Below are 243793 nucleotides of genomic sequence, written 5' to 3' on the forward strand. Positions count from 1 at the left end.
TAGTACGCATCTTCAGTGACGCCTAGGCTATTTATGACAGCTGTTGGCGGAGCTGCAGAGGATCAAACCAGCCTTCGGGCCGAATACCCAACATACATACATACATACATACATACATACATACATACATACATACATACATACATACATACATACATACATACATACATACATACATACATACATACATACATACAAATTGCATGCTTGCAATATTCAACCAAATAACCAAATATGGGACACAAAGGTATGTTTTGACCAATGGCGTTTCGCCATTGTAGTTCCAATACTTAACCCAGGAAATTACAGCACAATGCCTGACAGCTTCCGGCCCATTGCAATAATGAATACAATGTGCAAGCTACTGGAAAAAATAGTTACCGTAATGAAAGGTTATGTTGGCATCTCTAATACATTAATTTTGTTAGCCCTGCGCAACGTGGATTTCGAGAAGCACATTCAAAACGCGTTCCTCATCAAAGAACACCTCATAGCACATGCCATGGTCTGAAAAGATTATATTGTGAGAATCTTGATGAAAAACAACATCTCCGGAACTATGTCACACTTCATTTTTGATTTTCCTCTGAGAAAATGGAATTTTACCAATGGATTATTCATCAACGCCACCTAAGAAAGAATTAACTTATAGATAAACTCTCCAATAGATCATTCCGATACGTTCTGAACTAAAGAAAGTACTCATAAATATTTCTACTTTTTGCTATTTGCTTTACGTCTCACCGACACAGATATGTCTTGCGGCGACGATGGGACAGGAAAGGCCTAGGAATTGGAAGGAAGCGGCCGTGGCCTTAATTAAGGTACAGCCCCGGCATTTGCCTGGTGTGAAAATGGGAAACCACGGAAAACCATCTTCACGGCTGCCGATAGTGGGGCTCGAACCCACTATCTCCTGATTACTGAATACTGGCCGCAATTAAGCGACTGCAGCTATCGAGCTCGGTCATAAATGTTTCAACGAAAAAAGTACATTTCATAGATACATTATTGGGGCAGTTATAGTCAAATATACACAGATAGGTCTAACACCGAAGAAGGAGTCGGTTATGCGTAGTACCGTCCTGCTCTCAACACTTCCAAAATATTCTCTGTTCCCAGCGAAGATTCGATATTCGCAGATGAAATACTTGCCATTAAATCAGCCATCACATACGGCGTCCAGTACTTCAGCAGAATATTAATTCTCACGGATTCCAAAAGTGCACTTCAATAATTAGAACAACCATGCAGGAACAAGCGTTCGAATAAATACATCATGAACATACTAAGCAGTATATACCTAGCTAAGGAAAACGGAAAAGAAGTTCATCTTTTGTGGATCAAAGGCCACACTGGAATTATGCACAACGAGACAGTAGACCAACTGGCAAAGCAGAGCATTACAGAAGGCCAATTCCAACCATTACCCCTACAATACACGGACTTACAAAGCCACATCAAGGAACAGGCTTACAAAGAATAGTCAAATCGCTGGGCAACAATTCAACTCATCAAAGGCAAGCATTACGCCGCTATCCAGAGAAACATCCCACAGAAACCATGGTTCAGTCCACTAACTCGCCGACATATAACATCAATTATCAGAATGCGACTTGGACATGCATCTTACCCCAGTCGTCGGTTCAGAATCAAAGTTATAGACTCCCCAGATTGTCCCTCTGAGCCCAATCAAGAAGCAGACCTCAACTATACAATTTTTGTATGCACTAGATACAAACCACAAGTAACCAACTTATACCAAACGCTTATAGAACTCAAAGTTCCACTTCCCACGTCCGTTTCGTCGTTGCTAAACAGCTACGACATCCCATACATATCAAGCAATAGACAAACTTTTAGCACTGTGACACGTTTGTTCTCTAGTCTGTAATTAAACTATCATCATCCAACCCAAGTTCGTGTACCGTGGCTTTCTACACCAAATAGTCATAAAGCCATGACAGGTCCCGCGTTGTACAGAGCTGGCAGTATGGTCTTACAGACCGAATGCCAAAATGTTAATTAAAAAAAAAAAAAAACTGTTCTCTAAGATTTAGTAACATTTGAATTCAAGAGAATAATTCTGGGACGTTTTATGCAATGTTCTATTCCTTTCTTTGGAGTATTCTATCATGCCCGTTATTATTATTATTATTATTTCTATCATTTATGAATTATGAATTATAAACATATACAGACTCTCCTGTAATTTCCCTTCATATATACATGTGTTCATATACCTGCTACTTTTCAAATCACAGGCTTTATACCCTGGAGGTCGCGGATTCGACTCTCGTTCGAGTCCGTTCGCTCACTCTTATATGAGAAAGGCACCTCGCGAATCGCCATTCGCGACACCATGGTTCAAACCCCGGTCACTCCATGTGAGATTTGTGCTGGACAAAGTGGAGGCGGGACAGGATTTTCTCCGGGTACTCTGTCATATTTCATTCCAGCAACACTCTCCAATATCATTTCATTTCATCTGTCATTCATTAATCACTGCCCCAGAGGAGTGAGACAGGCTTCAGCAGCCGCCACAATTCCTATCCTCGCCGCTAGATGGGAACTTTATTCCATTCCTAACCCGGTCAAATGATTGGAAACAGGCTGTAGATTTTCATTTTCAGTAACAAAAGAACCGATACCGAAGTCTCAGTTATAATAATTTGTTCGATTACAATGCAGAAAACTATACAAACAAAACAAACAAAATACAGTTGAAATAAAGTCTGAAAAAATATCAAACCGCACAACTGATAAGTCTGTTATTGTTATTATTATTATTATTATTATTATTATTATTATTATTATTATTATTATTATTATTATTATTATTATTATTATTATTAGCTTTGCGCAAAGAAAGCGCAATAGACGAATGCTGAAAATTTCTCGGACATATAGAGCTTCTATTGAGGAAGTAATTGAAATAGCTGGAGAAACCTCGAGCTTGTGAATGAAAAGAAGAAATACATGGATTGGACATGTAATCAGCCTTCATCCTGGAAGGCTCTGTGGAGGGAAGAAATTGTAGCTGAAGGCCTAGACTGGAATATATTGGACAATTGGTGGAGGAGCTGGGGTTTCAATCTTACGTAGAATTGAAAAGAATGGCAGAAAACCGGAACCTTCGGAGAGCTTTCCCGAAAGATGAGCGGAACACTCGTTTCTTAACTTTTCACCTTAAGAGATGGGTCAAATATCGTGGTCACTGACACCAGGATATAAACAATGTTCTTGTACTTTCATTTCAGAGCCACCAATCATGCGTAGGCATGCGTGGACATCTGCATTACTGAAATGTGTGCAGAATCGTTCCTTATTATTAGCCTAGGGGCTAGAACAGGAATTTGAAATATAATATAGTCATTTTTCAGTCAGACTCCTAGGAAGTTGTAAAATTTAAAAAACGAGATTTACGCTTCCGGAGGTGCACATGGCCCTGAGGTTCACTCAGCCTACACCAAAAATGAGTACCAGGTTAATTCCTGGGGACAAAGGCGGCCGGGCATAGAGTGAACCACTCTACCCCACCAAGTGCCGAGGTTACGGATAGTGGAAGCCTTTACCTTCCATCCCTCCAAGACTTTGGAGAGCTGATGCCAACGAACCTTAGCAGTAACACATGATCTCCTGACTGAAATCATCACCTTCGTGTAACAACTTCTCTACGGCGTCCTCGCATCTTCATTGAATATTAATGTTATAGCCTACGTTGATAATATAACTTCTGTGAATCAGACAGTTTAGGAGCTCCTTAGTTTGAATTTCGCCTTTCTCGGACCTGTTTCGTGATGTGTTTTTTACAAACTGCTTTACGTCTCGTAGACACAAATAGGTCGTATGGTGATGATGGGATAGGAAAGGGCTAGGAGTATGAAGAAAGCGACCGTAGCCTTATGTAAGGTATATCCCCAGCATTTGCACGGAAACCACGGAAAACCATATTCAGGGCTGCCGACCAGTGAGGTTCGAACCCACTATCTCCCGAATGCAAGCTACGTGACGCAAACGGTGTTTTTTTATAATTAAATAGAAATGTTGACGAATAAACTTCTTGAACTTGCCAGCTCAAATTCAGTATCACATATTTAATTAATGTTCTAATATGTGAGATAGTTGTAAAGGAATATCAATAATAATCTAAACTTATGGTTGGAAATAAAGAAATATGTTACTGCTAATTAGATTAACGGAATTTTATTTCATTGGAATGACTCACAATACCATGGCTATGATGGTGTGAATTGTTTAGCAGAGGTGTAACTTCCTTTTCGAGAGGTTAATACACAAATTCAACGTGGAAAACTATAAATTTCGTTTGCTTACAGTATGTAAAGATAACTGATATGTTGTAATACCGTTACAAGAACAAGCGTTGACACTTCCCCTCTGCTGGAATCAGGAATGGAGCATATCCATCATCAAAATACAGTTCTGTGCAAAGCACATTGGGTAGCAAGTATTTGACAGTGGTGGTGATGGTGGTGATTATTGTTTTAAGAGGAAGTACAACTAGGCAACCATCCTCTATATAACACTAATCAGAGAGGAAAAATGAAACGGGTCCGACACTTCGATGAATGAAGGTATTGGCCAAAGGAAGACAAGGGCCGCGAAGGGCCTCCATACGTAATACCATCAGGGTCGGAAAAGAACAAGAGTTGACCAAGGGAGGTAAGATAGTATGGATAAAAGTGAGAAGCCTGGCACAAGTAAGTGGAAGCAGTGCCAGGATTCAGTAAGGGCCCCGTGGTCGCCATCCCACACTCCAAAGTTCAGAGCCAATGGGGCCCCTTTTAGTCGCCTCTTACGATAGGCAGGGGATACCGTGGGTGTTATTCTACAACCCCCACCCACAGGGGGAAAGTATTTGTCGGTCATCCGCAACAGTTTCAGAGTTATCCCAAGAAATGTTAACTGTTCTGAGATCTTTTAGGAGCTTGACGTAAAGGTCTTCAAGATCGGCCTTGATTTATTTCCCTGTAGGAGGTGTCCATCGAAGTGGAACTTTCGGATGACGATATTCTGTCATGCGTGGGATCTAACCCCCATTAGTTGCATCCCACGTAAAATCTCAGTAACTGACAGACAGTACCAGTCCGACGTCAGCAATATGTCTTCATTAGAGAGCGATATGATCGCGGTACAGAATTCTTCGGAGTCAACATTGTTGAAAAACATATAACATTTTAAATTTCTAAGTTGTCTGCATCTGTGGTGTTGTGATTAGCTGCAACCCCTGGAGGCCCAACTTCGATTCATCGGCTCTGTCACGAAATTTGAAGAATGGTACGAGGGCTGGAACGGGGCAGGAGGTCAATTGATTAGAGGGGGGGTTGGATTTCCACCTCAGCCATCCTCGAAATGGTTTTCCGTGCTTTCCCACTTCTCCTCCAGGCAAATGCCGGGATGGTACCTAAATTATGGCCACGACTGCTTCCTTCCAATTTTTCCATCCCCCCCGACAAGGCCCCTGTTCAGCATAACAGGTGAGGCCGCCTGGGCGAGATACTGGTCCTCCTTCCCCACCCAGTCTCACGGTCCAAAACACCGTCCTTGACGCGGTAGAGTTAGGATCCCTCGCCGAGTCCGAGGGAAAAACCAACCCTAGAGGATAAATGGATTAAGAAAGAAAGACAGTTGGTAAGAGTGTGCTGGTGCTAATGACTGTACACACGCAATGAAACACGACTGGCACTAATTCAATCCGACAGTTGATGTCCTCCGTGCGTGCGTAGATGGCAATAATACTGCCAAGAAAACGTTCAACGAAGACCGATGCGTTTCGTAACCGGGAGTAGGAGGAATAGCCTTAATTGGGAAAGTCTTCAATCTAGAAGAACTAGAGCTCGCCTGTGTGGTCTTTGTAAGAGCTATACGGGGAGGGCTGCCTGGAGTAGTATTAGGAATAGGTTGGAACCTCCCCCCTACGTATCGAGAAATGATCATAAGCATAAAATTGAGACCAGAAACCAGCAAACGGACGTTTTCCTTCGTTAACAGGACCATAAAGGATTGGAATGAATCACCTGCAGCAGTCTTTGATAGATTCCCTTCCGGTATGAGATCCTTTAAGAAGTCCATAGTGCTAGTGTAAAGTGAAAAGTAAAAGTTGTAAATTACGGACACTGAATTTGTGATTTTCTGCTTGGTTTACATTGTGAAACTAGGAGTTCTTTCTTGTGGCATTCTCTTTCGAGGGAACTGATTGTTGTACTCATACTGTCGTTGTCGTTGGGTAAATACCAATGTTTTTAACTTTACTTTATTATCACTTGTAATGTTAGCTAGTAGTAAGCTCAACCTATAGTTTTGTAAGCCATAGTGTTAAGTATTGGAAATAATTAAGTTGTGTGTGAAACTGTACATGATGCAGGATTTAGAATGTTAAACTAGTAGTAATTCTTGTAATATTTTCTCTCCATGGATTTGCTTGTTGTATTCTTGTTGTTGTTTGTTTGTTTGTTTGTTTGTTTGTTTGTTGTTGTTGTTGGGTAATTATGGTAACTTTATTAGTACATTACAGTAAGTGACCATTGCCTTCGTAATATTTCCCATTTGCAATGTATTTGTTAATAATAATAATAATAATAATAGGCTAATAATAATAATAAAATCAAAGACACGGGGATCTCCGAATCCGGAACTAGGGGAATTCCAATTGGATCACGTAGCGATAACAAGGAAAAACTCAAAGGAGGTGATGAATGTCAAAGTGATTAGGGACGGTGAATTCGATTCAGACCACTATCTTTCCAAAGTTACAATACTTTTTTTTCCCAATAGGACAAAAGAGAGACCCACCTAAAATAATGAGATACAACACAAACAAAATGAACATCACTGAAGACATCATTAGAAACTTCAGGGACGAAATCCGGAGCAGCAGAAAGAGAACTGACAAGAACTATGCACGGGAATCAATGAAGCCGCAAAGAAAACCCTCGGACAGGTTAGGAGGAAAAAAGAAATATGGTGGAATGAAGTGTGCGAGGAAGCCCTCAGGGACAGGTCCGAGAAATGGAGAAAATGGAAATGCTCCAGAGGAAAGGAACACATGGAACAATTCAGGCAACAGAGGAAAGAAACATCCAGGATATTTCGAGGAACTAAACGATCATTTGAAAGATCCTCAACTGGAAGAGATCCAGACCGACTTTGTCAAGAACAGTTCCAGAGACTTTTATCAGACCTTCAAGAGAAAACTCAAAGGATACCAAGCGCCAAGTTTGAGCTTCAGAAACGAACAGGGTAAAATCGGACTGAATAACCAGAAAAACTGCGACATATTAGCCAGATACTTCCACACTCTCTTGAATTGTCCTTTCCCAACCTCCAAACTGGAATTTCTAGACATACCAGAGAACTCAGAAGATGACGAACCACCACTAAAAGAAGTCAAGGAAGCTCTTAAAAACCTCAAAAACAACAGGGCAAGTGGAGAGGACTCAATAACGGCAGAAATGTTGAAATGGGCATAACCGGAAATCTTAGATGATCTTTACCAAATCGTCAAGGAGAACTGGGAGGAGACAATCCCAAAAGAATGGAAAACAGCACTTATCCATCCGCTGCATAAGAAAGGGGACGAGCAGGATTTCAACAACTATAGGGATGTGTCCCTCCTCCCGATCGCCTATAAAATCCTCTCAAAACTGCTTCTTAATAGAATAGAAGCGAATATGGACCAACAACTAGGGGAATACCAAGCAGGGTTTAGGAAAGGCCGCTCCTGTATCGAATAAATATTCAACCTGAAGTTAATACTCCGCCACAGAATGTTGAGTGGTAAGAAAATTGTAGTGTCGTTTATAGACTTCAAAATAGCCTTCGATTCGGTGGACGGAGAGACTTTGGATAAGATTATTAGGGAAATTGGAGTCAAAACCATAAAAGATAGTGAGAATATGGAGCTCAGAACTTGAACATGAAGGGATAATCCCGATCTGTCTAGGGAGAAAATCAGGAGGGAATAAAGTCAACTGCCTGGCTTTCGCTGACGACTTTGCTATACTACCAGAAAGTCCAGAGGTCGCAACTATCCTGATTAACCTCTTGGAAAGAATCGCCAGCCAAACAGGACTGAGGATCTCAGCAGAAAAGACCAAATTCATGACGAACATCAAAGATGGACCAAAATTCCTGGAAACAGAGGTAGGACGGATAGAAAAGGTCAAGAAGTTCAAGAACCTTGGTGAGACGGTACAGGAGAATGGACTAGAAAAAGCTGCAGTGGAAGATCGGAACTCAAAAATGAGGAGAGCATACGGCTTGACAAAAAAAATTACAATAAGAAGTGCTTATCCTGGAATTCCAAATTAAAACATTACAACACCGTGGTCAAAACAGAATGCCTGTATACCAGTGAATGCCTGTCCATGAACTACAAGCTGGAGAAGCTAGAGGTCCTGGAAAGAAGAATCCTCAGAAAAGCATGGGAGCTGTCCAAACTGAAAGCGGATGGAAACTTCGGAGCAACAAAGAAGTTTACCAGAAGGTGGAAAGAATCTCAGAGACCATGAAGAAAAGGAGGCTGGTATTTCTCGTACATCTGTATAGAATGAACGCAAACAGACTTACCAAACAGATATTTGATTACTTCTGCAGAAAAAAGACCACTACAGCATGGGTTAAGGAAACGAAGAAGGATATGGAAAGGTTAAGCATCTTGGAAGACCAGCTGTTAGAAAGGAATACGTTTAGGAACACACTGAAGAATTTGGAAGGTGTTCAAGCCGCAGGAAGAACTAGGAAGACCGGAAGAGCCTGGACAGATGAACAACGGAAGCAGGCCAGAGAACGCATGATGGAGTATTGGACACAAAGAAAACTCCGCATGAAGATAAAAAAAAATGAAGTTGTTGCGTGATCCTTAGTGGTCCATTCGCTTCTATAATAATAATAATAATAATAATAATAATAATAATAATAATAATAATAATATAGGAAAAGGTAGGTGAACTTGCTCTATGGCCTGGCCAGTGATTATTACGATCCATAACTGGCTTTCTCAGTACCTACACGTTGGCTAATCTTGCGATCTGCTGCGGTCGCACGTGCGAGCTATGTGGTATACACATGGTCCTACTTTACGGGTGGATGCTCTTCCAGACGCCAACTCTATGAGGAGGGATGTATTCATTAGCGCGCGTGTTTCCGTGCTGGTTGGTAACGTGGTGTGCATTAGGATATAAACAAACATCCAGTCCCTGAGCCAGAGGAATTAACCAGACGCAGTTGAAATCATCCACCCAGCCGAAAATCCAAGAATCGAACGTTGGATCCTCTGAACTGAAGATCTCGACGCTAACCATTTAGGCAAGAAGCCAGACCAATAACATATTTATTTATTTATTTATTTATTTATTTATTTATTTATTTATTTATTTATTTATTTATTTATTTATTTATTTATTTATTTATTTATTTATTTATTTATTTATTTATTCTGCACAATTTAGTAGTAATGATATTCAAGCAATTGTACAGATTTTAGGAAATCAAAGCACAATAAACCTTAATAAACCCTCATAACTGTTGAGTTTCTCACCGCGTTTTTCAGTTAACTTCTGGTTGGAATGGCTTGGTCTTGTATAGCCAACATAAAACTCACTCTTTCGGGTCATCGAAATTTCGATGCTTCTAAATCGACATTTTCTTGTCTAACTACAGTAAGTAGGGATGCTTCCCATGTAGCGGTTTTGCTAGCCATATGCTTCTGAATCGACATTTTCTTGTCTAAATAAGTAGGGATGCTTCCCATGTTGTGGTTTTGTTAGCCATGTGTCCAATTTTTAGAAATCAATTCTTATACTTCTCGCTCTACTTCTTGGTGTTTAAGAAGTAACGGAGTCATATCATTTTTACGTAGAATTTGAACCCATCAATTTCCGAACAATTCCAGTCATGGCAATGACCACCATCTTCTGCATGGTCTTGTAGATGTTGGTGTTGACATCCAACTTCTTCAGTCCTTCCACCAGAGTTTTAGGTATAGCAGCTGTACTCGAAAGAATGATTGGTACAATTATCACCTCGTCTCAGTACCATAATCTTTGAATATGTTCTGCCAGTTGTGCATACTTGTTGATTTTCTAAATATACTTTTCATGGAGATTCCTGGTGTTCGGAACACCTATGTCGATGAGGACGGCACGGTTTATTCCCTTCTCCAACACCACTATATCCGATCTGCTGCGGATAGTCATCTCATCCATGATACTGTAATTGTTCTGTCCCAGTAGGTGTTAATCTCTTCATTTTCGAATACAGATTTACTTAAAATAGGGAATCAACCAGTCTGTATTTAATAGCAATTTCTTGGTGCAAAATCTTGTCAACCGAGTCATGGCGTTCCTTATACTCCCTCCCTGAGAAGTGTGAGCATTCGGAAGTAGCATGGTGGATGGTTTCTTGCATTTGGCAGCCATCGTCATGACTGTTGGGTGTCTCACCACGTTTTTCAGATAGCTTCTGGTTGGAATGGCTTGGTCTTGTATAGCCAACATAAAACTCACTCTTTCGGGTCATCGAAAGTTCGATGCTTCCAAATCGACATTTTCTTGCCTAACTAAGTAGGGATGCTTCCCATGTAGTGATTTTGCTAGCCATGCGCCCAACTTTTGGAAATCAGTTCTTATACTTCTCGCTCTACGTGTTGGTGGTTAAGAAGCAACGGAGTTATATCATCTACTTCACATATCATTCGTCGCAGGTCTGATTTTTCTGCTGATGTATGAAAATACATTATTATTATTATTATTATTATTATTATTATTATTATTATTATTATTATTATTATTATTATTATTATTATTATTATTATTATAGCATAGCCCATTTTACTTCCTGTGCTCGGGCCGATGATCTAGATGTTAGGCTTATTTAAACAACAGTCATCACCATCACCAGTTTCCGTGCTCAGGAGTAGGCTAATGGACTCTGAAGTTTATGCAGCCGGCACAACTTTTCAATATGACGGATTGCCGTTTCAATTAACCAAGGATGCGGGCTTTAAAAAAGATTTACCACCATGGCTTTCATGGCTTCTTTGTTAAAACAGCTTTACAAGGTATTTTCGCACCATGACAAAAACATGCCATTATACTCTGGTACTCCTTTTTATCTTCTTCCCATTACACTCGATCTTAAATATTTACAGTCTAAAAGAACATCTCATTATCCACATCACTACCCAGCCCTTGCCGTACCCCGCTGCTAACGTATTTTCAAGATGAACGTTCCAGAGCCGAATTTGGTATCTTTCAACCAAAACGTGCCATTATATTACGGCATTCCTTTTCTGGTTTCTTTCCTTTACATTCTTATCTTCAGTATTTACATTCCAAAACAACTCCTATTATCCGCATATGGTTACGTGGTACAAGCTTCTGCTAAATTTTGATATGGATAGTTTATAGGACCGAAGGCAGAAAGATGCTATTAAGTTCACTTACGAAATAATATACCGCAGAGATAAAAATGATAATTTTTAGTCCTTTCCCTCCTCAATTCCATGTGCCGCGCCCAAATTCAAAATCTAATTTAACATGTTTGAATAATGAAATTAGAACAACCGACCACCAAAATTTACCTCTTTGCATAATCTATAGCAGCGCATCTCCGAAAAGTAATGCTATTGATTGTAGCATAAACTTGATAATGTTTTAAAGAAAATTCACGGCTACCATTTTGAAAGAAAGAAGAAAGAGTACACTGTATCTATAGAGTGAATCACCTAAAACTACCACCGCGAATATTTACGAAATGAGATGTGCAATTGATGCCCTGTTTTCACAGAATGGAAGCACATGCAGCAACTCAAAAATAGTGCTATTTGCTTTACGTCGCACCGACACAGATATGTCTTACGGCGACGATGGGATAGGAAAGGCCTAGGAATTGGAAGGAAGCGGCCGTGGCCTTAATTAAGGTACAGCCCCGGCATTTTCCTGGTGTGAAAATGGGAAACCACGGAAAACCATCTTCAGGGCTGCTGACAGTGGGCCTCGAACCCACTATCTCCCGATTACTAGATACTGGCCACACTTAAGCGACTGCTGCTACCGAGCTCGGTTATTCAAAAATATAGTACATACAATGATTCCAGTAACGCTTGGAAAAGGGTTTTCAAATACTAAGCTTACGTTTTTAAATAGAACGACATTGACACTAAAAGTACAGACTATTAGAACCGCAATTTTATTGCTGGATCGTGAGTGCAGTCTGCTCCAGTTTGCCGGCCACTGCCAGGGTAAGTGTGCCAGACTCACCCAAATCTGTACGTTTACCAGCTGTGTTCAAAATGATGGTCATTAGCCACAATATCTGTCTGTCTGTTAGATCATCAGCCCAAAGGCTGGTTGGATCCTCAAATAGCATCACCAAAGGCTATGCAGTTATAGGGAAACCACAAAAACCAATGGCAGTACCAAAATGAGGCGTACTAGGCAAGATGAGGAGTGAGGTAGTTTGCCATTGCTTTCCTCACTGGCCCAGACAGTGCTATTGTAGCACAACTAACCCTATGAGCAACACCTTTCATGACACTCAGACACACTGGTTGTGCTCTGAATGTCATTAATCAGCACCTCCCACACCCCAGCAGCTTCCATATTGTCACAGCCATGGATGAGACTGGGACTTCAGTGGAAGCTACACTTTGCTCTGGCCTGTGCCAAGAGATGGATGCAAAAGTACTGTATCCATCAAGAAATGACAGCAGGCAGAGCCACAATATATGCTTCCAGTTTTTCGCGAAAAGTTTTCTGCACATGACGTAGGATGTCCGTACAGGATGCTTCATTTCCGGTGTTGTCGATATGTCCTTGTTACAGATCAACGAATGAGGCGCTTGAATAGTCTGACACGTGTCTCACTCTGCGGCCAGGATTTGCCTGCAACTTTATCAACTGTGGATCTCGTAATCGTATATGTGTTCCCAGTCACACTCTGAACGAGCCCACACGGAACTCCGTGTATAGTTTCTTAACCAGTGTGAAGTGCGGTGTAACATCAAACATGTAAACACTTTGAGCTGGACACCCATCAAGCTGATGCCACATGTTCCTCGTCATTTCCTAACATTGGTGGAAGTTTCTATGATAAAAAGTGGATACAGTTGTCGGAATTCAGTGGTGTTCCTATGAGATGATCCACTGTTATGTATCACACACTTACACTCCACGGATTTTTAAGTTCCACACGGCGATTGTTTACTGGCCAATAGTTCATGTTTTCAAGGTTGATCTGGCCATGATCTGCAGCCGTTGCTTCGTCCGGCTCCTTGGCTCAAAGGTCAGCGTACTCGCTTTCTGTTCAGAGGGCGCCGGATTCGATTCCTGCCGGGTCGGAGATTGATCGTTACTTCCCCTGCCTCGGGGACTGACTGTTTGTACTGTCCCCAACATTCCTGAAACTCACATACAATATACACAACACTATTTTCCACTAAACAAGCGTAGTTCCCATACACGGCAACACTATCCACTATCGTTGGAGGGTTTGCTTTACCAGGCGAGCCGAACACGTCCTCGGACACCCCCGGCACTCAGTTCTAGTCCCTTGGATAAGTAACTGAACACTGAAAATGTCCCTTCACGAAATCTGGAGAAGCGAACTTTTAGGACATGAGCGAGAAGTAAACCATGAGAATGTTTACAATATACACAATATGTATTACTATAATTATATACAAATAAATACATCTTTTCTCAGATGCATTTGAGATTCTTTCTTTTCAAACTACAGGTAATTCCACTCGACACTATTAGGCTTCGCTTTTCGCAGTTGTTCCGTCCACCGTACACATTGAGACTGACCGAGAAGAAATTGATATCCAAATACTGTTTATACGATGCAATTCTCGTTTTGTCGTTTTGGTTGTTCTTGTTGATAAGGTTTATGTTGCTTCTGCACTTTGATATAGTATTTGAAGGTCGATTATCATCTTTGTTGATCGCTCTCCTATCACGGCATCATCATTCGAGCGACCACTAGGTCCTGGCCCATCACTATATTTCACCACTTTATGTATTTTCCACTTTTCTAACTAATTATTAGCAACCAAACGACGTTTACGTGTTAGCGACGTACTCAAGTGATTCAGATAACATAACCTCAAACGGGAAACTCGTTGGTTGACTAACTCTGCCACTAGTAACGCTATTGTCAAATCATATATGACCGCCTTTAAATCGAACTGGACCGAGCTCGATAGCTGCAGTCGCTTAAGTGCGGCCAGTATCCAGTAATCGGGAGATAGTGGGTTCGAGCCCCACTGTCGGCTGCCCTGAAGATGGTTTTCCGTGGTTTTCCATTTTCACACCAGGCAAATGCCGGGGCTGTACCTTAATTAAGGCCACGGCCGCTTCCTTCCAATTCCTAGGACTTTCCTCTCCCGTCGTCGCCAAAAGACCTATCTGTGTCGGTGCGACGTAAAGCAAATAGAAAAAAAATCGAACTGGAGACCATAGTTTTACGAAACTCAAATCTCTGGTGCAATTTTTTAACAAAGGATCAATCTATTTATTGCAATATTTACAATAATAATAATTTCGTGTGGCTATTTCTAGTCGAGTGCAGCCCTTGTAAGGCAGACCCTCCGATGAGGGTGGGCGGCATCTGTCATTTGTAGGTAACTGCGTGTTATTGTAGTTGAGCATAGTGTTATGTGTGGTGTGAGAGTTGCAGGGATATTGGGGACAGCACAAACACCCAGCCCCCGGACCATTGGAATCAACCAATTGAGGTTAAAATCCCCGACCCGGCCAGGAATCGAACCCGGGACCCTCTGAACCGAAGGCCAGTATGCTGACCATTCGGCCAACGAGTCGGACATACAGTATTTACAATGGACATCGGATATTAATTGTGGAACAAGTTAATTTTTAAAAATTGTCGTTCTTTATGGACTTTTCGTGAATCACATTTGGACCGGATATGATTTCCAAACTTTTATTTTTCCATTTGATAGAGCTCTTCAAAAAAAGCGCTTTGACACCTTCACAATTTCTCTGCCTTCAGTACTTCAGTCACCATTGAGTGAAATAGCTTAACTTTACGTTTTTACTAAGTGGGGCTCTACAGTATTTTGTGTGATCTAAGAACATTTTCAATGTTAAAAATACTAAATGACGTTGCTTCTTCTTCTTAATTTGTTTACCCTACTGGGTTGGATTTTCCCTCGGACTCAGCGAGGGAACCCACCTCTACCGCCTCAAGGGCAGTGTCCTCGAGCTTCAGGCTCTGGGTCGGTGTATACAACTGGGGAGGATGACCAGTGCCTCGCCCAGGCGGCCTCAGCTGCTATGCTGAACAGGGACCTTGAGGGGGAATAGGAAGACTGAAAGGGAAAAACAGGGAAGAGGGAAGGAAGCCGCCGTGGCCTTAAGTTAGGTACCATCCCGGCATTTGCCTGGAGGAGAAGTGGGAAACCGCGGAAAACCACTTCCAGGATGGCTGAGGTGGTAATCGAACCCACTTGTACTCAGTTGACCTTCCGAGGCTGAGTGGACCCCGTTCCAGGCCTCGTACCACTTTTCAAATTTCGTAGCAGAGCCGGGAATCGAACCCGGGCCTCCGGGGGGTGGCAGCTAATCACACTAACCACTACACCAAAGAGGCGGACAATGACGTGTGTTAGATCGTTAAACAGATGCATGGCAACTCCGGAATATCATGTCTTAATACTCATTCATAAAAATTGTCACGATTCTAAAAATTTCACGTAATTGATTTAACAGACTCGCCAAGTGACGTAGAGATGGATGACGTCAGTTGGGATATCTCCAAACGTACACATTGCACAAAAGCATAGCATTCTTTCTACATTCACTAGGATCATGTTGGCTTTTCGCACATTTGCAAGCTATCCTTGAATGACTTCCTTTTATGCAATACCACAAAGTACCAACTAGGAAGTTATAATGTAAACCGCATTACAGGACACGAAATGTAAACATTCGCTTACACACTGATAGGCCGATGACCTGGAGAAGATAGCACTCCCAGGTGATGGCGACATTTCATCTATTTGCACTGTGACCCTGCAGCGGAGGCCATTGTCATTCTAATTGATTTTACTTTTATTTTAAGGCATTGTTCTATTTAAAAAGCCACAGGCAAGCAACTCAATATGAGCTACAAATTTTGGGTTAATAAAATATAATAAAGTATGAGAATATATGCTTTATTTGTTCCTAAAAGTTACAATCCTTTTCTTAATCGTTGTTATCCGGGCGATTAGATTAGCACTTTCCTTATTCTACCACTACGAGCGCTAATGTAAGTCAATGCAGAGTTTCGCTTAAGCCCTTGTAACCACATTCGGTGTGGACATTTTTCAGAAAATCAGAAAATGCCTGAGGGTATTGAACCAAGGAACACAAGGAACACACTACAGAAATAATTATGTATATAAGTTAATTTGGCTAGGATTTGATTTAAAAAGAAAACGAGTAGAGAAACAAGCAATTTTGGGCTGTTTTTCCGGAACTGCAATCAGGCCAGAAGTGATTTAGGAAATTAGTATTTTTAGTCTGATGAGCTCTCCAAGACTCCCAATTAGAAACCTTTCCGGGCTCCTTAGGCCTTCAACTTTCGGCACAACTGAGCAAATTGCTTAATTTTACGTCTGCTAAAAAATATTTTCAACATTAAAGAAACATCAAATTAGTGGTCGAAAAGTTCCTTTCGAGTATTGTTGGAACTACATTTGTGAGCCCCTGTATATGCAGTACTTTTCCATTCTGTTAAAACAGAGCATCAATTACACATCTCATTTGGTAACTACCTAGAAAATCGTCTGTTGTATACGGTATGTGTTGACCAATGACAACAACCGGTGTGATGTTGATGGACGGCCACGTCACTACTCACAATTCACAGCTGTCCAACCTCTACAAATTCATGACACACTTTCATCTATCCCATCCGACCTCCCTTTGTCAACTCTTGTTCTTTACTGACTCCGACGGTAGTAGGTTTGCGAATCCTAGGGAGTTTTCATTTTCACGCCCTTCGTGGGCGTAGTCTTCATTTTTCGAAGTGTCGCACCACTTCCACTTTTATCTCTGATCAGTGTTATATAGAGGATGATTGCTACTTTTTTTGCTATTTGCTTTACGTCGCACCGACACGGATAGGTCTTATGACGACGATGGGACAGGGAAGGGCTAGGAGTGGGAAGGAAGTGGCCGTGGGCTTAATTAAGGTACAGCCCCATCATTTGCCTGGTGTGAAAATGGGAAACCACGGAAAACCATTTTCAGGGCTGTCGACAGTGGGGTTCGAACCTACTATCGCCCGAATACTGGATACTGGCCGCACTTAAGCGACTGCAGCTATCGAGTTCGGTGAGGATGGTTGCCTAGTTGAACTTCCTCTTAAGACAATAATCACCATCACCACCACCTGAGTGATTACCGATCCAGCTGTTAGTCTGGAATTAAAATTCCTGGACTGTGCAGGAATCGAACCCAGGTCCGAGTTAGTTTATTTTAGAGTTGGTTTTACGTCGTAACCACACAGATAGGCGTTGTGGCGACGATCGGATAGAAAAGGTCTAGGAATGGCAAGGAGGCAATCGTGACCTTAATTCAGGTACAACCTGGTTTAAAAATGGGAAACTACGGAACACCATCTTCAGGGCTACCGACAGTGGGCGTAGAATCCACGGCCTCCCGAATGCAAACTGGTAGGTATGGGACCCAAACCGAAGTCACTCGTTCGGTCCTCCGGGTTAAAGACAAGCACGTGAGTTGGCCGTGCGGTTAGGGGCGCGCAGCTGTAAGGTCGCTAGTGGGTTCGAATCCCACTGTCGCAGCCCTGAAGACGGTTTTCCGTGGTTTCCCATTTTCACATCAGGCAAATACCGGGGCTGTACCTTAATTAAGGTCACGGCCGCTTGCTTCCCATTCCTAGCCCTTTCCTGTCCCGCCGTAAGACCTCTCTGTGTCGGTGCGACGTAAAGCAAATAGCAAGAAAACACTACGGGACTGGATAAAGACCCTGTACCGCAAGGTCAGTTCACTTGATGCTGATGAGAGCGTTTTGGTTATTGATACATTACACTTTACCGAGAACGTACAAACAAGATTCAGTTCAGTAACACGTAATTAAATTATGACCTTACTAACAAGAGAAGGGCGCGTACCGGAAAATCGCCGATCTTACGTAAATTTTTCTCACTCGTTAAATGAGCCAAGAATAACATAACGGCCAGAAAAATTTATTTCATAAATTAACTTATGCGACCTACAGAAAGCATTAAAGTTCGCATATTGAGTTTACTCGTCGAGGGACTTCTTCATACGAACTTTTCTGCTGCTGCCATCCTTTCTACTTTCTTGGTCTGGTGTTTCGTTGTTGCAGATGTTATTTTCCACGACACAACACCATTGTGCTTCTTAAAGTTAACTACCCACATGTGGCATGGGCATTGTGTCCATGAACAACTTGCATAGCCCACTGATGGATGGTCACATCGTGAATTATTTCATTACTAGCTAAACCCGGCTGTGGTTCAGTCTGATATGAAATTAATGGGTAAGTAAATAAATAAATGCATTCCAGCGAATACATTCCAGCAATCGCACTTTTAAACATTCGAATTAAATTATTGTTTTCATGTAACATTTTTATTTGCAACGAATTAACAACAATATGCCCTCTGATTCCAGTAGAGATTTGGCTGCGTGCATTCAATTGGTCATTTTCATCTCCGATAAAATAGATTTGGAGAATTTTTGTATTATTGCTGCGAAAAGGAAGCAAAGACTAATGATCTGTGGTAAATTTACCCAAGAAATTTAAATGTCATCATAAAATGCTCTGCTATAAATCTAGCGCCGAACGAAGTCATCTGAAAATAGGAATTGTAATTTCTTATGTTTATGAGGAAATGTTCTGAATCATCAGTAATTCCTTTTAACAAACTTTTCAGTGGTTCTTTGTGCTGTTCAAGTTCAGGTAGCTTCACTTTTGCGCTCGCGCAGGACATTCCCAAGGTTTCTCCTTTAAATTTCATTGCTGTGCAGTGCGGTCAAACTTCGTGCATTATTCCAATTTGAACGAATTTACATGTATTGTATTGAATATTCGGTTGGTATGAAAAAGCAACTTGATAATATGAAGCTTGATCATTCAGATATTGCAACTGCATACGTCTTAGCTGTTGATCTAATTGAAGTCACCTTTACAAAAACAGCCATTAGTCCAAAAATTGGATTGTTTAATGGAGACCACCACTCTGTACTTTGCAAGATGCTGCACCGTTGGACACTCAAATACTTCACAAAAACGTCCATAGTTCCATTATAAATGCATGTTAAGATTTGCCCTGTTTTACAAAAACAACCATTGTCCTTTGACTTTGTTACAAAAAGTGCCAATGTCCAGAAAAATCTTGATGACATATCGTTATCAAGTAGGCAGTGACTTCATATGGCTGTCATAGATAGTGATGATGTGTATACTGATCCTGAAAATTCAACAAATTGGAAGCGTAAAAGGGTTAAACAGGAGAAAAGGGGAGATGTAATTAAAAAGAAGAAAGTATCTGGTGAAGCACACATGAACCTTCAAGGCAAAGAAGTTGCTGTGCGAACAACTGGACCAGGTAAACATAACCGTACTTTACACATAATAACATCAATGTGCGTCATACATATTTATTTATCTGTTTATTTGTAGGTGTTCGAGATTGCAATGCTTCGTTTAAGTCAAGGCCGAAGGAAGGGCCAATATTTTAACTCTGTTCAACAAACTAACAACTAAAGGCGAACAAGATTCTCATCTGAGAAGTCTGATATCATTTCATGCTCCATACAGAAGGAGATCTCGAAAATCTGGTCACACGAATAATGAAGGTTATGAAGAAATAGGTGAGAAAAACAAAAATTGTGCAAGCTTCTGCCATAAAGTTCGAGCATCAGACAAAGAGATTCCTGTTTGTGCTACGGCGTTTGCCTCTATTTTTGGAATGACACGTGGACGGGTGCGAAGGATTCAAAATCGGTGATTAATACAGGATGTTCACCCAAGGATAAGAGAATAAGGTATGATAACCGTTTTAGAAAGACTCCTCCAGCAGTTATTGATCTGATTATTAATCACATCCAGTCTTTTAAAGTACGGCAATCTCATTATTCTAGGAGAAAACATCCTAACAGAATGTATCTTCCTGAAACTCTGACTGTGAGAGCAATGCACAAACTCTTCTCAAAATCCCATGGACTGAATGTGTCATATCTCATTTACCTGAAAATATTTAAAGAGAAATTCAATATTTCATTTGGCCTACCAAGAAGTGATGCGTGTTGAACATGCCAATCACTGCAGCTGCAGATTGATTCGGCTAAAAGTGAAGATGAGATCAACAAGTACAAAGTTGAAAAGCAAGTCCACCTATGGAAAGCTGATAAGTTTTTTTGAACTGAGGGGAAAGTTCAAACGTTTGGATCAGAGGAATAAGGTTACCTGCATCCCTTTTGATTTCATACAAAACCTTCCTCTTTTTTACGCCAGGCAACTGTGGTACTATGTATTTCAGATTCATGACATGGGGACGAAGATGGTCAGCATGAATGTATATGATGTAATGACTGCCAAGAAAGGCCAGAATGATGTAACTTCAATGCTACTTAAGCATTTCAATATATATGGCACCAGAACTGAAACATTGTTACTTATTAGCGACGGATGTTCAGGCCAGAACTAGAATCAATTATGATCCGATTCCTCTATATTCTGGTTCACTTTTTCAAGGTGTTCAAAACTAGAGGTCATAGCTATCTCCCAAATGACCAAGATTTCAGTCTCATTGAGGCTGAAAAGAAGAAGCATACTGCAGAAATCCAAAGTGAATGGAACAAATTGATCAAATCTGCTAGAGTGAAACCTTCGCCGTTTAATTTAGTGAATATTAAACAAGATGATATTTTTTATATGGCATCTTCTCTGTCTCCATTTTTCGTAAGCAGTGTAAACCACCTATGAAGCTTAGAAGTGTGAGAATGTTCAAAATATCTACAGAGATGTTGTAGTGCGTTACACTTACAATGGGCTATGGGAACACATTGTTGTACGCAATGCTCAAACCCACCCCACAACACTGAACCTTGAACCCACCTACCATGGACCACTAGCACTGAAATCAGCGAAGTTGCAGGACATACGAAGACTGGCTTCGTTGCTTACAAAACCTCAGAACAGATAATATTAAATGAGTCTTGAAGCCGAAGTAAGCTTTTGATATGATGGAACTTTTGTTTCAGCGAAGAAAACGAAAACGGTCCGCGCTTACCACTTGTCTAATACTGAACAGCGTATGTCAGCGTGGCCTCAAATCAGCTGTCAGTGCGAGTAGCGGCCTTTGTAGCCGAGCGCGGCAACTCAAACATACAAACTGAACGCTTCATGAAGGTGGCACGAATTAATTTCGGAAAGAAGTATTTTGGCCATTCTGTTATTCTTGGCAGATTATCGTGTGTGCAAAATTTACGTAAGATGGGCGATTCCCCGGTACACGCGCTTCCCTTGTGAGGTAAAGTACCGGAAGAATAATGAATCATAACTGTGATCACGATATCAACAGTCTCGTAACATTACAGGAACGCTATAAAAACTAAATACGTCACGATAGGCTACTGACGTAAAACGAATCCGCTTGTTTACGTCACATATTTAACATACTAATCTGCTTGTCGTATTCATACCCCTACCGTTCTTTCCGCCTCCACTTCACTCAAAAACCAACTCCACAAGTCCTGTGTGTCTTTCGCGAAATTTATCTCCCTTCACAAATTCGATTCAGTAACTCTTCATTCGTGAGTCGATCTATCCATCTCATCTTCGGCATTCTTCTGTAACACATTGCAAAAGCTCCTATTATCTTTCTTTCTGATCTAGATATCGGCCATGTTTCACTTCCATACAATGCCACGTTCCAGACGAAAGTCTTCATAAACATCTTTCTAATTCCTATCTCAATGTTCGAAGTGAGCAAATTTCTTTTCTTAAGAAAGCTCTTCCTTGCTTGTGCCGGTCTGCATTTTATGTCCTCCTTACTTCTGCCATTGTTGGTTATTTTACTACCCAAGTAACAATATTCAAGAACGGGAGCCTCTGCATCCATCGAGTTCATCGTTACCTTAAGAAATCCAGCCTACATCTTCACGCGACCTATAAATCAAAATATTATTCACGAACTGGAAAACTTACATTGTTACACTTCTAAAGTGAAATAGAACCAAATATATATATATATATATATAATATTCGACTGCACTCCATTACTTTTGTTTTGGACTTATTTATTTTCATCTTGTACTCCTTACCCAAGACTCCGTCCATACCATTCAGCAACTTCTCGACATTTTCTGCAGTCTCAGATAAAATAACGATATAACCTTCAAATCTCAGTTTTTTATTTCCTCTCCTAGGATTTTGATTCTCTTTCCAAAATTCCTCTTAAATTCCATTACTGCCTGTTCTATTTAAGCATTGAAAAGGAGAGGGAACAAACTGCAGCCTTGCCTCACTCCTTTCTGGATTGCTGCTTCTTTTTCAAAACCCTTGATTATTAACACTGCAGACTATTTTTTTATACAGATTGTAGATAATTGTTCTTTCTTAGTAACTTATAACGTTTTTTTAATAATTTTTGTCTCACTCATTGTTTAAACTGGAATCCCTTCTTATAATATACGCTTCCGTCAAGAACGGGAGCCTCTGCATCCATCGAGTTCATCGTTACCTTAAGAAATCCAGCCTACATCTTCACGCGACCTATAAATCAAAATATTATTCACGAACTGGAAAACTTACATTGTTACACTTCTAAAGTGAAATAGAACCAGAAATATTTTCCTTATCGGAGAATTGCTGAAAACGTTAATATAAAATAATTTGGTCCTAAAAATTCAATACTAATTTTTAACTATTTTTAGATCGACATTCCACGTTACTAAGGTCGTCGGTTGTAATTCTTCAAGTTATTTTACATCGCACCGACGCACATAGTTTTTATGGCGACGATGGGGAAGGAAAGGGCTAAGAGTGGGAAGAAAGGGGCCGTGGTCCTAATAAGTTCCAGCCCCAGCATTTGCCTGGTGTGAAAATGGGAAACCATGGAAAAGCATCTTCAGGGTTGACGACAGTGGGGTTCGAAACCACTATCTCCCGAATACTGGATAGTGGCCGCATATAAGCGACTGCAGCTATCGAGCTCGGTAGTTGTAATTCTTAATGCGCCCTATGCCAGGGTCAACAGATCAGAGGCATGTTAAGTGGTGTGGAAATAATAACAGAGTGCCCTATGTGGGCAGATCCTACAACCCACACCGCATTATTATTGAGATGTTCACGGTAATTGATATATCATTGGCCTTAAGAGGCCCATATAAAGGCCATTAAATAGTTCTTAAATGGGCCAGTGGGGTGTGTGACAGACACTGGTTCAATGACGTCATCACAAGGCCCATCAATCCGATCCGCCTGGCGGGCTGGTACGTGATATCACTCGGCCATGCCTGCCCTCGCTCCGCGGGGGCTCGGGAGACCAACGTCGAGACTCCCACAACTTTTAAATGCCAATCGAACGCACTCCCCAGCACCGGATGCGAGCGCTACTAAAAAGGCGCGTATTCACCAACGTCAGTTACTTTGTAGTTATCGTAGATTTCCAAAACTCGGATAAAACACTCACTTCCATATTCATGATCTCGGTTTACCAAAACTAAGTTTTCGTTTCAGTCGGAATTTTAACCTTAATGTTTTCATACTGACGCGCGAAAAACAAAAAACTACGTGCTGCCGCCACTATCGAAATGTAAACAAGTTTTTCGGGTTTTCCAAAGAATTTGTCATAAATTTTGTGCGCTATGAGCTGAAAGGAAGAAAGAAGCCTAATATGACTTTCCAAAAGAGTGAATTGTTATTGAATTTGGTGGCAGAAAGCATTAGCAACATCTATATATATAAAATAACTTGTCCTGACTGACTGACTGACTGACTGACTGACTGACTGACTGACTGACTGACTGACTGACTGACTGACTGACTGACTGACTGACTGACTGACTGAATGACTGATTCATCATCGCCGAGCCAAAACTACTGGACATAAAGAAATGAAATTTTGGGGATACATTTATATTAAGATATAGGTGCTCGCTAAGAGAGGATTTTTGGATATTCCGTCGCTAAGGGGGTGAAAAGCGGGGTGAAATTTTAAAATGAGTGTATCTATATCTCGAAACTTTAAAAGTGTACAGATGTAAAAACTGGTATTTAGAATCTCCTTTAAAAATAAGGAAACACGTATTTTTTCGTTTTCAGAAAATCCTAATAGGACGGGTGAAAAAGGGTGAAAAAGTAGTTGAATGCCTTTAATCAGGATACCGGTACTTCTATCTCAGAAACTGAAGATATTACAAACCTGAACATTGGTACTTTTGATCTCTTTTAAAAATTAAGAAACACGAATTTTTTTGGAAAATCCAATTAATGAGAGCGTGAAAAGGGGGGGTGAATTTTTAAAATGAGCGTATCTATATCTCAAAACTTTGAAAGTTTACAGATGTAAAAACAGGTGTTTAGAATCTTCATTAAAATAAAGAAACACGTATTTTTTGTTTTCGGAAAATCCCAATAGGAGGGGTGAAAAGGGGTGAAAAAGTGGTTCAATGACTTTATGAGGATACTTATATCTCAGAAACTGAAGATGTTACAGACCTGAAAATCGGTCTTTGGGATCTCCGTTAAAAATAAAGAAAGACGTATTTTTTTTTGAAAATCCATTTAATGGGAGGGTGAAAAGGGGTGAATTATTAAAATGAGTGTATCTATATCTCAAAACTTTTATAGTTTATAGATATAAAAATTGGTATTTAGAATCTCCTTTAAAAATAAAGAAGCACGTATTTTTTTGTTTTCGGAAAATCCCAGTAGGAAGGGTGGAAAAGGGTGAAAAATGGGTTGAATGCCTTTAATGAGGCTACTTATACTTCAGAACCTGGAGATATTACAGACCTGAAAATTGGTATTTGGGATCTCTTTAAAAGGTAAAGAAACACATATTTTTTGTTTTGGGAAAATCCAATTAACCGGGGGGGGGGGGCGAAAGGTGGGTGAATTTTTAAAATTAGTGTATATATGTCCTAAGTGTACAAATGTAAAAATTGGTATTTAGAATCAACTTTTAAAATATAGAAACACATACTTTTTGTTTTCGGAAAATCCCAATAGGAGGGGTGGAAAAGGGTGAAAAATAGGTTGATTGCCTTAAATGAGGATACTTATATCTCAGAAACAGAAGATATTACAGACCTTAAAATTGGTATTTAGGATCTCCTTTGAAAATAAAGATACAAGTATTTTTTGTCTTTTGAAAATATAATTAAGGGGGTTAAACAGGAAATTTTTAGAAAGACTACATTTACAGTATATCTCAGAAACGTGAAATTTTACAGGCGTAAAAACTGGTATTTGGAATCTCCTTTAAAAGTAAAGAAACATAGTTGATTTGTTTTTGGAAACTCCAATTAAGGGGAACTAAAAAGAGGGTGAACTTTTAAAATGAGCATTTCTACAGTATATCGAAAAACCTTAACATGTTACCAAAGTAAAAAATAGTATTTATTATCTCTATTAAAATAAAGAAACATGTATTTTTTGTTTTCTGAAAAACCAGTTGGGTTGGGGGGCGGGGAATATAACTGAAAATGGGCTTGAATTATTTTAATTAGGATACTGATATCTCAAAAGCTGAAGATGTTATAGACGTGAAATTTGGTATTTGGAATCTCCTTTAAAAATAAAGAAATACGTATTTTTTGTTTTCGGAAATCCACCTAAGGGAAGCGGGAAATTGAAAAATTATTTGAATTATTTGTGTTACGGAGTTATCCGTGGTAGTTAGAGGTGAAAGAAGGTGCCGGCTGGAATAGGTCTCAACTACAAAATTAAAGTTAATTTAAAACTTTAACAAAGGTTATATTTTCTTTTCAAAATCAACAGATAACAACAACAGAGTAACAGGTACCAAGTAGCAGGAAAACAAGTCAAGAAATTACAATTCGTTACAAGATTTGGGCTTTGAGCCCCAAGATTAATTTCTGAGCTCTCAGCTCACCACCACAATTGCTAAAGGGCAGAAAACCCCTAAGTACGAGGAGCACTTGCTCCTGATTACAATGTTAAGAAAAAAGAGCAGACCCGCTCTCAATTTTACAAGCCTATCAAAGGCTACAACAAACTTCATTTCAGACTGCCCTCAAGGCACACCAAGAAACAGGGGTATTAGATACCCAACCTACAGGGCCTTTACATGAGGAAAACAAACATCAAGTTAAGTTACTGACCCATAGTGCAAAATAGAATGGAGGCGATAACTTGCACTCCAACACAACGTTTGTGTCAAAAAACCTATGTGGCGCTAGGCCGATAATACAGGGGCTAATCCCAATCTAGAGAGGTGACACGTATGAGAAAACTTACTATATTAAAGAAGAGAAGAACGGTTATGAAAACGTAGTCACCTCCTTTTTCAAAAATGAAGGGGAGTTCGAGAGGGTGAAGCACTCTCTATCCCTGCTTTACAGATTTGTAATTTACAGATAAACAGAAAAGAATTTACATTTTAAAAAGGTAGGTTACATACTAAAGGTTTCGAACCCTCCCCGAGAGTTAAACTGCTGCTTGAAGAAAGAGGCGCTTCCCGCCCCCTGCTACATATTCACACACTAAGAGAGATGTTACTGAAGTGGCACCGAGACAAGAAAATCAGCAGTTTATATACCCTCGTGGAACATTCGAGACCTTTCATGAATGATAACAACCCGCCCACAAACTTTTATTGGCCAACAGCAAAAACTAATACACAAGACGAGGAAGAAACACCGTATTGGTGGAAAATTAATTACGTAAATTCATGATTGGTTACATTCAAAACGGGCGGAAAGAAAGGATTTATATTGCCAACCCACAAACCACAGAACAAAATTTAGTAAAAATAAAACTTAGGAATACAATATTTCTTCAAGAAAGTTCATTCCATTGCACCAGAGTGTGTTACCATAGTTTTGGGTAGCGACATCTGTTACAGAATGTTCAAACTTCTTGATACGGAGCAAACAAACACAAATCAAAATAGACACAGTTCAGAACACTTCAAAATTACCAAATTTACAGTAGTGACATCTTCCGAGGAACCGTTGAGCTAATACAGTTTATTACAGGTCAGGCTTTCTCCTGTAGAGAAGTTTCAACTGGCGCAAAATTTAAATTTGCGGGGTCGGGGTGTACCAACCGGTACAATTTGTATGATGATACTATTATCTCAAAAACGAAAGATTTTACAGACGTGAAAATTAGTAGTTGGAATCTACTTTAAATATAAAGAAACACGTATTTTTCGAAAATCCAATAAAATGGTGGGGGGGAGTGAATGAATTGAAAAACTAATTGAATTAATTGTATGAGGATATTCACATCTAATAAAAAATAAGTTGTTACAGACGTAAAAGTTGATATTTGGATCTGCTTTAAAAACAAAGGAAAAGGGTTTTTGGGCGAAATCATTTTGGGGCGAGGGTGAAAAGGAGTTTAATTCATTTTATGTGGACACATATCTGAAAAACTGAAGATGTTAGAGTCGTCATGATTGGTATTTAGAAGATCCTTTACTATTAAAGAGACAAGTATTTTTCACGGAAAATTCACGTGGGGGAGGGGTGTGAAAGGAAGTGAGAAAAGTTAATTCTTTCTATGGGGATACTTATATTTCAGAACTGAAGGTAACCGACGTGAACATTGGTATTTGGAATCTCCTTTAGGCATAAGGAAACACTCTTTCTTTTTTGATGATGATGCTTGTTGTTTAAAGGGGCCTAACATCGAGGTCATCGGCCCTCCTTTTTATCTTTTTTGGTGGGGGGGGCGGTAAATCAACTTAAGTGCAGTGGGGTGAAAAAGGAGTTGAGACCAATTGATTTTACTGTTCATAATGTACTTATTCTGATCATAAACTGATCATTTTTAATCTTTCCTGGGTTCGTTTTCAAGAACCATCTTTTTTCTTTGGAGTACATAAAGTTAGATTTAGATTCTCCTGACATATAAAAATTTAAACATATTTGAAATAAACGATATGAATGATATTGGCCGTGCAATTGTTCAACTCTATAATAAGGTCAATAATTCACGGAAGTATATCATTCGTGTCGCCGGAAATCTCGCGCATTTGCTTTCGCGCGACGATGGTGCTGGTCACATTGTCAGCAATGACAATGGCAGAGGGTGTAAATTACCGTCAAGTAGCGGTCTTACATCTTGCTGTGGGTTCCAGACCATCAATAATAATAATAATAATAATAATAATAATAATAATAATAATAATAATAATAATAATAATGTGCGGACCGCGCTGGAGACGGGTCCTGGCCAGGTAATGACTACGATTGCAGTCCGGCGGCGGGTTCAGTACCGCCAAGGCACTCAAGACGACACCACGCTGGATCTCTTCAAGGATTTGATCCATATTAAAATGCTTATAGGAAAAGATGGCAAAGATTTAGGGACCCAATTGGCCTGGTGGAATACCTGGACCTAGTCCAGGAAGTACGAAATCGATTGCTGGAAAGAAAGATTGAAAAATGGGAGGAACTTTGCCGAACTCTCAGAATACGAGTCAGATCACGAATTTTGGCGGATTCTCTCAGAAAACGAGTCAGATCGCGAATTTCGGTGGATTATATATAAAACGTTAAGCATTCAATTATCAATTTCATTATAATACTGTAGCGAAGCACGGATATCTTGCTAGTAGAGAATAAGAAAACAAATCATAGCCTACACGTTGTATATTTCACTCAAAAAATAAAGCAGAATTCCTTAATTCGAGAATTCATCTTAGGCCTACCATGTTGGAAATTCCAGGTTATGTTCGATTATGGATAACACTGCAGTGTGGAAGCTTTAGAACACCTAAGGTATGTTTCAAAATCAGTGTCATCGTAGTCCTGAAAGTATATAGCGCGTTCTTTTTATCAACCCAGGATGTTTTATTGGATAATCTTGGTTATATTCCTCATCGCTGTGATTTTCTTTGTCACTTAAATGAACTGCTTGATGTTAAAAGGGGACTTCTGAAAATTTCGCAATTTTACTGGAGAAGGACAAAACCGTCTAGATGATGGAAAATGTACGTGTATGTTTTACGCTTCTGCCAGTGTATGATACCTTACTCATGCACAGCTCAGTGCACGAAAATACAAAATGCAATTCATAGATTTTGAAAAACAATACTTTTGTCATTAGTGCAGAAGTCTCTTTGATACATCAAATGGAGTGAACTTTGAATACCAACTTCCACATAAAACCCTCAAATTATTACATTTGTTTAAAGGTATAAATCCAATTCTACCGAGCTCGATAGCTGCAGTCGCTTAAGTGCGGCCAGTATCCAGTATTCGGGAGATAGTAGGTTCGAACCCCACTGTCGGCAGCCCTGAAAATGGTTTTTCGTGGTTTCCCATTTTCACACCAGGCAAATGCTGCGGCTGTACTTTAATTAAGGCCACGGCCGCTTCCTTCCCATTCCTAGGCCTTTCCTTTCCCATCGTCGCCGTAAGACCTATCTGTGTAGGTGCGACGTAAAGTAACTAACAATAATAATAAGATATTGATACTAACTTCATATTTTTAAATGGAACGCCACAAATTCATACAACTGGCCTAAAGGTTCAACTGTGTACCAGTTCAAATATGTAAGTATTTTCAAAATCGGACAGTTGCCTTTTGATATATCAATAACAACAGCATGCGTGGTTTTGCATGCCGCATCAGACAGTATGCAGTCGGGCAAGGACATACAGTATGTGTCTCTGTTATTCGTACAGGCTTCAGTTTCTTATGAAGACTCGTATATTCACATTAACGACTGAAAAATTGAAATAAAACGTACTTTAGGGTAAAAACATAGTTTGTCAATGATAATTCGTTAGTGAAAACCATACTTATTTCCATACAGGCAAGAATATTTTATATGAATGTGCCGGCATCAACAAATGCGTGTACCAGTTGTATTCGTACACATGGATAGGATGATGCCCACTGTTTGTTTGCGATGCACGGAAAAGTCTCAGTGACGGCATACGACTGCTCAAGTGCGTTACTCTCCTTATAGTGTATCTGTGGTGGACATGGGTACGAGTGCAGAGTTAAGTACGGAGCTTAAGAGCACTTAAGAACACTTAAGAACACTGTAAATAAACCGGCACTTAAATGATTTTCATTACGAAAGATTGGGCAGCTAGTCAAAAGGAACACATTCTACGGTGCAATATGTGGTTGATAAACTTAAATACAAAGGCACTGTTAAGAACAAGCCAAAGAAACCCAGGAGAAAGTGTTAAACTGAAAAGGAAGAACGATTTGTTGTTCGACTGATAAAGGCAGATTCCAAATTAAGTGCACCATTATTGAGACAACTCACGGAGGAACGAACTGGAAAGAATATCAGCAACTCCACCATCCGTCGGATCCTGTATCGACATAGGTACTATTGGAAGAATCCCTCGGAAAAGGCCATATGCAAGTAGAAAAAACAGATGTCTTAGACTGGCATTCTCAAAGGAGCATATAAATCAGGAAAACGAATTCTGGAATGATGTTATCTGGTCTGATAAGGCAAAAATAAACCTATTTGAGTCAGATGGCATCCACAGAATATGGAGAAAAATTGGTACGGACAATGCTGTGGCGAATACACTCCCAACTGTAAAATACGATGGCCTGTATTTAATGCTTTGAGGCTGTATGTCGGCCAGAGGTGTGGATAACATACATTTCATTGACGGAATAATGAACAAGGAGGGCTATAATGCAATCCTGAGGGAAAACGTGAAACAGGGTGCGGAAAAAATGGGGATGCCACTTGCTTATAAGTTCCAGCATGATAATGACCCAAAACACACGGCTGATATTAATAAGACATGGTTGATCTGGAACATTCCTAAGCAGCTTAGAACACCTCCCCAGTCTCCGGATTTAAATCCCATCGAACATCTTTTGACTACGTTAAAGAGGAATCTCCGTAGACAACGTGTGCGTACGAAGGAAGAACTTAAAAGTGTGATTCATCAGGAATGGCAGAAAATCAGCCCCAACATGTTCCAGGAACCTTTCATTTTTTGTTTATTTCAAGTGTTCAATTTGCTTGTACGAATAGAAAAGATACAAGATTATGGGCGCGCTATTCTTAATTAGAAACTGTATGTTTTGTTAACATGATTGCAAACAAATACAGTAGATATATGTTTTATGAAGGCTTTGTTGGATGTATGTTCAGTGAATAAAATTCTTTTCAGTTTATCATTTTCTGACAGTGCGTTGAAGTACTAAAGCAAACAGCCCGTACGAATAGAATTGGTGCATACTGTATTGACGCGCAAGCAATTTCCAGCCGCAGAATGGATACCAGGCATGTAAGCATATCGTACACATGTGATAGGTTTGCAAAGTGTGCATGACAGGTGAACTCATGACAGGACAGGGAAGGATGATGTTTATAAAAGGAATAAAATATTTACTTCGACTTCAAAGGAACATAACGAAAGCTATAACTGTCACTGGTTTGAGTGTACAGTACATACTACTGTATGAATCTATATAAATAAAATTGTTTCTGTTTGTCTGTCTGTCTGTTCCACCATCACGTCGAAACGGCTGGATAGATCTCAACCAAACTTCATATTTAGGGTATACTCATCCCGGGGAAGGTATTGATATGCATATCATTTTAAAATCCTTGAATAGACGGGGGTTTATAGGAAAACCAGAACGGTTTTTCCACCATCACGTCGAAACGGCTGGATAGATCTCAACCAAACTTCATATTTAGAGTATACTCATCCCGGGGAAGTTTTCCATATGAATATCATTTTAAAATATTTGAATAGACGGGGGGTTTATAGGAAAATCAGAATGGTTTTTCCACTATCACGTCGAAACGGCTGGATAGATCTCAACCAAACTTCGTATTTAGAGTATACTCATCCAGGGAAAGGTTTCGATATGCATATCATTTTAAAATCTTTGAATAGACGGGGGGGGTTTATAGGAAAACCAGAATGTTTTTTCCACCATCACGTCGAAACGGCTGGATAGATCTCAACCAAACTTCATATTTAGAGTAAACTCATCCCGAGGAAGGTTTCGATATGCATATCACTTTAAAATCCTTGAACAGACGGGGGGTTTATAGGAAAACCAGAATGGTTTTTCCACCATCACGTCGAAACGGCTGGATAGATCTCAGCTAAACTTCATATTTAGAGTATACTCATCCCGGGGAAGGTTCCGATATGCATATAATTTTAAAATCTTTGCATAGACGGGGTGTTTATAGGAAACCCACAGTGGTTTTCCTCCATTTTCTCTTATACTATTGATTTTCTGTAAACTTCGGTTACTGTACGTGAAACGTCTCTTCATTATAAACAACTTTCGTTATGTTCATAATTTACCTTACTCTTCACATGACGGAGAAATTTACAATTTTCTGCTGCTATCATGCTCCGCATTTTGTGACCGACAGACCGACAACGAACCTACAGGTTACCATGGCAACGTCTCTGACTGCATGCCAGCAGGGAAGTAACGTATTGCCATTTTCCCCATCATGCTTTTAAATTCGTGGCTGTTCCTTGGGTAGATGGCAAGAGAGGCGTCAATCGGCCTATCTGCGGGATATTGGCGGAATATCGTTGGAGGTTATAACCGTCCTCGAATAGATTAAGTAATAACACCATTAGTCATCTTCTTATTTGTTTACCTAAGAATCACTGGACCTAAATTTCTCCTCTGTTACCGCTTTATTATATCCATAACTCACACTAGCATAATTTATTGAGGGGCATTTGATTTTCCAATACATTCACTTGGCATTTACATATTTGTCGTTATCCGGCTGTCCTCAGTTATAATCCATTTTCTATTAGTTTCAACATTCTTAACTGTATTATTTTCTTCCTTAATTACGCCGTATGTACGTGAGTGCTAGAAACTACTGGATGCATTTCCACCAAGATTCGTATTTAGAATACACCTGTCCTTGATAGGTTTTACGACAAATATTGTTTCTAAATCCCTGAACTGACTAGGGGTTTATACGAAACCGAAACAGTGATTTTGCACTTCCAAAAAATATACACAACCAAACTTTATGGAAGTCTACCTACCTTGGTAGAAATTAATTTCTAAACCTTTCTTCTCATGTGCATCATTTCGATACGAGGATTAATAAGGGAGATATCATTAACGGACCGTTTTTCTGTACAAGTCCCATCGGACTTGACTCACGAGCGGGTGCATGTAAAGCGTATTCCTTACAACTTGAAAACTACTGAAGACATTCGAACCAAAATTTATATTTAGCATCCACCTGTCCAAAGGTAGGTTTTAAACGTAAATAACATTTCATGTTCCGGAATGGACTGGCGGTTTATAGGGAACTGAAATGGTGATTTTACTTTTCCACAATATATACAGAACAAGACCAACCTGACTGGAAATCGACCAAACCTGATGGAATTCCACCTCTAAACCTTTTCTTTCATGTGCATTTTTTCGTCAGGAGGATTAATAAGGGAGATATCATGAATGGTCACTTTTGCAGGTTAAGTCCAGCGGACATAGCCCAAAAGGTGTTTTACATGGAACAGATTCCTTATCTATATAAATCAAATCGTAACGACTGTGTGCCTCTACACTGACTATTTTGGCGAAATTTTCGTACAGCTTTCCGTTTAAGGGGTAATAATAACCATCTCCATAATTTTGGGTTTAGTTTCCTGAAAGTCCTAATTTTTACCCGCCTCACCCAAAATCCACATTGTGGCATAATCTGCCAGAAGAATAAGAAGATAATTGAAATTTCACAAAATTATACGTTTTAGCCTGTAACGAATGGAAAAATCCTATATCATTAAATTTTTCATTTTTTATCCCCGAAGAATATCGAAATATGCAGGCAATTTTAATGATGGTGCAGACCTTCGGAAATTCCTATCACATAACGGACTGCACAATCTCCGTTCAATTTGGAATGATCTACAACCTTGGTCTTATGACTTTTTGCCGTATCTGTATCCCTTTTACGTTTGATTTTTCTCTATTAATCGATGTTAAGTCAATTTGGAATTTTCACATGCATAATTCATACTTTAAATTACTTATATGAAATACAGAATCATCAAACTCTTCACGAAAATTGGCCCACCCAGTAGCCATATGTGAGCCAAATGCTACGTATGTAGCTGTCACATTATTATCCGAAAAGTAATGTAATGTGAGATAATCTTACAAAACCTTTACCCTGTTCCAGGTTTCTAACTCAATCTGACCCAAGAATAGATGACATATCATAGGACCAGCCATTTAGGCCACTAAATCCGGCGTGTCTTATGGTATAATCCTTTGTCGATATGACGTACGTTTAGTAGCAGTTAATCTGTAAATGAAGGTCTTCAATATTGTAAACACGCATATACTTTCGTATGTCGATTTATATATATTCACTGATGTCGATTTTTAGCTATCGAGAAAGGGTGGGTCTGCTATTGTAATCAGTACTCCCCACACCGACTTTGACTGGCAGTAGGAAAGGGTTCCTTCTCCAACTCCTGTGTAACTGTCATTAGTAAGGAAGGCCTACAATTGTAATGAATAGTTCCCTTCTCGATTTGACTTGCAGAAGGTAAGTGAGCATGTAGTTTTGTTTAAAACTCCCCTACCCATTGTGTTTGGCAGTAGGCAAGGGTGCCCGCCATTATAAAGAAATGTCCTCATCTAAAATGTGACTGGCATTAGGCATAGTGGCCTGCTATTTTGATGGAAACTCACCAACTTGGTGTGACTGGCAGTACGCTGGCTGGCAGTAGGAAAAGGGGCCTGTCATTATAATGATAACTGCACAACTCAATTTCGAGTGATAGTAGGGTAATTGCCTACCATTATAATAGAAACTCCTCAACTGTAATCTGTCTGGAAGTAGGAAAGGGGGACTGCCATTTTAACGAAAACTCCCCAAATCGATTCTGTCCGCGTGCAATTATAATGTAAACTTCCCAACTTGATTGTGAATGGCAGTAGACAAGTGAGCTTGCCGCTATATCACAAATCCGTAACAAACACTTTACATTGGAAACAACGTACGGGGACCTCCCCATGCTCTTTCTCGGATAACGCTAAGAGGCATGCGATTTTAAAACAATCTTATTTACTGCATGCACACTATTTACTTCGATATTCGAATACAATGTAGAATACCGTAGCGAAGCACGGGTACATTCGCTAGTTGAGAAATAAACATAACACAGGACGCCTGAAGACCTCTTTCTAGAAAAGCAAATTAACAATGTCCGAGGTAGACTTCACTGGAAATGTTCCTGAGGGCGTGGGCTCGGGAACATAACAATGTCCCGTCAGTGTAATTGTTATGACGCTGCCATTTTGCATTTAGAGACCGTGTTGGCAACGAGTTCGGTACTTTAGCGACCTGAACGTGATTTTCATGGTACTCCATGTTCAACGCCACGCAAATGCCGGATTGGTATCTTTGAGATAGGCCACGGCCGACGTCCTTTCCAAATCCTTCCTATTCCTATCTGTAGAGAAAGACGCCAAACTGAGCGCAACCTGCTACACATGGATTTCAGAACAAAACAAAACAAAAAGAAACTTAAATCTCCCTTCCCCGTTATGTGTTTACTAGTCGTACAATAACGTTGCAGACCCAGGGTGTGTTACGGTGCATCACATTATGTTTACGATAGTTCACAGTACATACCTGCCTGCTGTCATTTCTTGATGGTTACAGTACTTTTGCATCCATCTCTTGGCACAGGCCAGAGTAAAGTGTAGCTTCCACCGAAGTTCCAGTCAACATCCATGGCTGTGACAATATGGAAGTTGCTGGGGTATGGGTGGTGCTGAGTAATGACATTCGGAGCACGACGAGTGCATCTGAGTGTTATGAAAGGTGCTGCTCATAGGGTCAGTCGTGCTGCAATAGTACTTTCTGACCCAGTGAGGAAAGCAATGGCAAACTACCTCATTTTCATTTTTATCATTATTCTTTGGAACGGGCCACCGTGTGTCGTGTACCGGTTGTATGCGATGTAACCAGACGTGCTCATCATCATAAGTTCGATCGGCATGGAGATCTCACATGTTGAATTATGTTCCAAAGAAAGTGGTTTTGAATGTGGAGGTACGCAAAGTGCAAACGAGTTCCCGGGAGAGCAAACAAAGGGCCATGGCTTATGTCGAGCACGTTCTTTATAAAAATCGCTTACTGGATCCCGCCGACTCTGTAGAGCAGGGCCTCTCAAACGCCCAAAATCTCACGCGTGCAAACAGCGGTGTAGAGATCCTGTGCAAGGGCATCGGTTCCACTCGGCTCGGCTCGGACCAACGCTTCGTTTCTGGGCTACTCGGCTCAACTCGGCTCAACTCGGCTCGGATTTGGAGCGCTACGGAGCAAGTGAGGAAGAGGGAGACATGGGGAGCGAGCGAGACAGTCGTGGGGAAAGAGAGAGACAGCGCTATTGCTTCAAATCGAGGAGTGGGGATCTGCACGCTGGGCAACCAAGCGAAGTCGCCTTTTGCACCGTGTGCAGTGCATGCACCAAGCGCATGCACCCTGAGAGGCCCTGCTGTAGAGATTAAAGAAGAGGCCGAATTACTGGGAAAGAAAATGTTTAAATCTATTTTGAATGTAATAGGCCCGCCTCTTCTCCGCCTCTGTGTTGTAGTGGTTAGTGTGATTAGCTGCCGCCTCCGGAGGCCCGGGTTCGATTCCCGCTCTGCCACAAAATTTGAAAAGTGGTACGGGGGCTTGAACGGAGTCCACTCAGCCTCGGGCGTACAACTGAGTAGAGATGGGTTCGATTCCCACCTCAGCCATCCTGGAAGTGGTTTTCCGTGGTTTCCCACGTTTCATCCAGGCAAATGCCGGGATGGTACCTAATTTAAGGCCACGGCCGCTTCCTTCCCTCTTCCTTGTCTATCCCTTCCAATCTCCCCATACCCCACCAAGGCCCCTGTTCAGCACAGCAGGTGAGGCAGCCTGGGCGAGGTACTGGCCATTCCCCCCAGTTGTATCCCCTGGCCCAATGTCTCACGCTCCAGGACACTGCTCTTGAGGCAGTAGCGGTGGGATCCTTCGCTGAGTCCGAGGGAAAACAGATTAAGAAGAAGAAGAAGGTCCGCCTCTGTGGTGTAGTGGTTAGTGTGATTAGCTGTCACCCCCGGAGGCCCGGGTTCGATTCCCGCTCTGCCACAAAATTTGAAAAGTGGTACGAGGGCTGGAACGGGGTCCACTCAGCCTCGGGTGGTCAACTGAGTAGAGGTGGGTTCGATTCCCACCTCAGCCATCCTGGAAGTGGTTTTCCGTTGTTTCCCACTTCTCTTCCAGGCAATGCCGGGATGGTACCTAACTTAAGGCCACGGCCGCTTCCTTTCCTCTTCCTTGTCTATCCCTTCCAATCCTCCTATCCCCCCCACCCCCCGCAAGGCCCCTGTTCAGCATAGCAGGTGTCCGACTCGTTGGCTTAATGGTACCTTCGGTTCAGAGGGCCCCGGGTTCGATTCCCGGCCGGGTCGGGGATTTTAACCTTGGTTAATTCCATTGGCCCGGGGGCTGGGTGTTTGTGCTGTTCCCAACATCCCTGCAACTCACACACCACACATAACACTATCTTCCACTACAGTAACACGCAGTTACCTACACATGGCAGATGCCGCCCACCCTCATCGCAGGGTCTGCCTTACAAGGGCTGCACTCGGCTAGAAACAGCCACACGAAATTATTATTATTATAGCATAGCAGGTGAGGCCGCCTGGGGAAGGTACTGGTCATCCTCCCCAGTTGTATCCCCCGACCCAGAGTCTGAAGATATAGGACATTGCTCTTGAGGCGGTAGCGGTGGGATCCCTCGCTGAGTCCGAGGGAAAAATCAACCCTGGAGGGTAAACAGATTAAGAAATAATAATAATAATAATAATAATAATAATAATAATAATAATAATAATAATAATAATAATAGTTTCAACGTCCCATTAACTACTTCTTTCACGGTTTTCGGAGAAGCTGAGGTGCCGGAATTTTGCCCCAGAGGAGTTCTTTTACGTATCAATAAATCTACAGACACGAGGCTGACGTATTTGAACGCCTTCAAATACCATCGGACTGAATCAGGATCGAATCTGCCAAGTTGGTACTCATCCCGGCAGTCAAATACTCATCTGGGGTGAAATGATGCTTGTTTTTATGTTACGACGAAAAACGTGAAATTAAACAGTTCCCTCAATTGTGGCGAAAGTTGAACGGGTAAAGGGCCCGGATTCTTGGATAGCTCTACCAAACTAGAAAGAAAAAATTCGAAAATCACTTCCGGCCTAAATGCAGTTCTAGAAAAGCTACCTAAAATAGCTTGTTTCTTTACTCATTTTCTTTTGTATTCAAATCCTAAGCGAACTGGCTTATTTACATAATTATTTATGTAATGTTTTCCTTGGTTCAATACGCGCAGGCGTTTTTTATTTTTTATTTTGCAAATTTCAACACGGAATATAGTTATAAGAGCTTAAGTGAAACTCTGCATTGACTCACATTACCGCCCATAGTGGTAAAAAAGGGGAAACTGTTAATATAATCGACTGGATAACAATGATTAAGGAAAATATTGTAAATTTTAGGAGTAAATAAAGCATATACTCTTTATATACGTATACTTCATAATATTTTGTTTACCCAAAATTCGTAGCTCATATCCATAGGTTGATTCAACATTGAGTTGCTTGCATGAAGGAATTTTTCTTTCTTTGCATTATTGTTCAGACGCGAGAAAACTATACTTATGTTACTTGTGTTTTGAACCTTTTCCACCGGGTAGATATCCTTAAACTTGAAGTTTGTCGAAAGAAATACATTTCTGAGCCACGGTGTATTCGTCAAAATACCGAATGGGCGGTACGTTCTCCCTTTATTCAACAGTTCCCGTACCGTTAGATCTAGATAGTGACAGGAAATCAATCAGAGTTTATGGCCTCATTATTTGCCCTCGCGTATAATTCTCTATTGAAACCCACCAAAACAATCCGAAAGAAAACCGCTGCCTATAAAGCCTCATATCAAGGACTTTACAGCTGTGCCAGGTGCATAATTCCAAGCAAACCTAAAAATTTGTTAGTCGCCAGCTGCAACTGAATCATCTGTGTAGGAAGGCAAACATCGATCAATACTAAACGTGACTCATCGTAACACTCGCCATATAAGGAAATTATGTTTCTGCACCAAAGACAGATGTGAAACGTAATCAGACATATGGGCATACCTCAACATATCATTATCCTGATGCGTAACCTCTACTTGGGACAAGAAGCCAGCGTTAAAACTGAGCCTGGTGAAACAGAATGGTTCCCCGTTAGCAAAGGAGTAAGACAAACCTGTATACTTTCGCCTTACTTAATTAATCTGTATGCTGGTTTGGATGAGTTACCTCGCGGATTGGTTGATTGAATATGAGTTATGCAGATGACACCACTTTGGTTGCTGGAAGTAAGGAAGAGCTCGAGGACATCATAACGAAAGTTAGAGAACAGAGTGGCCTGTACCTGAATATCAACAAGACTAAAATCATGACAAAAGGTTTACCATCAAATATTATGATAACCGAGATCGATAGCTGCAGTCGCTTAAGTGTGGCCAGTATTCGGGAGATAGTGTTTCGAACCCCACTGTCGGCAGCCCTGAATATGGTTTTCCGTGGTTTCCCATTTTCACACCAGGAAAATGCTGGGGCTGTACCTTAATTAAGGCCAGGGCCGCTTCCTTCCAACTTCTAGGCCTTTCATATCCCATCGTCGCCATAAGACCTGTCGTTGCGGCGTAAAGCAACTTGTAAAAATAAAAATGAAAAGTAATGAGTTAATCAAAGAAATTAATAGTTGTCAGTCCTCAGTAGAAGTGGCTGAAGCAGTCCTGAAATTCGCAGAAGACATACCCTTGGCCTGGATAAGTTCTTCAAGTGTTCAGATCGCAGGAATACCATACAACCCGGTTTAGCCGTGATGGTATCGGTTTGGAGGCTCTGTCCCGGTGTCCCGCCCGGTTCATAGATGTGTCTCGGTATTTAAGGAAACCGCTCTCGAAAATAGTTCACACTCTTATTCTTTGTAAGTGATCTTGTGGTGTTAACGTATTTTCATAATACGTTCAAGACCGGCTCCAATCCTCAGACCTCTCGATCGTTCAAAGATGGCGAATCGAGTAGCCGGAAATGTTGGAATCTTTGGTTTGTTATTATCGTATGCAGTCGGTGTAATTTCATGAAAGTTGACGACAAATGTTAGTTTCTTTGTATAATATAAGTGCAAGTCTATTTATATGAGTCAATGGACACATAGGAACTGTAATTATACGCAGTAAAGTGAGAATGTGTTTGTTTTGATCGTGTTGTGAACCAAGTTCAAGTCTAATTATGGCAATGCTTCTCATAGAACTATTCTTAAGTTTTCTACGGAATAAAACATTAAAAGAGAAATGGATTAGGAATAGGCCTAGACATCGTGATTATTTTGAAGTCGATGACAAAACTGTAGTGTGCATTCATCATTTTGAGAATAAGTGTGAGGTTAGGGAAGACTTTTCTCTAATTCCAAACGGTAAACTTATTCGTGTTCCTCGAAAAATATTAATTTAGATAGAATATAATTGATATTGTGCTTTCCGTCAGTGTCTATGAGCTTCAAATTACCGAGTGATTTATATGCAAATGTACTTTACAATAATCTGTGCTTGCCTGCGGAAATGTTTCGCTGGATCTTGGAGTATAACAAAACTTATAAGTGCGACATGTGAAGCAATCTGTATACTGTTACACAGAAGTAATAGTGACTTGGAGGTATTAGCTGGGTTTGTAACGCAGGGTTTCACACTACCAACGCCATAGAAAACGTTAAGGCTAGATTCCTTAAAAAGATTCTAGGAATCTCCAAGATGTCACGCTCAAGACTGACATACGAGCTAGCCAAAGAAACATTTCTAATAGAAGATTTAAGAATCATACTGCCACTCCCATCCACACAGCAGGAATAGGAATTGCTCCTAACCAAGTGAAGGAAAAGGGCAGAGATTGACCCAGACTTCTACTCAACAGGCGCTATGTTGGATCGAAGTTGGACAGGACCAAGCAACGACCTAAGAAGCGCCTTGAACAGACTAATGGTACATGGATTTCACCACCAACTATGTGCGCGCCGACATCTCCACAGTGTATAGCCTATGTGTGTTGTTCAATAACAAAATAATGTTAACTTACCATTTAAACAAATGTACAATGAGAACAAAATCATAATTGGAATATTGTAAATCATAACGTTCTGTTAAGTCGGTTACTGTTAGATTCTCCCAGATTAGTTCCAGCCCATAAGCATCATTGGTTAATTTCGCTGGCACGAGCGCTGGGTGTATGTGTCACCTTCATCACGACACGCAGGTCGCCTACGGGAGTCAAATCAAAAGACCTGCACCTGGCGAACCGAACATGTCCTCGGACACTCCCCGCATTAAAAGCCATACCCCATTTCATTTTTTTTCTTATCGCTGCCATAGACCTCTCCCTTATATGGTTTCCTAATGAGGTGGCTGAAGGTTGAAGTGTTATTCCGAGTTATTTAAACGATTTTACGATTTCTATGTCTTCCCCGCCACATTGCATTCTGTCATTGCGTGAGATTTTTCCTCCCTTTTGGAAAACCATCTACACCGTCTTGCTAGTGTTGATTACTAGGCTGTTGTTTGCGGCATAGTCTTCAAGTTTAACCATTACTTCTTGGAGTTCGTCTCTGTTGTTTGAACCTATGGCTATTTCGTCTGCATACATATATAGTGCAACCGAAGTGTTGTGTGTGATGTTTATGATATCAGCAATGGCTACATTGAATAGCAGGTAGCTGAGTGGATCACCTTGCAGCACTCCATTTGTTTGTATTATGGGGACCGAAGATGTCTTACCATCTTGAACTGTGGCTATGTTGTGTGCCAGGATGTTGTTTATCGTTATTGTCAGTGGATTATCTGATCCGATTATACTTCCCAGTTTACTAAGGAGCATTTCTCTGTTTAGAAGGTCGAAAGCTTTCATAAAATCAACAAAAGCAACGTAATATTTCCCTTTAGATGTCTCGTTACGTTCTGTATGCTGTCGATGAGGTTTTGGATTGCATTGAGAGTTCTCCTGCCTTTCATGAAGCCGAACTTCTGCTCGGGTATCGATCTTGCCGTTTCTAAAACGAGTCTATTCTCTAGAATCTTGGTATATATTTGAAGTTGTTATTTTCAAAAGCAATACCTCTGTAGGCGTCAGGGTTCTCACTGTTTCCCTTGCCTTTGTAGAGCATTCTTATATCAACTTGTCTCCATATTTCCGGTATTTCTCCTGTTGTCATACATGTGTTGAATAGGGTGGACCATATATGTATCCATAGGTCACATGAGTCTTACAAATTTTCGTTGTATATACCATCCGGTCCTGGTGATTTTTTGTTTCTTGAGACATGAATTACCATTTTGATATCCTTCTGATCTATGAGAAAAGACGCATTATTTATATTCTTTCGGAGCGGGAGATCCATCCCAAGATTTTGCTTGTTCAGGGTCTCAGAGAAGTGTTTTTCCCAGGATGTTATTGGAAGTTCAGGAGTGTCACTCATGGACATTTTCTTGAGTGCTGTAAAAGGATCTTTTAAGGCTTCTTCTGCTTCCATTAGTGCCTGGACTTCTAAATACTGGGCTTTCTTTACATGAATCAGTTTTTGTATGTTTTCTTCTTCTCTGCATACTCTTTAAATATGGAGTTCCCATTCGTTTGTCGTGTTGTGCGGAGGAGTTCCAAAGTTTCTTGTCTAAGTTTCTAACATTCTTTAACAAACCACGGTTTGGCTGTTCTTGGTGTCGACCAGTTTTTTGCTTCACTGAGGGTGCTTAGAACAACGTCTAGTGCCGAGTTCAGTAGACCTTGTTTAATCATTTGCGGGATTACATCTAAATCACTCTTTTTCCTCTCTATTATTTCTGGGCAAATTTTTCTTGTGATGTACTGCTGTAGGCTCTTCTTGTGTATGAGGTTTTGTCCCCCTATCTCGATTTGAACCGCAACAGGTAAATGTATCCTCAGGATGGCAACTGGGTTTCTATACATTACCACACGGCTACTGATTGAGAGGCCGTCACCTTTGACGAAATCTAGGTCTATAGTACTTCTGCCGTTAGGAACTATATAGGTTGCTTCATCCGCTTGATTTATTAATTTGTAGTCTTTTTCCTGTAGTGTATCGAGAATGAGTTCTGTCCTGTAGTCCTGTTTATCTATTCGGCAGTTGAAGTCACCTCCAAGAATCACTGTCGAGTCATTTTAGCTTTTATTATTGCATTCACTACATGTTCAACTGCGTCATCCACTAACGTCCCATTAACTACTTTTTTACGGTTTTCTATTCTTATTATTGGAAACCCGTAAAAAAGTAGTTAGTGGGACGTAAGGCTAATAATATTATTATTTCGGGTGTACTTCCCTTTCCTGCCTTTGCTGGTGGGACCTAGTTTTTACAGTGCACTATGTCTTCTGGTATAGGCTAGATCAATTTTGTTACTTTCATTGATCTGTCTCTGTCTTATGCTTGGCTTTGACAATATGAAAGTGACTGAGGTATGAGCGATGCTAGTAATGCCATTCCTTATGCAGCCAGTCCCTGCTATGAATGGTGTGAAACTATTGCTCATAGGGTCGGTTGGTGCATGCATTTCAGTGGGCTTGGCAGACTGATATGTAATAGCAACTTCTGGCTCAGTGAGGAAAGCAACGGGAAACTACCTCACGCCTCATTTCCCTAGTACGCCTCTTCAGTGATGCCTAGGCCATCTATGACAGCTAATGGTGGAGCTGGTGAGGATCCAACCAGCCTTCGGGCTGATGACTAAACATACATACACTTCCCTTTCGTAGGGTGTTGAACATAAGAAATTGTCCACCACTTCAAAACTAAGGCAACAAATTATGTTTCGTAGTTCTCATGAGAGCGAATAAATTGAGGAAGTTCGCGCGTTCATTTATTTTAAAAGATTCAAAATGATGTTATAAATATCATTTTAACAGTTTTATCATGTATTTTCATCTATCATGCGAAGTGAAATCTAAGAGAAAACGTCATTTGACTAATTAACATTTCTAAATAATCAGCTTCTTGTTCTCTTTTCTAGTAGAATAGATGTGATTCTAGTTGATTATATGTGGTGCGTACATTTCGGCGAAGCGTTTTCATACGTAAACAAGTGATTTCCACTATGATGTTACATGCATCATGTTAAATTACCGCCGTTTGTATAATCTTCTTCTTTTCCTACCGCTTTCTCCCACACCTGTGGGGTCGCGGGTGCGAACTGCGTCGCACATGTGGATTTGGCCCTGTTTTACGGCCGGATGCCCTTCCTGACGCCAACCCTATATGGAGCACTATTGCGTGTTTCTGTGAGGGATGACAGTGTGGTATGTTGTATGAATATGATGAAGAGAGTGTTGGGACAGACACATACACCCAGAACCCGAGCCAGAAGAATCAATCAGAAGGGATTAAAATCCCCGACCCGGCCGGAAATCGAGCCCAGGAGCCTCTGAACCGAAGGCCAGTACGCTGAACATTCATCCAACGAGTCGGACGCCGTTTGTATAATACGTACGTGATATTTTCGTGTCAGCCAATATCAGCAGTCCGGCTACTTCGGCCGCCATGTATTACGGTCTTGACACGTTCACCTTTAACATCTATACTAGGGCTCTCTAAAGACTAGGTATGCTCGCCCGCCATTATGGTTCATTCCTGCGCTACGTTGGTAAGGCAGTTGACCGCCCCAACCTTGTATATGCTTCCTTTTTACTGTTCTCCACGCTAGAAAATAACGCTAAACTAACATACTGTAAAAATACTCATTCTCAGCATTACGCAAACGGTTACTCAACATAAATATTAGTATATTTCCTACATTATTGTGTAATTTTCACTCGAGACGGTGATTATAAAAGCAAGGCCGTTGATAATTTGCCATTTAATAAATAAACTAGGCATGTACTCTCACTGGATACATATTAGAAAAAAACCTTACTAATAAAACAGTTTTATTATTATTATATTATTATTGATAAGTAGAATAGGTTGTTCGTAAGCTATGCGCCGCGGTACCGTCAGTATTATAATTGGACAGTTCGGCGGCCACCTCCACCTCGGGCTCCCAGAGGCCACCTCCACCTCCACCTCAGCCAGAGGCCTCCCAGTGGCCACCTCCACCTCCACCTCAGCCAGAGGCCTCCCAGTGGCCACCTCCACCTCCACCTCAGCCAGAGGCCTCCCAGATGCCTCCTCCACCTCCAGCGGAAAATTTGAATTTGTAAACAAAGCCACGTGCTTTTTGACAGCTGTCATCGACAACAACGCATCGCAAACCTCAGTACTGCCATCTTGACGGGCCTAAACCTCACTAGTGCCAACTTAACCTAACTAGCATGAGGTAAACAAAGCCACGTGCTTTTCGACAGCCACGTGCTTTTTGACAGATTTGAAAACAAAGCCACGTACTTTTTGACAGCTCTCATCAACAACAACGCATCGCAAACCTCAGTACTACCATCTTGACGGGCCTAAACCTTAGTGGTACCAACTTAACCTAACTAGCATGAGGTAAACAAAGCCACGTGTTTTTTTTGACAGCCACGTGCTTTTTGACAGATTTGTAAACAAAGCCACGTGCTTTTTGACAGCTCTCATCAACAACAACGCATCGCAAACCTCAGTACTACCATCTTGACGGGCCTAAACCTTAGTGGTACCAACTTAACCTAACTAGCATGAGGTAAACAAAGCCACGTGTTTTTTTGACAGCCACGTGCTTTTTGACAGATTTGTAAACAAAGCCACGTGCTTTTTGACAGACAACAACGCATCGCTAACCTCAGTACTACCATCTTGACGGGCCTAAACCTCAGTAGTACCAACTTAACCTAACTAGCGCGAGATAAACAAAGCCACGTGCTTTTTGACAGCCACGTGCTTTTTTGACAGCTGTCATCGACAACAACGCATCGCTAACCCCAGTACTGCCATCTTGACGGGCCTAAACCTCAGTAGTACCAACTTAACCTAACTAGCGCGAGATAAACAAAGCCACGTGCTTTTTGACAGCCACATGCTTTTTTGACAGCTGTCATCCGCCATCTTTAAACTACAGAGCACCGTGCTGCCCTCTTTCGTCACCTGTCATCGGCAGTGCTGCCATCTTGACGGGCCTAAACCTTAGTGCTACCAACTTAACCTCACTAGCTCGAGATAAACAAATCCACGTGCTTTTTGACAGCTACGTGCTTTTTTGATAGCTGTCATCCGCCATCTTTAATCTATAGAGCACAGTGCTGCCCTCTTTAGCTACTTACCTTTGAAATGTGGTGGCGGATAATTTGAAAAATGCTTTTCGACAAGCAGCCATCTTTAATCCAGAGAGAACAGTGCTGCCCTCTATGTGGTGGCGGCAAATTGAAAAATTCCACATGCTCTTGTTTGAAAACAAACTCACGTGCTTTTTTGACAGCTGTCATCTGCCATCTTTAATCTATAGAGCACAGTGCTGCCCTCTTTAGTTTGAAATGTGGTGGTGGTAAATTCTACGTGCTCTTGTTTGGAAACAAAGCCACGTGCAGCTGTCATCCGCCATCTTTAATCAACAGAGCACTGTGCTACTATCATGCGGGCAATTTCATCACCTGTCATCCGCCATCTTTAATCCACAGAACACCGTGCTGCCCTCTTTATGGCTACTACCTTAAGCACGTAGTAGCGGACAATTTGAAAAGTTCTGTTAGCTATCATCCGCCATCTTTAATCAAGAGAGCACCGTGCTGCCATCTTTAGCTAGATACCTTTGAAATGTGGTGGCGGCAAATTGAAAAATTCCACGTGCTCTTGTTTGGAAACAAACTCACGTGCTTTTTCGACAGCTACCATCCGCCATCTTTAATCAACAGAGCATAGTGCTGCCCTCTTTAGTTTGAAATGTGATGGCGGCAAATTCCACGTGCTCTTGTTTGGTAAACATAGCCATGTGCTTTTTTGACAGCTGTCATCCGCCATCTTTAATACAGAGAGCACCGTGCTGCCCTCTTTATCGTAGTAGATGTAAATTCGTCACCTGTCATCCGCGGTGCTGCCATCTTTAGCTAGATACCTTTGAAAAGTGGTGGCGGATAATTTAAAAAGAAAAATTCTACAGCAGCCCTCTCTCGACGCTAATTGCATAAGATGGTGGCTATACATGACTCCTTAAGGGTGCTTACGCAAGATGGCTGCTATACACAGGTTCTTATGAGACGCCCTTGGGATGCTTGCGCAAGATGACAGTTATACATGGCTCCTTATGAGATACCCTAGGGATGCTTGCGCAAGATAGCGGCTGCTCTTATGGGACGGCTTAAGGGTCCTTGCACAAGATGGCTTGAGACGCCCTAAGGATGCTTGCGCAAGATGGCGGACACAAGATGGCAGCTATACATAACTCCTTATGAGACGCTTTAAGGGTGCTTGCGCAAGATAGTTGCTACTCTTATGAAGAATGCTAGCTTAGAGGCTAACGTGTCGTGATAGTTCGATTCATTAAATTTAGGGCTTAAATGCAAAATGTTAAATATATCGAAAACGGTGCACCGTAGAGCAAAACGGACAAAATTTTTCTGCCTAATACCTAGGTTCGCAGTATGAGGAACAAGAAAATCATAGTCTAATGATGGGATCAACGGTTCGGTTCCTACTTAGGCCCTTTGGCATTTGCTCTGTTTTAGCTTGTATTGAAGCGAGTCTTCGTAACATGATCAGGTCTAGCTATGGTAGAGAGTATAACGTACCGTGCAGGTTCGATTCATTAAATTTGGAGGCTTAAATGCAAAATGTTAAATATCTCGAAAACGATGCATCGTAGAGCAAAACGGACAAAATTTTTCCGCCTAATACGTAGGTTCGTAGTATCAGGAATAAGAAAAAACATAGTCTAATGATGAGATCAACGGTTCGATTCCTACTTAAGCCCTTTGGCATTCGCAGCTATCTATTTCTACAAGATGGTGGCTGCTCTTATGAGAAACAAGATGCCTTGAGACGTCCTAGGGATGCTTACGCAAGATGGCAGACACACAATGGTGACTATACATAGCTCCTTATGAGACGGCCTAGGGGTGCTCGCACAAGATGGCGGCTACTCTTATGAAGAAAGCTAGCTTAGAGGCTACTGCGCAAGATAACAGCTGCTGTTATGCATGTGGTGGAGGGCAATTTGAAATTCTATGTGCTTAATCAACAGAGCACCCTGCTGCCCTCTTTAGCTGAAATGTGGTGGTGGATAATTTGAAAAATTCTTTTGACAGCTATCATCTTTAAAAACAATGGCGACTATACATAGGCTGTTAAGGTCTTATCATTCTCCTCCTCCTCCTCCTCCTCCTCCTCCTCCTCCTCCTCCCCCTCCTCCTTCTCTACCTCCTCCTCCACCTCTTATGTCAAGGCATAGCTTTATATCGAACAAGTTTAAACCTGCATCGCGAAGGCAAGCGTGTGCAGCGATAACATTATTGTGCATGTTTAGACTTTCCAAACATAAGAAGAGTAGAATCAAACGCTGTACTCGATACGACATGTGATCAGAACATTGATTGATGCGTTCAGAAAAACAAAATAAGTGATCAAGACTAGAATCGAACAATGTACTCAATACATCATGTGTTTAGAATATGTCAGGGGATACGCTTGTTCTAAGAAGATCAGATTGAAACATAACAAGACTAGAATAGAACACTGTAATCGATGTTGTTAACTTCAACATGTGATCAGAACATTGATTGATGTGTTCAGAACACAAAATAAGTGATCATGACTAGAATCGAACACTGTACTCGATACAACATGTGATCAGAACATTGATCGATGTGTTCAGAACACGAAATAAGTGATCAAGACTAGAATCGAACACTGTACTCAATACAACATGTGTTTAGAACATGTTAGGGGGTACCCTTGTTCTAAGAAGATCAGAATGAAACATAACAAGACTAGAATCGAACACTGTAATCGATGTTGTTAACCTCAACATATGATCAGAACATTGTTTGATGTGTTCAGAGCAAAAGTACAATTTTGATGATTTGCTTAGTGTAAAATCAAAAACTATGGAAACACACTGTGCACATATCGCGTAGCTAACTCGCTCAGTAAGCAATATTGCAAAACTACAACTTCAATGATTTGCATAGTGTAAAAATCAAAAACACACTGTACCCATACTGCGCAGCTAACTCGCTCGGTAAACGATATAGCCAAAGTATAACTTCAAATTATTTACCTTCCATCATTCGTCTTGTGTGTAAAAATCAGTCGAACAAGTTATCGCATAAACATGGCTGAAAAAAAATCGTGATAGGGTATGGAACCCAGGGGTTACATCTTATCAGAAGGGCAAAAAGGATGAAAGGACTCTTCCTCCTCCTTACCGCACATTCCTTGAAGGGCTAATTGGCTGAAGGGCTAATGGGCTAAAGGGCTAAAGGGCTAATGGGCTAAAGGGCTAATGGGCTAAAGGGCTAAAGGAGCAACAACCTCGTCGATCGCTATCAGCAAGAACGCTTGTACTTTGTTATGTGTAGAAAATTAATCTTTATTTGTAAATGGTTTCATGTTCAGAACAAGGAATGGAAAATCCCCGAGGTGCGATGAGTTACGTTTTTCGAACTAGTGTTTGGAACACTGAACTTTTCAAGATGATAGCAGAGAGTTTAGCAATGTTCTGTTGTTGGATTTTAAATTCCGCGCTACAACATGCATAAGGTGGTAGCCTTGAGGTTTACCGCCGTAAAGATGGCAAGAGTGAGGTTAACAATGTTCTGTTGTTGGATTTTAAATTCCGCGCTACAACATGCATAAGGTGGCAGCCTTGAGGTTTACCGCCGTAAAGATGGCAAGAGTGAGGTTAACAATGTTCTGCTGTTGGATTTTAAATTCCGCGCTATAACATGCATAAGGTGGCAGCCTTGAGGTTTACCGCCGTAAAGATGGCAGCAGTGAGGTTAGCGACGCTCTATTGTCCTTCAAAGTGAGGTTAGGGTTCGTCAAGAAGACAGCTGTCAAAAAAGCACGTGGCTATGTTTACCAAACAAGAGCACGTGGCTGTGACGTCACGGTCACGTAGTATGTTGCCTCAGCATGCAAAGTTCAATGTCTACACCTACGTAGTTAACACTCTGCTATGTTCACAAGATTTTTTACACATTACTATTCTTTATTCTTTAAGTTCATGCACATAGTCTATTCTAAGATAGCAGCACAAACACATGCGAACTTTGTACATTCTAATGGAATAAGTTTAGTACTGTGTGCATCATAGATACATGATGTGTGCACGCATTTAATCTTGACTATACGTAATGCTACTGCTTTGTTTACAAGATTTTTATACATTGCTATTCTTTATGCTTTAAGTTCGTGCACACACAAGCGATACTCGTACGCTCTAGCAGGAGAAGTTTAGTACGATATTCGATACATACATTATCGATAGGTGATGTGTACACGCTTTAGAACATAGCTCATCTTTATGCTTTAAGTTCGTGCACATGGGTTAGGGATACACAAAAGCGATTGCTACATGCTCTAGCGGAAGAAGTCTAGTACGATAGTCGATGCATGTAAAATCGATAGGTTATGCTAAGATAGCAGCACACTTACATGATTTTAGCACAATCTAGTGGAAAAAGTTTAGTATGATAGTCGTTTCGTGCAAAATCATTAGGTAATGTGTAAACGCTTTGAAACAAGGCTATTCTTTGTACTTTAAGTTCATGCGTACAGGTTATGCTAAGATAGCAGCACAATCTAGCGCAAGAAGTTTAGTACGATATTTGATGCATGCAAAATCGATAGGTGACGTGTACATGCTTTAAAACATAGTTATTCTTCGTACTTTAAGTTCATGCGTATAGGTTAAATCTAAGATAGCAGCACAGTCAAGCGTAAGAAGTTTAGTACGAGAGTCGATGCATGCAAAATCGATAGGTGGTGTGTACACACTTTGAAACATAGCTATTCTTTGTACTTTAAGTTCATGCATCTTAGTTATGCTAAGATACCAGCACAATCTAGCGGAAGAAGTTTTGTACGAGAGTCGATACATGCAAAATCGATAGTTGATGTGTACACGCTTTGAAACATGACTATTCATTGTACTTTAATTTCATGGGTATAGGTTATGCTAAGATAGCAGCACAATCTAGCGGAAGAAATTTAATACGATATTTGATGCATGCAAAATCAATAAGTAATGTGTACACACTTTGAAACATGGCTATTCTTCGTACTTTAAGTTCATGTGTATAAGTTATGCTAAGATAGCAGCACAACCTAGCGGAAGAAGTTTAGTACGATATTTGTTGCATGCAAAATCGATAGGTAATGTGTACACACTTTGAGACATAGCTATTCTTTGTACTTTAAGTTCATGCATCTTAGTTATGCTAAGATAGCAGCACAATCTAGCGGAAGAAGTTTTGTACGAGAGTCGATACATGCAAATTCGATAGTTGATGTGTACACGCTTTGAAGCAAGGCTATTCTTTGTACTTTAAGTTCACGGGTATATGTTATAGTAAGATACCAGCACAGTCTAGCGAAAGAAGTTCAGTACGAGATTCGATGAATGCAAAATCAAAAAGTAATGTGCACACGCTTTGAAACATGGCAATTCTTTGTACTTTAAGTTCATGTGTATGAGTTATGCTAAGATAGCAGCACAACCTAGCGGAAGAAGTTTAGTACGATATTTGTTACATGCAAAGTCGATAGGTGATGTGTGCACGCTTTGAAACATGGCTATTCCTTGTACCTTAAAGTCATGCGTATAGGTTATGCTAAGATAGCAGCACAATCTAGCGGAAGAAGTTTAGTACGAGAGTCAATGCTTGCAAAATCGATAGGTAATGTGTACACGCTTTGAGACATAGCTATTCTTTATACTTTAAGTTCATGCGTCTTAGTTATGCTAAGATAGCAGCACAATCTACCTGCAGAAGTTTAGTACGAGAGTCGATACATGCAAATTCGATAGGTAATGTGTACACGCTTTGAAACATGGCTATTCTTTGTACTTTAAAGTCATGCTAAGATAGCAGCACAATCTAGCGGAAGAAGTTTAGTACGAGAGTCGATGCATGCAAATTCGATAGGTGATGTGTACACGCTTTGAAACATGGCTATTCATTGTACTTTTAGGTTATGCTAAGATAGCAGCACGATCTAGCGGATGAAGTTTAGTTCGATGGTCGATGCATGTAAAATCGATAGCTCATGTGTACACGCTTTGAAACATAGCAATTCATACTGCTGCTCTGTTCCCAAGACTTTTAAGCATAGCTAACCCTAATACTGCTCTTAACGACGTCGAGCTAAGGATTGATTACGTGACCGTGACGTCACGACCACGTGCTCTTGTTTGGTAAACATAGCCACGTGCTTTTTTGACAGCTGTCTTCTTGACGAACCCTAACCTCACTTTGAAGGTCAATAGAGCGTCGCTAACCTCACTGCTGCCATCTTTACGGCGGTAAACCTCAAGGCTGCCACCTTATGCATGTTATAGCGCGGAATTTAAAATCCAACAGCAGAACATTGTTAACCTCACTCTTGCCATCTTTACGGCGGTAAACCTCAAGGCTGCCACCTTATGCATGTTGTAGCGCGGAATTTAAAATCCAACAACAGAACATTGTTAACCTCACTCTTGCCATCTTTACGGCGGTAAACCTCAAGGCTACCACCTTATGCATGTTGTAGCGCGGAATTTAAAATCCAACAACAGAACATTGCTAAACTCTCTGCTATCATCTTGAAAAGTTCAGTGTTCCAAACACTAGTTCGAAAAACGTAACTCATCGCACCTCGGGGATTTTCCATTCCTTGTTCTGAACATGAAACCATTTACAAATAAAGATTAATTTTCTACACATAACAAAGTACAAGCGTTCTTGCTGATAGCGATCGACGAGGTTGTTGCTCCTTTAGCCCTTTAGCCCATTAGCCCTTTAGCCCATTAGCCCTTTAGCCCTTTAGCCCATTAGCCCTTCAGCCAATTAGCCCTTCAAGGAATGTGCGGTAAGGAGGAGGAAGAGTCCTTTCATCCTTTTTGCCCTTCTGATAAGATGTAACCCCTGGGTTCCATACCCTATCACGATTTTTTTTCAGCCATGTTTATGCGATAACTTGTTCGACTGATTTTTACACACAAGACGAATGATGGAAGGTAAATAATTTGAAGTTATACTTTGGCTATATCGTTTACCGAGCGAGTTAGCTGCGCAGTATGGGTACAGTGTGTTTTTGATTTTTACACTATGCAAATCATTGAAGTTGTAGTTTTGCAATATTGCTTACTGAGCGAGTTAGCTACGCGATATGTGCACAGTGTGTTTCCATAGTTTTTGATTTTACACTAAGCAAATCATCAAAATTGTACTTTTGCTCTGAACACATCAAACAATGTTCTGATCATATGTTGAGGTTAACAACATCGATTACAGTGTTCGATTCTAGTCTTGTTATGTTTCATTCTGATCTTCTTAGAACAAGGGTACCCCCTAACATGTTCTAAACACATGTTGTATTGAGTACAGTGTTCGATTCTAGTCTTGATCACTTATTTCGTGTTCTGAACACATCGATCAATGTTCTGATCACATGTTGTATCGAGTACAGTGTTCGATTCTAGTCATGATCACTTATTTTGTGTTCTGAACACATCAATCAATGTTCTGATCACATGTTGAAGTTAACAACATCGATTACAGTGTTCTATTCTAGTCTTGTTATGTTTCAATCTGATCTTCTTAGAACAAGCGTATCCCCTGACATATTCTAAACACATGATGTATTGAGTACATTGTTCGATTCTAGTCTTGATCACTTATTTTGTTTTTCTGAACGCATCAATCAATGTTCTGATCACATGTCGTATCGAGTACAGCGTTTGATTCTACTCTTCTTATGTTTGGAAAGTCTAAACATGCACAATAATGTTATCGCTGCACACGCTTGCCTTCGCGATGCAGGTTTAAACTTGTTCGATATAAAGCTATGCCTTGACATAAGAGGTGGAGGAGGAGGTAGAGAAGGAGGAGGGGGAGGAGGAGGAGGAGGAGGAGGAGGAGAATGATAACACCTTAACAGCCTATGTATAGTCGCCATTGTTTTTAAAGATGATAGCTGTCAAAAGAATTTTTCAAATTATCCACCACCACATTTCAGCTAAAGAGGGCAGCAGGGTGCTCTGTTGATTAAGCACATAGAATTTCAAATTGCCCTCCACCACATGCATAACAGCAGCTGTTATCTTGCGCAGTAGCCTCTAAGCTAGCTTTCTTCATAAGAGTAGCCGCCATCTTGTGCGAGCACCCCTAGGCCGTCTCATAAGGAGCTATGTATAGTCACCATTGTGTGTCTGCCATCTTGCGTAAGCATCCCTAGGACGTCTCAAGGCATCTTGTTTCTCATAAGAGCAGCCACCATCTTGTAGAAATAGATAGCTGCGAATGCCAAAGGGCTTAAGTAGGAATCGAACCGTTGATCTCATCATTAGACTATGTTTTTTCTTATTCCTGATACTACGAACCTACGTATTAGGCGGAAAAATTTTGTCCGTTTTGCTCTACGATGCATCGTTTTCGAGATATTTAACATTTTGCATTTAAGCCTCCAAATTTAATGAATCGAACCTGCACGGTACGTTATACTCTCTACCATAGCTAGACCTGATCATGTTACGAAGACTCGCTTCAATACAAGCTAAAACAGAGCAAATGCCAAAGGGCCTAAGTAGGAACCGAACCGTTGATCCCATCATTAGACTATGATTTTCTTGTTCCTCATACTGCGAACCTAGGTATTAGGCAGAAAAATTTTGTCCGTTTTGCTCTACGGTGCACCGTTTTCGATATATTTAACATTTTGCATTTAAGCCCTAAATTTAATGAATCGAACTATCACGACACGTTAGCCTCTAAGCTAGCATTCTTCATAAGAGTAGCAACTATCTTGCGCAAGCACCCTTAAAGCGTCTCATAAGGAGTTATGTATAGCTGCCATCTTGTGTCCGCCATCTTGCGCAAGCATCCTTAGGGCGTCTCAAGCCATCTTGTGCAAGGACCCTTAAGCCGTCCCATAAGAGCAGCCGCTATCTTGCGCAAGCATCCCTAGGGTATCTCATAAGGAGCCATGTATAACTGTCATCTTGCGCAAGCATCCCAAGGGCGTCTCATAAGAACCTGTGTATAGCAGCCATCTTGCGTAAGCACCCTTAAGGAGTCATGTATAGCCACCATCTTATGCAATTAGCGTCGAGAGAGGGCTGCTGTAGAATTTTTCTTTTTAAATTATCCGCCACCACTTTTCAAAGGTATCTAGCTAAAGATGGCAGCACCGCGGATGACAGGTGACGAATTTACATCTACTACGATAAAGAGGGCAGCACGGTGCTCTCTGTATTAAAGATGGCGGATGACAGCTGTCAAAAAAGCACATGGCTATGTTTACCAAACAAGAGCACGTGGAATTTGCCGCCATCACATTTCAAACTAAAGAGGGCAGCACTATGCTCTGTTGATTAAAGATGGCGGATGGTAGCTGTCGAAAAAGCACGTGAGTTTGTTTCCAAACAAGAGCACGTGGAATTTTTCAATTTGCCGCCACCACATTTCAAAGGTATCTAGCTAAAGATGGCAGCACGGTGCTCTCTTGATTAAAGATGGCGGATGATAGCTAACAGAACTTTTCAAATTGTCCGCTACTACGTGCTTAAGGTAGTAGCCATAAAGAGGGCAGCACGGTGTTCTGTGGATTAAAGATGGCGGATGACAGGTGATGAAATTGCCCGCATGATAGTAGCACAGTGCTCTGTTGATTAAAGATGGCGGATGACAGCTGCACGTGGCTTTGTTTCCAAACAAGAGCACGTAGAATTTACCACCACCACATTTCAAACTAAAGAGGGCAGCACTGTGCTCTATAGATTAAAGATGGCAGATGACAGCTGTCAAAAAAGCACGTGAGTTTGTTTTCAAACAAGAGCATGTGGAATTTTTCAATTTGCCGCCACCACATAGAGGGCAGCACTGTTCTCTCTGGATTAAAGATGGCTGCTTGTCGAAAAGCATTTTTCAAATTATCCGCCACCACATTTCAAAGGTAAGTAGCTAAAGAGGGCAGCACTGTGCTCTATAGATTAAAGATGGCGGATGACAGCTATCAAAAAAGCACGTAGCTGTCAAAAAGCACGTGGATTTGTTTATCTCGAGCTAGTGAGGTTAAGTTGGTAGCACTAAGGTTTAGGCCCGTCAAGATGGCAGCACTGCCGATGACAGGTGACGAAAGAGGGCAGCACGGTGCTCTGTAGTTTAAAGATGGCGGATGACAGCTGTCAAAAAAGCATGTGGCTGTCAAAAAGCACGTGGCTTTGTTTATCTCGCGCTAGTTAGGTTAAGTTGGTACCACTAAGGTTTAGGTCCGTCAAGATGGCAGTACTGAGGTTAGCGATGCGTTGTTGTCTGTCAAAAAGCACGTGGCTTTGTTTACAAATCTGTCAAAAAGCACGTGGCTGTCAAAAAACACGTGGCTTTGTTTACCTCGCGCTAGTGAGGTTAAGTTGGTACTCTTGAGGTTTAGGCCCGTCAAGATGGCAGTACTGAGGTTAGCGATTCGTTGTTGTCGCTGACAGCTGTCAAAAAGCACGTGGCTTTGTTTACAAATTCAAATTTCCCGCGGGAGGTGGAGGAGACCTCTGGGAGGCCTCTAGCTGAGGTGGAGGTGGAGGTGGCCTCTGGGAGGCCTCTGGCTGAGGTGGAGGTGGAGGTGGCCTCTGGGAGCCCGAGGTGGAGGTGGCCGCCGAACTGTCCAATTATACTACTACCGTCAAATGAAATTAGTGACACCGTGGTACTGATATAGGCTACTGTCATTCTTAAATCGAGGTATTTGACGTGGTAATCGGTCAGTGACGAAGATATATAAATTGTGATATAATATTTTGATACCATATGATCTCAGTTGGTATTTCATACCTGCGTGAAATTGATTCAGCGCTATTTTCAATGTTGTCGAAATAATAAGAATATTCTTCGAACAAAAATAACGCTGAAATGTGATGTACGAAGACGAACACACCCAAGTTGCTGGGATTCTTTAAGTTTATTCCTGTCTTCTAAAATGTAGTCCCTTCTCTTATTTAGTAGTATTTAAAAAATACATTCTATGTGCAAAATAAACTTAATTTTTGGTGAGTGTCATGAATCTCATCTGCTTATGCAGTTGTAATGAACAGGGAATTTTAGTTTATTCAACCGAAAATTCATGAAACAGTCCGGCTCCATGGCTAATTGGTTGGCATGCTGACCTTTGGTCACAGGGTCCCGGGTTCGTTTCCCGGCAGGGTCGGGAATTTTAACCATAATTGGTTAATTTCGCTGGCACGGGGGCTGAGTGTATGTGTCGTTTTCATCATAATTTCATCCTCATCACGACGCGTAGGTCACCTACGGGTGTCAAAACAAAAAGACCTGCATCTGGCGAGCCGAACTTGTCCTCGGACACTCCCGGCACTAAAAGCCATACGCCATTTCATTTCATTTTTTTCATGAAACAAATGCTATATTATTATAAACTACATTCGGGAAGAAAATAGGAATAGTGTAAATACTTCTATAGCTGAATCTTCTTTCCCAACCTGAATTATTGCACTGATAATCAGATACCAGTGATTTGTAAGGGGAGTGACCCAAATATTGATCATTTTGACTTTGGCAAAGTTAGCAGTATATTTTTTCACAGAGATTCCTCTGGTTTTAGCAGAAGTAGTATTATTTTTCAACACGACTCACCTTATTAAACTTCAAAGAGTTACAACATTGGTTAACTTGCTCAGGCAGCACATTTAAAAAATATACGATATTTAAGTAATACTTTACAAACTGAATGTCTCCTTTATTACAGTATTTAAAAAACAATAACATTCCATTCCTTGTTTACATTTTTATCTTTTCCGAAGAATACCCATGCATTTTACCTCGTTTCCGTACATTCTTGTTAGTCAGCATAGGATCAAATTTTGAAGAAGTGTCTAACATTTTTTCGTTTAAATTGCAGCACGTTGGAGAACATGTACTGGTAGATTTATCATTCAAAATTTTCTCCGTTACAAGATTTGCACCATTTTGCATTGTATAATGCTTATAGTCCTATAGAAGACCTCACAGTTACAAATTAATGTCATAACTTCTCAATTTAATTTCCTTAGACTACCCAAATTTTGTAAAAAAAAAAAAAAAAAAAAAAAAGTACGAATGTTTTAGAGCCTGATTCAGAAAGCTCATAGTTTAAAACCTGTCAGCAAATAGGCCTACCACAGATCTTGGTTTTCAATAATGTATTTCTTGTACTACGGTACCACCAACATTAAACAAATTAAGGTACTGTATTTGTTATATGAAGTTAGTTTTGACAATTATTGTAATTGTGGTGTTTGGATGTTGAACTCCTGTTGCCACACTTTGGGGGCAGAACTGAATATTGAATGATCAGTGTGACTGAATTAAAGAGGTGTAGGCCTAGTAATGTCAATGGGAGCTGGGTGCAGGTTTAAGTCAGCAGCTGAAGTAGATGTAAAACAGAGGCAGTGGAGGAATAATACAGACCAGAAGGGAATCTTAACAACCTGTATCCCGCAGTAGAGACGCTACTACTACTACTACTACTACTACTACTACTACTATAACAACTACACCCACCATTATGTAATAAATATCCCCACGAATATAGCACTATTCTGTCCATGCACGCGGTGAATAAAGCAATACGTTCAATGTGACGAAGCGAGCGCTCGTAGGAGAAATTAGAGTTTGATCACATGGCTCAATGCGCATGTATGAACCAAAATGGCGGCTAAGCATACCCATCTTATAGAGCCTTAATCTATACGATTATGTGTTGTTCCATGTGCACTACTAGTCATCAAGAAGGCAGTGATTCTTTACGCAATATACTATATGCGTACCTTTTCTTGAGTCCGGAGCTCCCTAGTGCTGAATCGGTAGACCCAACACCTCCTAGATAATAAGGCCTAACAACAGCGTAGTGACGTCACGCTACGGAGGCGATGGCAATGCAGAGAAACGCGGAACATGGTTAAACACAGACTTGATTTTAATATTTTTTGCCAATGGAATAATTTATTTACTAACAAATAGCGTTTAAATTTGAAGGATATTGAATTATACTGTCGTTATTACCGTATTTTAGTGACTCTGCCATTAAAGATAAACAGCAAACAGTTGTAAAACACGACAGAATCTTGCAATGTTAACTCACTTAGGCCGAATTGCTAACATCACAACAGAATGTTACAAACATATTTCAATTTAAATAGGCATTACGTGATCTTAAAAGAAAACTAGCACGTATAATATTAGCATAGGCCTAACACCTAAGCTGATGTAGCATCACTGGCAGTATTTGCACATGAGCCTACAATGTTTCCTCCCTTGAAGTTCATGTATGGTTTAATGAGAATTTCACCTATCATCGATGTTACCAATTTGTCATTCTTTTCGAAACCTTCCAGAAAGTATGTAAGTTTCTAACCTAATATTGGACTACCATTCGGACTGGAGCCTACTCTTTTAAAAGTATTGACATATTGTGGCAACATTAAATTGCTACCGTCTCATAAATTTGTAAAAATCGCACGGCGCAACAGCCCTGAAGGGCTTGGCCTTGATCCTGCTCAGCCCGAAGGCCTGCAGATTACGAGGTGTCTTGGGTTCCGCAGGATGAATCCTTTCAGCCGTTATTCTTGGCTTTCTAAACCTGGGCCGCTATCTCACCGTCAGATAGCTCGCAAATGTAAACACACAGGCTGAGTGGACCTCAAACCAGCCCTCAGATCTAGGTAAAAATCCCTGACTTGGCCTGGAATAGAACCGGGGCCTCCGGGTAAGAGGCAGGCATTATATCCCCTCACCACGGGGTCGGCCATAAATTTGTAAACATGAGGAGATATCAGACAGAAAGTTGAACAAATAACAAGAAAATCATACACATATTCCTTTATGAACTAAGAAATGTTTTAACTGCGACTATTAAATTAACTGTGGGGACATCATCCTCGGTGTTCAATTCACCAACTAGGACTAGAATTAACTTATTTATTGAATCTTTCTACACATTGTTACAGTCATTCCTTGTAATGCAGCTATGATGTTTTGTAACTAAAGAATATACCGCATTTGTATGAGTAATTTTGTCCACATATACATTAGAAATATTTTTTACTTTAATAAAACCCGTTTAGAATAAAGGCCATGTCTTATAAGATGGTTACATGTGCCATGCAGTATGGTTGCCTTGATGTATCGACGTACAGAAAAATTACTTACGTTCCCTTCATCACAGTACAACAACCATCAGGTAACAACGTGTTTATTGTACTTTTCAGCTGTGTTGAAATTCTGTGTATGAGATATGTACTATCTTCAATGGCCCTGTTTATTGCTCCTTTCTATTCTACATTTTTGCCTGGTTCTGTTAACTACTCCTCTTCCAAGACCATGATTGTCAGAGACAGCAGTGGCTTATATCTTTTCCAACTGCCCATCTTATTTATAGTCACATTCTGGCAGGATCAGTACCAGTTAATTCCCATAAAATATCACCGACTTTGAAATGTCTGTGGCATACCTGTAAAATAATATATCACCGTGAGCGAAATTCGTGCATTTACAGAGTGAATCGGCCTACACCAGCAGCTCCTGTAGGTGGTATGTTTTAATGCGTATCATAATAATAATAATAATAATAATAATAATAATAATAATAATAATAATAATAATAATAATAATAATAATAATAATAATAATAATAATAATACCGTTGAAATAATGTATCCCATGATTGTGATCTAACATAACCTTATATCATTGAAGAGTCAATATGCCTACATATCACCAGCTGTTGCGTGTAGTTAAATACGTCATAGGCCTATACTCATTATGATTGTGTGGGAATGTAATAATAATAGTTACTCACCATTGAGTTATTAGTAAATCTGTAGTCTTGTCTTGGAATTGCACGTAAACATATCTGCCGCATAACCTCGTCTTTCGTAAACTTAATGCATGCACTTCGTTATCACTGCCGGAATTCTCCTTAAAGTTGAGTACGCAACACATCAGTACCATTACGTACAACGGTATTAACAATTGGCACCATTAAACGAATTAAAACTCTTCTAATTTCAGCGTTACATGGCCAAACTCATTGCTGTGTTATTACTGAAAAGGTTCAAGCTTGCCTCCCGATTTTGACGTCACAGTATATTCCCAGAACAGTTGTGAGGCCTTATATATCTAGGAGGTGTTGGTAGACCTCGGTTATCTTCGACATCCATATTAGCAACCTTTGAAACACAATCTATGAATCGCTTATTCATCGCTGTGCGACATCTGGCGTGCACTTTACGAACTAGTAGTGTTGTTGTTTACACAGCAAAGCCAAACTATATAATTCATGCTAGTAACAAGATTCGCCTCGAGAAATGTTAAATAATGTATGTGTGACACAGTTGTTGGCGTAAGATAATAAATGTTTAGAAAATTCATATCGATCGATCATATTATCGATTCAATTTAGATTTAGCTGCCTCTGTCAAGACCAACTACAATATATCAGACCTTAACCGACCTATCGAAACTGTCCGTAATGGCGGCAGCTGGAGTGCTAGCATGCGTTTGTTTTGATTTGTGTAAGCCGGGTTGTTACCAAGTATTTACGGAAATTTGAATATTATTAATCATACATTATATTTATTTATAGTCTTAAGAAGGTTATAGATCCTCTTTCAGTGCCGTAAGAAGCTATTTGTTCTCAAAGAGCTTATTTATTCCAACAATATCGGTGGTGATTAGGTTAATGTTGATTCTCGTGTTCTTGTCTGAAAGTATTTTCTTCATTTTTAGTTACGTATGTAGTGTGTTTATAGTTTAATGTGCTGTGTGCCTGGATGTAAGTAAGAGCTTAAGTGTTCCCGTTTCCAAAAGACCTAGTAATAAGACAAAATTGGGTTAAGAGCATTCGTAAGGAAAACTTCGAACCGAATCATAGGACTAACAATGTTGTGTGGATTAATCATTTTATCATTTTTGAAATCAAATGTATTGTTAGGGATGACATTATATACCCATAGAAGGTGGTGATCTAATTCGAGTGCCGCGCAAACTTCCGAAGTTTAAACTAATGATGCCTATCATAGCATTTGCCTTATCAGCCAACGTACCTTACTACAAAGAACATTAAATCAGACCCAGGACTAAAATTTATAATTTAGAGACTAAATTAATCTTAAACGGTTACGCAAGAATGATGTAATAAATTTTCAACGTTTTAAAATGAACATGCGTAAACTAAACCTAACCCCATTTCCCGTGGAGTGAACATGAGGATTGTGTTCTTTTATACAAAATACAATTATGCCATCAATGCTGATGAGTTTTAAGCTGACAAGTGCTTTAGATGGTCAAGTGTATCATACAAATATCGCTTGTACCTACTCAACAATACAGGTGGATTTTGGAGGGTTGAAATTTTGTTGGAGAAATTTGTTTGCATGTTTTACATAATGGGCTGTGGTTAATGGTGGTGTTACATAGTATTCCATATAAGGTTACCGTAATAATGTTCTTTGTTGACATCTATATATCGTATTTGCTGACCGGAGATTCATATGTGAAATATGTTTATACTCTCTGTCTGTTTCAACCTGACGTTGATACAATAATTCTCCTTTCGTTATCTTCCCCTCTGAAATTTAATTTAGACTTACAATACGCTTTAACGCTACTTTTTGTGTTTAATTATTCATATTTTGAGTTAGTGAGTTGCATTTCATGACGTTCGACTTGTGATATTTTCTTTAGGTGACTCGAAATAAACATGCATAACCTTTCTTTCAACCTCTCATATCGCACGCCGATGTCCGCCATGTTTATTCTGGATTACGGTCTGATGTATGTAGTTGGTTTGCCTCTGAGGATCCGTGGTAGAGTGTCGGCCTCCGGATCCCAAGATAGCGGGTTCAAACCCGGCAGAGGTAGTCGGATTTTTGAAGGGCGGAAAAAAGTCCACTCGACACTCCATGTCGTACGATGTCGGCATGTAAAAGATCTCTGGTGATACATTGGGTATTTAGCCGACAAAATTAATTAAATCTCAGCCATAGACGCCCAAGAAAGTTCCGGTTTACTCTGTCTGCCATCTAGTGGGCCTAGAGTAAAACGGAATGTCGAAATTGACGAGCAGACAGCCAGATGGAGTTAAATTGAAATGTCTGCACACGTTAGCTGAGGCCATACGATTATTATTGTTATTATTATTATTATTATTATTATTATTATTATATATTATTATATATTATTATTATTATTATTATTATTATTATTATTATTCAGATTTCATTTCCATGCAGTTGGCAGTATAACCGGAACCGACAATGCTCCCTCCTTACTCCTCACCCCGTAAAAATCGAGCTCAAGGAAAGGTTCGCGTATAGTACGTCGTTTATCAACGGAAAAACGTAATCAATGTAATGACGCAATTAACCCGCCACTTGGTTACTGTTTTCTCCGTTGTTTGGCGAATTTTGTCTTTTTCTCGTGTTAGGGTTTCTACTTTCTTTCCAAAATGCCGAAGCGAAGTCGTAAGTTAACGGATGAGCTTCGGAAAGAATATCCCTTTTTGAAAACACTGTGTAATCAAGAAAGCCGAGTTACGTGTTCACATTGTGGCAGTGTCTTTTCTGTGGCACATGGAAGTCAATATGATATCGTAGGCTATGTGCAGAGTGCGAAACACAAATTACTGTGTTAAAAGCAACGACTTCGAATATGATCTCTTATTTCAAGAGCACGGATCTTCAGAACAAGGATTTTGCAATGGCTGCTAAGGAAGGAAGTTTTGCTTCCCACATACCCTCTCATGATTTCAGTTTCAAATCAGCTATTGTAGTTCGAAATTAATTTCTAATATGGAACTGGCGAGAAATGTTGAAACAAGCTACGAGTAAATTCATATACTGCTACATTCGAAGAGGGAAAACAAAAGTATACATGTAAAGTGCTTAGCTGCTATAGACTATAACAACAGGAGATGCAGGTATGCTAAAAGGAATTATTACTTTTACGTCTCTAACTCACGTGAGCTAACCTGACATACTCTATTAATAATAATAATAATAATAATAATAATAATAATAATAATAATAATAATAATAATAATAATAATGTAGTCTAATATTTTTATTGGTTTTATGAACCACGAACTACTTTTACGGTTTTCGGAGTCGCCGTGGTGCCGGAATTTTGTCCCGTGTCCGTAAATCTATCGACACGAGTCTGACGTATTTGAGCACCTTCAAAATGCCACCGGACTAAACCGGGATCGAACCCACCAAGTTGAGCTCAGAAGGTCAGGCTGTACCGTCGGAGCTGCTTAGTTCAGTTATAACATAGTCTAGTTACACAGCTAGGAAGAGAGAGACTGTTGTTTAAGTAATCAGTCCATAGACTGCTGCTCTCTGTGAAAATCTGTGCTAACCTTTTCATTGTTGACGTGACGTCTTAAACACAACCACTCATATTCAGAAAGTGACTTGATTTAATTCCTCTCTTTCCCACTGGAAACGTCTCTATTGCTGTCATCGACTTGCCAGTGCTTGAACTTCCTTCCAAGTCTTCCCTAGTTCAAGGGCCTCCTCCTCTACATTTCTCCTCCAGGTCTTCCTAGGACGACCTCTTCTCCGTGCACCTTGCTGTGCGCTCTCTAGATACCGCTGGCTTTCTCAAAGTATGACCTTTTCATTTCCATTTCCTCCTCTGGATTTCCACTGCGACTGGAACTTGAGTTGTTGTTCTCCACACCTCGCCAATGGATAAAATTTCAGGCCATCTGATATTTATGACGCGTCGTAAACAACGGTTTATAAATGTCTGCAAGAGATCATTGATAGTTCTTATTCTTCCACACTGCATACAGCTGCATAAAGACTCCATTTGCTTTCCTTATTCTAGCTTTCACATCCTCTTCCGCCCCTTCTTCTCTTGTCACTACACTTCCCAAGTTGGTAAATGTTTCAACCTTTTCAATCTCTTCTCTTGTCACAAACAATCTTCAATCAATCTTAGCAATTTCATTTTCTTGGTCTTAACGATATTTATATTGAGCTCTGCAGCCTCTGCTCCGTTCCGAAATCCTTCTAACTTGTGTTTCATATCACTAATTCTTGAAGACAAAAGACAAATATCATCTACAAACTCTAAATATTCCGATTTCCCACTGTATTCCTCTTTTCCTCCTACCCAACATTTTTCTCATGACATTTTCGAAATCGTTGGTGAAAGAATGCATCCCTGGCGAACTCCACTTGTGACATTCACTTAATCTGTAGGCTTTCCATATGTACTATTTTGCATCTGCAACCTTCATACATTTCTTTCATGAGATTCAAGATCTTATGCGGTACTTCATATTTCACCAAGGTCTTCCACATTATAGCCCTATTTACTAAATCAAATGCTCTTTCAAAGTCTATGAAGGTCAAGTACAATGTGCCCTGCCATTCATTACTTTGCTCTAGAAGTATTCTTAGATCAACACAATTGCGCTGTCTACCGAAACCAGCTTGTTTTTACCGATGACGCTGCTCAGTTGAGTCCTTTACTCCGCTTAGAATTATTCTAAAGAGAATTTTACTTGGTATGATCAGTAGTGTTATTCCTCTCCAATTCTTGCACATTGTGGTTTCACAGTTTTTTTGGGAAGTTTCATAATCAGGCCCTCTTTTCAATCAGCTGGAATTCTCTCTTCTTTCCATATTTTCCTCAGTAATTGTAGCAGCGAATTAATGGTCGCCTTTTCATCCACTTTTAGTTCTGGATCTATATTATCTATACCTGCTGTTTTACCATTCTTTAATTGTGTCAGTGCTAATCTAACTTCGTGCCTTGTTCGCGGATCTAACTTTATTCTCGAGTCTTGAGCCTTCGTTTACTTCTTCTTGCATTTCCGGCTCATTTCCATAATCTTTGTTTAAAATCACAATTCAGTTGTTGGAAAAGTGAAAGGAGTAATGTGGATACACTTTAGGCAAACTTTAAAGGAATTATTTGGGAAGGAGAGAAGAGATTAGTACCTGTTAGGAAGGATAAAATGACCCTAGACCCTGTTTATTATACAAAGGATACAAGGAAATTAAAAAAAATGTAAAATTGTAAACAGGAAAATCGAAGCGGATAGGGAGAATAGGGAAACTAGAAAACAGCTAATAAGGGAACTTAACAGAGTGAAGAAGGAAGCAAAAGAGAATTACATGAATGGCATACTTCATAAGGGTAATGACCGTAAAGGGAAATGGAAAAGTTGTATTCATATATTAGGAATCAAAGGGGGAAAGGAATCCAAATTCCCACAATGGTGGGAGAGATAACGAGAAAGCAAATCTATTTAGTACGGAATTCATAGATTCAGTAGAAGATTATCAGGAGTTGGAAACCGAAACAGAAGCTAGAGAGGGAGAAACACATAAGGAAACAAGAAGCTTCTCATTCACAAATAAGGATATTTTCAGAGAAATCTAGCTTCTTCAGAAAGGAAAAGCAGCAGGGAATGATCAGATTACTGGGGAGGTATTAAAGACAATGGGGTGGTACCGAGTGCCTATTTAAAATTTTTATTTGACTATGTCATAAATAATAGTGTAATACCAAAGGAATGGAAGGAATCTATAATAATACCAATTTATAAAGAAAAGGATGATAAAATGAAACCTGAGAACTACAGATCAGTCAGCCTGACCACTATAGTTTGTAAAATACAGGATAGTTTAATAGTGTACCCATCCCGGGCATATCAGGGCAACTATTACATAATTCGGTTTCACAAACAGATGTATAAATGGAATTGTTGGATGAGAACCTTCTGAAGTCATTTTCCGGGTTCGAAGTCTCGTCCTCCCTACTTTCATTGCGTCATCGGCTAGAGCTCAAAAGCATATGGGTAATAGAATGTTCGTAAGAGAAGATAGGCACTACATAAAATATAACGAAAGTAGGGTTCTCTATAATGTGAGAGGAATACACTAATATTATTAAATGAGAAGAATCTTTGTTGAGAATATTTGCTAAACATTTTATTATACTGATAAAATCACTCGGTAAGTACACGAGATGATACTATATTACAACACATAAACAAAGAAATAATCAAGACTGAAGCAATAATTGTATCTAGTATGCCTTAACGTCCTTTTAGTTTATTCACAGTTGTAGTTGTTGTTTCATTTGATTAATACGCACTGATACGTAGATTTATTTATCTATAACAGTAATACTAAATGGCATCTATTACTTTAATAGGCTGATCAAAAATGGCACCATCATCTTGAATCATATCGTTTATTAACTATCATGGTTGTGGAATGTATGCATTCCACTAGTGCATTTTCTTTTACACACGAGATTGCATCGCCGTATATCAAACACATGGTCTATTTGACCACGACAATTACATATTACACTGAACACATACGCGTATCCTGGGTTTACCTAACAAATTATATTCAAAATAAAATCAACCAACGCTGGTATCGAATCCATCACCATAAAACACTTTGGGAATAATAAAACACGTAAACACATTACATAGAAAAATATCAAACATATAGCACACAATGCATCTTGAAGATATGGCTTAATCAAGCCATAGTATCAGGTTAAATCCATGGCTCCAACGTGAGTCGAACCAAGTACTTCAGCTTCCGAGATAAAAATCTGAAACTCCTATCACGAGCTAATTTAATGCATAAAAATGGGGAGGAATCCACCCTTCGCAAAATCGTAAAATTGTACACGTTACTCATAACGTGTCATTAGCATGGAATCGATACTGCACTGGCAAATGAAAGAAGGCTTGCAGGTAGACGTTAATACTCTTGGAAACAACACAACCTCCTTTCAGACCGTGCAAATCCTTACATCGTAAATCCGTCATTCTATGACAATAGCTGTGTGCCTTGCTCTGCAGCTACAAAAGCATATTTTATTCCTTCTTTCTTTCTTTCTTTCTTTCTTTCTTTCTTTCTTTCTTTCTTTCTTTCTTTCTTTCTTTCTTTTTTCTTTCTGTCATCTTGGCTCGTTCTCAAGTACGCATTCATTTTGGAGCCACTAATTCTTATTATTTATTATCTGGCTATATATTCAGCCTAATTCAATATATCATGACAGCCATAATTATTATAATCATTTATTATTCCAACATCTCAAACATTTCACAAGCTTCACCTTCCCACATCATACCATTGCATCTCAAATCTGTTCTATTAATTTACATTCTCACAGGTTATTTAACTAATTCAATTTAACCCGCGTATCTATATAATTCACATATTACCTCGCTCTGAACATCTTCAATGATCATTTATTATTATATGGGATTTATAAATACCTGAATCATCTTGAAGCAAACATATAGTCTATATTCAAATTACTATGGAAATCTTTACCAGATAGATATATATATATATATATAGATAGATAGATAGATAGATAGATAGATAGATAGATAGATAGATAGATAGATAGATAGATAGATAAAAGCCTTTATTTTCTGTGGCGAAGTTAGGGCTCTTGGCCCTTTCTTACACTTAACACACACATATTATTATTTCATACAATGACATTGATTACCTTAAAATACCAAGAACTACAAATAACACTAATTTTTAAGACAAAAATATGAATATATACACGCAAAGATGAAAGAAAGAAAAAGGAACTGCCTACATAATACAGATTCGAACAAATACTCATTTCAATACACAACGAAAGAAGTACAAACATAAAAATACTAGTACCGGTAAGCTTAATAAAACTTTTAAATGAAATTCAACTAACTGTATCCTTGCAATACTACATCTAAGTTACATTCAGTTACTACTAGCTAGGTTGAGACTACTTCTACTTCGTAAATACCGTACGGATGTTTTTAATTTACTTTAAATTATCATATTAACCCAATATGTTATTTTAACGTACAATAATCTCTTATCTTTTTCACACACAATCACTCGTTCCACTCATACAGGTACCTTGCTGGAAGCACTTAACGAGGAACTGCTGGTAAGAGGTTTTAAATATGCTTTTTGATGCAGCATCCTTGATGTCTTTGGGATCAGCATTCCACCATCCCGAAGCGGTGATAGTAAATGATCGATGGTATGTGGTTGTTCGGTGGACAGGTATTTCTAGGAGGGACACTGAGCGAGTATCATGGAGTTGTAAAGAGCAAAGGTGACGAAATTTTTTTGAGAGATAAGCAGGGATATCTTCCGAAAGTACCTGGTACATAAGAGTATTTGAATATAGTTTACGCCTGTCGTCTAGTCGTAACCAAGATAATTGTTCATAATAGGGAGAAACTCGAGCGTCATACCGTAAATCCATAGCATATCTAAGACAAGCATTCTGAGTGCGCTGTAGTTTCAAGCTTAATTCATTTGTTATATCCGTAAAAATTACATCACAGTAGTCAAAAATGGGGGATAATAATGACTGAACAAGTTGAATTTTTAGTGATCGAGGGAATACATTTCTGAACCGTTTTAAGGGGTGTAAGCCACAATAAACCTTTTTACAGATATTCTTAACTTGTGCTGACCAGTTTAGAGTTTCCGTTATAATAACTCCAAGGTTAGAAACTGGTTTACAATAAGGTATAACAGTATTATTTAAAGTTATGGGAGGAATGCAGTTTTGTTTTAAAATGTGAAGATTTTTTGATGTAACGATGATAATGGATTGCGTTTTATGGGGGTTTAATTTAAGGTTGTTTTTAATTGCATAGCCATTAATTTGCTAAAGGTCAGCATTAACATTACATATTGCTTGTTGTATATTATTAGTTCTAGTGTGGTAATAAATTTGCAGATCATCATCATAAAGATGGTACTTGCAGTGCTTAATTGATCTGGTGATATCATTTATATATAAAGTGAACAGGAGAGGACCAAGGACTGACCCCTGTGGGACACCAATATTTTTTGTTCGCCACGTTGATTTATTGTTATTTGCAACCACACACTGCCGGCGGTTTGTGAGGTAAGAATAGAAAAATTCGAGCACTTTCTGGCTAAAGTTTAAGGACTGTAATTTGGGAAGAAGCAACCTAGGATCGACAGTATCAAATGCGCTACTGAAATCTAAAAGAGTAAATATTGTCACTCGTTTGTTGTCCATTGCATATCTAATGTCATCTGTCACTTTCAGCAGAGCTGTCATGGTACAATGTTTTTTCCTTAAAGCCTGATTGGTAAGTGTCGAATAAAGCATATTTATGTAAGTACGTAAGGATTTGCACATGAACCAGGCGTTCCAGCGCTTTGGACAGGGGTGGTAGGATAGAAACTGGTCGGTAATCTGAAGGAATACTGGGTCCGTCCTTTTCGGGATTGGGATGACGAGGGCATCCTTCCACGCCGTAGGGAAAATTCCTTGGGTTAAACAGTAATTAATAATGTGTGTTAAGATCGGCAGAATGGCGCCAATGATATATTTGTAGAAAGAAAGAGGTATGCCATCGTGTCCAGCAGCATTTGATCTGAGAGAATACATAACTCGTTTTACGTCATTTATACCAACCTCTTTAAACACAAATGTATATTGAATTGGTATAGAAGAAACATTATTATTATTATTATTATTATTATTATTATTATTATTATTATTATTATTATTATTATTATTTTGCTAGGGGCTTTACGTCGCGCCGACACAGATAGGTCTTATGGCGACGATATTATTATTATTATTCTTTCGAATGGGCCACCAGAGGACCACGTGCCAATTTCAATTCCTTCTTCTTTGTTCTTTCCTTTTCTTCCAGTACGCTTTCATCTGTTCACTTTCTTCTTTCTGTCTTCAGACCACTTTGAACCAGTCTTTTTTACTTTCCTACCTTGGAATCCTTCTATTTTCAATACTTTTTCCCGAAAGCCTTCTCTATTATTTATTTCTTCTGTTATATTGTTTTTTTCTAAATCCTTTCTTACTTCATTGACCCAGCTTGTCGTTGATTTCTTATCCCACAAATATCTGAAAATCTTACTGGTTAATCTACTATCTTGCATTCGATATAAATGTCCAAAAAACATAAGTCTCCTTTTCCTCATTACATCTGATATATTTTATATTTTTTGATATATTTCAGCATTACTTCGTAATTTCCAACCTTCTGCTGTGTTTTGTGGGCCTAATATTTTCCTCATGATTCGCCTTTCTAGTATTTCTAGTTTATCTAAATTATAGTTTAATGCCAGACATTCGCTTGCATATAGGCATTCTGGCTTCACTACTGTGTTGTAATGCCTTATTTTTGCATTTTTGGATAGGCATCTTTTATTGTAGATATCTTTGGTGACACCATAAGCTCTCTCCATTTTATGTACCCTCACCTCTACTGCAGATTTTTCTAAACCATTTTCTTGGATTATTTCCCCTAGATATTTGATTTTTTTACCCTCTCTATTTGGCCAATATCTGTTTTCAGAAATTTTGGTGCATCCCAAATATTTGTTAAAAATTTTGTTTTTTCTGCAGAAATTCTTAAGCCAGTTCTGCTGGCGATTCTTTCCAAGACATTTACTTGGGTTATAGCAGATGTCACATTTTCAGAAAGTATTGCAAAGTCATCTGCAAATGCAAGACAATTTATTTCGATCCTTTTGTTTCCTCTTCCTAACCTTATCGGTGAAATTATTATTATTATTGTTATTATTATTATTATTTGCTGTTACAGTGGATTCGGCCGACGTGAAGTGTAAGTTTAAGTAATCAAGGGATACATTCCGCGCCTGCTTTGATAACGTTCGACCTATACCCATCGTTCGTAATTGTTTCCATATTACTGTCGAGTTCTTGCATTTTGATACTTGACATATGTGTTTATATTTACTGTTTCTGATTAACTGTTTGACCCTGTTGCGGAGAACGCGGTAATTTTCAAAAGTCATTAGCATTACCCGTTCGTTTAAACCTTCTGTACCATGGGTCACGCTTTACCATTTCTGATTTAATTTCACTAGTCAACCACGGTGAAGGTGGTCGAGTTACCCGGATCTCCTTCTTGGGAGCAAATCGAATCCTCCTTCATATTTGACCAAGTCCATTATTCAGATGAGTCAAGTGCGTGATCGGGACAACAGGTTTACACAACAACCTTCAGGTTCCACAGCGTCGTACGCTAAACTGCAGTACGTTGTCACTGCCTCTCAATTATACAATAAACTTAAAATATTTTTTGCTAGTTGCTTTACGTCGCACCGACACAGATAGGTCTTATGGCGGCGATGGGACAGGAAAGGGCTAGGAGTGGGAAGGAAGCGGCCGTGGCCTTAATTAAGGTACAGCCCCAGCGTTTGCCTGGTGTGAAAATGGGAAACCACGGAAAACCATATTCAGGGCTGCCGACAGTGGGGTTCGAACCCTCTATCTCCCGAATACCGGATGCTGGCCGCACTTAAGCGACTGCAGATATCGAGCTCGGTAACTTAAACTGTATGAAATACAGCAAAGTAGTGTCGAAACTCAGAAAAAATGTCTTAAATACCGCTACTCTCCGCTTACTAAGCCACGTCGATGAATTTTCACCAAATTAATTAAATATTACAAAATAGAGCCGTATGTCTTCTCTTCCTTGTTAGTATAGTCTATGTTTATGAAGTGGTAAAAGTAATCTCCTAGATGTTTAGTTTTTAATGCTTTTATTCCTCAGTAGGAAAAATTATCTTACCTATTTTATGTATTATTTTTATTAGATTTTGTATATTAATTGATACATTTAAGTTAAAGTGGTAATAGTTACAGCCAAAGGGACCTCTGGTCCTACTTGTAATTAACTAAATAAATATATTTCGTCCGCCTCTGTGGTGTAGTTGTTAATGCGATTAGTTGCCACCCGGGTTGCCCGGGTTTGATTCCCGGCTCTGCCACGAAATTTGAAAAGTGTTATGAGTGCTGGAACGGGGTCCACTAGACTCGGGAGGTCAACTGAGTAGAGGTGGGTTCGATTCCCATCTCAGCCATCCTCGAAGTAACTTTCCGTGGTTTCCCACTTCTCCTCCAGGCAAATGCCGGGATGGTATCTAACTTAAGGCCACGGCCGTTTCCTTCCCTCTTCCATCGGCTATCCCTTCCAATCTCCCCATCCCCCACAAGGCTACTGTTCAGCACAGCAGGTGAGACCACCTGGGCGAGGTATTGGTCCTCCTCCCCAGTTGTATCCCCTGACCCAAAGTCTCATGCTCCAGGACACTGCCCTTGAAGCGGTAGAGGCGGTATCCCTAACTGAGTCCGAGTGAAAAACCAACCCTGGAGGGTAAACAGATTAAGAAAGGAGAAGAAGAAGAAAAATAGCTGTAACCTATCAAAGAATGGTAAGATGGCTGTCGTGTAAACGTGGTCTTCTGGAAGATAATGAAGGTTCCATCCGTCATTTGCAAGATTAAAGCACGCGAATATTACGCAAAGTAATTTATTTTTCTTTGTCATAAGCTCAAGGTTACGGAGTTTATCTTCAAACGGCAGTTCACAGGAAGGACAATAGCTATTTCGCCATGCGGATATTGGAGACGTCTTATCAGTTACGTGTCCTGTGAATAGGAAACATGAGCAGCTGCTATCTACGATACATTCACCTTACAAGAAAACTGATTCACTCCTTTCCTATGTCGAGAAGAAATAAAAAGAAAGTAACCTTACTCGATGACATAGATTACCAGGAATTCTAAGCAGGAAACAATACGCCTCTGGTAGGAAACGGAGTCTCTCCGCGACCTACGCAATCAGCGGTCTCGCTTGTCCCAGCGTTTCAAGAATTGTTATAATTCAATTACCTTGACGTCATGGAAACTCCTAAGTAAGGCAATAACTTCCAAACTGAAAAGACCAATGGTCGATACCGGTAGTCGTTTATTGCACTCACTCAGCTTACGTTCTTGGCGACGATGTTACAGTAAGCTGCCGTGGCCTTTAGTTAAAGTACAACCCGGGCATTTGCCTGGTAATAGTAATACCTACCTAAATAATAATAATGGCGGGGATGCTCCATGGCTAAATGGTTAGCGTGCTGACCTTTGGCCACAGGGGTCCCGGGTTGGATTCCCGGCAGGGTCGGGAATTTTAACCATAATTGGTTAATTTCGCTGTATGTGTCGTCTTCGTCATCATTTCATCTTCATCACGACGCACAGGCCGCCTACGGGAGTCAAATCAGAAGGCCTGAATCTGTCGAGCCGAACTTTTCCTCCGACATTCCCGGCACTAAAAGTCATACTCCATTTCATTTCATGACGGAGGTGGTCAATGAAGAGGTCTGATCAGTGGCGGCGATAAGGACCCCGCGGGGCGAGGCGGGGTCCCTATGGTTTGTGAGAGGCTATGCCTGTTTGTTAATTCGGTAGCCAAAAGTGATTTTGCACATTGATAAAGCTACTGCACACAACACAGTGTTATTTGTATTACAGAGGGTTATTCCAAACTTAGGCCGTCGTAGTGCAGAGCTTCTTTCGTCAATAGGAGTACGTTAGTTATTTCTGAAAGAATGTGGGTTTCCCAACCTGTTCCAATAATAACCATTCCTTGCTGCCACTTATAACAATCGACAAGGCTTTTGATGTAATTAGGCATACATTTAACTATGTAATCAACTTTTCTAAAATGTAAATCTTCTTTCGGCTTATGTAAAAACGTCATAAAAACTTTAACTGTAAATCGGGGATAGAGAGTGATGTACCCTCTCGAGCTCCCCTTCATCTTGGTTTGAGGTGCCACGTTTTTGTAACCTTTCGTTTCTGCAATGTATTAAAGTTATTTCCATTCGTGCTACCTCAGAACCCAGTAGTCAGCGAAGATGCGATAACAAAGACAGCCTCCTTAACTAAACCGTAAATACTGAACTTTCGAGCCTGTTCATAACTCTTGGTGGTCAGTGTAGCTAAGTAGGTCTACGATGGACGGTTGAGTTGTAATTATTTGGCCCTCGGAACGAAATTATTTCTTAATATTGTGACGGTCAGCGTGTTTTGGAAATATGCGTTATTGTGTGTGTGTTCGTACCGTAAAAGTGTATTACTTTAATTCCTTCGAATTTGAAGACTAAATTGTGTATTATTATTATTATTATTATTATTATTATTATTATTATTATTATTATTATTATTATACCGGGAGGTACACCCCAACGCCGCGCATTTAGATCTTGCGCCTAAAAGAACTCCTCTACTGGTGAAACAGTGAAATTGAAACTATACCTGCTTAAAACTTTACTCAGAAGATGTCACCACAGAAATCTGATGTAATTTTGTTATTGTGAAGTTTCCTGAACTGTGTGCATCTCTACTTGTTTTGTTTGCTATCCATCAAGAAGTTTGGACATTCTCTCATAGATGACACTACCAAAAAACTATGATCATGCACCCTGGTGCGAAGTGAAAGAACTTTTGATTTAAAGAAGTTTTGTATTCATAAGTTTTTTACTGATTGATGTTCATTTATTTTTGGGTTGGCTATATTTATCTTTTCTTTCCGCCAATTTTGAATCTAGCCAATCCCAAATTTCTGTAATTAATTTTCTACCAATCACAGTCTTCTTCTTCTTCTTCTTCTTCTTCTTCTTCGATTTTGAGTGTAACTTTGAAAGTATCCAATAATCGTGAGAGGGTGTGGCTAGTTTTATCTGGAATGGTCTCGAACCTTCCCCGAGGGTTTATAAACTACGGATTTTTACGTCTCTTGGCCAATTGATCGTCATCTGACGTACTGTGTGTGTCAAAGCAGGAGGCGGGCGGCGTCTTTCATCAGGCAGCAATACTTCAACAAGGTAATGGCCACATAACATATTTCCTTCTTGCTAACTCTGCAGTTTAACCCGAGAGAAAGGTCCGAAACTTTAACTATGTAATCAACTTTTCTAAAATGTAAATCTTCTTTCGGCTAATGTAAAAACGTCGTAAAAACTGTAAATCGGGGATAAAGAGTGATGTACCCTCTCGAGCTCCCCTTCATCTTGGTTTGAGGTGCCACGTTTTTGTAACCTTTCGTTTCTGCAATGTATTAAAGTTATTTCCGTTCGTGCTACCTCAGTAGTTTGGGAATAGCCCCTGTTTCGTCGGCCCAGCGCCCTATAGGTTTTTAATTTATTTTTGGAGCACAGTCTTCGACTCCATTCAAATTGTACTCGGGCCGTTTATTTAACCTGTTCTTTTTCACTAAGGCCCTGTAAGTTGGGTACTAGATACCTCTGTGTAATTAGATTTCTATGTGTAAATAGTGCCTTCTATGGCCAGAGAATATTAGAGTTTCATGCTATGTCGCCTTGAGTAGGCGTGGGGTTTGAACCCACTCGCCTCCCGAATGCAGAGGGCATTAATACTTCGCTCGGTTCCAGCAATATACTGATCAAATTACAGTCGCAGTAGAGTTCTCAGCTCCAGGTCACTCGAGCACAATTGACCTTATCAACTCATGTGTTCTCTCCCGGCTCCCAAATTGCTGGGTTCGACTGCAGTTCAGTCCGGTGTTCGATACACCAACCTCATGCGAGTCTATCGGAAAATGGCTGTCCCTGCGGTAGTGAATAATGTTCTGTGTGGTGTATGAGTTGCAGAAAAGCTGGGGACAACACAGAATTAGCCGTTTAAGATTAAAATCCTTCGACCTGGGCGGGAATTAAATCCTGGTGGCCTGAGAACCTAAAATCAAGACGCTGACTACTTAGCTAAATATAAACATTGTATTGGTTGATAATCAACGTTCGTTTTTCAAAAGTGATAACACATCTGACCGTCCCGAATGTTCGGCACACAGAAAGACTTTGCTTTTGATTTAGGTGGAGTGATTCTTTATGATCAGTGCAATTACCCCTCTCTTACTGCCCTTGATTACTTTGTGTCCCGCTCGATTCTCGGCCGGGTCGTGGATTTTAACCTTCATCGGTTAATTCCGATGGCTTGGGGGCTGGGTACGTGTGCTGTCTTTATCCTTAGAATTCATCACAGGTAGGGCCCCATCTTCACATGCGCGCAGGTCGCCTACACGGCGTCAGCTCGAAAGACCTTCACCAGACCTCTTCGGAGGCCACACGCCATTATTATTATTATTGAGCAATTTGGCGATGGCCGCTTTGTGGAATGCAACTCCTATCTCCTACAATAGCCTTCCTATACAGAGTCATATGCATTTCATACCACCCAAACGTAAATTCCCATCGTTCTCCTGTGGATGTCGTCATTAGCAGCTAATATTCCGCGTGCCAACTGGACGTTATGTGGCGCTTTGAACGATATCAACAGCGTGCTTTCTCAACCTCGAAGTAAGACGGATTTCTAAACAGTATTTACCTAACTAAAGTTTCTTGCTAAATTTGGGGAATGGTACAAGTTATAAAAAGGAACAACTTACATACAGGAAAGAGAAAAGAACAAGCAAATCAGAAGACAAATAACCACCAGATTCTACTGACTCACTCCTCTGTTTACCCTCTAGGGTTGGTTTTTCTCTCGGGTTCAGCGAGCGATCCCACCTCTATCACCTCAATGGCAGTGTCCTGGAGCGTGAGACTTTGGATCGGGGATACAACTGGGGAGAAGGACCTGTATGTCATCCAGGCGGCCTCACCTGCTATGTTGAACAGGGGCCTTGTAGGGAATGGGAAGACTGGAAGGGATACACAAGGAAGAGGGAAGGAAGCGGACGTGGTGTTAAGTTAGGTACCATCCCGGCATTTGCCTGGAGAAGGAATGGAAAACCACGGAAACCACTTCGGGGATGGGTGAGGTGGGAATTGAAGCCATTCACGGAAATCCACTTCGGGGATGGGTGAGGTGGGAATCGATCCCCCCTCTACTCACTTGACGTCCCGAGGCTGAGTGGACGCCCTTCCAGCCATCATACCACTTTTCAAATTTCGTGGCAGAGCCTGGAATCAAACCAGGGCAGTTAATGAAACTAACCACTACACCACAGTAGGGGACACCAGATTCTGCAATAACAATAATAGTCAGTGTTGATGTGGTTCTAGAATTTGTTCCTTCAGCCATCTAAGAACCCATAATCGGCGACCTTGATGCATTAGGAAGACACTAGCAAACATGACAGCGAGTGTATGCGCACGATGATGATAATGATATAATAATAATAAGAAGAAGAAGAAGAAGAAGAAGAAGAAGAAGGGAGAGTGGTCTCCGGAGAGACCTATTGCAGGTCCTTGAAGTCGACTCCCGTAGGTAGCCTGCGCATGTATGAGAATGGGGCTTGTTTAGGATGAACTCTGATGTTAAAAACGACACAGACATCCAGTCCCCGAGTCAAAGGAAGTAACCGTCTGGTAATTAGATCGAGGACCTCTTGGACCAAAAGCCGCCATGCTAACCAGGTAGCCACGGAACCACATCGTAACGATGATTCTCCTCTCGCACGAGGCACCCAAGCATAACCGTCTCTCATCCCCTTCCATCCACACCACTTCCGGCTGGGTGCTGAAGGGTGCTGCTATCTGTCCTAGGAAGTGGTAGCGAGCAACTAGGTGGTCTAGCCATAGCTAGGCCGGAACATGCTCCCCACCGTTGAATCACCATGATTCAACCGAATTAAATTGCCTGATATGCCCTCATGAGAGTTCAGTTCAAATATCACACAGGAACTGACATACAGAGTTCATGTACAGTAACCAAAATGAGTTAATCATTCAACAAAATATACATATAAACATAGGCAAAACAGAAACATAAGCAACAAAATATTTACACACTGTTAACAGAAGGTACTAAGTAGGTTGGCTGTGTCCTCATCCATTATTATGCAGTATGAATTAAGCACACTATAAGTTCTCAGTTCAAATCACACACACAACACCATAATTACACTCTGAAATGAACAAGAAAAAATATTCACATGAAACGCTTTATGTTTTAGCCACAACGATCCTGTTTAGTTCTCAATAGGTAATGGAATTAACTTGTTAACAGGTCGTTTAAAAAGACCCCTGGTTGTTCTGATGGTAGCCACTCGTGCAAGTCCATCCTTCCCAGGGTGAACAGTCTCCACGACAGCCAACTTCCAACAGAGAGGAGGAAGATTGTCCTCCTTCAGAAGAACAACTGTACCAGTAGCTAGGTTCTCCTTGGGACAGGTCCATTTTTTCCTCTGCTGCAGTGAGTTCAGGTAATCGGCAGACCACCTCTTCCACAACTGCTGCTGCATTGACTGGATACGCTGCCATCGAGACAATCTGTTGATGGGCAGGTCAGTAATGTCAGGCTCAGGGATGGTTGTAAGGGGGTCACCAATTAGGAAGTGAGCAGGTGATAAATAATTAAGGTCACTGGGGTCATTAGATAAGGCAGATAGGGGCGAGAATTAAGACAGGCTTCTATCTGTGCAGTAAGGGTACATACCTCCTCAAATGTCAATAGCGCATTACCCGCAACTCTTCTCAAGTGGTACTTCATGGACTTGACAGCTGCTTCCCACAGTCCGCCAAAGTGTGGAGAGCTGGGAAGTATAAAGTGCCACGTGATGCCTTCCATCGCTAATGAATTCCTTATCTCTTCACAAAAGCTGGTTGAAAGGAATAGTTTTTGGAGATCCTGCATTCTTCTATTGGCACCAATGAAGTTAGTCCCATTATCACTATAGATGATGGAGCATTTCCCACGTCGAGCTATGAATCTCCTCAGGGCTGCCATAAAGGCATCAGTAGAGAGGTCACTCACCACCTCCAGGTGAAGAGCCTTGGTAGCCAGACAGATGAACAATGCAATGTAGCTCTTCGTTGTCTGTTTGCTTCTCACATTTCCCCTCTTGACGAAGAAAGGACCAGCATAATCAGTTCCTACATTAAGAAATGGGCGACTCTGTTGCACTCTGGTAACAGGGAGCTGTCCCATCAGCTGTTCAGCTGTTGACGCCTTGAATCTAAAACAGGTCAGGCACTTGTGGATGACTCTTCGAACAACTGCCCTAGCCGTGGGAATCCAGAATCTTTCTCTTAATGATGCAATTACTAATTGAGCACCTGCATGTAAAAGCCTAATGTGTTCTGCCATCACAACAAGGTTTGTGAGAGCATGCTGGGGAGGAAGGATAAGCTGGTGCTTAGTGTCATAAGGTAGTTTTGAATTTACTAGTCTTCCTCCTACCCTTAGCATTCCCTTATCATCTAAGAAAGGATGTAAATCAGCAATTTTACTCTTCCTTGAAATGCAACACTTAGAGTTGAGACTGGCTACCTCTTGAGCGTAACACACTTGTTGTGCAATTATGATACAAGAGTGCAAGGCCATCTGCAGCTCTTCATCAAGACTTAAAGACAGCTGGGTTTCCCTGTCCTCTTCTGAAACTGCTTCTAGTAATGCTGGGTGGTTTGAACACCATTTCCTGAGGTGAAATCCTCCACTCTCTAGTAAATTAATAATTTCAGACTGCAACTGAAGAGCATCCTGGATATCGTCACAGCCGCTTAATAAATCATCAACATAAAAATCTCTGCGAACAACTTGTGCTGCTCTGGGGAACCTCGATTCTTCATCTTCAGCAAGTTGCTGCAGGCATCTGGTAGCTAGGAAGGGTGCTGATGCTGTACCATATGTTACAGTTGTCAGTTCATAGTGAGAGTGTGGGTCCCTAGGTGATTCCCTCCAGATAATCCGCTGAAGTTTCCTATCATCTGCATGAACCATGACTTGCCGATACATTTTAGCAATATCTGCGGTGAAGGCAAAGGTATGCATTCTGAATCTAAGAATGATAGAGTAAAGATCCTCTTGTATTGTCGTTCCAACCATTAATATGTCATTCAATGAAATGTTGTTAAAAGTTTTAGAAGATGCATCAAATACTACCCTAGTTTTGGTAGTCGAGCTACTAAGCTTAAAAACTGGATGATGGGGTAGATAATAGCTTCCACCTTCATTCCCTGACTGAGTAGATGTAGCCACCTTAACCATATGCCCCATCGCCTCATACTCGTGAAGAAAGTTAGAGTACTCGTGCTTACGTGAGGGCTGCCTGCTGAAACGCCGTTCTAATTGAGTTAGTCTTGACATGGCATGATTGAAGGAGTTTCCCAGAACCTCAGGTTTCTGCTTGAGGGGTAAGCGAACTATGAATCTACCTGTAGCATCCCTAGTAGTATTCTCTGTAAAGTGTTTTTCGGTAGCTCTCTCTTCTCTTGTCATGACTCGTGACGTAAGCTCTTCTATTTCCCAGAACCGTTGTAGTTGGGTGTCTAACCTGTCCTCTGACTTCAAGAAACATGTAGTTAGAGTAGGATTTTTCTCTTCCCTACGATGGTAGTGTCCAGCAATAATCCATCCTAGTTCAGTGTCTTGAAGGATAGGATAATCTGGTGATCGAGTTCTGCGCCCAGGTTTCAGTAATGAAAAGAAATGTTCTGCGCCTATTAACAATTCAATGTCACCTGGCTGGAAGAACTTGGGGTCAGCGAGCTTCAAATCAGTGGGCAAGTTCCAATGCTCATGCTGAATGTAACTACTGGGCATGTTACCTGTGATACGTGGAAAGACAGAGCAAGTCATACTCACAGTGAAGTTACTTACAGTGGATTGCAATTCTAACTGAACACTGTACCTTGATTGAGAAATGGAATCATTTATGCCGCTGATTGGTATGGGATTCTTCATTTTCTTAAGGCCTAATCGCTGTGCTAGACTTTCAGTGCAAAGATTAACCTGGCTGCCACTGTCAAGAAGTGCCCGGCAGACCTGCATTTGCCCCCTAGAATCTAGTACCTTGACCATGGAAGTGGACAGCAGAACCCCTACAGGGTCTCTTGTATTGCAGTATGTGTGAGGGGAGTTGGATGCAGTTTGATGGGCTGTACCTCCCTCTCTACCTGATGGATTATGTAATGAGGTGTGATGCTTCCTACTACATAACTTACAGCCACGTGATTTGCACTGTTTGGCAGAATGCTGTGTACGCAAACAGTTAAAACATAAGTCCATTTCTTTAACCCTTCTTTGTCTATCTTCCACACTCAGAGCTGCAAACCCTTCACATTTAAAAATCGGGTGATTACCATGACAGCAGGGACACTTTATGAGACTGGTAGTGGTGTAAGTGTAACGTGGTTGAGTATCCCCTTGAGGTTTAGGCTTATTTCTGTCAGCTTGTTGTCTGTGCGATGGTGCACTGTGCTGTGAGCTAGGGAAGTTCTCCAGAGCTTGCCGTTTGTGCTCAACAAATGACAGCAAGTCATCAAGTGATGGAACCCGAGTGTCTGCCTGTGATAATTCCCAGTCTCGTCTAGTACAAGCATCAAGTCCTTGAGCATACAGTTGAGTCAAAATAACTTCATGCAGTGGAATGTTAAGTTCTAGGGCCTTGAGTGCATTCAAATGACTATTAAAAGTGTTAGAGTACCTTAACAGTTCTGTGGCTGTTTCACTGGAGACTGATTTTAAAGTTAAGAGTGCCTTAACATGAGTATCTGCTATTAGTTTCTTGTTCTCAAATCTGTCCTTCAACATTTTCCACGCTACCTCATAATTTGCCTCTGTGATGGGTAAATTTTGAATTAATTGGCTGGCTGGGCCATTGAGAACAGATGCTAAGTAGTGAAATTTCTGGACACCTGGCAGATTATTGTTGTTATGAATCATAACTTGAAAACTGTCTGCGAATGAGAGCCAGTTTTCGTATTTTCCATCGAAATGTGGAATGTTAATAGCCGGTAACTTTAAACTCGCGACACTGCTGACCTGAGTTCTTCCTGAATCTACCGTGTCGCGTGATGACTCTTCAAGGTCCGCTATTATTTTACTCATTTCGCCCTTTACCTTGTAGTATTTGGTTTCGAATTCGGCACGCGCCTGATCATGAGCTTGCTCGTTTTCAGCGTCTCCTAATTCTAATTCTGACTGCACGTCATTAAACTTCGACTTTAATGCACTCATGTCTTCGTATCGCAGTTTAATTTCATGCGAATTCGAATGCTGTTGAGCGATGAAATTTTCAACGAATGTTTCCGAGCGGGTAAGTTGCGCTTTAAATCGCGACCTCTGCTTAAGAAGCTTTTGCCTTGTTGAGGATTCCATGATGGAGGGGGTAAGACAATAACAAGGAGAAAAGGAGAGCCTTAAATGAATAGTACTGACCTGCCTTCAGTTTAGTTTACCTCTGGTGCTGGAACATCGAACCTGGGACTGCCAGATGATGTCATTAAAGTGAACTTCCAAGTATTTCCATGTTACTGTAGAAACTAGTCCATGCTACACGCCACGCTGTTTTCACGAGGTTCTCGTGGTGTAGATAATCCGGCCCGGTAATTGGACCATGTTTTGTACGTAAATCACTCACTTGATTAAATAACAATATTTATTACATTTACGACACTTATATAACACATTATAATACATAACACTGAGTATTGATGAGCAGATGGCCCCGATAACAGTCAGTCACATGTTCCCGTCTCCTCTCGCACGAGGCACCCAAGCATAACCGTCTCTCATCCCCTTCCATCCACACCACTTCCGGCTGGATGCTGAAGGGTGCTGCTATCTGTCCTAGGAAGTGGTAGCGAGCAACTAGGTGGTCTAGCCATAGCTAGGCCGGAACAACGATGGTATGCGAATGTGCTGGTGCACTACGCTACGTACTTCTGAGGTATCAAATTCGACAGTTCTTCTTAACCCGATGGTGATAATTACATCCTGAGTGTAAATACTGGAATTGTAATTAGTCTTTAAAATTCCTCCTCTGCTCCAGTACTGAAACAAAACTTAATCGTCTATCAACGTCCATGTTCTTTGTGGGTGCTGTTTATTGGTACAAAACAACGGTCTTTTATCCGCCTGCCACAATCCATATACAGGTACATCAAAATTTGAATGCTTCCACACATTCTCAGTTAACCCTGGAGTGGTCGCATGGGTTTTGTCAATATTAATGGCCGCACCGGGTCTCTCAGACCCATTTTTTCGCAGTCATTTACTATTAGATTATTATACTTTATTTCCAGTTACAGAATTATTGGACATTATTTAGTTTATTTTAATGCAGTTTACATGACTACAGTATTTAACTATCCTGTTCTTAACCAAAAAGTGTATTTTTATAATTACACTCAAAAACTGATTGTTTTCTGTTAACTTGTGAAAGGTAAAGTATGGTAAGAGTAAAATGTAATTTAATTTTTTTTCTTCACTTTTCCTGCCTCTACATGGACAAAGCAACAGTTTCATCTATTTTCTACACAGTCTTAATAAAACATATTTTTCAGAATTTCACACTTGAACTATTGGTACAAAAATATGGATTTTTTTTAGGTATGTGTGAATTATGTGTCATAATTCATAAAATCAAAATCAAATTAGTTTTAGAAACACATCCAAGTACAGGGAAACATCACTTTAACCAATTTTTATGCACATTCTGTACCCAAGTTGTCCATGTTCTCCGCAAATGAAATTTTGGCACTTGGGACAGATGAAGGATGTCTTTCTGTCTTAGTTTGTTGTGCAGAAATGACATCTCTTTCTTTTCCTGGGAATTTCTGTGTCTAGTGCTTGCACAGGGTAGTTATACCCAGAATTAGCTTCATCCATTATTACACAGAACAAAAATTGTACTAAAACTAACAATGCAAAGTTTTGACTACAAAGACTAACGTTAACAGTCGCACCGGGTCTGTGAGACCCTGAATAGCCTGTACGCTCAAATGTTTCCAAGGCAACTGAGAGAGGGCTACTGTGTTCGGTTGACGGTCGGGAGCCAAGAAGCGGAAGCGTTCGGTGCATTCCAACAACAGGAACATCAATAAGCACGGCCGCTCGGGTCTCGTAGACCCATCGCGACCACTCCAGGGTTAAACTGCGTAGTTTGTCGTCGAGAATTGCTGAACGGCAAACTGAACTATGTATGCTTGCGTGATTTTACGCTGCGGGACACGAGACAAGGCGCGTCTTCAAGGTGGGCCGAGATCCATTTTGTTCGCGTGTTTTCCCGGTCAGGGTCTGGTCACACTTGCGGAATGAAGACGCTGCGGTATCGCGCGTGGTCCATCTGCGTTCGGTTTGTATACGCTAACCTTTTCTTGATACCTGAGCTCCCTAGTGCTGAATGGGAATTGGTATCAAGAAAAGGTTCGCGTACTATACTTTCACTTTGCAAAATGGAATTAGTCAATAATTTTGGAGGCACAGAAGTACCCGTGCCTTTACGATACAAAGGACCAAGAATTCAAAAACAGAGACATGAACAGAGATGCGTAGTTATCAGTAACGAGCGCTGTGTTGTGGGAGACATTGTGTTTATTTTCCCGATAGCATCTTTCCAACAAACACAAAAAGCAATTCAAATGCCGTCACGGACATTCTGTACTACTCAAAAAATGTCTCCTGGTTGTTTTTATGTAATAGCACGAATTGTCCCTTGTCAGTTACTACAGGATGGATCCTATAATTTCTTTGATGACGACGACGGCCAATGCAGCACATAACGCAACAACGGAGTTATTATTTAACGAAATTCCTTCCATATGCAGAACAATGACGATGCTTTGCTACTTTACAATATGCAACACACTAATAAAAGCACGAAAATGTGGCCACGCGCCCTGTCGTCCAGCTGCGTGAAAAACACGTAGTAACTCCGGTTGAAATCACGCCAGTGTGGCCCTAGCCTTAACAGAACTGAAGATCTGTAGTTGTTGTACAGGTTTTCCTTCCGTTCACTCAATTTTTATGTTCTATGCATTTTTCAAAAGTGTTCATTCCCCACCCTGAAGGGGTGGGGCGGGCTACCTAGAGGGTTACTCCCTCTCTCTGGCCAAAAGACATGTGATGGACGAAGGAGGTGGGTAAAGGGATATAAAGAAGAAGGAGATGGGAGCGGCGTTGTGGCCTTTTGCTTAAGGGTTGTACATCTTTATTTCATTTTATTTGTTACATACAAGAAGGAATGTAATTTGTTTGCTTGCATAACATATACCAACACATTTTTGAAAGCTAGATCTTCTTAGTTTGGAAATATTATAAGTCTACAGATTTAACAAAAACTTGAGTCGTTTTCCATTCTATCCTACGCCGGGAAGTCCAGATATGGAAACAGGCAGCGAAAGTTGTAAGTAGGCTACTATGTAACAATTGTTCTTTTGATACGCTTACAAACCTACTATATACTTACTATGAGTGGCAACATTGTTGGTTGTACAAGAGAGCTGTGGGAGTTCAAACAGTGTTTCCAGAGGGGTGAAGTTAAAATGAGAATTTAAGCCAGAATGCGTGGTTGAGAAGTGGAGATATAATGTTTGGTTTGCTGAGGACTAAGGATCTGTTGTAGGGGTGAATATTGAGCAATGAGAGAGTTATGGAACGGACGATATCATCAACTGAGGGTGGTGAGCGATGTGGGCGGGTCAATAGTTCTAATAGGGGCAACAAGTTCTGGTCGATTTTGGGGAGATGGAGGGCGGCTTCTGCAACGGCGAGAGTATACTGGGTGAGTGCCTCCACAAGTGTGACACTGGGGTGGTTGCTGTGTGTTGGGAGATCTGGGCGTAGCGTGTTGTTGATTGCAGTGTCCACATAATGGACTTTGAGCAGTGCAGTGAGTGGTGGGATGATTGTTGTAGGCGAGACACTTCTCACACCTGATGGATTGGAGAGATGGTCCACGAGATGGTTCAACTTTATGGTGGTGTCGGTGAATGGAGACTCCACTGGCCAGTACCCGGTCTATGTCTTCTGGTGATGGTACAAGAATCCGTACCATGTGTGTTGAACCCGTTGCGTTCTTGATCCGGAATACCCTTTTTTGCCGGGATGCCTTCTGCGTTGAGCTCAGAGAGTATGGTGTCTTCAGCAAGAGAGGGGTCTACGCCGCGAATTACGCAACTGAGAAGTCTGTAGCGCGGAAGGGGAGTTTTTATAGGTTTTATAGTTTTTATAGGTGTCGGTGAGAGGGGTTGAAGGGGGGTGCTATGTTCTATGTCTTTGTTTGTGAAATTAATATCACTGCTGTCGCTAACCGGTAAAAGGTGCTAAATGTTTATTTACATGCCGCTTTATCGGGAGTTACCTAGTCGACAAGGAATGGTAGACTATTGTAATGCCAAAGTGAAGGGACGTACAGATTGTCGAGTGAAGTACTGTACCTGACAGTTTTGAGTCGTTTACGCTTGCTCCGAAACGGCAAACGCAGGCTGTTCATTATATCACGACACGTTCACGAGTGGCAAATGGACCCAACACGTGTAGCTTCGCAACAAACATAAACTTCTGGGTTTCTTAACTCTGTTTGGAAATACCAATAGCTCGTTGTCTCGATACTGGCAAGGAAATTTAAATTGTTTCGTAGACTGGGACGTTGCCATCTTGACATCACAAGGCCATCTGAGGGAAAAGTAAGATTAACTGAGAGAACTGTGCGGTGTATTGTAAATAAAGAGGACCTATTTGCACATTCGCGCAGACCTTTTCAGACATGCAATCATACTGTAAAATCTCTCAGTTTAATAATTAAAGTGTATGGGGCCATTACTGTAAACTCTTTATTTTCCGCTTCGTTTTAGCCTACTAGGGGCCACGGGGCTCGTCTTACCTCTCAGCTATGGTATTCTGCTTTTTCTTGGCTCTGTAACCATACAACAGGGTTACAGATTACATCCAGCATTTATTTTTATTATTATCATTAATTAACCCGATTCATTAGAGTTTATATTCTGTTTATCATCATTTAGACTGTAATATAATTAGGCATCACGCATATCATGACATTTTATCACCGGATAAGGGAATTTTGTCTGTAATTATTCTGTATATTAATAAGTGAGATTTGTTGGTTTGAAATAGTCATACCGTAACTTGTAACTGTGGCCAGATGAGCTGGCATATTATTTTGCAATCGAGGCTATGTTTAACCGAGGCTGTATTAGGCAAGTAAATTTTCCGCTGACACATTCTAAATGATCATCGTTTGTACGCGTTAGAAATCTTTAAGACACGTGACTGATTTTGTAAAGTGCGTGGTCACGTGGTTTTGACTGAGTGTCTGTATTCGCTAGCTACAGTGTGTTTATGTGGAAGGGATGACCAGATAGTAGGCATATGCGTGGCCATTACGAGTTTATAAAAGTAGAGGTAAGAATAGTTGGCCCGTCTAAGAGTGGTGGTCAGAGCTAAGAAGTGGTCTAAGTGTTCTAAGAGGTGTTTGAAGAGGTCTTAGAATCGTCGAAGAGGTCTACGAGTGGTGGTTGGATCTGAGTAGAGACTGGTACAGGGCTGATAGTGAAACAGCATCTATTTGTGAGGAGGGACTTCGCAATGTAAGTTTATTTAAGTAAATTCATCAGAGATTTAGTGCCGTGGTTTGCAGAAGTATAGAAGATATATATATCGAATTTTACCGATATATGCAGTTAATTGTCGTCATGGTACTTCGAATTCTTTATTGAATTCTATTATACGATTCGCGTACTTTGTTCGAGAATGAAATTTAACGTAGATGCATCTAATACCGCATAGAACTGTTGTATTTATTTCAACAGTCTCTATATTAGAAATCAGGACGTGTGAAACTATGCCTGGATATTACAGGTGTTTCAATAAAGTTTTCCAATTTCTGCTTATAAATATTGAGTGGACGTAACCGCATTGGAGGTCACTACATTCGGAAAGGAAATGTAGATCAACTCCAGGTTACATAAAAAGATAAGCAGACAGCTTCTGACTTCAACTCAGTGGTTTTTCCAGAAATTTCAAGTTCAACAGTGGTGTGTGCAGACATCAGGTAATTACAGCATCCGACGCATTAATAACGTGAAGAAGAATGTAATCAGCGGTGATGTATTTCACTTCAAGTTCATGCCAATAGTTTTTTATTTAGATTAAATTTTCTGGGTATATTTTGTGTTAAATTAAAGTACGGCAATGCTAGTTCATTGTGACGTAAAGCATAGTCATAAATTCAGTTTTCTTTTAATAAAAATAAGTTATTCTATTTCCAAGTACAATCCTCAGTTGTGGAAATGAAACCGTAATCTACTATTGTCCTGATCCATATTCCTGTATATTGCCAGATGTATGAGTTTATCACCTCACGCATTGAGATAATTGAGATAAGAGGCATGCTGTCCGAATTTTGTTGTTTTTTACAGCAACTGGCGCTTAACAAATTTAAAGCATATTGTGTGAAAGAGATTAAGGCGTAAGAGTAGTGGTAGGAGTAATTACAGCCCAGTATGCTTTCATTTTCTGGCTGGGTGCCAGCTTTCTTCCATCCGTCCACGTAGGTCTGACGGTCCACGTACTCTTTTTATTTGTGGGGGACAGAGAGAAGACTCCCTGTAGGATGGCCTGTTGGTACTGAAATCGGTTCTCTGTGGTCTCTAATGGGATCTGTAGTTCCTCTAGGTCTGATTTTACTGAGGTGATTACTTGGTCTTGCATGCCTTTCCCCTATTTGTCTCTGTGAGGATTCTGTTGGTTAGCCTGCAGGGTTTCAGGCGGCATATGTGCCCGTAGAAAGTCAGTCTCCTTTTCCTCATACACGTGAATTGTCTTCCTGATGTTCGCAGAGCTCGTTGTTGTGCCTGATCTTGTAGGTACCACCTTCTTCTCTTATGGGTCCTAGTATTCTCCTAAGATCTACCTCTCTTTGACTTTTAGTTTCCTGAGTGGGCCCTTTCGATTCGTCAAGAGGCACTTAGAGGTGTGCAGTACACAGGGTCTTACATCTGAGTTGTAGTGTTTCAGCTTTAGGTTCTTGGAGATGTACTTGGAGGTGTAGAAGCTTTTACAGAAATGATAGCCCCTCTCTAACGTGGTGCATGTGGTGTCTATGGCAAAGTATCGCTCTCGCTTGCTGAAATACATTCTCCTAAGTACTTGACTGCAGGAACTTTACTTATGGTGTTGATTTCAAGTGTTATTGTAGGAGCCTGTGATAAACTCCGTCTTCTGTAGGTTGACCCTCAAGTCGATTTCTACTGCAGTACTGTAAGAGGCTCTGTAATTGGTGAGTAGCCTCCTCCACGCTGTTGGTCAGTATGGTGAGATCATCAGCATAGGCTAGACATGATACACTGACGTTGTCTTTCTTGTACCCAAGCTTCAGTCCTTATGTCTCAGGACCGGGCGAATTAGCCGTGCGGTTAGGGGTGCGCGGCTGTGAGCTTGTATCCGGGAGATAGTGGGTTCGAATCCCACTGTCGGCAGCCCTGAAGATGGTTTTCCGTGGTTTCCCATTTTCACACCAGGCAAATACTGGGGTTGCACCTTAATGAAGGCCACGGCCGCTTCCTTCCAACTCATAGGCCTTTCCTATCCCATCGTCGCCATAAGATCCATCTGTGTCGGTGCGACGTAAAACCACTAGCAAAAAAGTAGCATGTTTCAGGACTGTAAAGTGATTTTTTCATTATTGTGCTATTGTTTTAATTATGAGTATTGTACGTTTCTGAGTAATTTTAACATTAATAAGATGAACTGTGTGTCCAGACAACCTTCGTTTACGATGCAGTAATATTGCTAATGGAAACCAGCTAAAATGTCAAGGTATTAAATAAAAATGCACTTCACTGTCTGATGGCAAACTGTAAGATTATATTTTCAACGTCAAGCAGAGTTTTGCTGCAATACTTCCGTCCATGGCTTCATTAGCAGAAGGTGTTCCTATAAATAACTTTTATAATTTCCATTAACGTCATAACAAACTCATTAAGTAGGGCCTACATGTATTGTGTATGTGTGGCTATAAACACGAACCAACTATGCTATGTATGGAGTGTGGTAATTAAGGCTATGAAGAGATGTGCAGAATTACACTGAGTGGCCAAACGTCTCGGGAAGGGGAGTCCCATTAGAAAATGTGCCGTGTATAACCCCTGAGCGTTGCGGCCAGCTGCGGCGTAGGGGGAGCAGTCTGTCACCAGTGCCGTGAAGATGGCAACTCGTCGCGAATTAACCGACTTTGAACGTGGAATGATCATCGGCGCACGGCACATGAGTCATAGCATTGTGGAGATTACAAGCCATTTCGGATTTCCGAGGTCAATATTGACGAGGGTGGATCTTCAATATCGCAGAGAGAATGTTACCATCCGCATAAACCGCCGCACGGGAAGACCACAGATGTTTAATGAACGGACATCACTCGACACTGGGCACTCGACGGGTTACTGTGAGTCAGATCATCGCCCAGTTGAATGTTGGGAGTCAGGGACTCATTTCTACCAGGACTCTAAGGAGGCAACTGCACCGTATAGGCTCTACCAGCGGACGACAAACTTTTGTCCCTTTGCTAACACCTCGGCACAGCGCTCAACGACGTGCATGGGCCCGCGAACATCAGCAATGGACTATGGAACAGTGGTTCGTGTGGTTCCAGTTGTATCGAGCTGATGGGCTCGTGAGGGTGTGGCGTATACCCACTGAAGCTATGGACACTGCGTGTCAACAAGGTTGTGTCCAGGCGCGAGGTGGCTCAGTTCTGGTCTGGGTGGCGTTCACTTGGTCGCAATTAGGCTCCGTTGTCCGGCTGCAGGGAGCGCTGACAGGTGTACGTTATGTGGACATTCTTTTAGACCATCTGCATCCCTTTCTGGCGCTAGAGTACCCCGCTGGAGATGCCATGTTTCAACAGGACAATCCGTCACATCACCGCTCTCTGGTGGCAAGCAGGTGGTTGGAGGAGCACCCCAGTGAAGTTACGACCCTGAATTGGCCTCCAGGATCCCCCGATCTTAATCCGATCGAGCTTTTATGGGATGCTGGTGCAGTCTCCATGAAGCCTGCACGAACTACACAAAACCAATTGTGGGTAGCAGTGCAAGATGCGTGGGTCCAGATCCCTCCAGAACGATTCCAACAGCTTGTAGAGTAGATGCCTCGCCGTATTGCTTCCGTTTAGAGGGCTCGCGAAGGAACAACTCGTTATTAACATCACATTCAGTGCATTCCGATAACTTTTGGCCACTTAGTGTATATTCATGGGACGAGAACTGTGGAGATAACTGAAAGACTTTTGACAGTAAACCATATTAGTATGCGACCTGATAAGATAGCGACAACCCACGGAAATTCTCCTCGGAGGATGGTTATCCAGAGATATCGATGCTGTGATTGATACCTAGTACACTCCCCACAATACATGCTTCTTGTTCAGAACAGCGCTCTTCTAACAAAAAATATGATCGTAATTATTATTATTATTATTATTATTATTAGTAGGTAATGGTTATTCTGCCCGAAGGCAGGTCCGAACCTCCGCAGAGGTGTTCCTGAGCCGGAGTTTACGTGCGGTAGAGTGGCCAGTTCCTTTCCGCTCCTCCATTCCCTTACCCCGCACCAACAGCGCGTGGCAACCCATCCAACTCCTGACCACGCCCAATGTTGCTTAACTTCGGAGATCTCACGGGATCCGGTGTTTCAAGACGGCTACGGCAGTTGGCGTTGGCATTATTATTATTATTATTATTATTATTATTATTATTATTATTATTATTATTATTATTATTATTATTATTATTTTACAATCTGCTTTACGTCGCATTGACGATGGGATACGAAACAGTTAGGAGTGGGAAGGAAGCGACCGTGACCTTAATTAAGGTACAGCCCCAGCATTTGCCTGGTGTGATAATGGGAAACCACGGAAAGCCATCTTCAGGGCTGCCGACAGTGAGGTTCGAACCTACTATCTCCCGAATGCAAGCTGATAGACCCGTGGCGCAAACCGCACAGCCACTCGCTCAGCATTATTATTATTATTATTATTATTATTATTATTATTATTATTATTATTATTATTATTATTATTATTATTATTATTATTATTATTATCATCTGTTTACCCTCCAGGTTCGGCTTTTCCCTCGGACTCAGCGAGGGATCCTACCTCTACCGCCTCAAGGGCAGTGTCCCGGAGCTTCAGACTCTTGGTCGGGGGATACAACTGGGGAGAATGGCCAGTACCTCGCCCAGGCGGCCTCACCTGCTATGCTGAACAGGGGCCTTGTGGAGGTATGGGAAGATTGGAAGGGATAGGCAAGGAAGAGGGAAGGAAACGGCCGTGGCCTTACGTTAGGTACCATCCCGGCATTCGCCTAGAGGAGAAGTGGGAAACCACGGAAAACCACTTCCAGGATGGCTGAGGTGGGAATCGAACCCACCTCTACTCAGTTGACCTCCCGAGGCTGAGTGGACCCAGTTCCAGCCCTCGTGGCACTTTTAAAATTTCGTGGCAGAGCCGGGAATCGAACCCGGACCTCCGGGGGTGGCAGCTAATCACGCTAACCACTACACCACAGAGGCGGCATTATTATTATTATTATTATTATTATTATTATTATTATTATTATTATTATTATTTATTAAGTCATTTGCCCTCGGACTCAGCCAGGGGTCTCACCTCTATCGCCTCAATGGCAGTGTAAGACTTTGGGTCACCGGCGAGTTGGCCGTGCGGTTAGAGCCGCGCAGCTGTGAGCTTGCATCCGGGAGATAGTGGGTTCGAATCCCACTGTCGGCAGCCCTGAATATGGTTTTCTGTGGTTTTCCATTTTCACACCTTAATTTAAGGCCACAGCCGCTTCCTAACCACTCCTAGGCATCAGCGCCCATATGACAGTTTGTTGGTGGTAGGGGGGGGGGCAGACCGCGGGGTACGTAGTATTTTTAATATTTTGGAAGATAAATGGCAGCTTGTATTCCGCGGTAGAATAATCCACGGTATACCCTCCGTGTTGGTGGGGGACAGTACTCTCGCTTCTACGCAATACTGACTTTTAAATCATTTTCTTGAAAGTAAAACACCTGACTAGACTAGATTTTTGCCTTTCCCTGAGAGCTAAGGGCGGGGGTCCACCTTGCCCCCGGGTATGGGCGCCCTTGCTCCTAGGCCTTCCCTATCCCATCGTCGCCATAAAACTGTCGGTGCGGCGTACAGCGAATAGCAAAAAAAAAACGCTTTGGGTCGGGGTACGACTGTAGAGAAGGAGCCTTGTGGGGTGATGGGAAGATTGTTGGAAGGGATGGACAAGGAATAGGGAAGAAAGTGGTCGTAGCCTTAAGTTAGGTACCATCCCGGCATTTGTCTGGAGGAGAAGTGGGAAACCACCGAAAACCACTTCCAGGATGGCTGAGGTGGGAATCAAACCCCCTCTACTCATTTGACCTCCCGAGGCTGAGTGGACCCAGTTCCAGCCCTCGTGGCACTTTTAAAATTTCGTGGCAGAGCGAACCCGGGCCTTCGGGGGTGGCATCTAACCACTACACCACAGAGACATTATTATTATTATTATTATTATTATTATAATACATCACATGCAGAAACTCGTGTGGCTATTTCTAGCCGAGTGCAGCCCTTGTAAGGCAGACCTCCAATGAGTGTGGGCGGTATCTGTGCAGGTAACTGCGTGTTATGTGTGGTGAGTTGCAGGTATGTTGGGGACAGCACAAACACCCAGCCCCCGAGGCAATGGAATTAACTAATGAAGGTTAAAATCCCCGACCCGGCCGGGAGTCGAACCCGGGACGCTCTGAACCGAAGGTCAGTACGCTGACCATTCAGCCAACGAGTCGGACATGTGATGTATTAAAACAGTGTATAATAGTGTCGTCAAAAATGTTTTGCATGTTAGAATTTCTCACGGTATATGCCACGATCCCTCAAACATGTTTACCGTATCCATTTAGACCAATGTCTGAGCAACCTAGCGACGTTAAACTCAGATTAAATTCAACTAGTAGCCTGTCGCAGTAATTGGCATTATCTAGAATTTTCACAACGAATTCTGTTCGCAAGAAAAATGCTCGGCAGTTTCCAGTAGGCAGTAAATCTGAAATGCACCTATGAATGCACCTGAAACTTAAAACAGGAAGGACCTAATCCTGGAATGTGGCTATGGTTAGCAGAGAAGGATACAAAGGTCAGTGTACTATTATACTGCCTTACGTGGTTCATAAAATCATCATCATCATATAGCATCATAAATTTAAGTACCGGTACGTCGTTTACTTGAGGTTGTAGGAGATAAACCAAACCATTGTGGCTGTGCGTACAGATATAATTTAATAACCCTACTCTGAATAATTCAATGTAAGTTTCATAATAAAAGACTTCTTGAAATAAAGCCATCTATGGGACTAGCATAGAAAGATCTGCAAGAGCGACCACTATCGTCATACATTGATAGTCAGTTGCCTATTATCGATAGTCAACGATAGTTTTTTTCGTGCTCAGCTGTTTGCAGTTAACTAATAATAATAATAATAATAATAATAATAATAATGTTATTTGCTTTACGTCCCACTAAATACTTTTACGGTCTTCGGAGACGCCGGGGTGCCGGAATTTAGTCCCGCAGGAGTTCTTTTACGTGCCAGTAAATCTACCGACACAAGGCTGTCGTATTTGAGCACCTTCAAATACCACCGGACTGAGCCAGGATCGAACCTGCCAAGTTGGGGTTAGAAGGCCAGCGCCTTTACCGTCTGAGCCACTCAGCCCGGCTGCAGTTAACTGGTGAGGAGTTTGTTTCAATTCATAGGTGTGCATATAAGTGTCTCTGCGTACCTGCGACTTCAGTGCCGGCAGAAAGACTATTTAGCATTTGGAAGGTGGAATTCTCCATTCAACCTAACCTTCGTTGAGTTGATGCCAATCTTCTTCTTCTTCTTCTTCTTCTTAATCTGTTTACCCTGCAGGGTCGGGTTTTCCCTCGGATTCAGCGAGGAATCCCACCTCTACGGCTTCAAGGGCAGTGTCCTGGAGCTTCAGACATTGGGTCGGGGGATACAACTGAGGGAGAATGACCAGTACCTCGCCCAGGCGGCCTCACCTGCTATGCTAAACAGGGGCCTTGCGCGGGGCGGGGTGGGGAAGATTGTATGGGACAGGCAAGGAAGAGGGAAGGAAGCGGCCGTGGCCTTAAGTTAGGTACCATCCCGGAATTTGCCTGGAGGAGAAGTGGGAAACCACGGAAAACCACTTCCAGGATGGCTGAGGTGGGAATCGAACCCACTTCTACTCAGTTGACCTCCCGAGGCAGCAGAGCCGGGAATCGAACCCGGACATCCTGGGGTGGCAGCTAATCACGCTAACCACTACACCACAGAGGCGGACTGAGATGATGCCAATACGGGACAAAAAAAAATGATATTTATATGTTGTCAGGGACTGTATGTAGGCGAGAGAAAATAGGCACATTTTAGGTCAAAGACTTCATGAAAGCAACTGAAAACTCTCCTGCTATCAGTTGAGAATGCTGTAAAACATTTTCCAAAGATATTACTATACCCGAGAAAATGTTGGGCGATCGCAAAATGAACACTGCAGCTGAACGAGAATTTCGTGGGCGGTCACGTAATGGGTAAGCGCGTGCAGCTCAAGAATGTCTCGGACGTGCCCCTGAAGACATTTTTGAGTGATTCCGATTTGAATTTCAGAAATGTCATAACATGAAATAGTTGTTTTTTCTACTGATTTTTTTTTTTTTTTTTTTTTTTTTTGTGGATCGTGTTCAATAAATAATAATTTCGGGCATAATGATATGATTCGTTCCGCTTTTTGAAAACTATCGATTACTATCGATAGTAGAGCTCATAATATCGGAAAATATCGATGGCGATTACTATCGATAGTTTGCCGCCTCTAATCTGCATAGACAACTTTCACAGAGCCATCTATCGGCGGATACAGTTAACTGCAACAACCTAAACATTGTATTATTCGAATAAATTACTATTTTACGCAAATAAATGACTTCATGAAATAAACAATATTTTTCTAGTAATCCTGAGATGGAGATCTTTCTTTTGATGTACAACACATAAGCATTAGTGTTGCGGTTTTCTCACAATATTGTGCTACACGTTCAAATTATATATAAACCTGTATACAAGATATTTGTGAAGCCTCCCTGGCTCAGGCGACAGCGCGCCGGCCTCGCACCGCTGGGTTCCGAGGTTCAAATCCTGGTCAATCGATGTGAAATTTGTGCTGGACAGAGCGCAGGCGGGACAGGTTTTTCTCCGGTTTTCCCTGTCATATTTCGTTCTTAAAACAACCTCCAATATAATTTCATTTCATTGCCCCAGAGGAATGCGACAGCGTTCGGCAGCCGGCACAATTCCTATCCTCACCGTTAGGTGGGGGCCTCATTCATTCCTGACCCAGTCGAATTTCATAAAATACTAGCAAGATACCCGTGCTTCGCTACGGTATTACACTGAAATTTATAATTGAATGCTTATTGTTTTAGATATATAATCCGCCGAAATTCGCGATCTGACTCGTTCTCTGCGAGAATCCGCCAAAATTCCCGATCTATTATTTTACGGCACGTTTCCTCCCATTTTTAAATCTTCCTTTCCAGCAATCGATTTCGTACTTCCCGGGTTAGGCTCAGGTATTCCTCCAGGTCAGTTGAGTCCGTAAATCTTTGCCATCTTTTCTTATAATATTTTTAATACGGATATAATCCTTCAGGAGATCCGGCGTGCTGTCATACTGGGTGCCTTGGCGGCACTGAACCCGCGACCGGACTGCATTCTTAGTCATTACCCGTCCAGGAGCCGTTTCCATCGCGGTCCGCAATTTGACGACGGTCCGGAATATTATTATTATTATTATTATTATTATTATTATTATTATGTGTTGCTGGAATGGCTGATGACAGGGAAAACCGGAGTATCCGGAGAAAAACCTGTCCCGCCTCCGTTTTGTCCAGCACGAATGCCACATGGAGTGACCGGGATTTGAACCACGGAACCCAGCTGTGAGAGGCCGGCGCGCTGCCGCCTGAGCAACGAAGGATCCTTATAAGTACATTAATAACAGTAAAATCAATTGGTCTCACCTCCTTCTACACCCCACCGCCGTTAAGTTTATTTACAGCCACCCCCCCCCCCCCCCCGAAAAAGAATTAAAAGGATGCTTGTTTCTTTATGCTTAAGGGAGATTCCAAACACCAATGTTCACGTCTATTACCTTCAGTTTTGAGATATAAGTATCCACATAAAAATAATTTACTTTTTTTCACTTCATCTCACAATAATCTCTCCTCCCCCTAAATGAATTTTCCCGCAAAAGAATACTTGTTTCTTTAATAGTAAAGGATCTTCTAAATACCAATTATCACGACTCTAACTTCTTCACTTTTTGATTTATGTGTCCTCATGAAAGGAATTCAACTCCTTTACACTCCCGCCCTCCAAGATGGTTTCCCCACCAAAACGCCTTTTTCTTTGTTTTTAAAGGAGATCCAAATACGAATTTTCACGTCTGTAACAACTTTAGTATTAGATGCATGTATTCTCATACAATTAAGTCAACTAATGTTTCAATTCTTTCACCCCCCCCCCCCCCCTTCATTGGATTTTCCGAGAATACGTGTTTCTTTACTTTTAAAGCAGATTGCAAATATCAAATTTCACGTCTGTAACATCTTCATTTTTGAGATATCAGTAGCCTAATTAAAAGAATTCATCACCATTTTCAGTCACTTTTACCCCCCCCCCCCCGCCCTCCACCCAAGTGGTATTTCCGAAAACTAAAAATACACTTTTCTTTATGTTTAATAGAGATAAAAAATACCATTTTTCACTTCTGTAACATGTTAAGTTTTTTAGATATCCGTAAAAATTCTCATTTTAAAATTTCACCCCTTTTGGGTTCCCCTTAAGTAGAGTTTCCGAAAACAAATAACCTATATTTCTTTACATTTACAGGAGATTTACACCCACTGTTTACGTCTGTAACATTTTACGATTCCAAGATATTCTGTAGATATAGTCTTTCAAAAAATTCACCCCAATTTGTCACTCCTGTTTAACCGCCATTAATTGGCTTTTTCAAAAACTAAAAAATACGTGTTTCTTTATTTTTAAAGGAGATCCCAAATGCGAATTATCAGTTCTGTAATATCTTTCGTTTCTGAGATATGTGTATCCTCATTAAAGGCATTCAACCCATTTTTCACCCTTTTACACCCCTCCTATTAGGACTTACTGGAAACAAAAAAATACGTGTTCCTTTATTTTTAGAGGAGATTCTAACCACCAATTTTTACATCTGTAAATTTTTAAGTTTTAAGATGTAGACACACTCATTTTAAAAAATTCACCCCCGTTTTCACCCCCCAATATTTGGATTTTCCAAAAACGAAAAAATACCTGTTTCTTTACTTTTAAAGTAGATCCAAAATACCAATTTTCAGGTCTGTAATATCTTCAGGTTCTGAAATATAAGTATCCTCATGAAAGGCATTCAACCCATTATTCACCCTTTTACACCCTTCCTATTGGGATTTTCCGAAAACAAAAGAATACGTGTTTCTTTATTTTTAAAGGAGATTCTAAATACCAATTTTTACATCTATAAACTTTAAAAGTTTTGAGATATAGATACACTCATTTTAAAAATCACCCCCTTTTCACCACCCCCCCCATTAATTGTATTTTCCACAAACAAAAAATACGTGTTTATTTATTTTTAAAGGAGATCCCAAACACCAATTTTCAGGTCTGTAATATCTTCAGGTTCTGAAATATAAGTAGACTCATGAAATGCATTCGACACCTTTTTCAACCTTTTCCACCCTTCCTATTAGGATTTTCCGAAAACAAAATATACGTGTTTCTTTATCTTTAATGGAGATTCTAAATACCTGTTTTTACACCTATAACCTTTAAAAGTTTTGAGATATAGATACACTCATTTTAAAATATTACCCCTTTTTACCCCCCTTAATTGGGTTTTCCAGAAACAAAAAAATACGAGTTTCTTCATTTTTAAAGGAGATCCCAAACACCAATTTTCAGGTCTATAATATCTTCAGTTTCTGAGATATAAGTAGCCTCATTAAAGGCATTCAACCCCTTTTTCACCCCTTTTCACACCTCCTATTGCGATTTTCCGAAAACAAAAAAAATACGTGTTTCTTTATTTTTAATGAAGATTCTAAATACCAATTTTTACATCTGCAAACTTTAAAAGTTTGGAGATATAGATTCACTAATTTTAAAAATTCACCCCCTTTTCACCCTCCCATTAATTAGATTTTCCAAAAACAAAAAAATACGTGTTTCTTTATTTTTAAAAGAGATCAAAAGTACCAATTTTCAGGTCTGTAATACCTTCAGTTTCTGAGATATAAGTATCGGTATCCTGATTAAAGGCATTCAACACATTTTCCCCCATTTTCACCCTTTTTCACCCCTCCTATTGGGATTTTCTGAAAACAAAAAAATACGTGTTTCCTTATCTTCAAAGAAGATTCTAAATACCAATTTTTACATTTGTAAACTTTTAAAGTTTTGAGATATAGGTGGACTCATTTTAAAACTTCGCCCCCCCTTTTCACCCCCTTAGTAACGGAATATCCAAAAATTCTCTCTTAGCGAGCACCTACATCTTTATATGAATGTATCCCCAGAATTTTATTTCATTATGTCCAGTAGTTTTGGCTCGGCGATGATGAATCAGTCAGTCAGTCAGGACAAGCTATTTTATATATATATAGATATTTGCCCGATAGGAGGCAGTTTGGCAACCACGGCATCACTTGTATGTATAGACAGCTTGTGTAGGATGAGGAGTTGGGGATTGGAATAATTTACGAATGGAAATATTCACTAAATTCCCAAATTATTTGCAATTACTTAAGAAAAGGTTAGGTAAACAGATAGGAAGTCCTCCACCTGGACGACTGACCCAAATATAGATCAGGGGTCCGGCTCCATGGCTAAATGGTTAGCGTGCTGGTCTTTGGTCACAGGGGTCCCGGGTTCGATTCCCGGCAGGGTCGGAAATTTTAACCATCATTGGTTAATTTCTCTGGCACGGGGACTGGGTGTAGGTGTCGTCTTCATCATCATTTCATTCTCATGACGCGCAGGTCGCCTAAGGGTGTCAAATAGAAAGACCTGCACCTGGCGAGCCGAACATGTCCTCCGACACTCCCGGCATTAAAAGCCATACGCCATTTCATTTCAGTGGTCATTGATTGATTGATTGATTGATTTTATACAGGTTAGGGCTACTAAGATATCTTTCTTTCTTAATCTGTTTATCCTCCAGGGTTGGTTTTTCCCTCGGACTCAGCGAGGGATTCCACCTCAACCGCCTCAAGGGCAGTGTCCTGGAGCGTCAGACTTGGGGTTGGGGATACAACTCGCCCAGGTGGCCTCATTTGCTATGCTGAATAGGGGCCTTGTGGGGGGATGGGAAGTTTGGAAGGGATAGACAAGGAAGAGGAATGGAAGCGGCCGTGGCGTTAAGTTAGGTACCATCCCGGCATTTGCCTGGAGGAGAAGTGGGAAACCACGGAAAACCACTTCGAGGATGGCTGAGGTGGAACTCGAACCCCCTCTACTCAGTTGACCTCCCGAGGTTGAGTGGACCCCATTCCAGACCTCGCACTACTTTTTAAATTTCGTGGCAGAGCCGGGGGTCGACTCGGGTCTCTGGGGGTGGCAACTAATCACACTAACCACTACACCACAGAGGCGGACAGTACTAAAATATAACCATGTAGCCTATTTTTGTATGCCAGAACCCTTGTATTTACCAATTCATTGTGTGGGGAGCACGATGGCACCCAAACCGAATGTCATTAGTTTCAATCTCAGTGACACTGAGTGGAAAATATTACAAGAAGTAAGGAAGAGAAATCGACCCAAAGACACCAGCTAATATTGACGCCGACTTTCGTATCGCAGCGGCCTCACGCAAGTTGTATCAATAAGTACACTCGTGTCCTCATCCCGAGCTCTTTTCAGGCACACTCCCATTGGGGGTGAGCTGCGTGTACCATTTGAATCATATACCAGCCCTCCTACCATTCTTAAATTTCTGGCAGTACCGGGAATCGAACCCTGGCACCCGAGGACGGCAGCTAAGCGGTTCTAGTGATGTCAGTCCATGTGCAGCTATGTCTTAAAAATGATGTGAAAGTATGACCTTTTTCCGCCTCTGTGGTGTAGTGGTTAGCGTGATTAGCTGCCACCCCCGGAGGTCCGGGTTCGATTCCCGGCTCTGCCGCGAAAATTTGAAAAGTGGTACGAGGGCTGGAACGGGGTCCACTCAGCCTCGGGAGGTCAACTGAGTAGAGGTGGGTTCGATTCCCACCTCAGCCATCCTCGAAGTGGTTTTCCGTGGTTTCCCACTTCTCCTCCAGGCGAATGCCGGGATGGTACCTAACTTAACCCATTTGTTCCCAGAATTTTATTTTTGAAGGATTGCCTTGATTTTCACAAAAGTTACTCAATAGGGGGTGTGGAATTGTAAGAAAAAATAGATTTTGAATTAACATAATTTTCAGGGTTATTTTTAGCATGGCAGGATTTCCTGCCACTGGGATTAATCATTATCTGTTTCAACTTGTCACTTTTATTTGAACTTATTGTCAAAGTACTACATAATAATGCTCATCAGGTTAAACATTTACAACAATGTTACAAACTATATCAGCAATGATGACTGAGTCCACATTCTTACATAACTATAAAAACGTTTTGAAACAAACTTGTTCGAAAACTTGCACTGTGTTGTTTCTTTACAGAGGTCTCACATGGTAGTACTTGTGACATTCAGGATGAAGAGGTGTGTTACATTTTTCACACTTGTACGTTGTTCTACCTTTCCACTGCTTGCATCTCGAATTAGGTTGCTCACTTTTTATTATCCAATGATTTCTTTCATCAAACCGTGTTGCATTATAGGCGGTGCCACTGATTTGAAATCTTGGACCGGAGCACTACCGTTCACTTCCATATTGCAGGAGCAGATGCTGACTAATATCTTGCTGGAACATTAGCAATGTTATATTATTACCAAGACTTCGGAAAAGGCGCCAAGTGTTCACAACAGCTGCATTCAGCCCCCAAACAAACAAAGGCCACCACCTTTTGTTTTTTTTTGTTTAGTCCAACTCTTTTGTCAGAAGCACCAAAATTTATTTTCTGATTTGTCTTCTTTTTTCTGTCTTCATCTATTGTAACAACTGATCCAGCTAATGATGTAACCGAAGTATGGCGCGCAGACCTCTGGTGGAGGACATTGGAGGTCTCTCTGGATATAGGAGATTTAGATGACATATTGGGTGCAAGGAAAGCCATTTTCTCTAGTCAGCTTTCTTTGACTGGGTCGATGGGTATTACTGCTGAGGTTGATGGTGAGCATAACGTGTTAGAGTTACTAAATACTGGCTGATCTTCGCCCGTTTCTATAAGTAGTTCAGCAGAACTTATGAGTATACGCCTAGGTAAATGATGCAACTGAAAATCCACTTCATCATCACTTTTGTCGGAGTCAGCATCTGTCTCTGCGTCTGCATTTTCAACTGGCGGGAGTACAGAAATTCCAGTCACATTGACATCATCCAAGGCATCACATTCTAAAAGGTCACATATTTCATTGACGCACAGCCTAAATGAAAAAGAACACGCATTTTTAGAACTATAAGTATTATGGCTAACAATGATAGTGTTATATCCCAATGGCAGGAAATCCTGCCAGAGGATTTAAATGGTTCATTGTTGCCCTTTCAAGAATAATGAGCAAAATTCCAGTAGCAACACTGTCTTCCTGACTGTCTTGAGAACTTAAATACATAATACTACTCAAATCCAAGGTGAAGTAAAGGAATACTTACGATGTATGTCTGTTGCTGTATGCCACTTCATTCCACTCGATCTTTTGCTCAAACTAATACACCTGTGGTGATTAATAGCACAAAATGATTGTATGGATCTTTATAACTGGATTCTCTATGAAGGTCAGGGAATATGCTAAAACAGTGAATAAACAAATTAACTTAATGCACTGCCATCTAGATAGAGAAAACTACACCGGTAGGAAATCCTGCCAGTGGGATGAAATGGGTTAAGGCCACGGCCGCTTCCTTCCCTCTTCCTTGTCTATCCCGTCCAATCTTCCCATCCCTCCACAAAGCCCCTATTCAGCATAGCAGGTGAGGCCGCCTGGGCGAGGTACTGGTCATTCTCCCCAGTTGTATCCCCCGACCAAGAGTCTGAAGCTCCAGGACACTGTCCTTGAGGCGGTATAGGTGGGATCCCTCGCTGAGTCCGAGGGACAAACCGAACCTGGAGGGTAAACAGATGATGATGATGATGATGATGATGATGATGATGATGATGATGACAACTGGAATGATATTGGCTTAACCACGCTAGGGTTACAGAAACCTTACCTCAGTTGTCTTTGAAGTGTATCACAATCATCATCTCCAGGTCCTTAGGTGTAAAGGATCGTTTGTTTTCACACAGCAAGAAACTTCTCTCTTCATCAAAGGATGTTATGGGTTCATAGCCTACTTGAAATAAGTGATGAGATCTTCCTCTTCAAAAACACTCGCATCAAAATTTTCCCCTTTCAATATTTCACTTATCATGCACATAATTTGATAGCACTGGCTTTTTCAAGCGTTGGTTTCTTTTTTATTTCGTTTTATTTCATTTTCTCTCTTACTACAGAAGAGATTAAGAGGTAATGGATGAACTAATGGTGATTCGAATTGAGAATGGGCAGTACAAATAAGGTGAAGTTGCAAAAAAAAAAAGGCCGTTAAGACCAAAAAAATGCTTTAAAAGCACGTATAATCCTAAAACGCCGAAAAAGACATAAAAGAACAAATAAAACCCACCGTTTACTGGTCTACAATGACCCAGAATGAACATATATTGTATTGAGCCTCACCTTCGGACACTTGAGAAAAAAAGGATTTGTCCTCAACTTCCGAGCCCTAGTGAATACATTCCAGTGGGGGTGGCAGGCTGATGTGAAAGAGCACCTTCTAACTCACTGAGGAAAGCAACAGGCAACTACTTCGTTCCATACTTCCTCTGTGGGCCTCTTCAGTGACACACTGGTTTTGTATGTGGAACTTTGGTGATCCCACTGCGAACTCAACACATACTTTATGATTGTCTTCTTTTCTTCTTACGCCACTTTCTCCACACAGAGCACTGTGTTCCTGGCCCAGTTCTACGGCCTGTGTCCACTACTGCGTGTTTCTGTGGTGGCTCGTACTGTGCTTTGGACCGAGCTCGATAGCTGCAGTCGCTTAAGTGCGACCAGTATCCAGTATTCGGGAGATAGTAGGTTCGAACCCCACTGTCGGCAGCCCTGAAAATGGTTTTCCGTGGTTTCCCATTTTTACACCAGGCAAATGCAAAGGTTGTACCTTAATTAAGGCTACGGCCGCTTCCTTCCCACTCCTAGCCCTTCCCTGTCCCATCGTCACCACAAGACCTATCTGTGTCGGTGCGACGTAAAGCATCTAGCAAAAAAAAAAAACTGTGCTTTGGGTGCAGTCCCCGTGCCGTAGAAATTAACCAGCGGCGGCTTAATTCCGTAATTATTCCCGGAATTGAACCTCGGACCCATTAAACCGAAGATTTTAACGATGACCATTAAACCAAGGAGGTGAGTTTACTAAGCGAAGACGAAATGTGAACATGAGGAGACTGACACTCAGCTAGGAGACCCGTCGTCGCCAACCCATACTTTTAAGTTGAGAGTCCCTGCTAAGGACCACGTGCCAATTTCAATTCATTTCTTCATACTGTGTTGTTTTCTCTTCCGTTCCTCCCAATATTCTTTACTACTTGAATCCAGCTAGTTGTTGCCTTCTTGTCCCAAAGGTACTTGAAAATCCTTTTTTATAATCTGGAATAATATATTCTGTAAATATGTCCAAAAATTGCCATCTCCTTATTCTTGTGGTTTCTGTTATGTTTTCTATGTTCCTATATATTTCATCATTAGTTCTAAATTTCTATACTTCTCTTATTGTTCTCATGATTCTCCTTTCTAGTATCTCAACTTCATCTAATCTATAGTTTAGTACCAGGCATTCACTTTCATAGTCCCTAGACATTCCGGTTTGACCACTGTAGTGAAAATAAAATGAAATGGCTTATAGCTTTTAGCGCCGGGGGTGTCCGAGGACAAGCTCGGCTCGCCAGATGCAGGTCTTTTAATTTGACTCCCGTAGGCGACCTGCGCGTCGTGATGAGGATGAAATGATGATGAAGACGACACGATACACCCAGCCCCCGTGCCAGGGATATTAACCAATTATGGTTAAAATTCCCGACCCTGCCGGGAATCGAACCCGGGACCCCTGTGACCAAAGGCCAACACGCTAACCATTTAGCCATGGAGCCGGACTACTGTAGTGTAGTGCCTTATTTTAAGATTTTTAGATAGACACTTTTTGTTATAACAATTCTTTGTGATGCCATATGCTCTTTCCATCTTGTGTACCCTTTTTTCTACTGCAGATTTGTCTAAACAATATTCTTGAATTATTTCTCCCAGATATTTTAATTTCGTTACTCTTTCCACTGAACCAATATCTGTTGCCATAAATTTTGGAGCCTTCTTGATGTTTGTAATCAATTTTGTATTTTGTTTTTTCTACGGGAATTCTCAAACCTGTCTTGTTGGCTATTTCTTCCGAGAGACTGATTTGTGTTGTTAGGTTTTCTGATAGTATAGCAAAATCGTCTGCAAATGCTAGGTAATTTATTTCAATGCCTTTGTTGTTTTCCCCAAAGTTACCGGCAAAATGTTATGTTCTTTAAGCTTTACATTCCAAATTCTTACAATTTTCTCTAGAACACAGTTGAATAGAAGGAGTGACAAACCGTCAGCTTGCCGTACCCCTGTATTTATTTTAATAGGTTTTGACATTTCACCCATAAAATATTATTATTATTATTATTATTATTATTATTATTATTATTATTATTATTATTATTATTATTATAATATAACGTTATTGGTTTTAAACACCACTAACTACTTTTGATATTTTCAGAGACGCCAAGGTACCTAAGTTTTGTCCTCCAGGTCTTCAAGTCTACGTGTCTGTAAGTCAACCTACAGCGAAGCCGGTACATGGTAAGCAACTTCCAATACCTCTGGACTGAATCAGAATTGAACCCACTAATTTAGGCTCAGTGCTTCTCTCATCCGAAGCACTGAGAGAAAAAACATGGCCCTTGGCCTTGGCCTAACAAGCGACCGCTGCTCAGTTCGAAGTGACACGTGGTCAGCGCAATGAAGCCTCTCGGCCGTCATTGTTGGTTTTCTAGAACGTGACCGCCAAATCACCGTCAGACAGCTCACGTAGCCTGAGTGGACCTCGAATCAGCCCTTAGATTAAGGTAAAAATCACTGACCTGGCCGAGAATCGAACCTGGGGTATTCCGTGTGAGAGGAAGGTACGCTGCCTCTAAACCGTGGGACTGACACTAGCTTCAAAACGGTAGAAACAATGACAGGAGGTTACTAGGAAAGAGGAGACGAAAGCTAACTTAGGAATGACCTCGGTGGATGAAGGTGTACGCATAAACCGGCTTCGGTTATGGGGTCATGTCAGGTGAATGGAGGAATATAGGTTATCTCGGAGAATAATGGATTCGACCATGGAGGGTAAGAGAAGTAGAGGTAGACCAAGACGACGACTGTTAGACTCAGTTTCTAACGATTTAAAGAAAAGAGGTATCGAGAAGAAGAGGGAGACGACTGAGTTTTTGATGATTTAATGATAAGAGCACAAACAGCTAGCTGTAGCGGCTCTTAGTTAATTTGCAGACTGAACGCTACCTTCGACATGTTAGTACGACGTTGAATCACTAGCAGAAAACAGAGTGAGTTGGCCGGCAGATGTGAGCTTGCATTCGGGAGATACTGGGTTCGAACCCCACTGTCAGTAGCCCTGAAGAAGGATTTCCGTGGTTTCCCATTTTCACACCACGGATGCTTCCTTCCCACTCCTAACCCTTTCCTATCCCATCGTCGTCATAAGAGCCATCTGTGTCGGTGTGACGTAAAGCGGATTGTCCCACACACGAGCCGGCCGGACAAGAGAGAGAGATAGATAAACAGTGCGGAGAAAACCGTTCATATACTTACCAATAATGTATGGCTACATAACCAGCATATTCAGTAATTCCAGCTATAAAAACAAGCCCTGTTTAACCAGACATATACGTACTGAAGCTTCCAACTTGAGACATCTACCAAATTCAAGATTTAATTCCCATTTTAAAACACTGTGATCATCACATCGATTTCATTTTGAGTATCAAAACTCAATGGGACTTCCGTCACTTGGTTTCATGACTATTTTTTTTAACAACATGAACTGTTTTTAAAACTGTGTTTTCATATGACAGATTGAGTCATCTTGACTCTTAAACATTTTAAGGATAAGTTATTGTTTTTAGTGTTATTAAGAACATCATGTTTATTATTATATTATTTTTAGGCTGAAGATGTCTCACAAGGAAGAGACGAAACATGTCCCTTTTTTAAATAAAATGAAAACGAATAACATTGTACTGTATTGTAAAGATAGAGTTACTCTTCTATCTTGTTGAGGCTGGCAAAACGGATTAATTATGAAATTTATTTCTTGTGGTACCACGACGCAACGTGGTCTATTCTGGCCCTCTTACGACAATATTTATCTATTAGGATTATTCCTATCGCTGTTTGTAATTGAATATAAGACCACGTTGAACTGGGTCAAGTTGTTACGTTTACTGCAAGCCAAGGACAGTTTATCATGCGTGTTATGAAATGAAGTTTCTCACGTAAGCCTAAAGTAGGGCTGTCGGCTTCTAAGATCGTACGCCTGGGGTGAAGATAGTTAACCCCACCTTACTTTTAGGAAATGCACTACTGTAGTAATATGTTAAATTAACTAGATAAGAAAGCGCATAATCCTTAATGACGTGTGAGCCGTGTTCCGGTGTGGTCAGTAGTTTCGCCATTGCAGTTAGGGTGGCGTGACGCGCGAGCTGGCGACCACTCGCGACCGACTGAGTCAAATGTGCGAGAGCTCTAACAGACAGTGTTGTGCGGTCATTCAAACCGAGCAGTCGCAGTCTGGCTCACCTTGCCGGTACATGTGGTAGCCACTTCGACTGTACAGGAACTCAATAACATCTGGTGACTCTGTAAGTACGGTATTTATTTATTTGAAGGGTTATGTAGTCTATATTTTTTTAATGTGTCTAATGGATAGAAGGACTTACCGGTCTTCAAAACTAAGGGACGTACTGTGTGCTTCGAGGAATAGAAATTACTAGTAAGTGACTTATAACACCCCATGCTTTAAGTTTTAATTTCATAAGAAGAGAATGCACAAAGCTTAATTTAAAGAAAGGTTCTATACTCAGCCGCCGACTTAAAGACATGTTTCGTGAATCGAGCATGCCCATATAATTAGGTACAAAGCTATAAGAACCATTATTTGATTATCCTTTTTAAATCCCAGTGTAATATATCTCATTTAACATTTTCGGGTGAGTAAAATTGTAGTTATAAGAACGGTAATGCAAACAATGTGGTCAGAAGTAAAGCGAAGTTAGATTCTGATTAACAATTCGTTTAACAATTTAATATTGATATGTTCGTTAATAAATTTATCACAAAGGTGGTTGACATGAGAAATACTGTCCAGATTCTTCCAATTCAAGTAAGAATTTAACTTTTCTATTAACCTACTGCAATCAACTGCATCATACTAGTATTTTGCTTCTGAGCCCCAGTTTCGTTGTCCTAGCTCGGATCCCTGAATTATTTGTGGCGATTTTTTTGCTTTCCTAGAGATCTTGGGAGTATAACTTGTTTCCTTGTACCAAGTCTTTAGAATTCCTGGAAGTGTCTCATTGATTCATGTTTTTCCTTGTTAATACTTGCCATCACACCTGGCTGCACTTGGAATTCCATTTCTTGGTACTGATGACTAGAATCTGCACTGCACTTGGTTAGACTTGGCTGGTAGTAATGCTCCATTATAGTTCTCTTCCATATTAAGCGACAGACATTTTGCTCGTTATGGAACGTTTCCAAACTGAAATAACTATTAGTTACATAATTCCCAATTAGTCCACTGGAAAGGATCTAAAATGTGGCACTGAAAATGTTCGTGTAACCCCCAGCTTCAGAGAGCACCATCCACCACTGTTACGAACTGTAACGCAGATCGTCCATTAGAGATATTCTGCAATCTGGTAGAGTAAAATGGAAATTCGAAAAGGAGACTCAGGCAGCGAAGATGGCATTACATTAAAACACCTGCACACGGTAGCAAAAGCCATATGATTATTTCAGAAACTCTGCTCCCGCAGGTCTATTCAATTTAAATGGCTCCTTTTCATATTATGCCAGCGGTACCTCAACGATTCACTACTCGTGCAAATCGCAATGGGTTTAAAGAAAGAAGTTCAATAACAAATGCGAGTCTCCAATGGAATGAACCGTGTTACATAATGTTAACAGGTGAACGAAGTCCATAGCGTTCTTCAGAGTAAAGGGTCAAATTCGGTAAATTACGTAAATAGGTACGTTATTTCCTATAGATTTAACATGTGTTTTTTTGGTCATCAGTCCATCGTCTGGTTTGATGTAGTTCTCCATGCCACTCTATCCTGTGCTAACCATTTCATTTCTACGTAACTGCCGCATCCTACATCTGCTCTAATCTGCTTGCCATATTCAAACCCTAGTCTACCCCTACCGTTAACGTCTACACTTCCCTCAAAAACCAACTGCACAAGTCCTGCGTGTCTTAAGATATGTCCTATCATTCTATCTCTTCTGGTCAAATTTAGCCAAATCGATCTCCTCTCACCAATTCCATTGAGTATCTCTTCATTCATGATTCGATCTATCCATCTCACCTTCAGCATCTTTTGCAACACCACATTTCAAAAGCTTCTATTCTTTATTTCTGAGCTAGCTGTCGTCCATGCTCCACTTCCATACAATTCCACGCTCCAGACAAGTCTTCAAAATATTTTTTCTAATCCCTATATCAATGTTTGAAGTGAGCAAATTTCTTTCGTTTACGAAGGCTTTCCTTGTTTGTGCTACTCTGCATTTTATGTCGTCCTTGCTTCTACCATCCTTGGTTATTTTACTACCCACGTAACAATATTCATCTACTTCCTTTAAGACTTAATTTCCTAATCTAATATTTCCTGCATCATTTGACTTCGTTCGACTGCACCTCATTACTTTTGTTTTGGGCTTATTTCATCTTGTACTCCTTACCCAAGACTGTCCATACCATTCAGCAATTGCTCCAGATCTTGTGCAGTCTTAGATAAAAGAACAGACGTACGGTATTTAAAATATTAATACATGTTTTGAGCATAAGTACGTGGTTTGTGACTTTTACCGGGTACCTTCAGTGCACAAGTCTTGTTTTTACACCCCATTTAGCAGATATGTCCTTATAATTTCTTAATAGTACATAACCAATACACGAGACTTGGATACGTTATTACACAAGGTCTTGAACTTGATGTTAGCGATCAAAAGTCTCCGTACATCTATTTTTTAAAGAATAGGAGTGAAACATGTTGTGTAGTGGCCTATTTGTTTGTACACGTTCACTGCCCGGTATTCGCTCGGGAACACTTCAAGTTAGCTGGCGTGTATCTGTGTTAGTGCACCAGGCCGTGAGTTACACAATGGGTAAAAGAACAGAGTTAAGTGACGAACTAAAAATGTAATTTTTACTCTTGGATTGCGTGAAATTGAACTCAAAGTAATTAAACCGCATTCCACAATACACTGTTGAACAAATTCAGATATAGAGGAACCACAAAGAATTTGCCAGGAAAAAAAAAAAAAGCAGAAGAAAATATACTGAATAGGCGAGATGAACGTTATATTGTAAAACAAGTAAAACAGAATCCACAGTTAAGTGCGCCTAAGATCTGCGTAATGCTGGAGGGAAGTACCAAGAAGAAAATGTCAAGGCAGACAATTCGTAGGGTATTGTGGAAATATGACTGTCACGGTAGACGGCCACGGAAAAGGCCGTTTGTTGCTAAGAAAAAATCGACAAACCAGAATATTATTTTGCAGCGAGTATGAAAACAAGGATTGTACGTTCTGGAACAAAGATATTTGGTCAGATGAGACCAAAATATTTCTATACGGTTCGGATGGAAACAGTTATGTATGGAGAAAAATACAGCCAATAAACCTGCAAATACGCTACCCACCGTAAAACCTGCAGGTGGATCAATTATGATTTGAGGGTGCAGGTCACCTTGTGGAACGGGAAATATCTAAATCAATGGTATCGTGGACAGAGCAGGTTATTTAAACGTTTTAAAGAACAATGTCAGAGTACAGTAAAAATTGGGTTGGGGTCTCTCCACGTCTTTCAGGAAGACTATGACCCCAAGCACACAGCTGAAATTTGCAAGCAGTGGCTGATATGGAACGTACGAACGCAACTGCGAACTCCTGCCCAATCCCCTGATTTGAACCCCACAGAGCATTTGTTGGTGGACCTAAAAAGAAGGCTTCATGCAAGGAACTTAAATCATTCGAGCAGTTAAGAAGTATAGTTAACGAATAATGGGGTAAAACCGACCCAGAAAGTGGTTCATTCCATGCAGAGGGTTACGAAATCCAAGGAAATAAGTGTTTTTGAGTGAAACATTCATTTTCTTCTGCAAGTGTACAAACAAGATTGTTGCACGATGAAACGCCCGGTTTTGGTACATAGCTTGTATTTGTGTTAAATTGTAAGATCATAGATCTGTTTTATTATTATTTCAATTGTGTATTTGTTTATCTATTACGATATGGGCAATAAAATACATCACAATAATTGTATACAAAAGTTTAACCGTTATTTCGTTGCAATAAGTTGGTGTACAAACAAGACTGCATATTCATTGATCCAAAGATCGACTCTTAATCCAGGTTAATAAAGATTTGCTACATTTGTAACACCGCAAATGAAAGAGATCATACTTGTGTTTTGCTCTCAAGCCTAATGTAAACTCCCTTGTTGATTTTTCGGAATTATCGATTTTTCTTGGGATCTTTGATGTTACGAGGTTCTCTCGTACAAAGTTCTTTCAAAGTTTGTAGGTTTCCTAGAAATGTCCCATTAATTCGTGTTATTTACATTTTTTACTTACCATTGTACAGGCTACACTTGAAATTCCATGTATTAGTACTGATTGCGAGAATGTGTGCTGTACTAGGTAAAACGAAATCGGTCGCGCAGCCAGGATCGACCGATGGGGAGGGGGGGGGGTTACAATTACAAAATGATAGAACATAGTGAAGGCGATTTTGTGTGTGTGTCATAAGGACATTGATACAAGTAAATTATGTTGATATTCATATTACTGCAATACTGGTACACTACAAAATCTTACATTAAAACACAGAACAACAATATGATCGAGGTGAATAGTTTTACGGCGAATGGAATGTTCAAATTACAGGCATTCCATTGTATCGGGTGTTACAGTTGAACAGTTAGACAATTTTGAAGAATGAAATAACGGTAACGATTGATCAAAAGATACCTCTTACTTTTGTGTGTGCTATGGGCTATTGTTTTCTGAAATAATTTCCCAGTATTTTAAATTAAAAAACATGCTGTAACGGGTGTTAGTGCAACCCGTTTTTTTTTTTTTTTTTTTTTTTTTTTTTTTTTTTTTTTTTTTTTGCTTTACGTCGCACCGACACAGATAGGTCTTATGGCGACGATGGGGCAGGAAAGGGTTAGGAGTGGTAAGGAAGCGGCCGTGGCCTTAATTAAGGTACAGCCCCGGCATTTGCCTGGAAAATGGGAAACCACGGAAAACCATTTTCAGCGCTGCCGACAGTGGGGTTCGAACCTACTATCTCTCGAATACTGGATACTGGCCGCACTTAAGAGACTGCAGCTATCGAGCTCGGTAACCCGCTTGTTGAGGTAGATGGTGAAAATCAAACTCTGAGATGACAAACAATAGAAACTTGCAAATGTTATTGCAAACCAAAGAAATTCCAGACAAACTAAATACTTAAGTTTTTAAAAACGGACAATCACTGTTTTTCTTATTTCTATTTTTAATGTAACGGGTGTTACACAATTGAGAAACATAACTGATCAGAATTGGCAAAACGCTTATATTAAAGGAGATAATAGTATTTACAAGGACAAATTAAAGAGTTTAAATGAGTAAATGAAGCATTAGAGCTCACGAACAAATTTAATGAATTCTTAAAAATTATTCTGAAAGTCCTTGTAACCCCCATGGTTACGAAATGCTTCAGGTCCTTATTTCTCGTATCTTGGTCTATTTCACTAACATAATATGAGAATGTTAGAACTGTCCTAAAAGACGGTTATATTGCTGTTCAGTGCATACATTGCTGAAGTGATGCTTCGAATGCATTTACTTGGCGATTCGCCGCCGTATAACTGCTTCATTTTTACGTTCCTGAAACGCCGGTACAGTCAAATAGTTATATTAGATAGTTAGGCATTACAAACTCGATGACACGACCACATTCTTTAAGGAGAATATCAAAATATTTCCTGCTCTACGACCTACACGGTTAACCCAGTTGTATTGAACTATTACTACTGATAACATCCCCAGAACATTGCAAGCACGTATTCACAATTAAAATAAGTAAATCCATAAATGTTGTTTACAGTCTGATACTATATGCTTTTAACGTACTTATGAACTCATTCTGGTGTTCAAATTCACTCCGTCAAGACGTCCTATTTTAGATCTCCTTCCGCTATTGTGAATCCTATTAAGTCTATGTAACCTAACCTCTCCCATGCTCATATGACCTGTCATCTAATCCAGTTAATGCACAAACGTTCGCAAGGTACTAGTTTCTATCAGATTCCAGTGCTGCAGTTCGCTAGTCATTGACCTCGTATTCCCAAAGACAATGGGTTCGTTCCCAGCCAAGGTTGGTACGAGTTCTGGTATTAGGAAAATGTTCATTCACTATCCATAACAGTATTACTAATGAAGATAAACTCATTATTTTACAAACTCTTTAAAAATCATTTGGGATAATGTATTAAAGTTTGGTTTCAATTACGTGGTCTGTTTTAATTTTAGAGGTTTTTAAAGTGAAGGTTCGTCCGTAGATTTAGAAGAATTATACGAAAGAATAAACAGTATTAAACCCAAAAAGGAACTACTTTTGGTATACCGTATTTAAAAAAAAAAAATGATCAGACCAATCATTTACAGTTCATTGGGCAACCATTCCTTCTCTTAAAGCTACCAATCCCGCCGAAGTTGGCCAGTTTTACTCAAGCAAAAATATTTTTGTATTAAGTATTTGTATATGCTGAACTACGAACTCCGTCTTTTCATTGTCCACTAATTATAGACTAGGAAAAATACCCATCCTGTGCATTTTCATCTACCGTTGCTTTATTTCTTGTTAGCTGTTTACGGTCTTTTATATATATATAAAATACATACACGCTGTATCTGCCGGCAAATCGTAGAGTTTACAGTACTTGTTATTCACTCTTCCGACGGTTACGGTAAAGAAACAGATGAGTTAACTTCCTCCAACTGTTTTCGTTATGGAAGAGGGATTTTTATTTCAATTTTCTGTCCTGCTTAGCTCAAGAACTTAACAGAATTCGCACACCACTACCGGTTGGGTTTACAATAAAATATAATTTATTTAGATATTAAGAACGTTTCACACAACTGGTTTTATAAAAGAAAAATATATAAATGAACATAATCTCACAAGAATGTGCCACGAACCTAGTACAATGACGTACCAGGGGGAGAGGTGATACTCCCTGGTGGTGGATGGGGGGTGGCGGACTTCGCGAAATAAAATAGCTCTCGCGGACCAAACACCCAACCCCGTGTGGGTGGGAGACGCAGACTAAGAATACACCCACGGTATCCCCTGCCTGTAGTAAGAGGCGAGCAAGGAATGTTGAATTTTGAAGCATGACATTACCATCACGCGAGGAACACCATAAGTAGGATTTTCTTGCGATTAGTACCACAATGTGAGTACCGCTAAATGAGAAATACCATGGTTCTTAATTTACTAGCGATAAGTACCATTACGAGGGGCCGTTGACCTGGAATTTGGACCCCTTTAGACAACAAGTATCATCGATTCAGGATTATGCTTTGAAAGCAACCTCTTGGTCAGCTTAAACCATCGTTTTAAGTTAGTTTCTTGGAGATGGGGCATCGCGGGGGATCCACTGATTGGTTTTAAGTTAATCATTGTTCATCGTCTTTTCGAATTCTCATCAGTGGATCTATTTTGGAATTATTGTCAACTTTTAATATTGAGTGTTGGATGCGCTGATGAATATGAATGTAAAATAGTTTTGAATTCTGGTCAGCAGATGAATTTTGGAATTTCAAATTGTCATTACATTTCGTCTCATTTCGTACCATTAGGCCAGATGACCTAGATGTCAGGCCCCTTTAAACAACAAGCATCATCAAGAACATGCAATTTAAATCTAAATTTTCAATATATTCCTGCACAGAGTAAAAAGTAAAATAAATCATGAACTACTTTTCGGTTCCAACTGCGTAGTTCTTTCAGATATGGGGGTAAATGTATTACGAAATATAAAATGAACCCGGACATAGCTCGAATCTCTTTTGTTGCCTTCAACGAGATATGAGATATTATGCTTCTGAGTATGACTGTATCTGTTTCTCCACAAACCTCATGAACAGCATTATGAATGTGTCCACAACAGCCTTGACACAGCTCGACAAATAGTCCTGTAGTGGGCAGTAATTTATAATATTATGTAATGCGTTTATCTCTGGATTCCTTTTGTAAAATTTTTTAGTTTCGGCTGAGTTAATTTATGACGCCAGGTTCTTCAGTCTGCTGAAAATAATTTTGAATACATTTATAAACTACTGGCAATTACCTGCGGCTTCGCTCGCGTGGATTTCGTAATTTGATCAAAGTAATCGTTCCTCGGCATTGTACTAAGACATTATCTGAACATTCCTCACCCAAAATGAGTTTTTACCGGGCGAGTTAGAGGCACATGGCTTTGAGCTTGCATCTGGGAGATAGTGGATTCGAATCCCACTGTCGGCGGCCCTGAAGATGGTTTTCCGTGGTTTCCCATTTTCACACCAGGCAAATGCTGGGGCTGTGACGGCCGGTTCCTTCCAACTCCTAGGCCTTTCCTATTCCATCGTCGCCATAAGACCTATCTCTGCCGGTGCGACGTAAAGCCAATAACAAAAAGTTGAGTTTCATTTACGCCAGAAATTCTTTGTAAACCATGTTTGTGGTATTACGTTTTGGGGCTAAGACGACCATGTGACATAGAACTGTACATGCGAGGCAGTCTTCTCACAAGTCGAAAAAGTAAATACAGGTTCCTTTATTTTGAAAGGAAATTCCAAGTACCTATCTTCAGTTTTTGAGATATACGTAAGTATCCCCATAAAAAGAATTCAACCTCCTGATCAGTCCTTCCTCCACCCCCATCTAAGTGTATTTTCCGAAAAAATACATGTTTCTTAATGTTTAAAGGAGATTCTTAATACCAATTTTCGCGTCTGTAACATCTTCAGTTTTTAAGATATAAGAATCCTCATAAAAATAAATCAACTATTTTTCACTTATTTTCACCCCCCGTTAAGTGTCATCTCCAGCTCCATGGCTAAATGGTTAGAGTGCTGGCCTTTGGCCACAGGGGTCCCGGGTTCGATTCCCGGTAGGGTGGGGAATTTTAACCATCATTGGTTAATTTCGCTGGCATGGGGACCGGGTGTACGTGTCGTCGTCGTCATCATCATTTGATCACAACGCGCAGGTCGCCTACGGGTGTCAAATCGAAAGAATGCACTTGGCGAGCCGAACATGTCCTCGGACACTCCCGGCACTAAAAGCCATACGCCATTTCATTTCCGAAAAGAAAAAGGTACATGTTCCTGTATTTTTAAAGAACTTTCCAAATACCAAGTTTCTTATCTCTAACATGTTAAGTTTTTGACATATAATGTGGATATACCGGTGCTCATCTTAAAAATTCACCCGCTTTTCCAATTCTTTTCAGCCCCTTAACTGGATTTTCCGAGAATAAAAAAATACGTGTTTCATTATTTTTAAAGGACATTCCAAATACCAATTATCACGACTGTAACATCTTCAGTTTTTGAGATATATGTATCTTCGTAAAAGAAATTCATCTCAGTTTTGATCTCCCCCCCCCCCACCTACAGAGTTCATTCCCCCACTAAATGCATGTTTCTTTAGTTTTAAAGGAGATTCCAAATAAGTTTTTACGTTTATAACATCTTTAGATTTTTGGTATATATACATTCTCATACAAATAATTCAACTAATTTTTCAACTCATTCAACCCCCCCTTTAAGGGTTATTCCCGAAAACCAAAGAATACGTGTTTCCTTATTTTTAAAGAAGATTCCAAATAACAATTGTCACGTCTGCAACATGTTAAGTTTTTGAGTTGTACTGTAGATACGCCAATTTTAAAAATTCGCCCCCTTTTTCAGTTCCCCTTAAGTGGATTTTCTGAAAAAGCTATTTGTTTCTTTACTTTTACAGGAAATTCCAAATACCAGTTTTCAAATATGTAATATTTTACGTGTCTGAGATAATTTGCAGATAGTCTTTTTAAAAATTCACCCCGTTTATCACTCCTGTTCACCCCCTATTCATCGGATTATAAAAACACAAAAATACGTCTTTCTTTATTTTCAAAGGAGATTTCAATTTTCATGTCTGTAACATTTTCAGTTTTTGAGATATGTCTCCTCATAGGTGTTCTACCACTTTTCCCCCCTTAATGGGATTTTCCGAAAACAAAAAATACGCGTTTCTTTATTTTTAAAGGAGATTCCAAATACCAATTTTTTCATCCGTAAACTTTTAAGTTTTGAGATATCGATATTCCAATTTTAAGAATTCACCCCCCTTTTCACCCCCTTGGCGACGGAATATCCAAAAATCCTCCCTTAGCGAGCATCTACATGTTAATATGAATGTATCCCCAAAATGTCATTTCTTTATGTCCAGTAGTTTTGGCTCGGCGATGATTAATCAGTCAGTCAGGACAAGTTATTTTATATATATAGATGTGAAGAGAAAACCTAGGGTAGCACATTTACACGTGGATTATACCGCACTTCAATGTTGTTATATTTGGTAACTGAACGTAGAATGAGTATTTTCGCGTCCTAACTCGTTCCTCGTACATTATTGAATATATCGAGCACCATTTAAGAGTGCCTGCAGTATAAGCAAAATGTAAACATAGTTCTTTACCATGACGCCGTTTGCATAATCTGAGATTGCTTCCATTTGTGCCAGCCTCGTCACCTTCAAATTTCCTATTCGACCTCCCTAAGTAAACTGTTGTTTCCTTCTGACCCTCATGGTTTGAGGTCTCGATTTATCGAGTCTTTCATCTTAGGATCAATGAATGTTGATGAAAACATGACCATGAATCCAAATCAATCAGTGAATCCAGTTCACAATGCCTTCTTTTCTGAGATGATGCTTGTTATTAAAAGGGGTCCAAACTCCAGGTCACCAGCCCCTCATAATAGTAGCTTTACTACTCACTGGTAAAGCAGAGCCATGGTGTTCCTCCTATAGTGGTACTATAATAATAATAATAATAATAATAATAATAATAATAATAATGGCGTATGGCCTCCGGAGAGGCCTGGTGCAGGTCTTTATCTAGTAGACGGCTTATTAGGTGACCTGCATGTCTGTGAAGATAAGGGCTCTACCTAGGATGATTTCTAATGTTGAGTACGCCACACATACTCATCCCCCGAGCCATTGGAATTAACCAATTAAGGTTAAAATCCTCGACCCGGCAGGGAATCGAATCCGGGATCCTTTGAACCGAAGGCCAGTACGCTGACCGTTCGTCCGAGTCGGACCTAGTGGTACCAATCACAGGTAACGTGAACTCATGGTATGTTGCACATAAGGGTACTGCTCGCAACCAACGCAGACCCATGGTGTTCCTCGCGTAGTGGGACTAATCACGGGCTACGTATACTCTTTGTGCAGTCACCGGGTGGTACTAATCATAGCAATGCAAACCCACGGTGTATCACACATGGTATCACGCACAAGCCGCACACACCCGTGGTGTTCCTCACGTAGTAGTAGTAGTAGTAGTAGTAGTAGTAGTAGTAGTAGTAGTAGTACTAATGATAGGTAACGCAGACCCATTCTGAACATAGGGGAACTGACACATTCCTGCGCAGCATACGGCACCTTTTTTCTCGCATGGACATTAGTCCGCGCAGCCGAGTGGTATACACACGATGGTACAGACAGACAACGCCCAGACTCGTGGTGTTCCTCCTAGGTAACGTAGATCCACGGTGTTCCTCACATGGTGTACTAATCGCAAGCAGCATCCACCCATAGTGTTGCTCACGAAATAGTACTAACCAAAAGTAGTCTCATGGTTCTGATTTTAGTCACCTCTTACGACCGGCAGAGGATATCGTGGGTGTATTCTTCGTCTCCGTCCCCCACCCACATGGAGTTCAATGAATGACACGATTAATTAAAATAATGTAGGTACCTGCTAAAAGATACATCGAAACCACGTGATTGAGCACAAAACACATGTATTGACATTTTACACAATACGTATGTTAAATATACAGGAAATAATGTGTGTTCATAATTTATCGAATGCATTTTGGCCCTTTACTTCTCGTTCTTCGTGCTGGGAACGGGTCTCTTAACTCTGACTGGTGTTATAATTACCTACTGGTGTTAAAACAATGATCACCTCCAGTTGGCCAATGTCCTAGCTCTGCTAATTTGGCTATGAATTAACCATGGAGCCGATCACTCCAGTATGTGTACTGTTTTAAAAACAACAATGAACTTTCCGTACAGCCGCAATACACCAAACTGCGTGTACATGGCAGAAGTTGAAAGAGGATGTTTCAAAATTTGTCCTAATCAATTAATTGTGCCTGCCCTTAAAATATTGCGACCTATAGCATACATCTCGTTATGCGAATAACCTAACAGTAGTAGCTGTAGATTACCCATTTCATTGCTTTTCATATTTCTACAGGATTGTTTCTTAATTATAAGGCTATACATTTTTCTTTATATTAATGTTTAATGCATGCATTTTCATTATAGACAGGTATGCCTTTTCAGCGTTCAGTCTGCAAGCCTCAAACGTCGCCACAATTCTCTATTTGCAACTAGTTCTGTGGCCATGTTTAGTTCTATAACTCTTTCTTTACATTGTTATTAACTGAGTCTAGCTTGGGCTTCCTCTACTTATCCTTCATAACAGAGTCCATTATTATCCTCCATTCGCCTCACATGACCCCACCAACAAAGCCGGTTTATGCGTACAGCTTCATCCATCGAGTTCATTCCTAACTTAGCCTTTATCTTCTCATTCCGAATCAGTGTTCCTACGTGTTTGTACCAGAAATCATTCTCGCTACTTTCATGTCTGTTACTTGTAACTTATGAATAAGATATCCTGAGTCCACCCAGCTTTCACTCCCCTAAAGCAAAGTTGGTCTGAAAACAGACCTATATAAAGATAGTTTTGTCCGGGGGCTGGCTTCCTTCTTACAGAATACTGTTGATGAAACTGCGAGCTCACTGCATTAGCTTTACTGCACCGCGATTCAATCTCACTTAATATTCTAGCATCCTGGGAGAACACGCATCCTAAATACTTGATATTATCTACCTATTCTGGCTTTGTATCCCCAACCTGACAATCAATTCTCTTCGATTTCTTACCTACTGGCATCAGTTTAGTCTTTCAAATGCTAATTTTCATACCATACTCATTGCACCTATTTTCAAGTTTCAGGATGTTAGACTGGAGGCTTTCGGCACAATCTGCTATTAAGACAGTCCCCAGCATAGACCAAACTGCTTACTACATTTTCACCTGATACTTCATACCTTTCAGCAGACGATTCCTATAAACTATGAAAAACAAATGCGAATGCCTTGTCTAACCCTTGAATCAAGAACTCATTCTGCCATTAATTCTCACTGCAGCCCAATTGTCACCATAAATGCCGTAGATTTTAATAATCTACCCTTAATCCCATAGCCCTCCCAGTACGGCGAACATCTTTTCTCTCGGTACTCTGTCATACGCTTTATCTTGATCTACGGAACATAGTCTGTTCCTCCCGTACCATTTTTCAATTACATGGCGCATACTGATCCTGACAGCCCCTCTGTGGTCTGAAACCACACTGGTTTTCATCCAAACATCTAACTTACAACATTGTTCAATACTTGAAAGAAATTACTTTCGTAAAGCACACTTTTACTACTACTACTACTACTATCAGAATCATCCCAACTTAACGAAGTTGCGTCAGGATACGAGTAAATACTACGTAAAGTGAAACCTTGTGTGTAGTGTATCGTAACTTAATAAATACTGATGCCTGAAGAAAAAAACAGTGTAATGTATAACACAGTATACAGTGGAGCAACAAATAGACAATGAATACGACATGGGAACTTTAACTTAGTTCTTTCTTCAGCGAGTCCTGTTATCCGTTACAAATTATTTAAGATGTTTTTTTTTTGTTAGTTGTTTTACGTCGCACCGACACAGGTCTTACGGCGACGATGGGACAGGAAAGGGCTAGGAGTGGGAAGGAAGCGGCCGTGGCCTTAATTAAGGTACAGCCCCAGCATTTGCCTGGTGTGAAAATGGGAAACCACAGAAAACCATTTTCAGGGCCGCCGACAGTGGGATTCGAACCTACTATCTCCCGAATACTAGATACTGGCCGCACTTAAGCGACTGCAGCTATCGAGCTCGGTTATTTAAGATGCTACAGACTTATTTTTGGATTGAATAAAGTTGTTTGTAGTGAATTAGTAAGTGCATACGTACAGAAAATGGAATGGCAAGTCTTACTTCAGAAATAATAATAATAATAATAATCATTTGTAGTGAAGGAAATAGTTTCTTGCCTTAACTTTTGTTCAGTCCCATTATGCAATGCTCCATGTTTTGTACTTTATAGCAAAATAGTCATTATAACCTTACAACCACCCCGTATGGGGTGGGGGCCGCAGAAGAATACACCCACGGTATCCCCTGCCTGTCGTAAGAGGCGACTAAAAGGGTCGACCAAGGAATGATCGAATTAGAACCACGAGACTACTTGTAATTAGTACCACCACGCGGGGAACACCATGGGTCGCTTTTACTTGCGCGTAGTACCACTATCTTAGGTACAAAATAGGTTTGTGATTAGTAGCAACAGAGTGCGTTGCCGGCTTTTACAGTATCTGTGATTAGTATCCACTCTGAGGAACACCACGGGATAGTGCAGGTCCCTGTGGTTAGTACATAATGTGATGAACGCCATAGGTTTGCGTTGCCTGTAAATAGCGCCGCAACCGACGCGAAATCGGGAGGTTGTGGGTTCGGATCCCACTGGTGTCTGGTTGGCCATTTTTGTTCTGTACTTAACATCTCTTCAACACGTACTAAATGTACGTAACACGACCTAATAGGTTGAAAGTCTGTTTCGATTACCATAGGTCTGTATTACATGTGCAAATTTCATTACCTGTGAGTGGTACCATATTGTGTGGAATACCGCGAGTCTACGCTAGTTTTGATTAGTACCGCAACATGACAAATACCAAGGTTCTATTTCCCTAGCGATGAGCACCACTATGAGGGGCGGATGACTTGGATTTTGGACCCCTTTAGACTGCAAGCATCATCGATTTTGTTATGCTATAGCAGCAGTCCCTTGGTCAGTATTACTGTTTTACGTCAGTTTCTGTGTGGCACTCCGGGTCGGATCCACTGATTGTTTTAAATTCATATCCATCCATTCATTCTTCGTCCTCACGTTTTAATTCTGGACTTTTAATTTGTCATCACATTTCGTACCATTAGGGACCGATGACCTAGATGTTAGTCTCCTTCAAACAATCATCATCATCATCAACAAACTTCCCACTGGGCTATATCCACGCTGCAGGCTGGATTTTGTCTGGACTCAGTCGTGTTGACTCGTTGTATAGATCGAGTTAATGTGAACCTCAACCCCAGATGGTCGCTATTACTTAATTATTCCTCGGGGCAGGAGGGCCAGCAGGCTCAGGAAAAGTTCCTCAGTCATACATGATATTGAGGTATCAGATATGAGCTAGTGTTCTTGGAGCTGGTTAACCAATTTGATCGAATGAGACGCTTCGCCACTCCACAGCTATGCTGAATAGGATTTAAGACTGAAGCTCAACCAGTCCAATCGATAAGTTCTACATGCGCCTGTTCAGCAAACCAAACCGGAACATGGGGCTGCCAAAGGTGGCTCACCTCATCGGGGTACCATATTCTCGCAACCGAATCTACAATATTTTCCAATGTGCAAATATTCAGCTAAATGTAGTTTTTACAATTTGTTTTACGTTGCACCGACACAGATCTTAAGGTGACGATGGGATAGGAAAGGGCTAGGAGTGGGAAGGAAGCGGCCATGGCCTTAAGGTACAGCCCCAGCATTTGCTCGGTGTGAAAATGAGTAACAATGAAAAACCATCTGCAGGGCTGCCGACAGTGGGGTTCGAATCCACTACCTCCCTCACGCAAGCTCACAGCTGCGCGCTCCTAACCACATGGCCAGCTCGCCCAGCAAATGTAGTCATTAGAAAAGGTGATGCTAATTAAAACGCATCTTCTAAACTATGTAAAGGCAAGCCGGTAAAACTTGACGTTAGAAGAGAGGAGCTCCATTTAAGCTGCCACTGGTGACTTCTTTGGGTAGGACTGCTTCTGGATACTGATTCTTCTAAGGTAGCAACCACAAGGTTGCCCTCCTTATTGATGCGACCCTCAACTGGGATAAAGCTGGATACTGAAACCTACATGTTGAACGGGAGGTAGAACATGCCCTTTGAACCTGTCTTAAATTAAGAGAGGGACCGTGCCAGCATATTTTTCTCATGATGATTCTTTCTTCTACCGCCTTTTCCACCTTGTGGAGTCGCGGGTGCGAATTGAATCGCACATGTGGATTTGGTCCTGCTTTACAGCCGGATGCCCTTCCTGGCGCCAACCCTATCTGAATGAATGTAATTATTATTGCGTGTCTCTGTGGTGGTTGGTAGTGTTATGAGTTATGTTGTCTGAATATGAAGAGGAAAGTGTGAGACAACCAGTTTCCGAGCCACAAGAATTAATCACACGCGATTAAAATCCCCGACCCGGCCGGGAATCGAACCCGGGACCCTCTGGACCTAAAGCCTAAACGCTGACCATTTAGACATGGAGCCGGACTGATATTTCTCATGAAGTGGTACTACTCATAGGTAACGCAGACCCATTCTGAACACAGTGGAACCGACCGGTCGAATACAAACTGTTTTCTTCATTATTTCATCCGCATGACAAAGTGCAGGTCGCCTACAGGAGTCAAATTAAGACCTACATCTGGCGAGCCGAACTTGTCCGGACATTCCCGGCGCTAGAAGCCATACGCCACGGCCGACTGGATCCCTCGCTGCGCTAAGGACGCATCAAGTTGGCCGTGCATACGCCATTTCATTTCGCAAAGAGGCACCATGGATCGACGTTGCCCGTGATTAGTACCACTGTGACGGGTCTGAGTTGCTTGTGAGTAGTACCCATAGAGTTAGTAAATAACAGACTAGAGATAGCGTGCGAAGTTGAACGAGCACGCTGTTTGGCATTGTCACTACCGGAAAATTTCGATAAATTGAAATCTTATACTTCTCTCAAAGAAAGTCAGTCTCCTGGGCAGATTATGGCTGCACAGGGAAGTTCATAAAGGGCAAAGGCGTATTCTTTCACAAGTTTTTTTACTTGAAATTAATTTTCGTGCGAATAAAACAAGTTGTGTGACACTTAGCGCCTACTTGCGTTGACTTCGCGGTTTCTTTCCCTGTCGGCGTGAATGAGATTCTTTGGACTTCACCATGAAGACTGAAATTAATGTTTTAGGAAATATAAAGGGAGACATTTTTCTTTCACCGAATGGCCGTGTCTTTGAAAGCGAATATCCAGAAACGAATATAGGCATCGTGTTGGCAGATTCCAATGTTAGAAGTAGGTTAACAAAGGAAATTTCGTAACCTGTTACTGTTACTCTATATTATACCGAGCTCGATAGCTGCAGTCGCTTAAATGCGGCTAGTATCCAGTATTCGGGAGATAGTAGGTTCGAACCCCACTGTCGGCAGCCCTGAGAAGGTTTTTCCGTGGTTTCCCATTTCTACACCAGGCAAATGCTGGGTCTGTAGAGCCTGCCTTAATTAGGGCCACGGTCGCTTCCTTCCCACTCCTAGCCCTTTCCTATCGCATCGTCTCCATAAGATCTGCGTCGGTGCAACGTAAAGCGAATTGTAAAGATGTTTTAAGTTTTCAGTTATATCATTTACCACTCTTTCCATTAAAGGAAGTCATTTTACAAATTAAATCTTAAAGCAAATCAAACATTTCACGAGTACCTAAATAAAAACCTTAATAGACTGAAACCACGACAGTGTCATATTTCCATTTGCAATAGGTGTTTTGTGCTGTTCTCAACATACCTGGTACTAACCTCCTCCACAATAACACGGCAGATGCCGGCCACCCTCATCTGTGGGTCTGCCTTACAAGGGCTGCGCTAGTTTGTAACAATAACCACAAAAAATTGTCGCCGTGTGGTTAGGGGACGCGCAGCTGTCAGCGTGGGTCGGAACCCCAATGTCGGCAGCTCTGAAGATGGTTTTCCGTGGTTTGCCATTTTGACACCAGGTGGGGAAAACCACGGAAAATGATCTTCAGGGCTGCTGGCAGTTGGATTCGAACGCACCATCTCTGGAATGAAAGCTCACGCCAACTCGCTCGATCTAAGTATAATTATGTAGGGGACTATGTTCAATTAGATTTTTAGCAGAGTGCCATGTTGGAACGAGCACTTCAGAACAGAATATGGAATCACGCGAAATAAGTTTCCTATAATTCGCATTGTATGTCTAACTTTAACATGATAAATATAAAAGTTACATTATTGCACATATTGGTTCACTACGTACATTTTGTCACGTTACCGCAAACGTTTCTCGGGACGGCCAAGTGCATGCAAGACGGCCACAAATATCTTAACAACGCCGCATTTTTTTAAATTTGTCTCTGCTTCCCTTTGTTTAAATTATGAAGTAAATATTGTTCAGATAGTTGGACTGACACTTCAAGTTTTCCTTTTCACTCTTTGGTTGGCAGTACTAAGGATATGAACTGCCTGAAGTAACTCTCAATCACCATCTCCACTTCCCTTTTAAGCCAGGACCAAAAAATCAAGACAAGCAACTCAATGTTGAAAACGTCCTAGAGATATGATCTACGAATTTTAGGTAAATAAAATACAAAGTATGAGATTATATATTCTTTATTTATTCCTAATTACAATCCTTTTTTTAATCATAGTTATCCGGTCGATTAGATTAGCAGTTTGCCTTTCTGTACCACTACGAGCGCTAATGTGAGTCAATGCATTGTTTCACTTAAGCCCTTACATATACATTCGGTGTGGAAATGTTTCAAAAAGTCAAGAAATTTCTGAGGGAATTGAACCAAGGAACACATTACATAAATAATTATGCAAATAAGTTAATTTGGCTACGATTTCAATCAAAAAGAAAACTACCCCCTGCGGGTGGGGGTCGCACATGTAGAATACACCCGCGGTTTCCCCCTGCCTGTCGTAAGAGGCGACCTAGGCGCGGTCATGGATTGCGGTTTGATATCATGTATTGGACCTCCTGTGAATGGGAGGGGCTGAATGCATTCACAGGTAATCCCTGCCTGTCGTAGCTGACTAAAAGAGTCATGTGGCCATGGTCTCCGTGTTTTTATTTTTTTATGAGGGTTAGTTTTAGACCGATTCAAAATTCTTGATGTGCGTGTTGCTCGGAGATGGTCCTCTCCCGTGTGCGATTACGCCCGAAAGCCCGCGCAGTGAGATCGGCGGGTGGGAGAGCCATGTACCCTTGAAGTAGTAGCCGCCTGACAACACAGGTCCCCGCACAGCCGAATGCCGGAAGGTCATATTTTATTTTCTATATGCAGTGCTCTGTATGCGCTATGGTGTGCATGCTATTGCGGATACTTGGAGGAAGAGAGTCCTAGTGTTCATTGTCTGTCACTCCGTATTCGGCATCGTCCAATATCGGACCCCAGGCAGTACCGGCTACGACCAGGTGGGTATTGCCTAAGCAGCTTGATTCGGCAACAGAGACCCCTGATCGGAGTGAGTGGCATTCGGGGAGGATGATTTCTTGCATGGCTTCGAAACGTCTTCGACCTGCCCAATGTGGTCCCCCACCGAAGACTTTAACTTTTGCTTCCTCGAGGGGTTTAATGTCCTGGGAACAAGCGCAGCGTGAAGGAATGGGATCCAGCTTCCCTAGGTTTCTGGTCGTTACCAGAACCGATGGGCACAGTTTTAAGTTGGTAAAATCGATCCTTCTTAGTAGGCACATTGAAGGAGTCTACGGTGAACTTGAGGATCTCAAGAAAATGCGCAACGATAGTTTGCTTTTGAAGACTCGTACAGCACTACAAGCCGATCAGTTGCTTAAGTGCGACCACTTTGGCGAAATCCCCGTCAAAGTGGAATCCTTGAATTTGGTTCGCGGAGTCCTCTTCCACCGCAACCTTATTTTGAACACTGACGAAGCGTTGATGAAGACATAGAACCGTGGCGTGACACACGTCCGGCGCATTACTCGCGAAGTCATCATCAAAAAGAAAACTAGTAAAGAAACGAGCAATTTTAGGCTGTTTTCCAAAACTGTAATTAGGCCGGAAGTGATTTTCGATTTTTTATAGAGCTATCAGATTTACATTTTTAACTCTTTCCGGGCCCTTTATCCCTTCAACTTTCGACACAATTGAGGAAATTGCTTAATTTTACGTTTTTCGTGGTATGGGGACCGCTACTTTGTCTGCTGAGAAATGTTTTCAACATAAAATCCTCACACGCACAGTAGACCTTTCGTAACTCGAATATGTAGTGAAAGACGAGGATGATCGCCCGTTCGATAAAAGAAAGCGAAGGGACTAATGCTGTCGGAATCGGAAAATGAGTAGATCAAAGTGCGGCTGTGTGGCATCATGCGGCCGAACATGTCCTCAGACACTCCCGGCACTGAAAGCCATATGCCATTTCATTCCAGTTGACCAAAGGAGGTCGGATAATAAATATGAAATTCTGGAGCCTAGTGCAAGTGCAATGCCGACCAAAACTCGGGGTACCAACCCACACTCAACTTGAGTCCTCGACAGTTCTCATACAAGAGGCAAGTAACGTGGATGTAGTGTGCGCCCCCGCTCTCAGATGGGATGTTAATCATGAGAGGTCAGATGGAAGTGAGGAAGCAATGCCAAATTTGAGGGCGGTCCAGTTTAGGACTCCTAAGGAGCACACAGATTACAGGAACACAATTTTCGCTTCAGAGGCTCCCTAGATAACAGGTTGTGTTGAGCTGAAGAATATCGGTAGAGGCGTGAAATATGGAAGAACGATAACCCATGACTAGCAGAACAAGTATGTGAGTCTAGTCGAGCCGTTGACCTCCAAGAAGAGAACATAGACAAAAGACCAGTTACATGACTTCCATTGAGGCGGGTCGGCAATGGGTGCGAACAGTGAGGCAGTATTTAGAACTCTGCCCACACGTCTGTTGATTACTGACCTTAATTGTGCGTGGGATTTTCGCACTTAATAACTATACTCTAGACTTTATGAACTACTATTCTACAGCAGCTTCGAGTTTTGGAGCGACAGGAAGGAAAGTATCTGGTAGACTACAGAATCTGTACTTTAAGTTCATTAGACAAATCTAGGCCGAGTATTAATCTCACACACACTGGCACACTTTGTATTGCAGACTGTTCCGTTTTAATGCCTTCTTTAGTTCAGATTTCTGAATTGGGATACCTTTTGTTAAAATACGGTATTAACATTCTTATACTTACATTGTAAGATATTTTTCCCTCCGTCTGTTGTGTCCGAGTAGGGAGGGCATATTCGCAATATCACGTACGGGAAAATGAGTCGCGCAGGGATCGGTTTTTAGTGTCGCTGTGCTCGTGATTGCCATAAACGGTATTGTCGCTGCTGCTGGTTTAGCAGAATTACCGTCGCTATATGTGGACGATTTTGCTCTACGTTATAACTAGACACACCTGTTTGCGGTGAAACGTTTTGTATAATTTCGTCATAATTAAAAAGGTTATTTTGGTATTTTTCACTACTTTTATTCCATTTCTTCAATATTGTCGCTAAATATTATTTCCAATTTTCAGCAGTAAAGGGAAACCAAAAGATAGTTGCTAGGTTATTTGCACTAATACATCGTATTTTTTCACATACGTACAAGAAACAGGAGTTATTTTTCTGCTGAAAGCACACATTACATACGTCCAAGCATGAATATTTGCAACAATGTTATCCCGCCACTTTAATACGTTGGGCCCAGTCTACTTGTATAATTTACACAAGTCTAAAAGACATACCACAGAATTCCATTATTAATGGGGGTCAGAGCTGTTCTATCACATACTATAGTACAATACGTTCAAAATGACCTCACTATCAATAATACTGACTGGGATCGACAAAGCCTTCACTGCAGCTTCCACAAAATACCCGTATTCTGATACCGTTAGAAGACTCGCATCAATATCTTTACCTGCTGTAAGATACATGAATAAACCAGATCCCTAAACACTGTATGGTTCAAAATATTATGATGTTAAAAATTCTCGTAGGATGGGAATTTATTTTGTTAGATGAGAGTTCATCAGAATGTTTTAAATTATGTTTCTTGGTTCAAAGAGTGATTTGACATGATTTCGTCAATTATTTCGCGATTTTGTTCTAAAGTAACTAATTTCGCATTCTGAGCCAAATTTACAGAATTTCGCAAACATTTCGTGATTTCGCGCTCTGCGAAAAACTGGTGCCTCAAATTATAACTCACAAAGTATGACAGTCGCAGAGGGACAGTTACAGAAAGCTATTAAAGTGGAACAGTGGAACTTACAACATGGCTTTCGGTTTTCAACTGTAAAGACCTCTGTTAACTTCTGCCACGCTATCTCTCAACTGAAAGCTCTGAACATGCTGAGGCCCGATTTCATCAACGTGGGTTAAATATAGTTTAACCCTGGGATTGTTAACTCAGGGTTAATATTTTAACTCATTCTTACTCGTCACGCGTTTCCCCAAGCTATTTCGGCAGAGGGTTAACTAACACCGTATTAACCCTCGCCGGAAACAGCTGCCATATCGATCAAGGAGGCAGTGACTAAAAATCAGATTATTCACAAACTTCTTGAGTGGTTCTTTTATTTCTTGCGCTGTATTTATTTTTCTTCTTCAGTTCCATGGTAGTTATTATTATTTCGTGATCGTGATAGAACTGATTGCAGTGATTGAAAAATGGAGGAAGTTCAGATGTCAAATAGGGGCACGATTTTTTCTGCTTTAGAAAAAACATTACTTATTGAATTAACCACCAAGTACCAAAGGATTATCGAACGCAAGAAGACTGACGGTGTAAAATTTAAAAAGGACACATGGAAGAAAATAACAGGCGAATTCAATAGCATTGCCCACGGTACAGGCCATCTTGCAACTATATAACGAATTTTGAGGTTAGAATCGCTGATTAGTTGACAACTGATAGAGAATAACCGTTGTCTCCGATCATTATATGGAACGACCCCACTGTTGGCAGCCTTGGTTTTCCGTGGTTTCCCATTTTCACACCAGGAAAATGCTGAGGCTGTACCTCAAGGCCACGACCGCTTCCTTCGCACTCCTAGCCCTTTCCTGTCCCATCATCGCCATAAAAACCTATGTCGATGCGACGTAATGCCAATAGCAAAAAAAACTTTATGCGATCAGTACCTTTAGTTTAGGAGGGAGAGAGAGAGAGAGAGAGAGAGAGAGAGAGAGAGAGAGAGAGAGAGGGCCTGTTTCGGTCAGTTGTGTATTCTAAACCTCTCGCGAATTTCATCGACGACCTTACTGACGCCGGTTTTTGACAGTCTATACCTGTTCAGGAATTGTTCCTCGGACAGGTTTTGAAGGTCGTTCCTTCTTATTCTAGGCCTATTTCTGTTAGGAGCACCATTCAACAAATATAAAGAAAGCAACTCTGCATCCAACACATGATTTGCAGAAGCCATTTTTCTTTTAACGTTTTTATCCGGGGGAAAGGAGGGTTAGCTTAACTCCGGCCTTAATCTAGAGTTAAAATTAACCCTCCTTGATTAAGCAGAATGAATAGTCAAATGCAGAGTTAAAACTGTATAACTCCGGGTTTAGGTTTAACACATGTTGATGAAACCAGCCCTCTAGTCGATCAACTAGTCTCCTTACTCCGAAATCTTCCCACCCCAAAGATTGCAGTATTTATTTATTTATTTATTTATTTATTTATTTATTTATTTATTTATATATTTATATATTTATTTATTTATAAAATCACAAAGAACAAATCGTGCTGCTTTCCGTGGGATCTCGAAGCCCCGAGTGAGAGACTGGTCCACAGGAACACACTGCTTGCGCTCTTCATGGTTTTAAGTCCTATGTGAGCTCACTTAAAACTAAACATGACCTTCCGTCCTTCATTTTCATGTTCATCGGTGTTGTTCGCGCTCCTGTAACTTCTCAGTCTGTCTCGGCAACACTCGGTTTTCAATTATATTTCGCCCCCTGTGGGTGGGGGGCGCAGACGAAGAATACACCCACTGTATCCCCTGCCTGTCGTAAGAGATGACTAAAAGGGGCGACCAAGGGATGATGAAATTAGAACCATGAGCCTACTTGTGATTAGTACCATTACGTGAGGAACGCCATGGGTAGGATCCACTGATTGTTTTGGATTCATGGTCGTTTTTTCATCATTAGTTTTATATTTTAGTGGATAAATTTTGAAGTTTTAATTATAGTTTCATTTCGTTACAACTCGCACCATTACGACCTGGCTGTTACACCCGTTTAAACAAACATAATGATCATCGATTATATTCTTTATTCACTTTGTAGACAATTTCACGGACCTGATCATGAGGTGGCCTCACAAATTTGTAGGAGGATTTTGTGATACATTAAACCAACCGATCTTACCACTAAGTAATCGTAGACAAATGTTACCTGCGCGAACGTACAGTGGAAACTGGACCTGCCGGAGGAGTGAGGTAACAGGCAGGCTCTCCCACTACATATGGCCAATTGTCGCGTAGGACATCTTCGTGAAAATCAAGCAATGCTGCTGGCTAACTCTTAGCTTGATCCTACTGTTCGATTTTATTTCGAATACAATACCTGATCGTACATCTTTAAGTCATTTGGAATTGAAATGATGCTAACTGCATATTATCAGTGACATGCCTTTCACTTAGTCTGTAGAATGGAATCGTTATACGAGCTCTTTCCCCCTCTTCCTTTCTTGACCTGGCTTTCGTAAAATATTGCATACATTATTCCTTCTGTATTAATAACACTGTTTTATTTTCCATCTGTCTTGCATAGTAGCCGTCAGACGCGCAGGTCGCCTATAGGAGTTTTTCTTCTCTCATAACCACTCAAATATAAATCATTAAAAAATTAATTGCATGCAAACAAAAGGCAGTTTTAATTTTAACGTGACTTTCTCACGAGCTTCATAACAAGCCGAATTTTTTACGGCTGTGATTACTTAGTAATGAGAAAATGTTTCACAAAATTTAAAACTTCTTTCTTCACAAAATCGAATGAAATGGCAGCTTAGTATACAGATCAACAATAGGTTGCTTTAAGACATATTAAACTTTGGTAACGATCAGATCAATACTTTCAAATTTATGAATTCAAAGCGAGCGCTGCGTTGGAAATGAAAAAATTACCGGCACTTTTTCGTTCAACCTGCGTTGAAATTTTAATTGGATATAAAAAAATTCTATTCCACATAAATTAAACGTAGAATAAAATAAGCTAAATTTTGGTGGAGCTATTTTCTATGTGGGGCAAAGGATAAACTTTTTATTAACGCACAAACTCGGGTGTCTATACGGTCTTCCACGACAGTAACACATCTCTACTGTGTTACAAACTGTGTCAGACAAGCCCTCGGAGCCGAGATTTCCTGGATGGATTTCTTCAGTCATACTCGTCTAGACCCCTAGGCTCAATGAGACCAAAATACTAGTACCATTAGAGCACAGCATATGGAGTTGGAAGGACTGGACTATATGGCCATCGACCAGAATTGTTACGCTTAAATGGCTGTTAGGTTCACTCTATGAAGGTCGAAGATAACTAACTCATGTGATTGCAGTCTACGTAACGTATGTCACGTTATCGCCCAACTTCTTACCTACGGCACCTTCCAGGAAGGACCTAAGCCGCAAAAGAAAAATGCGTATACCCAGAGCAGTACTCAGACATGGGCCCGGGACCAGGGCGGTAAAAATGAAAAGGTCTAATAGTTTGAAAATGAGTATTCAGAATGCGCATACATTCGTAGTAATCAATAGCGAAACTCTTGACATGAAAAACGGAATTTTCGTTCCGCTTATGCGAAAGCTGTCGGGAATATTATAAATACCACAACAATGTTGAAACACAGCCCTCTCGGATAAGTGTACGGCTGTCAAGATTACTTCGGGCTTCAAACTTAGTCGAGCGGGCGGTGAATCAACGCCACCTAGACAACCCATTATGTCAAGAGCACCGCCGTCTCAATCTCTATATACTGCCTGCTCTGTGCCGCGAGAATTGCGTTTACAGCGACATTGCAGATGGCAGCACTTACCGCACCCGGAGCACATGTTGGTTAAATGAGAGTTGGTCCGTAACACCAATATAAAATGAAAACTAGTCCTTAACATGTTACTAATTGAGATGATAATGCACATGCAGAAACTAACATTTCACATTTGAGCTTGGCTTAAGATATAGAAACGTAAAATTTATAAAATCTTACCAGTTACAGTAGTTATATCAGGATCATCCCACGCTGCATGATACACACAAATTTCAGAATTTTCTCGGCACGAGTAACGGAGTACCTTTTCAGTCCTTTTCTTAATGTTATTTACCAGCAGTGGACGCGGAAAGATTCCATCACTATTTCGCTGACCTTTCGTTCATGACCAGTTTTCAGGATACGTTTTATAGCACATAATGCAGTGCGTGCGTTCGTCATATCATTAAATCCACCACCCAATCTCACTGAACTAAATAGAGCTTCTATTGCGTCTCCAGAAAATCATCTAGTGAGAATATAAAATAACCGATTTTGTAACAGATAAGGCACACATTCCACTATAGATTTCACAGTTAACGAGACAGCATCTGCCGTTTCATTAGTCAGACACTTCAGTTTTTCACGTTTTGATTCCAACCGAATTACTTTAACGTACTCGATGAAATTATCATCAACCATTGTAAGTATTTTATCTGCTGGTGAACAGAAATGCAAACAATCTGGATTGTTTTGCCGAAAGGCATTACAGTAATCATTTCTGAAATAAAAGGGATAGATCGAAGAGTTCTAAGCCTTTAACGAGGAAGTAGGCAGCAGGACTAGAGAACTTCTTTGAAAGTCGAATTACAAGAAAACACAACAGTTTATTCGTGAGAGCAGGAGATTTTACAATATCTGTGCCGCGTACACCTTCATCATTGACCACGCAAACGAACTTGTCACTGGTTCGGTCGTAGAGGAGCCGTACTTAATTAAGCCATTTTTATATGCAATCACTGTTACACTCCTCTCTGTTGGTCTGATAGTTTTTACATTCAGCTCAGTCTTTCCTTCACTAATTGGGAAATCCCGACAAACACTGTCAACATTTTCCATTTAGGCTACTTGTCCAGAGTACTTGGTGACGGAGCTGACACTAGACCAGGAGCATATTCGTAACCGTTTGGGATAATATTCCCCACGCCACAGGATTTTCCGCGTGATTTATTCTGACTGCCCGTATTTTGTCTGGCGAAAATTATGGATTTGATTTTAAAAAGCGTTCGTTTTTCCTTTATATATGGCTGCTTACTTTATTCAGTCGATCAATTTCTGGGTTGTCTTCGAATTGTCTCTGTAGTCTTTTAACTTCATTATGGTTAGTCATCAGCTGTTATAGCAGTCTCAGAATTCTTGATCGGAGCATCTAATGTCTGATTTTCTGATCACTGCTGTCATTATTACTGGTTGGAATATAGACTTGGATTGATACATCGTTGTTCAAATTAATTTCGTACTCGTCATCCAATGTATTTCCTGCGGTTGAAGAGCTTGTTTCATCAGATTTCTTCCGAAGAAATATCTTGTCGCTGTCTGGTCTTTCGTGGAACTATTTTTCTGGTTTGAAGATAATGGGGATAATTCGAAGACCGACTAGGCACGCTCTCTGGCTTCAATATATATATATATATATTGGTTTTATCTTTTATCTCCATCTCTAAAATTATGGCTACAAACATTAGAATAATCGGATGAAATTCGTTGATTACTCTTGGTTGATCCTTGCCTTGATATAGCGTTAAGCCATTTTTCCCTAAGTTGTTTATTAGGGGGGATAACAAGAATCCTCACACCTGAAGAATTTGGATTTCCTGCCTTTATGTACAGAGAGGAACACAACAATTAATCATTTTACAACCAGAGACGCAAACATAAATGCTCGATGCAAACGCACTGGAACACAATAACGTAGGTACGGAGATAAGTTGGGTGCGTTAGCTGGCGCCCCTATCGGAGGTTCGTGACACTAAGAGCTCACGCTGAGAAGCATGTTAACCGCATATCATAGAGCAGGCAGTATATAGGATTGAGACGGCGGTGGTCAAGAGTTACGTAGAAGTCTGTGCAAGCCATTTTTATTAACTCTTGAGAGTTTTATGAAGTTCTTCGTGTTACGTACACAACATGGACGGTCGAAAACGATTACGGTGATTGGTGCAAATTATCGCAGATTAAGAGGGGAAAAGAATTTGTCTCAAACACCAAATAGTAGACTTGTTTTTCACAGGATCCAGACTGTAACTCAGTTTCTCATGCAATTACTAAAATAATGAAGGATGGTAACAGCACAGAAAACTTTGAGTGTACGCCCGCTTTTAGTTGAGTTTCCATTGGTCTGCTGTTGAAAATGCAAGTGAAAATCGTGAATACGATCGAGTACCAAGAGAAGGTATTTTTAAACCAAACGATTACCGTTATTTTTGGCTTATGAGTAATGTTACTAGACTATGCTAAAAGTGGAGTGGAACAGAATCGGGACATTTTCTGTAATTGTATGCGGATGCATCCAGACAATTAGCGATTTCTGACAGAAGTGCTGTTTGAAAAAAAGCTTTTAAATGAAATATATAATGAAACGTGAATATCTGGTTTATTCCTGCAGCAAGAGAGCTGTTTTTGTGCTCCTTGTCAACTTTCTGGAAGGACATGCTAATTTTAACAATGATTGGAAGCACAGGAATGAGCGGGTAACGGAACATTTCTTCTCTCATCGTAATTACGTGTTAATGTTTACAATCCGGGGTAGTGAATTGTGCGGAGTTGACTGCCGTCTGCTCTCTGCGTTGGAATTAATAAGTGCTTTTCTTGTTTGTCCAACCTTTGTTTAGTTTCTCTACAGGGTCGGGTATGAGGTGAAATGAATCTATCGTGGCGGGTTTTTATGACAGGATGCCCTTCCTGACGTTAACCTCATCAGAGGAATTAATGTGATGAAATGAATCACACGATATATGATGGGAGAGAGTGAAACCCGGTGCCGGCACATAGCCTACTCCTGTCGAATAGCACCAAGGGGTCTGCTCAAGGCTTAACGGCGCCGTCCGACGGACGAATCAACAACAGCGTCATATGCCCTCACTCCAAATGAATACTGCGGAGAGGTTTGGAATTTAACCTAGGCCTTTGGCACGGAATCTAGTAATTAGAAATTGTATACCAGCACACCTCCCCTACCCTGCTGGCCATCATTCTGATGTCGAATTGTTTTCGACCTACGGGCCTCGAACCGGCTAACCACGATGTCAGACAGTTTAGACTTCAATGTCTTAACGAGCATGGCCACCAGGCGGGCTAATGATGATGATGATGATAATGGTATCAATGTTTATTTTTCCTTTGAGGTATTCTATTGTATTACTTTACTAATTATATAAGAATAGTAGTAATTGCAATTTTGTCGTATGAAGTTTAAGACAGGGGGTGCAAAATTATTTGGACCCAGAGGCATTGCAATAGTTAAATTCGGCCCTGCTTCTACCCTGTAAGGTTTTTCGTAATTTACTTGCCACAAAGCCCACAATCACTACTGTCCAGTATTGACATAGGACCTTGTTCCAAAATTCATAAAGCACCTTTCTCAATCCTGCCATATAGCACTCACGCACCACGCCGAACTATTGTAAACTATTGGCAGATGCGGATCAGTGCTGCCTATTTGAAAAATAAATTACTTTAATAATATTATCTACATACAAATACAGTGCAATGAAAAAGACGTCTGCCAAAGAATAGGAAATAATTCAGCTCCCCTCACAACCAGGTAACTAGTCGTGCGCTCCACTTCGCGCCGGGTGCTGTGCAGATCACAGCTCAGGGAGAATTTTTAAGCTTCGTGCCAGAAAACAGGAACTCTGCCTTTTGCGCATGAGTCCCAACTTTTCCGATGTGCTGTGGAAAGAACAGCCAAGGCATAACTTCATAGCGAATCTTCGTTCGACCACTGAGAGGCAGCACTGGTCACACTTGTACTTCCACCGCAATGAGAACATGGCAGGTGGCACCTTCTTGACTCAGTGGTAGTATTAAGAGGGGATCGCTCAAAGCAAACGGGAAAACAAAATACTGTAGAGCTGTTCCCGCCAGGTCCTTTAATACTCCAACTTGCCTATTCCATAGCCACATTTGTAAATCGATGAACTATAAAAATTATACCTTTTGTGCTGTTAACATAAGGACATGATATTGTGATTTTCTTTAATTACAAAATGTCTAGTTTATAAATTTCACTATAACAATATAACTAGTAATTTTTCATTACGACGGTGCTGGTTTTATTTCAATGCCTTTGGTAATATTGAGAAGTTCTGTTCTTGCGCTCACACCAAGTGTTTGAGTTCGTGAATGTTTTGTTCATTGCAGGTGTTACTGTGTGTTTAATTTTTTGAATGAGGAATGTGTACGTGTTAGGGTTGTTTGCGAGTTCAGTGTGGGAACACTCAGTGGAGAGCCTCTTGAAAACCAAATGTTTCTAAATCTTTTATTTTTGGGAGAGGGCGAGGGTTGCAGCACACAGATTTTCGGCACCAGCCGCTACTGATGCGTGGAAAATATTAGAGTGGAACTAAAGAAATATCACAACTACCAGCAGACGGTCCGAATCACATGGTGTACACCGAATGGAAGTATAAAGGCCTCGATTTGTTTCGCGCCACTTGGGAAGCCAAACTGCAGCATGTCAACAGCTGTAACAAATTAACAGTTGCAAATAACGGCTACATAAATGCAACTAGGAACTTGGAGCACGAACGTATAATTTGCAAGATCTAGACATAGAAATGATCAAGTTATGTCCAAAAGCAGCCGTCTTTCCTATATAAGGAGGGTCGGACAGATACTGCAGTCATAGACGAAGCTGCCGCACAAAGGAATACACGCCAGGGAACAAATTGCCACAGAGCACGAAACTCTTGCCCGTGTCCTGGGTGCCTGGCCTAATGGGGAGATATTGATAAATTCTAGGCATCATTCGGTCTTACCAGAGAACATCAGTCAAAATCAAAGTAAAGGCAAGGCATAAATAAATCTATATAAATAAACGTTGTAGGGGGTCCGCTCTCTGTAATTTAGTTTATTTTGCCAATTTTTCAGATATTTATCCCTTTTAGGTCAACTCAAGACCGAATCTGTGGTTTTTATTTTTTGTGTATGTTCCATCATCACGGCAAAACGGCTGAATAGATCTCGACCAAACGTCGCATTTAGAATATACTAATCCCGGCGAAGGTTTTAATATGCATATGATTAAAAAATACTTGAATAGACGAGGAGTTTATAGGAAAATCTGATGTTTTGCTCTTTCTCTTATACTATAATTTAGGGTCGAGAAATTTAATTTACTTGGAGATACTGAAAATTCGAGTAATGGAGGTTCGACTCTATTTACCTTTCTCATCTTTTATGCTAATCTTGTACTTGAATCGTTCTTTTTGAAATAGAAACTATTTATTCAAGGATCACCTTGCCGTTAAACTTATTAAACAGAAACTTGATTCATAGCATTAAGTCCGGAATATAGAACATTGGGAGTATTTAGGGGTTGTAGTAAGGATGTAAAGTCGAGGGCGTAAAAGTCATTGGTAAGACCGCAATAAAGAGTTTGGTTCCAGTGTATGCGATCCTAACCAGGATTACTTGATTCGAGAAGTGTAAACAAGAGGGGTGTTCAAATGAAAAGGTACTAAGTGACACTTTGGGTAAAATCAACGTCCTTATTCAAAAGTAATCACCGTAGGCTTGAGCACAACTATCGCACTGTTTCACGAGCAGGATTCCCTTCTCCCAGAATTCCTGTAGGTATGGCAGGAGCCAGTCCTTCACGGTGTTCTCGAGTTCGTCGTCCGAGTGGCTGAGCGTCCCTTTGAGATGTTTTATAGCGGACCAAACGAGGCGACATGTCCGGGCTGTAGGGCGGATGTTCAAAGTGCTCCCACTTGAACTTGGCCAGTACACTTTGTGTGACCTTGGAGACGTGTGGATGAGAGTTACCGTGAAGCAGAATCACTTCCTCCGTGAACAGCGCAGGCCGTGTCTCACAGTACACGTCGTCACTGTTAATGGTCTTTAGCAGATCAAACAGATGGAAGTCGCACCTCGGACGTCGAAAAAGACGGTGAGCATCACCTAGCGCCATATTAGAGCCCTCGCGCAATGCGCACCACCACGCCAGACACTACATTAGCTTCCCTACGTTATCTCTAAGCGGCATATTCAAATTTCAACCGGTTTGGTTTTTACGGCGTTTCGTACCTTTTCATTTGGATACCCCTCATACAAAGAAAAGCAATACGGTTTGGTCTGGATGGTTTCCGACAAGACTGTTTCGAAAATATCCTCAGCTTTGTGCTGGGAAGACTTGCGAGTATGGAGACGAGCTGCTCGACCAAGTGGCATGTTCCTGTCAGTGGAGAGATGGCATGGAATTACATTCGAAAACGCTTGGAGTTAAGTTGGGAAAAAATAAATACAAAGATAAAATTGGAATTAAAGAGGCAAATAGGAGAAAATATTCGTTTATAGGAAGAGGAAATAGGGATTGGAATAATTTACCAAGGAAACATTAGATAAATGTTATAGCCCGCCTGGTAGCTATGATCGTTAAGGCGTTGAAGTCTAAACGGTCTGACACTGAGGTTAGCCGTTTCGAGTCCCGTTGTTGGTCGGCAGGGTAGGAGAGGTGGTGGTATACAATTTCTAATCACTCGATTGCTTGCCAAAAGCCTGGATTCAAATCTAAACCTCTCCGCAGTGGTTATATGGAGTGAGGGCATATGATGCTGTTGATGGTGATTCTTCCGTCGGATGGCGACGTTAAGCCTTGACCAGACCTTTTGGTGCTATTCGACAGGAGTAGGCTATGTGCGGCACCGGGTTTCACCCTCTCCCTACTATCATATATCACGTCATTCATTTCATCTCGTTAACTCCTCTGATGAGGTTGACGTCAGGAAGGGCATCCGGTCATAAAAACCCGCCACGACATATTCATCTTACCTCATACTCGACCCCGTAGGGAAACGGGACAAGGGTTGGAGAAACATAATATAAATTTCCATCTTCTTTGAAATCACTGAGGAAAGAACCGTGTACGTCTAAACAATTGATAGGGAATTTACCTGTGCGAGGCTTAAATGAGTCTGTTATTTTTAAAACACCTTAAGTCTCTCATTTCGTTATTTTCATGTTATGGGGAAAAATGAAAGTTGAACATAGATGCATCATTCTACTCGTATGTAGAAATCCTGCAAGTGTGATGAGTAGAGTGAATGAGGATACCGGGAACTTTTGGTCTGGTTTTCATAATCTGTAAATCATTGATTCGGGGGATTTGTCAACATAACTATTGTTCACTACAGATTCTCGTGGCCTCCACTGTTCAAGAAGTGTCCTGCTCATAGAATCCCCTGGAAAGGGAGTGCCTCGAGTCAAATTTCAGGTATCGCAGTATAACTATTTAGTGTGTTGTACGGATCACTTTGGTATAGTTAATACTAGCCAGTACATTGATGGTTTTGTAAGCTACAACCTCACGATTCTTAACAGCAATCCCAGTGCCATTGTGACGTCAGAAAAAAGAGCGTGCAAACAGAATCTTCCAATTAACATAAAGAAAAGTGAGAACGTAAAAAATGGAAGAATATATTCCGAATGAAGCGGAAATTCAAAGATCCGGGAAAACCGTGTATGTCTGGTATATCATTGACAGAGATTGCTTAAAAAGAACGTTTATTTTAAAATCATTTCTATGGGCGTACTTTGATAAAAACGCCTTAAGTTTCTAGCAATATTTTTACTAACAGACATGTAAATTGTTTTTTGATGAATATTGTATTTCAACTTAAGGAAGATGTCATGTTATGATAAAAATTTCTTCGTATGTTTTTAAAATCCTGTAAATCATGAACATTTAAACCAGACTAAGAGCAATTTTAATATTTTTACCAAGAAAATTACATACTTCCGTGAATCATTACATTTCAGAAGCAATAAAAGCATATAAAATGTCTAAATTATTTGGTTTTTCTTGTTTTCCCATGAATTTACAATTCTTGGCTTCAGGGGTTTTCAAAAATAACTTATTCAAATGCAGATCAGTTGACTGATTAGGGTCCGGATGCTTATTGCCTGATAATGTTGAAAATATGACAATGAATATGAATTTAAAATTTTTTTGGTCACATTTTTCGAAATCTTCAAAATTTTGCCGCTGTTTCAATTGACATTATATTGAAAGTATACTTTTAAAATCTAGAGCATTCAATAATAAGTAATATTAATTTCATTTTCATATTCATATTTTGAATGTATTTACTCATTCCAGAGGTAACTCTCGACTCTTACAGAATGAAATAAATGTCGCATTAATGGGCGATCACAAAGAATTAAAATAGCAAATTACGTATATTTTGAAGTTTTCAAATAGGAACTTTTTTTTTTTTTTCACACATTGACTTGTAACGGGAAAAAGACAGTTCATCATCGCAGTATGTTACTCGACCATATTTAAAATACGTCAAATCATTAGAGTTCAATTGAGGCTCACCTCTCCGTCTCTTGCTATACAGCTTACCCTCATAATTCATATAAATTATACATCCGTATTTGAAACTACTGAAAGCAGCTATGCGAAAATGGAATAAAAAATATAAAAATATGACAAACACGAAAATTCACGGGGAAACATTAGCACAATATGAAAAATTACCAGAAAATGAGAGCCAAAATATGACTAAGCTTATAAATTATGCAATTTTCACGGGTCATATAGTCACTGTAGAAAATATTAACCTTAACTTCCATTTTCCATGGAAATAATATAAAGAAATAAAATGTCATGTCATAAACATCCGGGCCCTATTGTTGATTCATTGGTTTGCTACAAAACTAGATTCGTACTGCTGCAGTATTATCTATTCTGTAGACGTGTGAGAGAACGGCATGCATTATCTCCCTGTGCGTAACAACACCAGTGCTCAATGATAAAACTGCGCTCCAAGGTTGTCTCGCTAATGCATCACGTAACTTCCCGTTATATTCAGAGCATGTAAACAGTGAAGAATCAATACTTGAGATGAGGGGGTTGCGTACGTCGATAGTCCTTCAACCCCTCCCCACTTGCTCCGGTCAAACAGACTCGGAACAATAAATTGATCTGGCGAAAAATAAGACTTCAATGAACCGTAATATAACAGCTATTAAAGGTTTCGTGGCTCCGGATTGGCACTTTAAAGGTTATGGCACCATTTAGATTGTATAATAACGGTCTAGAATTCCTCCAATGAAAGGATGCTGTGAGCTCAATTTATAAGCCAACGCGTCTTCAAGTTGTTCAAGTGCGCAGACTTTGCCATTTACTCTCTCCTAGAGGTTGAGAAAGGACACTTCACTGAAACTAATGGTTACACATCCAACACTGTACCAATCGAGTTGGGAACTTACACTCGTAAGATGGTGGATTCGAACAATACAGTACAGAGCCAGTTGGCCATGTGATTAGGGTCGCACAGCTGTGGGCTTGCATCCGGGAGATAGTGGGTTCGAACCCCACTGTCGACAGCCCTGAAGATGGTTTTCCGTGGTTTCCCATTTTTACACCAGGCAAATTCTGGGGTTGTACCTCAATTAAAGTCACGGCCGCTTCCTTCCCACTCCTATCCCATCGCTGCTATAAGACCTATCTGTGTCGGTGCGGCGTAAAGCAAATTGTAAAAAATAAAAAATTCACTTGACCATCGACACTAGTTTTGAAGTTTTTAATAGGAAAAGTAAATTACTTCTCTCAGTTGTAACAGTTTGCTGAAACTAAGCCTGGAATGACATACTATCCCCGACTCGGTTAGAACACCACAAAATATGGTGACCTGCAAATCATAAAACTCCTCAAACTTACAAGCAATAGCTGACTATTGTTAGTTGGTGTGCTATGCCTCTCCTAGTAACACTCAACTTCACTAGATGCTGCAGTTACAAATACTAACAGCGATTAGTCGTAAATATGCCACAGTAGTTGGCCCCTGAACTACTCGAGCAAATATATTTGTATCTATAAATAAGTTTTCTCTCTTCATTGCTCAGAATTAAAAAACGGTATTTCTGTATCGGATGTGTTCACAGTAACAAGGAAATGCACTTACTTTTCAGTTATGTCTGTATGTCTGTCTGTCTGTCTGTCACGAGAAAACAGCTGAAGAGAATTTAATGAAAGTCAGGGAATGAGGCACTACAATCTAGGCTATAAATAATTGTATTCAGATTAGATGAAATGGAAAAAGCAATGGCGTACGGCTTTTAGGGCCGGGAGTGTCGGAGGACAAGTTTGGCTCGCCCTATTCGCAAGATCGTGGGTTCGAGCCCCCACTGTCGGCAGCCCCGAAGATTGTTTTCCGTGGTTTCCCATTTTCACACCAGGCAAATGCTGAGAATGTACCTTAAGGCCACGGCCGCTTCCTTCCCATTTCTAGCCCTTTCCTGTCCCATCGTCGCCATAAGACCTGTCTGTGTCGGTGCGACGTAAAGCAACTTGCGAAAAAAATACTATTTATTAAACAATTCAATAAAATCTTAATCACATCGTGTACACGACTTCATCTAGAACTCTGTATACAATGCAGAATTCCGTAGCGAAACATGGGTTCAGCAGCTATTTAGGTCTACAATCGCCGTTGAGTTTGTTAGGAGCTAATGTATGAATTCTCCCTAGTCCAACATACTAAAGGCTTGTAGATGAGTTTTCCCACAGCTGCTTGCCTGCTTTGTCACGTACAGTATATGCTGCGTTGGAGAGAAATGTAAGGTGTCGTGCAATTACGGTATCGTGTGTTCCAGTCTTCTCGCACCCATAAGCGCTCCCTTGTAGAGAAACTCTATTAACCTTCAAAGTGCCACGAGTTTTTCTCTTCCGAGAGAGTTGGCAGTGCGGTTAGGGGCGCACAACTGTGAGTTTTCATTCGGGAAATAATGGGTTCGAACCCCACTGTCGGCAGCCCTAAAGATTGTTTTCCGTGGTTTCCTATTTTCACACCAGGCAAATGCCTGCCATAAGGTGACGGCCTCTTCCTTCCCACTCCTATACCTTTCCTATGCCATCGTTGCCATAAGACCTGTGTCCGTGCGACGTAAAGAAAAAGAATTGCATAAATGCCAGGGTATTTACCGGGACATTGCACAGAAATTTTAAAAAATCAGTACGTTCGACATACAGTACACTATTTTACTTAGAAAACCATATTTTACATGTTTTAATTAAGTAAAATGTAGACCCTCTTTGATAGTTAATATCTTTGGAATAAAATGACAATATTGTTGCAATTCTTGCACGGTAGCGTAGTCCGTTGCTTTCTCAACAAATGCCACTTAAAATGGTGTGAGAATTTTGGCGCGTGTTTTCCAGCTGATGGTGCAGCGATGAATGAAGTAAGATTGTCGCTTGAGCAACGCAAGGCCGTACTGAAAGGTTACTGGAAGTACGAAAAAGTGATGGGGGTACAATGGCAATGGCGTAATGTGTACGGAACTCGGCCACCAACACGGACAATAATTTATCGTGTTCGGAATAAATTTGAAGACGACGGTGCTATTCAGGATGTGCATAAAAAAGGTCTTGGCTGACTATAAACACTAAGTCCAGCTTCCAGCGCTGCTGAGTTGCCACATTTTACTAGGCCAGGGTGCATGTGAAAGCGGGGTAAGCCGATCAACCGTACGACGAATTCTGAAGGCTGCAAAGTGGAAAGTGTACATTGCACGCTATGAACGGGGACGCCCCGGCTCGAAGGCTGGGGTACTACGAAGCCATGTTTCGCGAGGATGAACGGTTTGCAGGGATAGTTATCTGGTCTGGCGAGGCGCAATTCAAACTGAACGGCACTGTAAACCACCACAACTGCGTGTACTGGGTTCCTGAAAATCACGTTCACGTAGACAAACATGTTGATCTACCCGGTATTAATGGGTGGGGTGGTCTGTCATCGCGCGATTTGATTGGCCCACTCTTCTTTGAAAGTACCGTTACAGGTGAGGTGTACCTTCATATGCTGTAAACATTCATTTTACTTGTCATGCGAGAGGTATTTGGAAATGAAAAGATTTGCCTACAAGATGGCGCTCCGCCTCACTACCACAAAGATGTCAGACCCTACTTGGATGAAAATCTAAGTTACCTGGACGGTGGATAGGTCGAAGAGGAGCAGTTGAGTACCCACCACGGTCTCCAGACCTTAAACCTCTTCTATTTATAGGGGCCTTGAAAAATGAAGTTCATCGACAAAAGCCAGCTACACTGAACGAGCTGCGAGAAACCAGCGAGGCGTCCTGTGCGGCTATCACACCGCCGTAGTTTGGTCGACGTTGTTTGGCTGCTAGTGGGGGTCACTTTGAATACATTAAATAACCTTTCCCCCGTGCAAGAATTGTAACGTATGCCATTTTGTTCCTTTGATACTATCAAAGAGAGCCTAAATTTTTTGGACCCCTCTGTATTTGCACACTTTTGTTTTTGTCTAACGAAATTAACCTTACCAGCGAGAGCTGAAGCAGATGTGGAAGGTTAGCATACAACTAAATTCGCATCCTGTTATGTATTTTCCTGAGGGATCAGTGACTCGACGAAACTTGTTACCGGGCGTGATAGTGACTGTTCATTTGCCATTTTTTAAAATCCACATTCTAGTCCTTTACACAAGCAACTTAACATTGAAAATGTTCCTTTACGAAATGTGGAAAAGGGAACTCAATGACATGAAGGAGACTGCTTACAATGTACACAATATTTATTACTATAATTATATACAACTAAGTACATATTTTGTCAGATGTATTTGAGTTTTAAAATTATTTAGCCAGTTTCTCGAACTCTTCTAATGATTTCTCGTTTTGTTCTGGGTGATTTCCTACAAAAGAGTAGCGTTACAAAATGTTGCGAAGTTCGGGCTGGGAAGACTTGCGAGAAAGACGAGCTGCTCCACTAAGTGGTATGTTCCGAGCTGTCAGTGGAGAGACGGCGTGAAATGATATCAGTAGACGAATGAGTTTGAGTGGTGTCTTTAAAAGTAGGAAAGATTACAATATGAAGCTAAAGTTGGAATTCAAGAGGACAAATTGGGACAAATATTCGTTTATAGGAAGGGGAGTTACGGACTGGAATAACTTAACAACGGGCATGTCCAATAAATTTCGAATTACTTTGAAATCCTTTAAGAAAAGGCTAGGAAAACAGGGAATCTTCCACCTCGGCATAATGGCGCACATGTGATTCACGGTTAGATAACATAACCTCAAACCCGGAAACATATAGCTTGACAAACTCTACCACTAGTAACGCTGTCGGACCCCGTGTGGGTGAGGGACGCAGATGAATATACCCACCGTATCCCCTGCCTGTCGTAAGAGGAGACTAAAAGGGGCCCCAGGAGCTCTCAACTTGGGAGCGTGGTTTGGGGACTACGTGGCCCTGAACTGAGTCCTGGCATTGCTTCCACTTGTGCCAGGCTCCTCGCTTTCGTCTATCCTGTCCGACCTCCCTTGGTCAACTCTTGTTCTTTTCCGACCCCGACGGTATTAGAGCATTCGAGGCGCAGGGAGTCTCATTTTCACGCCCTTCGTGGCCCTATCTTTCTTCGTCCATAACTTCATTTTTCGAAGTGACGGATCCATTTTTTCTTTTTTCTCTCTGTCTACCCCCTGTAGGTGGGGGACGCAGACGAAGAATACACCCACGGTATCCTCTTCCTGTCGTAAGAGGCGACTAAAAGGGGCGACCAAGGGATGATCGAATTAGAACCATGAGACTACTTGTAATTAGTACCACCGCGCAGGAACACCATGGGTCGCCTTTACTTGCGAATAGTACCACTATGTTAGGTACATCATAGGTTTGTGATTAGTAGCAACAGTGCGCTGCCGGCTTTTACAGTACCTGTGATTAGTATCACTATATGGCTTACCTATGATTAGTAACCACTATATGAGGAACACCACGAGATAGTAAGAGTCCCTCTGGTTAGTACACTTATGTGATGAACACCATAGGTTTGCGTTGCCTGTAAGTAGTGCCGCAATGTGCGAAACACGCCATGGGTTTCTAGTACATGTGCGAATTTCATTACCTGTGAGTAGTACCATAATGTGTGGAATACCGCGAGTGTACGCTACTTTTGATTAGTACTGCAACATGACAAATACCATGGTTCTACTTTCCTAGCGATAAGTACCATTATGAGGGGCCGATGACTTGAATTTTCGACCCCTTTAGACTAAAAGTATCATCGATTCAGTATTGTGCTATAGAAGCAGTCCCCTGGTCAGTAATACTCTTGTTTTACGTCCGTTTCTGTGAATGTGAGGCATTGCGGGTCGGATCCACTGATTGTTTTAAATTCATATCCATCCATTCTTCGTCCTCACGTTTTGAATTCACGTCAGTGGAGGATTTTTGACTTGTCATTACATTTAGTCTCATTTCGTACCGTTACGTTCAGATGACCTTGATGTTAGGCCCCTTTAAACAAGTATCATCATCAGTAACGCTGTTGCATCATACATGACCCCCTTCAAGTCGAACTGGAGACCTTGGTTTAGCGAAATTCAAAAATCTGCTACACAATTTTTTTAACAAAGGATCAATCTATTTATTGAAATGTTTTAAATGAACATCGTATAATTGTGGAAAAAGTACATTTTTTAAAAAAAGTGCCCTTTTTCACGACTTTTCGTGGATAACATTTGGACCGGATATGATTTCCAAAATTTCATTTTTCCACTTGATACAGCTTTCCAGAACACGCGTCTTGACTCCTCCACACTTTTTCCACCTTCAACAGTTTTCCTTCCTACCCTTGCTGGTGAACATTATTTGTCGTAGCTATTGGTATGACGACGTATAGTATTGGACAATGGATATTTCTAGTCTATAATTTCCTTGAGAAGAGATCGTACGGCAGATCCGTTTGAAAATTATTTGTGGGGAACTTTGAAACAAAGTGAAAGCAGGCTATACCTAAGTAACAAACCCCTCTTGACACTAATCAAGAGGGCGTAAAAAAATCCCTAAACTTTGCAAAACTACTACTGCCGGGGTCAAAAGAAGAAAAGTTGAGCATGGGAAGTCAGGAAGATAGAAGTTAAGAGCATGACACAAGGGAAGCAATACCATATTGAGTTAGGATACCTGTGGTCGCCAATTAACTCTCCCAAGTTGGGAGCCCCTGAGGGTTGCTAAATCCACGTTATCCTTTGCTATCCTTAAGAAACTCCGAAATAATTACCAGTAGGCCTACTTAGGTCTATGCAATCACAATGCAGATTAGCGCCACAAGTCGTCAACCGCTGACTAATGGAGCAAATACTGATCCTCTGGCATGCGTTGTTATATCAAATGTTTTACAACACAGCAGACAAATTAATTAGCTTAAATGACTCTTTCATTGCTCGTACAAATGACGCGGCTACAGTGCTTGATACGGGAATTACTGCGAAGATCTGTGCGATTGTCAGCTGTAAACTTAGTGATTTGAGCCTCAGTCAGATTCTACGCTAAGGGCAAAAGTATGAAGTTTTGCGTATGCTCGGCAGGTCTACTCTCTTCATAGAAAGCCGGGCTAATTAGCTCAGGTTGGGAGGTTCGATCCTGGCTCAGTCCGGTGGTATTTGAAGGTGTTCAAATAAGTCAGCCTCGTGTCCGTAGATTTACTGGCACGGAAAAACTCCTGCGGGACAAAATTCCGGCACATCGGCGTCTCCGTAAACTGTAAAAGTGATTAGGGATACGTAAAACATTATTACTTATTATTATTATTATTATTATTTTTATTATTATTATTATTATTATTATTATTATGCGTAGAAAACGGTAGCTAAACCATCCGTTCTTCGTTCGGATTTTTGAGCAAGGATTAAACTGGTTAAATTAAGGTGGACGGCAAGTACACGTGAGTCTTACAGCACGCTCTTATCTTATAAAGTTGTAGGTGGTCCTCTGTCTGTAATGTCACTTTGCCATATTTTAAGATACCCTATGTATCCGTTTTAGGTTAACTCAAAATCGTACCAGTAATTTCTAGCTGTCTTGTTTGCTTGTTCCACCACCACAGGTAAACGGCTGAATAATCTCCACCAAACTTCATATGAAGTCTACTCATCCAGGAGCAGGTTTCAGTATGCATAACATTTAAAAATCACTGAATAGCCTAGAGGTTTATAGGAAGAGCAGAAGGGTTTTTTTTTTTTCATTTTTTCGACCGCGAATCTGCTACGCTGGCGTAGCAGGGGGAGAGGTGATACTCCCACGTGACGCGTCCCAGGTGGCGGATAGGGGGGTCCTAACCGGCTTGCCGGCGGACTTGAGGGAAATAAAATACCTCTCGCGGACCAAACACACAACTCCCTGTGGGTGGGAGACGCAGACGAATACACTCACGGTATCCCCTACCTGTCGTAAGAGGCGACTAAAAGGGGCGACCAAGGGATGATTGTCTTGGAACCATGAAACTACTTGTGATTAGTACCACCACGCGAAGAATACCATGGGTCGCTTTTACTTGCGCGTTGTACCACTATATTAGGTAGTCTACCAAATAGGTTTGTGATTAGTAGCACACAGAAGCACCGTGCGGTCGGCTTTTGCAGTACCGGTGATTAGTATCACCATATGAGCAGGACCATGGGATGATAGCCACCATGGTTCTGCCTTGCCTATGATTAGTACCCACTATATGAGGAACACCACGGGATACTGAAGGTCTCTGTGGTTAGTACTCTTAGGTGAAGAACACCATAGGGTTGCGTTGCCTGTAAATGGCGCCGCAATGTGAAAAAAACCATAGGTCTGTATTATATGTCGAATTTCATAACCTGTGAGTAGTACCATAATGTGTGGAATACCGCGAGTCTCTGCTACTTTTGATTAGTACCGCAACATGACAAATACCATGGTTCTACTTTCCTAGCGATAAGTACCGTTATTGTTTTAAATTCATGTCCATCCATTCATTCTTCGTCCTCACGTTTTATATTCTGGTCAGTGGAGACTTTAATTTGTCATTCCATTTCGTCTCATTTCGTACCATTAGGGGCTGATGACCTCGATGTTAGGCCCCTTTAAACAAGCATCATCATTTTTCGTACACTATTGATTATATGTAAACGATATGTTGACGATATGTGAAACGCCCCTTCATTATTTTTAAATATGTATGTACATAATTTCGCCTATTCTTCAAATCACAGAGAAAAGTACTATTTTCCGCGGGTTTCATCCTCTGCAGCCAGAGGGGGACACCCTCGCACACCTACAGGATCCATAACAGGAGAAAATCAGGGGATGCATAATACTTCGCTCTGAAAATTAACCCCACCTAGTGTAAGAGCCAACGGCCGTAGCCGTGTTGAAACACCGGATCCCGTGAGATCTCCGAAGTTAAGCAACATTGGGCGTGGTCAGGAGTTGGATGGGTTGCCATGCGCTGTTGATGGGGGAATAAGGGAATGGAGGAGCGGAAAGGAACTGGCCACCCTACCGCACGTAAACTCCGGCTCAGGAACACCTCTGCGGAGGTTCGGACCTACCTTCGAGCAGAATAACCCTTACCCTAATGTAACAGAACACAGAGGAAACATGAGGTAGAACTTTTCCCTTTGATGTCTGTCTGTTCCTAATGGTGAAAAATTGCTCTACTTCTTTCAACCGAACTATCTATTTGGAATCTACTCACTCAGGTTTGCGTTATCATTTGCATATGATGTCATGGTAATCACATGGAGTTGGTATTGATAGGAAGATTCTCAAAAAATTTCGTTAACATTAGGTCTGCAAATAACAAAAGTTTAAGATTTTTATTTCCGTTCCTTTATGCCATGTTACGTATTTATCGTACGACGAATAGTAACGCAGATTACGAAAAATTGGATTTTTAATCCAATTCCCGTGGGCCATGTCGTGCATATCCCTTCAAAGAGCCAATTTATTATTTTGGATAGGGCAGATATTAAGGGAGTTGTCATGAAAGAGCGCCACGCCACTGGTCAGATACGCAACCTGAAAACCACAGAGAATTTCTCACAACTTCGGACCAGGAACTCCACCGTACAATAAATTCGGAAATCCTAATTCTCTCGAATTTGTTCAGCGTCATATTTCACGTCACTGCCACGCGCTTTCGGAGGGAAACGTAATTTTAAAATGACGCATTAAACTTGTGAATAAAGCCATGTTATAAATTCTTGAAGGAAACAAATAATCCACTGCAAATTGCCGTGCGAAGAATGGGTACAAATGCTGGTAGACTATATTTTATACATTCTTATCGGCTACATAAATATATAGGTTATGCCCACGGTTACTAGGGTTATATCAAGTAGACATTCGAGAGCATGCCTCCTAAAGCTAGCCTTCACTGAACCACTGGTTCTGTAGATTGTTCTACCTTCAGCGTCTGCCCTTGCGATTTGTTTGACATCCCAAAGGTCAATCTGACAGGAAACCTAATTCTCTTGAAATTTAATGGCAAGTTCGATGATATTAGTGAGATTCGCTGGATGGAAAAATGCTGGCCTTTGGCACAACGTGTCAAAATAATGCCCTCCATAATACTGTAATATTGGACCCGATAGCTTTGACAACCAGTACGGTGCCGTTACACGGTCTGGGTGCATCCAGATTGTGCATCAAGATGAACGGTGCGCCCACTTAAAGATGGAGTTTGTTGGATGGAACCCCAGATATTTCCAATAAATTCCCACGTTCCCTTGGAAAACTAACGTCCCGCTCAACGTCCATAATGGTGTCCATGGAGAGTACATCCCCATCGTGGTGTTAGAGTTCAGTTCACATGCAAGTATTGTCCGATCACACAGCCAGTCAGATGACTGTTATTTCCGGCGCATATCAGGAAACACTGAGGACATAAGATATTGGTAGAAGTAACTAGAGTATCAAATTTCGGAAGGAGCACGATTCTCTGTTTTAAAGAGATCCGCCGAAAACTTCTGAATCTGTGTCATTGCACATGTTCTCGTACTACAAACCTTGAACGTACTAAAGACGAGAATAAAAACTGGGAATTCTCGGCAACCTTCAACGGGCACATTTAACGAAGCAGATTCATGTACTAAAGATTTCCTATTTCGAAATCAAATAACTCTCTTGGTGCCTCTGTTCAAATCACCACACGCCACAGGCAAGCAGCGTTCACTGCTCGATTGGCAAAGTCTCAATGTATTCATTGCCACAATTTATTTATTGCCATCTTAAATTGCCTGTTGAATTGATTCAATCTCTTAACACTGGATATATTGAGCTCACTGCAGTTGTATAATATTGTTGACGTTACAGCATGTTCTAACGATAACATAGCGACGTAAGGGAATTCTTGATCATGGCATTATGATCATGTTTAGACTATTTAAACAAAAGCTCTGGGAAGAGCAAATATGTCCACATTCCAGGCTGTCAGAGGATGCCCTTTTATATGAATGTTCGTGATCATTTCCATGTCTATATACATTAAATAAAGTTATCTGTACACTTAATATTTGATGTAGGATGTACAGAAAAGTTCTTTAGTTGTATGTTGAAAACGTTTAACAGACAAAGTAGGGGTTCACATACGATGAAAAACTTCGAATTAAGCAGTTTCCTCATTACCTTCAGGCGGTTTTTGATATTTGAAAAATGTCTACACCGAATGTAGTTATAAGGGCTTGAGTGAAACTCTGCATCAAAGTCTGTCTAGGGAGGTCAAGTCACGAATGCTACTTATGAAGCCGCCATATTGGGTCTTTAACCGAGCGTAACCAAAGGCAAGTGTATTCAAATTTAGAGGATTTCAGTATTGTACATTGAAATAAAAACAATATACCAACTATTTTTCATGAAGAATTTAATTGGGCATCCACTGTTCATGTATATATAACTGTATAACACTTAAATGATATGAATACATTCACAGTTATTAGGAAGATAATTAAGAGCCTTTTTTTTTTTTTAGAAACAAGAATCAACAGAAAAGCTCATTTCCTACTCTTTTACTTCCTTACAACTTGGTCTTACTGTGTTTCTTATTAATACCATCTGTCCAATACGTAATATTATTGACAGAAACATAGAAATCTGTACAGTACCTGTGTCATATTATGATTACCGTTACTTGAAGTACTGTACTTAAAGTACTAAAAGACAGTTGTAATAAATTACCTTCAGCGTTTTCTTGATTAAGTACCGATACTGCGTTTCTAAAAGGTCACCCCAGTATGTTGACAAACACTGAATGCCTCTTGAGTTGTGTGCATTAAATTATATATGGTAACTCTTGTTATCCATTCATGTGGTATTTCTTTGGGTTCTAAGGCAGAAATACTCTGCACATATCCAACAAGAGCGGTGTTCTTAGCTACTCTTAACTAGTTTATTGATAACCCATGCAGCTATATAGTACAAAGTGGTGGTGGTGATTGTTTTAAGAGGTAGTACAACTGGGCAACCATACTCTATTAACACTAATCATAAGAAAACAAATGGAAGGGGTCCAACACTTCGAAAAATGAAGGTACCGGCAAAAGAAAGATGAAGGCAACAAAGTGCATGGAAAAGAAAAACTTCCTAGGCCTCAAATACGCTAATGCCGTCGCGGTCGGAAAGAAAAGGATATGAATAAATAAAGGGGAGGTCGGATGGGCTAGAATAGGTGAGAGCCTGACACAAGTAATTGAAGGCAATGTCAAGACTCGGCTAAGGGCCTCGTAGTCAAGACCCAAAATAGATTTCCCCTTGTGGGTAGGGGCAACAGAATAACACCCACGGTATCCCCTGCCTGTCATAAGAGGCGACTGAAAGGGACGTCAGGAGCTCCTAACTATGGAGCGTGGGTTGGCGACCACGGGACTCTTAGCTGAGTCCTAACTTCAGGCATATAATAATAATAATAATAATAATAATAATATAATAATGCTTAAGAAAATTAAAGCCATTCCATAAGAAATAGAAATTCAGTCACTATTGAGTTAACCTAGGTTAGGCTATTTGAGGGATTACCTTAGGATATTATGTTAGGCTTATGGCAGTAGTTGGTTAGTGCAAGTGAAGCGAGTGTTTGTCCAGTCATATAATGTACTCTAGAGAGCATTTAAGATGAATGAAATATAGCTGTAAATAATAACGACAGTACCGTATAAGACTGCTATTAACAATTGTTGTAATGATAGCAAGCTGGACACAAATTGTTGGGTTTGAAGTGATGGATAACTTAACTATTGTTTGTTGTAATTGTAATTGGTAAATGAATAGGAAAAAGCATTTCAAATGTCTGTGAAATATACTGTCTCGCCAGGTGCAGGTCTCTTGATTCGACGCCCGTAGGCAACCTACACGTCGTGATGAGGATGAAATGATGATGAACAAGACACATACCACCCAGCCCCCGTGCCAGCGAAATTAACCAATTGTGGTTAAAATTCCTGACCCTGCCGGGAATCAAACCCGGGACCCCTGTGACCAAAGGCCAGCACGCTAACCATTTACCCATGAGCCGGACACATGAAAAGGAAACTTTCATAAACATCAATACCACTATTAAACATTTCCTGTTTCTTTTCTTACTTGTTTTGAAAGACAATTCTTTCTTTGGGAGGTTTCCTATTATATGTCAAACACTTGGGTGGATTAGGGACGTTAAAAATTGTTGGAATGGAATTCCACTTGAGTAGTTTCCGTCCATCTGCCCTCTTTATTTCAAATTGCGATTCTTCAAAATGATGCTAGAAGAAAATATATAATAAGACCGTCAAATATAAAACATCGTTCATATAAACATATTATTATTCAGGAATGATACGAATGTATATCTTCGCTGACCTCGTACAAAACGGAATTATCTGTAGCCATTTGTCACGCCTACAGTTTTGTACCCAATGAGCTCTTCTTTGCTTATCTCTCGGGAAGCGAAGCACTCTAATTCCGTCAGTCGTCTTATTTTGACGATTTGGTGCGGCACAGTATCCCTTTTTTCCTTCAAAATACAAGTAATAACTCACATCATTACATCGGGCACGCCCACATAACAAGGATATTTAAGACCCAATATGGCCGCCACCGCAAAGGATTGTGGTAGCGTGACCAGACCTCCCTAGACAGACCTTGCTCTGCAAAACTCACATTAGCGCTCGTAGTGGCGCTTAAGTGAAACTCTACATTGACTCACCTTAGCGCTCGTAGTGGTGGAAAAAGGCAAACTGTTAATCTAATCGAACTAGAGATGGGCACTATCGACTGAAAACCACTATCGACTAGTCGGGCGATAGTCGCTTCAAACTATCGACTAAATAGTCGAATGTTTTCAGTCGAACAAAAGTATTCATTACTTCCTGTTGAGAAGACTGAACAGTCGAATGATTTCAGTCGAAAGAAAGTATTCATATAACGCAAGCAGTCAGTCCATGAAAAACATTCGAATATTTCCAGTCGAAACTCTCCGTATCAAAAGTGGAGAGTCGTACTTTTACGAATTCGACTGATTTTAATGCAATTTACCAATAATTAGAAATCACTTGTATAGACACCCATTAGAACAAAATTAATGTTATATTGAGTACCGGGCGAGTTGGCCGAGCGCGTAGAGGCGTGCGGCTGTGAGCTTGCATCCGGGAGATAGTAGGTTCGAATCCCACTGTCGGCAGCCCTGAAGATGGTTTTCCGTGGTTTCCCATTTTCACACCAGGCAAATGCTGGGGCTGTACCTTAAGGCCACGGCCGCTTCCTTCCAACTTCTAGGCCTTTCCTATCCCATCGTCGCCATAAGACCTATCTGTATCGGTGCGACGTAAAGCCCCTAGCAAAAAAAAGTTATATTGAGTGACTTACAAATTACACCACTCCACATTAGGAATAACAAGTTACACCACCTGGATATCCCAGGTCCGTATTCCATTCACTGACAGCGGATACCATATCCTTATTATTCCTGGCAATTGCCACATTACTGTACCTTGGGCGCATACCCCAATCCCAGACTTATATAATCACACTATCGAGGAATTCACAGTTGCGCAGGTTAAAATCCGATTTACGTACTCGTCCGTACACGGTCCTAATAAATAGGGAGATGCCCTTAATACGAATCAGCATCATAGGAATGGCCTTTCTTGGTGCTAAATGGACAGTGAAACATAGAAAGACGACAATGAGGCTCTATTCCCGAACAATGCTAGCAATAATATGTAAAATTTGTTGCTGTAGTACACAATCAAGATATATATGAGAATAGCCAAACACACTACTACTGTACCTATTTTCTCGATTATTATTATACTTATGCAGATTATTGTATAGTTATGCCTTATTTATGAATAACGTAATTAATATAAACAAATATGCAACGAAATAAAGAGCACATAAATGACAAGAGAAAATCGCCACATTAAGTATGTACATATAAAATTAACATATTATATATTACATATCCGAAATGACCATAAACCGATAGTTCCATTCGCTTCCGCGTCGCTGTGACGGGAGTACGACTGAATTCAGTCGACTTGTTTTGTGCTGACTGGAGAGCAAAGCGTGGAGAGATCCGTGACGGGGACTGCGACTGAATTCAGTCGACTTGTTTTTTAAAGTAGTCGACTGTTACGATAGTTTAAACTATCGACTAGTTCGATAGTTATCAGTCGATAGTGTCCATCTCTAAATCGAACGGATAAAGATGATTAGATTAAGTAAAAGATTGTAATGTTTAGGAATATAGAATGAGGGGAGTAGAAGCAAAACTCACATTGTCCACTTTTCATGATTTACGGTAAAGCTGAAAAAACTCTCAAATGTGCACACCTGGACGAATCTTGCTATATACGTTTTTTATTTACATCTTGAATGTGATAATAAATGCCGGAGAACATCTTTTATTGTGGAAAGTAAACGTGAAGACGACAAATTACATTTTAAGTGTGGAGAATGTGAGTTTTGCTCCACGTTTCTGGATAATGAGAGTTATGCATCACAAGGCTGTGGTACAAACATTCTTATGTTCAGTAGGCTATATGAAGCTAAGAAATAGGATTCAAACAGGGAACAGAAGCAAATAAATAAAAGAAAAACGGACACTTGGAGGAGAATAATGATAAAAATACAGTTTATTAAACAGTAATGCATAATTTGTCCTTATGAAAATAGAATCTCTCATAAAACCTGCGAAGGTCTTGAGCTCCAAGTATACGACATAAAAAGGCTCCCTGACTGTGATTTCATTCCGGAAACTTTGGTAACCTCTTTGAAGAGTATCTGGAAGAAAACAAATTCAAAACATGTAAATACAAAAACTTGGAATACTGAAACCTTCTCTTAATACTCCATCTCCAGAGCAAGAAAGTGCACATTCAACTCACCTCATTTGTTTAGCCTTGTTTCTTTTCCAGTTAGATTGATCTCTGCTCCTCTTCCGACCTCTTTCCTCCGGACAACATGGTTTCACACTTTCTTCCATTTTTAACCCTTATTTCGGGGAACTATTTATTTTAAATCAACAACTGATGTACTGCCGAAGCCTTCACCTAACAATATGACATAACCTGTAATCTAGTGTAAACATGCGATACCCACAATGCACTCGGAAACAAGTGTAGCAACATGATTGGTGTAACCGGAGAGTGTGACTTTTTCTTCGTGCTGGGAAGTGGATAATGAGTTTTGCAACTAACCCTTAATTTCAGAATGATTTTATACAAGTAAAATGTTAGTTTCGCTTCAGATGTTTCATTGGAAATGATGCCCATTAAGGTAGAGAACATGCCTTCACACAGAACTCAATATTGAAAAAACTGAGAATGTGAGTTTTGCTTCTACATCCCTCGAATATATTCTCATATTTTATTATATTTTATTTCCTAAACATTCGTAGTTCATGTCCCTAGGATGTTTTCATCACTGAGTTGCTTGCCTGAAGGGCTAGAACTGTGTATTTTTGTCGGTTTAATCTATTCGTTTGCTTGTTAAGACACTGCGGGATAAATGCTGAACAGAATTTCTGGAAACTCTGTATTTAACTTCAGGGATACCCAGTATGTACGGTAGATTTAGTCTACAGCGGCGTAGCAATATTGTGAGCAAGGCGGAAAATGTCAAATTTCTCAGTTAATATTAGTAGTAGACATACAGCAAAACTGCAAAATGAAATTGGTGCAATATATCATTTTTCGATCCTTAATCTCATGCTTTTTTTTTTCAGCACGGGAAGAATGGAGATATCGAGGTTATCGGCCCCTTTCAGATAAAGCTGTCAGGCCCCTTTAAACAAGCATCAGCGTAATTTCATCTCAAACGTGTCGATAAATTCTAGAAAAGGTAATCTGAAATAGGCCTACGATACATTTTTACTGTACGAGGTATAATAATAGAGATACTCACTAATTTAATTTTTTGTTTCAAATCCAAGAGCGGCGAACACCACAGACACGGAAATGCTTCTCAGTAGTCATGGTAACTAGTTAAATGGCAATCGAAATGCCGACAAACAACTTTAGAAAACCTATGGAATACGTCTATTCCACATAGCATTGGCACCACGAATGTTATTGGACCGTAAAACGGGATACAAGTCTATATTCGCGACAGTTTTCACCAGAGTGTAGAAGAGGAGGAGGAAGAACAAGAACTTTCCTACATTATTACTTGGCCGTAAAATGTCGGTTTGGCACATACGGGCTTTCGTGTCGAGTTTCTAACTAGCTTCAGGTAATCCATCAGTGACGGATAGCACAGATACGAAATAAATTACAACGTCAAATAAACGGTACTAGTATAAAGCTCGGTGGTAGCCCCTAAATAGGAACAGTAATACGCCCATCGAAGACTTAATATACGGTAGCCTAACTGTCTTACTGTATATCACCGAGAGAGCTGGTCGTGAGGTTAGGGTCGCGCAACTGTGAGCTTTCATCAGGAGATAGTGGGTTCGAGCCCTACTGTCGGTAGCCTTGAAGATTTTTCCATTTTCACACCAGGGAAATACTCGGGCTTTACCTTAAGGCCACGGCCGCTTCCTCCCCAGGCCTAGCCCTTTCTTACACCATCGTCACTATAGAACCTACCTGTGTCTATGCGACGTACAGCAAATGTCAAAAAAAATCCCTGTTCCGTTTGCCATTCACAGCGATTATTAAAAAATAGCTGTTTCTACAGCTGATCGTTTACAAGAAAAATACAGCTAAGCTCTCACAACCTGGAATAATGGATGTAGGACTCGTACCAAAAAGGCTTAATAAGAGGGTCACACAAGACAAGAAATTATACAGGAAAACTAAAGTTGATTAATTTGGGACTTGCCTTGAATCACAATTCAGTTGTTGGATAAGTGAAGGAAGTAATGTGGATACACTTTGGACTAAATTTAAAGGAATCATTTGGGAAGGAGAGAAGAGATTTGTACCTGCTAAAAAGGGTAAAATGACCTCAGACCCTTTTTATTATACAAGGGAAATAAGAAAATTAAAAAGAAAATGTAGAATAGTAAACAGGAAAATCAAAGCGGGTAGGGAGGATAGAGAAACTAGAAAACAGCTAATGAGGGAACTGAATAGAGTGAAAAAGGAAGCAAAAGATAATTATATGAATGGCATACTTCAAGAGGGTAATGACCACAAAGGGAAATGGAAAAAGCTCTATTCATATATCAGGAATCAAAAAGGAAAAGGAATACCAATTCCTACAATGGTGGGAGAAGGGGGTGAACACTATTCGACAGGTACTGAGAAAGCAAACCTCTTTAGTAGGGAATTCAGACATTCAGTAGATTATCAGGGCTTAGAAATTGAAACAGAAGATAGAGAGGAAGAGACACATAGGGAAATAAGGAGCTTCCATTCACAATGAAGATATTTTCTACTGCTTCAGCAAGGAAAAGCAGCAGGAAGTGATCAAATTACTGGGGAGGTGTTAAAGACAATTGGGTGGTACATAGTGCCTTATTTAAAAATTTTCTTTGACCGTCATAACTAATAGTGTAATACCAAAGGAATGGAAGTAATCTATAATACCAATTTATAAAGGAAAGGATGATAAAAAGAAACCACAGAACTACAGAACAATCAGCCTGACCAGTGTGTGTGTGTGCGTTTGTTGGGTATTCAGCCCGAAGGCTGGTTTGATCCTCTGCAGCTCCGCCAACAGCTGTCATAAATAGCCTAGGCGTCACTGAAGAGGCGTACTAGGGAAATTAGGAGTGAGGTAGTTTCCCGTTGCTTTCCTCACCGAGCCAGCCGCTGCTATTACATATCAGTCTGCCAAGCCCACTCAAATGCATGCACCAACTGACCCTATGAGCGATATTTTCACACCATTCATAACAGGGACTGGCTCCATAAGCAATGGTATTACTAGCATCACTCATACCTGACCAGTATAGTTTGTAAAATACTGGAGTTTAATAGCAAAGTACATCAGAGGGATATGTGATGATAAAAATTGGTTCATGAGAAGCCAGTATGGATTTAGAAAGAAATTTTCTTGTGAGGCACAACTGGTGGGATTTCAGCAGGACATACCAGATCAATTGGATTCAGGAGGCCAGTTAGAGTGCATAGCCATAGATCTTTCCAAAGCCTTTCATAGAGTGGAACATGGAATTTTATTAAAGAAATTGGAGGGAATAGGATTGGACGTACGGGTTATACGTTGGATAAGAACATTTCTAAATTCAAGGGTTCAGAATGTCAAAGTAGGAAATAATATATCGCAGGAAGAGAAAGTTTGGAAGGGAATTGCACAGGGTAGTATAATCGGTCCGTTACTTTTCTTAACCCTCAAACACGCGTATGGGGTGGAATCCACCCCAGGTCATTTTATTTCCTAGTGGAATGTACAAATAACTCTCCTGTGCTCTCCCCGCTCTTATATCTTTCTGGCTGGATCCCCGCAGACAGTCATTCTTATATAATCTATCTTAAAATATCCAAATAATACAGTAATTCATATTTTACAATACAATGATATGTGGGGTGGAAAGCACCCCCACGCGTGTGTCTGCGTCCTAAAATTTGGCGCGTGTGCTTGAGGGTTAATTTACGCAAATGATTTAGGGAATAATATAAAAACCAAAATTAAGATTGGATGCAGATGACATAATTGTTTATAGGGAAATAAATACAATTGAGGATTGTTCAGAATTATAAAGGGACCTTCAGAGTATCCAACAATGGGTTGAAGAGAATAATATGATGGTTAATGGAGGCAAATCAACTGTTACAATATTTATAAACAGGAGCTTTAAAACTGAATTTGAATATACTTTGTATAAGGTAGTTAGCCCAAAAGATGGCAAGTGCAAATACCTAGGTGTGAGATTTGAAAGTAATTCGCACTGGAAGGGTCATGTGGATGACATCGTTGGGAAAGCATACAGATCGTTACACGTCATAATGAGGCTACTTAAAGGATGCAACAAAGAATTAAGAGAAAGGTTACTTATGTATGGTTCATCCATTATTGGAATATGCAAACGGTGTTTGGGATCCTCACCAAGAATACCTAATAAAAGAAATAGTGTGCAGAGGAAAGCAGCAAGATTTGTAACAGGGGATTTCAGGAAAGAGAGTAGTGTATCAGAAATGTTAAAGGAACTTGGGTGGGAAACTTTAAGTAAGAGAAGGGAGAAAACTAGACTTATAGGATTATATAGAGCCTATACAGGAGAAGCATGAGGAGATATCCGTGAGAGGCTTCAGTTGGAAAATAATTATATCGGCAGGACTGACCACAAATATAAAATTAGAAGGAATTTTATCAGAAGTGATTGGGGTAAATTTTCATTCATTGGGAAGAGTGTGAAGGTGTGGAACAGTTTACCAGGGGTAGTGTTTGATCCTTTTCCAAAATCTGTACAGATATTCAAGAAGAGAATCAACAGCAACAGAGAAAATAAATGAAATGTTAGAGGGCATTCGACCAGTGCAGGTTAATGAAAATGAAAACACTTTGTGAATAAATTAATTCCATCCCCTGGTCTAAGGAGTTTGGACAGCCTGTAGGGGTGAAGTACAGTGGGGACTTCGATGGCCCTGGGACCGCTACGGTAGCTGTGATGGCCCTTCAGGAACTCTGAAAAGTGGTGGCAAAAGAGGCTCTGGTTAAAATGCAGCAGGTCGTTATGCTACTTAGGTTCCACAATGGGTATAAATAAATAAATAAATAAATAAATAAATAAATAAATAAATAAATAAATAAATAAATAAATAAATAAATAAATAAATAAATGTAATGTAAATTTTAATCTTATACCAGTTGTATTGTATCATTTGACGTAATTACACATACTGTATATCAGTTGACTATATTTGTAAGTAGTACAGGAGATATAAGTAGAATTTTGTAAACAATATAAATTTAGTAAGGATGAGCTGTGTGTTTAATAGAAAAAATTGTTAGCGTAAATTGTGTAACATTGTGTTATAGGAAAATTTTCTTCTCTTGTTAATTTAATATTTAGTGCTTGACAATAATGTATTTTAGTGTACCATTTGCCACCGAGGTAGACACCTCATTTGCGAATAAAGAGATTTTGATTTTGAGATAAGATAGAGCACGTCACCAATGTGCAGTCAGAATTGAAGCCAACGAACACGCGTGAGAGCCATATTGTTTCGGTTACAGCAGTATAGACCGTCTGCTGTCATTGATCAAGTTACTACTATTGACGTCCGAAACGTGGGAGGAGCTTACGGTCAGCTGTTTCCAATATGGCGGCGAGATAGTGACGGGAAGTAAACACGACAGTGATCGGGTGTGCGTCTGTAGGATTTATAAAGTGTTCAAAATGTCTTTGGTGTCGTATGCGCAACTGTTGAGAGTTGTCGAAGATTTCACGCGTCCATTAGTGGAAGGGGAAGAAATATTCAAGCGTAATTACTTGATATGTGTAGGTAAAAAGTTTGAAACAGAAGATGAAACTGGTGTTGTAGCGTTGTGTTTACAATCACCCCACATCGATTCCAAACCCCACAAAGTTAATGTTGTCTTGAACAAAGGGAGTGAAAATGTGTAGTGCAACTGTACATGTAAAGCGGGTTTGTCAGATAAATGTTACCGTTGACACACTAATTCACCTTAACAGTTAAGCTACTGTAATTTTCCACTATTAGAGGTTATGGCGTAATTTCTTGTTGATTTGGTCCATGCCAAAGCCTTAGCCAGGTGACGGGGTGGTGGTGGTGATTATTGTTTTAAGAGGAAGTACAACTAGGCAACCATCCTCTATATAACCCTAATCAGAGGGAAAAATGGAAGGGGTCCGACACTTCGAAAAATGAAGATATCGGCCAAAGGAAGGCAAGGGCCACGAAGGGCGTGAAAATGAAAGACTCCCTAGCCCTCGCAAACCTAATAGCGTCGGGGTCGGAAAAGAACAAGAGTTGACCAAGAGAGGTCGGATAGGATAGATGAAAGTGAGGAGCCTGACACAAGTAAGTGGAAGCAATGCCAGGACTCAGCTAAGGGCCCCGTGGTCGCCAACCCACGCTCCAAAGTTCAGAGCCCCTGGGGCCTCTTTAAGTCGCCTCTTACGACAGGCAGAGGATACCGTGGGTGTTATTCTACCGCCCCCACCCACAGGGGGACCAGGTGACGGGGGAGTTATGTCTTGTAAACTGTAAACTTGGGGAAGAAATAAAATAATAATTCTACTAAGTAAATGTTGTAAAGCAAATAAATCCTAGGCTTTATACAGGCTTGTGTTAGAACAGCCCACATCCTAATCTTAATATTCTTCCATTTTTACGATCAGCACAAAAGTTAGAACTTAGAACCGATAATAATGAGTATAAAAGTTATAACTACCTACAGAATATGCAGAGCAAAGTTTGAAAATTATAACTTAAGAGTACTCTAACCTCTACAGTTACGACTGTTTGGGGTTAAAGAATACTTGGTTTGTCCAATTCTACCAAATAATTAGGTTATGGCTTCTAATTTATGATGACCGGGCGAGTTGGCCGTGCGGTTAGGAGCGTGCAGCTGTGAGCTCGCATCCGGGAGATAGTGGGTTCGAACCCCACTGTCGGCAGCCCTGAAGATGGTTTTCCGTGGTTTCCCAAATGCTGGGGCTGTACCTTAATTAAGGTCACGGCCGCTTCCTTCCCATTCCTAGACCTTTCCTGTCCCATCGTCGCCATAAGACCTATCTGTGCCGGTGTGACGTAAAACAAATAGCAAAAAAAGCTCATTCATGATACCAAAATACTACATATTTTCTTTCATTGATAGAAGTATTTTATAGGCAATTTAAATGCAGTACCTAATTACTACCAGTTAAAGATATTACTCACATGTAGATAGTTAATTTACTGTCTGCTGTTACACATATGAAGAAGTTTACAAAGAGCGGATTACATTCTATGTGCGGCATAGAAGTATTAGACTACAATTTATCACTATTTTTGACGTGGCTAAATCTTTGTGTATATAAATTAGAGACAATAACTATCAATGAGTACAATAAACAGTACCGGTACCTACACTGTGGAAAGAAGTCGTCTTCACGAGAATGCAGATTGCACACTGTCATGTATCGCGTAACGTGTTTTCCAATTAACAGCGCGGAAGCCCATCTTTCTCTCTGAACTTTTTGTACAGGGAAGTAGTGAAGAGATTTCACATCCGTTTTATACGATCTGAAACCGTACACAGAGTAGTACCTCCTCAAATTTGATAATTATCTTTCTGTTTCCATCACGACGTCAATGCTTCGCCATGTAAATAAATCTCACCAGTCACTATGTTGCAGCTTCAACATTCTACCGCGTGGCTGCGCCATCCAACTTTTCTGACGTCAATACTTAAGTGAATACAAGGAAGTATTATTGTTTTTATTATTATTGTTATTGAGTTTATTGTGGTGGTGGTGATTATTGTTTTAAGAGGAAGTACAACTAGGCAACCATCCTCTACATAACACTAATCAGAGGGAAAAATGGAAGGGGTCCGACACTTCGAAAAATGAAGATATCGGTCAAAGAAAGACAAGGGCCACGAAGGGCGTGAAAATTAGACTCCCTAGCCCTCGCAAACCTAATAACGTCGGGGTCGGAAAAGAACACGAGTTGACCAAGGGAGGTCGGATAGGATAGATGAAAGTGAGGAGCCTGGCACAAGTGGAAGCAATGCCGGGACTCAGCTGAGGACCCCGTGGTCGCCAACCCACGCTCCAAAGTTCAGAGCCCCTGGGGCCCCTTTTAGTCGCCTCTTACGACAGGCAGGGGATACCGTGGGTGTTATTCTATCGCCCCCACCCACAGGGGGATGAGTTTATTGAATGTTGAAAGGAGTTGCAACAAAAATGAAGGCACGGAATTGAGGAAGAAATCAAATCTACAAATAAATGGCGGGACGAGTTTGACTGTGGTAACGCTAAGCAAAAATATTGTTCATGTAGAAATTCTGGTAAGCTCAGCTTCAGGAAGAACGTGTTTAAAGCCAATAAGAGATTTGGAAATTTTGACATACCATTAAGCGGAGGCAATTTCTCTAAATTTAGCCTTCTGTCACAGGCAACAAGTCATAGGGACAAACCTTACGAAACTTTACACAGATTTTGGATGAATATCTGCACGCCAATGGTTAACTATAGGCCTATTGAGTCACTCAAGAGTTCGCAGATCCATAAACGTCAAAGTACAACTCCTATCTACAACTACACTCAATATGGTTCATGAGGAAGTTTCATAATTCCAGTTACGATTCTATGCAGTTGACATGTACGACGTGCGAAGTGTACCATTTGCTCATTTCAAATTTCCAATTACACTTTACATATCAAGTTTTGCTGTCCAAGACAGGCTTACATACTAGTCACAAATTATATCTAACTGAATGACGATTAGCACCATCAAAGGTTATTTTAAAATTATTATACACGGTCAAGGTATTGGTAGCGATTGTTTTAAGAGGAAGATTTTTCTCCCACTAATCATAGGAAGAATGATTCAAAAAGAAATTACAGGTAGACTTTTAGCGGAATGTAGGAATTCATGCTCTAAAATGTGTATTTGAGGTAAGTTTTCACTTAACCGTACAAAATCTGGCCGTCACATAAGAATTTCTTTCAAAATTCTCTTTTTAGAAATGGGATGCAGGTTGTATGATTCAAAATATCTCTTCGGTCACCGGCAATCCGCATTTTACGAATATCAAGTTTCGAGAACTCATAAAATTTAATATCTGTTTCTTTACCGTCCAATTTTTGTGTGGCTGAGCGTAAACAGGAAATTATACTCTGGAAGCGAAAATAAATTAAAACGGAAATTTTAATTAATTTTATTCACACATTAAGTATACCAAGAACAAAATCAGTCCTGTTTTTACTAGTGAACATCATTTTTAAGAGACATACTGATGTGTTGCAAAAAACCTGGCCTATTTAAATTACCATAACTCTGAGCAGTTTTCAAAAGTTTGAAATTCAACTATGTCTACCCCTCACGGACACTTTCATCTGTCCATTGAGCGCAAAGCTACTTTAAAAACCCATTCTACGTTTGTTATGTGTAGAAACAGCGAAAAATTATTCTGCAATTTTCACTAGCTCAGAATGGCAGGATACATGGTCGCTGGCACTAAAATAGCTCGCCCACTTATCGTTAGATGACATTTGAAGGTTTGGACTCTTTCGTAACTGAAACAAAACAGAGAACCATTGTTCATGTTGACTAAAGTTTAACACATGCACCCACAATAACCACTTAAAAAACCTATTTAGCCTCCAAAAACTTATCCACGAGGTCAAGTTACTTAGAATTAACGTATTCTTTCTTTCGCAACTGGAGAATACATTTATTAAACCACTAAATGTTTCAAATCTCTAGAGAAGGAAATAATTTAGGAATTTTAAGGAATTCCTCCCGGACGCCGGATGGAAGGTTAATGCTAGGACATGTCATGGATATTCTGGACGTATGGTAAACCTAACCACGAAGGGTAAGAAAATGAGACCACCTAGGCCTTACAAACCCAACACGGACGGGATAGGAAGAGAACTAAGAGTTGACCATGGGAAGTGTGATAGTTGAAAATTGGAGACTCATCACAAGTGGAAACAATGCCTTACTCAGCTAGGGGACTCCTAGTCGAGAGCCCCTAGCCGCTAAATCGTTTAGTCGCCTTCGTATGACAGGCAGGATATATCGTGGATGTACTCTTATCCTTCCCTGGGGGGAAATTTGCGATAGAATTCTAATTTTAGGTCCTTAAGTTTATCCCTTAGGTCTACCGCATATTGAAAACACACGCATCACTTTTTGTTTCGAATGCTTTACATCATCATAGTAGTGATAACTTTATGATCCTTACCTTGGAAACGTTCAGTTGTGTTCTCTCTACCACTAGGCAAAATAACCATTCCGGTTATTTAAATTCAGCAATAAGTTTCCCCTTTTCCTCCATGGATGCAATTTTAAAATTTCCTCTTTGAATTTCACATTGATTTTTCCACGGTTCTGCCATCCTACTGTATTTCAGGCTAATACAATCTTCCAGTTCTGAATTGAGACTATGTAAGAAATTCTGAAATTCTCTAATACTTAAACCTTGCAAATGACTATTTTTACGACGGCCTTCGGTACACTTTAATTTTGTGATTTAGTGCAAAGTTTATTTAACCAGTGTTCTTCATTAGACTATTTATTGCTTCATCTTGGAGTAATGTTTTTCTTCGACTACTGGAGTACAGTTATTACTAGGGCCCGGATGTTTATAACCTAACAATGTATTAAAATATGGCAATAAATATGACTTGAAAGTTTATGGTCACATTTTCGAAATCTTCTAAACCCTGCCGGTGTTTAAAGTAATATTATATTCAAAATATACTTTTCAAATCTAGAATAATAATAATAATAATAATAATAATAATAATAATACCGGGGTTTCGTAGCTCACAGAAAGGTGAAAGATGGTGTGGGCTTGAATGGGTCTAAATACGATATTAAAAATTAATTTAAAACTTTAAATAAAGGTTATATTTCTTTTCAAATTTCAAACTTAACGAACTTCTTCACTAGATGAAGGAAAAAAAGGTCAGGTACAATTAACAATTTTCATACAAGAATTAGAAAACCCCAAAATAGGGAATTTAAGTTTTGGGCTTCAGGCTCCAAATTTACAAGTGTACAATAACGCTGATGTAGCGTTTAGACACAAATTTTCAGAGCACTTTGCTCCAACGGATACAATTTTACGGCCTTCCAAAGGCACCGCTAGTATCACACAAAAACCAGAAAGAGTTTACAAGTTCTCCCACTTCAACAAAGGAGACTGGCTCCCGATTTCCTACAGCCTGCTCAAGGCAACATTACACAAAATCTTACAATCTCTGGCGTCTCTAGGCACAACCTACAATTTATAATACCTCTACACAGGAGTATGTAGTACCCATACTACTGGGCCTTCGTGAAAACGTAGAACAGGTTAATATTACTGACCCAAACTCAAAATGTATGGAGGCGTACACTTGCGCTCCTTAAACTCACTTAAAACCCTACTTGGGCCTGTGGCCCCATGGCTCAGAGGCTAATCCCAAGCCACTGAGGTGACTAGAAAGGTTAATTAATGCTTTACAGAAAGAGAAACAGTTACAAAATCGTAGTCACCTTGAGATAAATTGAAGGGGAAATCAAGAGGGTAACGCACTCTCTATCCCCGATTTACGGTTTATGAAGTTTTACATTAGCAAGAAGTTTACATTTTTAAGAAACCGGTGGTTACATAATTAATGATTAGTACCTTCCCCTCGGATAAGTTTGCGGAGACAGCCATAGAGATAGAAAACTGGTGGCCATTACCTGGGCTGATGTACTGCCTGCCTGTCTTAACACACACACTCAGTACTTCGACGATCAATAAGACAAGGTAGCTTGAAAAAGCCATAGATTATATACCCGAGGGGAGGGTTCGAGAAGGTTCTGGACTAAATCCGGACACACCCTCATTTTTATTGGCCGAATACAGATCTACAAGAAGCCTGTAATAGGCTGAAAAATGAATACAAACATTTCTAATTGTCCAGATTCAAAGGCTGGCGGGATGAGAAGGAAGTGTTGCAAACCTAGAAATAACAAAATAAATGAACGTCCATTTAGTTATGAAAACCGGGGAACACAGAACTTTAAATCACAAATTCTTCTACCGTGCACAGAGTGCATGACCTCAGTTTTTTGTAAGGATATCTATGGAGAATATTTCAGACTACTTGCTGTACACCAAAACAAAACAAATAAATCCAGTCAGTTTAGGAAACTTTAAAATAATACAATACTCTGTTATTTATGAGTGACATCTTCTGATTAATGTCCCAACTTCATGCCGTAGCTGTTTCACGTTTTGTTTGATAGTTCCTTAAAGGCGCTCTTTTTAAATGTGCGGGATTGAGGTGTACCTCCTGGAATAATAATAATAATAATAATAATAATAATAATAATAATAATAATAATAATAATAATAATAAAGTGAGAATATTATTATATTTTGAATGGATTTACTAATTTCAGAGGAAACTCTCGACTCTGCACATAATGAAATGAATGTCGCATGTTGATGGGTGATCAGAAATAATTACGGTAGCAAATGATATATATTTCAGAATTTTTCAAATAGGAACGATCTATTTTCACTCAACATTGACTTGTAATGGTAAAAAACCGCTCAACATCGCAGGATGTTAATGGGCCATATTTGAAATAAGTTACGTCACATCATTAGTTCTCTTTCTATACAGCTTACCCTCTTAATTCACATAAATACATATGTCTAAGAAAGATAATTTTAAGAAGTTACTGACAACAATTAGGAGTTGTGAAAAATCCGTCTTTGAGACGACCGAAAGCAGATATGCGAAAATGGAATAAAAAGATAAAAATACGACAAAAGCACGAACTTTCACGAGGACATGACCATAATATGAAAAATTACCGGAAAGTGACGAGGAACGTTAAAAGAGCCTAAATATGACTTCATATGACCGGTGAGAACTGCGCAATTTTAGTCACCGTAGATAAAATCATGGTTAACTAGTATTTCCCGTGCAAATAATGACATGTCATAGTTACCACACCAGAGATATTGGTACATTTCAAACCAAGCCAGGTCATGGTTTGTGATCCCCTCTCATTAAATCATTGGCTTTAGTGGTTCCTTAAAAAGGGACAATAGTAGCCAATAGTATAGTATAGAAATTCCTATCATTCCCCTTTAAGAAATAAAACTTAACCGGACAGTATCGTTGGCATCGCAACTCTATGATCGTTCTAAAGAATCTCTCTCTCTGTGTCTGTCTGTTAGGTCATCAGCCCAGAGGCTGGTTGGATCCTCAAATAGCACCACCAAAGGTTATGCGGTTATAAGGAAACCCCAAAAACCAATGGCAGCACCAAAATGAGGCGTACTAGGCAAGATGAGGAGTGAGGTAGTTTGCCATTGCTTTCCTCACTGGGTCAGAAAGTACTATTGCAGCACGACTGACCCTATGAGCAGCACCTTTCGTTAACACTCAGATGCACTAGTCATGCCCTGAATGTCATTACTCAGCACTACCCATACCCCAGCAACTTCCATATTGTCATAGCCATGGATGAGACTGGGACTTCGGTGGAAGCTACACTTTACTCTGGCCTGTGCCAAGAGATGGATGCAAAAGTACTGTATCCATCAAGAAATGACAGCAGGCAGTCTCTATATATATATATATATAAGGTTTTTTTTTCTTCTGTAAATTGCTCAGAATGTAAGAATATTGGTACATCTGTGTCGTTAGTGCCCACAGTAACAAGGAAATGCGCTGTTCACTTTTCCGTCATGTATGTTTGTATGCACGAGCATCACGAGAGAATGGCTGAAGAGAATTTAGTGAAAATCGGTGTGTAAAGTTGGAGAATGATACGCTACAATCTAGGCTGTAAATAATTTTATTCACGCTGGATGAAATGGTAGTTTAAGGGAAGGCCTGAAATTTAATTCTCAAATGTTTATTAATGGCCCTATCGATAAATACTACGTACCGGTAACCAAAGTTATGACATTAAATTTTCGATCATTTACGTCGTATACAGTTTTACCGTACCGACTCTGATAATGAAAATCCACAGCCTGTTTCCAGTCACTTGACCGGGTCAGGAATGGAATGAATGAAGCCCCCGTCTAGCGACGAGGATAGGAATTGTGCCGGCTGCCGAAGCCTCTCTCACTCCTCTGGGGCAATGATTAATGTTTGACAGAAGAAATGAAGTGATATTGTGTCGCTGGAATGATATGACAGGGAAAACCGGAGTACCTGGAGAAAAACCGGCCCCGCCTCCGCTTTGGCCAGCACAAATGGAGTGACCGGGATTTGAACCACGGGACCCAGCGGTGAGAGGCCGACGCGCTGCCGCCTGAGCCACGGAGGCCTGTTTGCTTAGTCCACATCAACGCCAAGCACTGTTAACGTGGAAATATTGTTTAATCGTGTTACCTGGCGATGGGTTTTGTCATGATTGTCTTAAAGGGGAGACTAGCTTAACACGGGGAAAATAGGCCACTATTCATTCGATTGTTATACAGTATATGCTACAATTGTTGACAAATGCTGCACATATTCCAGTATTGGCATGCTTCAGAGCAATCAGGAACAACTTCAATAATGTCAAAATTCTAATAACATTTTAAAATAAAAATGTTCAAAATTTTCCCGCCTTTTTAACAATATATCACGGTTTCCTTCATAACTCTCTTACTGTTTAACGGTAATTATTATTCTTTTTCAGGGTTTCCTCCCATAGTGTTGTACTACAATCTGTACCTCATTCAGATCAATAAGATTTATAATACTTTTATATAACATATTTATTTTATAAATATTTTCACGTGCTCGGAATAAAAACTCGACAAAAATATCTAAATCACAGTCTATAGTAATGATTGAGGTTCATTTTGTAGGTGGAGGTTTGATACACACTTTCAAAAAGAAAAAGTACGAAAATTCTTATAAACTTTGAATTTATAAGGGAAACGGTGATATATTGTTAAAAAGGCGGGAAAGTTTGAACATTTTATTTTAAAGTATTATAATTATTAGAATTTTGACATTATTGGAGTTACTTCTGGTTGCCAGGAAGCATGCCAGTACTGGGATATGTGCAGCAATTGTCAACAACAATTGTAGCATATTTAACAATCGAATGATTTTTTTCCTTTGTTGGGCTGGGTCTCATGGGGTAAAATAGACTGGTCATGGGTCCATACCGTCAAAGAAAAATGTGAGATTATTGTAAATAATGAAAAAAATAGTAAAGGAACGATCGCTTGAAGAATAAGACAAGAGGGAGGTTATGAAAGGACTGCCTTTACATTAGCAAATGGATGGTATAATATCCCAGAGTCGGAAGAAAACGAAATATGAAGCTCAACTCATAAAACTGACATTCACCATTGTGATGTGATTAGTCTCTTTTGCTCCCACTCATCTCAGATGGATTGCATTACTGCTCCGTCCCGAGTAAAACGGCCTGAATATTGGGTGAAAGTAGCTGGGGAGTTAGAAAACGTTGCACACACTGTGTGACAGTCCCGTGAACGAAGGGTAGCCTGCTACAGCTAGTAGAATTATAAATATGTGGTTCGGTATTTTAAAATCTGTCATCTTTGCGCCTAGAAAAACTGCTGTTCAGCTTAGAACTCTGACCAGAACGGTTCTGTCATCTAAGGTTCAGTATTGCACGAACTATATCGACGAAGTTTCTTTCTAACCCATTAGTGCATATGATCCGAAAAATGGGATCTTGATGTTTCAGGCTTTAAATTTGATAATTGTGTGATTTTATTTTGTTTCCACTTTCATATCTGCTCAGTAATTCCTTCCGAACAAGTTGGCGCCATTAGTTAGTGCGTGCAGTTGGCCAGACTGATACAGTATTCATTAGAAGACAACATGGCATCTCAGAGGAGCGCTGTTCACAGCATGTGGTAAATATTTTTGCAAAAATATCACTTATTTATAACATATCTGATCTCTTATTTGTTGTAGAAGTATTGTTGAGAATCCATACTTTTGTTTGATATGTATTTTGGACAAGTACGTTCATATGTTTTTGAAATAACGTGATTTATTTTCATGGATCCGAAAAATCTGATCACATGCAAAGCTGCCTTACATTGTTCTCCTTATACAATACCGACTAAATGTTGTAATCGTTGTACGATATTTCTGATCTCAATATAATGAGTACAATATTTGTTTTTCATTTTGTTTCAGTCTCCATGTGGCGAAGATAATTGAAATGCTTGAGGAAGACAGTGATGACACTGAGAATGTAACATACGCTGCAGTTCCAGCAGAGGGTAGGGAGACAGACATTGACAGTGATAAAACTGACGACTAACACGAGGGTAACCTTAACCACCTTGGTTGGAGGAAGATGATTAGCTCGTGTGAAATACAGGCTAATGACGTAAACCTTGAAGAAACCGAAAATTCTCTCGGACTTACACCAGAACCTATCGCGTCTGGTTCAAAAGTTGTTCAGGTACCTGAAACAGATGGAAATGGCGGACTCCCGCGAAAGAAGAAACGTGTTCCTGTGGGGGGAAAACAAAATTTTACGTGGAAGAAATCAGATCCGCATCCTGTCTTGAAAACTCAGTGAGAGTCTGAGACTGTAGAAACATGCCAAACACCATTGCAGTTTTTTTAAGTTTTATTCAAAGAACTTGGTACAGAAAATTGTAGAAGAAAGCAATAAATATGCAGCTCAGAAAATTTTTATTCTCGGCCTAAGTCAGAATTTTGGGTGCTGATAGCAGACCTGCTTTTATCAGGGTATGCTAAATATCCCAACAGAAGGATGTACTGGTCAGCAGATGATCCCGGACTTTTAGCCAACAGCATCCAATGTAATAGATTTGAACGTATTTTGCACTACCTGCATTTCAGTGATGACAACATTGACCCGAACGATCGCCTATACAAGCTGAGATTTATCATCGATATACCGAACGAAAATTTCAGGAGCCATGGTGGTCTTGAAGAGCACTTGCATATAGACGGAAGTATGATTCCATACTATAGGAAACATTATGCTAAGCAATATATACGAGGTAAACCTATCAGATTTGGATTCAAGAACTGGGCACTTTCTTCTTCATCTGGTTATATGGTGTCATTCAAAATTTATGCAGGGAAGGAAGAAAATGATAAGCAGTTTGGCTTAGGTGGTGATACAGTTATCTCGCTAATAAAATCTGCTGATGTACCCCCACACAAATGGTTCAAGCTATACTTTGATAACTATTTCACGTCAATAATATTGCTCAAACACTTGGCTGATGAAGGTTACTGTGCAACGGGAACTATTCGAGAAGGCCGTACTGAGAAGTGTCCTCTCATTAGCACAGCAGAAATGAAGAAACTGCCACGTGGATCCAGCGATTTCCGCTTTTCGGGTGAAATACTTGCTGTCAGGTGGAGGGATAACAATGTTGTTACCATAGCGACAAACCACGGTGAAAATAGAGAAGGAACCTGCTCTAGATGGTCCAAGGAAAAGAAAGGAAAGGTGACAATCAAGCAGCCTACACTTTTTGGCTCCTATAATAAAGGAATGGGGGGTGTAGATCTAATGGATCAGTCAGTGGCAACATACAGAACGAGAATACGTATTTAAAAAAAAAGTACCGTACTAGGCAATCTTTGTTTACTTACTGGATGTTTGTATTGTCAGTGAATGGCTGATAATGCGTAAAGCCTTGCAGGATGATAAATCGCAGTCTCCTGAAGTATCGAAGGGATGTATGCGTTAGTTTGCTGAAGACGCATGGAACTGTTTCCAGAAGGGGAAAACAACCGTGTAATCGCAACATAGGTAGTCGCTTTGACGGAAGGAACCACTGGATTATTTCCGTGAGCACTGAAAAGAAATGTCGCCAGTGTTCAGGTAAAGCAAAATTCACGTGCGACAAATGTGATTTAGGCCTGCTTCCGAAATGTTTCAAGGCCTACCATTCATACTAGAAACAGTGGTGGTATTGTCTTAGGCAGTTTCTTTGAAGAGGTGTGATACAAGTACAGAATATTAAGCAAAAAAAATATCAACATTTGAGTATGTTTCTTGTATGCGAGTGTATTTGTAACTGATATTCTGACAAAATCAAAAATAATGAAACTATTGTGTTGTACTGGTCTTCTATTATTGAGTCTTCTTCCTCTTCCTCAGTGCATTTTATCCTTGCATGTGATCTGAGATTTTCGGATCGCACCTCCCTACTAAAGTACGCAATATCCCGTGTTCTATGCATAATATATATTTAATGTGCTTACATAATGGTTAGGAAAACACAAAACAATTAACTAAAATGTGACCAGGAAGCTTAATGCACTAATGGGCTTTGATGGGTGTGGTGCGGGTCAGTATTTTTCCCCTCAGTATTGATACATAACGGTATATTGGTCGCTGTCTCCATAAGCAACAAACTGGACTTCCCCTCTGAACAATAACATTTAACAAAGTAGTTACTCAGCTTGAAACTTCGGTGACCTAATCTATGTACTACGAGAAGACTACCTTCATGTTTACACAGCCCGACCCCGAAATAAACCTCTGAATTATGCATAGAAGTGATAACTAGTCGGTACTCCTTAAATTATCCAGCTCTCCTGTGTTCCGAGCCAGCAATGGAGAGATAAGCATGTCAACACAGCTCGCAATTGAGTCTGGTCACGTAGGATTCAAGTTTCAGTTTCGGGGTCTTGCAGTGGAAAACGGGCAGCAAATGTCTTGTAAATCCATGTGGTCTTCTCGTAACAACACCCCCTGTGGGTGGGGGACGCAGACGAAGAATGCACCCACGGCATCACCTGCCTGTCGTAAGAGGCGAGTAAAAGGGGCGACCAAGGGATGATCGATTTAGAACCATGAACATACATACATACATTATCATTATAGACTGTTATGCCTTTCAGCGTTCAGTCTGCAAGCCTCTGAGAATTTACTAAACGTCGCCACAATCCTCGATTTGCAACTAGTGTTGTGGCCTCATTTAGTTCTATACCTCTTATCTTTAAATCGTTAGAAACCGAGTCTAACCATCGTCGTTAGAACCATGAAACTATTTGTAATTAATACCATCACGCAGGGAACACCATGGGTAGCCTTTACTTGAGACTAGTACCACTGTCAGGTACACAATATGTTTGTGATTAGTAGCAACAAAACGTGAATCAGGATGGGATTTACACTACCCGTGATTAGTACCACTAGGCCTGTATGCGCAACACCACGGACTTACGTTGCATGTGTAATTAGTACCATTGTGAGAAACACCACGGGTCTGGGCGTTGCCTATATATGAGCGACACTGTTAGCCTGCGTTGCCTGTGATTAGTACTCACTACAGTGACTATATGTACAATGTAGCCAACGAGTGCTTCATTCTGATTGGTTCCGCCATGTTTTAGCAAAGTGTCCCGTCAACTGATTCAAACGTACGTATTGAGCACAGGGTAAGATCACTCTTTATGCAATAGGGAACATGCATGATCCGGGGTTTTAATTAAAAATATGCTAATCTGATTCAAAATTTCATGCAGAATTCAAAAATGTGATCAGAATGTACACATAATAACTCGAAACATGATAAAAATCTACGAAAATGTCACGTCACGCAAGTACGCGATCTCATTGGTCTGACGTCATCGTACAGGTTGACTGAATTAGCAGACGAAATAACACACAGTGTGCTGTGAGAAGCAGGATACACTTCGCGTATTTCTACTTTATGTTAGTGTCTGGTATGGTTAAATTCGAGGTCTATACATTGGATAATAATCTGAGTGGTATATTTTAGACTTAAAATGAATCCTGCGCAGACAGTGAGGCAGAAAACTTATAAATGGTGTAGAGTTCCGATGTGCAATAGCACATCGCATACCATACCAAACAAATTGTTTATAAATGTTCCAAAGACGCTAAAACTAGGGAGAAATGCTGGTGATATATCGGAAAAGTCTACAGTTTATTTTTTTGAAGATTTTAACGTAAGATGAATTTGTTTGAATTTTCAAATCACTTTTCCATGTCAGCTTGTTCTAGTGGTAAAACTTTAAATTTTAATGTATGATGCTTTATTTAAACGCTTCAATTACATCTTGGAATATGAAAGTAATAAACAGTGCATTAAATAATGCTGATTATTAAAGTATTCTCCAAACCTAAACTATGTTTTGGGTGATCCATGTCAAGATAATAAATCAAAGGGGTTATGAACCATTTTGACAGCTCTAATTCTACCAATATATCTTGGCATGGGACAGTTATGTATGTCTTTATTGAAGAGCTTAATTGGTAAAGAAATTTAGGCTATATCTAAATACTCTATAATGTAACAAAGAATAGGCGTGTACATCATGAAAGGAAACAACGTGAATTTAACAAATGTATAACTCTACACAAAACCAATGCTGGTCTGATGGGGTCTTATAAGTTAACAATGCTCAATTATAATAATTATCATAATACTAATGAAATAAATAACATAATTGCACACAGGTGAAAATAGTGATGTAGGTGTTTAAAATATTATCCTACTTAGCCTAAGTTTTAGGTTATACAAGCCAAGTCAATAAACCGAAGGGTAAAAATACCGCGCGAGTTGGCCGTGCGGTTAGGAGCGCGCAGCTGTGAGCTCGCATCCGGGAGATAGTGGGTTTTGAACCCCACTGCCGGCAGCCCTGAAGATGGTTTTCCGTGGTTTCCCATTTTCACACCAGGCAAATGCTGAGGCTGTACCTAAGGCCACGGCCACTTTTTTCCCATTCCTAGGCCTTTCCTGTCCCATCGTCGCCATAAGACCTATATGTGACGGTGTGACGTAAAGCAAATAGCAAAAAAAAAAAAAAAAAAAAAAAGTAAAAGTCACAGCACCCAAAGACATTCCTGTATTGAGCGACTAAAATGTCACCAGGACACTTTTCTTTCCTGATATGCTTAGCTTGTTAAAAGTCAAATGTAATTAATGTTATTGGCTTCACGCCCCGCTAACTACTTCTACGATTTTTGGGAGACGCCGATGTGCAGGAATTTAGTCCTGCAGGAGTTCTTTTACGTGCCAGTAAATCTACCGACACGAGGCTGACGTATTTGAGCACCTTCAACTACCACCGGACTGAACCAGGATCGAACCTGCCAAGTTGGGGTCAGAAGGCCAGCACCTCAACCGTCTGAACCACTCAGCCCGACTTGTGAAAACTAGATGAAGTCATATTTATCTTTATCATGTTTAATTTTTTCCCTCCACAAAGATATTTAATTCTCTTTCAAGGGCCCCGGAAGTGGGTAGGCCAGTTGTCCCAACCATATTTTTTTTTTTTTGGGGAATGATAGATTATAGCCCTATAGTACTATGATCTTTCTTTCTTTCCTTCTTTCTTTCTTTCTTTCTTTCTTTCTTTCTTTCTTTCTTTCTTAATCAGTTTATCCTTCAGGGCTGGTTTTCTCTCGGACTCTGCGAGGGATTTCACCTCTACCACTTCAAGGGCAGTGTCCTGGAACGTGAGACTTTGAGTATGGTGATGAAACTGATGAGGAGGGCCATTACCTCGCCCAGGCGGCCTCACCTGTTATGCTCAACAGGGGCCTTGTTGGAGGATGGGAGGATCGGAAGGGATAGACAAGGAAGAGGGAAGGAAACGGCCGTGGCCTTAGGTGCCTGGAGGAGAAGTAGGAAAATACGAAAAACCACTTCGAGGATGGCTGAGGTGGGATTCGAAACCGTTCTACTCAGTTGACCTCCCGAGGCTGAGTAGAGCCCGTTCCAGCCCTCGTACTATTTGTTTTCAACTTTCATGGCAGAGCCGGGAATCGAAACCGGGCCTCCGGGAGTGGCACACATTAACCACTACACCACAGAAGCGGACTAGTACTATAATGCTACCTATATGTTTATGTTGGTGCTGAAATCCGATTTCTTACTTTACTAATGCTGAAAGCCCGAAAATGTAATGTTATTCTTTAATAGGGGAATCAGTCTAGAAGGAAATGTTGAAAGTGATGTGATATCTATCCAGGTTAGTTGTTATCCTAATACTATGGGTTACAGTACATTGCACGTATATGAAAGACGCCACTTACAAACTTGCTTGTTATCCGCGAATTTCTGCGGCCACAAAAGTCACATTTTTCAAGAATGATGACATCTACACATGGTAGATTGTCTGACTGTGCTGTTTTGAACGTTTCTTCTGTCATTTCGAAGTTATTCGCGATCATGAATAATAAACAATCGGCTTTTAGCAACGGCTGATGCACAACGGCTGGTAGAGCTCCATGCGGTACTGGATCGTGACGTCACAGCGCGCCGCTTACGTCAGAGGCCGTTTCACTCGCCTTGCGGAAAGGCACTATTAAATATTTTTTTAATGGTAGAAAACAAGGCAACATACCACAATGTAATACGTTTACGTACTATTTCATTGGTGTACTTTTCAAAAAAAATATTTTTGAAAATGATGCATGTTCCCAATTAACACAACCGGAAATGTTTTTATTAAACACGGAAGATTATTTAGTATTATTAGTTTCGAAATGTGCGTGAATTTACGAATTTCTCAGGTCTGACTTTTGAAGAAAATTATGCCCGGCTGTTGGGGTTATGGATGCAGAAACAGGTCCGGAAAGGGTTTTAACTGTTCAACTCCCGTTACAAACATTCCTCTGTATTATTATTATTATTATTATTATTATTATTATTATTATTATTATTATTGTAACTTATTTGATTCAATTCTATAATCTGATTTCGCTATGTATTATCGCTTCCTTCATTGTATTTATCTATATATATAAAATAACTTGTCCTGACTGACTGACTGACTGATTCATCATCGCCGAGCCAAAACTACTGGACATAAAGAAATGAAATTTTGGGGATATATTCATATTAAAATGTAGGTGCTCGCTAAGAGAGGATTTTTGGATATTCCGTCGCTAAGGGGGTGAAAAGGGGGGTGAAATTTTAAAATGAGTGTATCTATATCTCAAAACTTTTAAAGTTTGCAGATGTAAAAATTGGTATTTAGAATCTTCATTAAAAATAAACACGTATTTTTTTGTTTTCGGAAAATCGCAATAGGAGTGAAAAGGGGTGAAAAAGGGGTTGAATGCCTTTAATGAGGCTACTTATATCTCAGAAACTGAAGATATTATAGACCTGAAAATTGGTGTTTGGGATCTCCTTTAAAAATAAAGAAACACGTATTTTTTTGTTTCTGGAAAACCCAATTAAGGGGGGGGTGAAAAGGGGGTAATATTTTAAAATGATTGTATCTATATCTCAAAACTTTTAAAAGTTATAGATGTAAAAATTGGTATTTAGAATCTCCATTAAAAATAAAGAAACACGTATATTTCGCTTTCGGAAAATCGTAATAGGAAGGGTGCTAAAGGTTGAAAAAGGGGTCGAATGCATTTCATGAGTCTACTTATATTTCACAACCTGAAGATATTACAGACCTGAAAATTGGTGTTTGGGATCTCCTTTTAAAATAAAGAAACACGTATTTTTGTCTGTGGAAAATATAATTAATTGGGGGGGGGTTGAAAAAGGGGTGATTTTTTAAAATGAGTGTATCTATATCTCAAAACTTTTTAAGTTTATACATGTAAAAATTGGTGTTTAGAATCTCCTTTAAAAATAAAAAAACACGTATTCTTTTGTTTTCGGAAAATCCCAATAGGAAGGGTTTAAAAGGGTGAATAATGGGTTGAATGCCTTTCATGCGGCTACTTATATTTCAGAACCTGAAGATATTACAGACCTGAAAATTGGTATTTTGGTTCTACTTTAAAAGTAATGAAACACGCATTTTTTCGTTTTTGGAAAATCCAAATATTGGGGGTTAAAAGAGGGGGTGAATTTTTTAAAATGAGTGTGTCTACATCTTAAAACTTTAAAATTTACAGATGTAAAAATTGGTAGTTAGAATCTCCTCTAAAAATAAAGGAACACGTATTTTTTTTTGTTTCCCGTAAATCCTAATAGGAGGGGTGTAAAAGGGTGAAAAATGGGTTGAATGCCTTTAATGAGGATATACATATCTCATAAACGAAAGATATTACAGAACTGATAATTTGCATATGGGATCTCCTTTAAAAATAAAGAAACACGTATGTTTTAGTTTTTGGAAAAGCCAATTAATGGCGGTTAAACAGGAGTGACAAATTGGGGTGAATTTTTTGAAAGACTATCTACAGAATATCTTGGAAACGTAAAATGTTACAGACGTAAAGAGTGGGTGTAAATCTCCTGTAAATGTAAAAAATATAGGTGATTTGTTTTTGGAAACTCCACTTAAAGGGAACTCAAAAGGGGTGAAATTTTAAAATGAGAATTTTTACAGTATATCTAAAAAAACTTAGCATGTTACAGAAGAGAAAAATGGTATTTTTTAATCTCTATTAAACATAAAGAAACGTGTACTTTTAGTTTTCGGAAATACCACTTGGTTGGAGGGAGGGGGGGGGTAAAAGTGACTGAAAATGGTGATGAATTCTTTTAATTAGGCTACTAATATCTGAAAAATGAAGATGTTACAGACGTGAAATTTGATATTTGCAATCTGCTTTAAAAGTAAAGAAACGCGTATTCTCGGAAAATCCAAAGAAGGGGGGGGGGGTTAAAGAATTGAAATATTAATTTACTTAATTGTATGAGAATACATACATCTAATAAAAACTAAAGTTGTTACAGACGTGAAAATTCGTATTTGGACCTCCTTTAAAAACAAAGAAGAACGCGTTTTGGTGGGGAAACCATCTTGGAGGGCGGGAGTGTAAAGGAGTTGAATTCCTTTCATGAGGACACATAAATCAAAAACTGAAGAAGTCAGAGTCGTGATAATTGGTATTTAGAAGATCCTTTACTATTAAAGAAACAAGTACTTTTTGCGGGAAAATTCACTTAGGAGGGGGGGGGGGGGAAGGAGTGTGAAAGGAAGTGAAAGAAATTGAATTATTTTTATGGGGATATTTACATCTCAAAACCGAAGGTAATAGACGTGAACATTGGTGTCTGGAATCTCCCTTAAACATAAAGAAACAAGCATTCTTTTAAATTTGTTGGAGGGGGGGGGGGGTTGGCGGTAATTAAACGGCGGTGGGGGGTGGGGTGTAGAAGGAGGTGATACCAATTGATTTTACTGTTATTAATGTACTTATCAGGATCCTCAGTTTCTCAGGCGGCAGCGCGCCGGCCTCTCACAGCTGGGTTCCGTGGTTCAAATCCCGGTCACTCCATGTGGCATTCGTGCTGGACAAAACGGAGGCGGGACAGGTTTTTCTCCGGATACTCCGGTTTTCCCTGTCATCAGCCATTCCAGCAACAAATAATAATAATAATAATAATAATAATATAATAATAATAATAATAATAATAATAATATTCCGGACCGTCGTCAAATGCGCGGACCGCGCTGGAAACGGCTCCTGGACGGGTAATGACTAAGAATGCAGTCCGGCCGCGGGTTCCGTGCCACCAAGGCACCCAATATGACACCACACCGGATCTCCTGAAGGATTTTATCCATATTAAAAATATTATAAAAAAAGATGGCAAAGATTTACGAACCCAACTGACCGGGAGGAATACCTGAGCCTAGCCCGGGAAGTACGAAATCGATTGCTGGAAAGGAAGATTTAAAAATGGGAGGAAACGTGCCGTAAAATCATAGAAAACCAGTCAGATCGGGAATTTTGGTGGATTCTCGCAGAAAACGAGTCAGATCGCGAATTTCGGCGGATTATATATCTGAAACAATAAACATTCAATTATAAATTTCAGTATAATACCGTAGCGAAGCACGGGTATCTTGCTAGTTACACACACATATATGTGTGTGTGTGTGTGTGTGTGTGTGTGTGTGTGTGTGTGTGTGAGCATTGAAATAATGTAGTGAGATTTTCTGCCTAATATCAGATATGGATACATTTTGTGAAACAACTTTAAGACGTTACAGCACCCGGTGCAATACTGTTACGACTCATCGCTCTGTCATTGTATGCATTTACAAGTATGAGATAATTTAGTGTGTTCCTAGTTTGCCTCAGGCTATTTCACCACAATCTTTAACACTTAGGAGCTGGGTGTGAGTGATGTCATGGGCTGTTAGATGACGTGGGTATTATACCATGTGAGAATTTGTCTAAGGTGCAGTATCCTATAGCCGTCAGTCAATTGGATAGACAGCTAGAACGATGAAGTGTTGTAGTCGGTTGGAAGGAGTCTTGGTCGATGGATAGTCATATGGAGAGTGAGGCCACAGCTGGAGTTAGAGCAGTGACATGGATACGTAGTCATCAGTGACCAAATGGATTATATTTTCGGAGTGTTTCGTATATCTGTTCGGTGAGTTCTTGTGTCAGTTCGGTGACAGTCTGCATTACGACAACTCAATATTCGGCTAACAGTTATCAGTGAATTAATTGTAAAGTTGATTGTGAAGTGTGATTATATTTTCAAGCCATGCTATATCTTGTTCGTGAAACTAATAGGATACTTCACCAAATTAGGTTTAAGATACCTACACCTGTTACCAACTCAAAGGAATAATACGTCATAACACTCAGCGTTCAAGATACTGTTAAGTGAAACAGTGAGGGATACATTTCTTGTAAATTTCCGGTCAAGAGGATTTCAAATTTAATGCCTAGAATTTCTTTCAGTTGTAATTTCAGAATTTTATATTGCCATTGCAGCGAATATTACCATTTAATTCAAAATTTAAAGAGTATATTTAGTTTAGTATCAAATACAATTGTTTTATTTTAATGGTAGATCACATAACCTCAAATTTTTGTTGGGGAACCAAACTTCAATGTCGTTTTCCCAGAACCTGTATGTTATGCTGTCAAAGGAAGCCAGAGATATTGAAGATTGTCATTCTATTATTGTTACATGTATTTGTAGCTGGAGCCCATCAATTGTAAGTGTAAGTAATCGAGTAAGTACAAGGAGAGACTACATAGTCAGACAACCGAGAATTTTATTTCATGAATATTTTAATTCTGTTTCATTTTAAATAAGTGAGCAAGCACGCGGTTTTAGAATGAAATTGGACAATTGCTTGTTTTCAGCTGTGAAAGTAGCACGTTATAAAACGGTCCCAGCAACGAGTATAGTTGTCTCGTGCATTATAATGGTAACAATAACAAAATGGGTTAGTAGTTTTCTGGAGGCCAAGGCAGTAAATGTCAGATTTCTCCGTTAATATTCGCCGTATCGAAAACCTGTGCATAACGAAAGTCGTTTAGACGATAATTTCCGATTTTTTAACGTTTCGTGCGATTTGACAGTGTAATGAACAATAAGATTTTCACGATTAAATTATTTCCCCGAAAAGTCTTGCCTAAAACATGTACATAACAAAAGGTAGCCTACAGGAAAGGTCACTCCCGATCATTTACCGTCTCATTCATTTTCACCGTATGAGATATGATAGATATATCCTCGAATCGAATTCAAGGTTTTATGGCTATTCATCTCTTAATGAACCTAGTTATAAGTGCCGCCTACCATCAAGTTGAGTTTTCCCATACATTATTAATAATAATAATAATAATAATAATCCGACTCCGTGGCTGAATGGTCAGCATACTGCCCTTCGGTTCAGTGTCCCGGGTTCGATTCCCGGCCGGGTGGGGTATTTTAATAGCTCGAGGTTGGGGACTGGGTACTTGTATTTTCCCCAAGACTCTCCTCTACATAGTCGGACAACATACCACACTACAAATCACCACAGAAACACGTAAGTGATTACATCCCTCCATATTGGATTGCGTCAGGAAGGGCATCCGGCCGTTAAACATGGCCAAATCCACATGCGTGACGCAGTTCCCACCCACAACCCCACAGTGTGGGAAGAGCGGTAGAAAAAGAAGTAATGATAACAGTAATAATGCCAATAGCAAAACCGATAGTAAGAAATTGAATGTTTAAAATACAGCGGATATCTACCAGTTCTAACCAGAGCGGGGCACAGAATTAGTCGCACATCACAGGGATCGAACCACGGGTGGTCGGTAATTGAGTTCTGAATACAAGTAGGCCTACTCCGGGACTAGGATAACTGCTCGTTTTCACCGAGTAACAAGTAGTAGTTCCTCAAACTATAGGCCTACTGTATAGTGATACTAATATTTAATTCCTCATTGCGTGGATCAAACCGTAGCCATAATTAAAAGGAGCGCTATACACAACAACCCGGGGACCATAGCAGTTTTTTTTTCACCGCTAAAGAGTAGCAAGTTTTCGTTATTATTTCTATTAGTACCACGAGTATATTCTGATATGTAAAATCATGTAACCTGGGATATAGTATTGTTAATATTTTAAATTTAAATGTAGGCTAACTTCAGTCATCACATACATTAAAGAAAATGACTATACCTTACTATGTTATGCCACATGTATTATAATATAAACTAGCAAATGTAGGCCTACCCGTGCTTCGCTACGGTATTCTACATTGTATTCGAATATCGATGTAAATACTGTACATGCAGTAAATAAGATTGTTTTAAAATTGCATGTCTCTTAGCGTTATCCGACAAACAGCATGGGGAGGTCCCCATACGCTGTTTCCAATGTAAAGTGTATGTTACGGATTTGTGATATAACGGCAGGCTCACTTGCCTTTTGCCATTCACAATCGAGTTGGGAAGTTTACATTATAATTGCAGGCCCCATTGCTTACTGCGCGGTCACAATCGATTTGGAGAGTTTTTGTTACAATGGCAGCCCCCCATTCCTACTTCCAGACAGATAAGTTGAGTTATTATTATAATGGTAGGCAACTACCCTACTATCAGTCGAAATTGAGTTGTGCAGTTATAATTGTCAGGCTCCTTTTCCTACTGCCAGCCAGCTTAATGCCAGTCACACTAAGTTGGTGCTTTGCCATCAAAACGGCAGGCCACTATGCCTAATGCCAGTCACATTTTAGATGAGAACATTTGTTTATAATGGCGGGCACCCTTGCCTACTGCCGAACACAATCGGGTAGCGGAGTTCTAAACAAAACTGCATGCTCCCTTGCCTTCTGCAAGTCAAATAGAAAAGTGAACTAATCATTAAAATGGTAGGCCTTCCTTACTAATGCTAGTTACACAGGAGTTGGAGAAGGACCCCATTCCTACTGCCACTCTAAGTCGGTGTGGGGAGTACTGATTACAATAGCAGACACACCCTTTCTCGATAGCTACAAATCGACATTAGTGAATATACAGTATATAGATCGACATACGAAAGTATATGCGTGTTCACAATATTGCAGACCTTCATCTACAGATTAACTGCTGCTAAACGTACGTTATATCGACAAAGGATTATACAATAAGACGCCAGAATTAGTGGCCTAAATGGCTGGTCCTATGATCTCATCTATTCTTGGGTCGGACTGAGTTAGAAACGTTGAACAGGGTAAAGTTTTTGTAAGATTATCTCACATTGCATTACTTTCGGATAATTATGTGACAGCTACATATATAGCATTTGGCTCACGTATGGCTTCTGGACGGGCCAATTTTCGTGAAGAGTTTGAGGAGTATATTTCCTATAAGTGATTGAAAGTATGAATTATGCATGTGAAAAGTCCAAATTTACTTAACATCGATTAATAGAGAAAAATCAAACGTAAAAGTGATACAGATACGACAAAAAGTCACAAGACCAAGGTTGTAGATCATTCCAAATTGAACGGAGATTGTGTAATCCGTTGTGATAGAACTTCACGAAGGTCTGCACCATCATTAAAATTGCCTCCATATTTGAATATTCTTCGGGGATAAAAGTGAAAAATTTAAAGATCTTGGAAGTTTTCCGTCCGTTACAGGCTAAAACGTATAATTTTGTCAAATTTCTATTTTCTTTTTCGTCTGGAAGATTATGCCGCAATCTGGATTTTGGGCGAGGAGGGTAAAAATTAGGACTTTCAGGAAACTAAACCAAAAAAACATGCAGATGGTCATTATTACCCCTTAAACGGAAAGCTGTACGAAAATTTCACCAAAATAGTCAATGTAGAGGCACACAGTCGTTACGATTTTATTTATATAGATAGATAAGGAATCTGTTCCACGTACAACACCTTTTGGGCTGTGTCCGCTGGACTTAACCTGCAAAACTAACCATTCATGACGCCTCCCTTGTTAATCCCCCTGACGAAAAAATGCACATGAAGAAAAAGTTTTAGAGATGGAATTCCATCACGTTTGGTCGATTTCCAGTCAGGTTGGTCTTGTACTGTATATATTGTGGAAGAGTAAAATCACCATTTCGGTTCCCTATAAACAGGAAATGTTATTGACCTTTAAAACCTACCTTTGGACAGGTGGATGCTAAATATAAATTTTGGTTCGAATATCTCCAGTAGTTTTAAAGTTGTAAGAAATACGCTTTACACGCACCAGCTCTTGAGTTAAGTCCTATGGGACTTGTACCGAAAAACGGTCCGTTAATGATATCTCCCTTATTTATCCTCGTATCGAAATGATGCACATGAGAACAAAGGTTTAGAAATTATTTTCCATTAAGGCAGGTAGCTCTCCATTAAGATTGGTTGTGTATATTTTATGGGAGTGTAAAATCACTGTTTCGGTTTCGTATAAACCCCGTCAGTTCAGGGATTTAGAAACGATATTTGCCCTAAAACCTACGCAAGGACAGGAGGATTCTAAATATGAAGTTTCGTGGAAATATATCCAGTAGATTCTAGCACTCGCGTACATACGGAATAATTAAGGAAGAACATAATACAGTTAAGAAAGTTGAGATTAATAGAAAATGGATTATAACTGAGGACAGCCGGATAACGAAAAATATGTAAATGCCAAGTGAATGTATTGGAAAATCAAATGTCCCTCAATAAATTATGCTGGTGTGAGTTATGGATATAATAAAACGGTAACACAGGAGAAATTTAGGCGCAGTGATTCTTAGGTGATGGTGTTATTACTTAATCTACTCGAGGGCGGTTATAACCTCCAACGATATTCCTCCAATATCCCGCAAATAGGCCGATTGACGCCTCTCTTGCCTTCTACCCAAGGAACAACCACGAATTTAAAAGCATGATGAGGAAAATGGCAGTACGTTACTTCCCTGCCGGCAAGCAGTCAGACACGTTGCCACGGTAACCTGTAGGTTCGTTGTCGGTCTGTCGGTCACTCAATGCAGAGCATGATACCCGCAGAAAATAGTAAATTTCTCAGTCATGTGAAGAGTAAGGTAAATTATGAACATAATGAAAGTTATTTATAATGAAGGGACGTTTTACGTACGGTCTACGGAGTTTACAGAAAATCAATAGTATAAGAGAAAATGGAGGAAAAGCGTTCTGCATATCGAAACCTTCACCGGGATAATTATACTCTAAATATGAAATTTGGTTGAGATCTATTGAGCCGTTTCGACGTGATGGTGCAACAGACACACGAAAAGTAAAAACCACCGATTCGGTCTTGAGTTGACCTAAAACAGATCTGAAAAATTGGCGAAACAAAAGAAATTACAGACAGCGGACCCCCTACAACTTTATTTATATAGATGACGGATAAACATGAGCACGTTGAAAAGTGCAGACCTCCACTTCGAGATTCATAACTCCTAAAGGGTGCATGTTATTAACAAACGGTTTGATCCATCAGACGCCTCATTTATCTCTCTACATGTTTGTTTCTAAACCATTTCCTCGTATCTCCCATATTTAGGGGGTAAATTGAGTTCAAAAATTTGAATAGGGTGAAATTTTGGTACATTTTTAAAGTTTATTTTACCTTTTTCATACTTATGTATAAGCTAGTATCATGAAATTTGATGGTGCCAATGTGCGCACATAACTTGATGATCCTATCATTCCTATAAGTGTGTCAAACAAAGAAATATACTTGTAAAAATCACCAAATTTGTGACCATCCAGAAATACGGCCAAATCTAACGTATAAGGGAGAGAGATACGACAAAAGGTCATAGGACCAAAGTTGTAGATCACTCCAACTTGAATAGAGATAGTGCCATCCGTTTTGTGATACGACTTACCGTTTAGCCAACAAATACCTCAAAAGGAATGTCTGCACAGTCATTAAAATTGCCTCCATATTTGATATCTTTGGAGGTAAAATGTGAAAAATTTGAACATCTTGGAATTTTTCCGTCGGTTAGAGACTAAGAGCTATAATTTCACCAAATTTCAATTTTCTACCTCGTCTGGCAGGTTGTGCCGCCATCTTGATTTGGAGGGTCGGGGGATAAAAATTAGGAAATTCCTGAAATTTTTTAAGCCCACGAAACTTATAGGTTGTCGCTTTGGATAAATTATAAGATTGCGTTCTTATGCTGAACCCAAAATTGGCGCGCCCCCCCCCCCCCCAGCGTGCCACCTTCAGGGAATTTTGAGAATTTTCGATTTTTCTGGGGATCCTGGGGTCATCAGCTTCTCCCGTACCAAGTTTCAAATTTCTGAGATTTCTGGAAGTGTTTCATTAATTCACGTCTTTTTTCATTTTTAAATATTTATATATACATCGCTCCAGGCCGACTTGCTTTTATATATATATTGTTATAGGCCTAGCTACCTACATAGAATTTCTAACCTAGTCAATAATTGTGACTTGTAGGCCTGTACCATGTATAAATCTAAATTTTGAAGTCTTACTTCAGGTAGTCAGGCTCTGAATATAACAAATACTGATAGGTCTTTATACACACAGCATAAGCAAAATAGCATTTTAAAACATTGAACTAGTCTATTCTTTATTGAAACAATAATCACTCTCCTTCATCTATCAGCTGATTGAGTACTTGACTAAAACTTGGCGGCTGGACTGGACTTGCCCACACGTGACTATATCATTGTAATTTACAATGATATAGTCACAGTAGCAGTAGCGGCGACTAAGGGGGGCGAGGGGGGCACTTGCCCCCTCCCCACACTTTCTAGAGAAAACGTTAAATTTTTATTCAATTTTAGCCGGCTGAAACAAGGAATTATAGGAAATATTAAAAACAATTTGTGCACATGTTTAATTATTAACAAAATTATCGAAAATACGCACAAAATGTCGTTCGTCGCGGCTACTCGATTGGTATAGCGCCACAGCAAGTAGTGGAGACTTCGCAAATGCTATGAGGAAGGGTAACAGGGGTATATTTTTTGCCAAGGTCGTGGATACTGAGCTATGATTCACCTGCTTGCCGCGTGCATTCGTCAGTCTGGCAGTCTCTTTAATATTGTCTGTTAGTGTCTTATAGTGTAGTCAAATACTAAATTATTTTTTTTAATTTTATAATCACGCCGTGCTTCTATTTAATTGTAATACGTGCGTAATATTTTTCTTTGGTGAAAGTATAGCATCGAATCAAAATCTCAAACTGTTATTGCCGCATTTTAGTAAACTGTCAACCTTTACCTCTTTGTCGAAATTCGCTGAAGGAGCATCAAAATCTTACCATTTTGTAGCTTTTTGTTCAGTTTTGATGTGAAAAACCCCACCCTCCGCCCGCTATATCCCTCAACCCGGCTACTTTCTGCTGTGTGTGTATTTTTTCCCTCCCCTCCCCCTACTTCTGATCACCAATCGCTGCTACTGCACAGTAGTATCCACTATGTGAGGATCACTATAGGTCTGCGTTACCATCAAAGTAATATTACTTATCTAGACTCGCAGAGCGCGCTGGTGTTATGCGGAGAATTGAATATCTTCGTGCATCGCCATGTTGCGGGCACTTCAATTTCGATTTCGAATGCATAGTTAACACGTGATGTTTAGTTCCTCGTGCGTTTTTCATGGTGATTCCTATCGGTTAGCGGATCTGTGGTTGTTATGTGATAATTTATAGCACTGTCAACTATCTTCAGTGATAAGTGCAAGCTTACGTTGATCGGTGATATTAAAGATGATTACGCCTAAGTGCGGAGTGGAGAACTATTCACGATGGTGACTTCTTGTGCAACTTTCAATGGTACAAATCACTATCAGAAAGGATCTGGTATTTCTTTTCACAAGTGAGTAGAAATTGATGTTATAAAATGACCATAATCGAGAATGGACTATAGAGTGGTGGATTCCGGGATGTACGGACGTGGGATTCTCAATGTTTAGGCTGCTTTTTCTTGGTGTTTTTCATTTCATTAGGGACAATTCTTAAGAACTAAACATCTATTCTGAAAAAGCGCACATGTTGTTCTTGCAGACTGTGTACTCTTATTAAAATGTCGATAAACACGGGCCTAGAATGTGGGAAATATATTTTTAAAGTTTCATAAAGCCATCTATTTTTAGGTCAATATGGATTCAAATTATTAAAAATTATCAGAATGATTTGATACCATTATCCGTGTTTTCACATCTCCTTTATAATAAAAGAATGGTTAAATATGCTGTTCCAGAGAAGTTTGACTAGGCTGACTCCTCCTTTGCACTAGAAAACACTAATCAAACTACCTGTTTAACTATTATATTCACCTATGCTTGATATTCAAGCTCCTTTATCTTCTTCCTTATATGAATCAAAATGCTCCTGTAATAGAACAGTTAGAATACATTTTCAATTTTAATTTGTGCTCAAAAAATCTCCTTTCAGTTAAGAGTTTATAAAATCAGTAGGCCTAATATTGGTATTTAAGATGAGAATAGTATGAGAGGGAATTTTGCATCCTAAATGATATATTTTTCCTCTCTTAAACCTAACCAACTACTAAAAATATATTTTAACTCAGAGAAACTCAAACTAAGCTAGGTATTCTTTTCATTGTTAGACACTTTGAATTATGAGGTAGAGTAGCACCAGTTACAAACATGATCATTATAGTAGGCCTAATGTTAGCTACATATTCTTTTTTGAAGATTATTAAATTAATATACGGGTATACAATGTGTTCCTGTTTCTGGAGTGTTCTCTAAATTTAAGACATTTATCAATCAATCAATGAATACTGATCTGCATTTAGGGCAGTCGCCCAGGTGGCAGATTCCCTATCTGTTGCTTTCCTAGCCTTTTCCTAAATGATTTCAAAGAAATTGGAAATTTATTGAACGTCTCCCTTGGTAAGCTATTCCAATCCCTAACTCCCCTTCCTATAAATGCATATTTGCCCCAGTTTGTCCTCTTGAATTCTAACTTTATCTTCATATTGTGATCTTTCCTACTACCTAGGTATATATTTACTATCATTAGTAGTGTATTCTGAAGTCGTCTTATCCAGTTTTTTAAATGTTTTATTACGCCTGTTACTATAGGCTCGGTATCCAAACTATTTGTGGAGATTAGTTCAATAACAATGCAAATGTGTTCAGTTTGTATGCATAAGTATCATTCGTGTTAACGTCTTGATTCTTGTACGGTATATTTATTGCGTGTATTCGCGGTAGTCGTTGTAGGCTGTACCATTTATTATTCATGAATTAGGACCTGAAAATGGCTAAGTTTCCCCGATGCTTGGAATGCAACAGTAGGCCTAGTAGACGCTTACCGGAGATGAATGTGAAGGAACGGACTTTCACACTTCACGGTCCACTGGTACTATTCAGACCTCATGATTATTGCCCTGTATAACTTCTGCGAGGCTTTTGATTTAGAATTGGTACAGTAGTTTTGGTTTGCGAACTGACGGGAATTTTCGTACGGATCTTCTGCTTTCTAATGCGGCGCCTTTTTAACATTTTATTTTGGATGTATCTGATGAACATCTGTTCTTGCCGTGTTATCCTGTATCGCAGGAATAAAAATAACCTGTCGACAGGTGTTTTCATTCGTGCGTAATGCAAGTTAATGCATGAATTCCACACTACGGTCTCCTCGGCAAGCTGTGGAGAGCCCACAACATGGCGATACGCGAATGGACAGCTCTTCTCCAGTCACACGCTACTGCGAAGCCAGCGGTGTAGGGCCTTGGTTACCATAATGTGTGGAATACCGCGAGTCTACGCTACTTTTGATTAGTACCGCAACATGATAAATACCATGGTTCTAGTTTACTAGGGATTGGTACCATTGAGAGGCCGATGACCTGGATCTTCGACCCATTTAGAGAACAAGCATCATTGATTCAGGATTGTGCTTTGGAAGTAGTCCCTTCGTCAATAATACTATTACTTTACGATAGTTTCTGGGAATGTGGGGCTTTGCGGGTCGGGTCCACTGATTGTTTTAAATTCATATTCATCCATTCATTCTTCATCACGTTTTGAATTCTGATCAGTGGATGAATTTTGGACTTTCAAATTAATTGCATTCCGTATCATTTCGTACCATTATGGGCCGATAACCTAGATGTTAGGCCCCTTTAAATAGTCATCATCATCTCGTAACCACATTAATTATGTCACCAAAGTGTCAAGGTAGATTTCGCCATGAAGGTGTAACATTTCACTTCTCTGCGATAACTTCAGCTCGCTTTGACCAGACATTCAGACTAATTTGAAAATGAACTATTGTCACGAAATGTTAAGTTTTCACGTTCAGATATTCAGATACTTCGTCTTTAACAAAATGGTCCTTAAATTTATGACTCAAAGAAAACGATGCACATACAGTAATCGTTGCCGAAAGGGAGTTGTAGGGAAAGACGTGCGTTCAGCCTATAAGAACTATTTTCCTCTTCACTGTGTTCTCTCTGACGGTCACCACATTGAGTTACGCGGTAAAACAAAAGTAGAGATGTCTCCCCTGCCGTTCTACAGGGTGCGCACACAGTCCATATCCTCTATATTAAAGTAAATTCAGACTGGCATAATATAAAAGTACATATACTATTTATTTTTAGTAATCCACAACATCCGTATGTATCCCTCCATGGTCTCTGCACATCTGAATACGCCGTCAAGTTCTGATGCTCATATTAAGCAATTCCAGCCGCGGGGTGAGCCAGTCATTAATCATCTGGAGGTAACTGTTCTGATTAACAGAACGATCAAAACTATACGGGCCAAACAGATGCGTTTGTGTCATTCCGACCCAGGTCGTGACGTGAAGTGGATTTCACTCGATTTCTTGAAAAAAATGTGGATTTTTCTTTTCCCCAAAAGCAAACTGTGGGAACTGCGATAAATCGCACATTCGTCAGTGAACATGACTTCTGCCTTCTGAGCCATTGTTTGGAATTGTTGCAGCATCCGACCACACGCATCAACACGTCTCTCCAAATAGTTTAATGATTCAGTGACACTCAATGGACGCCAACACCTCATTTTCAGATCCACTTTGATGTTTCCTCATTGTTGATTCTGGTGTCCACAACTCTAATGCACGTTTCCGTGTGGATTTCACCGGAGATTGTTGGATCGATTTTTCCACGTCGGCACAAAGTTCGTCTGGTGGATGGTCTTCCACTAATCGGCGCGTTGCGAACATTGCCCGTTAAAAGGCGTTCTTTCCCCATGCTATCATCTTTGTTGACGCTGTTTTCACAAACCGCGCAACGAAATCGTCCCTCACATTTTAAATTGATTGCCACTAATTTTACGCTCATGAATCCACACAGCGGCCAGCAAACGTTCCTCAATCGAATAAGCACTTGTATCAGCCATTCTTGAAATATCTTGGCACCAACTGCTGGCAACAATCGAAGACAAATGGGTATCTCACAATAGAAATAAATGAGTAGCGGTATACGGACTTTGTGCACACTCAGTACACTAAAACCCATATTCAGTAGTTGTAATGTGTCATATTCCTTATACACGAAATTTTCATTACAAATTAAACACTCCGATTTGTTTTTGCGTAGGCAAGTCGGTAAATATCTGCAATTTTGCTCTAATTGTCTTTAGGTTGGCTCTATGGCGTTGTGTGCTCACCAGCCGCTAGATGGCACCGTTGTCTACGTCGGTGGTAGGTTTCAGCGTTCTTAGATCAGTACAGCTTGCACTGTTGCGACGTAAAGATGGCCGCGCCATGGGCGCCCGCAAGGGGGGGCAAGGGGGGGCACTTGCCCCCCCCCCTGGAATTCTAAAGATGTTGATGTTCAATTGTTTAATATCATACCAGATTATTTCATAAACTGAAATTACTGACAGTCATCTAGCATATGTTATAACTGGAAGTTTCTGTAAAGAATTTAATGTTGCTGATGTTATATTGGTTTTTATATTCAAGAAAATTGTTAATGTGCCCCCCCCCCTGGAAAAGATCCTGCGGGCGCCCATGGGCCGCACCAAGGAAGGACAGCCACTCGTCTGTTATTCAGGATCATATCACGCACTGTTCAGTATTGGCGTCAGTTACGGCTGCAGATGGACGCCCGGATTTTTCCTCATTCTTCACGCTCATGCGACCCCTTTTTGAACTGTTCAATCCCATGGTAGCCGCTTCGCCGTGGCAAAACATTGTCCCCGTATTGTGCTGAAAGGTTTCCATGAATTTCCGCTGCTGGTACACCCGCAGACTACAAGAAAGCGGATTACGGAACCCTGATTTTTCTTGGTGCAAACTGTTGACTGCAGACTGTTGGACAATAGATCAGCAACGAAGGGTCCTTCAAAGTGAGAACCTGGTCAAATGACGTACCAAAGCGTACAGACAGTACGAGGCATGCTGGACATTCATAACTGAGCAAACGTTTGTACTCTGATATCGCTTAAAACCTCAAGAAGTAAATAAAATTAAACGTATAAAATCAATGGATAGTTAATAGATTCTTTTAATTTTAAAACTTGTTTTATGAAATAATTGTGCTTAGCGTAGGAGACCCGTGGGAGTTAATTGTTCAAAATAGCTCACAGTACAAGCAATAAAGTTTATAATCGAGATAAGACCGGAAAAACTGAGTTAGCTATATTGAAACATTCTACGAGGAATCTCTTATAAAAATCGAAGTGAGATCAATAATAATAATAATAATAATAATAATAATAATAATAATATAGCTATGGCCTCGGCTGCCGCGTGTTAATCTGTTGCAATCTGGCTGTCTGGTCGTCAATTTCGACGTTGAGTTATACTTTGGGCGTATCACAGGACGGTAAAGCGAATCTCTATTGCGGATTTATGGCAGAGTATAATACGATGAATGACCTTGATGTTGAAGTATTTCAACTGTAGGCTATGCGTTTTAATCTCGTTTCATTTCAATAGTCTTGTTTTAATTAAGAAATCTGTTGCATACATACATACATACATACATACATACATACATTTATTGAACATAACAGGCGACTTCGCCCCTATACATGTTCACATGCAATAATAATAATAATAATAATAATAATAATAATAATAGTAATAATAATAGTAATAATAATAATAGTAATAATAATAATAAAATGGATAATAATAATAATAATTAGCAGTCATTAGCTGAAGCAGTTCACTCACTCAGTGTTCATCCAGTGTCCTTATTATGCTCTGTACTTGCGTCACATTCTTGTTACTGACCTACACCTGATCAATAATCAAACAGCAACACTCAGCATTTCAGCACTTGCATTCCAGCTAACTTTAAAACAAACAGACCATGCAATCCTGTCCTCTTACCCAACTCCACCTAACTAAGTACTCAGTCCCTATATTCCCTAATCCATTAGAATTTTAACATACTATCCCCTTCCCTTATACAGATAACTATTCCACCCCCCTATTCCCCTGCCCACCCTCTAACTCACTCTCCTTCATTTTACTCTCGCAGGCCTTTTTTGTCGCACAAAAATACCTGTTCAATTCACCCCCTTTTTCCCATTGTTTAATAATCCATCTCAGTATTGCGTTCTCATCCCCTCTCCCCAATATTTCCCGATGCTCGGCACTCAATAATCCATGTCTTAACCCCCTCGTTACCTCACAGTCTCTTAGCAAGTGAAACTCATCATTCACATCTCCACAAAGTACACACCTTGTCTTATCCCTCCCCTGTAACCAGCCTGTATTCCTTGGCAAACCTAAAAGCCACCACATCATCCCATATCGTTTTGACCTATCGACGTATCTAATATTCAACCCTGCTATCTCCTCTATTTTCGTCAAAACAGTCAGCGAATTTCTTAGTCTGCTTTCCCCCAATAATTTCTGCCTATGGATATCTCTAATTCTCCTTTCCAGTATATTCATCCCTCTCACTTCTGTCTTTGACCAAACCTCCCCCCACAGGTGTCCTAATCCTATCCTCTCCAAATATCCCTTTATTTTTTCTAACCATCCACCCTTATACATGCTCTTAAATTGCTGTACATATGCTGCCTGTAATACTCTCCCACCTTCCTGTCTTTTTAAATTCATCCAGTATCTAATTATTCTTTTCACACCCTCTGATTCCAAATCCTCCCCACACATTAATTCCGCCCCTACATTTGCTGTACACCTCGGTAAGCCCATCACTAACTTAGCAAAACTACTAACAATCCTTCTTAGTTCCTCTCTTTTCTCATCCAGCCCCCAAACTTCTGCTCCGTATAATACCCTCCCAACGATTACCGACCTGAACACGAGTCTCAGTGTTTTATAACTGATCCCCGGGTACTTGAGTAGCAAATTTCTGACTGAGGCTAAGGCTGCCAATCCTCTATATTTCACTCTTTTGATCTGGTCACTCCAAGTTCCTTTATCATTAAAAATAACTCCTAGATATTCCAACTTCCTTACCTGTTCCAATCTTTCTCCCTGAATTACCCAATTCCCTTCTATCTTTCTTCTTTTGTCCACCTGTACTACCAATATTTTAGACTTATTTCCATTAATTTTCAATCCCCATTTCCTCGCAAATAGCATCACTGACTCTAAGGCCCTATTCATCGCCCCTGAAGTTAGCGTCATCAATAACACATCATAATTAAGAAATCAAAACATTCAATCACAATTTCTTCTCTCCAAGGAGTACATAATGTGCACAAATGTCAAGGAGTTCATTGTCATATGGTCCCCACAATCTCCTATGATAAAAGTTCTTCAAAGCAAGAAATTAAATTTTTATTTATAGTTCAGCCTACCATCTAAAGGAGCTGGGTATTAAGATTACCAGTATTTCAGAATGTATGTACTAGTATGTAAATGTTACTCAAAAGTTTAATTAAATGATTTATAAACTTTCACAAACTGGATATCTAGCTACACAATAGATGTAAAAATAAGGCATGGAAAAAAAAGGAACAAATCAATCAGCTTGGTAAAAGACTTGAAAATGAAGTGTAATGCTACATATAATTAATAATGTAAAGAACGGCTTAGTTTGACCTCCTTGTTTAACCCTCTCAGCAAAATCAATACAGTGATGTAACAACCTGCCCATTTTAAGATCTATTTTGATCCTCTTCACTAATTACGATATAAACCATCATTGGTTAATTTCCCTGGCACAGGGGCTGGGTGTGTGTGTCGTCTTCATCATTTCATCCTCATAACGACGCGCAGGTCGCCTACGGGAGTCAAATCAAAAGACCTGCACTTGGTGAGCCGAACCCGTCCTGGGGTCTTCTGGCACTAAAAAGCCATACGCCGTTTTCATTTACTATAAGGATGTGCAGTCAGCATTCCAGGAATTATGCATGGTGATTTAACAGCGGAATTTTTAGCAGCAAGCATAATTACAGTCCACCAAGGAAACTTCTAAATAATGGTATTGTGAAACAAGCATGATATGTTAAATTGGTAATAAACTACTATGTTTGTAAGACTTAATGAATTTTGTACTACATTTTAACATAAAATTGTGCAAGAGATGCAGCTGGCCCCATGGTCTAGGAGTACCTAGTGTGTATGCTTAAAAACCGGAGGCCCCAGGGTTGATTCCAGGGCAGGGCTGATACAAGGTCCATTCAGCTTACACGAATACAATGGAGTTATCTGATGGTCAGATAGTGGCCCTGGTCTATAAGTCAGAGAATATTGGCCAAGAGGATTAGTCTCAATGAATACAAGGCACCTTGTAATCTGCAGGCCTTCGAACCAAGCAGTGGTCACTTGGTAGGGAAAGACTAGGCAGGGCTGTTACGCCATGTTTTTCAGGGAATGTGTCCCTTGGGCATAGAATGTCTCTTGGGCATTTGGCAGGTGTTAGAAATAAGTGAATGCACTGAGTTCAGGTTTAGAGTATTTTAGCTAGTGAATATTGTGAAATCACATTATATCCAACCTTCAGCAACCCTGTTAAATCTTACCTAGTTCTACTGTCTAGACGGGAGTAGTCGATTAAGACCTACTCAGCTGTGACTCATGTCTTACTGTATATAGGCGCTCTTATGACCTGTCTGACACATTGTGCTCGTTAGATTCTCTTTGATCTTTGACTCATTCTCTCTACTTGTTTTCATTTGCAGTAGGTTTATACCTCTGGTGGGAAAAATTTCCAAACGCCAAAAAGGGATTGTGCTAGATTAACGAACGAAGGATGACTTTTGATTCATATTTCCCTCAAATCGCATTAGCATGGCGCTACTAGTGGCCCCATGACATTGCAAATCAGGTTTGCTTTAAATACGAGCTGTACTGTGCGAGAGCGTTAGTTACCAGCGAGATTGGACGGAGTGACTGAGTGGGTCAAGAATGCCTTTACCACGTCGAAGACGCCAGTATAGACAGCTCGCTGCGGTTAAACGAGGCCGTATAACAGGCCTACGTGAAGGTGGATTTTCCTTCTGCGCTTTTGCAGAACGACTTGGCAGGAATGTCTCCACTGTGACATTCATTTGCTGAGAGCAGTGGTCACAAGAAGGTACGCTCGCAAGAAGACCGGGCTCCAGACGTCCCCATGGCACCACCAAGAGGGAGGACCTCCGTATTCGGCGTATGGCTGTGGCGCAGCAGACTGAGTCTGCAGAAGCAATTTCAGCACCAGTACGCACCGCAGTGATGCAACAAACTGTTCGAAATCGGTTACTTGAAGGACAGCTCTGAGCCATATGCCTGCGGCATGCATTCCACTTACCCCAAATCACCACTGTCTATGATTTCAGTGGTGTCAAACGAGAGCTCATTGGAGGATGGAGTGGAGGTCCGTTGTGTTTTCCGATGAAAGCCGGTTCTGCCTTGGTGCCAGTGATGGCCGTGTGTTGGTCAGGAGGCCAGGTGAGCGCCTGCATTCCACCTGTCTGTGGCAGCAATGCACTGGACCTAAACCAGGAGTTCTGGTCGGGGGAATAATTTCCTATAACAGCAAGAGCACTCTCGTGGTTATACCATGCACCCTGACGACAGATATGTACATTTGTCTGGTGATTCGACCTGTTGTGCTGCCATTCATGAACAGCATTCCCGGGGGTGTTTTCCAACATGATAATGCACGCCCCCATACCGTTGTTGTAACCCAAAGTGTTCTACATAGTGTTGACATGTTGCCTCGGACTGCTCTATCCCCCGATCTGTCCCCACTCGAGCACATATGGGTCACCATTGAACGACAACACCAGAATCGTCCACAATCGGCATTAACCCATTACTGTATTGACCGACCAAGTCCAACAGGCTAGGAACTCCATCCCACGAGCTGACATCCGGCACCTCTACGACACAATGCATGCCTGCATTCCTCAGTCATATGATTACACCGGTTATTAATGGACCAGCATGGCACATTTGCGATGGATTTTCTTGCAAGTATATTAACCTGTACTCTTGTACCTTAAATCGATGAAATATGTTACTTCAACAAATATATTGTGAAAATTTCCGTATTCTATATTCCTTATTTCATGGTGTTTGGACATCTTTTTCTGCCAGTGTATTAGGGAGTAGGTTAGTGTTTCTTTTCATAGAGAGAAATCTGTCTGGAACTGAGAAAGAATAAAACAATTCCCATTTAAAAAATGTATCTCATAAATAGACCTCTTTTTACTTTTAACTCGTTTTTGACCTCAATTTTTTTCAGAAGGAATCCCTAGTTTAATTTTGATTGTGAATGTTAACATTCAAGGTCTTTAACCTTTCAGTCATGAAGTGACCAGTTTACCCCAGTGTCCCAGTGGGACCATTGATTGGATGCTACACCTTGCCAAGAATTGCACCAAACATCACTACTAGCCTCCTTTGTAGGACAATGTAGTGATGGAACACTGTGGGAGAGATCAATTTTTTTTTTAGTTTCTGACCATTACTTCCCATGTAGCTGTAGTCATCCCAGCCAGGGTTGCCAGACATCCTGGATTTTTTGGGACAGTAGGCCTACCATATTCGTTATATCCCGCGTCCCGGACAGTTCCCATCCAGGACGGCAATTGTCCCATATTTTAACCTTGGTAGGAATACACCAGTGTTTCTACCTCTGTTAATTACCAAACCCTTTTCTTCTTTCAAAGAGAATATTCTTCACTCCTTTGCTTCTTGTGTGAGTTCGTAGGTTTTTAAATTTTTATTTTATTGTTTGCCGTTCTCAGGTTGCCCATTCTGGTGAATAAAATGCATAATAGTGGATAGCTACCTGGGGTAACAGCAGTCTACCGCATGTTCGTATGAAATTGTCAACTGTGAGAAATATGTTCTGTTGACTTGATTAGGTATGTTTTGTAAATTTTTCTTCATGCAGAGATTTTTATGAAATCACTAAGAATGACAAAAAAATGTTTACAGCTCTTTAGAGAAGTGAAAATATATTGAAATTGAAAGAACTGGTGTGAATAATTAAATAAACTAAGTGTTTTCCTATTTGTTTTACATTGCACCGACAGAGGCAGTTCTTACAGTGACGATGGCATAGAAAAGGGCTAGGATTGGAATCGACCACGGCTTTAATTAAGATGGGATACAGCCCCAGTATTCGCCTGGTGTAAAATCGGAAATATCAGATAACAATCATTAGGGCTGCCAACACCGGGGTTTGAACCCATAGTCTCCCGAATACAAGCTCATAGCTACAGTACATGACGTGGTCGGTACTGTAAGTTTGTTTGTGTATAAATGTAAAGTCGTGCATTAATAAACTACACTATGTCAACATGATAATAAACGTATCATTTTGAAACAAAGTTTGTAACTTGTAGAATATGAGCCCATTGATTTCCTCGATCGCACTTCTGTCCCGTATTTTGATTTCAGGTATCTGACAACCCTGATCTCAGCTGACAGTGGAACTTAATCAGCTGGAAATAATCTCATATAAAATTAAGTTTAGTTTAACAGTTCCACCTATTCAATACAAATTTTTGTGATGCGGGTTACATTACAAATGAAACATTTATTTGGAACTAGTTTCAACCTAAGATCAAGATCATCATCAGCCAATAACACGAATTGCACAACATATTAAATAGTCCATAAACAATGTACGTATATAGCAGGAACATTGTTCTTTGACGCTATAAAGTTGAAGATGAAATGGTCACAATTTAGAAAAGTTCTAAATTATGCATAAATTGCATTGAAGTAAGGCACTTAGCTGCCGTTGAAGGATGATTCAATTTCGTCAATCCGGATGCTGAAAATTCTTGAAAATTTGTGAATCTACCATGGATCTTAGCATGGCAGCATAACTGTTAATTACCTTCCATCTTTTAGTTATCATAATTAAGTTTATTTTCAAATTGATTCTCCCTCTGTTTCAGGATGAAATGATTCTTATCTGATCTAAATTGTAATTGGATACCACCATGGTTAACAAGCTGTGGAGGAGAGAGTTCCGTCCTCAGTTCCTGCAGGTTGAGCATCACAGACCTGAACAATTTGTTCTTTGCCAAGTAAGTTATGTATATTTTAATATTTTGACAGTTAACATATGTTCACATGGCTTATTGATAGTGTATCCTTAACACTGATGTTCTGCTGATGTATGGGATGAAGTTAGGGTTGCCAGACATCAAGAAAATTGCAGGCATGCCCAGGAGGAATTTCTCCAAATTCCTAAATGTCCTCGTTTAGAAATTCAATTCATTCAATGGTTTTAAAATGTATTTTCTAGCTGTGAAAGAATGACCTTTCTAAGGGGCTTGACTGCATGGACAATCATTTTTGGAGATACTTTAGTGCTAGTATATATGAAAACTATCATTCTGAGGTGTTCAATATTGCAGAATATTTTTTCACTATTCCTGCACATAATGCAAATGCAGAGCAATTTCTTCATTGATTTCCACTCCATGGACAGGTGAAAGAAACAGACTATTGATAAGACTCTGTGAAGGGTATACTTTGTTAACTTAACACTTTTTTGCTAGTTGCTTTACGTCGCACCGACACAGATAGGTCTTATGGTGATGATGGGACAGGAAAGGGCTAGGAATGGGAAGGAAGCGGCCATGGCCTTAATTAAGGTACAGCCCCAGCATTTGCCTGGTGTGAAAATGGGAAACCACGGAAAACCATCTTCAGGGCTGCCGACAGTGGGGTTCGAACCCACTAGCTCCCGAATACTGGATACTGGCCGCACTTAAGCGACTGCAGCTATCGAGCTCGGTCTTCACACATTTAAACTGATCTGAGTATTATGATCATTTTTTAAACAGGACAGATATTTTCCAACAAATCACCATAGCTCTTAAATATGAATTATGTTTTACAGTAATGGCCATACCATGTTAAATATACTAGTTCTCAATCGATCACTACAGTTAGCAACATTGGGTTCGCTCGGTATTTAAATGGGTGACCACTTGAGAACACCACGTGCCATTGGCTCTATTCCATTTTGAGAGGAAATTGTATTTTCTGTACTCAAAGTACAAATTTTGGACAGTTGTTTTAGTCTAGGTTAACTGTAGCATTGCCATAAATTGCGCATTCATGTATTCTACACTATTCAACAAACATAGTGTATAAAAAGTCTCGATGGTTGCCTTTGTTGGGAAACAGTACAGTACTTCTTATTTTACAAAAGTAGAACTGATTCTGTTCTTGACATATTTAATACTAGCAAGATACCCGTGCTTCGCTACGGTATTATACTGAAATTTATAATTTAATGCTTAAAGTTTTATATATAATCCTCCGAAATTCGCGATCTGACTCGTTTTCTGAGAGATTACGGCAATGTTCCTCTCATTTTTCAATCTTTCTTTCCAGCAATCGATTTCGAACTTCCCTGGCTAGGTCCAGCTATTCCACGCGGTCAGTTGGGTCCCTAAATCTTTGCCATATTTTCCTATAAGCATTTTTAGTATCGATCAAATCCGGAAGGAGATCCGGCGTGGTGTCGTCTTGGGTGCCTTGGCGGTACTGAACCCGCGGCCGGACTGTATTCGTAGTCATTACCAGGCAAGGAACCGTTTCCAGCACGGTCCGCACAATTTGACGACGGTCCAGAACATTATTATTATTATTATTATTATTATTATTATTATTATTATTATTATTATTATTATTATTATTATTTGTTCTGGACCCCACAACAAGATGCAAGACCGTTACTTGGCGGTAAATTACATCTACTGCCATTGTCATTGTTGACAATGTGATCAACAACATTGTCGCGCGTAGCCAAGTGTGCGGGATTTCTGGCGATACGAATGACATACTTCCGTGCATTATTGACCTTATTATAGAGGTGAATAATTTGACGGTCAATCTCATTCCTATCGTTTATTTCAAATGTGTTTTACATTTTTATTTATAAGCCAGAGAATCTACTGTAATCTAAGAACGTTCTCCGAAGGAAAAGATGGCTGTTGAAATCGAACCCAGGAAAGATTACAAATGATCGGTTTATGATCAGAATAAGTACATCGAAAATCTACAGCCTGTTTCCAGTCATTCAACAGGGTCAGGAATGAAATGAATAAAGTCCCATCTAGCGGCGACAATAGGAATTGTGCCGGCCGCCGAAGCACTCCTCTGGGGCCATGATCGATGAATGACAAATGAAATGAAATATTGGACAGTGTTGCTGGAATGAATGATGACAGGGAAAACCGGAGTTTCCCGAGAAAAACCTGTCCCGCCTCCGTTTTGTCCAGCACTAATGTCACATGGAGTGAGCGGGATTTGAACCACGGAACCCAGCTGTGAGAGGCCGGCGCGCTGCCGCCTCAGCAAGGGAGGCTCCTTATAAGTACATTATCAACAGTAAAATCAATTGGTCTCACCACCTTTTACACCCCACCGCTGTTAATTTACCCCCCCCCCCCCCGCAAAAATTTAAAGAAGGCTTGTTTCTTTATGTTTAAAGGACATTCGAAACACAAATGTTTACGTCTATTACCTTCAGGTTTGAGATATAAGTATCCCCATAAAAATAATTAACTTTTTTTCACATCCTTTCACACTCCCCCCCCCCCCCAGTGAATTTTCCAGCAAAAAATTACTTGTTTCTTTAATAGTAAAGGATCTTCTAAATACCAATTATCACGACTCTTAACTTCTTCAGTTTTTGATTTATGTGTCCTCGTGAAGGAATTCAACTCCTTTTCACTCCCGCCCCGCAAGATGTTTCCCCCTCCCCAAAACGCGTTTTTCTTCGTTTTTAAAGGAAATCCGAATACCAATTTTCACGTCTGTAACAACTTTATTTTTATTAGATGTATGTATTCTCATACAATGAAGTCAATTTTTCAATTCTTTCACCCCCACCCCCACCCCCTTCATTGGATTTTCCGTAAATACGTGTTTCTTTACTTTTAAAGCATATTCCAAATATCAAATTTCAAGTCTGTAACATCTTCATTTTTGAGATATCAGTAGCCTAATTAAAAGAAATCAACACCATTTTTAGTCATTTTTAAACCCCCTCCCTCCACCAAAGTGGTATTTCCGAAAACTAATAATACATGTTTCTTTATTTTTAATAGAGATAAAAAAAATACCACTTTTCACTTCTGTAACATGTTCAGTTTTTGATATATACTGTAGAAATTCTCATTTTAAAATTTCACCACTTTTTATTTCCCCTTAAGTGGAGTTTCCAAAAACAAATCACCGATGTTTCTTTACATTTACAGGAAATTCCAAATACCCACTTTTTATGTCTGTAACATTTCGCGTTTCTCAGATATTCTGTAGATATAGTCTTTCGAAAAATTCACCCCAATTTGTCACTCCTATTTAACTGCCATTAATTGGATGTTCCAAAAACAAATATGTGTTTATTTTTAAAGGAGATCCCATATACAAATTTTCAGTTCTGTAATATCGTCAGTTTCTGAGATATATGTATCCTCATTAAAGGCATTCAACCCTTTTACACCCCTCCTATTGGGATTTACAGAAAACAAAAAATACGTATTTCTTTATTTTTAAAGGAGATTCTAAATACCAATTTTTACATCTGTAAACTTTTAAAGTTTCGAGATATATACACTCATTTTAAAATTTCAAACCCCCGTGTCACCCCCTTAGCGAAGGAATATCAAAAAATCCTCTCTTAGCAAGCACCTACATCTTAATATGAATATATACCCAAAATTTCATTTCTTTATGTCCAGTAGTTTTGACTCGGCGATGATGAATCAGTCAGTCAGTCAGGACAAGTTATTTTATATATATAGATGAGAATAACGGTGCATTCAATATTGCTTATTTCCATATATTTTCTTTTAGAGTATATTTACCTGATGTCCTGCATTCCCCTAAAATATCCTACATTGTAGAGCATGAAATCCTACATTCCCCTAAATGCACCTCAGTAACCCTAGATGAGTTGGATCTAAGGATAATGTCCAGATAGAGGAGGCATTAATACTTGCAAATTACTGAAATTTACCTGTGGTAATACACATTTACAGAAGGCTACAAAAGTTGAAAGCTAGAAAAGCATCCCGGATTTCTGGGGATATTTATATTACAAGGGAATGGGTTGGGACATTGTTTGCATGAAGGAGCAATACAAATCTGTTGCAATAGTAACTTCGGCATACAAGGGTGACAAACATGAAGCAGACAATTATAGGTTAGTCAGTTTGACATATTGTTCGTGAGCTCTTGGAAAGCATTCTTTGTGATTATATGACACATGTTTGCAAAATTATTAACTGGCTTGATAGAAGGCAATTTGGGTTTAGGAAAGATTATTCCAGTGAAGCTCAACTTGTAGAATTCCAGCAAGATATAGCAGATATTTTCTATTCAGGATGACAAATTGACTGTATTGCTATTGATCTATCCAAGGATTTGAATAGGGTAGGTCTTTGGAGATTACTGATGAAAATATGGATTATTGGACTAGACAAAGAATTGTTGTATAGGTGGCTAAATTTCTAGAAAATAGAATTTGGAGAATTAGAGTAGTCGACACGTTATCTGATCCTGTCATGATTAATGGGGGGGGGGGGGCAGCGTGTCCCACAGAGCAGTATTATTGGACCATTGTTTTCCTATATGTATAAATGATATGAGTGACTGAAATCACAGATAAGGCTATTTGCGGATAAGGTTATACTGTATATAATAAATGAGTTGCAGAATTGAGAGACTGCAGTAGGACTCAGACAATATTGTGAGGGGGACAGCACACAATGCTACAGTGGTAAATGGGATGAAATGTCAGGTTCTTTCATCAAGAAAAGGCCTAGGTTTTAATTACTGTGTTGACGGGGTGACTCTACCTCATGGAGAACACTTATAAGTTCCTTGGTGTAAATATAAGGAATCATCTTGATTAGGGTAATCATTATTACTGATGTTGTTAAGAAAGGTTACAGATCTCTTCACATGGTTGCAGTAAGGATGTAGTCCCTGATAAGACCCTAGTTCCAGTGTATTGGACCCATACCAGGACTACTTGATATGAGAACTGAAATATATCCAAAGGAAAGCAGCGTAGTCGTATACGACGCCTTATCTGCAACTTTGAACATGCAACTACAGAAGGTACAAAATGCATGTGTTCATTACGTGACAAATGCCAGGCGTGATGAACACGTAACACCCTGTTACATACAGCCGCAATGGTTGAAACTCCATGAACGATGGGAAATCTCAGTAGCCGTTGCTACGCACAAAATTCTCAAACTGAAGACCTCACCGTACCTTTATAATGCATTTAAATCTATGGAGTCAGTACATAATAGAGATGATAGGTTTACAAAATCTACCCTTCAAATTCCCTTCATCGTTTTATCATAGAATTTCCTATTAGACTTTACATTATTGTTTGCCATGTTTTATTCTCTCAACTCTGTTTTAGTCTGTTTGTATATTTCAATGTGTTTTTAAAAATATTAATTTGAATAATATATTACTACCTAAAATTGTAATGTATTGAATAGGTGGAAATAAACAAAAGATATTATCCTACATACAGTTTATGAAACTTTCAATATGGATGAAAAATGATTTTCATCACTTGTAATATTACTACCTTCCAAGGCAATGCTTTATTCTACCATAATCTATATTGATCATTTTATGAGAAAATAAGGCATTGCAAATTATATCCACTGATTATTTTAAACTCTTAGTAATTTTTAATCATTTGTTTTAAATTCTAGTCAGTGGATGTATTTTAAAATGTTTGTCATTTCATTTCACCTCGTACCATTAGCGGTTGATGACCTAGATGTTAGGCTCCTTTAAACAAGCAGCATCATAATCAGACTAATTACATTTTTGCACAATTATCCAAGCAACCCAGAATTTTCTAAAATGACTTCATGGAGGAAATGTTGAATTTAAGTATAAGTAAAATTTGTTGCATTACAGTTTCGAAAAAGCCTGTTCTTCTAAACTCTTGCTCATTATGGATCTAAAATTCATATCATAAACATGTCAATTATTTTCTAAAATGAAATTTTTTTGTTTTAGTGGCAGAAGACCTCAGAGGTTAAACTAGTCTACCTAACTTACCGATGGGTCATGGCCGCATTCTTCGTATCGGTGATGATATGTTCGATCTGCGATGCCGGCCGCAACAATGACTTTGGTGTGCGTTACGTCAAGTGGGGCATCTACCTCACAAATTGGGGGTACACTGTTTGTACCATCCAGGCAGTGTTGGCAGCAGCTCTCATCACAAGACAACTCATTAAAGAGAAAAAGGAAGGAGGTAAATTCTTAGTTTGGAAACAAAACTTTGTTGTTTGAGTCATCAGTCCATAGACTGGTTTGATACAGCTCTTCTTGCCATCCTATCCTGTGCTAACATTTTCATTTCTACATAACTGCTGCATCCTACATCTGCTCTAATCTGTTTGTCATATTCATACCTTGGTCTACCCCTACTGTTCTTACCCCCTACACTTCCCTCAAAAACCAACTGCACAAGTCCTGGGTGTCTTAAGATGTGTCCTATCATTCTCTCTCTTCTCCTCGTCAAATTTAGCCACAACGATCTTCTCTCACCAATTCGATTCAGTATCTCTTAGTGATATCTATCCACCTCACCTTCAGCATTCTTCTGTAACACCACATTTCATAAGCTTCCGTTCTCGTTCTTTCCAAGTGAGTTATCATCCATGTTTCACTTCCATAAAATGCCATACTCCAAACTAAACTCATCAAAAACATTTTTCTAATTCCTGTATCAATGTTCAAAGTGAGCAAATTTCTTTTCTTAAGAAAGGCTTTTCTTGCTTGTGCTAGCCTACATTTTATATCCTCCTTACTGCTGCCATTGTTATTTTACTGCCCAAGTAACAATATTCATCCACTTTCTTTAAGACTTCATTTCCTAATCTAATATTTCCTGCATCACCTGCCTTCATGTGACTGCACTCCGTTACTTTTGTTTTGGTCTTATTTCAATCTTGTACTCCTCACCCAAGACTCCATCCATACCATTCAGTAAATTCTCCAGATCTTCTGCAGTTTCAGATAAAATAACATCACCAAATCTCAGGGCTTTGATTTCCTCTCCTTGGATTTGCCTCACCCCTTTCTGGAATTGATGCTTCTTTTTGAAAGCCCTCTATTCTTATCACTGCACACTGATTTTTATATAGATGTAGATAATTCTTCTTTCTCAGTACATGATCCCGATCACCTTCAGAATCTCAAATAGCTTGGTCCATTCAACAATATCCAATGCCTTTTCTAGATCTACAAGCACCATGTATGTGGGCTTGCCCTTCTTCATTTGATCCTCTAAGATCAGACGTTAAGTCAGGATTGCTTCACGTGTGCCTACATTTCTTCTGAAGCCAAATTGATCTTTTCCCAACTCATTTCCAACTTCCCATTCTTCTATAAATCATGTGCGTTAGAATTTTGCAGGCATGAGATACTAAACTAATGGTGTGGTAGTTTTCACACTTGTCAGCACTGGTTTTCTTGGGAATAGGTAGGCTACTTAAAACTTCTGCCAAAAATCTGATGGCACTCCTCCCGTCTCATACATCTTGCACACTAAATGAAATAACCTCGCTATGCTGGGTTCTCTTAAAGTAGTAATTCAGAGGGAATGTCATCAGTTCCAGGTGTAGGTCCATGCTACTTTAAACATCCTTGCACTTCTTCAGCCATTCTTTCTTAGCTGCCCTGCACTTCCTATCCACTTCATTCTTTAATCATCTGTATTCTTTTCTGCCCTCTTCATTTTTTCATTCTTTTATTTTCGTTGTTCATCGAGCAGGTCTAGCATCTAGAGTTATTCGTTGATCTGTCCTTTCTTCCTAACATCCCTTCAGCAGCCCTACTGACCTCATTCTTCATGACTGTCCATTCTTTTTCTACTGTATCCTTCAGGCTTTCTATTTAGTCCTTCTGCAACTTGTTCCTTGAAACAATCTTTCACATTCTTTTCTTTCAACTTGTCTAGATCCCATCTCACTGGATTCCTTCTCTTCAATTTCTTCAACTTCAGGTGGCATTTCATGACCAACAAGTTGTAATCAGAGTCTATATCTGCTCCTAGGAAAGTTTTGCAATCCAACACCTGGTTTCTGAATCTCTGCCCTAACTACCAAGACAAAATAGAATAAGATGGAACAATCTAGGCACAAGCTGCCAAATAACACAAAATTATCAGTGCTGATAAGGATATTTCATTTATTTTTGTTGTTGAACCGTTTCAAACTTTTTTTTTTCTGTGCCATCTTTCTTACATCTAGCATTAATTCTGTAATGACCATTGAAGGGTATTTGTACACATTACTAACATTCTGAAGAACATTGCTAATCTTTTCAAATTATGTCTAGAAAATGCAGTGAAACCTAAGATACACAAAATATTCCCTAGTAATTCTAAGATAAAATGATTTTTCTCATGAGCAAATTTTTTCAAAGAGAAGTCCTGTCCCTATGGTTTGGTTTCCATGTAAATCTGGTGATTCCATGATTGTGATGGATATGTATGTATATGTTCAGTCTTCAGCCGTAAGGCTGGTTGGATCCTCAACAGCTCTGCCATCAGCTGTCGTAGATGGCCTAGGCATCACTGAAGAGGCGTACTAGGGAAATGAGGAGTGAGGTAGTTTCCTGGCTTTCCTCACCGAGCCAGAAGTTGCTATTACATATCAGTCTGCCAAGCCCACTGAAATCCATGCACCAACCGACCCTATGAGCAACATTTTCACACCATTCATAGCTGTGACTGGCTGCAGAAGGAATGGCATTACTAGCATCGCTCATACCTCACTGACTTTCACATTGTCAAAGCCAAGGATAAGACAGATCAATGAAAGTAAAAAAATTGCTCTAGCCCATACCAGAAGTAGGAAAGGCTAGGAAAGCAACAGATAGGGAATCTGCCACCTGGGCGACTGCCCTAAATGCAGATCAGTATTGATTGATTGATTGAAGTCATAGTGCACTAAACACTAGGTCCTGCCAGCAAAGGCATTCAATCTGCATAAAGCTTCCTTGCTTTCAAATCTCTTCAAACAAAACTCCTTAGAAATTCATGAGAAATTTTGCATGTGAATGACATAAAAGACCTGTTTTAAACTAGCGACACATGCATGCTCTAGAATTTTTGTAGTCAGCTATTGTTCTCTTCGATTTGTCAATCTACATTTGTGTGCAAACTAATGGCTTGAATAACCTCTGATCTTTCCCTGCTTGAAAAATTTTCTCCAGATTCCTCCAATATTATTACTGGATTTTGGAAATTATAGGCAGGTCAGATGTAGGCAGGTCAATGAGAAATTATGGAAGCAAGACTATCCAATTGACTCAGACTAACTTGATTGCAACAAACTACAGATAGCACATCTATATTGTTGTACTTTTTGTCCATCAGGATGTATAATGCTGGACTTGGGGTTTGTTACCATAAGAGCTCTTGAAACTCCGCTGATCTGCATTTAGGGCACTTGTCCAAGAAGCAGATTGCCTATCAGTTGTTTACAAAGTCTTCTCTTCAATAATTAAAGAATTCAGAAATTTATCAAACATCTCCCTCGGTAAGTTATTCCAATCCCTAACTCCTCTTCCTATAAACAAATATTTGCCCCAAGTTTTCCTCTTGAAATTAAAGTTTATCTTCATATTATGATCTTTCCTAGTTATAAAACCAACACTCAAACTTTTGTCTTGTTATTCCATGCCTCTTTCTCCACAGGCAGCTCGGAACATACCACTTAGTTGAGCAGCTACTTTTCTTTCTCTCAAGTCTTCCCAGCCCAAATTTAGCACCATTTTCAAAACTACTGTATTCTTTTGTCAGAAATCACCCAGAACAAATATAGCTGCTTTCCTTTGGATTTTTTCCAGTTCTCTCAGTTCTCTAATAAAGTAGTCCTGGCAACGGTCCCATACACTAGAACCATACTCTAATAGTGCTCTTACAAGGGACTCGCATGCCCTCTACATCTTTACCACAACACCTAAATACCCTATAAACCCTAATAACCATATAGAAAGATCCGTGAACTTTATTATTATTATTATTATTATTATTATTATTATTATTATTATTATTATTATTATTAAAATCCTCAATAAAATTGAGGAAAATTTGACAGCAACAAAGTTTTGAAGTATAAAAATCATACAGACATCTGCTAAAATGCAAGATAATGAGCTACAGTTTTTGGAGATGTTTTAAGTGCCAGAATTTTATTCCACAGGAATTCTTTTATATACCGGTAATCTACGAAGACAAGGCTTGTATTTCCAGAAACTTCAGAATACCACTGGACTAAGCGATGAGCTCAGAAGGTGAGTGCTCTACAGTCCAACCTATTTAGCCTGCCCAGAGAGATACAGAATTGCCTGAAAATAATTTGCACTCCCCACAACATTCTATCCTCTCTAAGAATCAAAGAATTGTTTAACCACCTAATCGATACCTTCATTTGCCTTTGGCAATTTTATAAAATAATTCGTAGTAAATGTTTCGTCTGCTTCTCAGTCATCGTCAGCTACATTCACTTATGCTTAGGTATTAAAAAAATGAAAGTACTATATACACTATATTGTTCTCATAACAGACTTGATCTCTTCTCATGAAAAGCTTATAACTATGTCTAATGGGCGGAGAGGGGGGAGGGATGCTTAAAATGTGTAATTAAAAACTTGTCCTTAACTAAAATACTATTAAAACATTTGTTCAGATCCCAATTGAGGAGATAAAATATCTTAAGTCTCTTTCATGCTTCCGCTTGAAAGAGTGTTTGAAAAAACTGGTTAACTTGTTATAATCTTATTACTAACGGTGGACTCCTTATTTAAGTGCTCTTACACGTAAAAACTGGGACATGCTTAGATGTCACTTGTCCATGAACTAGGCAATAGAGGACGGACAACACAGGCACAGACCCACACCCAAGATAGAGGGGAGTAGAGACAGAAATCCACAGACGGGGATCGTGTTATAAACTGTCAAATTGCCTAGTTTGAAGACAAGTGACATCTAAGTGCATCCCAACATTAAATTGCAAGGTCATTTAAATTTGAGAATAGAGTGTCCACCTTTAGTAAAAAGAATATAACAAGTTAACAAGTTTTTTTGTCAAAAACTCTTGAGTGGAAACATGAAAGAGACTTAAAGATTTTTTATCTCCTCAATTGGAAGCTGAACAAATCTGCCCTGATAAGTTAAAAGGCCCTAACTCCAACTTTTTCCAAATGCTTTTTTAGCTTTTCCAAATCGGTGTACAAGCATACACCTTTCTATGCCATTAGAAAGCCCTAAATCTAGAAAAGTGTTGAGTTGTATTGAATTTTATATTGGCCCTAACTCCATTTTGAGGTTTCGATGAAAGAAGTCCCTATGTAACAAAAACATATTAAAAACACCCTAAATCCACAGATTTGTACTTAGGGTCTTCACTCTTCAAGTTAAGCATCCTATCATGGAATCAGGGCCTTCCTTCGTAAGACACCATTGTGGGATTTCCTGGTCCAGGAGGCAAGGCCTTCTTTCATTGGACTTGTTAATGTGACTGGCCGTTTTTTCGACAGCCTAGCTGGAGTGTCTGTTGACAATCCCATTGTTACTTTCTCCCTTTCTCTATTGTAACAGTGAGTGCAGTTCAGTCTGTTTTCTTTTATTTACTTGTTCCATTTTGTAAGTGTTAAAGCAATACCTCATTTTCTTCAAGCAGGCTCTGCAATCGCATTAAGACTGATAAGATAGCACTAGGGGGGGGGCATTGCATCACATTCAAGGGAATTCCTTTCTGTCTCCATAGTGGAATCTGATGGGTCATGGCCCATTTCCACTTCAGTCAGGAAGCGTGAGTGAGGTGACAACGTGCTACTTGTTCTATTAAAAGTTCTATTAAGTTCTATTAAAATTATTTTTTTACATGTAAATGCTAGTCATTTGCCGGTGTGTGAAGTAGTGAAGAAAAAGTAAGAACGGAGTGACAGACATCATTCTGGCATGGCTGACGACACCCCATCTCCAGTGAGTCATCAATAATAAATACCAAGCATTCTGCAGTAACAGTTGGCATACACACCACTATAAGAAATGTAAATGAATGAAACTAACACACAGTATGTTGTTGTTGTAACAGAAACAAACGTTCATCTCCTAATGCTTTCTCGTTTAAGCAAATAGTTACAAAGTTCCTTGTGTTGTCACAATTTGAACACATTTGACTTTGTTTACTGATTAGACCTACATTTGTATGAGCTGTTGCACTGTCTGGTTCTTTTATATGTAACAAACAATTAATATACAGTAAGTAACTTCAAGTGTTTATTGTTCTAGTCAGTCGATCTTTTACATGGGTTGAAAGCACATTGATTTACACAACACTGAAGGTTGTGGTTCCATCCAGTTTTGAAGAGCCTATGGAAGTTGAAAATGATCCAGTACGAAATGAAATAGAAAATTGTCACAATGGTGAAACTTTAAACAATATTGTACCTGCAAAAGAAAAAAGAACATCCTGATTTCACAAAAAGGGGAACAAAAAGAGTAAGGAAGAAACAAAGTATAACTCCAAAAGAAAAAGCACAGAATCAAAAAGTTAAAAGAAAACCTTCCCCCACATGATCCTTGTGGTGACAAATGTCTCTACAAATGCAGCACAAAATTTTCGAAAGAGTGGAGAAACCAGTATAACATTGAATTTTGGAACAAAAATTTCACTGAAAGATGGGACTTCATCATGATATGTGCCACTAAGCTCCCGGTGAAGATGTTGGGATGAATCGGAAACTAGAAAAAATTCTTTTCAATATTTTTTTAATGGCAAAGACGGCGAAAGTCAGAGTGTGTAACTATTTTTTTTCTCACTACTCTTGGGTTTTCTAAAGAAAATAACTCTGTTATTTATGACCGTTTAACATCTGTTCACAAAGATACCATGACTGGTATGACATCATGTTCGAATGACGAAAGAGGAAAGCATCCTAATCATAAGAAAATTGACAGGAGCCTTATTATAAATCATATAAAGAGCTACAACCCAGGTATTGCTCGCTACAGAAGAGAACATGCACAAAATCGACGATGCCTCACAAACGATGTGACTGTTAAAAGGATGTATGATGATTTCATATGAGCTAAAAACATTTGTGACTGTTCTTACAATCTGTATAGGAAGGTTGTTAATGAGCTGAACATATCATTTACAAAACTTGGTCATGAAGAATGTACCATGTGCTTCAAGTTTAAGGAACATGACAGAGATCACAATCAGGAAAAAATATCACCAGACTGTGAGACTTTCATTATTGAAAAGGCTGAAAAAGCAAGAGACTTTTATAAAGAACACACTAAGCAGCAGCCTTCTACTGACACCTTATATGTTTGTACTGATTTACAGAAGGTGATTATATTGCCATGGATGGATTCCTTCCAAGAAGTTGTTTACCTGAAGAAGGGTGGTATTTAATGAAAGTTTTGTTCCTATTTATACCAAACAGAAGACTAAACCTCTTGCAGTCTTGTGGCACAAGGCAATAAGTGGAGGAAAGACACCTTAAATGCATTTTGCAATCATTTCAGAGATGTAAAGCATATCTGTATTTGGCTGGATAATTGCTCCGCGCAAAACAAAAACTGGACTCTTTTTACCTTTCTACTGAAAATGAAAACCTACAACCTGTTTTCCTGTCATTGACCGGGTCAGGGATGTAATGAATGAAACATATATAGGCTGTTATTACAATGGGGTCGCCACTCCCAAGGTGATTTATTAATGAGTGATAAATGCTATGAAATGATAATGGAGAGTGTTGCTGGAATGAAAGATGACAGGGAAAACCGAAGTACCCGGAGGAAAACCTGTCCCACCTCCGCTTTGTCCAGCACAAATCTCACATGGAGTCGCCGGGATTTGAACCACGGTATCCAGCGGTGAGAGACCGACGCGCTGCCGTCTGAGCCACGGAGGCTCTTACCTTTCTACTGTATCTTGTAAATTATTTTCCACAGATTTCTGAAGACATCACTGAAATATTTTTACTTCAAACGAGGTCATACGTTTATGGCTGCTGACTCCTTTCATGAAGTTGAACTGGCTATGAAACAGTATGGAAAGGTTTATGATTTCCAGGATTTTGTTAAGTGTGTTCAACAAGCAAACATCAAAGAACTTACTGTTGGGGACCTTTTTCGCATGGAAAGACTGCACCTCAAAACAAAACATTGCGCATCGAGGTGACAACGTACCTTATCTCAGATGTTGTTAAACTAACTGCTAAATGAAATTCTAAAAGTCTTTTGTATTCTACTAAATACGAGGAATTTTGTTCAAAAGTATTGAACTTCTTGCAAGCTAAATGCATCAAAAACTTTCCCATGCCTGAAAAAATGGACGAAGTACGAGGATTCAATAAGGCAAAGAAAAAAACATTGAAAAACTTGGCCCCCTTATGCCATCTAACCACCGTGGATTTTGGTTGAGCATTGAAGAATTAGAAGAGCGTGACTTGAGCTGACTGACAGACTGATCATGAACAAGGTTCATATGTATGTAAGCTAGTTTTATGTGATTTGTAAACTGAATGAGTTCTTTGTATTTCATGGTATTACAGTTTTTAAATGTTATTGTATGCAGAGCTATTATTTAGGGTTTGTAAATATAATTATGACAATAAAAAGGCCCATCTTCCATACAGGGAGTTAGGGCTTGAGATAATGTATTACAGCACCAAACCTTAAAAAGCCTTAAATCCATTTCTTCTAAAAATAAATATTAAACTATAGCATTAACATTACCACAAAGTTGGGTACATTAAAACAAAAACTTTTACACATCAAAAGCCTTTTAAAGTATCAAAACTGTGAGGCAGGTGAAGAAATTTGTTTTCCTTCTCTCCTGTAAAATGTTTTTCATCGGAGATAGGGCCTTCTGTCTTATGGGGGCAGAAATGTTTTAATAGTATTTTAGTTAAGGATAAGGAGAAGAGATCAAGGCTGTTATGAGAACCACATAGTGCATACTTTTTTTTTTTTTTTTTTTTTTTGTGTACCTAAGCATAAGTCAATGTAGTTGATGTCTGCGAAGCAGATGAAACATGTACTGCGAACGATTTTATAAAATTGCCAAAGGCAAATAAAAGTATCGATTAGGTGGCTAAACAATTCTTAGAGGATAGAATGTCGTGGGGAGTGCAAATCATTTTCAGGTAGTTCTGTATCTGTTTGGGCAGGCTGAGTAGATCAGATGGTAGAGCACTGGCCTTTTGAACTCACTGCTTAGTCTGGTGGTATTTTGAAGTTGCTGGAAATGTAAGCCTTTTCTTAGTAGATTACTGGTACATAAAAGAATTCCTGTGGAATAAAATTCTGGCACTTGAACATCTCCAAAAACTGTAGCTCATCTTGCATTTCAGCAGATGTCTATATTATTTGAACTGAGTGCCTCCTAGCAGGCCATCTGTGCTGTGAATAATGAACTATCTCTCTGAAGATACTTGGACCTTTGATCTTTAGATGTCCCTACTATCGGCTCGTGTGCTCTCTCTGGCAGGACTGACTTAATTTTTGTAAGGGAATTTGCTATTGTCTAAGTTGGTAAACCTTAAGTGTTGGTAAATTGTTTTTTTTCTTCACTGAAGTTTTCACCACTACTATGGCTTCCTTCTTAAGTTATGAACCAATCAGAAATTTCGGTGTGAATTTTTCTAGCCAATTAAAATTCAGGGATGTGTACAGGTCAAGAGAGTTCTGGAACTTTCCCCTCTGAGTTGCTATAAAAGCTGGGCACTTTAGGGCCATTTTGTCACCTTCATTGCTCCGGTCTGTGTGTGTACGGCGTTATTGCAGGCAGGGGAAGCCTTGCTATCGTTGGAAGCCCAAACAACTTAAGGTAATGGCAGACATCTTTTAACATGCGATAGCTCCAGACAGTTAACTTGAGAGGAAGGTTTCAAACTTCTTTCTTAATGTAAAATTCTCAAGTTTAATATCACCTTTTAAATGTAAATTTTCAGCCAAGTCTGAAGACTTTGTTCAGATCCCTGCTGGCAAATATGTAACTTAAGAAATAGTGTTCACCCTTTATTAATTCCCATTAAACTTGGTATGGGGGTGACTTATGATTTTCTAAAATTCTAAATTCTTCAAACTATTTTGGAACTTAAGATTTTGCATCTAGTCACCCATCCGTAGTATCTGCTACTTCGGGCCATAGGCCCATGTAGGATTTTAAGTGTCTTTCAAGAGGAGTTCAAGTGTTTCACCTCCTAGCCTTTTGTTCATGGCTGATCATCTTAAACCTTTTCTTTTGTACATTGAGGCTATTTAGAATGGGCACTCATTGCCCCTGTTTAAATTACAATTATGTATAGACAAGTGTGGAACACTGTCGAGCACAAATGACACTAAATATTGTTTTGAAATTTATCTAGTGTAAATTTGTCAAGGAACTTGGGCCTCTGAGAGGCTGGACTCTAGTAAATTTTTTAGCTCAACGAGTGGAGAAAACATGCTCTTTGAAATAATGTACCTTTAGACCTACAATGCTCATTCCTTTGTAAACCACTGTCAAATCTTCTATTGAACCTGATTTTTGGACTTGCAGTTCATCCTTCTTATCCAAGCTGATAAGCTCTTTAATTGTTGTTTGTTGTTGCTTATTCACATTATCTATCAAATTTTTAATTCAGAAAATAAAAGGAAAGAAGTAAAATTTCTAAATTTAGTACTTTAATTTATGCTCTGCTCTATTTCTGTCCATCCATTCACCCCAGCACCTTCTTACATCTCTGTAAACCACAAAAGCACTATAACAATAATATGTTTTTACTTTTTCATTAATACAAGTACAATTGTTTCCAGAATTGCAGCCACGAGAGTCCAGAAGTATGCCTCTGACATATAAAGTATACTGGGTTCTTCACACTGCAGCAGTTGTCCTTGCCTTAGGTGTAACAATCTGTTACTGGGCTGCAGTTTATAATCCTGGTAAGTATGGAATTAAATAAAATATATCCTTAACATTTTATTAAAGACAACAGATAACTTTGTATGTACAAATTGAAAGATTTCCTTAGTGTTGTCACTCTGCTAGTCCAACAGAAAGTAACAACAATCAATGTTGCTCTGTGTATGAACAGTTCTACCAACAATTATATCACTTGAAGGATCCCCATTAAAGAGAAAACCTTACCAGCCATGGACAAAAAGGCTAGGAACAGAAGCTCAAGAATGGCTGCTAATAGGTGCTTTGATTATGTGGAAGAGCCTAATTCTTCTCTGTACACTTACAGGAAGAACAGAGTTGAATCTAATGGGGTTTTCAGAACTGTCTAGATGCCTGCATGCATGGACATCAGCAAACCATAAATCAAGTAGAAAGCAATATGGAATGATAAGCACAGGTCCAAGAGTTGAAGAATTGCAAGCGGCAAAGAAGAAAGCTTGGTTCTTTATGGGGCGTTTGAGCCCGCACACAACCTCCGATGTCATAAAGAAATACCTAGAAAACAGAGGAATCAAAGATGACGTTACGTGTGAAGAAATAACCAATTACAACACGAAAGCTTTCAAAGTGGGGATTCCATTTGATCTAATGGACAAGAAGAACAATGTCTGTAAGTGATTATGCAAATATGTAACCCATCAATGTAACCTATATTCTCTGTTATGGCTATTTGGCTGCATTAAATATATTAAAAAATTTACCACCTAGTCTTAAAGCTCCCTTGTCAAGTGAGCAATACTGAAACTGATAATCCATCGGCTCTGGTCTGTGTGAACTATTGTAGTGTGTATATATCATTGCTGCATTAACTTCCATTTAACATCAGACATGGCATAATCAGGAACAATAAAATAGAACATCACTTACCAGGTGTATGCATAAGTCTTTTCCAGTTTCTCTAAGAGATGGGGCCAGCGAACAGTACACAGCGTATGAGTTAGACACATATATCTGTTTGTTCATCTGACATTCACCTACAAATAACACAAGTTGAGTCCGCCAAACACTAACATCTGTGTTATATCGTTCAGTGATCGTCATTTGTGCCTGAAAAAAGGACGTTTATGGCACGCATAGATTTTTTTTATTTAATCAAAAAGAGAAAGGCTGTGGAAAGTCATCGTTTGCTGGTAGAAACATATGGTGAACACACTCCATAGATTTGAACATGTGAGACATGGTTTTGACAATGTAAATGTGGTGCTTTGTGTCTGGTGGGATCAGAATGGTATTGTGTTATGAACTCGTGAAGCCTGGCGCAACCATTAATGCACAATGATTCATTTAAATCACGCATTGATTGAAAAACAACCAGAATGGGCCAGAAGACATGGCAAAGTGATTTTGTTGCAAGACAATGCACCATCTCACATTGCAAAACCAGTGAGACACCTCGAAATCGCTTGGATGGGACATCCTTCTGCACCTGCCGTACTGCCCCGACTAGGCGCCATCAATCACCTCTTCGCATCAATGGGGCATGCACTCGCAGAGCAGCATTTCAGAAACTTCAAGGAAGTTGGAAAATGGCTCGACAAAGGGTTTTCCACAAAAGACAACAGTTTTTTCTGGCGTGGTATTCATAACATACCTGAACATAGAAGTTGATAGCCAATATTTTTAATAAACAAAAAATGAATTTCCTTTGAAAATTGCAGGTTTTCTTTACCATAGAAACTGGCAAAAACTTATGCGTACACCTGGTAGTTACAGTAACCATATGCACTACATTCCTCTATTATTATTATTATTATTATTATTATTATTATTATTATTATTATTATAATGCAACTTTATTACATAATTATGAAATTACAGTAGCAGTCTATTAGGTGCAGGGCCTTGACAATACAGTATGCATATGAGAGTCTTTAGTCTTGCAAGACTCATTCTCTGCTTCTTGTACTTAACTTGCAGACTAATTGGCATGTCTTTATTTGAAGTTGATCCTTTAGGACAGATGTTGGCAACTTAAGAATTCCTCTAATCACTGTTACCAGAATCTTCGACAGTTTAATATCCCTATAAAATTCTGTTCCAATGATTCGATCAGTTTGCATCTTCCAAATTACATTTTGGTACCGGTAATTTACAACCTCACAAGTACATTCATCAAAACTCTTAAGAAGGTAATATGGATTTGGGTAGTTATTTAAATTTCGGTAATTCTTTACATACACTACATACATAACACGAGCTGTGTTTCTATTGCTACGGTGAAACTGAATTTGCTTCTACCTACATACATATCTATACATATAAAATAACATGTCCTGACTGACTCATTCATAATCGCCCAGCCAAAACTACTGGACATAAAGAAGTGAAATTTTGGGGATACATTCATATTACAATGTAGGTGTTCATTAAGAAAGGATTTTTGGATATTCTGTCACTGAAGGGGTGAAAAGGGGGATGACTTTTAAATGAGTATATTTAGATCTCAAAAATTGAACAGTTTAAAGATGTGAAAATTGGTACATGGAATCTCCTTTAAAAATAAGGAAATGCATATATTTGGATTTTTTACTTAAAAAAGTGACAAAGGAGGTGAATTTTTAAAATGAGTATCTCTCATAAACTTAACATTTTACAGGTGTAAAAATTGGTATTTGGAATCTATTTTAAAAATAACGAAACAAGCATCTTTTTCGTTTTCGTAATATCCACTCAAACGCGGTGGGGGGGATTGAAAGGACCTAAAATGGGATTGAATCCTTTGAAACATGAAAATTGGTATTTGGAATCTCCTTTGAAAATAAAAACGTGCACTTTTTGTTTTTGGAAAGTCCACTTAAGAGGTGGGGGTGGAAAGAAGTGGAGTTGAATTATTTTTATAAGAATGCTTGTATCTCAAAACCTGAAGATGTTAGATGTGAAAATTGGCATTTGGAATCTCCTTTGAAAATACACTTTTTTTTACTTGAGAGAGGGCTGCTTTTCACATAGTTCTATGTCGTAGCCTTACCAGGTGTATGCATAGGTCTTTTACAGTTTCACTAAGAGATGATGTCAGCGAACAGTATGCAGCGTATAAATTTGACACCTACATCGGTTTGTTCATCTGATAGAAACCTACCAACACACATAAACTGAGTCTGCCAAACACTAACATCTGTGTTGTATAATTCAGTGATAATGTCAATGTTTGTGCCTGAAAAAGAACATTTGCGGCACGCATTTCTTTTCTTATTTACTCAAAGGAAAAAGGCTGTGGAAAGTAATCATTTGCTGGTAGAAACATATGGTGAACACTCTCCATCAATTACAACATGTGACATGGTTTCGACAAATTTCTTTGGCAAGAAAACTATGGTTTGTGTCTGGTGGGACCAGAACGGTATTATGTACTATGAACTCTTGAAACCCAGCGAAACCGTTGCTGCCCAACGCTATCGCCATGAAATGATTAATTTAAATCGTGCATTGATCGAAAGACGACCGGAATGGGCCAGAAGACATGGCAAAGTGGCTTTGGTACATGACAATGTGCAGTCTCGCACAGCAAAACCTGTGTGTATTATGAACCTCTTCGCATCAATGGAGCACATGCTCACAGAGCAGCAATTTCGAGGAAGTTGGAAAATGGCTCAATGAATGGTTTGTTGTAAAAGACAAGTAGTTTTTATGGCATGGTATTCATAACTTACCTGAAAGATGAGTGAAGTGTGTAGAAGCCGATGGCCAATATTTTGAATAAACAAAAAATGAATTTCCCTTAAATTACGTGTTTTCTTCACCACAAAAACCGGCAAAAACTTATGCATACATCTGGTATTAACAGTAACCACATGCACTATTTTCCTCCATCACTGTAATGATGATGATGATGATGATGATGATGCAAATTTATTACATAATTATTAAATTACAATAGCAGCCTAATAGGTGCAAGGCAGTGACATTATAGTACACATATGTGAGTCTTTAGTCTTGCAAGACTCATTCTCTGCTTCTTGTCCTTCACTTGTAGACTAATTGGCATGTCTTTATTTGAAGTTGATCCTTTAGGACAGATGTCAGCAACTTGAGTTCTTCTAATCACTGTTACCAGAATCTTTGACAGTTTAATATCCCTATAAAATTATGTTCCAATGATTCGATCAGTGTACTTCTTCCAAATTACATTTTGGTGCCGGTAATTTACAGCCTCACAAATACATTCTTCTAAAATCTTAATAAGGTAATATGGATTACGGCAGTTATTTAAATTTCAGTTGTTCTTTCAGGTACACTACATACGTAAGACAAGCTGTATTTCTAGGGCCATGGTGAAACTGAATTTCCTTCTACCTAGGTATACACACATACACTGAGTGGCATGAAAAACGCAACACCCAATAAATGTGTAATTATTGTGTAATTATCTATTTAATCAAAGTGAAGCACTTCAACCAATTTTTTAAGATGGGGTATGATATTGGCATTGCTTTGCGAGCAAACAATTGTGTTGATTGTTTATTGCACTAGCTTCAATTTTTGTTTCCCGTGCAACCAGCAAAACACATCGCTGGATGTGAGCCAATAATGTTTTCCTGCTCTCATAGCGCTTATTGTTGTACCTTTAATTGTTCCCCTTTCAATCACACATGTTTGTAGGATCTTTCTGTGATTGCTTTAACCAGCTTTCTGGAGAAAACATGCTGTTAAGCCCTGAACAAGCTGCGAAAGCTGTTGCTTTGGTAGAAGATGGTCGCAGCATGCATAACCTTGCAGAAGTGTTGAGGACTACACCTTCCAAAATTTTCAGAACTGTATGAAGATACAGGGAAACAGGAGGCTTTGCTAGAAGACTAGGATCAGGCCCGAGAAGAGCAACATCGGAGAGAGATGACCACTTCTTACAACTTTAAGTTCTCCGCAACCGCCACACCACCACCGCTGAAGCACAAAATCGACTCCACCAAGTTCGAGGGGTTAATGTTAGTGAGAGAACCGTTCAAAGAAGACTGGAAGAAGCCAATCTTAAGTCCAAAAGGTCTGCTACAGGTCCGGAACTCGCCAGAGAGCATCACACAGCTCGACTACGTTTCGCAGGGGAACATCTTGGCTGGAGAGTACAACAATGGGATCAAATGTTGTTCACCCATGAACCCAATTTGGCCTCTGACCTCTTGATGGAAGAGTGTCTGGAGAAGGCCAGGGAAAAGGTATTCCTCTTGCACATGCTCATTCAGCACACCTTTTCAGGGTGGTTCTGTGATGGTGTGGGCAGGAATCAATACAGTTGCAAGGACAGATTTGGTCTTCGTGGAGAATGGGAACCTTACTGCACATCGGTATCTGGAGGAAATCCTTCTGGAGCATGTTGTGCCTTTTTCTCAGTTTACTGGTGATGATTTTACACTAATGCACGACAATGCACGCCCTCATGTTGCGAGAACTGTGCAAGCGTTCTTGGATGAAACAGGGATATGTGCCATGGCTTGGCCTGCTCAAAGCCCAGATTTGAATCCTATTGAGAAGAGCCCATCAGCACTATCCAGATACCCTACAGGACCTACGGAATGCCCTCCTGGAAGAATGGGAAGCGATTCCTCAACAGGACATTACCGCATTAATCAGGAGCATGCCTGAAAGGTTGAATGCCGTCTTTGGTGCAAGAAATGGCAATACACGCTTTTGAAGATGCAAACAGAGGTCCCTGAGATTGTCTCTGAGGTCTGTCAAGTGAAAGTGTGAAGAGTATAACATTAAAATAGAAGTGCATTACTTTTATGAGCTTACTAAATATATTTCCTTGAAATGTGCATCTTTGGCTTAATTTGTCCAAATTGTTTATAATTGTCTTTTCTTTCCATTGTTAGACACTTAGATGGTACAGTACCACAATATCTATATATATAAAATAACTCGTCCTGACTGACTGACTGATTCATCATCGCCGAGACAAAACTACTAGACATAAAGAAATGAAATTTTGGGGATATATTCATATTAAGATGTGGGTGCTCGCTAAGAGAGGATTTTTGGATATTCCGTCGCTAAGGGGGTGAAAAGGGGGGTGAAATTTTAAAATGAGTGTATGTATATCTCAAAACTTTAAAAGTTTACAGATGTAAAAATTGGTATTTAGAATCTTCTTTAAAAATAAGGAAACACGTATTTTTTTTTGTTTTGCTTTCAGAAAATCCCAATAGGAGGGATGAAAAAGGGTGAAAATGGGGGAAAATGTGTTGAATGCCTTTAATCAGGATACTGGTACTTATATCTCAGAAACTGAAGATATTATAGACCTGAAAATTGGTACTTTTGATCTCTTTTAAAAATAAAGAAACACGTATTTTTTTGTTTTTGGAAAATCCTAATAGGAAGGGTGGAAAAGGTTGAAAAAGGGGTCGAATGCATTTCATGAGTCTACTTATATTTCAGAACCTGAAGATATTACAGACCTGAAAATTGGTATTTTGGATCTACTTTAAAAGTAAAGAAAAAGGTATTTTTTCATTTTTGGAAAATCCAAATATTGGGGGGTGAAAACGGGGGTGAATTTTTTAAAATGAGTGTCTACATCTTAAAACTTTAAAATTTACAGATGTAAAAATTGGTAGTTAGAATCTCCTCTAAAAATAAAGGAACATCTATTTTTTTGTTTCCTGTAAGTCCTAATAGGAGGGGTGTAAAAGGGTGAAAAATGGGTTGAATGCCTTTAATGAGGATACACATATCTCAGAAACGAAAGATATTACAGAACTGATAATTCGCATATGGGATCTCCTTTAAAAATAAAGAAACACGTACTTTTTAGTTTTTGGAAAAGCCAATTAATGGCGGTTAAACAGGAGTGACAAATTGGGGTAAATTTTTTGAAAGACTATATCTACAGAATATCTTGGAAACGTAAAATGTTACAGACGTAAAAAGTGGGTGTAAATCTCCTGTAAATGTAAAGAAATATAGGCGATTTGTTTTTGGAAACTCTACTTAAGCGGAATCCAAAAGGGGTGAAATTTTAAAATGAGAATTTTTACGGATATCTAAAAAAACTTAACATGTTACAGAAGTGAAAAATGGTATTTTTTTATCTCTATTAAACATAAAGAAAAGTGTATTTTTAGTTTTCGGAAATACCACTTGGGTGGAGGGCGGGGGGGGGGGGCGGGGGTAAAAGTGACTGAAAATGGTGATGAATTCTTTTAATTAGGCTACTGATATCTCAAAGATGAAGATGTTACAGACGTGAAATTTGATATTTGCAATCTGCTTTAAAAGTAAAGAAACTCGTATTCTCGGAAAATCCAATGAAGGGGGGGGGGGGGGTGAAAGAATTGAAACATTAGTTGACTTAATTGTATGAGAATACATACATCTAATACTAAAGTTGTTACAGACGTGAAAATTCGTATTTGGATCTCCTTTAAAAACAAAGAAAAAGGCGTTTTGGTGGGGAAACCATCTTGGAGGGCGGGAGTGTAGCATCTTGGAGGGCGGGAGTGTAAAGGAGTTGAATTTCTTTCATGAGGACACATAAATCAAAAACTGAAGAAGTTAGTCGTGATAATTGGTATTTAGAAGATCCTTTAATATTAAAGAAACAAGTATTTTTTGCGGGAAAATTCATTTGGGGGGGGGGGGATTAATGTGAAATGAAGTGAAAAAAAGTAAATTATTTTTATGTGGATACTTATATCTCAAAACTGAAGGTAATAGACGTGAACATTGGTGTTTGGAATCTCCCTTAAACATAAAGAAACAAGCATTCTTTTAATTCTTTGGGGGGGGGGGGGTGGCGGTAAATAAACTTAACGGCGGTGGGGTGTAGAAGGAGGTGAGACCAATTGATTGTACTGTTATTAATGTACTTATAAGGATCCTCCGTTGCTCAGGCGGCAGCGCGCCGGCCTCTCACAGCTGGGTTCCGTGGTTCAAATCCCGGTCACTCCATGTGGCATTCGTGCTGGACAAAACGGAGGCGGGACAGGTTTTTCTCCGGATACTCCGGTTTTCCCTGTCATCAGCCATTCCAGCAACACAATAATAATAATAATAATAATAATAATAATAATAATAATAATAATAATAATAATAATAATCCGGAGCGTCGTCAAATGTGCGGACCGCGCTGGAAACGGCTCCTGGACGGGTAATGACTAAGAATGCAGTCCGGCCGTGGGTTCAGTGCCGCCAAGGCACCCAGTATGACAGCACACCGGATCTCCTGAAGGATTATATCCATATTAAAAATATTATAGGAAAAGATGGCAAAGATTTACGGACCCAACTGACCTGGAGGAATACCTGAGCCTAACCCGAGAAGTACGAAATCGATTGCTGGAAAGGAAGATTTAAAAATGCGAGGAAACGTGCCGTAAAATAATAGATCGGGAATTTTGGTGGATTCTCGCAGAAAACGAGTCAGATCGCGAATTTCGGCGGATTATATATCTAAAACAATAAGCATTCAATTATAAATTTCAGTATAATACCGTAGCGAAGCACGGGTATCTTGCTAGTTCTATCATAAGATAGTGGATTAGTGCCATGAAAGCATCATAAATTTAAAATAAATCATAGTTTTTAAAAATAAATTGAAGGGTTGCATTTTTTTGTGCCGCTCAGTGTATATATAAAATACATTTATATTACAACGTATGTGCTCACTAAGGAGGATTTTTGGATAATCCGTTGCCAAGGGGGTTAATTTAAAAATGTATCTATATCTCAAAAACTTAACAGTGGACAGTGTAAAGACGTGAAAATTTGTATTTGGAATCTCCTTTAAAAATAAGGAAATGCGTATTTTTTGTTTTTGGAAAATAAGGGGGGTGAAAAAAGGGTTGAGTATCTTTTATGATAATACTTATATCTCATAAACTGAAAATATGTCAGAAAATTGGTATTTGGAATCTCCTTTAAAAATACTTATTCTTTTGTTTTGGGAAAATCTACTTAAGGGGAGATGAATTTTTGTAAATGAGTATATCTACAGTATATCTCAAATGTAACATGTTACAGACGTGAAAATTGGGATTTGGAATCTCCTGTAAAAGTAAAGGAATAAGCATAATTTGTTTTCTGAAAATCCACTTAAGGTGAAGTGTTGGGGGGGGAGGGAGTTGAATTTTAAAATGAGGATGTCTACAGTATAACTCAAAATTAACATATTACAGATGTAAAAAATGGTATTTTTAATTTATTTCAAAAATAAAGTAACTTATTTTTTTCTTTCAGAAAAGCACTTGGGGGGAGGGGGAGGTAAAAAGTACTGAAAAAGGGGTTGAATTATTTTTGTTAGGATACTGGTATCTCAAAAACTGAAGATGTTACAGATATGAAAATTTGTTTTTGGGATCTCTTAAAAATAAACACTTATTCTTTTGGTTTTGGAAAATCCAATTAAGTGGGAGGGGGTAATGAATTGAAAAATGAGTTGAATTCGTTTTATGAGGATACTTACATCTCAAATGAAGGATGTTACAGATGTGAAAATTGGTATTTGAAATCTCCTTCAAAAATAAAGAAATGCAGATGGGGGCAGGGGGATAAATTTAAGAGGAGTGTAAAAGGAGTTGAATTGTTTTTATGAGGATACAAATAAGAAGTGCACTTAAAACAATACACCCCTAAAGAGTTTTGGCTGAGGTGAGGAATGGTGCCAAAAAATAAGCATTTATATGAAACAGTTTGAATTATGAAGTTAAAATTTCAAATGATATACTAGGTGTTGAATAACAGCAGGTTTGCAACAAATTTAACCCCTCAGAGTTAAATGGGGTTTAAGATCCGTAAAATACGTTCATTCCTTACTCCAAAACGGTTCAATGTACGAAGACAAAATTCCAAATCCTAGGAATGAAATGGGAAATTTTTTATATGTTCCTCCCGTGAAGTGTTAAATTAGGTTAGCTCCATAAATGAAATTATTTATGCCTCCAAAACCATTTGATGTACAAAGTTGTAATTTTACAAGAGCCTTTGTACTACAGTAGGTGTAAATACTTTACTTAAGTGTAATACTTTAAAATATTTCTCCCCTAAGGTGTTTGGATGGTGGGCGAGACCTTCAAAAACGCATCCAATGTTCCAAAACAGTTTCAGGCACAAACTTAATTTTTAAAATTTATTTTAAAACATTCACCCCTTAGAGTATTCATTCCTCCATTACTGCTATACGTACAAAATTGAAATTTCACAGGTTGGTCGCTTTACATCCTAGATGATAAATAAGATAAGGTTTAAGACATTCAAATTCTTAGAAAATAATCATTCCCCCAAAACCGTTTGACATACGAACTGAGGGCGTATTTTACAGACTCAGCTACAGTGGACTCTACAAAATGTAAAACCTCAAATAACTTTCAGTTTAAAACCGTTGTGAAGCATGGGTATCTTGCTAGTAGTTCTATAAAAGAAAATCCACGAGGTTTTTACTTCATGACCCACTTACATGGGTTTTTCACCCATAGCACAGTGAGGTGTGGTACAGTAAAATAAATATTTACTTGTTAAAGAAGACGTACTTTAGGTTCACATTAGTAACTACTCTCTTCAAAATGTTTTATGCAGTTTTCAGCACGTACATTTGTTCAGGAGTGATAGGGTGGAGATGTTCTCTGGATAATTCCATTTGTCTTGCAGAAATGTTCAAATTCTACTGAAGTGAACTGGCTACTGTTTGTGATAAAATTAGGAAGTCTGAAATGTGCAAACAATCCCTCACAACCTCAGTAGGTGATAATCAGTCTTTCTCCAAACTGTATTATCAGGATTATAACAAACTAGCTGATATACCCGTGCTTCACAACAGGATTCTCAGAAAGACTGACCTTATGGCTTTCCTAACTGAAGTCAACATAGGTCATTACACAAATGTCAGTAGGAAAGTAGCAATTAAATGCAATATTATCATATAAAATACTCGATCAAATGAAAAACCGCACATTTTCTCATTTTAAACGAACAGTACTACATTGCCTATCTAACATGATATAGATGTTGATTCCCATGGAGAATCTGAAATATTTGTCCCGAATGAGTAAATTTATAATACCAATATAGATGGTCCGTTATTGGACATTATAAATTTTCCAGCTAACTCATTCCTGGTTGCCAGCGTTTCGTCCCCGTGTGCTAGGCTGGGCTCATCAGTTGGCACCTAGCACACCTACCAAGACGCTGGCTAGTGCATACCGTGCGGGCCACTGCGTAGGCTACTTGAAGCCACCTTGAAGACTTTGTCTCATCACTAAAAATTGATGCCTGCTTGGTCATCAGATGATATAGATCTTGATTGCTATGGAGAATCTGAAATATTTGTCCCGAATGAGTTAATTTATAATACCAATATAGATGGTCCGTTATTGGACATTATAAATTTTCCAGTTTCCGTTTACAAACATTAGTCCTAAAAACTTTTTCATTTAGTATATATCGACCAGTTTCCATGTCTGGAAAATAGAATAGGCCTATTTAGTGAATGGACGCAGTGCTGCACTAAAAACTTGTTCAACATAAAGGTTTGTCTGATGGCTCACACATTCAAGGAAATTGTCGTTTACAAATAAATTGATGAAAGACATAATTTCATTGCTGTTTTTTATGTCAACCTTTAATCCTACTCACCAGTGAAATTGATTGCAGGCGGGCAATAAGACGGATACATATCGGTTATTTGAATGTGCTGAATTTCACTTTGCCTAGAGTCTGGTGAATCATGATTGGAATTGCTTTCGCTATCACTGAAATCAGGGATCACCGTTCAGTAGTATGTCTTCAATTTCCTCACTTCGTATAATGTGTTTGTAACTCATGTTTTCGCAACACAATAACTCTCTTCACTACACACCCTCATAAGAATATCATGACATGGCGTAGGTCATGTTTACTCAAAGAAAAAAAGAAAGCATTGGCATGTACCATCTGTTCAGGTAATCAGGGTGAGGGACTGTTCATTTATATGCCATCTATGGTTTTCAAGACTGACTACGACTTTGTACGAATTTAGCGCTAAATTCGAAACAACGTTTAGATCGTGCAACCTTAAACGCCTTAACTCGGATCTGGTCCCGCACATAGGCTGCTCTTAAACACCTTAAGGATCTACAGGAGTGAATGTGTTCATTAATTAATAAAAATTGAAATTACATAATTGAGTAGTATAACGGGTTAAATATTTTTCAAAGTTACGTCATCAATGATATGTTGTAACATGTCAAGATAAGCCACAAAAAATCTGATTTTCTTACCATTGAAATTTGGAAAGTCTGGACTGTGGGCTGGAATGGGTTCATTCAGCCTCAGGAGACCAGCTGAGGAGCTGTTAAATGAGAGGCAGTGGACCCAGTCAAAAAAGCCAAGCAGAAATTGTCTTCACGCTGACTACATGGCCATCTGACTGGGCAGCAGTCCTTGTACCATGGGTTTGTGATGTTACATACTAAATACAAGGGAACCAAAAGAAGAAAGCCTCAACTATTTGAAAAGGCTTCATCTAACACCAGATAACAGCGTATTGAATAAAAAAGATGGTTTCTTAGATCCCTGGAAAATAACCAAATTGAGGAGTTTAATTTGATAAGTGGAGCGATCTCCCACAGAAAGGGAAAGTAGTTTCCTCCAGCCTCCAAGGATTATCTTGTAGTTAATGGCATGGTGCCTTGAAAATGACAGGCAACGTATGAGTTATTCCAGGCAGGACAATGTCGGCGCTGTCACAATGAGGTAGAAACTCTTGCTCCCGTCCCCAGTTACTGCTCACATGGAGAAGCTCTTCAAAATACTCGGCACAATAAAACACGATCTGCCATTGCTCAAGCATTAACGGAGTCAGGCTCTACAGTCTTCAAGGAGGTTCACAGTCCGATCAGATTCGAGACTTCCGAAACACAAGGAAGGGGAGTTAGGGATTGGAATAATTTACTAAGGGAGATGTTCAATAAATTTCCAATTTCTTTGCAATCATTTAAGAAAAGGCTAGGAAAACAGATAGTGAATCTGCCACCTGGGCGACTGCCCTAAATGCAGATCAGTAGTGATTGATTGATTGATTGATTGATTGATTGATTGATTGATTGATTGATTGATTGATTGATTGATTGATTGATTGATTGATTGATTGATTGATTGATTGATTGATTGATTGATTGATTGAACCCAATGAGGTACATGAGGGAAAGAACATATATGAACCAACAACCCCATTCTATCAACCAGAATACCGGCTGGATGATATTAAAGTCGTAGGTTTAATTGTTGGCACTAGAGGAACTATTCCTGTTTCTCATCCAGTTCTGCAAATCGTGTAACCTCAATGGCGTATTAATAAAAGAAATTGCAGCGACTGCCTTGAAATATTAAATCCAAATACTGAAGAACCATATCTCTCAAACTTTTTATGACAACATACAGTATGTCAAATGTGCTAATCAACTCGCAATTACTTTTAATATTCACATTGTCTTTTTGTTGTATACTTTGTTCTCAGGGCAATCTCCAGTTGGGGAAACTTGAACTACATAAATAAATAAAGATGTGAAATGGGTAATACTGTAAAGACTTGGAGGGCCCTGGGACCACTATGGTAGCTGTGAAGGCCCTTAATGAGCTCCGAAAAGCGGTGGTAAAAGGGGCTCTGGTTATGACGCAGCAAGTCGTTATGCACGTTAGGTACCGAAATTGATTTTTAAAAAAAGCTGTCGAAATTTAAATCTTATAGCAGTTCTATAGTATTCTTTGAAGTAATTCCACATACCCTACTATGTGAGTTGATTGTGTGTAAGCACAGAAGATATTCAGGGTAGAATTTTGTAAATAACATGAATTTATTAAGGATGAGCTGTGTGTTTAATAGAAAAAATGTTAATGTAAATTGTATCCCTTTCAGACCATGTACGCACAATTGTGCGGGTTCATATTTTGTGTCTGAACTTATTTGACATTTTCCTGGCACTAGACCAGACTGCAGTGATTGTGCGGGACACGTAGCATATACTTCAGTGTTTTTATTTAGCCCTTGGCCACCAGGGGGCAGGAAGAAGTTTAAAAATGCAGTTCATTGGCAAGATGATCGGAAGCAGTAAAGCCTAAAGTAAATATTTATTTATTGCATTCATATTAATCTAGAAGCTTCACTGAATATCAGAATGTAATCTATGAAGTGTGTAAATTGTTTAGCAAACGTAAGTTGTGAACTTATAACATTGTACGTAATATCATGAGATTTTGAATGTTGATATGCACAATTGTGCAGGTTAGGTTTACCTACAGGCAGTGCGTGCGGGAGTGCTGGGTGCTGCCACGAAAAACACTGAAAGCAGAATTCGTATTCTATGTGAGAAATGTAATGTATAAGATTTTAATTCTTTTAAATCGTTCCACACTGTACAATAGAACATCTGATCATGTACATGTGTATATTCACATGTGCTGAGCTGAAATTTTTCAATTTTTTTTTTTTCAAGTAGTGAATTAAGTCCTAACATGCACAGTTGTGTGGGTGCTTTTTCTCAGATGTTAATTTTCATTTTGTAGAATAAACTAAAATATATGTATTTAAGAGCAGTTTAGTAAGTTTTTGATGTATAAACAAAAATTCACACTGCCACTTTTCTTTCAGGTCTGAAAGGGGTATAAATTGGATGTAGGACTCATGCCAAAAATGCTTAATAAGAGGGTTACACAAGACAAGAAATTATACAGAAAAACTAAAGTTGATTAATTTGGGACTTACCTTAAATCACAATTCAGTTGCTGGATAAGTGAAGGGAGTAATGTGGATACATTTTGGGCTAAATTTAAAGGAAACATTTGGGAAGGAGAGAAGAGATATGTACCTGTTAAGAAGGGTAAAATGACCTCAGACCCTGTTTATTATACAAGGGAAATAGGAAAATTAAAAAGAAAATGTAGAATAGTAAACAGGAAAATAAAGGAGGTAGGGAGAATAGAGAAACTAGTAAACAGCTAATGAGGGAACTGAATAGAGTGAAAAGGAAGCAAAAGATAATTATATGAATGGCATACTTCAAGAGGGTAATCACCACAAAGGGAAATGAAAAAAGCTGTATTCATATATTAGGAATCAAAAAGTAAAAGAAATCCAAATTCCTATAATGGTGGGAGAAGGGGGTGAACACTATTAAACAGATACTGAGAAAGCAAATCTATTTAACAGGGAATTCAGAGATTCAGTAGAAGATTGTCAGGAGTTGGAAACAGTAACAGAAGATAGAGAGGGAGAGACACATAGGGAAACGAGAAGCTTCTCATTCACAAATGAAGATATTTTCAGAGAAATCCAACTCCTTCAGGAAGGAAAAGCAGCAGGAAGTGATCAAATTACTGGGGAGGTGTTGAAGACAATGAGGTGGTACATAGTGCCTTATTTAAAATTTCTCTTTGACTATGTCATAAATAATAGTGTAATACCAAAGGAATGGAAGGAATCTATAATAATACCAATTTATAAAGGAAAGGGTGATAAAAAGAAACCAGAGAACTACAGACCAATCAGCCTGACCAGTATAGTTTATAAAATACTGGAGAGTTTAATAGCAAAGTACATCAGAGGGATATGTGATGATAAAAATTGTTTCATGAGGAGCCAGTATGGATTTAGAAAGAAATTTTCTTGTGAGGCACAACTGGTGGGATTTCAGCAGGACATACCAGATCAGTTGGATTCAGGAGGCCAGTTAGAGTGCATAGCCATAGATCTCTCCAAAGCCTTTGATAGAGTGGGACATGGAATATTATTAAAGAAATTGGAGGGAATAGGATTGGGTGTAAGGGTTACACATTGGGTAAAAACATTTCTAAATTCAAGGGTTCAGAAAGTCAAAGTAGGAATTAACGTATCGCAGGAAGAGAAAGTTTGGAAGGGAATTGCACAGGGTAGTATAATCAGTCCGTTACTTAATATACGTAAATGATATAGGGAACAATATAACATCAAAAATAAAATTGTATGCAGATGACATAATTGTTTATAGTGGAATTAAGTAACATTGAGGATTGTTCAGAATTACAAAGGGACCTTGAGAGTATCCAACAATAGGTTGAAGAAAATAATAGGAAGGTTAATGGAGGCAAATCAACTGTTACAACATTTACAAACAGGAGCTTTAAAACTGAATTTGAATATACTTTGGATGAGGTAGTTATCCCAAAAGATGGCAAGTGCAAATACTTAGGTGTGAGATTTGAAAGTAATTTACACTGGAAGGGTCATGTTGATGACATTGTTGGGAAAGCATACAGATAGTTACATGTCATAATGAGGCTATTTAAAGGATGCAACAAAGAATTAAAAGAAAAAAGGATGCAAACAGTGTTTGGGATCTTCAGCAAGAATACCTAATAAAAGATAGTGTGCAGAGGAAAGCAGCAAGATTTGTAACAGGGGATTTCAGGAGAAAGAGTAGTGTATCAGAAATTTTAGAGGAACTTTGGTGGGAAACTTTAAGTAAAAGAAGGGAGAAAAATAGACTTACAGGATTATATGGAGCCTATACAGGAGAAGCATGGGAAGAAATCTGTGAGAGGCTTCAGTTGGAAAATAATTATATTGGCAGGACTGACCACAAATATAAAATTCGACCAGTGCAGGCTATTGTAAACAAAAAACGTGTAAAAAAATTAATTCCATCCCCTGGTCCACAGAGTTTGGACAGCCAAAGTAGGGGACTGCTTGTAGGGGTGAAGTACAGTGGGGACTTCGAGGGCCCTGGGACAGCTACGGTAGCTGTGAAGGCCCTTCAGGAACTCTAAAAAGTGGTGGTAAAAGGGGCTCTGGTTAAGACGCAGCAGGTCGTTATGCTACTTAGGTTCCAGAATGGGTAAAATAAGTAAGTAAATAAATGCAATGTAAATTTTAATCTTATACCAGTTGTATAGTATTAATTGAAGCAATTCTGCATACTGTATATGAGTTGACTATGTAAGTACAGGAGATATGATGGGTAGAGTTTTATAAACAATATAAATTTATTAAGGATGAGCTGTGTATTTAATAGAAAAAATGGTTAGCGCAAATTGTATAATATTGTATTCTAGGAAAATTTTCTTCTTGTTAATTTAAAATTTAGTGCTTGACAATAATATATTTTCGTGTATCATTTGCCACAGAGGTAGACATCTTATTTGCAAATAGAGATTTTGATTTGATTTTGATGTCGGTTCCCATTGAAATAGAATAATGAAATAAGTGCTCTTCTGTTGCAGAATTCCATACGCTGGATGCTTTGAATCTCCTGCTTCATGCCTTCAATACTGTGTTCATGCTGATTGATTTTGCTCTGGTGTCCCATCCATTTAGACTATTGCATTGTTACTGGCCTTTCCTGTTCACAGTGGCTTATCTTACCTTCAGTTTTATTTACTATCAGCTGGGAGGAACTGACAGGCATGATCGACCATATGTATATCCAATTTTAGACTGGAGGAAACCTAGGCAAACCCTTATAGTGTCTGTACTTGGACTGGCATTTGTTCTGGTAGTTCACTTGAGTGTGTGGTTCCTGTTCTTATTAAGGAGGTGGTTGTCACTTAGACTCAATAAAAAGCATGAAGAACCACTTCAGAATGGTACGGTCCCTCAGACAGCTATACCAATGGATACAGTTACATGTTAGTTCCAATGAGAGTGAAGACTGCGTTTGTTAGACATAAACTGTAAATAGTTGATTTGAAAAATTATCTTTCTCATAGTATGTTTCACAAAGTGTCTATAATGTTATCATCCCAATGTATTTATAAAAAATGGGAAAAATAATTTCTTTTTATAATTCTCACTAGCTATGGAGTGTTTTACTGTTGACTTCATAACACTTCCTTAATTATTTATTTACCAAAATGAAACTTATTTGCCTTAGCGTACACAGTGAAATCTCCAGGTAAAACTGTTTCAATTTCTCTTCCTGCCTATTTTCGATGGTGCTATCCTCATTGTTAATATTTTATCCAATAGTTCTCAGCAGTTGACCTCCAAACAGTACTAAATGGTATTATGATCTTTTGTATGCTGATTACTTTGCTTTCTTTTGAGACAAATTTATTTGCCACATTAAATAAAAAGTCTATTAATTGTAAGCCTATATTATGAAATTGAGATTCCAATAATAGAAGCGTAATTTTTTCTCTTCTTTTTTCTGGAAGGTGCATATTTTAAAATACTGGTATTTCTACAGTTGTTTGGATGAATTTGGATTAATAGCTATAAGAACAGTGTGTAATTCCAATTCATTAAAATATCTTACTCATCTGCTAGAAAGAGAATTGAACTGGAAATTTTGTACCTTCACCGTAATTTTTGAGAATATTTATTGATTAGCTATATAACAATATAATGTGTGGTGTTTTTATGTAGATCATTTTTGGATCTAGACTTTCATATAAGGAATATTCAATGAACATATTCTGAAGTTAGGATACTGAACAGCATAAATTTCTTTTCCAAAACCACTAGAACTCGAAAGAGAAAAGGAAAGAAAGAAAATTTTAAGATTTCCACGTGGGGCAAACGTAATGGAATGAGAATTATTAGGAGGCCTAATTTTCTTTGCACATGAGTAAGAATTATTTAAATGATCTAGTGTAAGTTATGTAATGTTTTCTAAGGCCAGTGTAACTTGAGCATAGAAACTTCAGTTGTATCCACATTGATCAACTGAAAGCATTGGAAAGTAGTAATTTAGACCAATTTCAAGCTATAATATTTATTTATTTTATTTATTTATTTATTATGCCTTTATAGGTGGCGAAGATCACAGATTAATGGTATGTTTGTTGTATAGAGCCAACTATTTCAATTTTAGGTCCCTTAATATAACATATAATTATAACTTTACGAGCATGCTTAAAACTTACACTATTTCATTGATGATGAACTCTGAAAATTTATATTAATGGACTTATAAAATATTCAAAATCATTAATTAAAAGATTGTTTAAAGTTAAGAATGAGCCTGAATATGGGTTAATTAATTCTTCCAACTATTTTCAGTGTTCTAAAAACTGATACTGTTAAACTTGGATAAAATATTCAAAGCAGATTTATAAAATGGGAAAAGCATTATAGTCCAAATAGTAAATGTTCTTCAGAGAAACAGAGAGGACGTGGTCATGTAGGTAGTGTGGGAGGTCTTATTAGTGCTCTCTCTCACTTCCCGGTTTGCTATCTCTTAACCAGCTTGTTGGAACATTGTGTTCAGCTGCTGTGTACAGAACTTAGCACGGTGTGTAGACGAAGACTGGGCAGCGAGAGGAGTGGGAGACGAGGCAGCCCCCTTCAACTGCCCCTCCCCACATACCCTGGACGTATTTGGTGTATAGGTGCTGTACCTTCCTGATATTTTGTCTAGGTATAGCATCAAACTCGTTTAAAAATTTTCAAAACCTCGTATTTTGGAGGAAGCTTAACAAATTGTGCATTTAAAGTCTATCATGGAGTTTTCTTCTAGGGAGCTGGCACCATAGATATTTAAAGCAGATCTGGTGATCATTAAAATTGGAGGTGGTAATCCCCATGTCTTGTTCAAGCAGTCCCATGTTTTACGCATGAAGCCTGAAGATCATCCTAAACTTCAGGGTTGTTATAACTTCTGAGCAAATTGCTAATTTTTGAAGCAGGTGTTACTCTGAGTCTGCACAGAATAAATATAAATTATAAGAAAATCTCGTGCATAAGGTCATGTATATGATTTAGAAAGAAGTGGCAGTCAAACATGACTTTATATTTGGCTTTGTTGAAAGTGTAATAATACTCTTGTTCTTTAGCTAAAAATTTCCATGTTTGACATTACAAATTGCAGGAAATTTTGTTGCTGCAGAACATCTCAATAGCTTTTATGATTTTCTTTAAATGTAAGAGTTCACATTTTGAGTGAACTTAAAATTTAGTGTGTTTGTACTTTGATTGGGAGCCTGTTCCTTAAAAGTACAATACCGAGATTTAATACAATGCTGAACAATAGCAGCATGTCATATAAATTAATTTTCTAAAATCCTTCACTTTTCAAGTGTTTTTCGTGTTTTTTGATAGACCTGCTTAAAAGTTGTCAAGGAATGTATGGCCTATCCTGGTCATGGTTGTCCCCTGAATTTGCATTACAAGGTTTCTTGTAGATCATGACAAATCACTAGTGTTCTTTTTTTTTTTTTTTTAATGAACCCTATTGCAGTGAAAATACTGCATATTAATGAGATTCTATAATAAATTTTAGATTACACACCCAATAATCAGAATAAATCTACCTTTAAATTTCTTACAAGGATGGATGGGCTGTTCCAGAATCCACATGTTATCTTCAGCTTCTACAATCTATAAAAAATTTGAAAGTACGGCACTTCCATAGTTAAAGTATAAATCCTCTTCTTTCTTGATAAATGTGATGTCATTTTCCTAGAATAGTCACTATTGACTCCTTCCTTTCAGCTCACAACAGAAATGGCTTCCGTCTAAAATCTTGTGCTCATAGTGGTTCTATTTGCAAGATTTTGAACTATTCATTTGTGATTTTCATTTTTGTATTTTTTCTTGTAGGTTGCAAAATGGTGTTACTTAAGGTCATTGCTTTTTAAGTGGTTACATTCTACAAATCTGATAGTAGTTGTCTGATTGTCTATCTAGTTACCATAACTTTGTCCTCCATAAAACTAGTGGTAAAGCATTGTTCCACTAGTATGCATAACAAATTTAACCCTTTCCCTCTGGTGTAGCAAGTGTGGTGGTGTGACTCTCTGGACGCAAGCAGCTGGTGGCTCACCGAGCCCCCCCCCCCCCTTTACGGGATACTTGTCTCGCTCCACTCTCTGTCCACAGTTGGCTCGTGATGTGAGGAGAGAACAGGCAGTTTAAAAGTACCATATTTTATTTTGTATGTAATGCATATTTGATGAAATTTTTATAACTATTTTTAACACTTTCCATCCCCCTCGCACAGAAGGGTTATGATACTTGTGTTAAAAACAGCTGAAAGAAAATTAACATGCTAGCATTGTCCATTCAATCCAGAATTAGCTGCGTTGAACTTGTTTCTTCGGGTTCTACTTTTTCCAATTTAGTTTTCTGCTTGGTGATTCAGGCACCTGATCTTCATCCTCACTATCTTCATATTCAGTGGAATCATTGAAGTAGACAGACCTTTCAGATGATGAAGCAGTAACTGTAGTAGAAAACATGCCTGAAATAGAAGCCGTGATTGAAGTCGTCATCTTCTTCAAATTCACTACCCTATAAGAGGGCAAGATCTTCCTCCACAGTATATCTTTCCTCTGGCGTCAGGCCTTTCTCAGTTTGCAAGCAATTGAAAGCTAGGGCAAAGTGAGTAGCATACCAGACAAATTACCTTTTTGTCCTCGAACTGGTTACTCCCGTAATCTGGTGTCATAGCCGTAACTATGGACTCCCAAATCAGCCACGAGATACCTGCAAGGTTGAACTTCCACAGCAGTCGTTCATAGTGAAACAGAAAACAGCTGAAATACATGAGACTTCTACAGCAGTCAACCAGAGTGAAAAGGTTAATGGTATGAATATTGCAAAATTTTCAATATATCATTTTTAAGAGTTGTAGCAGATTATTGTGCTCGGGCCATTTGAGATGTTGTCTATCAACTAATTTTTTCCAAAAACTGCAGAAAGAATAGCTAAAGTCTGGTATGGTGTCACTTCATTTTCTAGGCATTCAAATGCTGAGCATATTATGGTAAATATTAAACCAAATAACATTAATCTTTTCATTTCATGATGAAAGTAAACCATCTTAAAATATAGTATATATATTTTGTTAAGACTTCTGACTGCACTTACAGATGACCACATGAATCCAGAAGACAAAACAAATAGCATACTTATTTCCATCAAAAATAATTAAAACATAAAGAAATTAAACAGATACATGAAAACTGTATGAATAAATTATACTTGCAGAGAATTTGATGTTGCTGAAGGCTTGTTTTTCTGCTCATAATTAGATTTATAACTTGCACATCCTGATGACATAATAAATATTTTCAAGATTGCAAGATTATTTAAGAATGGGTGTGGTGAATTGAAAGAAATAATTTGAAACGGCTTATAAATCATTACATTTGTCCAGTATATTTTAAGGAGAAACGTAGCCTCCGTGGCTCAAGCTGCAGTGTGTCGGCCTCTCCCCACTGGGTTCCGTGGTTCAAATCGCGGTCACCTCATGCGAGATTTGTGCTGGACAAAGCAGAGGTGGGACAGTTTTTTCTCTGGGTACTCTGGTTTTCCCAGTCATCTTTCATTCCAG

At 39.8% G+C, this 243793-nt stretch overlaps 1 protein-coding gene across 1 annotated transcript; it reads left to right on the plus strand.

The window, feature by feature from the left end:
* Window positions 1-109174: 109174 nt before the first annotated feature.
* On the plus strand, window positions 109175-240217 carry LOC136872138 (protein rolling stone). Its single transcript, XM_067145982.2, has 5 exons — window positions 109175-109306; window positions 204492-204623; window positions 210616-210856; window positions 221435-221560; window positions 238740-240217. Exons 2-5 carry the CDS (start codon window positions 204537-204539, stop codon window positions 239147-239149), a joined length of 864 nt encoding a protein of 287 aa, XP_067002083.2. The 5' UTR covers window positions 109175-109306; window positions 204492-204536; the 3' UTR covers window positions 239150-240217.
* Window positions 240218-243793: the final 3576 nt, after the last annotated feature.

Source organism: Anabrus simplex, chromosome 4 (assembly GCF_040414725.1).
Source record: "Anabrus simplex isolate iqAnaSimp1 chromosome 4, ASM4041472v1, whole genome shotgun sequence".
Taxonomy (NCBI): domain Eukaryota; kingdom Metazoa; phylum Arthropoda; class Insecta; order Orthoptera; family Tettigoniidae; genus Anabrus; species Anabrus simplex.

Excerpts from the sequence above, each read along its gene's own strand:
- LOC136872138 (XM_067145982.2), top strand. The coding sequence starts at position 204,537 with ATGGTTAACAAGCTGTGGAGGAGAGAGTTCCGTCCTCAGTTCCTGCAG. Across the intron at positions 204,624-210,615 it reads AACAATTTGTTCTTTGCCAA|TGGCAGAAGACCTCAGAGGT; the intron begins GTAAGTTATGTA and ends TTTTTGTTTTAG. Across the intron at positions 221,561-238,739 it reads GGCTGCAGTTTATAATCCTG|AATTCCATACGCTGGATGCT; the intron begins GTAAGTATGGAA and ends CTTCTGTTGCAG.